The sequence below is a fragment of the Anas platyrhynchos genome, chromosome 13 (genome assembly GCF_047663525.1).
Source record: "Anas platyrhynchos isolate ZD024472 breed Pekin duck chromosome 13, IASCAAS_PekinDuck_T2T, whole genome shotgun sequence".
Classification (NCBI taxonomy): domain Eukaryota; kingdom Metazoa; phylum Chordata; class Aves; order Anseriformes; family Anatidae; genus Anas; species Anas platyrhynchos.
This window is the reverse complement of record NC_092599.1, coordinates 12,434,526-12,674,295: the sequence shown is the minus strand read 5'-3', so window position 1 is coordinate 12,674,295 and position 239,770 is coordinate 12,434,526. Positions and strand designations below refer to the sequence as shown.

General features: G+C 42.6%; 4 protein-coding genes and 2 long non-coding RNA genes across 45 annotated transcripts; 4 read left to right on the top strand and 2 right to left on the bottom strand.

The window, feature by feature from the left end:
• Nucleotides 1-702: 702 nt before the first annotated feature.
• On the bottom strand, nt 703-34,119 carry DENND6A (DENN domain containing 6A). Of its 3 annotated transcripts, none has more exons than XM_027467413.3 (22): nt 31,742-34,119; nt 29,653-29,704; nt 27,189-27,325; nt 23,477-23,515; nt 23,341-23,383; nt 19,675-19,787; nt 18,633-18,713; nt 18,163-18,268; nt 17,033-17,112; nt 15,528-15,590; nt 14,803-14,858; nt 14,351-14,473; nt 14,080-14,175; nt 11,004-11,098; nt 9,100-9,165; nt 8,933-8,997; nt 8,308-8,397; nt 5,432-5,485; nt 5,230-5,339; nt 4,640-4,742; nt 3,095-3,169; nt 703-2,569 (listed from the first exon to the last, which is right to left on the bottom strand). In XM_027467413.3, exons 3-22 carry the CDS (start codon nt 27,228-27,230, stop codon nt 2,438-2,440), a joined length of 1,632 nt encoding a protein of 543 aa, XP_027323214.1. In that variant the 5' UTR covers nt 27,231-27,325; nt 29,653-29,704; nt 31,742-34,119; the 3' UTR covers nt 703-2,437. The 3 variants fall into 3 exon arrangements, with proteins under 3 accessions (XP_027323214.1, XP_071900725.1, XP_027323213.1); XM_072044624.1 differs by having other exon boundaries at nt 33,259-34,119; XM_027467412.3 differs by lacking the exons at nt 27,189-27,325; nt 29,653-29,704; nt 31,742-34,119 and adding an exon at nt 26,770-26,982.
• A 298-nt stretch (nt 34,120-34,417) lies between these two features.
• On the top strand, nt 34,418-135,496 carry SLMAP (sarcolemma associated protein). 32 transcript variants are annotated; one of them, XM_038186174.2, is made up of 25 exons: nt 34,418-34,566; nt 34,766-36,111; nt 69,328-69,475; nt 74,906-74,978; nt 76,283-76,319; nt 77,270-77,332; nt 78,698-78,793; nt 79,125-79,196; nt 80,042-80,182; nt 81,204-81,341; nt 82,599-82,767; nt 82,852-82,902; nt 83,495-83,545; nt 87,797-87,859; nt 93,818-93,874; nt 97,214-97,294; nt 97,559-97,618; nt 102,358-102,480; nt 103,215-103,289; nt 108,002-108,322; nt 109,647-109,764; nt 110,432-110,603; nt 112,883-113,017; nt 116,300-116,389; nt 117,411-119,344. In XM_038186174.2, the coding sequence occupies exons 2-24, from the start codon at nt 35,914-35,916 to the stop codon at nt 116,381-116,383; spliced, it is 2,526 nt and encodes an 841-aa protein (XP_038042102.1). In that variant the 5' UTR covers nt 34,418-34,566; nt 34,766-35,913; the 3' UTR covers nt 116,384-116,389; nt 117,411-119,344. The 32 variants fall into 32 exon arrangements, with proteins under 32 accessions (XP_038042102.1, XP_038042103.1, XP_038042107.1 ...); XM_038186175.2 differs by lacking the exons at nt 116,300-116,389; nt 117,411-119,344 and adding an exon at nt 129,303-135,496; XM_038186179.2 differs by lacking the exon at nt 82,852-82,902.
• Nucleotides 135,497-141,317: 5,821 nt separating this feature from the next.
• On the top strand, nt 141,318-226,284 carry FLNB (filamin B). 7 transcript variants are annotated; one of them, XM_027467361.3, is made up of 50 exons: nt 141,318-141,417; nt 143,966-144,022; nt 155,224-155,321; nt 156,972-157,363; nt 178,279-178,527; nt 179,458-179,555; nt 180,414-180,561; nt 183,073-183,191; nt 183,901-183,978; nt 184,630-184,792; nt 186,032-186,229; nt 187,965-188,102; nt 189,212-189,338; nt 189,950-190,086; nt 190,491-190,684; nt 191,042-191,155; nt 191,686-191,829; nt 192,176-192,299; nt 192,563-192,723; nt 193,305-193,395; nt 193,650-193,819; nt 196,127-196,244; nt 196,986-197,248; nt 197,845-198,442; nt 198,676-198,849; nt 199,230-199,392; nt 199,643-199,803; nt 201,077-201,244; nt 201,972-202,058; nt 202,891-203,014; nt 203,654-203,810; nt 205,432-205,621; nt 207,551-207,798; nt 208,470-208,544; nt 209,276-209,378; nt 210,232-210,372; nt 211,928-212,056; nt 212,578-212,751; nt 212,905-213,063; nt 213,432-213,635; nt 214,262-214,414; nt 214,739-214,861; nt 215,430-215,696; nt 216,153-216,290; nt 216,376-216,491; nt 218,364-218,496; nt 219,580-219,756; nt 222,235-222,453; nt 223,421-223,624; nt 224,455-226,284. In XM_027467361.3, the coding sequence occupies exons 4-50, from the start codon at nt 157,015-157,017 to the stop codon at nt 224,640-224,642; spliced, it is 7,956 nt and encodes a 2,651-aa protein (XP_027323162.1). In that variant the 5' UTR covers nt 141,318-141,417; nt 143,966-144,022; nt 155,224-155,321; nt 156,972-157,014; the 3' UTR covers nt 224,643-226,284. The 7 variants fall into 7 exon arrangements, with proteins under 7 accessions (XP_027323162.1, XP_027323163.1, XP_027323166.1 ...); XM_027467362.3 differs by lacking the exon at nt 208,470-208,544; XM_027467365.3 differs by lacking the exon at nt 222,235-222,453.
• Nucleotides 158,072-166,198, top strand: LOC140003642 (uncharacterized). Its single transcript, XR_011812627.1, has 2 exons — nt 158,072-163,344; nt 163,601-166,198. It is a non-coding gene; the product is annotated as an uncharacterized lncRNA (long non-coding RNA).
• Nucleotides 226,285-227,287: 1,003 nt separating the features above from the next.
• On the top strand, nt 227,288-231,660 carry LOC140003641 (uncharacterized). Its single transcript, XR_011812626.1, has 3 exons — nt 227,288-227,650; nt 228,960-229,188; nt 230,322-231,660. It is a non-coding gene; the product is annotated as an uncharacterized lncRNA (long non-coding RNA).
• A 539-nt stretch (nt 231,661-232,199) lies between these two features.
• On the bottom strand, nt 232,200-236,844 carry DNASE1L3 (deoxyribonuclease 1L3). Its single transcript, XM_027467384.3, has 8 exons — nt 236,607-236,844; nt 235,446-235,534; nt 235,004-235,096; nt 234,772-234,884; nt 234,299-234,411; nt 233,585-233,742; nt 232,774-232,870; nt 232,200-232,529 (listed from the first exon to the last, which is right to left on the bottom strand). Exons 1-8 carry the CDS (start codon nt 236,736-236,738, stop codon nt 232,401-232,403), a joined length of 924 nt encoding a protein of 307 aa, XP_027323185.1. The 5' UTR covers nt 236,739-236,844; the 3' UTR covers nt 232,200-232,400.
• Between the last annotated feature and the right edge of the window lie 2,926 nt (nt 236,845-239,770).

The following is a 239,770-nucleotide window of genomic DNA, read 5'->3' as shown; positions in this document are numbered from 1 at the left end:
TATGACGTGAGAAGGAAAATCTCTGATCCCCACACACAGCTTTCTTTAGTCTGTATAGAACTGTGATTATTTCCAAGCCTGGCTCTGGGTTCTGAGCCCTTCCCATGAAAGGGGCAGGTGGAAGGGCAGGGGGCAACCAAAAACCTGCAGGGAGCAGGACAGGGCTGCTCCACCCTCCTGCCCACCTCTGGCCAAGGCTTGCAGCTCTAGCTTAAGGCACTTCTGAACCACTATTACAAGAAGCATTACAGAGCAAATAACCCTGTGCAACTTTCCTTTTTGCCTTTCTTTTGAGAAAGGTTCAAATAATTCTGTTTAAACATCCAGTTCAGGGATTGAAGCTAACGTCACCTCCATTAAAGAAACGTGAATTGAACTTTGCTTGCAGCCTGCTTCCCACTGTCATGTTTCTCCAGGGCCTGTCAGCTGTGTACAGGAAATAGTTTGAAGAGTGGATAAATTTTGCTTGGAAGTCAGTCTCTGCTATTTGGATTCTTAGAGTTGCAGGATCCATATCACACAATAACCATGATGCATGATCAAACTACAACACTCCATTGCATCATGTATTTCTGGTCACTTACATGATACAGATTCACAAAGTCTGACTAAGCAGAGGTCTCTCTCTAAGAGATGCTGAGCAGCTTTGCTTACCCAAGAGAAAAAAATAAAAAGTCATACCCTGCATCTAAGACTCATAAGTCCAAAAAAACAAACCCATTTATTTTCTTTTACAAAAATACATATTTGCAGTCATGTAATAATATTTATCAGTTGTTACCAGCTTATAGGGGTCCAAGAAGCTACACAGTGCTCCAAGTTAAATTTAGTATAAGAATGGCCACTTATTAATTTCTAGATTAGAAATCATATTCATCATGGTGCGCAAAAGAAATTCCAAGTTAGAAAGTAATGCTAAAGTGAAGTAGTTTAAGTAACATAATAGATACATTAAACTTTTGGTCATGAGTAATTGTATACAAACCATAACAGTATTAAAATACACATCTTCATAAAAATACAATTGTGACACTATCTAAATAAGACATTTTTAGAAAGATGGTATGAAATATTTATCATACAAAAGCATTTTCTTATAGCAGGATTACAATGTCATGTTTTTAAAAGTTCTATCCAAGCACTTAAAAGCAGATTTTTTTGATAACCGTGATCCACTTGTTATACAAAAGTTTATGCTGTGCGTACACTATAGCATTAAGTTTATTCTACTTGAAATTGGTCAAAGTACAACACTGCATGTGGAGCAGCTGAGTTTTAATTACCACAGAACCTTGTTCAAGAAAAACATCATGTTCTTGTTGCTTAGTATGCAAGAGGAAATTATTCTTTATGCTCATCTGCTATATGCATATACCAAGAACAATTTCCTACTACAATCTTTTCTTGCCACAGTTTGACCTCTCCATAGGCTTTTGTCAGCTGAACCCAACATCATCTCCTCCCACCCTGTTAGCTCCTCAAAGACCCTACTGGTGTAAGTAAAAACAAAAATAATTAAAAAAATATATTTATAAAAATTTCAAACAGAAGCTATGATCTCCAACCGAAACAGATTGCGTATCAGCTAACTCTACTGAAGTCATTGATTTTAAATTCTGTTTTAGAACACTACTGCTTACTTCCTGTGATGAATACTGTTACTGTGATGAATACATTTACACTGGTGATCCACTTTAAATCCTGAATGTCAGCAGTTTAAAGCCACAAATTAGTATATATTTATTTAAGGCATGTGAATAAGAGCACCCTAATTAACTGACATTGAATAGAAAAGGCTTCTCTTCAGGAAGTTTCTGTCAGCTGCCTTCTGTTCTCTAATGATTCTCTAAATCAATATGGTCTTTGGAAAGAGTTAAGAAGGTGAATGGAAGAAAGTTAAGAACCAGTCTGATGATTTCAGCTGTCCCTGAAACAGTTTTGTAAACTGTTGATGGTTTACCAGTAAAATACCTCAAATATGATGCATACTGACCAAGTCACATATTATCCAATTTAAAAAAAAAAAAAAAAAGGCAGATACTACATCAACAGGACAGTACAGGATCAATATTGCTTACCCCTGAGTTAACAGGATTGGGTATAGCAGCACCAATTAGAAAATGTTCTGCAATGCCAGCACTGCACTGTGGTCCTATACTGTGGTATAATTTCAGATGCCCACAGATTTTTCTTTAAGAGCACTTATTTGAAACGTTATTAGACACAGGAATTCATTTAATTGCATTGGTACTTAAGTGGGGAAAAAACGGTGAAAATATTACAGTGGACTATACTACTAGTGTAGTCCGTTTGTAGTGTTAACATACTATTTAGATATGTGTCCTGAACTTTGTAAGCCACTGTCTTCCACAACACTACATTCACCTTCCATTTTCTGCACACATACAAACACACACACACAAAAGGCCAGTAGAAATCACGTTGTGCCAGTTTTGAGCAAGATATCCTGCAAGTCATCTGGAAGTGCTAGTATAATATCATGGATGTGTGCCTGCAGCTTTTTCAGTGTGTCAGTTTTCACGGGAAGATGTTCTCTGTCAGCCTGCAACTGCAAAATGTACAATAAGAAATTACTTCTACCAAAAATGCCAGTTTACCTCAAGAGACACCAAAATAACATATTAGCAAATCTGGAAGATTAATTCCTCATTTGTCAACCGAATAGGGATTTGGACCTGCTGTTCTGGTTAGAAACCTGCCACAACAGGTTTCCTCAACATGCATACACCAGCATGAGCTAACACTGATCTGGACTTCCAGAAACGACAAGAAAGTTTGGTTTTCTGCTCAGAAGCAGAAATCAGATAAGGATTCAGCCTTGCTCCCAATCAGTTCCAAGTGTTTTCAACTAGATCTCTCTGCAATGCTTCTAACATAGCTGGCTAATGTTGGGAAGCTGGCTCGCTTTCAGTCATGGCTGAACTGTTTGTTTATAGTAACTGGAATGACTGATTCCTTTAGCCACCTAGATTTTAAAGAGTATTCTTGCTGAAGTACTTGTGAACACAACTATATAATGCTTCTACCTGGTTTATCAAGACAAATTACAGCCATGTTTAATTCACATACTTACCAGTTTGTTCTTTAACTTTAAGACAAGATCCACCGCTTCTACTTCAGTATGCTTCTGACTCCAGAAAACCAAATTCTAACAGAATAAAAATTAAACATTGAAGTATTTATGGCAACATATATAATTTTCAAAAGTGGAATTAATTTATGCCTACTGTTCATAGTGGATCTTCTCCTTTTCCTTATTTTTATGCTATTCACCTAACTTGTTTTACTCACATACTGTCTCTGAACTGCAAAATCTGCTTTATTTGCAGGTTCGCTCAGGACTTAACGTAAAAGGAGACAAAGGCACAACCACAATATGAACAAATATAGGAAAAAAATCATGCCAAACAGGCTTAGTTTCAAAAATAGCATCTACAATGCAAAATGGCAGTGAGTATTTTCCAAGCAAGATTGGTCAGCATGATTATAGATTAAAATAGTGCCAAGCTGCACTTCTTATTTCTAGGGCATTAAAGGAAATCTATCACATAGCTGATAACCAGCAAAATGTAGTTAAGTGAATTTCCTTATGCCAATTCTGTTCTCTTCTTCCTTTACTATTCACCTATTAAATACATTTTCTCATGTACAGAAAGATTTTAACTATTAGATCAAAAGCAAAAGCTAACAAGGAGCAGAAATTGTAATGAATTTGTGACATAAATCCCTCTCTTTGTAATAAATTATTATGAAATATACTTGGATATATTCTAGGTGAGCTAACTGGCCTAGCTATTGCCCTGCAAACTATTAGGTTGCTCTACTTGAACAATCGGTTTGGATTCCTATAAAGTACTGTTTAGAAATTGACAAATCCAGGGATAAAAATCAATAGCTTATTTTAAATTAACTAGTGGATCTATCTATATCTATTTAATTTTAAAGCTGTGATGTACTTTTTGCTTTTCCTGTTCCCCATTTAGCTGTACAATCTCTTCTCTTTTTGTGATGCCTTTATTTCAGCATAATTTGTGTCAGAACAACTGGCTGATAGCTATCTCACCTGCTTATGTAAAGAATGGATCTTACAACATATGATTGTTACATACCAATAACAGATTTCACATCTCAGTTTCTAATTATTATTGATTAGTTGTAGGCTTATTTCCCATCAGTAAATAATCAGTTGTCAACTTTCTATGGTATTCACTTAGTTTATACCTTCAAAGTTAAATAGTAGCTCAAAGTGTGTTATGTCAAATGAAACAGAGGGAAAAGAAGCTGAATGAAATAACATTGCCAAGTAAGAGGAAAAAAAACACATTTTTGAGGAAAAATGTGAAATTCAAAATATATAAAAAGAAGAAAAAGATTAAAGATTTGTTTTATAAATGATGACAGTCATTTAAAAAAAGGAAGCTGCCTATCATACTGTTTTCTTTTGTTATGTTAGTTCTAGCCTGTACTTGGTTAACAAATTCATGTTTTGTTACATGTACTTGACAAAGTTATCAACTTTATGTTCAACCAATGCAAACAGCAAAAGTAAAACTGACTTGAGATATTTTTTTATTATTACAAGTTGATAAATACAATCATGAGAACTCATTTTTCTAACCTCATTACAGAGTGCTTCTAAATGAAGGGCCTCCAACTTCTGTGTCATTTCTTTCTGCCGGCTCCTAAACCAGCCATCAAAGTTCGGTGATTTCAAAAAATGCCTGTTAAAACACAGAAACAAAATAAAATTTGTATTTTAATTACAATCCTGATAACAGTTTTCTATGTCATCAACTGTAAAGTAGTTATGTTTGATGTTGAATAAGGATCAGGGCCCTTTCTCTGTTTAATTTCACAAAAACGTGGTGTAACAGTAGCTTCAATTAATCCAAAAAAATATTGAGAAATCAACATAAATAAAAGGTGTCAGAGACAATAAACGTTAGACAAAAAAAAAAGCAAGGCTGAATTTTAAATATCCTTATTTTTATTTTTGTGTTTGATTGGAATTAGGTATGAAGTTCGGGGAAAAGTCCAGTTCTAACCTCCCAACAGATAATACTTGTTTACAGGGACAATTTCTATTAAAGTATATTTTCCAAAAGTCAGATTTATAAAGTCTTCCTCAAACCAATACTGACAATAAGCATGCTCAGGAAAACAAAACAAAACAACTTTTTTTTGTTTAATGTTGATGAAAGAAATGACCTGTAAAGTCCTATCCAATCTCCTTTTAAACCCGAAGTGAGCTGTGGTCCTGCTTTTTCTAGCGTCTTCATGAATTCATCTTGGCTAAAATGCCTCAGTTGCGGTGGACTCTACAGAAAGACAAAAAAAAAAAATCATTAGAATACTGTAACTGTCTTCTCCAATCACCCACCTCCAGCTCATGTCGATGGTATTTCCTTACCTTCCATGGTGATATACATTTTTGCAAAGGCATTAGACTTGCCACATAACGTTCCTATGGAAAGGGAAAAAAAAGGTTGCTTGCATAACCAGTATTTAAGATACACAGTCCACGTGTATATTTACTTATCACTTGTGACCACAGAGCGTTCTCTTCTAAGTAATGGTACAGGGTGGGGTCATACATATTTACCACATGAGAATATGAGAAGGAGCTTATCTAATCCCATTTTCATTTCTCAGCTACAGAACCTGACATCAGCAAGGTTCTAGAAGGCCGGAAGAAAAGGGAAAGCAGGACAGCAAGCAAATAAATATGTGAAATATATATACCCTGAACTCCAGCCACTAGTTAATAGTTTCTCATCCTATTTTGGTAGCTCACAGGTGCCTTCGTATCCTGGGTGAATGCCAAACACTAATCCCGTGTTGTATCAAGTATTTGGAAGGGTTTTTTTTTTAACAGTCTCTTACACAAAGAAATACAGAACTACCCTACCAAATGCTGTATCAGCTGTGGGCCTCTCTGCAGTAGCAATGCATGGCAAAGGCACTGGCAGCACTTCAGCTGGTTATCTCAAACATCAGCGGTAGAGACATTTCTTAGGAATGCCAATCCAAAGCTTAAGCTCTGACTACAGGGGGCAGCTCCACCTTGCCAGCCCACACAAGCACATCAATACAAACTGTTGCACATGGCCATACTTTTTTGATCTATAAACACAATCAGCTTTGATAACATTATGAAAACAGAAATTGGATGCCAGTCATGGCATGCTCTAAAACGATGAAAAGTTCAGCTCATTCACTGAGTGTTTAGGGAGCTCAGAAAGGGATCATCAGTACGTACAATCCAATGCCTTAGGTACCACTTTCCTGTTTTTAAACACTTGCCCAGAGAAATGACTCAACCTCACACAGAACTGTCTGTGAACGTCCTAACTCCAACTGCTAGGTAAGAGCACATTAGAACACATTTACATCATCCCAATGACTAGTGCAAATCTCAGTTTCAGTGCTAGTCAAAGTCTCCAAGCTGTCAGCCTGCATGGATTCAGCAACTTAACCTTAATATTCATCTGTTAGCATAAAGGTTTGTCACTAGTCTGCAACCACTAGAACTGGATTTCAATTTACAGGGCAGGTTAAGTTTTTACTATTAGAGTAGATAAATTTTCCTACTTTTAAGTTTCTTTCAGCCAATTCTCATCTTAGTCAGGAATTAAAATCAATCTGGTGAACATTTAGCACTCCAAGAAACCCTGCTTACTGGCTAGAGATCGGGCAAAATTTGCCCCCTCAGCTTACTCTTAGAGATTTCAACAGGTGAAGTAACACGTTTAGAGAGTTTATCAGCAGGCATCTGCCACTTGCTGAAGAGTGGGATACTGTAAAATAAATTATTCTGATTCACTGAAAAAAGTAATTTGTATGACACCCTATTAGATGAAAAGTAGGCCTATTTTAACCTTCAATGTAAGTCAGTCTCTGTTTTGTAAAATTTTAACAGCATCTTGTAGATTCACTTGAACATGCAGAGTTTGCTAGGAATTGGTTTTATTGCACCCAAAACCAGAAAAAATAGAACTTGATAAAGCAAAGTCTTGTGAGAATCATTCCTTTACAGGTTGAGCTGGCTGATCTGTCATGCATTAGTAGAGAGATTACCCCTCAGCTATCATAACAAATTACTACAAGAATCAACAATTTTAGAGCTCTTCTCATCACCAAGTACTTTCCAACTCTACTTTTTCAGAACTGCCGTTTCTCAAGTTCAGGAGAAACACCCCTATATTTAAATGCACACACACACAAAAATAAAAACCTCCAACAAAAAAAAGTTCAAACAGAAAAGGGGTGGGGGTGTCAATTACAAGTGTCGAGGAAGGATTAAACAAACTTCCTTCTTAACCCATGTTAAAATATATGCAGTTATACTTAGCATTTTCACATGCTTGCTTGTGATGTACTGTGTATTGTTTATGCAATCAATTACACAATGAAGCATTCATTTTTTGAAATCTGAACCTGCTGTCTAGGAATATAAACATTTCCTTCTCTGACATTAAGCTCCCGCATCGTTTTTATGCTAATTACCACATTAATAAATGTAACACTACCATATTTCAGAAAAGTCAAGACATAGCCTAATGTTAAATTTCTGCAGCTCAAATATTATTCATAGAATCACAGAATGGTTGAGTCTTCACTTCCCTATGCTACTATGCTAAACAGCCCCAACTGTCTTAGCCTTTCCTGGTGTGCCCCAGTTCCTCAGTCAATCACCTTGCTGGCCCTTTGCTGGACTCTCTCCAGAAGTTCCACAGGACTCTTGTATTGAGGAGCCCAGATACGATACTGTAGGTGTGGCTCCACCAGTGCTGACTAAAAGGGAAGGTTCACCCCCTTGGATCTGCTGAGAACAGCCCTCCTCTTGCAGCCCAGGATACCACTGTTTCTCTTTGCTACAAGGGCACACTGCTGACTTAGGGTTCACCCCGTGTTCACCAGCACCCCCTTAACCTTTTCTGTAGATCTGCCTCCCAGCTGGCCAGGCCCCATAGGGAATGCTGCATAGGGTTATTCCTCTCCAGGTACAGGACTTTGCATTTGTCTTTGCTGAACTGCATGAGGTTCCTGTCAGCTCATTTCTCCATCCTGCTGAGGACCCTGAGTGGCAGTACGTCCCTCCAGAGTATCAGCCACTCTTCCCAGAGTTGTGTTACCTGCAAACTTGCTGAGGGTAAAAGCTGCCCCATCATCTAAGTCATTAATGAAGATATTGAACAGTACTGGACCCAGTATTCACCCCTGGGGTACACTGTCACCAAAAAAACCTTCCTTGTTAGACTTTTTTGTATATGCAATACAACTTACTAGTGGAATAATGAAACTTTCTGTCAATTCCAGAAAGTACCTCCGAAGAATCACACTCTGTGCTTCTGTAGGACGTTTCTGTTGCACACCCTTAAAAAAAGAAATCAGAGTAATTCTGATATGTAAGTAGGGCTTACAGAGTATTTGTTCTACTATTGCTGTACTCATTTGCCATAAGCTTACACATTGCACCCCCTTCTCCTGAGCCATGAAAGGAAAGCAACAGGATCGAGTTCTTTCTGCACATTCAAGCCTTCAATAGCTAATTTTTTAGTTAGTAAGCTCTGATTCTTGAACATGTCATGGATGAAATTTCTAGACTAAAGAGACACCAGGAGGATGGCAGAAGTTGGAAAAAACAAAATAGATAAACTGAGCGCTCATGTCAATTATCTAAAACATTAAGCTAGCTTTGTGAATTTTACCATTCATGTTGTTATAGAAACATATATAAGAAGGCCTTTCTTCTACAGTGAGAATTTCAAAGTATCTATTCACTTATGAATCAGGGCAAAGGAATCAGAATGCTGTTTCATTTTAGCTATGTAGACAGAGCTCAACCCTAAATGAGAACGTTGTAAGACAGCATACAATAGTGTTTCCATGAAGAGACTTACAGTATTACCTTTTGTAACTGTTTAACAATTTCTTCATCTTTGTTCAAGTATGGCTTATAAGAGGTATAAACACCTAAAGAAAAAAAGCAGTAGCATATAGCCAAAGGAAAAATGGTTTGTTTGTTTGTTTTAAACTAAAAATACTGGTAATTTAACTCTGAAGCAACTTGATTACCGGGTTTGGAGTCCAAAGTTTTTAGGTTCTTCAGTTTTTTCACTTTCACCTGCTTTGGAACATCACCTGCCAAAACATTCAAAGCCACCTTACTAGAAATCTCCATTCCTGTTGCTAGGTATTAGTATGCTATATGTTGCAACGATTTTTTGAAAATTTATAATATTTATAATAATATAATAATTTACAATGATGTTATAAAATTTTAATAAATTATCAAGTATTTGTAATATTTACAATATTATCTAAGATGTTACCTATTCTAAGAGGTATCAGAAACATTAACAAGCATCCAAGTAAATATACAGAAACATCTAGTAAGAACATTAACACCATCACACAGGCTTTTAATTTATATAAAGGTTCTCTGTTGAAATAAAAACTAAAAAATTAAAAAAACACAAACAATGACAACCTTCTGAACCAAAGTAGCCAAAGAAAATATTGACTGTTGAGCAATGAATGTTTATTTCATTCACTTCAAACTTTATTCCATCTTCCTTCTTAGGGTAAACACTTTCAGGAACAAATCATTACTACCTTAGCCAAAATCAAAGTCATTAGATATATATGAAACTAAATAGTAGTCACAGACTATGTGTTATAACAAAATCCATTTAAGTCACTGTTTCAAAGTAAATGTTTTTTCTTTGTTTGTTTTGTTTTGCTTCTAGTCAAATATATTCTTGTCCAGCCCTAAGACCCTAAATCCTGTTAACAATCTTGCAGCCTTGGTAGAATTTTCCTCTTATATCTCGTTGTATAATAGTATAAATTATTACTGAAACTGCAGAGTGGGGAGAAAAGGAAAAAATAAAAATAAATCACAAGCCCTCTCTTTGTACGAAAATAAATGAAGTTCAAAATTCTAACGGCAGGTCAGACAAATACATCTCCAGAACTTCCCAACTAAGCATTTTACACAGTTCCTCTGGAACTTTAAAACTTCACACTTGAAATTGTATATCCAATTTGAAAGCAACCTAGTACATGGCCTTTCAGATCGATAGTCTAAGGAAGAATCTATTTTTCAGATCTTAGCTACACAGTTCCATCCTCCTCCTTACGAAACAAGTATTCTGAAGCACGGACGGGGTAGTATTTTGAAGCAAAGCAAAAACTTCCATGACTATAAAAAATTATAAAATCTGATTATAAAAAAATCTTCCATGATTACATTGAACACAGTAATCTTTAATTACTTTGGTACATGCAGAAATGCAAGGTAACTTGTTTTTACAAATGTTATGGTATATTACCCTAATTGGATATTTACACAGTCCTACTTTCAGAACAGAGAACCTGTCACAGCAAACAACTACAATCAGGAATTTCCTATCATAAATGCAGCACTGCAGGATTTTATTACAGACCAGCCATACATATGTTATCAAATATTACATTAAAATTAAGGAAGTTGTCCACCTTGAACAAATAACAATTACTGAAATGCTAGAAGATTAGAATTACGTTATTAACTTAGCTTTTTTAAAGGATCTTACTTTCCATGCACTTGCTGTAACTGATCTATTATATTCTGCTAATCCTAAAATTAGTATCAGTATCGATGTTTCTCCATTAATACCTTTTTGGTAGAATACAGAACCAGGATTGTGTGAAAGTTTAGAGAAAACATTATTACTGACGAATATTGCCACCTTTTGCATTAAATATACTAGATTGGGCAATACAAGACATACAGCACTGGAGAGCCTAATTTCACTTGACAGATTTTTATTTTTTGACAGGTATTTGGTTAGTTGGTGGTTTGTTTGTTTTTTTGACAGGTATTTGGTTAGTAGTAAACTAAATTAATTAAACTAAACTAAATTACATGTTTGTTTATAAATAAGTACACAGTTAGATCTTGTCACACAGGATTGTAGAGGATGTTTATACTTTACCTGGAAGTTTAATATCTCCAATCCGAATAATGTGGGGCCAGTGCTGGAGTGTTTTAGCAAAAAAAGGATTCGTCACCCCTAGAATGACAGATGGTCTAGAAAAACAATGGCAATGTTTAAAATATGACAGCAAGAGCACATGTCTTAATCAATACAAGAGGTCAACTATAATTCTTAACTTGAAATTATTCTGGTTTTGTATTTAAGAGTTAAATTTTAAGCTGCAGGTAAGACAACATGTTTAAAGATTCTAAGTTTCAGAAAACAGCTGGACAGATGTCTCAAAGTCTGAACAGCAGCAGAGAATAAAAGTGCCATACCTTCCACTTGACGCTCTTAGCTATTTCCTGCCCACTTACAATGATGAGAACAGGATTATCTAACATTATTGCAGGCTTTGTTTGCTTTAAATGAGCAGAAATTTAACCCTATATTTGAAAAGCTAATTGCTATGTTTCAAAGTTTCATTATGACAGACTCTCAGTACTTGAACATTGATGTCCAATGCAACTGCTGTTTGTTCAAAACTTCTCAGCTGAGCTACCGCTCAGAGGACAAGATTAAAGAAAAAGACACTTGCTGTTCTACTTCCTTTCCAATGCTTCAGAGTCCTTTGTTAAAAAGCAATTATTAGGTTATTACGTACATGAACGTTGTAAACTTGGGTACAAAACTGTTAAACCGCCAGATTTTCCTTTCTACTCTGTGTATAGAAACTGGCTTTGAGGATGCATACAAGCAGAAGAAGAGGCAGTAAGTGCAGGGCTGCAGAATTTGAGACTTATATCATGATTACATCATGTTAGTCCTATATTTTTCTATATAGTGGCTGCCATCTGTTTTATAGCCAAACGTTAGCTAAGGACAGAGTACAACTGCAAACCTCACTGGAACTGCTATACTAAAAATAGCTTATCATTACTTCTTCAGATTGGTTTCAAGAATCTCATGTTTTTAACATGATGACAAGTGGGTATAAATTTTTATGCTAATCTACAACTATTTTTGACTTACATTCCTGCCTCCACTTACTAATTATAACAATATATATTTTTTTAAACTCAGGCATGAAGAGAGGACAAAAATCTGAACACAGCTTTGTAGCTTGGTATAATGCCTAAGCTATGGAAATAACAACTTTTATCTCCCAGCCTCATTACACCATAGAATGAGCAGTGCGTAATCACATCAGTATCTCTGAAGTCTTTGCTTGCTTTTCAATGACTCAAGTTTCACCAGTAAATCACTTCTTCCCAGTCCTACTGCTCTTCAAGCATGTTCACCTGGAAACATTTCATTTACATACTGATTACATATTTACACACACTCTTGTGAATTCAGTTTCGTTATTTTTGGTGTTTCTATAATCCTGATAAAGTCATGTTTGTCGTTGATTTAAATTCAGTGGGATTTGCAGATATTGCTCATGATTTTTCCCTGTTATCATAGATTTACATTTTCTCTTCCAAAACAATATAAAGTGTCCATAAAAATGTTTCAACACATTCTTCCATTGCACTCTAAAAAAGATCAATTTGCAATGACTTATATCTTATTCTTATCATCATGAGAAAATCAACATAAACAGTAAATAGTCTCAAACGATCACAACCCTAGGGATGGGTAAGTCTAGCCTAGCCTAACTTAACATAACAATTATTTCATGCCTGTTGTGTGGGAACTAAAAAGCAGCTTTCACACATAGTTGATTTGGACCAATGTACACAAACTGACATTCTTTTACTAGCTGGAGGAAAACAGCAAGGTTTAAAGTAAGGCTTTCCTTCACACAGAGAAGTTTCTCTGGGTTAAGGTAAATTGGTAGAAAATCATGAGGAATGTTGTTTTATTGCTACGTGTAACACAATAGCAAGATTTTGTGGTAAGCTACTTGGTCTCTTTTAGAAGCATACTTAATAGAACCAATTCTGATTTTGTATCACTAAAGTAACATTTGAAAAAGCATAAGTCAAAACAAAGAGGAAAAAAAACACTCCTTGCTCCCCTCTCCCTAAAGAGAATAAAAATACACAGAATCTGCATCATCTGCATTCTTCCCCTTCTTAGAGCCACTGCTTTAAACACCTATTTCTAGCCTTGCCATTTTTCTGTAAGAAAGCCAGAGAAATTCTAAGGTACTGAACAACCTTTATATTTTGCTACAGATGAGTAAAACGTGGGTGACTAAAGTTTAGTTAAATTCTTCTTGAAATTATTTTTAGAAATTAAATTACATACTGTATAACCACGCCCCTGGAATACAACTGGAAGCACAATGCCTATGTTTAGATGTTTTTCCACTGGCAATACTTTTTTGAGAGGAAAAACACAGTAAAAAACAAACAAATTAAAAACCCAACACAACTGCCACTGCCTGTTGAGGAACTAGAAAAAATTGTTTAGAAAATGTAAGTGAATCTAACACACATACTCCATTTACCAAATCAAGCTGCATTTAAATAGCATAAGAAATACCGTAGGTGTATGCTCTTAAAATAAAAGCAGAATATATTAATCTTTTTTTAAAAAGAAGCAGACGTCCCTAGAGCAGTTTTAAAAAACTGTTTTGTACAGGATTTGAGACTCATGCTCTTAGAAAAGGATCTTAACTTCTGAAGTATTTGCAATGTTTTTCTAGCAAATTTAGTGAAGAGATGCTTTTGAAAGGACAGTCTCACCTAGGACACCAAATGAATTAACTTTGCAAAACAGACGTACAGATGTTGAATTCTAGATGTGTGTTCAATTATTGCTTAAAATTAGTATAAAACAATTTCCAAAGGAGCTATTCCAGAGCTGATATTGCATAGGCAAAGTGTTACTGAAAAGCCGAACTTAATCTTGCTTTCAGACTTCCACTTCTATTTAAGCTGTGCAAAAGAGTCCTATGAAACTCAAATTATGGCATTGTTGAGTAACTTCTTTATCCTAACTGCAGTGACAATTTAAGATGTCTCATTATTGTATTCCATAAGATAAATCTTAAAATCAGAATAGTTGAGTAGTATCTTAACACAGGTTTATGGTTACAAGTGACTTTAAGCAACACCTTCACAACAAAGTTTGGTTTACTTACGGGGCTTGTGTGCGAGTTGTATATTCTTTGAATTCACTGTCATGTATGGTAAAGTACGGCCTGAAATCACTGCAGTACTTTAATGGTGAAATACAACTGCAAGGTAGAAAGAGTAGAAGTTTGTTGTATGTATACAATACAAAATTTAATGAAAGAAAAAGCTAATCTAAAATTTGTAAGGCTTTGTTATATTCAGATAACTCCAATTGCAATCAGCTGCAAGCAACAATGGCCCACTTATTCATCAGTTTGGCAGCTCCATTGCATTTACCTCACAAGTGCCAACACGGTTTCTGAAGATTCTGATGGTGATGGTGCCATCACTACAAGTGGTTCTCCTAGCAGTACTAGTTCCCAAAGCATCTGGATGTGAAAGAATACTGGACAGAAACACCTAAAAACAGATTGAGAGATTTTAATACATTTAACATAACCAGAAGGAATGCGTATCTGGTTATTAACTGTATAAAAAGGTTTCTAGGAGAATTTGAGTCATTTGAAAAATATAAAATATTATTGTAAAAGGGAAAATTTAATGAACTTGCTTATTTATTGCAATTTCATGTTGTCTGAATTCTTTTTTAGACAGTTTTATGGAAAAAGAGTATTAAAAATAATACTGGTAAACAATAGCTTGTGACCTGTTAACTACGTGTTATGGAACCCTCAAACTTCGACTTGTGGGAAATTCACAGTTAGGAACAAATCAGTCCAAATTCCTACCTGAAAAGGTCTACTTCATGAACAGTGGGTAAGGCCATAGAGATCTGAGCATTTGCCTAAAAGACATCACAATACTAGCTTTTTAGTCATCACAGGTATTAAAACACTTTGCCTTAAGGGTTTATATATAGTAGATGCTATATACCTTATGTACCGCTACTGTACTACTGAGGTTGTAGTGCATTGTCTCCCCAAGTAACTTTTTTTTTTTTTTATGATAAAAGCAAGATTTTCCTAGCATACACACACTCAACCACCCACCCCCTTATGCGACTGTCAGACTGAAAATTATAAAAAACGCTAAAGCTGTTTCAAACAAGAGCTGTGCTGCATATGAAGGCAAGGACAGATTTATTTTATAACCAGCTTCTATGGGACAAGATTTTTGATGTGATTTTTGTCCTCCAAAGAATAGTTTTGTATAGTTTCACTCTTTAAAAGGATGCTTAAGTTAAGTAACTTTGTTAGCCAACCGTCCTTTTCCAGCAGCAGGACAACTCATGTCATCTCCTGACGTGCCCAGGGTAACAGGATTAAAATACTTTTATATGAAGAATCCAACACTAGACTCTTTTATTCAAAATTTCAAAGACTGGATTTCATTATTATCAAAATATGTAAGGATTTGCTATCACTCTTTTATGAACAAGTTTAAAGAGAAAGAATGAAGGCAACTATTTAGCTTTGTCTTATGGTCATACACAACAGCTGTATCTAATCTCTACCTGGTGCATGTTCTGTACTATTTGGGTTGTTCCAGGCTTGTCACGATATGTTGGAATCCGCAGCTAAGAAAGAAAGACAAATAATTTCTCCTTGAATCAAATCTGGCATTGACCTAAAATAATCACTTACAGATAAATTGCAACGTTTAAAGAGAACGTAATACAGTACTGTGCTTAACTTACTCTCCAGAATATTCACATAACAATGAATACGTAGCTTAAGACTACAGACAATTATTACAGGAATTTCAATCAATTACAGGAATTGATACGCAATGCTATGTAGCACTATATTACAATTTGAATATTAGAATATGAAAATTATACTTACAATAAATTCTTACAATAAATTCAAACCAACCAGAAGCATTCAAATGCTCAAGAGAACAATCTAAAACAAGGTTATGGGGTTTTAAGGTGATACAGATTACTGCTAGAAGGGGGGGGGGGAAAACACAAACTGCCAAAACATCAGACTTCTTTGTGGGTATAGCACAAAACCCAAATACAGTGAATAATAAGTATCATTTTCTGTCCTCGCAGTCCACATCTGTCAGTCTGGTAGTATTACAAATTCAATCAATACTGAAAGCTGGTGTGCACAAATACATGTAATTTATACACAACTATTAAGCTCACTGCCCTAGCAGTGTAAAAAACAAACAAACCACAATATGGGGACAATACCCAATATGCAAACAAGACATGCATATGTGACATTCCATTATCATGCAGTCCAGAAGACTTCAATATTAGATTTGTGCCTACAAAATAGCTTCAGAAACTTCTTTCTCTCCCAGGTAAGGCAAATGTGTCTGGCCATAAGCTTGAAACTATCAGCTAAGAATGTACTTCTGCCTGTAACCTCTGGATCCATCAACTCCATTTAATTGCATTTCAGATAAAGATACTGTGGCTCCCAGAGGCACAATTCTTGGCCACCTACAGTTCTACAGTTCTCCATGCACTAGATCCAACTTCTTTAATAGATTTATTCAGACATATTTCAGTTTCATTGAGAATTATCAACAGGCCAAGAAATTAATTTCTGGTGCATGGGCCAAAACAGATTTTTGTTTGTAAAACTTCAATAACAAGAATGTTTTCCATCAATACATTTAATTTGGTTGACTGGAATTTAATTACCAGTATTTTCAAGTGTTACTTAATATTTGACAAATATAATTAGCATTAAAGCCTCCTGCGTATTCCAGAAGGTTAATATAGAGACTGCAATTAATAGTTGTCTTGAAATATCTCTTTTTAATATCCACAAAAAGCAAATGTTAACCTACGCACCAGAAAAAATAAAAAATGACCCCCTCAATCAAGGAACCTAATGAAGACCTCCCCAGCTTTTACTCAGAGTGAAATATAAGTCTATTCTTGTTCTGGATGAAGTATGAAAGTATGAGACACTGAAAATAAGGCAGAATACAGTGAGTACATGCTCAGCAAATGGAGAGGAAAACACCCTCAGAGAAAAGAGGTGCTGGAATATTTACCTTCATTATAATGCCCATGATAGGCAAATGTAGTATCTCCCCTGGAATTGGTGGTGGCCAGCGATCAACATCACTACAGACTTAAAGAAAAAAAAAAAGTATAAAGCATAACACATACACATACAGCTAGTATGGATATGCATTAACTCACGGTATTGTAGTCACCTTTGTGCACACTGAATTTTTAAGTTAGTGCTAATACCCCACAGTATTATCTTTTCTTCACTCCATACTCTAAGGTAAAGTTTTACAGCACTGTTGACTTTCTTAATATACTATTCCATTAGAACTACAAAGTTTTTCATTTCAAGAAAATAGTATTATCTTGTCTTCCATTTTTATAACAAATTTGTAATTCATTGAAGAAATATTATGAGAAAGCATGAAAGTACATTATTAAAAAACTGAACATTACATAAACATTTAAGCAAATCAGCTACTGTAGAACAGAGACACAAGTAATTAAGGGGAAAAAAAGTCCTAAGAGATATTAAGTTTGCCTACAAAGTTTTCCAGCATTTTGTTGTAAACAATTGCAAGTATCATTACTAATTCTAGTAGTAATTTTGTTTTAGAACTTATTTTGTTCATAATACAACCTGTCAAAAGTCTGCTTATATACAAGTAATTCTTTTAGCAAGAACAGTTTCTATAAATTACTGCTCAGTGCAAGTACACAGACTCAGATTTTGTATGGGACAGGTTGATGCACCTGTTATCAGTGCTGCCTTGGTGCTTCTTGTATTTTGTTAAAACAGCCCCCTCTGCCAATGCAAGATGACATTTGTACAGTTGCTTAACAAAAGTTGTCAGAATGCCTGAAAGGACTCGATTTGTCAAGAGGACACATTAAAGGTTGCCATCGGCTGCTTGTACTGAACAGCTAGTTCTGAAATTTATGACAAAATCTTAAATATTTTTCAGTGGGGATCAACTCTCCCACAAAGGATCCCAAACCAGATTAGTTCTGTTCAATGATCTACACAGAAATCAAGCCAGTTTGCTGAAGTTTTAGCCCTCTACCCTGCAAAAACACAAATGCACAAACTCAACTGTGACAGTTTATTTTTTCCAAAACAGGTATGTGATATTATAGGAGTGCTTCCAGAACTACATAATAGTAGCACTACCTGCTTCCAGGAAAGCTTCACTTTTTTCAAAATATTCTGGTGCTATTTGCTTAAGCACAGTGCGAAAGAGATGGACATATGGCAGCTTGCTGATGAGGACCAGCGACTGGAATAAAGAGTTACAAAACAAAAATACAACTTCAAGTTAATCACTTGTATTGCAGTTCTACTGATTATCCTCAGAGAATACCAAGTGTGACTTTTCCCACACACACAAGCTAACCACACATTTTACCACAGGCCATTGAGAAAGAACTCCCCAAATTTCCCAACTTTTTGTTTTAACATAAAATAGTTTTCTTCCAAACAGTGCTGCTGGAACATAACAAAGCTGACGTAAAATTAAATCAGTTTACTACAAATCACCAAAGAATTTAGTTAAGAGAGCAAGATATTCTTCCTGCTTCTCTAAGGTCACTGAAAAATAATTAACTTTGACATTTGTATTTTCCTAGGATAATTGAAATTACCTTCTGGAAATAGCCTCTTTTTAATGATTTGTCTCGAACTTGTCTGAAATATACATAGCCATAGTAATATGCTGGATCTTTCTGCAAAAGAACCAAAATAATTAAATATATCAACCTGATAATGTCTGGTCTGTCTTTTGGAAGGATTCTATATGTATTTTAGAAGTTTATTTACCTACAAGCTCCTAAGTTGATTAGATACAAGAAGAGTACTCTGCATTAAAATATTTTCAATTATTTAAAAGAGAAAGCACCAGTGTGTGGAAATGGAGTTGTGCTTTCTGGCTTCACTATTTTCATATCTACATTCTCTTGAATACCACGAAAGCAAAAACAGAATTAATTCCCTAAGGAATCAACACTCAAATTTCACAAAGATGCACTAAAAAGAATTTAGCAGTTAAAAAAATTGAAGAAATCCCAACTTGAGAAGATAAATACTTGTCTTTTAACATATAAGTGTTATAAAATATGCTTGGAATATTAAGGAAGCATGCTCTCACATTTCAACAGTAAAACATCAGCTTCATACATGCAGGAATTCAACTATTTGCCGCATAAACAGATTCAATTTGAATCTGAGAGTCAAACTCCCACTAGCATAGTTAAAATACCAAGAATGACTGTTTGGTCACTACCTCTTTTAGATAACTCCTCCATCTTCAAGAACATGAAGGGGGGAAATAGAGAGAGACCTCTCAACTTTGTGGGGTTTTGCTTGTTTGTTTTTGTCTTGTTTGTTAACATTATAAAGTACTTCAGATTCCCTATAAGGTAAGGGTTCCTGCAATCTGATATCTACGTTTCCAGTCAGTAACAAAATAGCTCTGGTCATCAGTTTGACTTTTTGCAGTCCAAAATCCATTATTATTATTATTATTATGATAATGACATACTAAAAAAAAAAACATCTGCTCAGCTTTATCTTTCAGGACATCTAGTTCAGTTTTTGTTTTTCAAGCATTAATCTAAGTGTTAAAACCTATTAATTAACATTATCCAGAAGAAATTAACATTATTACTATTATTTTTAATTTCCAACCTTTAAGTAAACTGGTAGATCTCTATCCAATTGGTCCAGAAAACAACACAATGAAACTTTCCTTCCAGGAGACCGTCGAAATCTAAAACAAAACTGCGTGTCCCCAAGACAACCTACATAGGGGGAAGAAATAAACAACAAATGACAGTATTTTGAATTTGCTTAAATATTAGGACTTGTCCACAGAAAGAGGTAAAATAGTTCTGGTTCAATTATTTTGTACTGCTAATATGCCCATTTACATGTATTTATAAATATATAAATTTGGGGTGAATGTTTTGGCACCTGTGGCAGCAATAAATAGCTTTTCTTCAACAAGAGAAAGTAAAGTCATTCTACCTTACAGTGTGTTTATTAGCTGTAAAGACTTAAGACCGTAATGTCCCTGAAGAGCTCCACTAACAGCTGTCCTCCTACTGTTATTACCTATTTTATTGGTCTGGCTGTACACTTCTTATCTTGACCAAATTTCTTTTCTCTGTTCAATGACAGTATTTAGCCTTTTTTTGATACCAAGCTGGGCCAAGTTAATAGAGTTGCACTGTAAGAGCAAGCCCAGGACTCCTATTAATAACTTTGAGGGTTGCAAAATGAACTGAACAAAACTGAATGAAATTCAGATATATTTATGTTTTGACAGTGTGTTCAGAATAATACATATATTTAAACACAAATATTTGCTACTAACACAAAGTCACATCAGAATTCCAGGAAAGGACAAAAACAGACTGTCCCATAATAACCCAAAAAGAGTAAAGTTTCCCTTTATTTCTATTGAAATAAATTTCTGAAAGGAAAATCTAATTAAGTATGTTGACTATTTGCAGTCTGAAAATAAATTTTGGCCAACTTCGTACCAGACATCAAAGAAAGACATCTCCAGGTGGAACGTAAGAACTATAGTATCAGAACTTGTAGCACTGATGCCCTCGTGACTATGTTCTTGCCATTAAAAACGTTGTTTGCTGTTGAAACAGAGGACACTCCAAAAAAAATACCTGATGTTCAAGTAGAAGCTAGATAAGCTGAGCAGACTGCTGTTTGGCTAGAATCTTAAGAACACGCAAGCACATTGCGCATTGCGGCAAACCTGTTAGAAAAATTGCCCCTTTGGAATGCAGTGTTATTAACATGAAAACAATAAATTGAAAAACAACCTCTCAAGCATTGCCAAGCCGTGGTAAGCAGACTATTTTTACTCTAACAACGGAAACCTTCATGTAAGTGACTATAAAAAAGATCTATTGCTGAACCTATAGCTATTGTTATTGCAGTACGTTTCCAGATGGTAAAGGACATTCAGCACGGGGAAGCAAGTGTAACTTCTTCATTAGAGTTTTGCTCTTACAGCTGTTAGACAACATTTGTCAAGCTCTACAGGAAAAGAAAAATCAGGAAGTGACCACTGATAATCTGGATTCTTAACTGCTGTCCTTATACTAACCAGTGCTAACTGACTGAACAGTGCGGCAAAGCTCCACGCTCCAGCTAACTCTTCTTCAGACTAACAAGCTCAATTTCATTTTTATTATTTTTTTTTTTTATTTCTCCATCAGCCACATGCTTACTGCTACAGCAACCACAGGTAGCCCAAATCCTCAGCCAAATTCATGTGCTTGTGCAACTGGCAGCATGGATTAATAATGGCACGGTCAGAGCATCCAGGCTTGAGGCTCAGAATCCCTTGAAGCTGCAGAGGGAAACCACAATGCACCAAGACAAAGCCAAAAACACCACAACACTGTACTCCAGATGCCAGCCAATTCAAACAGGTAGCTGAAACAAGTGCTTAAAACATGGACCTAATCATCACAATAAAAATACTGTATATGCCAATAACAAAGCACTACGAAGTTACTCCATGTTTTCAGTTAGTTCCCTTCATTATGAGCAAAACCAGCTATTATAAAAAAACTACCACAGAGGACATAAAAGTAAATTACCCTTTATCATTAACATCCTGGAGAATTCATCATATTGTGAATGATATTTAAGAAGTTCTTTATGTACATAGAATTCAAAAAGAATGGTAAATGACTGTTCTTTTCTTTACTACCCATGCAGAAGAATCAAATATACTGTTTTAAAAATAACAGAATCACATAACAACACAAGTGTTATGACCTAGCACCTGATTAAATCTTTTTTTTTTTTTTCCTAAATTCATGGTCACTAAGAGTCTTAGGATGACTTCTATTCATAGATACAAAAGCAAAAAGATGAAGTGATCTGTCAAGTTCTCCACACAAATAAATGCCCAAACCAAACAACCCCTCCCAGGCCCTTTATGCCATTTTAAGCCATGAAAACCTAGGAAAGACTGACCTCAAATTTACCTACAAGCTAGTAACTTCCTCTACTGCTGTATTACACAAAGCTAATTATGTTACATCCTACAATCAAAAATAAATCAGAAAGGATAGCACATACTTCCAGCTAATTTTTAAACGCAGGTTTTATGCAGGTAACCCCTCTATACCGTTTGAAACTTCAGCCTACCAAAAATCCAGAACAATCAAGAACCTGCAGATAGTCACATCATAAAGAGAAGAAAGGTGTTTTTTTTTTTTCCTGCTGAAAGGAAACCCTCTTTACATACACCTATTCTGCCTAACATAATTTCGCTAGCACTTACTTGGAAAAAAAAAATCAGCCTTTGTTCCTAATGCATTATTTTGTACCTTTAACACCTTTCAAAGGTTGGACAAATTTATAACCATTAACAATGAGAGTAAGAAGACAATTAACTCATTTTCTCTTTCAATAATAGAAAGACACTTTTCCTCTATTTATACATAGGATATCAAGAACAGTGAAAATATCTTAAGTTTAATGACATTAAGACAGAGGAAAAATAGCTAAGACTTTTTTTTTTTTTAAAATGATGTACGCCAAAGCTCTCTCATATGTATTAAAAGCATAGATCTGCATCACTTGATATCAGAGTTATGCTGCAGAACAACCAGAGAGTAAGAACAGTATCGGGACAAATCTGCTACTACAAGCTTTGATTTTTGTAAAGAAAAGAATGTGAAAAGAAGCGTCTGTACTTTTGCCATCTCTTTCTGCAGGTGGTCTAAGTCATCAGCCACATGCCTCTAATTCCTCTTTGGCAGCAGAACAGGAAAAGTTTAGATGAATGAAGAATTCAGCAAGCAGGACCACACAGCAACAAAAGCAAAGAACAGAGAAGAAAATTTAAGATAACGCAAGTTTTTCCTTCAGGACTGTTCTCTCTCTTGAATTTAAAAGTCCATTTCACTGTTAAGAATTTAGAAAACATACATTTACTCCTTTATGAGAAGAGGGTCCCAAATCCCTTCCGTGAGTTTCTGAACTCTGTGCCTACACTATTCTCTTCAACAACAGAATTTTTACTTTGTTTAAAGGAGATATTAAATATTCATTCTTTACTGGCAAAGAACTTTAAAACCTCTGCATACATGTCACCTGGAAGCTGTTAACATGCTCACATTCCCAGTATTTCACTTACACTAAATAAAGAGTTCTCAGACCTTACTGCAATACAGACAGTTATATCACGTTGTATTAGACTGTGATGTTAAGATTTGCACATGAAGAATTTAATCTAAAACCACAGATATTTACTGTTAAATTCTTTTTTAATGTAGCAACAGATGAATACAGAGTAAGAGAAGCACTTACCTGAGTTGGAATCTGGAAAAGACAAATAGCAAATACTGGTTTTCTAAGGAGTAAGAAAAAGGAAGAGAGCAGTTATATTTCCTGAAATTACTAAACTAAAAACAGATGATATACTTACACAGCAACCAAGACTTACCTCTTTATCTGTGAGTTTTGAATGTGGAGGATATATTACCTACAGAAAAAAAAAAAAAAAAGAGTAATTTTATTTGAAAATAAACTGGATATAAGCAAGAAGTTTCCCAAATATTTTTACAATACAACCCTAAAATACTTGCAAGCTTTGGCTATTTTCAGTGTTAAGTTAGTAACACTATGTGTCTGTTCTTATTTCTCAAATGCTTTTAGGCTAATGATCTTGGAGAGTACAGATAAACATCTTTACATGGTGTTCTGGGTGACAGTTGGAGACCATATGGGTACACTCAAAAATTCATAGTACTTGACGTTTTGACACAACTGGTCTTAAGGAAGAGCTAGCCTTGATATTTAACTTGTACCTAGAAGAGGCAGCAAATTATTCCAAAGAAAGTCAGTAACATTTTGTTGTCTAAAACCTGTTGCACTAGGGTTAGTTAGGTAGGAATAATCAAAATTCAATTGCAGGATCAATATAGATTAATACTAACTGGTGAAGGATGAACACTGGTGCCCTAATGAGAGCTGACAACTGCGAAAGCTCAATTAATAAACTCAAAAAATCACTTGAACTAACAGAACGAAAAATATATACATTTTGTATTGTTTACAATGAATTAATCAAAAACAGTGCAAAACAATGTAAGACATGGAAATGTCATTTACAAAAAAAAGGAACTGGATGTACAAAATTCATGATTATGCAAGTAAGTAAGAGCAGAACATAAAGGAAAAAAATAATGAGATGCTTGAACTTCAACTAAAAGGTACTGAAAAAACAAAAACTACTAAAATGGGTGGCTAGCCTGTAAGCAAAACAAAATCCAACATAAATTCAAAAATAATGTTTCATGGCTTCTACAGATGAGAACCTCTGTAAGAACAGAGGTTCAATGCAAGAACAGTAACACAGTGTAGAGTCCTTTCATACTACTACACCATTAACACAAGATGACCATATTCAGTTATCTCATTTCATCTTGTTTTCTACAAAATGTTAAGTAAATGTATCTGCTGATAATATGTCATCTTACTCTATAGAAAGCAACAGATACATCCATTGGCAGGTCTCCATATAAGCAGACTTGCCATTAAATCCCCACTTCATTTATTTTTTCCTCAGTCTCCTATCCAGTGACTTCCAGACATACAACACATTATAACTAAAAGCTACATGTAGCTTTTAGTATACACGTAGCTTGTTCCACCTATGTTTCACATAGGTGGAACACCGCATACAGCATGTACTAAATTGCACTTCCTATCTTCGTGTTTCTTAACCTCTTTACATTCTTTTGTACTAAGGTGATGATGTAAGGAACTTAGCAGAAGTAGTACACTTGATCAGAACTCAGCAACTGAACAATGCTGAAGTGATCTGCATCTAGTCAGGTAACTAGGACTACACACCTGACTTGAATTCATATTCCTTTTGCTCACTAACCACTGTCTTCCCAGAAGTTATGAAATGTTGAAGTGAAATTAATGAAATGAATGAAATATTAAAAACAGTTGCAACTTTGACCTCCATTCTGTCACATCTCCTCAGCCTTTCTGACCTGCACGGCCACATCAGAATGATGCTGTGATAATGAATGCAAGCACAGCACAGGTGAAGTTTTAAAACTTTTCCCAATATTTTGAATGACCTTACTAAAGAAGTCCAAATAGAAAAGAACATGAACACCATTCATGTGAGCTACTGCTATGCGAGAAGGTGTTGAAGCTTCCTATCAAAAGAACACATGCAGTGACAGAAAGAGAGCGCAAAGTGGACACAAAGAAGCAGAATTATGGGAGACCAGCCATCCCTTGCTTCCAAACATTTCCCTTTATAATCTACGTGTCCTTTACACACATTTTTCTTTCCTGCCTGAATTAATAAATTAACTTGCTGGGCAAGAAAGAAAATAATAAGACTAAAAGACTCATTTTCTGAAAAATGGATTCCAGTGTTACAGCAGACGCAGCATCACAAACTCCAACTGTATTATATTTTTAAGTGCATGTTCTTATAAGTGAAACTTAAAAAGTTCCTTCAAAAAAAGTAACTTGCAAAGCGTGATAATTGGAGGAAATGTAATATTACACCTACTTAGAAATCACTTTCCTCCTACTCCCCCCAAGCACAGTCATCAGAATTTTCTCCTAGAATTGCAGATTTAGGCACGGAACTGCTTCTGTCTAGGGAGTTTCCAAAAAAGAAATAACACATCTTGTGGGTTTGAAACAATGCAAGTGTTTACACTGCATTTCCACATCTTAATTGTCTGCAGTGTTAAGTAACCTAATTGTTAAGGATTACAATGGAAACTAACCTAATTATTTGTCCTGCAGCAATACAACTGAAACAGCTCAGGTCTTATTCCTGTATACATTTTGAGTTTCATTTTGTGTGTGCTTTCAACTAAAATTAATGGGACTGGTAACAGTTTTGAGTTGTTTGCTGACATGACAAGAGATACTCTGCTTCCCTCATCCACCACAAACATTATCTGCTTAAGTCACAGGTTATAAAGAAATACCTGTCTTGGTTGTTAGCAGCACTCTATAATGTTAGATGAAAATAACTCAGACAATAACACCAGTGTGCCTGTTTATTATTTGTATTTCTCTTGCAGCCAACAATGCACATCAATTACATATTTTAAATGTTGTAATAGCTACCTTTGTTGAACTTTAAGCCAGTCTGCCGTAAGCTTATACTAACAGCACTTTAACAACAACCCAAAGAACTAGAGAAAGGACACTCTTCCTTCCACACCAACCGTTTGCTGCACAATCATATGATGAACACGGTGGAACAGGATGTGAAACTGATCCAAATGAAAGTACTCTTTTAGCTTGTTTTCCATCCCAGTCATATTACCATTAAGGTTGGAAAAAGCAAGGGAAAAGCTCATCTGTCCCAATGCAGTTAAATATGCTGCTCCAGAGATGTCTGTGCAAGGCGGCAACGGGCAGCGGGAAGCTAAAAGCTGCAGTGTGGGGCAGCATCAGTAGCTCACAGCTCGATGTTCATTTAATAGTGCAAGGAACGTACTTCAAACGGTTATTTTGGGCTCCCCCAGGGCACCCTCGGGGCTCGCTGTGCCATGTTGCCCACCCCGCTTCCCTCACACCCCCCGCCGCGTAACGCCGGCCCCTGAGGAAGCTCCCGGTGCCCCCAGAGGACTTCCCGATGCCTGCGGGGCGCAGGGAGAGCCCTGCCCAGAGCGGGGCAGCCCGGAGAGGGGGAAACGGGGCCGCGCTGCCCACACCTAACGGTGCCCACACCGCCGCCTCACCCACCTCCACCGCCTGGCCCAGCTCCAGGTCGAAGCCCACGACGCACACGCAGTGCAGCCAGGCCGAGAAGCGGTCCCAGGGCAGCAGCGCCAGGCACGGCTCCGCGTCCCGCCCGCCCTCGGCACCGGCCCCGCCGCCCCCATCCCGGGCGCCGCCGCTGCCCGGGCCCGGCTCCCGCAGCGCCATGGCGCCGCCGCGCGTCACGTGACAGGGCCGGCGGCACCACCCCTGCCGGCTTCCCCCCCCCCCCCGCGCCGTGAGTGGGAGAGGCCGCGCGGGGGCCGCGGGGGAGGGGGCGGGCGGCGCCGCCGGGCACAACCATCGTGACCGCGGGGGGGGAGCCGTAGGTTCTTCTGCACCCTCCGGGAGCTGGGCTGCAGGGGAAATTGGGCTGAGAGGTGGAGAAACAAAGCTCTTAAAACCTGTGTCGGTGTCTTAGCCAGACGCCAAGGGTTGCTCCTCATTTAACGCTTCCGAAATATTCTCCCAAGTGTTCCTATAGCACAGTCCGTGTCCCACGGAGTTCGTGGCATTCAAGGTAAAGCGCTGCACAGCTGCTCTGAGAAATAAATAAATAAAAATCACACCTCTCCCTCTAGAGGGGAAAAAAAAGGCTTTCCTAAACCATCACGCTTTTTATTTGGTTACTCACACTAGGCTTTTGCTTGACTGCTACCAGAAAGTGTCACCTGTAGTAAATGCAGCCAGGCTGGTTGCCTGAATTACCTGACACTTCTTCCAATTCGGACTTGCAAATATCAAAATCAAGATACCACACCTGTGCATACTTAACAGAAAATTCAGGACTATTTGGACGCACTGTTTCCTTAACTCATTAACAACATTTGTTTATCTATCAAAACCAAACTGGCAGAAATTAATGCACGCTTTGATCATTAGAGTAATTTCCTAGACAAAGGAGGAATAAATATATAACTCAGGCAAATAAAATCATAATACACAAAATTATAATTGTAATAATTTAAGATAGAGCAGCCCTCTGTTACCATAAACCACTAGTGGCAAAGTGAATTTTAGATATAAACTAAGATATGAAAGGAGTTATGTAGCGTGCAATGGGAGCGGCTGTAAAGGAAGGCTCGCGCTGTCTCCCGTTGCTTCAGGTATTTTACCATGATGCCATTTCACACTCATGAACTTTTCCAGTAGCTAATTCCCAGACTCCGTAAAAGATTGCCATCCAAAATATGATGTGACTAAGGCTTAGCTTAATCAGGTTAAAGTCACAGCAGTGGTATTTAATTTGCTGCTTCCATTTAGGAGCTGAAACAAGGCCTGGCCAAAAGCTTTTATTGCTTGGTTTAAGAAAAAATGACATGTCGTGGCTTCTTACAGACCTTCCTCTTATGCATTCCTTTCTAGTTTTCATTGGCCTCTATTTTTAAGTCTTTATGAAAACAAAAAGTATACTCCTAAATATTTCTCTATATATTTGTACACAAGTAAACTACAGAGAATAAAGTCCTTCAGTAAGACTGATATTCTCTACTTGTTTTGTTAAACATAGGCAATAACCAGTACATTAATTCCACCTGATGCTTAACAGAAATAAACCTTTGGCAGGAGAAAGTTTAGAGAACAGAGATATGATCATTGAGAAAGAAAGATTCTCACTTACTGGAGATTTTCCTAACTACTAGGGAAATAATCAGTTCAGGAAAATTTTTACCTAGACATTTCAAATGCATTTCAGTTTTCATAAAGCGTGATGATCTTTCTTGGTTGAGAATGGATGTCAGTTGTTTAAGAAAAAGAATTAAAATGTTCCTGCATGTATTTTAGGTATTGTAATAACAACTGAGGCTGACTGCTTTCTTCTTCAAGAAGCTTATGCTGGGTCAAATCTGCGCAGGACTAAGTACAAGCTTCAAACTTGGGAACCTGTCAACTCAGGATGCATTGCTACAAGTTGCACATGAAATTGTAGGGCTCTGCATATGGAGTTTGCCCTTAACAAATCTCTTTGAACTCTGCCTTGTTTTGCAGAAAGACAGCAATCTGTTCATATAAATATTCTACAGGGTTTGGACATGAGTATCTTCTGAAAAAAATTATCCTCTGTAATGACAGCTGATGAGTACAGGCCTATGCAGGACAGGTGGATTCATAAAGTCCAAAGCTGTTCAGCATTTGAAGCTATCTTACTTTCTTCCACCCTCTTTCAACCACAACAACTCTGCTGTTTTGTCCTGCCTCTCAGCAGGAAGCTTTCTACCACGTAGCAGCCAATGTAGTGGTGGCTGCTGGCTGGCCAATTTCCATCAGCTTCAGTAGGAAGTGACGGTGTGGAACGCACATATCTACTGCGTAACACCAAAGGGTTGGATAAACATCTTCTGCTCGTCTCCCCTTGCCTCCCACCCTTGAAATTTTAATTGAAAGCAATACTTAATTTGTATCAGAAAAATTGGTGTAACAAACATTCATAAAGAAAGGTACTTAACACTTTGTTTTCTTACTCTACAAACCAGAGAAAATTTCAAACATCTCAAAAATGTCAACCTCATATTAAGAGAAGAGCCACTAGGAGCTAATCACATGATGACTGTGTTCTACGAAAATGATAAAGCAGGGAAGAGGCCAGGAAGACCAATTTAGAGAATTTCATTAGAAATAAAGAAACATTCTATGTAAAATTATATATTAGCATTAATATAAACTGAATAACTATTAACAGTATGTTACGTTATATTTGCTATATACATTGTATTAATATTATCAACATACAACATAATGTATGTAATAGAGATTATATAGAGAATACATTTTACATGTAACATTTACTTTACATAGTATATAAAACTTACTATGCATATTACATTGTTATAACTGCATACAGTGAAACAAGATAAATGGAGAGTCTACCTGACAAGAGAGGATCAAACCAGCTGAGTTGCTTTGTCCTTCAAAATTAAGGCTGAAAGATAATGCAATGGTTCTTTAGTCAGACAGGTGAAAGAACAGAACATAATTTTGAAACTAAAGAAAAACGGTAGCACTGCAGGTATAACCACCCTTGAATAAATTCTGGCTGATAATTAGAACAAATTTTCTAATCATTGGAGAAGCAAGGTTTTGAAGAAAATGTTCCAACAAAAGTAGTGAGGACTAGAGCCCTAAGTTTTTAGGAAGAGCTTGGTGAGCTTGTAGAAAGTTTATGGGACCACTGCCACTGGAAGCTAAGGGACTCAGGAGCCAGATCCTTTTCACTCACATACCAATGTTTATGGAATCATTGTACAGAATCTTTTCCAAAAGTCGTTTACACGCAGTGCTTCAAACGCTGCAATGCAAGGTTTGTAATTAAATATAAGGTATAACGCAGCTCTGATACATATTACGGGCTTTTTTTTTTTCCTATGATCTTTAGTTACTAGGATAATTGGACTCTTTTTAAACATGATAATGAAACTAGCAAATAACATTAGCAAATGCCTGTTATTCTTTTCCACTAATGATCATTATTCTGAGGAAATGATCTTGCTCCATTTATTTCTCATTATATATCAGCAAGGACAGAAATATACCGCTAGAGAAAACATCTGTAGAAAGTATATGTATTCAGCAGCTCCTGAAAACAACATGTATCTGAAAATTCAAATCGGATTGTTGTTGTATTGATATGCACTGCAACCACACCATTTAGTCTTGCTAACGTCCAGAGATATGCTATCATGCATGCACAGAATATTGTGAATTTTATCAAGAACTGCAAGCAGTATATTTCAACAAACTGTAGAATCACCGGTGTCACAAGAATCTTGCCATTCCTTGTTTACCTTATTTTGTGAGACCACTTTTCCTGCCTGAGAAAAAAGTTACTATATATTCAGTCACTGGATCTGAAAAGCAACTGTAGATCAGCAAACATTTGTCTGAGCTAGCTAGTCTGAGATGACATGCAGTTGGTCCTCCCCCTGGCCCTCTAGCGGACAAGTGATTGCTATGAACCAAAATATTATTGTCTGTTCTCATCTGAACTGACACATTTATAGCTGCAGGAAAACCAACCTACTGCTCTGAAACAATTTTTAACTTTTTGATGCTTCAGCTTCATTCTGTATGTCTCTACAGCTACTTGTGAGGCAAGCTTGTTTTGCAAGGGATATAACATCAGGACACAGCTGTTCAAACTCTGCTGTATGTTTCCACATTACGTAACTGTAAATCCCTTTATATAGTGTTATATTTTAAAATTTGGTATGGCTTCATGTGGGGCAATTATGCATATTATTTGTCATATTTCTGGTAATCATGAGAAAAATTGATTTAGTTAGCTGCTGCTGAATGAGTCTCAGGGGTGAGAACACAGCAGAAAATTGTGCAACTCCAACTTTCTCCTTATCTATTTATTCTGTTTTCAACTTACATCATAATTTTTATATTGAAAATTGAACTTTTCTACACAGCACGCCTCATTCATTCCATATCTAACAATCTCTCTTTACACAGGATCTCCCACTAAGCAATCAGTTCACAACACCTTCTCAGTGACAACCTTAATCCAACACACAACATTTTGGTAGCCTTCTAGATCATCATTGCACATCATTCAGAAATTTATCGCTGAATTGGCTATAATGATGCTGTTTTCCTTCTTGGCAGTTGGAGATAATTTAGAATTCACAGCAGGCTGTCTTCAGCAGAGGATCCTATTTTTCAGCAAATCCTTCGAACTAAAGGGTCTTTCCTGCACTTTGGCACACTCAAACCAAAATCCAGATATTTAGCAGGTACATACATAAACCGTAACCCCGCCACATTTTATCATTCTGAAACGGACACCAGTTCTTTGGGGGACAAATGCAACAGACACCTTCCTTCCATTTCCCTTATCCAAGATGGCAATAGAGCATGCTGTATCTGCCCTCAGTTATGATGGCTATCATTAAATTTTATGGACTTCCCGCCCAGAAAAAGGATGGCCACCGAAGTGGCATCTTGCTGCCCTTACCTAACATGGCTGTGAAAGCTCACTGCCTCTTTTGGTTGTGTGACCAACAGTGGTTTGCAGAAAAGACGCATGTGCTTACACACCCTCTGTACTCTGCTGAGCAGAGTATAGTGGTTGATTACTCCATCCTGAACTCTCTCCATCCTCCTGTTGCTTTCCACTGTTTAAATAAAGATGGACACTTTCTGATAAGTATCAAATACCTCTTAAAATACTCATATTATAGTTTGTTTCCCCAATTCAGAATGCAACCACTTCCTGTATTTTTAATTTAAGTCTACAACTCAGCCTCTAATAACTTTTGAACTCAGTAGCCAATTTGAAATAGGATTAAAAAAAGTCTGAGAGAACTAAGTCCATCCAACTTCTCCGAAAGCTGGCACTCGCACAGAAGAGGAGGGCTCGAGTTAGGTCCCTTGATGAAAGCAGGCAGAACTCTGTTTGCTGAGCCACTTGGCAGCACCCAGAAATACTGGGCAGCTGGCACATGCCACTGCTTGCCCCTTGGGATTGTCGTAATGGGATTTCTCCAGGGGATAGAAGGAGAAAGGTTCAGGATACTATGATATGGATAGCACAGGCTTAAAAGACGCTTAAACGTGGGGTATTAGTTTGTTCTACTGGTCACATAAAACCTTGAGAAAGATATTGTACAGACAATACAGTATGAAATATGTTTAAATCGCATTAATATCTGAAAAAACAGTACTTACAGAGAACATCAGTAACTAATATCCCTCTTAGTTCTCTTGATCCTCTTACTCCCTATAAATGCTAATGCTGCTTCTTCATCTTGGATTTGACTTTCAAACTCCTTTCTCAATTAAACATGCATACACAAATACGAGAAATGCTCTCATAAACATTCTTTTCATTCCAACACCTGTTAGTAGCATTTGTTCCCGCTACTTCTTACTCCTCTCCAATTCCAAAATGTTCTCAATTATTTCTACTTTTGCAGCCCTTTCCCTCAAATTTAACTCCTGATAGACTTTTATTTATCCATTTCCCCATCCTCTTGTTACGTTCCTTTCCTCTTTTTGATTCATTACGGCATCCTGTATGCTATAAACAACAGACATATCAAATTTCCATTTACATAAAAGAGTAAATTAGAAATATAGTTGTCACAATAGCAAAGTCTTACAAACAAGCTGATGGAAGCTATGAGGTGGTGCATCATATACATACACCATCTGTAGAATTAAAAACTACCAATATACAACCCTAAAGCTTCCATATATAGTATATTTTCGTCTTCAAAAATCAGATGTGTCTCATTTTGGATTTAATCTCCTTGCTTCAAACACAGATACACAAACATGTTTTTGCTGTTGTTTTTTTCTTGGGATCATCAGAAGAAAAATAGAAAACTAGGCTGCAATGAATCCAACCCTCCCCCCTCAATAATGAGTCAAAAAAAAAAAAAAGGTTAAAAAAAATGACCCTGAGATTTTACTGTGCTATAACTAATAACACAGTAATCATTCTTTCTCTTAGGCACTTCACTGCCTTACCTCAACTGCTATGTATTTCTCTCCTATATTGCTGGCTAAACTGCCTGGCACGGCTCCACTTCTTTCCTCCACGGCCTTCCTGGCATCACAAAACCCTCCCATCTCCCTAATCCCAACACCTTGTCACAGGGTAATTATAGTGCTGGCACAACCCCAGCATCTATCCTATATCAAACAATCTCTGCTTGTTTGCTTTATAGGGACTGACTGACTTAAAAATGAATTCGGACTGGAGGGACCTGTTCTGCGCTAGCCTAGTGTATGACCTTGAAAAAGTAACACCCTTTCCTCGATCTCTATAAAATGGGGATAACTAGGGCTTTGTGCTATAGTTATCAGGCCTCCATGAACAGCTGAAGGAGAACATTGGGCCAGTGAACCCCATCTCTGTCCTCCACTGAACTTTTTGTTACTCTGCCTTGGGCCTGCGACAACTGCTTCAAGGGGTCCCCCCCACTCCCAGACAGTTACCAGAGCCAGCAAAACCCAGCCGGCCTCTCCGCCATGCAACATTCCCAAATTTCACACCTAGGATCACAAAATGGCATGAAAAACACATGGCAAGAAGGTGGGGAGGTGTTGGGGAGCACCCTGAACAAACCAGATATTGGAGGCAGTGCAGAAACCCTGCTCTGCCTTGGGGTGCCCTCACCTTAGGGAGGGCAACCTCCTCACCTCAGGGCAGTGGGGGACCCCCACTTCAGGGTGGGTGAGTGAGCCCCCACCTCAGGGTGAGCCCCTCACCTTAGAGCAGGGGAACCCCCACCTCAGGGTGAGCCCCCTCGCTCCTTTCCACACAGGGGGGGACGCACCCACCCTGGGGGTTCATTCACCTCAGCGACCCTCCCCCGCTCACCACCTCATAACCGTGCCCTATCCGCGCAGCCCCATTCCCCCTTCACAGCCCCTGAGCCCCTCACGGGGCTGCCCCCGAGCCCCTCACAGCCCTGCGCGGACCCCCTCACAGGGCGACCCCCTCACAGGGCGACCCCCTCACAGTGCTGCCCCCCCCTCGCAGGGGCTCCTCCCGCGCCCTGCAGAGGGCAGCAGCGACCCCAGAGGGGGGAACAGCGGCGGCTTCACGGAGCCCCAAGGCGGCTGCGCGGCTCCCCCTCCACCCCCAGCGCCTGCGCGGAGCCCGGGGGCGGCCTCTCCGCCTCGCCTCGCCTCCGGTCAGGCCCCGCCGAGGCCGGCTCCTCCCTCCGCCTGCCCTCCCCCCCCCTCCCTCCCTCTCTCCCCGACCCCCGCCCCTCCCCGGCTGCCGCACCGGGTAGGTTTCCAGTCACTATGGCGGCCGCTGCGCTGAAGGTAAGGGAGGGAGACCCAGCCTCTTCCCCCCCCCCCATCTCCTCCTCCTCCACCCCCGGGCCGCCCCGAGCCTCCCTCGGGGCCGGGCACCGCTAGGCCGGGGGGACGGGAGGGAACGGGGGGGTGAGGAGGAGGAGAAGAAGGAAGGGGGGCGCCGGGCGAGGGCCGCGTCTGACCCGGTTTGTTTTCGCCTCCGCAGGTCGGAGGAAAGTTTTCGCGGCCGGCGGTCGCCTGAGGAGAGGCAAGAGCTACCGAGCGGGAGGCGCCCGGGCCCGGCCGCCAGGCCTCTCCCGCCGCCGCCGGGTGGAGAAGCGTGAGGGGCTGAGGGGCGGCCCCCCCCCGATGCGCAGCCACCTGCGGAGGGGCTGAGAGGAGCGGAGCTGCGGCCGCCTCTTCCTCTTCATCCTCCTCCTCGGCGTCCTCCTCCTCCTCCTCCTTCTCTCCCCGAGCAGGGGGCTCCTGGCTGGGACCCCCCCCGGGGGCAGGAGGGAGCCTGCCCCACGCCTGGCCCCGCTGGCAGCAACCTGTCAGCCCGCTCCTAGGCCGGCCCCGGAGGAGTCTCCCCTCGCCTCGGCTTGTCCCCGGGAGAAGCAGCTTGCAGCCCTCTCCATGCCTTATCAAGTTCCTTATCTGAGTGGCGGCGAGGAACTGTAGAGCAGCTCGGCTTTATCAGGGGTAGGGGAGGAAAAGAGCGTAGCGCCTAAATCCAGGACCATCGGTTCGGCTTTGTTTTAATATGCGAAGATGATGAAATGCGGCTTGCCCTGTGAGACGGCTAGATCCCTGTTGCGGAGCGAGGGCTTCGTGGTCACCTTCCAGCTCCTCACCTGTGTGCTTTGAGAGAGGACGTTGATCCTTTTCCCCCTTCCCTAAACCTTTCTTTGCTTCCATGTTACGTGGGTCAGAATTTTGGTCAGTGTTGTTTACGGAAGGGGGAAAAAAAAGAAGGCAGTTGAGGTCCCAAACAAAAGTATTTGTATGACTCATCTACTTGGATTTGAGACATTCTATCCTTCTTTCAAGGAGCCTTTGCTTCTCTTTGAAGGAATCAGATGCTTGTTCCTATTCTTCCAGAGGAGGATGGATTGAAAGTTGTGCGTTTTAGACTTTTTCTGGGCCACTGCCGATGTTGTTAAAAGACATAATGGGGCTTTTTCACTGGATTATTGCCAGAATTAGTTTACACACTGAAACAATGAGTTGTTAGGCCTCTCATACGTGATAATGTTTGTCGTGCTTTAATGTAAAGTTGCTGTGGAGGTTCGGCTTAAAAATCGTGGAGGACAGTCTGCATCGGAAGAGGTTCTCTTCATCTCTGGTTGGTGTGGCAACCCCAATCTGTCCTCGATGCCTTCAGCCTTGGCCATCTTCACTTGCCGCCCGAACTCTCATCCGTTTCAGGAGCGTCATGTCTACCTGGACGAGCCTGTCAAGATTGGCCGCTCAGTGGCTCGCTGCCGGCCAGCTCAGAATAATGCAACTTTTGACTGCAAGGTGCTGTCCAGGAACCATGCTCTTGTCTGGTTTGATCACAAGACAGGCAAGGTAAGGCGTTTTGCTTTCTTTATTTAAAAATAGTGACTTTCGCACTTACTTTAACAAGACCCTGTGCGTTGCGGGTCACTTTAGTTTCACTGTAATAAATACAGTTACATGTGGAAGGAGTAAGATCTGTGTTAAAGTGATTAATTCTCAGGTAAGTTGATAATTTCTTACTGTGTGCAAACTTTACCTATTGTTAAAAGTACATAAAGCAAGCAGTTGAAGATAAGTGATGAAGAATTTGCATGCATATTGTTCATTACTGGGAATAAGTGATTTTGAGGTGAGTAATAATTAGAAATCTGAAAGCAAAGGATTGTATGAAGGAAGTGGTGTAACAGTATTTTTTTTCAAATGCTGAGAAATTATTCACTGGCTGTGTAAATAAATCTCATCATAAGGAGCCATCAAAAAACTGGCTTTAAAGAATGTTGGATTTGCGTGCCACTCTTCCTACTTGTCATTTTGAAATTGTGTATAGAGTGTTTTGTTTGGGTCTGATAGAAGGCTTGTTATGACAGCAGGAATGTAGCAAATGGCATACAAGTTATTTTCTCATTGATAGTGCAAATGATATTAAAATATGCTTGTGTTTTATTAACCCATCGCTGTTTGTCTCAAAAAGACAGTGGATATCTTGTTAAGTGCAATTTAGGGGCTCTGCAGTGCATGTTTTGTCCACTAGGGATTGAACTGGGACAAGGAAAGCCATTTTACTTAATGACTGTCAAGTTAATTTTAAATTTCCAACAAGAAATGAACAAAGTGCAGATTTCAGTTGCTCAGTACAGTATTTTTTAAAATGTATTGATATTCCACCCTAGAACTTCATCTGCTATAAATTAGCTTTTTTTTTTTATTTATTTTTTACGTTCCCTGGACGCCCTTCTGTGAAATATGGTCAGTGTAGCTCTCGATTTTGAGAATAATATGATCTGTAATTAATGCAGTATTTCTTAGTAGTATGACACAGCATGAAGAATAGTAGAATGCAGTCAAAGTTCTTAAGCCTTCCATTGTTAACTATCCCATGTTATGCAATACTTGGGCATGATGGGACAAGACAAGCATTTAATTTCTTAAGGCTGGGTTATGGCTTGGCTTTCAAGTTACCTGCGTGTAATTGTGCGAACTGCTATCTGTGCGTTTCATTAAAAATGTTGTTTTGGCTCTCTAGTGTGTATAATGTGCATTCTTGGACACTTCAGAAGACTTACATGCAGGAAATAATGCTATTTTTAGTTTAAGCTTAGTTTTTAACCTTTGACTCAATAAAGTGTTCTGGTTTATTGTACTGTTTTTAAACTCAAAAGCATTGTATGTACAGCTTTTTATTAATATTTCTCATGATTCTTAAACATTTTAAGACTCTCATATACCCTGTGATAGCTATAAATTATTTAGCCATATTAAAGAAGGTTTAATTTGATAAAGCACTGGGTGGTGAGCAAGTCTGCTAAAAGAGGAGTTTAAAAGAGTCAGCTGGTTTTTAGTTCTCTTTTTAAATGTTTACGTAGCTTGGCTTTACTAATACATGTCAAACAATATTATATATCATTGTTCCTTTTATCTAGCTGATCTAAAGTAGCAACTTAGTAGTATTAAATAAGTAGTAAATAAGATGGTAACATGTGATACCTCTTGAAATACTGTCGTGTGATGAGCTGATGGGGGTCCTGATGGAAATTGCCCGTGTGAGTATCTTGATCAGTAGCCATAATGATCTACTAAATAGAGTGGGTTTCAGGTGATGCGTAGGAATACATTACTATAAATTTTATACGTGGTACTGTAAAAAGTGTAAAGTGAGATGTAAAATTTTGGTTTCTGCGTTGGTTTCATTATCAGTGTCATCTGATTTTTGGATCTGTCTGAGCATTTGAATGGTAAATTTTGGGAAGATTAATAGTTGAAGGAGAGGAGAAAATGCATCCTAAGAGATATAAGCTGTTGGGAAAAGGCAGGTAGATGAGCTGTTGGTAAATAGTCTTAATCTTGTATCACAAAAGTGATTTAAAAAAAACTGTGGTGTTTCAAAAGAATAAACAAAACCCTAAAATTATGCCAGAATATTTGCATGTGAGAATGTTTATTATAATTGCTTACAGAACTTCAAATAAGTATGTCTCATCTAGGAATATGTCATTATCCTATCAATGATGTATATTTAAACCTACAGAAATTATTTTTGCCAGTATTTGTAAACATTTCTTAGGAGCTTATGTATAGGACTTTTACCAGTTCTGTTTTTTTTTTGTTGTTGTTGTTTTTTTTAAATGGAAGATAAAGGACCTTGAAATGTTAACTTAGTAACAAAGAGAAATCTTTGAATAATTCAAAATAGTTCATGAATCATCTGGGGCTATACTTTGAAAAGCTGTGTACTTCAATGGCAGTACGAGTTCCCTGTATTCCCAGTCCATCCTCTTCGCTGCCTCTTGAGCTGTCTTTCAGTTGTACTCTAATATGTTTTTTTTTCTTGAGGGTTTGAAGTTTTGTTTGTTTTTATTTTAGTGAATCATGTGAGTGATCCTGTTTGCTACGTAGCCTGTAAACAACAGTATCAGCATAATTGGGAGGGAAGGATGGAAAGTAGGGAGAGGGAGCATCAGTAAATATCGGTGAGGGAACTATTAAACAATTTATTTTTTTTTTTGAGGCAGGGATATGCTTAAGCTGAAGTGAATCACATAAATACACCAAGTTGAAGATGAAATGTTATTCTGGGTTGAGACAGGTGAATATTTACCTTGTACAAAGACACTCTAACTATGCATGGGAAAAGCTGCCTGCTCAAAGGAGATAATGTCCACGTAACGCTGGCATTATTAATGATAAAAGCGGGGTGAGTCTTCAAGATCACACGTAAATAGCAATTAAAAGCAGATGTTTAAAGTTACATTTCTTTTTAAAAATGTTTTTGAACACATACAAACCTTTTGAGCATGTAAACCTGAAAAAGTAATGGTGGAGGCAGTGGGGGGGGGGAAACTTGTACTCGTTTTTTTCTGTGCTTAATAGAATATTTATAGAAAAATAGCGCAATGTCTCCATTTGCTTGTGTTTATAGAAACAGTGCAATGTCTCCTTTTGCTTTTTGTGGATTTTTTCATATATCAGTAACATGAGAAGCTTAAGCTTAGAATTGATTTTGATATTTTTTTTAAGGGGGGGTGAGTAATTACATTTGGATCCTTTTAAGAGAGGCCTGTAGGAATGAGTCACTAGATACGTAGGAAGTGGATGTTGTGCTGAGCAAGGAGTGTTCCAAAAAGTGTGAATCAAAGCAAACGAGTGTGCTATGCTTCAGAAAATCTAAATGTGTTAGTTCAGCTTCTATTACTGCAAATGGACAGAAACAATGTAAAAGCTGTTTAATTGGAATAGTATTAAACCTGAGGGGTGTTTGTTTGTTTGTTTTGTTTTGTTTTTTAAAAAAAGCAAAGTAAAAAGCCGTGATAATTTATGTGTGACTTCTCGCAGGCTGAAATGCTTCTGGCAGATGGGAAAGAAGCTTTTGGTACAAACCTGAAGTTTCCAGCAGATATAACAGAGAATTCAACTGTGTGAGAAGTAAAGTATTGTCTTAGACCAAACAGACTACAATTTACTGGTCATTTTTAACAACTGAAAAAATCTGTAGGCACAAGCTTCCATGTTAGGGTGGCAGTTAATACTACTGTTTTCATTTAAGTCAGCGTGGGTATGAATTGAGTTGAACAGGCTCATGTTATCTTGGTTACAGAAATGCTAATTAGTAGATTAAAAGCCAAATAGTCAACATGATAGCAGATGAAGTTTATTAAGGCTGTACTTCATGGCTTCTAGCCTTAAATTATGTGGGATAAAAGAATGTTAAAGAATGTTCCCTGCAGGGAGCACCCTCTTCAAACAAAACAACAAAAAACCAACCCCAGAGATACAGCCAGGGAACTACAGGGTGGACAGATTTGTGTTGGTCCCAGGGAAAGTCTTGGAACAAGTTTTGGAACACATTTTTGGCCACGTGAAAGAGGTGATTTGGTAAAAGTCAGCACAGATTCAGCAGGGACAAATCATCTCTAGTGAGTGTGGTTGCCTTTTATGAATAATTCACTACATTTGTGTGCAGGGGAAGGCAGCGCACACTATTTATGTTGTCAAAAGCCCTGCTGAAGACAGCGTTTTCCATGGAAGTCTTCTGTCCCAGGTAGGGCATTGTGGTCTGGACAGCTAAACAAGTAGATGATTTAAAAAAAAAACACAACTGGTTGGAGGATGAAGCTTGGGGAGTAGTGGCTAATAGGTGGCAATCCACCTGAATGTTGGTAATGAGCAGAATGCTACAGGAGCCTGTACTGTGACCTCTTGTATTTAACATCTTTATCAGTGACCTGAGGGAGGTACTGGAGTGCACTCTCCAAGGCAGGGTCATGAAGTTGATGCGCTTGAGGACAGGGCTGCCATCCAGAGGGACGCTGCCTTGTGGAAGGAAACCTCAGGAGCCCAAACAGGGACAAATGTGAAGTCCTGCGCCTGGGAAGGAGGAACCCTGTACAGCTCTGCTGGCTAGGGACCAACTGCCTGGGGAGCAGCTCTGCTAGAAAGGACTTGGATAAGTTCTTGTGGGCACAGCAGGCTGAACAGGATCCAGTAGTGTGCCTAAGTAGCAAAGAAGGCTGAGAACGTGTTAGGCTGTAATAAGAGGAGCACAGCCAGTGATTATCCCCCTCAACATTTTGTTATGTCATGTCTAGGGTACTACATCCAATTTGGACCAACAATTTAAGAAACACATTGGTAAATGGGACTCAGAAGATTAGTTGCTCTTTTTTCTTGCTGTATTATACAAGGGATAAATATATTTTGACTGTGGAAGAAAAAAAAAATAGAAAGGAATTATGCTGTTCAAATAACATTACATATTATGTTGTGTGGAGATCAAGACTTCAGGAAGACTCAAAGTATAGGACACCTGCCTAGGACATGGTGTATGTTCAAAAGTGATTGAATAAATCTGTTTCACAGAACTTAGTGGGATATGAAAAATGGTATTTGGGGCTGCAGGATTTTCATGAGAGGTTATTTCTGCTGCCACCTATAGAGATACCTGTATGATACTCTGGGCTGCGTGGTGGTGGTCTATGTATCAAATGTTTAACTTGTCATGTATGGATAGCATTTCTTAGGTAGGTGACATGTCTGATGTTTATTTTTCCTGTAATACCTCTTTTCAGCATTGTTACAATTGTCTTTGAGAGCCGAATAGTGCTATCAGTGTTTTCAGTGTTGCTCTGTGCTTGCAGTCTGCAGTGTCTGCTGAAGAGATACTCTATCTTCCAGACATTGATTGTTTATTCCAAGCGGCCTGGGAGACTGACCTGGGATCTTCCCTAATGCTCCGAGGTGAAATTTCAGTGCTTAGATGCTTTTAGTGAGAGGGTGAGATCAGCCAGCCCGTACAGATACTTGTTAATATTTTTATGTAAGTGCTCCTCACCCTGAATGAACTATCTAATTTTATGCTGGTATAATCGTAAGTAGGATAGAGTAGGGTGTTAACAGTTTCGGCAAACTTCACCAAAATGTTTCCGTTAGAAGCCATGTAGAAGGTCGGCTAGCCATTTATAGCAGAGGTGAGCTGCTGCCGATAAGGATTTCCCTGCAGCGATACCATCTAGAGCCACTGCTGCAGAGCTAATACTGTAATTCTTGGAGCTGATCCACTGCAGTCATGATGCATCTGTACTGAGCCAGGAACGCCAACACATTGATTAGGTTTTAAAAACAAACAAAAATCCCTTTTGTATTTGAAATGAATTTTTACAAACCTCAAATGAATTATGTTACTTAGCAGTAATGAAGGCCAGTAAATGTGTTTTCCTTAGGCCTCTGATGCCATGGTTTGCATTTGCTCCTGGTTCTGTGCTTATAAATGTAAAACTTTGCTCCCTAACACACCTCTGTTATTCAAAATCGTGTAAACTTTTTATTTGAAAAACTTCCATGTGTTATTTGCAGTAATCCATTGCTCTTTGGCAGGCAGATTTACATTATACTGGAGAAATACTTTTCATTTGTTTTGCTCTCTCATTTTTCTTAGCGAGTTTGAACAGTTTTGGTTGCTTCATTATCTAGCAAAAGTAGTTGAATTTGTGTCCTTTAAGGAGCCGTGTGGGTTAGTAGTGTTTATCTGTGTCAGTGCACTGCTTTGAGTTGATTTCAATCTGATCTGGCTGAAACTTTGCAAAATGTGTAGACAAATTCATCAGCTGATTTATTGCGTTCTGTTTTTTTCATTTCTTTTAATAGATAATGTAAAATGAAAGTGGTGTGAACTTCATTGTTTACAGACCAACCTGGCAAGTGACAGGGAAGGAAGAATGCTGTCTCCGTCCCTAAAGCTAGCAATTTTACAGGCTATTGCTACTAAATTATATGATTGTTTGTTGTCTCTGGATTATTTTTATTTTTTTTGAGTCATCAATAATTGCTTCCTGTTGATGTTACTAACTTGCTGAGTTTGGATCATCGAAGAACTCCAAGTTAAGTCTTGCTGTGGCAATGCATTGGTGTTCCCAACTTGTCTGAATTTCTAGGAGTATTTCTTCATGTTTCTTCTGCCCTGTTCAGAATTGAGGGCAGAAGGCTTGAAGCACTGTCAGGTTTTTGTCCAGTAGAGCCGCACCTTTTTTTCAGTCTGGTTTAGGAGTGAGAACCTCTGGCAGAAAAGGGAGTGGGCTGCACCATCTTAAGCCCCCACAAGATGTGTGCCAGAGACTCTGAGCAGTTTCCTTTTTGAAAAGAAAAATAATTGTGCTGGAGCCAGATGATCAATCAGATACAATTTTGGCGTTACCTTGCACCAGACACACAGGTATGTGATTGAGCGATGTCTTAGAGTTCATTTCAATCTCAAAAATAATGATGAACTTCCAGCAGGCTTATGACAGAAAGTCTCAAATCCTGAATTAACGCTGTAGTTGAGTGGAAAAGCACAATAAGCCCTAGCAGTAAACTTGCAAACATAAAAAGTAAATATTAAAAGTACTGGGATTAGTCAAGGATAGTTAAGGGCTTGAGGAATGTATAATATTTTTGCCAAAGTAAGTTATACACTAGTTAATGGTTCAGTTCTGTATATTCTCAGCTGTAATATGTCTTCCATAAAAATAAAATTAATGCAAGAGCTTAAGGTAAAAAAAAGTTGTGGATGTTTGTGTATAGACTAGAAACCTTTTTAAAGGAAGGAGTCGAAATGCTTATGTTTCAAATCAAAGAAGAAAAACTTTGGTATGGGCCAAATAGACATTTGTACAGCACGTTCTTTTGAGGACATTTGGTACTGGCTGCTGCTATTTGCATATGCCATCGGTCTTGCCTGATACAGCATTTTATATTCTTAACTGGCACTTTGTCAGAGTTGTGCCTTTTCTGGATGTTGAGCAAGATTACGTTTACACATAGATTTTCTAAAACTTTGGTATCTTTTCGATGATGCAATATTAATGCTCTGTAAAAGGTTTTTGTTTGTTTAACACTTTACTCCCTTCTCCAAAATGAAACAAAAACAGATTTTGATGACTTTGTCTTGTTTTCTGTTACTAAATTTCTTTTCCTGAAGTGTGATACTTAACCGTATGGGGTAGAAGCCAGATCTCCTGGTTTTGCAGAGCTGGGCTTTTAGCCCGTCTGCTTGTTTGCCTTTTAAATTTCTGGTGACCTTTCCAGTGATTTCTGGCACAATTAATTGGCCACTCTCTCTTCGTCTGGTTGTTGGCTATGATAGTTGAATGAACTGACAGGCAGTGGCATTGCAAATCAACGTTGATGGCATTATTACTTGCAATTTTATTCTAGCATTGCTGTTTTCTGTACTTAGATTTACCATTTCCAGGTGCTTGAAGACTCTGAAAGCTTTCAGGAGACATAATGAATTATTTGAAATTCTTAACATTTTCAATTTTGTTTGTGGGGAGGAACAGAACCAAACCAAACCAATTGTTTATATTTGGATGTGAAATAATCCACTCTGCAGACAAAATGTTCTTCTAATCTTTGCTCTAGATAGGTAATCTCAACCCCTTGTTATTTTCTTGCTGTCGTTAAAGGGATTCCTTTTGCTGAATGTCAGAGGATTTTTAAGGCTATGTGGAGTCAATATTATATTATTAAGGAACAAACTATAAGTTTAAATATCTTTTGTTTCTGTAGGTTGCAGAGCTGTAAGTCATTAATATAGCTAGAGTGGTATCTACTTGGAAGAAAGTTAGAATGATATGAACAAGGGCTGCCAAATTGCATGGTATGGACGGGTTGTCACAGAATAAGTTAGGTTGGTAGGTGCCTCTGGAAGTCATCTAGCTTCTCAGCAGGACTAATAAGGTTGCTTGTGATCTTGGGATAGAATTTTGGGTACAGAATTAATCCTTAACAGCAACAACAAAATAAGTTTGTAAGGATGGGGTCAGGCATATCTGCTAGGTAGGCTGTCTGATACTGCTATTGTCTTAAGCTGTATTTGTGCTGAGGATCTAGAACTTTCAGTATGTGTGTATGTATATATACATATATATAAATTATATATATAAATCTAGTATTATGAAATACCTGGAGTACTAATTTTATGGTGTAACTTAAAATTCCCACCAAAATATGTCAGCTAGAAATTTTCTTAGAATGTACTTGACAAAAAGAAGTACTAGATGAAAGACATAATCATGTTCCTAATTCTCTCCTAGTTCCATAGGGGTGGAAATAATTCAACACTTTCACTTACAGCTCTCAACCACCACTTCCTTTGAGTTTTTAAAAAGGGGAAACTGGTTTTTTAAATCTTCGTCTTCGAGAACTTTTCCTGGACTGCATATTCCAGAGTCTGTAGGAGAAAGACGAGAATACAAATCATCATAGAAAAGGCATATCTGTTTTTGAAATCTATGTGGCTAGCTGACACTAGATAAAGCTACAATTGTGCTGTTTAGGCGGGGATTTCAGTGGGTATATAAATATTGTTTGTGACTATAAGCCGGAGATTTGGTCTGTGGACAGAGACCTTCCTAAAGAGTTAAAGGAGGAACTGATGGACTACTTTTATGGTAATACAGAAATGCAGTTATTTTTAGTCACTTTGAATGCTCTTTACCATAGCTTCATCCTGATTTTTGGTTAAATTAATGAATCTGACTGTTAATTAGAAAATTAAAACACTGTTTGTTTTGGGTGGTTTTTAACTATCACATAAACAGAAGGGAAAATGTTTGGTGGTTTTTGTACGTGAACAAATGTGTTGACGTACACTGACAACTTTCAAAACTTGTTTTCTGTGTTGGAATCTGTATACAATCGCTCTGCCACCTACTCAGTCAGCGCAGGTTATACATGCATCCCATCACAGGCTGTTGCCTTCAGAGAGTTTTAATAAAGATCTATCTACCTTTTAGCTTCAGGTTGAGATAATCTGACCCCACATTCCAGAAATGGGTTTGAGAGGTGTTAATTTGGTAAAAACACTGCACTAACACAGCTGCCCAGACTTCTTTGAGCTACTCTGGGAGATCCAGATTGCATTCCTGGGGGCTCTTTCAGTTATCCTTGTTCTGGGATTTTCCCTGCTTCATAGCATGGTGTAAATGTGCCTGAAATTGAATGATCTTCTATGCAGACATAAGGACAGGTGGGGTTATTTGGTCTCCGCTGGATGATCAAATCAAAGTGCATTCAATTTTCTTCTTCCCTTTCCCACAAAGCTTTATTTCGAGTCTTCCCCGGGGTAGATGGTACTGGATGAGTTTGAGATGATGATGTAAGTTTTATGATCTAATATTAAAGAATGATGATGACTAGTCTTTCTTGTGAGATCTGTAACTTGTGCTCTTTGATGTATTTTATAGTTTAAACTTGCTGTGCACATCTTCCTTTATAGTTGCAGTTTTGTTTCCAAAAGATTTACAAAAATAATTGCTTTTTAGTATCCTTTAAAAACCTTTAATGAGGATGTAGTTTTGAGTAATGTTAGGGGAGCTGTAATCTTGTTACATTATGTCAGTGACTGGATCTGTCTGCTGGTGTCATGCCTCAACCTAAATTAAGTCTAAAAAGTACGTTACATAATGATGCTTTAAATGCTGCTTTAGACAGTTTTTTACATAGGTGAGCAAAGCTGAACCAAAGCTCTGCATTGTCTCCTATCCAGTGCAAACACTGCAGTTAATAGAAAGATGTAAGAAATAGTAAGTGCTTGCTAATACTTGTGGGCATTTGGAAAAAGTAATGCTTTTATTCCACTGTTGTACTCGTGCTGAGGTTTCCTAAGTATTCCTTCTTAATTCTACTTAATTGCTGACGGTGCTTAGAATTGGTAATTTGTATATTTTAGTGTTCTGAAATTGAGGTCCATTATCTGCATCCGAAAGGAGGCTTTTGCCTGGTGGTGTTTAATGAGGTCTTTGGTGTTAGCACTGAGGAAAACTTTTCTGGTACCATCAGGTTGAAGCTGTTTTTCCAAGACACTCTTGATTTCCTCTTTAGTACTAAAATTACAAATTACTTGGCAATTAAAGAGTAAAGATCCGGTGAACCTCTCATTCTGTTTTGCTTTTTTTAAGCTGTAATAAAACATGAGAAATTGCTTGATGCTGTGTTAAAAAATAAGAGAAAAAGGAAATGCAACAACCGACCTTCCAGATTTGAGGGGTTTACTTCAGATTTCTTTTTTTGACCAACCAAAACAAGCAAACAAAAAAACCTCTTAGATTTTTTTTTATTTTATTTGAAATTTCTAGTCCTTGACTGTGCAGGAGCTAAGTATTCTTGCCACTGATAAAAGTTTGGTGGCTTAACAAGTGTCTGTTCAAGAGTGGCTGCCTTTGTGTGAATGGTCATGTCTATGACAAATATGAGGTACTTTCGTTTAGTCCGTACCTGGAAGCTAAGAGTATGTGTGGGCAGCTGCTGGGCTTCTGAGTCCTAAGCTATTGTGGGCCAGGCTGTTAGCATTTACTAACACAACAGTAAATGCTGATATATTGGGAAATTGCATTTCGGTAGGGAGCTTTTATGGCAGGGTCACTTTTAGAATGGGAATCAGTGATTATATATGGTCAGAAAACATTTTTTTAACTCAGAACTGAATTACTGCATTACACAGCCAACTTGCATTTTTATTTTAGAACTGATTGCGTTTAGTGGATGAGAGAGCGGGAGTATAAGCAAGCAGCAAACAACAAAGGGCAGAAATGCTTTCTAGGAATAGTCCCTTCAATCTGAAGAGAAGTTGCAGCTTATGGGAAGTTCTGGTTGTAGTTTAAAATAACAAATAACGTGGGGAGAACACATAAGCAAAACATATTTCACACCAAAGCAAGCGGGCAGCTTTCTGCAGTTTTAGTATTACTAGTGGCTGTGTAATTGCTAGGATGTTAAAAAGGGTTTTAGGGAGTATACTGAGTCAAATATGAAAAATGGGCCAATTCAGCCTTTGCTTTTATGGTTTTTGCTTATAGTTCACGCTCTGGGGTTTATATTCCATAAAGCTAGAGAAGCTACAGTGGGTGGAGGGGATGCCCTGCTACTGATCTTCCAGTTTGTTTGTTTTTTTTCCCTGTTGTTGTTCCTTTTGTGGTATTTTATTACCTCATTGTGCTCACGGAAATACTAAAATAGAATTTGAATTGCTTACATTTCAGGTTGCAGTAGAATTTCTCATTGTTTGTGCTTTTTATAATTCTTGATGAAATGTCCCATTTCAGTGGAAGAACATCAGTAATAAATCAGAAAAAGGAAAAAAAAGGTATTAGATGCACTTCATTCACTCATACCGCTGGCCAGGAGGGCAATTTTCTTTAACCGTGTCAATATGCAGGTCTTCAGGGCTTTTTGCAAGTTTTTTTCTTTTGCTTTAAGCATGAGCTATGTTGACTCTCTTCTGGTTGGGATGAGCTCCTTATTTTCCTGATGGACTGTATTTATGACCAACTGAAATAGTGTTAGATATATGAGAATTTACTTTTTTAATGCGGCCTTTGAAGTATGAGCTTCGGTTGTTGGCATCTTAGAGGAGGGAGGAGAAAGTTTATCTGCTTCGGAAAACAAGCTTTTAGAAGGAGCTTTGTGACCTTGCTTGAAGAACGGCGATGGGAGGAATGTCCTGAATATTTATTTGATACAGACAGAAGTGGTGAAGTCAGTTACAGTGCAGCTCAGTTAAAGTGCAAAGCACTTAGACACCTGCCTACACTTGAGATATAGTAAGGACATTAGCATTTAAATGCCTGAATTATAATAATTAATATATTTGCTTAACATATTAATAGTGTATTAAACCAAACTTTAGAGTTTTGGAAATATTTAAATACTTTCAAGTTTTTCTTGAGTGTTATGACTTCAACATCTGGAAAATAGGCATGAATGATTGCTCTTCACAAAGTAAAGCATTAAATTTTTTTCGGTTATGCTGGTACAATGTTTGGGTAAAACTTAAGTGTCCTGCAGCAGGAAGTGTGTATGTCTTGCATCTTTCCACAGTGCTAATGAGAAATTGGACTATGAAAACTGGTAGAAGATGGAGTCTTCGTTACTTTCTGCAAGACTTTCTGCAAGACTCAGTGCTGCAGTTCAGAGAGTGATCGTGCTCTTTAGTTTCCAGTTCTCCTGTCTTAAAGGATTTCAGTCCACCTCAAAAAGTACTTGTTTCAATATGTACTTTCTAGCTCCCTTCACAAAACAGCTAAATCAAATAGCATGAAGCAAAACCTTGTCAATGTGATCTGTATTTTGTCCAGTGAAAATATCTTTTTTAGAAAGTCCAACATCACTGAACCTACGTATTTCTGAGCATGTGGTTGACAATTGTCATTGAGAACAAGATGCTCTTGCCAGTAAGCTAACAGAGAGTGAAATGGAGTAGGCAACAAAGGCACCATTGAGCTACAGCATCAGACTGAAGTGATCCTTGTTTTGTATTTCTAGCTCACTTGAGACCTAGTGCATATGTTGCTGTGAGTGCTTTAGTTTTTGTTGTGGGTGTTCTGGCTGTTTTCTTGGTAATTTTCCCAAAGTAGTTCTTGGAAGTCAGATGAGCCCTTCTCCATGACTGGTGCCCCATCCGTCCTGCCATCCACACACCTACCCTTAACTCAGGCTGCTCGGACAACAGCTTGGCCGTAGACATCGGCTCCCCTGTCTGTGCTTTAGGCTGTGTGCTCCTCTATTCCGCCCATTCACGAGGAAGAAAAAAAACTCCAGCCTTTCATAAGGAGCTGCCCTGTCTACTTGCTGTCTGTTTTCAAGCACCCCTTTCTCACCGGGTACTACATAGTCTATACGTGTCTTCCCGAAAGTCACTGTGATCCTGCCTGCCACCTTCCCCTTCCTGCCGTCCCTCTCTGCAGCACAGGAAGGCAGGATTCCCAGGGGCTGTGGCAGTGTCCTGTCTCAGCTGCAGCTTTGGTTCCTCGCAGTTTTGTCCAGGTTTTTGTAGCAGCACTCGTGCACAGATGACTTTTCAGTGTTAGGGGTAAACGAGTCAAATGAGACAAGCACCACGGCAGTGAGGATACACCACGGAGTTTGATGCTGTTGAAGATTTAGTGAAGATGGGAGAGAGACCAGGTGATTGATGTTGCAAGTGGGTGGAGTGATGCAAAAGGGAATATTGAAACTTTACAACAATTGAAGTTAGATTACACACTTCAGATTGCAAGTTGCTCTTAAAAAAAAAAAAAAAAAAAGAAAAAAAACCTCACATAACAGGAAACATGTATTACCACTTCTCCTTTTTAAATTTACTTCTACCATTAAGTGTAGTACTTGACGAGAAGACTTCTATGCTGGTGAAAAAAATCATCGTAAAGGTTAGTTATCATTTAAGGTAACAAAGCTTTTCCTTGAAAAATTTCTGTTAAGTTTACTGCTTGCATATTTCATTTTTAAGAATGCGTATTTCTCTCAGCTGAATTTCTTCAGTTCTATGGAAATACTCTTAACATGATAAGTGGAGCCATCTTTGTGAGCAATGCAGGAATAGCATTTATCATTAGCTTCTTGTGCAGCAAGATAAATGTTTCTTGATCAGAGTTTTCATTGCAAATGTAAGGTAGGTCGTCTTCTATTAAAGATGTTAGGGAGAGTAGTTCCATATGTCCACGTAAGGCTGGTCCTGAGCACAGTGAGAAATATGCAGTCTCTGTGCCATAACTGTTTGTTCTATGGAGACTTCTTGTTTACCACTTCACCTGTTTTTAAATGGGTTTAAAATAGATTTTTTGAAGGTTTTTGTGACTCTCTAATGGAAAGCATTGGATTTGAGGGTTTGCTTTAGTGGTTTTGCTTTGTATTTTAATTAGCAGCATAGAGCTGCTGATGTGTATTTACTTTGTTGTCACAGCTCAAAGAGTTTATAGTTGGTGTAGTTTTGAATATGTTATTTCATAAAATTCAGTTTACACTGTAGTTGATACTACGTAGAGATAAATGTTTGTGTCCTCAAAATGACACGAGGGATTACTTTTCATATCTGCAGAATGTAAAAGTTCTAATAGTTGTCTTCAGAAATCCAAGGCATTTATTTTTTTCTGAGACTCTCTGTGACTGCAAATAGCGATTTTGATCTGCTAAGTTTGAACATCCATGTAAAACAGTATCGGAAATGAATGGAAAACAAAAATTCAGGTAAAATGTGGGAAGTAAAAATACAGTTGCTCAAATTAAATCTTTATTTGCTCTTAGTTACGTATTTGCAGAGTGACTCTTAATGTAAGATAAGGAGGATTAAGTACTGCTTTATAATGATTTCTGTGCTCCAAAATGAGGAGAGTATTTTATTATTTGGCTGAATTAAGGCTTTTCTTTTTTAAATCTTATTTCTGTTTTATTCTTGAAATGGTTTAGGGACTGAGTTCTTCTGGTACATACTGAATTTTCAGTTAAAATGATGGCTACACATAAATCTGAGAGCAGTTAAGCAGTAATCTTTGTAGTTAAGTGTTGTGGAGGTTCCAGCTGTTGACTCACCATGGGCACACCTCTCCTGCTCCTGGAGTTTGTAGAGCAAGATGCCTGTAAATATGCATTTGTAATGCAAGCGTAAACGTTTAGAAAGAGGGGAGTGGAAGAGTGAAAGGTGATGGTTCTTCCTGAATAAAGTTTTCTAATAATTCTCATCTTACTGAGAAAGAAATGTGGCGTTCTGGCCCACTGCAATGATACTTTACTGCAACTTACAGGATTTTACTGTTGAGTGAATCGCTTTGCTTAATGCCTATAATGTTCTCTTAAAGTTAAGGGAAAAAAATGCCAGTTAGACACTGAATACATGAATGATTAAATACAGAGAGATTTTCTAAAATTGTTTAGTATATTTGTAAATTATTTTAAACACAATAGTTTAGACATTGGTAGAATAGTTAGAAATAAAGTATTGAGTTCAGTGAATTTGAAATGCCTGCTGGTTTTCATCAGATTAATATCTGTGTGAGTTGGCCTGGGATTTTTCTTTTTCATGTTGTTACTCTGAACTGTCGCTGTGGCTTAACACTCTTGTTTACTGTTTCTTTTATTTAAATGTTCAAGCTAAACCTTTCAAAAGGAAGTGAGGAAAACGTCACCACTCCTGATGCGCTTATTAAGAAACACTGAGGTTATAAAACTGTTGAGAAACTCAGAGAAGGTAAACGCTGCTGGCTGGTGGTGGACGATAACGAGTGAGATGCTTTGAGCTGGTTCTGGTTACCTGTGCTCGAGTGACTGGTGTTGGGAGTCTGGAGACAGTGAGCTGCTGAGCCTGGAAGCTGGCATGCTGTCCCATGTGTGCAGCCTGTAGGTAGATAGGCTGTTCAAGCTGTCCAGCTTTGAATTTGGTGTGAAAAGTGCAATTTAACAGTGTAAAGGGGGGGGGACATTGGTTAAGTGCTTATTTGGTCTTGTACCTAACTTTAAGAAAGAGATGAGAAAAGCAAGCCATGGAATAAACAAACACCAGGGGAAAAAACAAAAGCAGTTTATTCGTCCCATGAGAGCTTGTAAAGAATTTCCTAAAGTATTTGTCTGCAAGTGCAGCACTCCCTGGTTTTTAAGATACCTTCTACTGAAGGTTGAACCTATAGTGCAGGATGTTCAGTGGTGTGTTTTGGTCACTTACATGCTTTGGACACATCTCAGTTCTGTGGTGGGAGGGGACCCGGCTGTGCTTGGTTCCTCCACATGCCCAGTTTTTCTTCCAAAAGAAACCAGAGCAAGTAAACGGGGAGGAAGCTGGGGACGCGGCGTGGAGCAGCTCTGAAAGCAGATGGCTGGGAGAAGAGAGAGGCTGCACGCTGCCCAGCTCGCCTTCCCTGCAGTTGGGTGCCCTGCGAAACGTTACTGCTGCATGGCATAGACCTGGTGAGAAAGAGGGAACTTGTCAGGATGCAAGATGTTGAAATACACAAAGAAAGCAGAGAACTGACTCCTGACACTTCCCTGAAAACTTAGCTGGGGGATACTGAGTGCTGTCAAGGAATGTGCTGTCCAGTAAAGCCAGGAGATGTGTACAGGCTGAGCTTGTGTGCACGTTTCTTTCCAGGAACTGCCATTGAATCTCTTATTTAAGAGTATCTAAAATTAAGGTGGTTCTTCAAACTCCTGCTGTCAGATGGCAACAGAGGAAGGAGGTAGTTTTAAGATCCCGCAGGAAAAGGACTTGCTTCCTCCTTTTGAAGCCCGCAATAGGCAGGCTAATTACTGCCTACTAAGGGAAGCAGCATGGAAAGGTACTTTGATGTAAGAGAATCTTACCCTTCATTTATTGCCTTTATCTTCCAGGTTATGTAGCTTCAGTGAATATTCACATGGATCTGTATACAAGCAAGAAGGAGAGCTGTTACTGATCTCTATATAAAATGATCATTCATATTATAGTAATAGCATCTTGTTTTAAGACTGGGCAGGCAGCCTTTAATCTGAAGCGTTTTACGTGTTTTCGACAGGTAAACACTTTGTAAAAATCCATCTAGTAAATTGTTCTAGCAAAAGAGTCAATTTTTTATTTATTTTTATAAATGATGGTGTTGAAATAATGCAAAGCTACAATAATCCAACAAAACGTTCTGGCTGGCTGCATCATCTACAGGTTTTGATATGCCTGGTATTTGCATAGGACCTCAGTACACTGCCAGGCTGCAGGAGAAAACTATGATTCAGAGGAGTACAGAAGAAACAATGAGGGAACATTTCTCTTGAATTTGTGTGTAGTCATGTTGCCCTTAATGCTGCCAATTCGCAGAAACCCAAGTTATTTTCCTTTGAAGCAAACTATGGATAACATCTAATCCTAATTCAAGGTTATTAAAACTTCATACTAATACTAGACTATGCTACCTAATTATAGGTAGCGTAAAAGACTTGCTGATTTTTCTTTAATCAAAGTATAAATAGTCTTGTCTACAGCCATATTAAATTTAAGTTGGGATGACAAGCCTCCTGGTATGTGAAAGCTTGCTACTTAAGAGCAAGCTTGTTTTTTTGTGGCAAGGCTGTGTTTACACTGGGGGTGCAGCCGGAGTTTCATGTGAACTGAATTTGAGGGTTCATCTGGTTTTTGTTTTCCTTCAGATGGGACTGATCTGATGCGTGCCTGAATGCATCGAACATTTATTCAGTGTCATTATCATTCTTAATGACTGCAGAAACCAAGCTTGCTGAGTTTCCTTCCGCGTCCTAATGGAACTGTAGATCTTGAAACAATTCTTTAAATGTTATTGCTTAGGGTTACCAACGCATGTTCTTCTCCCAGTCAGCTTAATGCTCGTTCTTTTAGTAAATGACTCAATCTGCTGATTTGCTTTAGTTTCTGGACTTTCTCTTTTGTTCTTCCGAGAGTCTGGATAACGAATGGTAGCAAAACTTAATATATTAAATGCCAATAACACATTTCAGGAAAACCCTTTGTGAAGAAAAAGCCTCCCTGTTCTCAGAACAGCAATATTTTTGAACTGCTGATTAGACGTGGAAAAAATCTGCATGGTGATTCCAGTTCTTTTGGAGCATATGGCCAACTTCTAGCTCGGTATTTTTTTTTACCACTGAATAGGAAGTTCACTTCCTATGTTTAATCTGAAAAGGCTTTGACAACATTATGATTTTTACACATGCTTACTCTGGATAGAATTTCAGTAATTTACGTAATTTCGGTAGCAGGAACACTGAAGGTGAGAAACCTGATTTTCAAATCTGAGAAGCAGAAGAATTGTTAATGTGAATGTTGTAGTTTAAACATTGCTTCTGTATGAAGACTTTAGACTGTAAAGATGGAATTCACAGTTTAGACAACGATATATATACTACAGTTAATGACTCAGTATGAAAAATGCTTAAATAAAATAAACAGACCTGATTTATTTTGTGATAGGTGCTTTTTTTTTTTTTCCATTGAATTTGTTCACTTTACCAAATTTGGATGTGTGTGTGTAATTGTTGCCCTCTAGTGGTTGCAACTCAGGTTTAAATAGTTGAAAAAAGACATTTTCAAACTGTCTTTTTTTTTCGTTGTTGGTCTGTGGGACTGCATGCTGTTTCCTTGTCAAATGAGTAACACCAAGATTTTACAAAGAAAAAACATAATATTGATGTTATGTAAATTGATAGGGGATACTGGCCATAATTACTGTGGTGTACTTAAAAAAAAAAAAGTATTTCATGTATAATTTAATTATTTCCTAATCTTAAGAAAATATTATTTGGGCCTCTTTGGTATGTTAGTTAAACCTTTTGGGACATGCCCTTGGCAACCACATGGGAAGAGTTACGTGATGTTGCTAACCTTTTGGCGAGGCTGCTAATCTTTTGGTAAGGTTCACCTTTTAGTTGATTGGATTTTATTTAATTATTATTATTTTAAAGCATATTCAAGTCATTTAGGCCTACACTAATTTCACTTTTAGTTATTCTGTTCTGTTCAGTAGCTTTTCTTGGTAGGCAGGATAGTTTTGCTTTATATGTTCTCTACAGCTGGCCTTTATATATTTATTTTTGCCTACTTTAAAGTATCATGACTGAATTAATGAGAAAAATCACTTAATGGCCCTTCATTCATGGATGAATAATGTACAAGGCCACTACGCTAAGCAGGACAAGGTCCCTTAGTGGGTAGCTGCATGGAAAAGCACATTAGCCAGAGACCAGGCATCTTTCTATAGTCTTGCATGTACTTTTCAGGTGGAAACTGTCTATACCTCCCACCCTCTTTTCTTTTAATCAGTCTGGATCAAAAAATAATGCTTATTCAAACTCTTTTTTTTTTTTTTTTTTCCCCCCCCCAAAGGCTCAAGGTGACAGGGGAAGAAGGTGAAATTAGTATTTATTTTTTTTTCTGATGATGATACCTAAGTGCAAAGAATGACCTGAGAAAATACACTTACATGGAATCAGCCGCTTAATATTGGTGGTCTTAGGGTCTGAACTGTGGAAAGAATCCACTGCATGTTTCTAGCAATTACAAATGCCTATCCTGTCGGTAAGAATGCTGTTATATTGTGTTTTGACCTTTGGATAATATGACCTGAGATCCGCCTGTAGATGCCTCTGGTTTTCATACGCTGAAGGATCTGCCATTTGAAAAATTGCCTGATGGCTGATTAAGGAATTAAAGCATCTACTTCTTAATCCCATATGAGATTTATCATGGGGGGTATTTCTTGGGTGACAATCTAGAGCCACTGGTGCTAGAGGGAGGTTCTTTTTGTACTTGTACTTTTCTTTAGAAGGAAATAAGGCACGTTGATTGATAATGTATTTCTGATAGGTGTGGGCTCCTTCCCTCTCTGCTGTGCAGCTGCAAGGCTGAGGTTGCCAGCAGAGCTTTGCAGCTCCCTTCCCTGTGCTCCTGGTGCCCCCTGGCAGGTTGGTCATGTGCATTTGCACGTGTTCTGAGTGCTTTTTTTATTGACAAAGAGATTTGAAAAGGCATTCAGATTTCTTTACCTTGTCCGAAGAACAAAAGTCGTGGGCATGGTGTTATCAGTGTGAAGTCCCTGGTGACTTTGTGGAAGTGATGGAAAATAACTAGAAAAAAAGACACTGAAAGACTTTTGCATGGGAAGCTGTGCTGCAATAATTAGCTTGGGAAGTTTTGCCATGTTAGCAAAGCTTTTAATCTGTAAACCCAAGATGCCATGGATGTGATTTTTGCCCTTCGCTAAGACCAGTATAAATCGTGAGTCACTGTGCTTGAAACAGCAATTACCCTGCTCCTCAACATCCTACCTGTGCTCTGCCGGGGCTGGGCTGGCTTTCCGGCCCCAGGAGGCTGCACAGATGGCTCACGAACACCCTCCAAGATCACCCATCAGAAGCAGCTTGCACCATCTATCGCGTCACTGGCAGACTCGTCTCAGTACGTGGATGCGTGCTCTAGGTATTTCCTTCCTTAAGCTAGAAAAACGGTGAACGTTTTTTTCATGTCTAATCATTGATCTCAAAAGGACACCGGAATAATCAGCCTGTTGTTTGCAAACGTTTCAATTGCTGCTTGCTTTGGAAGTCTTGACCTGAGAGTGAGTTGCAAATAAATCCAGCCTCCTCCCAGACTATTTTCACTCTCACTTTGTTGGAGGTATGACTTGGCAGTGCCTTGAGTACAAATAAACTCCCAATTGTCAAATTTCTCCTCCGTTCTGGAAAATGAATTTTCCGTCTTTGGACGGAGCCGCACCCTTCTCTGACAGTGTTTTGTTTCCAGTTAATTACATTTGCTCTCTGTACGGAATGGTCAAGTTCAAAACACAGAATGGAAATAAATTTAATTTAGTCCTTATAAAGAATAAAAATGTTTTGGTCTTTACGTGACCCAGAGAAGTTTTCAGAAACAGATGGAGGAGCAAAGTGCCCTGGTGACCCCCTGCTTTCAGTGTGGAGATGTGTGCAGCGAACTCACGGTGCTCTGTTAAGGAAATATTTGTGTTTTGGACCTGTTACAGAAATATCTGGTTTGACACGATTCAAATTAGTGCAGAGTCACTTGTGCTTAGGCAGTTGTTTTGAGTTAGAAAATGTGCTTCTGCCTCTTTATTGGCTGCATTGAGTTTATAGCATAAAACGTATCCCAGTACAGTCATTTTAACTGCAGTTTAGAAATGTGCTGAACGTTTTGAAAACTATTGTGCTAATAAATAGTTTGGGAGCAGATGGTGTCAGAAAGCAAGACGTCTTTGCTTTGTGTAAAGGAGAGGTGAGTTACCCAGCTCTGCTCAGATGTGAGCACCAAGCACTGCAGTCACATCCCAAGTCTTTGCAGGTGGCACCTGACCCTTGCTAAAAGGAAGGAACCCCTCATTAGTTCTTCGGGATTTTAAAAAGTTTTCATACAGTTTTATTGTGAAAATTGCTTCCCAGACCATGTTTTAAGTTGGGTACGTTTGTGAAATCCAACGTGTGTTTTTTCTGTATCTGGCTGTGTGATCACCAGGAATTTTCTCTGCCATAAACCAGCCGTAGTGCGGCGTTAATGACCGTAGGCAAACACAGCAGGGCCTTATGCGGAAGGAGTGGAAACGAGGAAAGGTTAAACCAGCAGCAAATTCTTCCTGTATTCTCTATACAGTTAAAAGTGAACACGTGAGGGGAGATTTTTTTCCTTCGCAAGGAGTAGAGGAGCTTTGATGTAATGATTAACCAAAGGGAGAAACTTAGCAGTGTGGCAAGATAGCTAGCAGCCTTTGCTGTGCTGCACCGACCTCCGAATGCCTGGGGTTGCGGATGAGAGTTGGAGTTTCCCGATACACCAACTAGCCTCGTGCTTTCTGCTGCCGTAAAGCAGATTTTCTCTTCTGGCTCTTCATCTGGCAAAGTATCGGGTAATCTTGTTGGCTTCTGCTTTTGTTTTCCACTTTCTTGCAAATGAAAAATATTGTTTGGTGATTTAATTAAATTTCTAAAGGAAAATTTCAATTTCAGTTAATTTTTTGTGTATGAGTTATCTAGTTACTTCAGGATTTTTGAGGAAGCAGAAACAACAGATAATGTTAGTGTTGAATTTATTTTTCTAATTTTTTGCTGTGCCAGCTCCTGGTAGTGTTTCAGGATTCCATTTTTTAAGCATTTTCTTAATCTATCTTCTGCTTTTTTCTGTCAATTCTGCCTGTCCTCCAGCGTCTTCCCACTGAAACAGTTCAGCATTTCTTTTAGTAGGTGTTATGGATCTTTGGGTTTCATTTTTATTTGTGCTAAATTTTAGTAATGTCAGCCTCTTAAAAATGTAAGGAGTAGAAGAGATTTACGCCTTACTTCTGGTCTTAAATTAGAGCAAAGTTATGCTTACACATGACAAACCTGCCTTTTTGTCACACTTTTCATCACTATAGTCAGCGACAAGACCATGTTTTCTGTTTTTTGCCTTTTTTTTTTTTTTTTTTATCCTGTACTCAAGCATTCCTTTAAAGTTGGTCAGGGAAAGTAACTGTCACATGTAATCACTTCTCTTGATAGTGAATTTAAGAATAAATAATTCAGTTCTCTGAATAGTTTTAACATTCTTCCCTGGTGAAGAAATTTAGTACAGGTGCTTTTCGCGCAGAAAGGTGAGAAACTGCAGTGATAAATTGCAGACTTCTAGGAACACACATTTGAAAAGAAATTAGTTATGCGGGAACCTGTTCTTTGTAGAGCTAATAATTCTTTGCTTATTTTACCTGGATATCTGTTTCCAACAAATACAGTCTTCAGGACTGCACGCTTCAGGATAATGTTTACTTTCGTTATTGCAAAGTTCAAATATTTCATGTTGCCAAAGTCCCATAAAAGTATTACAGCAAACAGGAGTACTGAGCAGTGAGCTGAGTTTTGGAGGAAAGTACTCATGCAAGGGCATCAGGACTGATGAATATTTCTGCAGTTTTTTTACACCTAGAGGTTCTTGTGCTATCTGAAGTGGTTATCCTGAAGAAGTTTGGATTTCTGGGTAATCACCTAGTCAGTCTTTTTGTTTCTTTTTTATTTTAGAGCTGTATTGAGTTGCAGTGTATTTCCATAATTGATTGTTATGGAGAGCACAGTAACATAGAGAGGAATGTCAGAAAGTCACCTTGTCCATTTGTTTGCCCCAGGTTAAGTCTGGAATAGTGATAGAAGTTGATGTAAATTACACAAAGTAATCACTGGTATCACTGTGATAAATGATAAGTAGCCATATTAAATGTAATAATAGTAATAATTTTTGTATAATAAGAAAACTAGCTTTCTTAAGTAGAGCAGAACAACTGCTTACTCAGCAACAAGTACAACATCCTTCTAGAAAACCTGTTTTTTATCCTTTACTGTTCGTATGAATCCATAACACTAGCCAGGTTTTTAATATGAAGCTACAAAAATATTTTTTTTCAAAGTATCTGTATGTTGTAAAAGATACCGTTGTCTGTGACAGCAGTCATGCAAAGTAAGTCTCTTCATTAGATTGCTTTTGTAGTCTGATGAATCAGTCTGGGCATCTCAGGACCATGTGAATAACCATTCTCAGGATTGCACTTTATTGTTCGTTTCCTTTAGCTTAGCACTTGCAGCAGCAATATACCTTCAAATACCTTCAGGCTGAAAATTCGCATTTTTTTTTCCCCTCTCAAGACAATTGTGTGAAATCTGTAGCGAGTTGGGAAATTGGTCCTGCTTCTGTTTTCAGAATGGAGTCGCTGCTGCTTTTCCAATGCTGTTAATGCCCGTAGCTATTTTGTGAGTTACTTCCAAAGAGGGGTTTTAAAACAGGCCGTATGTGAAGTGACCGACGTTAAGATTCAGCCCTGAAGAAAATTGAAATCTTTTCTGCTTGTCGTGAAGTCATCCAGCATTTGTAGCAAAAGGGTGATTTGGGGAAATTCTTACGAACTGTGAGGACAAAACTTAAGTAAAAGAGGTATTTTAAAGAGTAGTAATTAGTAACTATGGTGACAGATGTCTTACAGTAGCAAGTCAGTCAGCTATATATAAACCAAATTACTTGTAAATCAGATCTCTTCCTCTAGATCTCATCTTTTTAAAAATAGTCTTTTGCATCAAAACTAGTGACATTGATGTAGAGAGAGATCTATTTTTGCATACTGTTCTCATATTTTTTGGTTTAAAAAAAAAAAAATCAAGGTTTTTCTCGAGTATCTTGTCATCTTGCTTCTCCTGACTGTGCCTGCGTTTCTGGATTATTTGCATAATCTACGGACAGAACAGTGTTCGTGGGTAACTTTTACCATTTCAAACCAGCTTATTCCACATCTTCTGTTCACCACAGAAAACTTTATTCAGTAAGCAGAATGATTATTGTGCATTGTGCCTAGGATTGCTGCAGGTCACATCCTTCAATGTCATTCTACGTGGATGTTGATTATAGAAGTTTGAGTAATGAAGTGTTCCTGTGCAGTAGGGGATGTTCAGGACTCATCCTTCTATGATGGGGTGTTTTATGGCATTTTTCAGTTACAGAATGATTTGGGGGGGCTATTAAATTCACAGCTGTCAAACTAGGTTATAAATAGTTTCTAAGAAGAGTTTGTGAGGTTAAAAGTGCAGTCAGTTATGCCAGAGGAGTATGAGGTCAGGTAGGTTAGCAAGGGTAATAGCCTTTCTGATGATGCTTCTATTCTTCTTGGTTGTTTCCAGTTTAAAAAATAAAAAATAAAATTTGAGAGAGAGAGAGATGGAAGCATCTTTTGTGCAAAGTTTTGGATGAGTGCACAAGCATGGAGTAAAAGCACTGCTCTCAGTGTAAAATATCATTTTAACATTGATGTCTTACCTGTGTCTCATATAGAAGAATATTTTAAGTATAAACTTCCCATCACACTTCTTTTTGCCAGAGGCTATGTTTTTCTAGGTGTTGACAGTTCCTTATAGAGCTAAAGTAAATAAAAGAAACCTGGAAGTGGGTTAGTGCCAGCCATACAGTTCTGTACTGACTGGTGGGGTGTTCCAGGCACTCTAAGACAATTTCTTCACTTATATTTTATGAAAACAAATCTGATGTTGTTTTTCCTTGTTTTCTGAGTTTATCTCCCGTTTCAGATAGCTGTCTTTGTAATACAGACAGCTCTGATTCTGGTTGCAATATGTACTTTGCAGTCTTAAGAAGCTGACACGTAGAGAAACCAGGCAGTTGGCATTGTACGTGCAGGCTGCCCTCTGCCATGCTCTTCTCAAATGCTGCTGCTGCAGTGGGTGGTACAAGTACGTGGCTTAGGAACCAGCCCTAAACTATGCATTTTTTTAGCCCAGGTCTTTGTCAGCCAAATTAACAAAAAATTAACAAAAAAATGATAGCAATTCTGAAACTGCTCTGAGTTGTTCAGCTGTACCTGCCATCAAGCCAATTTATCTGCTTCCCCATCGTGGAAATTTATCCTTCCCCATCATAGAAAGCAGCAAAGGGCGGTGGGTTCAGCTGCCCCAGTTCTTCCATCCATTGCCACGTGCGAGTTGAAGACCTCGACTGTGAATGGTACAGTGGGTGTGAAAGGTGCGTAGGACTGGTTTGGACCTGTAAGCAGCAATCCATAATTACAGAATACTTTGGGAGATAAATACTAGAGATATTATTTCTCGGTCCTTTATTTATATCCACAAGCTTTAAATTGTGACCATGAATTTTTATTTATTAAACTGGAGGGCTTGGATTGTCATTTAGTTGGAGGTCCTGAAGTTATACTTTTAGCCATCTTCTGCCAACCTGTTCTATGTAATTACTCTGAACAATACAACAATATAACTTGAGGATTTTATTTGATAATAAATAGCCCAAACTGTTTACATAAAACTCCTTTATGCTCCAAGTAGGTCATTCTAAAGCTGAATAATTAAACATTTTTAATTTTTTAATGGTGCTTCAATTAATTTATATTAGGAAATGGTTGTTGTTAAAAAAATCTCGTAAAGTAAATGTTTGGCATCCTGTTTGTGAATTTTCCTGATCTAAAGATTACGCGTTGAAGAATAGCATAGTGTTGTTGACCATAGGTAACCTTGAGTCCTGAACTTTTCATCTCCAAACAAGTAAGTTACAACTACTAGCAAACACGGGGTTTTAGTGCTGGCTTAGAAAGTAACTTCTTCTGCCTGATTGGCCTGACAGGTAGGAGGTGCTATTAACTCTGCAAACATGCTTTCACATGGTTTTTGGTGGGTTTGGTGTTTTTTTGTGAGTGCTTTCAGAATACCATTATTTAGAGTTGTGCTAAGTGCACACTCGCCAGCTAAAGTAAGAATTGGGACAAGAGGTCAAAAGAACGAACTGCACTGAATCATTTGCAGGTACAACGCATCTGGAAATGTTTGCTTGGTTTTATTGAGAAAGGTGACCTTTTGATACGAAGGCAAACACTGGAGTAACTTGAGGCTGGACGTAGACATACGTTCAGGCTGCAGGTTGAGCTGTTAGTGTCTGGCAGCTCTGCATTTCCCCTTTGCCTGAGGTGGTTCCTCCTCCCCTGCCTCTTGGCTTCCTTGCCGTGTCGCAGACCCTGTGCCCATTTCAGGCAAAGGCGGCTGAGTTAGCTCAAACAAAGCTCCGCTGAATGACAGGGCCCGTAGTGAATTTGAAAGCACTCAAACTATCAGGGCATGGCAAGCAGCAGAGGGATTAATACTTCGGAGCACTTCAGCCACATCCAGAAAAGGTTGTCTGTTTATACCCCGACTGAGTTATGCAGGCACAAAGCTGCTCTTACTGCTGCAGTTTATTTTGCTTGACAACAGATAGGAGCAAGCAGCAGGGTTGTCCTGGCAGTACAATCAACAAACCTTCAAGGTGTAAACAGACACGAGCCACTTGGGCAGCAGATGAGCGGTTCCCTGCTGTCCTCTCCCTCCTGCCCCTTGGGCCTGCTGGCAGCTTTGGAAGTATGGCGCTGAATTCCTGGGGATACCTGAGGACTTCAGCCTTTTTCATCAGAGTTGGTAGATTTAGGTTAGGCTTACATCCTAGCTGAAAGCTTAGGGTGAATATTTTTGCCCAGTCTTGTATCAAAGAGATGTGTGGTGTGTGTCTTTTTTTTTTTTTTTTTATTCTTAATGCATGGAAAGAATGGTTAAATTTATTTTCCAAACAAGCTACTAAAAAAAAAAATAATCAACTTTTGCTTCTCTCTGCACACCTTCAATAATTATGGTCTCTGAATAACCTGCTGCTTCTCCTTCAGTCCAAACAATCTGCGTGGCAAATCCTTCTCTTTTTGTCACTTGTAGTTTCACAGCGTGTGGATGCCTCAGGTAGCTGGTAGAATCCCTTTAACAAGAGATTTGCTGAGAACTCAGAAGTTAATGCCCTAGTTTTGTGTCCACATTGTTTAAGGAGCTGGAGTTCAGTGAGCAATGAGCTATTAGGTCCATGTGTTTAGCAAATATAAAACTAAATAGAAAAGCAGTTTTGCTTGATGTACCCCGCCCTGTGAATTATGCTTGCTTATGGAGAAAAATACTTCTACTTCCTTGATAGGTGGGTGGAGTTAGCCAAGTGAGAGGAAAGGAATTTAGGATGTGTCTAAGCAGACCAGAATGAGGAACTCAATCAATTGAATCTGGAGATAATTTAGCATTTGAACTTCTCATCTATCTTACAGCCAAAGGAGCAACCTGGAATTCATTGTGGTTTGTACAGTGTACTCTGTCAGCTGGAGTGCTGTTCCCAACTCCAGAAAATACTCGGTGTTAATACTTTATGGAATATAAAGTGATCTGCTAATTGTATGGGAGAAGAAAACTTTGGCTGCGGTGTGATAAATATTGGCCATATTGGTTTGACCCCATCATGTATTGTTTTAAGATCCTTGTGCACAATTCAGGGTGTGCACAAGCAATATACTGCACCTCACAGTAGAATACTCAATGTGATGCAAAACCACAGTTGTGTTATTTAGATCAATTTAGCACTGAAGTATTAATAAAAGGTGAGAATTCCAATTTTTACAGCCTCATTTATTTGCTGCATTTGTTTATTGGCTTTAGTCCTCAGGGGCTGTATTTTTAATACCAGCATTAATCATTCCATAAGTGGTCTTCTAGTTTGTAGCACGGTAAGGGGGAAGAACCTCCCATCTTCAGCTGCAGCATTTTCTGGCTTTACTGCTCTAGCTGACAGCCGTGCTGCACCTCTGTGGTAGTAAATACAGCAAAAAGGAATTCGTCATCTCCTTTGCATCGGAATTTGACATTTAAATCTTTCTGGACTAAATTGATGCCTTCAAGTCTGTGAAACAGGGCTCTCAAGTGTGTGGGAGTTCTGCATGCTTCTTTCACACAGGAAATAAAGATGAGGAGAAGGGTAACCGAGGAAGCCCTGAAATGGGGAGGTTCTTTCCATGTCATTTGTCTAGGCATGTAACACATTGAATGAATAAGGTATAGCAATGGTTGATTTTCTGTAAAAGAGACGATGGCGTACATTTTGGTGATTATTATTTGCTTAATAATTTAGTGATGGAATGAGGATGATGTGCAAGTGTTTGCTGTGGTCTGTGTCTGCGTTTTTAGAGAGTTGGCTCTTCTTCCAGGAGTGAATCTTAGATCTGCAGAGACAAATTGTCCCAGTTCTTCAGTAATTCTTCTCTCTGTAATTGTCAGTGTAATTGCCCTGAACAGAAGTTTGAGGTTGATGGAACAGCAGTAGTGTACTCTTAAAATGGAGAAGGATGCCTTTATGTAGTGATTGCAAGTGTTCTGCAAGTCTGTCTTGGTCACCGTGCTTCATTTACTGCCTTACTGCATTACTGGTGTGTTTCCATTCGGGAGGCTTGAGGTTTCTTTTTCATTGTATTGTACTTGTGGTAGTTACATCATAAGAGTTTTTGGAAAAAAACATTTGAATGATCAATAACTCATCAGTAGAGTACTTACTCTTTAAACATACTGGTTTCTTCTTGTCTTGTATCTGAAGCCCTCATTCTCCATCTCTACCTTTGCTTTGTAACGAGAAGCCATGCAATAGACAGATCTCTTATCTTTGGCTTCTGCATGTGTGTGATTGATTATTATACACTGCAGGGTTTTGAGATCTTAATCTTGTTCTGAGAAAGCTAAAATGTTAAACTAGCAAGTGAACTGATGATTTATTTGCCTACACTTTAGGCTAATTCTAGAACTTCATGTTAAATTTCTAGGGTGATCCTTAGGGAAATACTGCAGTGTACTGAGAGAAATGCTGTCCGTAGTCAAAATGAAGATGCAAGAAGGGAGCGCTAAAAGCAAGTCTTGTAGAAGAGACCAAAACAGAAGCGCATTGGTTGTTTGTTTTACCCTGGTCTTGTACTGTAATTAAATTGAGGTAATTAAATCACTGGAAAAGCGTGCTTCTCTCTTTCAAGATTTTCAGTGCATCTCTGACCTGGTCCTTTGTCTTTTCTGAGATCCTTCAGGAGTGTCTCATCCTATACCGGAATTCCATATGGCTTGGAAACACACACACACACGCTAAGGAATTACCTTCAGCCTATCTGCTGGAAATAGTGTGTTAGCATAATACGTGTTTATCAGAGTGATTTTTTTTTTCCTTTGGTTTTATTTCATTGAAGAAGAGTCTCCTACGTTTCATGGTAAAGCTCATATGTAAATCTGGCCTTCTGGAGCATTGCAATTCTGTAACTTCCTAATATCAGCTAGAATTCATATGCTGTGCATAAATTTCATGTATTGTCATAGTCCTGAGCTGTCTCAGGAAGATTTGTTCTCTTTCAGTACTTAGAAAATACTAGGACTTTTTCTTTTTTTTTTTACAGGGGGAAAATGCATAGTGCTATCTGCATGAAAGTAAAATGTGTTCTGTGATTTAGCAAGCTGCTGGTACTCTTTTGAGTCATTGACCTAGAAAGCAATGGAATTTAAATGGAGTCAGATTTTTTTTTATCCAACACAGGTCAAAGCAGAGGAGGTACTTTTTTCGCTTTGCAGAACTGAACAGTAACTTGAAATATGAGCAATGCTACATAATTCCTTGTAAAGTGTTGTGGAAACAAAAATCTAACTTTTTGGAACTTAATGCCATTTCTGAATAATATGGGCTGTCCTGGAGAAGTTTGAGTGTACAGATGAACTGCAAATTTTACTTTAAAATAGTTCTCCTTAAATGTGGATGCAGTGTGGTAGGATGTCCACAGTTTATTAAAGAGGTATAAATGGGAGAGGATGTAAATGAGCATAAACCCATAAATGACTAAGGAAGAAATGTGGGCTGGAATTTTTTTCTGTCTGAGGAGGTGTTAGGATACTGGAGAGTGAGTTTTTTAAATAACAGCATGTTGACTGGTCGTACCCTACATGAAATTGTCTGCACCAAGGATGCAGTAATTCTTTAACAGGCCTCCAAAGCTGAGGTGCTTGGAGTCCCCATGATCTGCCCTCTAAAGTGCAGTAATTGTTAAGATAAGGCATGGAAGGGCTGAGCCTTTAGCTTGATCTGAAGAGAGGTGGGGATTGCAAAAGCGGGTGTAATTAGGTCAGTATGTGCTGCCCTTTTTTCTGGTACTACCAGCTTAAGCACCTCCTCGTGCAACTGGTGTCAGCTCTCAGAGCTGGTTTGCTGGGGCTAAATAAAGGCTCGAGCCAGAACAGCTGAGGAGGTGGTGGTGAAACTCAGTGATGAGCAATGGGAAAGTGAAATGTTGGGTTAGTCTTTAAGCTGGTTGCTGCTGAAGTTTGTCAGTTTGCACTGAAAATTGGAAGAACAGATGCTGCTGCTTTCAGAGAAGGCACTGTATTACCTACCTGAGGTGTTAAAGGCATCTGGGGAATTGTACATGAACACTGAACCTAGTACATGGCACCTTTCATACTGTGTTAGATACCAATATGCTGCTATTAATACCACTTAATGGATACAAGTGTCTGTTTCAGGGCTTGTGCTTGTTTTTGGTTCAGGAGGATAACTTCTAACAACCTTACAAAAGTGGTGGAGAAATTAACCTTTGAGAAAGACCATGTCAACTGATGAAAACTAGTAGGGAAATAACATTTGGACGTGGTACAAGAAAAGGACCATTGCTGGGCTTGCTGGCCGGTTGCTGCACTAAAGACAAGACAGCATTTAGGAAGAAGGTTTCAGTTGAAGTCCGTGCACTTCTACCCAGACAACAGCTGATTATTAACATATTGCTGGTATTACTGATTTCTTCACTAGCTGCAAGAAGCAGAGTAGTTCAGTCCTGTTTATAAAGACTTCAAGACGTTTAAAGAGCATCACTTTTCTAAAATTTACATAATGAAATTCAGTAACGTGCATGTAAATGGACATCGATTTGATAGTATTAAATCTAATGTGTATTTCTTAGTCATTTATTTACTTTTTTTCCCCACTTTGAATTTTGTGACTCCATTGGTACTTTCTAAGTTTGGTGTTGCTGATGCTTTGTTGTACTCCCTTTCCTGCGGTAACTCTCTTGTATTTCTCTGTGCTATATTGTCTATTGGTTCTGCAGAAATCTGTTTACAAGGGGCAGTGATGAATAAAAAATTTCGAAGAGTAAGAGGCAGGTATTATGTATAGGAAAGAAAAGGGTGGGGAAAAGCAAATAACATGTTTGTTTCTCCTTGCCTGTGACTCACTTTTTCATAACAGAAGGATTTTCAAGTGGAGCAGAGCACTAATTGAAAACAAACAGGATGTAAAAATAATTACCTCTGCATGGAACCATGAGAGGGTTGAATACTTTCAGATTAGTAAATTAATGAGATAATTAATTTGATTGACTTTAAACTGTTATAAAAGCTATATGACTTATGTTTATATTAATATTTAATAATATATACAGACTACTATTTAAAGTGGGTGGGTCTGATTGTTAATACAATGAATGCAGGTGTTATTTCTTGATCTGTCCATAATTCATGTTTACCTTCACCTTTATAAGCATATGACTAATTGATTTTTCTTCTTTAAGACCAAAGGCGTATCTCTTAGAAAAAAGTCTTTCATGTATTGCTTTTCATGTTGCCATCTAGCTGAGCTTTCCAGTTTTGGCATTTGCCTTACCTGCTGTATTGAGTCCCAGCTTCTGGACGCGATGGCATTTAAGCTCTCAGGTTAGGGACGCTACTTTATGCCACTCAGGACAAGCATGTGTGTCATGTGCTTGCTGTTATTTGCAAGATGAGATTTGAAGAGTACCAGAGCTAGTCTGTCCATTTCAAGACCACATTTTCCTTCAATATTTTTGGGGTGCTATATTTATTACTCTTTTTTGTTTGTTTTGAGGAATATGATAATAGAGACAAATAAAAGCATGTTTGTTTTTTTTCCTCACAGAGTTCTAAAAATATATATATATAATAATAATAAAACAATGGGAATATCCTCATTTCTGAAGGCAACACTTGTCCCCCAACCTTATACTTGTTTTGGGACATGATGAGATTCCTTACAAGTGCAGGCAGTCAGGGACTTCTAGCATCCCATAAGGATCCTTTAACAACTGGCGTTGTCTTGAACTCCTGAATATGGCTCACGTAGCAGAGCTCCACCTGGCTGCTTAATAACATTCCAGTCCCCTCTTTCATGCTGTCTGCTGAACAGGTCTTAGCCAGTGGCACCAGTCCTCTGCCAGGTGACTCACCTGCTCGGTAACCTCTCCTCAGATGCAGCAGTTCCTCTGACTAGAAGTCTTGTGTCATAAGCCATTTCAGATTCAGTAAGTGGCTATTAAAATTGAATTAATTCTACAAATGGATATTTGCAAAGGTACTTGATGATGCAGCAATCTTAAGATTAACATAATAGTGTGAACTAGTTTCCCTGAGAAGTGAAGGCATCCTCATTTTGTTTTCCTTAGTTTCACTGAAGTGTTATTACAGTTCCTGAATCCTGTCGTCTTCCAAATCTTTTCTTTTCACCCTCAATGCTAGTCTTCCCTCCAGCACTTTTGTGTCATGGAATGTTGCCATCATAAACTGTATGCAGTTAGAATTGTTGTGAGCTAACATAAATTCTTACATAAAAAGTGTTGCTAACAACATCTGATTCTTTCCATGCAGGCAGTAGGTTAAGTGTAGTTCATAGCAATTATTTGCATAATGTATGTGCTGGAATTCAACTGTATGTTAAACTAATAAAAATCAAATAAAAATATTTGTTGATAATGTAAAAGTGTTACCTCCTGAGGAGAACATCTTGATTTTAATCCATTAGTACTCTTCTACATTGGGTATCAAGCTATATTTTAAAGCAAATAAAATTTTACTGGAGCTCCAATTTCATCATACTTGTTTTGTTTTTTCTGTATAACTTACTACTCTTTTTGTTTCTTTTTACAGTTCTATCTTCAAGACACTAAAAGTAGTAATGGTACCTTTATTAATAGTCAGAGACTGAGTAGAGGATCTGAGGAGAGCCCACCATGTGAGATTATGTCAGGTGACATCATCCAGTTTGGTGTAGATGTGACAGAGAACACGCGGAAAGGTAAGGGTATGGATCTTTTTTTTTTTTTCCCCAACTATATTTATTGGAATATCTTGCTGCGGTGTAAACCTGGAGAGTAAATGGTATTCCTGTTGTAAGAAAGGAAACAGTTGTTTGTTTGTTTGTTTTGTTTTTTTTTTGGTTCCATTCCCTCTTTTGTGCTGGCAGTGAGTCTTGTGGCTGCAGGGTAAACTAGATCAAGAAACTGATTTGCTGAAAAAAACTGGCTCTGTCCCCCTCCTCCACCCTGACAACTAGATTTTCAACTGACTTGCTTCCCTAAACCACATGCTTGGGTGGCTGTATGAGTGCTGGTGTGTTTTTGAATGGGTAATGCAGATCCAGAAAAGGAGGATAGGTCACTAGGACCGTGCTTGCCTGTTGTCTCACTTCAATTGACTTAGAGCAATTTTAAAACTTCAGTGTGAGCATGTGTGCATGGGGCTGTATGCGTAGTTCTTTTGGGTTTGGTTTTGTCGCTACCTTTCTTTCAAGCATATGAACCCTAAAGTTCAGCTGATAATGCGGCGGAAGTATGAAGCTGAGTTTATTGATAAAGTGCTAAACAGGTACTAAACACAGTAATTTTATTCTTGTCGAGGTATCTAGGTACTTTTTTTCTATGACTGGTACTACTTCTGGTTCCTGCAGTTACTTAAAAATGAGGATAGAAAAAAATTGCTAGCTGAAAAATGAAGTGATGGGGTTTTGTTTGGTTTGGTTTTGTTCCTGTTCCCCTCCCAGTATTCACATTCAGGAGATCTCATATTATGACAAAAGCTACATGTCTTTGTAAATCAATTAAAAATGCAGCCTCAGTCTCTATTCTTCTGCATTCATGTACCGTGTCTCAGGAGCCATTTCTGTTTTTAAAGGCTGGTCTGTGTTTGAATTATTAGATAGTAATCAATAGATGGTAATAAATATCATCAAGACTTTTAAGATACATAATGGGTCTGCTACTTTCATGGGCATCAGTATTCTGGCCGTGTGTGGAAGGATCCTAATCCAGTAACTGATTTATCAATAAAACAGCAGAACTGTCATCGCTGCATTTCTACTTCACTACTTTATTGAACAAGACCTCCATAGGTGTTATCCATGCTTATCCTTAAAGGAAAGTATATTAAGAAAGGATGAACTGAAAGAATAATGTTAGATATTTTTTTTGCTGATGGTAAAATTTTTATTTAAAGCACACAGAAACACACACACAACAACAAAAAACATTGTACAGCAGCAGATTTTTTGAAGAGCATGAAGTGAACAAAGCAACTATTAAAGTTGTAAGTAAAGGTCATTAAAATGTTTGTTTACTCACAAATTATGTTATTGAAAATTTAACTCCTGGGTGTTTAGTTGGTATAATCTAGGAGTTACTTAAAATGCTACTTCATGTGACACAACTGCAAATATTTACAAACGCTAGTAGTAATCAGTGTATCAGTAGGTCAAAGGAATACTTTGCATCTCCAATGAACCTGGGACTGTCTATTTGATATGGTACTGTCCCCACTAAAAGGAATCAAATTTGTACATGTCTATTCAGACCTAAATCAATATTTATTTTATTTTAAGATTTAATTGGAAAAAAAAAATAGTTCCTTTTTTTTTTTTATCAGCAATTATTTGCAATTCATTTACGTGAAAGTTTGTGGAAGTTTCACTGTAAGCAGTCACCTGAATGACAGCAGTAGTTCTTCCCAATGGCTTTGTGTTAGCTTTACAGGACACGATCCCTGTGACCAAGCTTCTGTGTCATGAGCGATCTGGTTTTGCTGCCTTCCCTTTGCTTTGAACATAGGAACTATACTCCAGAACTGCTAATGAATGTGCTGAGCTGGCTAATGAGGAAGGTGTACAAGTTTGCTGTCTTGCTCTCCCTGCCTCCTCAAGCAATGAATGAAAATTGTATCATGCAGGGGCATGAAACAGCTGCATCACAGCTAAAGTGGTTACACATGAATGCAATTGGAATGCATATAAAAGCTTTTTTTTCCACCAATTCATTGCAGTAATCTCAGATGTTACTGTTAACCTAACCTAGTAACAAAACACAGACATGAAAGGAGTTTTTAAATTAGTGGTTCCCTTTAAAACCATTTTGCATTCTGATATAACACTTTACTTGCATAAAGCATCACAGCATTTTGCTGTATGCAATTACAAGGTTATGACTGGATAGGCAGAGTGTATTTGGCTAGGTAAATTTTGAATTGCGTAAATATTGCTGGAATATATTTATTTTTATTTTATTGTTCAGGCTGTGTTTTAGTAAGTCATTTCCTTGCAAATATGACCTTGGTTTGGATCGTTAAAATAGTGGCACGTTCCGTAAGTGACTTTTTTTCGGGCTGTCTTATGTAAGCACCGGTTCTTCCAAGTTCTGCTGCCGAGCTGAAGTCATTAACAGGCCTGAGAGAAATGTTTCCAGCCCTCCTGCTTCCTTATTCGTCCGCTCGTTGTTATTACGAGCGAGCACCCAGGCCTGCTCATTTCCCTATCCTTATTGCCATGTTTATCTATTAATCACCCTACTGTGCGTTTTTCCCTGTGTTGGTGTGCTTTGCTTTATTTTCTTTTAGCAGTTCCTAAATGTCCTGCTCCTTACCAGGACTCTCTAAGAGTTAACAGTACCCGCTTGGAAGGGAGCGAGGCTTTCCAGCGCCATCAGTAAGAACCTGAGGAGTCAGTTCAAATACAGTTTGTGCACTTTTTTTCTGGTCAGGTTTGGACCTTTCATCCCTCTTTTCCTTGGCATGGAGTTCGTAAAAGCCTGTGCAGGTGGGGCACCCGCTGCGTGCAGTGTCCCAGCTGCATGGAACTGGCCAGGTGAAGTACCAGAGGCAGCCTCTTAACACTTCTGGGGTCGCTGCCCTGACTGCTCTTTTCCCAGTAACACGTGAAAAACAAGAAAAGAGCATCATTTCCCAGTAGTCTGTCTATCCATGAAGCAAAAGTTTTGAGACAAAACAAAACTTAAGATAAGAACCCCTTTTGATGCCGCTTTGCAGTCGGCCCCGTCAGGTTTCCTGCAGGCAGCGAGTTTTCCCTTCTTTGCCCTTGGTCTCGCCGGCGCTCCCAGGCCCCGCTTCCCCCGGGGCCGTCAGCGCCGAGCCGCGGGCGGGCATCGCCCTCTGCTGCCTCCTCGCAGCCGCCGCGCCTCCGCGGCCGGGCCGGGTCCTGTCAGCGGGAACCGAGCTGGAAACCGAGCCGGGAACCGAGCCCGGAACCGAGCCGAGCCAGGCCGAGAACCGGGCCTGGCCGCAGGCCCCGCCGAGACCTCTTCACAACGCGTCCCTCAGCCCGGGAGGTGAGTACAGGTTAGCGGGCAGCCATAAGGGGCTGAGGGACCTGCTGTGGCTGGAGGGGCATTTCCCTGTCCTTTGGGCAACCACAGGTCTCTTTTTTAATTTATTATTGTTTATTCTGAAGGAAATAATAGATATTCTGAAGGAAATAATAGAGACAGGAGGGAAAGCAATTCCTACTAGCCTCTCCAGCTGCCACTATAACACTTAATATGTTGCTTTGCCTTTCCCTTAGGCTGTCTGATTTTTCTTCTGTTTACCCTTTAGCTGTCGGTTCATTATAGAGTAAGATTTTATTTTATTTCTTGTTTTATAAACCAAACAAAATGCTCCGTGCCTTTTCACTGTCACTATTTCAGTCACTATTAAGTCCCATATTTATTTATTTAACACCACAAAAGCTTTAGATTTTAGTATGTTTTTTTCAGTGTGAGCATTCAGGAAAAAACTTGAGAATTACATAATCTCACAGTGTGCTTATCTGTGCTTATCTGATACACGGTGCAGCGGTAAGGCTGTCTGTTACCTTTGATTTCACATACCCTCGTATTTTCTTACTGAAATCAGTAGTTTCCTTATGGTGCCTTAAAGGAAAGGAGCCTTCCATGTGAAAGCAGTGTGAGTACAACAAGCTACAGCTAATACAGCTAATATTCCTAATGTACCTTTATTTATTCTTATACCGTCTTCTCAAGAACAGATTTGTAAATTCTGTAGAAAAAAGGCCCCCAAACCCATGGATTAATCTGTTCCAAGAAAAAGGTCCTGTCCTTTGCTGGCATGTAAATTTAATGTTTCAACTTAAAGGCAAAGCAACTGAAGGTGCTGTAGCCAAAAGGATAAGTATTTAGCTTTTAGTACTGAATGCAGGTTAAGGAAGAACTCTTTAGGTGGATTGTCTCCTGTATTTTTAGATTCTATTCAGGTAGCTTCCTCAAAGACCTGTCTCTTTTCCCTGGAGTACTTCCGTTGTCCTAAAACACCCATTGTCCTTTTTTTTTCAAAGCCCGTTTAACTGTTTTGCTGATATTAATAACTACGAAAGTAGAGCAGCTGTGTCTTATATGTTGGTGGGATCTTTAGGTGTAGTGATAGAAGACCATATAGTTACTTGGATCCAGCTTGCTGGGGTGTTTAGCAAGTAGCTTCTATCCTCCTTTCTGTGAGATTGAGAAGATTTACTTCCCAAATCATAGAACTACACAAGGAAAAAAAAAAAAGCTGTGATTTAATTGTTTGCATTCTTATCGAAAATGATATCAGTATAATTTTTGGGAAATGAGGAGAGAGATTGATCCTGATGTTTGAAGAATATTTGAAGAATCTTGAGTATCCTGAATATTTGGAGAGTCAAATACTCTATTTCCTTCTCTTATTCTTCAGGATCTTTCGTCAGTTCAAAAGATCCTGAATTCAGTCCTGGAGAAGCAAACTTTCTGAATCTTTCTGAAATGAAAGGTCTCTTGACTAGGGCTGTGTATTTCAGATACATACTACAAGCATACAACAGTAGATACATATTGTCCTGAATGCTGCTGGTGCTCATAGTGCCCAAGAGGATGTTCCTGTACTCTCTGTTGTGCTCCCTTTTTGATCTCTGTGTTTTTAAATAGCGATTACTTGGCAAGTTCCAAATGCCAAATGAGTGTCAGGTGACATAAATTGTTCATGTTACCTCTGAAGTCTCTAGATACAGGAATTGTGTCAAAAAGCTATCTCATTATTATGTTTATACTTCTATATTCCTGTTAACTAACACAGGTAAGATGCATTCTTTTTTACCCTTGTTTTATGAACCAAATATAATGTTTTAACTCACTGCAGTGAAGAAATCTTGCAGGCATTGCTCATTTGGAATAATTGGAATTGGACCTGCTTCATAGGCCAGGACCAAGTACACAGCCTAAACTGGAATTTCTAATGGTAAAGTTTTCTGTCAACAGAGAAGGTCTGAGAAAGCAGAGCAAAGCACTGATGCTTGAAGGCATTTATGCCTTTTCTTGTTCACCTGCCTTGGAGTTTCTTAAGACAGTTCACTTCGTTCTACTATATCATTAAGCATTGAACTTATAATTAAATAGTAATGGATCATGATGATGTACTATTTGTTTCTTTTCAGTTACCCATGGATGTATAGTCTCCACAATCAAACTTTTTCTTCCAGATGGAATGGAAGCTCGATTGCGATCAGAGTAAGTATAACTATCTGTGTATGGCAAAAAATAAATTTCTGTATTTTGAAGATTTGATGGGTATTATATTTAAAATCAACATATGAACATTTTTGTGTGTTCAAGCAAAGAAAGTAACTGAGAACATGGTTCTTCTGCAGGCATTGTGAAAAAATAAATCTTAATTTGATTGTCAGTTGTAAAAATCAATGCAACTATGAAAGAATAACTAAGTTCTTACCAAGTTTGACTTCTCTGTTTGGATGTGATTCTTAGTATACTGAAATGGTATTAAAAACAGAATAACACAAGAAAAGAGAAAGCAAATGAAGCATACCCCTGTTTTACAATTTGAGAATGTGCATTTATATTAACAAAAATAACAAAGTCTACCAAAGTGAAGCAAGTATCATCTCTGTCTGTACATGTGTACACATAACACTGTTTATATTCTTCAGATAAGTAATAGAATAATGTTTCCTCATGGTGTAGTTACTCAGTGTTACAATGAAGGAAAATTTTGTCTGAGTTGGAGGGGAAGGAATTATAAAATATATTGGATGAAAGAGTATTCGCAAACTAAGATGAATACCAAGAGGCTTTTCTGTGAATATGTGCATATATTGGAGAAAACTTCAAAGAGCGGTAGAAACAACAATAACAAAAAAGTAAACATTTGCAGTAACTGAGTGACAATTACAAATGACGTAATTTTAATCAGCTTTCATCCTCAGCAACTGTATGCCTTTGATTATTTAAATATTCCTACATCATTAGGATTCAGAGATATTTAGGGTATTTGTTTCTTGGAAGGCTAAAGTTATTGTTAAAGTTATTATTATGGAAAATTTTCAGTGTAATTGCATGTGCTAAGAAATAACTAGAAATGTGTAGTATTACATTTTTTTCTAATGAAAACGTGCAAGTGAAAGTGTACAGAATTATGTAAATCATTTAATATACTCTGAATTTGTGATCAAGAGTACGATATTGTCTCTCTTTCCATAAGCGTTGTTCTGTGCATGCAAATTGTTTAAAGCCTTAGTAAGTTGGTTTTAGAAACATCAAATATGTAACTACTGGATAAGAAGTCGGTAGAGTGTTTTTAGAACATACTTCAGATTTATAATTTGAAAATAGTTCTGTAAATTCAAAAATGTCACTTAGTGTAGTACCGTTTTTTCATTATTGTTATAAACTCTTCATTTTTACCCCCAAGAAAAAGCTTTAGTACAAAGTACCGTGATTAAATGCACAGTAATAGTGATCTCATGGATTTTGAACTACTGTCCTGTACTTTGCATTTACTTTTTTTTCTTTTACAGTGTTATCCATGCTCCATTACCAAGTCCTGTTGACAAGGTAATTCATTAACTTGCTGTCGAAAAGCTATTAATAGGTATAACTTGCCTGGGACAAGTGATTGTCAGTCTAGCCTATAAAAAATTGGATTACCTTAAGCAGGTTCAAATCAAAGTTTTTAACATGCAGAACAAAATTTTGAGAAACTAAGGAAACTTAATTGTGAAGTCAGCAGCCTGAAGAGTTCATAGACTTTGCATTTAAGGTGAATCTGGGGTGGGAGGGCAGAAATTCTGAAGAGGGGACTGTAGGTATAACCGTGTGGAAAAACAGTTTCAGAATGATGTCAGTGTAGAGAGCCTGCAAGTAAAGCAACAGCAACAATGCACCACATCACCTCCTTAGCCCTAAATCCAGAATAGTTTCTGGGGCTGGAGAAAGTATGGAGTTAAAGTAAGACTTGACAAAAAGCAGGCTTCTAAAGCCTTGCTGAGGTGGTGGCACTGAACAGTGAAACTTTATTTAATTGGATCAAGTAAGGTTATGGTGCTAATATGCAGCACGGATGATTATGCTAAAGATAATATAGGTATTCACCAAATCTGAAACACATACTTCTATGGTGAATGATGAAGATGATAAAGTTAGGTCAACTAAAAATGTATGATGAAGTCTGAATGGAGAGGATGAGATGCATTGAATTTGAACATGAAACTAGTTTCTCATTTCTGGAACGCCCCTGATTTGTATTTAGAGATTAAGCTCTTTGGGGCTTTGGTGATCGAAAAACTTGTAAAGGTGTTAGCATAGTGGGGTCTCAGTCCAGAGTTGTGAAGTTCCATGTTAAAGCAAAGAAAAATAGTAGTAGAACAATAAATAAATGAAAACACTATTAGTTATATAGTCTGAAGTTTATCTTCACGACTAGATTTAAATTACGAACTTTGCATTATTTGTGTCTGGTGAAAAATCCAAAAACATTTTGATTCATAAATTCTCTTATTCCTCAGGTTGCTGCTAACACTCCCAGTATGTATTCTCAGGAATTGTTTCAGCTTTCACAGTATCTACAGGTAATGTTTTTCATCACAGTATTACTTTGGCTAAATATTTAATCTCTCTTCAAAAAAAGAGAGATTATGGTCCATATATCTTTGTTTGGCTTGCAGTTTGTAAACAGGAACATGATAAGCATTTAACTACCTTTTTCTATAGTGAAAAAGTGTAAAAATTGTTGTAATTTAACATAGTATAGTTCTATGTAAACTTCTGGAATTATTCATGAGCAGTATGAACTATGACTTTTCCTGGCATTTCTCCTCTCCTCCCTATCTGCCCCCAATATTCTTTTGCACCTGGCATTTTTAGCATCATGTATTGCTGCAGATGTACTGTGTAATACAAAAGAATGGCAAAACAAGGTGTCACTTGGCTTATCAAGGTCTAGTTTCTGTGAATATAACTTCTTAGTGTGACTATCTCTGTCTCTGAATTAATTGGAAATAACTAAGGAGGGGACAGTGCCAGCAGTTCTTTTTCCTTATTCACACCACCAACCTTTCTGTGTTTGTCCCTGTGTCAGTTTTTATGGGTGTGTTTTTTCCCAAAGGTATCATATCACAAAAGTGTTAGATTGCAAAATGGCAACACTGAAAGTGTGTGTTAACATATGTAGATAAACGCTTCAGAAATTATAGTAAGATTAGCTTTCTGGAAAATAAATTAAATGTTCTTACGGGTAAATTCTACGTAGCTTTGTGTGTTATCCTACTGATTTATTTTTATCTGTATTTTGTTTGCTAATGGCAATTACTCAAAACAATGATGAGGTTTTTGAGACAGGTATTAACTTTATATGTATTTGTTAACACAGCAGGAAGCAGCTCAGGCATATGCTCTTTCTTGAGAGGGCAAATACAGATTTGCTCACCAGTCTGTTCACTCTTGTATCCTGGAATTGTTAACAAAGATGCTTTTTTTTTTCTCACGTTTTCAAAACAAATACAAACAAAAATCACTTCTTGCTTGGCGTTTATCTTTTGTGACCTGACTTAAGGACTAACAGCTAATTGCATGGGAGCTACCAAAACTGTCTTTAGGTCATTACACCAATTCTGTTGCTTAAATTACTGCCAAAAGTCCAAGTGGGTATACGGTTTCAAGTCTTGGAATGAATAACTTGTTACTATGTGTACTTGGCATGTGCAACATGTACATGAAAATTTAAGCTTTTTAGGAACCTGAGATTATAGGATAACGTTTTCTAATTGAAATATCCAAATAAAAATGTGGATGGATAAAATAGGATGTGACAGTGTTTGCTGCTCACATTTCCTTTTTTCTTTCAGTCTAACAGTATTAGGTATTTCTTCTGTTCCTTCTGTTTTTCTGAGTTGTTCTAACTGAACTGACCAGTTGGCGCTCTGCTCTCATCATAGGAAGCCTTACATCGGGAACAAATGTTGGAACAGAAGCTGGCAACCCTTCAGCGACTACTTGCTGTCACGCAAGAGGCTTCAGATACTAGTTGGCAGGTACTGGCAGCCATCCTTTCCCTACTTAGACTGAAAAAATAGTGATATATAAATTGTATCTATTATTTTACAAATGGGGGGGGGTGGGGGGGGAGGACACAACTAAGAATAAAAAGCATGCAGTGGTTCTCTTAAACTGTGAAAAAGACAATTTTTACTAAGTCTAACAATTACGTACAGGTTTGAAATAACTGTTAATGGTAAATAGTCCAATAAAACGAAAATAAAGCAGTTGTGTACTGGAACTACTTGGAGCACAATATTCTATTGAAATGGTTTATTTGTTTTTCCACATCTAATATTAATGCAAAGAATGAAACGTCTCTTCTAGGCTTTAATAGATGAAGACAGGCTGCTATCAAGATTAGAGGTTATGGGAAATCAGCTACAAGCATGTTCAAAAGTAAGTAATTAATTTAGTAGAGCTCTATGCTAGGAATACTGAAATATTGCTCTTCTGAAGTATTTTGAAATGAGACACTTAGGAAAGCAGTTGGATTGTGAACTTTCTGAGATGAGGCTACGCAGTTTTGATAATCTGAATATCATGAAAATTATAGGTTCGTTCTGTATTTCGTGGAATCATTTTAAATTAAATAAATGGCTATCACTCAGCATCTTTTTAGCACAAACTGATTTCTTTTTTTTTTTGTATATGCATATAAACGTGTATAGTGAAATGCAGAAAAGGAATTTGTCATAAGTGAGAAGCAACCATTCTGTCAGCCCTGTTTACTGTGGATATTTCTTTTCAAGTAGGAATTTCGAAAAAGGCATTAGAGGTGTGCTGTTTCATATTCAGAGACAAAGTAACAAGTATGCCATGCCTTGCATATAACATGCAAGGCCACTATTATGCCTAAATTATTTGTTTTTTTCTTATTCGCATCTACCTAGGTTATAATAACTTTTTTTGCAGGTCCTGTTTGAGGTCTTTCAAATTGGGACCTCAGATGGTTCTGGCTTATCATACCGTAGGTCTCCTAGGTTTGACATTGATTATAGGAAAACTATACCTTTTTTGAACACAAGACAAAGCTCATTATAGAATGTGTACCATCATCATACATACAGGTGGTTTACGCACAGTTATGTCAAGAATCCTTGATCACTGATCTGCCTGTAACATTTTTCTCATTTGCCAGCAATTGCTAAATATTCTGGAATAGAACAGGTCTTATCACAATCTAATGTATTCCACAAAATATTAATTTATATTTTACCTTTGTATTTGATTTGTACATACAGAATCAAACAGAAGACAGTATACGAAAAGAGCTTATAGCATTACAAGAAGACAAACACAACTATGAGACAACAGCCAAAGAGTCCCTGAGGCGGGTCCTACAGGAGAAAATTGAAGTAGTCAGAAAACTGTCTGAAGTGGAGGTATTCTAGTTTCATAACCAGTCTTCTGGAAATACTGAAATACTTGTAACAGCTGCTGCTTAAATCCATGTTTGTTGCCTGTAGCAGGCCACTATCTGTTGTATTGTAGCATGTGCAGTATATTAAATATCATTGTTTATTATATGCTAATCTAGTACTTACGTTGTTAAAGAAATTGAGAAATTAGCCTTGAAACTCTTTGCTCACAATTTAGAATGGATAAAGTAGTCTTATAGAAGTTAGTATGACTGGGAAAGAAGCACAGCTTAAAATGACACGTGCTTTAGAAAAACTGCTGTTAGACATTGTTTAAACCCTAAAATTTAGGGAAATATAAGCTGAACTGCTCATACAAATTACACTTAAGAATGAGCTGTTAAGATGATGATGTGTTAGACACTTTGTTTAAGGTTCTGCGCCTATTATATCTCTCACTATTGCCTTCCCCAACTCTCTTTCCGTTATCCTTATTTGCTATGATCCGTTAGGTTATGAAATATCCTAGACATGCTTATTATATTCATGAAGTGTGCATCCATTTCATACTTTTTAGGGAATACAACAGATTTAGTGCTGTAATAAATAATCTTAAGAGACTTCAGTTAAATACACCTTTGTATATTTTAATAGTTCTTGACAGGTTTGTTAATGGTCAGAGTTTCATGTTTACTTCTAGCTTTCTCCTACTTTCCAATCATGTATTTCAGCTCTTTATTCTTATCAGTCACAATTAAATTTATAGCCTTTTTTTTTTTTTTTTTTTTTCACGTGCATGAAGCTAATATCTTTTAACTTAATCTACTGGTAATATTCTATAACAGAACAGAATATTACCAAGGTTTATACAGGTGGCATTTTTGGTGGACTTGATTTGTTGTGTTTAGCCTTAATAATTAGGAACAAAACAGTTTGAAAGCAAGCATGACTTGTTGCATATATTGTTCCTGGAAAAAAATAATAATGGAATGTTTTGTATTTTATTAGTAACAAATTTTGTATTTATTGTAATTCTATCTTACAGCGGAGTTTAAGTAATACAGAAGATGAATGTACTCATCTTAAAGAAATGAATGAGCGGACTCAGGAAGAATTAAGAGAATTAGCTAATAAGTACAATGGAGCTGTAAATGAAATTAAAGATCTTTCTGACAAGCTAAAGGTAATGACAACCTTATCTGACTTACAGTGGAACTGTAATGCATGAAAGAAATTTTAATTCCTAATGCAGCAATCAAGCAAAGATTAAGAAACTATTAAAATGATAAGTAAATGAAAGAAAGATGCACATTAATGTTTACATATTCTTTTGGTTTACATTTAATGTGCCTGAAAGTGTCATCGGTTAAATTACTGTAAAGGTTCCCTTTCCATTCACTTTAAAAGTTAACATATTTTTGAAGCTGTAGTATGTTTTTAATATAAAACTACGTAATAATGAAATTTCATATTCAGTTGTTTTATATACAACTTTCAACCTTAAAAAAAAAACTCAACTTAGTTAATGGGAATGAAAGCTATATCTAGAAATAAATTTGAATTTCGCATTGCCTTATTGTGCAGTTTCAAGCACAGATGGCCCACGACAGTAAAATTATGTCTCAGCTTCTAGGTGGAAAGGAGCACAATGTCATGTTTATTCAACTAAACTCCGAAGTGTATTAATATTTAAAGGTCCTTTATGCTGGAGAAAAAACTAACGACAGTGTGATAAAGCCTGTACCCAAAGAGACTCCTGTCTAGATTGACAGGATTGAGGAAGGTAGCGTTCTTTTTTTTAGCCCTGAGACAGTTGTAGTTGTCCTGGATAAATACCGGAATTTTAACTTAAGTTCTTTGAGTCTCAGCTTAGCATTTCAGATGGAAATTTCTTCTTTCCAAATTAAAATATTAAGTTGTTGGTCTTAAGGCCCATGGTTTCTCAATTTTGAATTAATCATTGATGATGATGAGTGTACACAAAAGGATCAAAACCAAAACTTATTACTTAGCTTCGCAGGGAGGGAAATCTATGAAACTTACAATGAGGTCCAGCAAGTGAGAAGCTGTGGCTTTCAATCAACTTGATCTGTGCAATGTATGTTCAATTCAGAAGGCCCTCTGGGTTTTGACTGGTAATTTGAGATGGGAGACTTCAGGTATTTCTTCGTTCTTGGGCCCTGGTTCTGTTCTGCAGAACTCAGGTGGTTCAGACAAAAATTTAGTTGAAATGGTTTGAGATTTGTTCTCTCTGTTATTGTGCCTAAATTGAAGCATATAGAAAAATAAGAGTAGAAAAAATTTGTGTTTTTCATGTTTTCTTCATCTGACTACCAAAGAAAGTTACTTTAGCGCATTTAGTCATAAAAACATCAAGGAAATCTACTCCTTTAGATGTTAATTCTAATTTCTTTGGGGATTTTTCTTTTCTTTTGAGCAGGTAGCAGAAGGAAAACAAGAAGAAATCCAACAGAAAGGATTGGCTGAGAAAAAAGAACTGCAGCATAAAATAGATGAAATGGAAGAGAGAGAGCAAGAGCTTCAAGCAAAAATAGAGGCTTTGCAGGCCGATAATGACTTCACCAATGAGCGGCTAACTGCTTTACAAGGTTAGTCACTAGTGGGGAAAATTATTTTTTTTTGTTTTTTCTTTTAATCTGTGAAATATCTTTTTCTTGGAATTCTGTTTACAGTACGGTTAGAACACCTTCAAGAGAAAACTCTTAAAGAACACAACAGCTTAGGTAGGTGTGATCAGTTTCTTGTTTAAAGCTGGTTTCCAGACTATATCTGTTCAATTCCTTTTATTGTAATAATCACGTTGTCTCGGTTTCTGGCAATAGAGTAATGTATTTACAAGTTTGTCAGTATTGGATTCTTCTCTGCACAGATTAATATCGAAATATATGTGACCACAACAGAGTGCCAGCAGAGGGCACTGCTGTTGTGAGTGTTCAGACCTAGGGTTCGTTGCTCAATCAGAGAGCTTTTTGCCTCCCTGTCTCTTAATCCCCCCAAATATTTTGTTGTTGTTGTTTTTGTTTTATTTTGCTTAAATTGTTTATATATATATATATATATATATATATATAATATACACATATATGTAATGGACAGTAATTCTTTGGATGATAGCAACATCTTACACGTTTGAACAATTGGAAGCATGATCCGTACTGCTGGAAAATGCGTTACCTTTTATCTGTTTTGTTTGATTAGATTAGATAATTGGAAGAAATAACGTGAAAAGCCATTTGCATTTCACAGTGCTGTATTTATAAACAAAACCAAAACATTTTGCTTGGTTCTAGAAATAATACCCTTTCTTAATCCTAGGCATACAAGTCGATGACTTCATACCTAAAATTAATGGGAGCACAGAAAAAGGTAGTGTATCTCAAGGCTACCTTTTGTCTTATGGTTGATGTTTGAACAAATTCTTTTTGTTCTGTGAAGTCTTACTTTTGAATAATATTCTCTTTAAAAAATGAAACAGCAGTTGACCACTCTTCTGACCAGCAGTTTTTTTGCTTAGGCTCTCAGTCCAGGGAGGTTGTTTTGTTTTAGCAAATTCTGTAAATTCAAAGGAGCCAAATGTGGAAGTTGTCTTTTTTTTTTTTTTTTTTTTTTTTTTTTTTTCTGTTGGAGTCTCACTGGAATCAATGGGAATCCAGTGAAGTGTTGTCAGACCTGTGACACAAAGTGGAAAACCTTCATTAAACGTTTTCCCCTTTGTTTTCCCTTGCAATACAGACACAAACAATTTTTCTATTAAATTGGGTATGGTAAGTAAAGTCAGCAAATTATTTTTTTTGCTGTCTATAATGTATGAAAAATGCAAGCATATGACACACCAATAGCAGAAGCTATCTTTAAAACTTGAGTATCTATTTACAAAACAGGAGTTAATGTAGATTAACTATTTTTTAAGACAAAATTAGTCTATGCTAGGTTTTTTAACCAATACATCTTAACAGACATTTGAGAGACAAGACACTTGAGGATTTTAGAATAAAATGGTCTGACTAAATGTTTGCCTGATTTCATATATAAAAAGATTATTCCAGTTGTGATTCTAAATTCGCTAAATTGTTCCATTAACTAAGATAAACTTGTTGTCATGTGTTCATTTAAAATTATCCCTTGATACTGCTTTCTTGATCATTTGCTGCGTTTTCCTGGATAGTGAAAGCTCTGAGGAAGCCTGGTGGCAATAGTTGGATGAGAACTTGTGGTTCCAGCTAATATTTATGCTGTTTAAGTGTTTGGAAACAAAATTTAAAAGCTGTCTATGCTCTAATTTTTAGCTTTTTATCTAATTTCTTTGTACTATAAATGAAGAGCTTCTTAATTAGGGAGAATAATAGCAAAATAAAAGCAGTTAATAATGGCATAACTTCATGTCTTTTACTTATTTGGAGCAGGAGGAGAGAAACATTACACACTGACAGGAACTGTGTAAAAAAACTCCTTTATCTAAGTGCTAGTTATCCCTTTGCCTTAGCTTCAATCCATCTTTTCTACGAGTTTCCATAAGTTTCAATTGGTAATCCTCCTCATGCTTGATGGGTAGAATGGTTAAGAAATAAACTTGCCTTTATTTTTATTTTTAAAATTTTCCACCCTAGAAAATAGTTAACTTCTCTACAGTGCAAAACTGAAATACTGTATAAAAATCACCATTCTTTACTCTAAACATAGAAACTGTAAGACTTCAGTAAGTTAGGTTGTTGGAGGTTTTTAGAAAATTGTATAAAACAGTGAAAAAAAATTGCCTAGTACTGAATTAAAACATATACTAAAAGCTTTCAAGCTATGAGCTCAAATATATTTTGTTTTACAGGGAAATAACTTGCAACATCATAGTAAATGTAGAATAAATGCCTGTTTTTTTTTGACGAACACTTGCTTTACATTTGTGCACAGGAATACCACATCTTCTTAAATACTGACACCTCTTTATTCGTCAAAATTGATAAGTTGTCTGAAATATGATGTCAAAAACAAATTCATTATTATGCAATTATAGCAATTAAATACCAATGTTCCTTTGCTATTCACTCACTTTTTTTCTCAAAGTTTAAGAAGCAATCCCCCTTTTGATTTATTTTGGATCACGTAACAGTCAAAATGTCACGTGGGTGAATGCACAGAAATACATATTCCTTCTTCCCATGTGTAACAATAGGACAGGCACTTATGCTTAAACCTGGGAGTTTTAGAAAACTGTCTGCCAGGTTTTTTATTTTCATTTTTTGACTATAGACACTGTAGAACTTCCCATTCAAGTTGTCTTTGTACATGTTTACGAAATCAGTTGCCTTTTTCTCTCATGCGTCTAACGTTATTTTATTCTGTTTTCGCTTAGCTTTCCATATTTTCTGTTGTACCACATTCTTCTGCACATTTCGGCTATACCAAGTCCATTGACATTTCTCTGACTCTTTAGAGCTTGATGTCTTGTGTTCTCTTTGTGACAGACTGTGCCTTTCTCTGTTCTCCTGTCCTTTATCCAGCTCTCATATAATGACAGATGGGCAGTAATTTTTTTTTTCTGCCAGATTTTGGATTTTGCCCTCTTGAAATCAGCAGGGAACAGTTACTGTGTTTTGCTGAGTAGGCTCGCATTATTTTAGAAGAACTGAGAATTCAAGGGTTGTAATGTAGATTCAACTGTTCCTGCAGTGAAAGAGGTTGTGGATATTTTGCATAAAAGACGCATAGATAAAGGTAGAAATTAGAAATTCTAGAACTGGATTTGTACTACATAGTATAGCCTGTAAGAGAGAAAAAAGTTTCCCTCCATCTGTTTATCATTACAGTATTACACTCTTCCATCGTTAAATATTCTACACAACTAAAACTCTGAGACAAGATTTTTCTCTTAAATATTTTTTGATGTGCTGCATATGACCCCTCCCCCCAATTTATTTATTTATTTAAAGAGGAAAAAGGAAAATTCTACAAACTTCGTATGTTTTTTCATGTTCCTTTTGTCTCTTTGTCTCTCAAAACTTCAGGTCAAGTCCTTAAGGTATATTCCTAGACATAATACTTAAACTGTTGCAAGAACAAGGATTTTACATGACTTTTTAATGTTATGGACAGCCACAGAAGTAGAGGAACAAAGAGCTCTTCTAATAGTGTCTCTAGAGTCATTTTATAGCTAAGTGTTTTAAAGTGCTGATGGTTAGGCATTCATTTTCTCTCAATGCACATATGGAAATTCTGGTGCAAAAGGGAGTAACTTATATCGAGCCACTGACAAACGTGTAGAACTGAGTTATTTCAGTAACTTGTATTTTTCTCAGTGGCTTTCAGATTTAAGTTTTTTTGAGCCATTGATTATATAAAGAAAAGATACTAAAGACTTGTGTACAGTCATTTAAAAGAGGATCATGTACAAAAGCTTAAAAAAAAAAAAAGGGAAAACAGATGTTATAGCCATGGTGGCCGTGGTGCTGTCTTTTAAAACCCTTGTCCTTGTGGGTTAGAAAAGTAAAACTACTATATTTGAAAGTAACTTTAAAAAGTAAAAGGTGCATATTATGTCCTTCCTCATAACAGCTAGACTGCTGATATCAGAAGCTAATGATGGAGCAAATTTGTTGAAATATAACCAATTTTGCTGGTTTGTGTACAAAAAAGCAGCCTTTTCTGTTGAGATTGTTAGACTCTTGAGGTCAAAGGATTTTAAGGTTCTTCAGAATGCAAATGCTAACACTGTTTTAAGAGATGAAAGGTTCTGATGGAACTGGGAGCTGAACAAGGTCTCATAAAAGACTTAGATAAACCTGGGAGTTGAGCCCAGTTTTTAGATCTTTACTGCAGAATGTCCTCCTTTCAAAAATCAACTGTTTCAGTGCAGTGAACCTTTTTTAAAAAGAGTAAAGGAAGATATTTACACTTGTAAAATAAATATTGTTGCATTTCAAGAGGGTATGCCATATGAAGAATAAACATGAAGATGAAAAAAAAAATAATTAAATACCCTTTTAAAACTAAGAACAAAATGCTGAAGACTGTAGGTTAAATACACGCTCCCTATTTCTTCAGCAATTGGGTTTGGTATTTGCCGATATTCATGTCTCATTCTGAATTAACAAATAGAAATTGATGACAGCACTATGGAGTTGCGTGTTTCAATAACGTATCATCTTATGTATTCTAAATTTATTGTCATTAGAATATCACTTGTGTGTTGATCTTTTTGCCAGAGGTCTGAAGTTTTAAATGGGAATTCAGTGGAATTCATTTGTCACCACCTAACCTGAAAATGTAATACTGAAAATGCCAAATGCAGACTGTTTGGAATTTTCTAACTTGTTCCTACTAAATTTGGTAAATAAAGTGTGTTTTTTTAAATAGCTTCTACTGAGGTAAGGGACTTCTCATGCTTAAGAACTGCTCTTAGGCTTTAGGATTTGAAGGTACCCTTTTGAAGCTGATCAGACAGAGTAATCTCTTTCTAGTATCACCCAATCAGACGTTATTTCAAATACGTATTGTCTACTTGCATCTAACCCAGACCTCAAAAGTTCACAATGACAAATATTGTTAATATACCTTTCAAATTTTTGTTGCATCAACCTGAAAATGGTAAGAAGATGTAAACTTCAGTGTTTCTTTCTTTACTAGAGCACTTTCTTTCAAAGAGTGGAGGGGACTGCACTTTTATTCATCAATTCATAGAATGTCAGAGTGAGTACAAGAGTGTTCGTCACATTTGCTTTAAAAACAACACAAAACTCAGAAAAGGTGGATAAAACCCAGAATTTGTCACTTCTGTTCATTATTTTGGTAGTAGCAGAAACTTGTTAAGCATAGAACTGTGGCATTGTGGTATTAAACAGATGCCTGTAGTAGGAAGAGGATATCGTTGCTCTTGGAAAGTAATGATCGAATTGTCTTTTCTTAGCAGTTAATCCATTATTTTCCTCTGACCAGTAAAAGGGTGGTAGTGTTGCCACTTGACACTTAAAAGTGAGTGTAATTTTTCATCTGTGTTACAAATTAAGAAGTTGAAAGCCTACAAATGTCAGTTTAAGCAAACATGACAGGCTGCTGTGGGACAGAGATGAGGTAATGATGCCTTTTCTCCATTTCACTTCTTTTTTACATATTTTTATTTTTTTATTTTACGTATTTTTCTAATTATCTGTTACAAAGAACAAAAAGGGAAACAAGGTTTAAATTTCTATGTGGAAATATAAGAGATTCTTTTAATAAAAATAGCATAAATACGCAATACCAATCTTTGGAAAGATGTAATATTCTGGAATGAGCAACTTGTTTTTCAAAGCAAATGGGTTTTGAAATTGAGTGATGAAGCAGCAGAATCTGCATATGTGTAATTAACGAAAAGGGTGTATTAACACTTAAGGTGTTAATACTTGTTGTCCAATTAGGAAAAAGAGAAGAGTGCTATTAAACTTCAAAGAAAGGTCCTTGGTAGCATAAGGAATTATTTTTCCCCTAATACATAATTTCTGTTAACTCTTTAAGGTAAACAGAAATAAGATGGTCTTTTTTTGACATTTATACCTGTTAGGCTCCCTCCCCTTTGTATTTTAGTAGGGAAACATAACAGACTTGTTTGACTTTACTGCTTGTGATACCGATTGCAGTGCTATAAACTGAATGACAGGTTACTACTAGTTTATCAAAGAAAACTTAAATTGTATTAAATTGAAAAATCCTTATTTTTAAAAGTGTATGAGTGGTAGCTGTCTCCTGGAGAGTTGATGTTTAAAATAATTTTAAATTTCACAAAGAATCCAGTTCATTTATTACATAATCTGAAGTTGATTTTTTTTTTTTTTTTGGTCTGGATTGAAAAAACGGGCATGCTGAGTCATGTTCAAATAAAACTTGGTTGACTGTTTTCATTGTTTGGGCATTAGCTTAACCTACTTTAGCAAAACTTAAATTAGTACCAAGTCTGCAAAGGAAATGTGGCCAGTCTTGTCACTATTGAGAAGCAGAAGCAACCATCAGGATCTAATGAAAGATTTTAACATGCAATTTAAAGTAGTAACAATAAAATAAAGGTCGATTTATATATGTCTCCCCTTTCTTAAGGGGTTTGAAAGCTAGAGTAGAGAAACTGTAAGGCTTTGGTGGACTCAGCAGAATGGATATGAGCTTCAAGGGTTCAATGTTCTGCATTTTTCGTTAGTGTGTTTTTACTATCAACTAAGAAAAGATTCCAAGTCTGTTTAATTCTGTATGTAAAAGCTGTTCTTTTAGTCCTGCTCCTGTGTTTTACTCTCTGCAGCAGTGAAGGTTGGGAGGTAGTGGGGGTCACCAGGAACGAGGCTTTAAGACGTTCAGCAAATACTGAAGTTTAGAACGATATGACAAAGACTGGCAGGATTGAGAAAGGGCAGCCTGTCATACTATACTACGCTTCTCCTCCCTCCCCCCCCGGTTTTCTTTGGGAAAGGAGCAGGTGTATTATAAAAATAAAATGAAATCCTGGAAATGCATGTCACATCTTTAAGTAGTCTTTGTAGGGTTTGCTGTTGCATAATAGAAGCAGATGCATTAAAACTATAATCTGCAAGAAATCTAAAAAGAAAGGAGAAGCAAAACAGCTGTGATACAGTTTGAGAAGAGAAGGTTTTGACTTCTGCTGGTAGGAAGAGGAAAGTGTGCATATTGCTAGTTCTGGGGAAGAAGCAGGGAAGAAATCAGGAAAGCTTCAGCAGGGAAGTGAAGAAAAATGCAAGAAGAAAGAGTCAAGGAAATGTGTGTAAAGTAGCATGAGAAAGAGAATTTGATGATTAAGTTGTTTAATATTCTGTATAAACAGTTGCAATGAGGTTAAAGGCAATTAAAAGTACTTATACGTTAACATCAATCCAGACTCCTCAAGATAGATTTTTTTAATATTTTTTTTTTGTAGGGATGAAACAATAGGACTCTTAAAATCTCAATTGCAATACAGCATGGATGCTTAACATATGTAGCATTGTTTGTAAAACCTGACTTTAGTGTTTTGGTTTTGTTTTGTTTTTCCAAACAGTAGGGCTCACAACATCATCCAGTAACTCTTGATCTACAGCAGCTATAAAATGTTATGAAATCTTGCTCTGAATGATCTGAGAAGTATGCCGTTTTCTGATCATTACATCCAGTTCACCTAATGCTCATTTCATAACTTTTTTTTCGGTTACTACTGGTGAAATCCAGTACAATCGATAGCAAAAAAACACGTTCTTCTTCCTCTTAATTAGTACTGGGTATGAGTTATTGCCAAATGTGATGATTAATAGACAAAAGAGATGTTTAGTGCCCTGTCAGCTTCCTATCTTTTGTTCCAATTTAGCTGTTCCTTATGACCTAGTTTTTTCCTCATTTTATGATTTTGCATTTATGATTTTAAATGCAAGTCAGTGTTTGCCTTTTTACTATTCCTTTGCGCTTCTATTTCAATAATTTATTTATCTAAATAGAGTAGGTTTTGAATGGATTGAATGGCTGTTTTCAACTTTTAAAAATATATTTATGACCTGTGGGTGACAAATGAAGTTAAAACTGGTTAGTATAACTTTTTTCCGGATGTTTTGAAACTTCTGTAGAGGGCCAGGTTTCCTTTCATTGGTCCTCAAAACTGGCTTCCTTGAGAGATTAATTTGGTACAAAAAACGAAATGTATTGAGAGGGGACACTTGCTTAAGCAATCATTGTAATGCTAAGATATCCTATCGGATTGCACATAGTAATAGGCAACCTACTTCTAAAGGGGAATTCTTAAATTTATATGACAGGAATTGACTTAAATATGATCTGCAAATCTTAACTTCAAAGCATGGTATTTCAGTAGAAAATATTATATATATGTATATATCAACAGCTCTTTAATTTTTGATAAGTAATTACTGGATAACATGAAATATTAAAACTATTTCTGCCAGAGGTTAAATCTAGGATCCTCTTTTTTCTTTTCCTTTGTGTGTGTCCAAAAACGAACATCCTGATTCAGGACAAATGGAGATTTTGTTTTTAATTACATATTTTTTAAATTTAAGTGATGGAGTTTATGAAGATTTTTTTATTTTTTATTTTTAAATAGTAACATGTAAAGTTGCAGAGATCTGAAACAGGGAAGTTTTAAAGATACAGGTATATCTACTTCAACTTTCTCTTAAGTTCTGATTGTCATCTGGATTCTGCTGTCGTTAGTGACTAGGGAGGTAAGAGTACAGAACAGAAGTATGAATGCTATTTAATTTCATGTCTACATCCAAGTTTCTGTTTATTATCTAAGTATACACAGGCAAGCTGAAATAAGCTATTTCTGGTTGGCTTTCAACTATCCTAACGCTTTATTTTTAAAACACAGAGTATTTAATCTTTTTGGAAGTTATGAGAGATGCCAGCCACCAAGTAAAAAATATTTGCTGTACCAGCTTCGGGTCACACTGAGCAAGGGGACTTGAGTGTTATTGCTGAAATAGTGTCAAGAAAGCAACTTAGCTACAAATGTTGAAACTAAAATTGCCATAATGAGCATTAGAAAACAGTAAACCTCTATGGGAAAAGCAAAAATTTTTTAAATCTGCACATAACTTTTAGTCATGGGAACTTGGGATTCTCAAAAATGTGAAGAGCTGCTGCCAATGTTCAGAGAGTTTGTGAGAATGACTGGGCCAAGAAGACTAATTTTCTTTTGTGTTATAATTATTCTGTTTTTTCAATGTCAAGACTTCAAGATCCATCAGTTCATAACATAAAATTTTCTTCTGTAAGCTGATCACAGAAGTGTATTTTAGGCTAACCATCCAGCATATAGAAGATCAGCCCTTCAGATCAGGCATTTGATAGCTATTCTGAGTGCAAAGTTTTTACTTTCAGCTCATTTTTTTGGAAATAAGGGCAGAATTCCTCAGTTCCTCTCTTGCTGCCTTCCTACCCGCACACTCTTCCAGCCTAAACTGAGTCCTGGAAAAATCATGTTTGAAGGCTTTTGTTTAGATTTGATTTATTTATTTTTAAGCAGAATAGTGTTCGTAATATCATCGAGTCACTCTTTGCTTGCGGCTGTAGAAGCTCGATGCCCACTGTTGTCCTTCCGCAGTCTAGGCACAGTAACTGTTCTGAACTGGATGACAAGTGACTTCCTGAACCCAATCCCAAAAATCCAGAGAGAATTTCAGTGCTTTACTGAAACAGTATTTGTGAAAGCTTCTGAAAATGCAGGACAATATTGGTAGATATGAATAGATGGGGGATGTATCTCTTACAGAGTCGTTTGTCTGGCTGGGGTACAGGAATGGGATGGGACAAGCTTTTGGTCATACAAACACATTTTCAGACTTCAGGTTTTCATGTCTAAAAGCTTGTCCGTTTCCATCTGTGATTGAAAAAGGTATCTCCATTCAACTCTTGTCCTGCATCTGTCCTTAGATTGTCATATTGACAGCAACATGCCATCAGAGGAATATAGAGACTTCTTAATCTCCAGACCGACATGAAGCCAGAAACCATGACTAAACTCACTATTTTTTGCTAAGAAATTGAGAATGGTTTCCTGTCAGCCAGCTTGCTTAATCTGAACTCTTGTACGCACTGTATGTCCTGTCTTCTCTCCATCTCAATTACCTGTTAAGCACATGGCTGAACCAGCAAACTGTGCTCTGCCAGATTGTCAGCGATCCAGCAGGGACAGCGCCGAGTGGGGACGAGAGGCAGCTACAGCCTGGTGTTTCATTGGGTGTTAACAGCCCCCTAGGAATGCTTTCAACACTGTCTAAAGTGCAAGATTTACTGCATAGAAATTGATTATTTGATCTGTAAGATACTTGACCCTCAGTAACTTTGTATGTTGGCATTGCCTAACCTCTTGCTAAGCAATTTGAAATAATGAAATCCTGTAACAAGAAATGAATTGCTGCTTTAGTAGTTCTCTTGGTATCATTGATGAATCCAGACTTATTTCCCTGAGTCTTAGTGTTTGTGTTTGTGTCCTCCCGGAATAGGCTACTTACTTAGAAGTTAGCAATCTAGTCTCAGATTCAATTTTTAGGTGTTTATGCACCTGACATACATGGGTAGACTGCCCTGTCTGTGCTATGTAAACTCAGTTTTGTGAACCTGAATGTGATGTATGCACAGCCTTCTGGAAAGCAGCGTTCTGAAAGTTTTAAGCTAGTAAAGTCTATTTCTGTATACTTTTCATGGGCACTGATAAAGCAGTTGTGATGTGGAGGTGGCTTCTCAACTGCTATTTTACCATGGTGTATTTCTAGATGTGCACTCTATTTGGTGGGTGTTCATTTCAAGCACCTAGCTCTTAGAATTCCCTTTTTTTTTTTTTTTTTGCTAGTTATAACTTGAGAATTTATTAATTATTTTTTGCACCTACTTAGATTAAAAAGTTCATTTTAAAAAATCATAACTTTTCATTAGTGAGCCAAAGCATTAATAATGTAAGTTTAATAAATTGCAAATGAAATAATTATGCACTTTATCACCAAGTTCCACAAGGTTCGTGTGCTGTTTCATTATGCCATGCCAGAATAAAGTTTTTGTTCAAGCCTGAGTTGTAATATTATCAGCTTTTAATTTGGTCATGGAATGTAGTCTACGTAGATGTGTGCAGGGAAAAGCTTGCTTAATTTGAGCTTGGAAAGTAACACTTATTTTGTTTGGCAGACAAGATCATAGATGAAGGACATCTAACCAAAGTGGAAGAAACAAAGCTTTTGAAAGGTTAGACTTATGGATTTATTTAATTGTTTTTGAAGCATGGTTTTTATGTCACTTCAATGTCTGTTCTGTCTTTAACTAGCAGTTTGAGTGTTGTTGAATATTCATTTAAGAAAAATAAATAACCAATGAAGGGGAGCTATATTGTGTACTGAACTCTGCTCCAAATACTATTGTGGGGTAAAAATGTTTAGGGGAAACTAATTTCTGAAGATTGAGTGCATGAAATTGTAGTCTTCACTGACTTTTTAACCTTAATCTACGTTTTCTAAAAAATAGAAAGTATTTTTTGCAAACTGATTTAAATCTCTCATGCCTGCATAAATTTCAATCATGATTTCATTTTTATTACAGGACATAGAAATAATGTTTAGGCTCACTCAAGTTGTGATAAAGAGTTTTTTAACTTGACTTGTATCTACTTTACACCTTCATAATTGTTTTAAAATAACTATTAACCTTCTAAACTTGCCTTTTCCAAATAAAATATAAATGTGCATCTCTAACTTCTTTCGCTCTTCAGTGTAAAACAAGTGAAACACAAAGATCTAATTAGAAAAGATTTACCTTTTTAAAGACAAATGATCCTTATCTCGCAGTGTCAAAACCAGGAATGTTTCAAAGTGCATAGATCAATATTTCTTGTATGTCTAATAATGTATAATCATTTGGACTTTTAGGCTGATTCCACTTTCATAGCTTTTTATTCATGTCTAGACATATTAACTCACTTCTTTGTCCTCTGTCCTTCTACAAAGAGTTACTATATTGAATAAATATTAACTTGTTTAAAGTTCTGGTATTTTAGAAACTTTTCACCTTATGTCTGAAATTGCACCTTTAATCTGTTGCTGTATGTGAGTAAGTTACAGACAGTGTGCCATATTTGGCAGAAGAATGCATACAATAACTGTAACTTAACGCTTGCATGCCACTTAACTTGCAAAATGACAAGCTATTTTTAGTGCTTGTTAATATACTCAAACTCATCAAGTAAGTATGATGTCAACACATTTTAATATACTTTATCATTTTGGCTATATTTATTCAGCTCCGTTTTATTACGGGAAACAGGAATGAGTGCTGTGAAATAATGTAGTACAAAAATCAGTTTTGTCCTTAAGACTGTGGCTGCAGAATAGTAAGCAGGTTTCTAAACCATTTCTCTTTTTTACTTCTGCTGTTTTGGATGGAGATAGTTGCTATATATATTTATATCTTATATATCTTATATCTTTCCTCTAGTGCCTGATCTTGGTCCCTGTTTCTGGAGGAGGAGGATGGGGGGAGGAGGAATTTGTGTACCTGAGGATGTGTGGGAGGGGAGTATAGGAGGAGGTGGGGAGAGAGAGAACTAATTCAGGGTTTGGAACTTGCACTGCTCCACTTCTCACAGAACAAGGAAGCTGTGTCCGTGTATGCCCAGATATGGTAAAGTTAGCTGGATACAAATACTGCTCAGCTTAGCACTTCTGGATTGACATGGGTGAGGTTTTTAGGATATACTTTTCTTAATACCTAAGCTTTACAAAGAATGTATTACTTGTTTTGATAATTATTAGTTTTCGTGACAGTCTTGTGGGCTTGTTTCTATTTGATATCTGTAAAATGCTTTGTATTGTAACATCTTCAGATGTTATTTTTAAGGAGTATTGTTTTTAAACTAGGGAAGTGCTGCTTTCATTTTAGCATAGAGGAACTCCCAAACATCAAGTTCTTTGCTCCAGTCCATATGAGCTTTGAGGTCAGCTGTGAAGTCATATGACTTCTATTTGGAATAGCTGCCAGGTCTGAACCCCTAACGTGCTTTAAGTGTACAGGTGCTTTCCCCTTCTCTCTCCAGTGATTTCAGTTATGTTAAGGTAGGAAGTCTGGCTGTTGATCAGCTTCTTTGTTTGTACTTGCCTTCTTCTGTTTCATTTAAAAGTAGATGTTCTGGCACAAAGAAATAGAAAACTTTTCACGTTAAATGAAGAAAATGGTTTCTTTCTATTAGCCTGTTGTGTTTGTCATCTTGCTAATTTCCCAGTGTAAGTGCGTATCTCTTCATTTTTCCACGTCTCATTTTGGGGGCATTCAGTTCCATTTGTTCTCTTGTTATTTGAAAAAAACAATTTCCCCAAACTTTCTCGTGACTCCTTTGCTTTTTTTTTTTTAAAAACATTTTCATATACTAACCCTGTTGGTATAACACACTTGATTTGTTTACTACTTGACGCTTTTTAATATACAATATCTCTATATGTGAAGAAATTATTTATGTTCACCATGCATTTCTGTATCTATGGTAGAAGAGAAGTCTGTATAATGGGAATGTTGCAATGATGCCTTTGTACATATGTTTGTATCTCTCTCTACCTGGAACTTGATACTCAGAAGAAACATCTGTTAATCTGTGGTAGGCAGCAATGCTGTCAAACCAAGGCTGGGCATAGTTGGCCAAGGAAGACTTCCTTATGTTTAACCTCACGTGCATGTTGGTGTCAAGGTTCAGATGTGCCAAACTTTCTGGGTTTTGGTCGAGATGCTGTGCCTTTGTGTAATGGTTCCATCATAGCTAAATTGAAATAGTTATTAAAAAAGAAAAAAAGGTTCACAAAGTCTTTAGACTAGGAGTCAGGGCTACTGCTGTGTCCCCTCATCTTTTGAAAATGTCTGCTTCCCATTAAAAATTTAGAACTGGTGAAAAAAACGCGTGAGGCTTCATTAAATTGCATGCAATAATGTGGTGCAGTTATTTCATGAAGGGTTTTTTTCATGGAAAAGAGACAGCGACTGCCTTGTAGTAATACAATCTGAACTGAAAATTCTTTCTAGAAACTAGTTAGTGTATTAATTTATATTACTAGGATTCTTGATTGGTTAACACTACGCTTTTTTTTTTTTTTACAGTACAGTATATACAAGACTTGCTGATATTTTTTTGTCCAAAATGCTGAAGCACAGTTTTATTCTTAATAGCAGATTCATTCTGACTTGTAACAATATCTGCATTGTTCTACTTTTCTTCTCTTATTTGTTCCCTGATTGAATAAAACAATCAGCTGTTGCACAGAGTTCCAACTGGCAAGAATACAGCTTTAAACAAAAGTTCAAGCTGTGCATGAGGCTCTTACATCCCCTATCAGATGCTAGGCTAGATAATGACTTCAGTAATACTGAATCTATTTGAGCCCAAATTTATGAAGAAATAAGCAAACACCAGGTTTTTAAGTGTTTTCAGCTCTTTTTTTCTCGTCACATTTACCAGTCATTAGATATATATGTGTATAGAAAAAAATATTATTAAGAAACTGAACAAAGTATTTACTTACTGTAGCTGATTCTCCTTGTCTCTTACAGAGAATCAGGCAAGAGTGAAAGAATCTGATTTGTCAGACACTCTCAGTCCAAGCAAGGAAAAAAGCAGCGACGACACTACAGGTAAAGATTTAACTGAAGTTTCTGTAAGATCTAATTAGTTTGAATTAAATCACTTAATCATGAGAATTTTCTAAAAGGGCAGAGAATACTTGTGTGTTATGTATTATAGGTTGGTTATAAGTTTAAGCAGTACTGTTTACTTTGCAACTTCATAAATAACTGTTGTAATGTGGGAAGAGCATAAAAGGTTCTTTGCTTAAAGAATGCACATATGAAAACTGTCTGTGGTCTACCTGTTCTCTGAAAGTGTTTTTTTTCTTCCAGATGCCCAAATGGATGACCAAGATCTAAATGAACCTATTGCTAAAGTAGCTCTTCTGAAAGGTAAACAGAAATTTATTTTTGTAATTTTAGACTCGTAATCTGTATTTATAAGTTAGTCTACCAGCTTTCTTTTGTTGATTTTTAATGAAATGTGTATTTGTACAAAAATTCAAGAAATGTTTAAATCATGGTAGTATGGAAGAATTGCACTTAATGATGTTTCCTTTTGGTGATACTAAAGCATGCTGCTGAGTGTTAATATACAAGTGATTTGTGCTTCAAGCCAGTTAGCTGCACTCACCAACACTGTTCTATGAACTTGTAACTTCAAGTACTGTTGAAAAATAGTTTCAACATTTACTCAGTTTAGGGCTAATAACCAAGGAGAAAAGGGATTCCTCCACCACTGACAAATACTTTAAGCATTGTGACATTTTACCTGTGTAGCTCGCATCACTGCCAGAAATGTTTCTGTTGATTTGCATCGGTGGCTTAAACAGAAAAGTCTAAAGTCTTTTTTTATTGTTAACATAGTGAAGATTTGAATTCCTTGCTTTATCAATATTTGGAATGATTGTTGAACCTTAGCTATGATCTTTATAGTTACAAAATCATACTTTTTACTGCTCTGAAGGCATGTACTTTTAGACTTGATTAGCAAGCTATTTACATATTTACATGATCTGAAAAGTGTTGTGGGGTACTGTTACATTTATCATACTGAAAGTTAACTTTTTTGGCCTTATGTGCTGCCACATATTTGCGAATATCTATGAAATGATGTTTACATTGGCATCACAAGTAAAGAAGAATGTGAGAGCTTTTCATGGTTCAGAAAGACAGGAAACCACAATGAAATTTAGGAAATCCGTAAGAGAGCTTTTTTTCTGTAATTGTTTACACTTCTCTGATTTTCTGATAGAAAGAACTTTAAAATATATAGTATATATATTTCCAAACAAGAAACCTAAAACTGAGTATGAGATTTTTCTAGTGATTTTTAGTTCAACAAAACTATTTAAAAAGGAGTGTTCATAACACTGGGCATGTTTCATTTACATTTTGCTCTGCAATGAACAGCAAAAAATAGTAAAGCATATAACCTTACTCATACACTATATTTATAATTCAAAAGCAGTTAGCTAAATGTTTTAAGCAAATACACACTTGGTGGAAAACCAAAGAAAAAATCTGTAGTGGTAGGTCCACTGATAAGTGATTTTTCTACCCTTCTGGATTCTCAAAAAAAAAAAAAAAGTGTATGTATATATATTTTTTAAGTCAGTGGAAGTGAATGTTCTCACATAGCCAACTGAAGAGTACTCATAATTGGCTGGATTTCTTAGTTAGCCTCTGCAAGCACATGAAAAGTAGTCCATGCACCCTGAGATTGAAAATCACTGGTGACTGAACTCTCCTTAAATGCAGACAAAGCCTTCCTAGGCTCTGTCAGAAAGGTTGCCTTTTATAGCCCAAGAACGAGATAAGCCTTCTGTGAGCATGCTGTTTCCTGGGTTAGAATGGGCTCGTGTTCTGTCAAGGGTCGGGTGTACTTACACATTTTCTGTCCAGGATGTATTAAAGTGACAGGGACGGGTAACTGAACTCTTAAAAATCTAAAATCAAATTTTTGGTAGTAACATCAAAACAGTCTTGTATTCATGTGGATAATTGTCATTGTTTTATCTGTCTTTACCCAGTTAGAATTAAACCATAACCATCACTGAACTTCAAAGAAGTAGAAAAATACTTATTTGCATAGACAGTTTTGCAATCAAAATGCGTATTATAATTAACAAAAGGAATTAGAAAAGCTTCTTCTCTTTAAGCTATTTATGGGCATATTCCTCTTTTGTTCTCCTGAAACCATTTTAAAATATCTGTACAATGAATCATTTGCCTTTGTAATTTTTATGAAGAGTCTGTAAGCTCACAGTTTTGTTTGCAATTATGTCGGAGAGCCATTGCATACTCTTGACTTTGCCCTTAAAAGGATCTTATTTGCCACAGAAAGACTTTCAGTTGGGTTTGTTATGCGTTCATGTAATTAAGGAAGAGTGAGAACATTTCTGATCTGGCAGCTGCTGGAATGCGGAAATGGCTGTTGGAAAAGGCACTGCTCCTTTTTGTTTAACTGTCGGAACTTAGAAAACAAATGTACGGAACAAGAAAATGATGAGATGTTAAATTGTTGTAGTTTCCTCCAAGTGTATTTTCCATCAATAACTTCTGAGAGCATTCAGGGATCTGCTTCAGCTTTCTGCAAGTCAGAATCTGGCAAAGATGGGGAAGGGGAAGACCTTGCACAGATTAGTAGAGCTAAACATCTTTATTAGCCATTTATAAGAATTCCTTAGATGTTACTATGTAAGTGGCTTCTCTAACAAAGAAAAATTGCAAAGTGAAAAACAGGTACAGGTTAAACAGATGGAAAGTAATAAATGCCGTCAGAAGTTCAGTGATCTTGTTCTTGTCAACTTCCTCACATTTTTTTTTGTAACTCCGGGACTGATCTGTGGAATCGAAGTAAAAAGTGTGTTTGGTTGAGGGTTTGCTGAATAGTGTTAGTTTAGATAATAAATATCAAGAATCAGTAGTGGTCTCGTTCAGGAAGTTTGGGAACCATTTTTTTAACGTTGCAATAGCCAAATACTTATTTTATGTGCATTATAAGGTTTCTGTGAATCTTATAAAGCTGAAGAAAACTCAGATTTATAATCATCTGTCTGACTTCACTGAATACTCTGAAAAGTACTCATCTGAACAAGCTCAGAAATCCTGCAAAATTCTGAAAGGGAGCTTCTGTGAGACTTGGAGAAATAGCAGCCTACTAAGGTAGTTGCTTCCACAGACCAGACATACAGATAAGGGATGAATTAAGACAGCAGCCTACGTATCCTTCTATCATCTCTGTTATCAGAACAAAAATATAAAGGCAAACATGTAAGCAAAGCTCTGCTAATGTCCTCAAGCTGATTTAATCATGTTGATTAAATCTCAACTTTGTCTTTTTTATTAAAGCTTTACAGATCCTGAAATTGCAAAATCCAAGTTTATGGATGGAAAATACTCCTTCACACACTATAATATTTTTTAATGAATTGGAAAAGTTAAATTTTCCTTAGAACTGACCCATGAGTTAGACTTCTTTTCTAGAGCCAGATTGAAGGAGAAGCAGATTTCATGTGCATTGGAAATGATTTGTTATGTATCACACTGTCTTGTTTTATTGTTAATGACTTCAAATCTACCAGTAGAGTGAAAAACAAAAGAAATGTTAAAGGAAATCTTATTGTGTTGGGGTGTGGGGCAGAAAGTGGAGTTTATTAAGAATCTTTTATAACACAGCAAACAATCTGATCACAGATGAAAACTTCCCATGAACTAGAATAAATGGATGAAAGTTTTCAAACAGTTGTATTTTGACTTATTTTTTTTTGTACCTCATAATTAATTATAAAACTCTTTAGACTTCTGAGGACAGTTAGTCCAATGTTAAATACTTCTGGAAATTGCTCAGATACTTGTTTAATTGCAGCTTTTTTGCATTGGTTCTCTAACCAGTTTTCATGACATCAATTTGCTTCTAGAAAGAATTATTTCAGAGCCCAGTAATAGTTTTTACTAGTTTCAAATAGAGCAATGCTACTACAGAATTTGTTTCACATCTTAGAGTTATCACAAACATGTTTGTCAGTTTGTAGAAGACCAAAAACCTGTTAGGTTTTTCATAGGCATACTTGTGTTTCTTGGCTTTTGATTTAAAAGCATATCACGTGTATGGAAATTTCCCTTCTGCATTTGAGTAGAAAAGAGTTTTTACCTTGACACACATTGCGTTTCTGCAAAATTGATTATGCTGTCCTCTAACTTAAGTTTCTTGTCTCCCTTGAAGCAGTGTTATCTTTCATGATGTATGCTTTCATTGATTCGAAAATGCTGCCCACCAGAAAGTTCATTTAGGGTGTCTATTGTTTGATTTGGGACACTGCTTCTTTATCGAGAACATAATTTGCCAACTTCCTCATCCGTTTCTGCTGAACTGTCTCATTAAGGAGGACTGAAAGTCTAATTGCTCCAAATCTTCATCCATGAGAAGCTAAGAACAAAACATCTCCAGTAAAGAGCAACTAGGATTTGGAACTCTTAATAAATTTATAAAAGAGTATTTGGATGAAATATTTAGTCCTCTTTGTTCTTTCTGCTCTCATAATTTTGTTCTGAGAAGGTCTAAAAGCACATGTGCACCCATATCTCTATTCTGTGATCACACCAATTCATTACTGTGAGAATAGGAAAGACACAGCCTCTGTGTGTCGGTATGCTGCTGGACTGGGCTGGGATGTGCTTGGAGGAGCAGGAGTGTGGGAGGGTGGGCTCGGGCGATAGGGGATGCAGGATCATTACTGCTAAGTCTGTGCTGGGAAAGAAGGTTACAGTAGCTTCCTTTTAACAATAGAACAGTTGTAAATGCAGTCAAGGATTGTCTTATGCTTATCATTTCTTCATTTATGTCAATATAGAAATTCGTGCCAATCTATACAGTATTTTTAAAAATTATTGAATTTGTATATGTTTTTTTTACTGCGTGTTACGTAGAATGAATGTTTTAAACTATGCATATGTTTACCTCCTTTTAAAAGTGTATTAATATTTTTGCTAATATTTACCTAATCCAATTTTGTGTTTACTTTAACTAACTCTGGATGATGTGAATAAAAAGGTACTTGACATCACATGACAGTGCAAATTAAGCTGTTGTACAAATTTATGCTTTAAAGAAAATGTTCTTTTATCAGATGAATTGCAGGGTGCACAATCAGAGACTGAGGCTAAGCAAGAAATTCAGCAACTACACAAGGAGCTGATTGAAGCCCAAGAGCTAGCTAGAACAAGTAAACAAAAATGCTTTGAACTTCAAGGTGAGACTCAGATCAACTTGATTGTGTAGGGTATCCATTAAAATCGTATTTAATAGGTAACCTTAAAAGGGGTCCAGCTTTGTTGACTGTTGGATAGATTTGTTTCCTAGCATCTCCTGCACAGAATGTCAGAAACCTTTTTTCTAAATATGCATAGGCAGTCAGATTGAGCCCCTGACTTTTTTGGTTCAAGATTGACCATTTTTTCATAGCATTGAATACATACGTGAACTCTATATATTTCATTCATAGAAGATATATTTATATAGACATATTGGTTCATCCTTATTTCAGTCAGATAAGGCACATATTTTAATGCATTCAGTGGTAGCTCTTCAGATTGTCCTTCCAAACTTGGAGCTGTATCAATGCCATCAGCAAGACCATGGGTTGTTTTTTGCAGGAAATAACATAGTCCAGTTTAACTGACATTGTTCAGTGGTCATGCTGAAGCTTTTTCTTCCCACCCCTACACTAGTTTGCATTTAGCACACATGGAGTTTTTGGATCAGGCAACTGATTGCATTAATTTCAAATTAATTGCAATACTACCACAATAATATTTACTATTAACTTTTTATTAAACTACTTACAGTTACTAGCTTTGATAACTTACTGGAATAATCTGATTGTTTTAATCTTTAATTAAGGGGAAGTCATGACTAAAACTAATTACAAAACTGAAATACTTCTTACTAACAAACATTTGGGCACATTTTCGCTTTCATTTGTAGCACTTTTGGAAGAAGAGAGAAGAGCATATCGAGTGCAAGTTGAAGAATCTAACAAGCAAATAAATGTTCTGCAAGGTATGAAATATTTTTTTCACCTCAGTCTCCTAGGGGAAATATATAGCTTTAGCTGTTTCCATGGCATCATAAGGACTTATGAAGGAAAATGTTAAGTGAGTGTATGTTTTAAATATGATTTGTTTCACAGTATCTCTGAATTCTGTTGTTAAATGTTTCCTATTCTATGCTTTAATCATAACTTCAAAAAATGCAAGTAATCTGTAACATGTTCCTCTTCTCCTTTCTCTTCCTTCAGTCTTTCTTAGCTTTGAATGATCCAGAGATTCTTACTGTGGCTGTTTTACCTTTTACTTAAACACTGAGGTTTATTTTTTGTACTTCTCAGTCTCTACACTTTAGTAGTAAAATCCTCTTAAATAATTTTTAATCGCTCTAGATCTGCACTCAAGTTGGATGCATTAAAATGTCTTCAACAGAGGCACAGTCTGTGCTTTATGAAAAATGTAATGACCGCGCTCATGCTCCTTTCAGCCCAAAATGATTATAGAAGAATAGAGTCCCATGATTTGTATAACTCTTACTTGTGACACAGAAGCTACTGTTTTCAAGTTAGTGAAGTTCTTATTGACTAAAAGCAGAAAGGTTTTGGAAGAGCAGTGTAACTAGCCAAGTTTGGTTTTCTACGGGTTTGTTGAATACCTCAGCCCCTCCAACATCTTTCTGTTGCCTTGGTGTTATAAGAGATCTGTGCTTGCTCAAGCTTTGACAAGAGTCGCTCGTCCAGTATGTTGGGCTAGTGGTAGCATGTCACATAAGCATTTTCGGCATTACACGCCTGCTTGTCAGCCTGTACGTGCGAGTGAGTTCCGTGGTTGAGAGGCTATCTTGCCTTAGAATTGATAAGGGTTATTTTAGGACTCCTCCTTAAAATAAATGTTGGTATGAACACCATCATTATGAACTCAGCCATTGAGAAGGAATGTGTAGGAACTTCATACCTTGAGATTGTTGTCAGTATATTGCTGGGTTTGGACATGAAATGGTTAGAAAACATGAACAGACAGGTAAATGGACTGACAACACAAGTCTTATTGTCTTAGGAAATTAAATTAGCTTTAGAAAATTATTTTTTATGGGTAGTAGTTTGTTGTAGAATGTGATACTTTTCATATACCAGTTACACTTACTGAGAAGCTTATGACTGCACCGTTTTATAGGAATGTCAGCAAAGCGTATTTAGGTCTTCTGCTGTTATTCCTCTAAGAAAGAGGAGCCTTCTTCAGAATAAGAGCAATTAAATTTTAACTTCTGTCCTGCTAATAATGAAAATTCTCTAAGAAAAAATGCTGTAGAAAAAGTTAGAAATTAGGGTTTGATAGCCATTTCTGTGCAGGAGGAAGAAATTTCACATCTTTTCTCAAAAAAAAAAAAAAAAAAAAGTAGAAGCTTGACAGAGCCATGCTTAATTGCAAGGTGGTTCTTTGTGTCTTGATCACTTCCCAAGTGAGTTCTTGCTAATGATTCTTGCTCCTATCACTCCATTGTGGTTTAAAACATTCTGATATTAGTTGTCTACTTGCTGCTTTCCAAACTTTTAGGGTGTGACATATCTCACAACTTGGGAAAAGTTGTCATGATGTCACTGTTCTATCTTGGCAGCCTCTGTGAACTGTAGCGGAGAAAAAAAACAAAAAACTGACAATTTCATAGAGTAACATTTGTTCAAATATTTTAATGGAATCAGTGTTTTAGGCCAGCCCGTGCTACATGGCTCATGTGTTTGACATAGAAAGGGTGCTGTAGAAACAACTGAAATCCTGTCTGTATGTGTGAAGTTCTTTACATGCACAAATAGGTAAAACAAGGAAATTCTTGTATCTCAAGTAACTAGTCATTGCCCATTTAAAAAAAAAAAAAGGCAAAACATTCAGTTTGAGTGAGGTAATGGCTTACATAAATAAGAGTTGTAATGGAAGCTTTTTTTCTAATTGCCATTTCAAATTATATCCCGTGCCTCAGAAAACATTTCAGTATTCTTTGTAGTAAATCCTCTGTGTAAGTTATTTCTACAACTCCACCAAATTTTAGAAACACCTGTATATTTGGGATTTTCATTCATACCATGCTTGTTTTCATGCCCAAGTATTTAAAGGGAGAGCTGCTCATAAATAATGCAGACAAAAAAAAAAAAAAAATTCTTGGAAAAGCTGCCTGAAAAGCAGCAATTTAGTTGGAATTTATTAAAAAAAATATATATTGAAAAATCACTGCTTTGCTCACTAGATGTTAACAAGTCTTAATTCTTGGTGTTTTAGAAACATGTACTTTTAGTGTAAGGGTTTGGTAGGTTCAAAGCTTCAAACACAACAATACACAGGTGATTGTTAATGTTCTGTTGTCTTACTCTGTTAGATTGTTCTCATCTACTAGTTTTATTAGTATTCTGTTAGTATAATCCTGTGGAAATTGTTTCCAAATGAATGAGATGGAAGCCTTTTGTTGCTTGCATATTCAAAAATCCATCATGCTACAGATGTTTTTGTTATGGAACAGGTATTCTGCTTCATCTTACACAGGATTGCTGTGAAACCTCATTTAGTATAGTCTATAATAGCTATTACATATTATAACACGTAGGAGCTATCATGGTCTTTACCATGCTATATTTTCCTTCCAAAGTGCAGAACTGGGTTGTTCATAGATTCCTTAGCTCATCTAATGAGCTAAATGTCTTGTTGGAGCCTGTTTAGAAGAGAAAACAAAAATACGTTTCTTCTTTACTGTTATAAGTTGCCCCCTTAATTAATTTTCAGAGAGCATTGCATTAATAATAGAAAGGAATTTATTGAGTAAGCAACAGCAAGCAAAACAGCGCTGGGTGGCCGGGGAGTCTCGGCTCCGCCAACGGCGCGCACCTCACCCCCCCCAGGGTCCCTTTTTATATCTTGGTGATTTCAGGATTACGCAGCACATCTTGGTGTACTCTGCGACTGCGCGCACTGTTGCTAGGGGGTCGTCTCTGTCCCTCTGGTGGTCGTGAAGATGAAGGCCGTAGTCTTCCTCGGCGTTGTGGTTCAACTTCTTTCTTTATTTGGTCATGTTGGCCCAGCGTGAGACAGGGAGGTAGGGTGTTGATACACTAGTTTAACAACTTATCAGGAGATGGTTACATGAACTTTGCAGCTGTGTTTTTTGAACAAAAGAGGCTACTGAGATACAGAAGGAGAGAAGGGGAGAGGGTTCTCTTTTTTGTTACATTAAGCAAAGGAATTTTCATAGTGTCTAGCCAAGTATTATACAGCTCCTTACTTCAGCAGGGAGTTTTCACAACTCCCGTTCCTCAAACAGAACTCCTTGTTTTTACAAAAGACAATGAACAAACATTTATTGTGTATTACATTTACTGTATGTCAACTAGCAGCAAAGTTTCTAGATTGTAGCTGCGTATGAATTGTGCCTATATCTCTGTATATGAAAGGTCTGAAAGACATCAAGCATCATGGATAGTTGTCATGAAAGCCCCTCCTGAGCAGTTTTTATGCTGTATCAGGTTACAGCATGACTCGCTCACATTCTCGGTGTCATCTTCTGTAATGGATTGAGAGAACAAAAATAAATACAAGAAACCTATGAAGGTTACTTAGCCTCAGTTATCTTCCCCGTGCTTTCCACTGTCCTTGCTTGCCCTTTGCTTCAGAAAAAGTAACATACTACTGTAAGTGCGTAATTCTAAACCTCTACAGTATTTGCTACTAGGGTTTCGAGTGATCTAAAGAACTTTGTTCTTTTCTCAGAGCATTTCTTCATTAATTAGGTAATCGCTTTTTCTCTTCGAAAATCAGTGAAATACGTATGAGCTTTGATTTGTTTACTTTAAAAGGCAAAACAAAAACACTGGGCAAATTATACATTTTGCTTCTATCAGCCAGGGTTTTAACTATGATTTTGTTCTTCTTCCTTTCATACTTTCCTTTCCTCTGTACTGTATTTTTTGTAAGTATTTGCACAGGATTCTATTTGCACGCATATTTATGAAAAATAATTGTGCTCAGAGAAGGGAAGTTAAGTAATGAAACAGTTTTGAATAGGAATAATTTATAAGGTTTGCTTCATGCAGTTGTGTAATTCTGAATAACCCAGCACTTATGTGACTGCTGCACATTTGCAGTTTGCAGCCACTCATGAGCACTAAAGGTCTTCTTACAGTTCAGTATGTTAGGTGCAGCTATTGCTTTTGATCTAAAATTCGTCTTGAGCCTTGCAAAACACTTTTTGCAAAGAAGTAATTTTTAATTTACAAGTTGAGAGAATGGAGTAGAAATTAGACTCTGTGCCTCAAGTATTTATAGACATCACAGGTTAACTTTAGCTGTTGAACAGGCAAACACTTACAGTGTAGTATTGCGAATCTGTTTGGCTTGTCACAGAAGCTTTTTTGCTTTCCCTCTTGTGTACTCCTTCTGTAATACTTGTTTTGTTTACAATAAATTTGGATCTAAATCTTGATTTCACTTTTCAGGAGAGTTCCTTTAATGTCCCCCACATAACAACCCCATCTAAGAAAGCTTTGTCAAACCCGTTTTCTTGTTTCTTATCTCTCTGTAATACACAACCCTTCATATGTGCATTTGTTAAGATTAATATGTTGTAAATTGCATTAGTTTTCTTTAGTTCTATTAAACATCAGCAGGTCAAGAACAGGAGGGTTTTGTTTAGATTTTCTGTAAATGAAGTTTATAAAAATTGTAAAAATAATGTATGTTTTCCAGCTCAATTGCGGAGGTTACAAGAAGATATTGAGAATCTTCGTGAGGAAAAGGAGAGTGAAGTTTCAAGCACTCGAAATGAGCTAGTCAGTGCTCAGAATGAAATTCTGTCGCTTCAACAAGTAGCCAAAAAGGCAGCATCAGAACGAGATACTGATATTTCTACTCTTCAAGAAGAGCTGCAAACTGTGCGAGCAGAACTTGAGCGGTGGCGGAAAGATGCCTCAGATTATGAAAAAGAAATTGTCAATCTACAAGCCAGTTTTCAGCTCAGGTGTCAGCAGTGTGAGGAGCAGCACAAGGAAGAGGCTACTCGTTTGAAAGGTACTTCTTTAATACAATGTCACGGACCACCACAAACAGCATCCTTCTCAGTCTGACGAATGTCAATAATTCAAATTTTCCTCCCTTCCTCTATTCCTCCTTCCCATCGTGCATGCACACACATGCACTTAATATATTTTTATTTATAGAAGTGTATCAAGGCTTATAGTGTTATAAAACCCTTTCATGTATTTCATTAAATAGTAACTTCCAATTATGCTTAAATTAGCTTAGGTACCCTTTTGATACCAAAAGTAGGCTAAATGCAATGCCGTTTGGAAAACCTGTGTTGTTAGAGGGATTGATACTGCTACAGGTTTTCAAAAGGACTTGCATAAAATCTGTATAGTTAAATCTGTATAACTAAAGCCTGTAAAGGGGTAGCTTCTGAACTTTTAATTTTTAGAGCAAAGGTTCACTTGAGAAACCTGCATTTACTATGGGTTAATAAAACAGATGATATTGTGTTCATTTATGTTAAAATACATTGTTTTATTAAATGTAGTTTTATTTTGGAAGCATGATGTGCAGAGATACACAAATACTTGGTGCTGAGCCAGATCTGCTAGGCTCATTCATTTGCTCTTCACTTTAGCTGCAATACATGCAGGTAAATACACCGGAGCCACTGCTCCAGTTCTATAGCTTCAGGTCTTGGAGAATCTGCTAACAGAGGTTAAAAGCTCATGCTAAAATATTGTACATGCCACAGCGAAGCTGGCATCTGTAAAATATGCTTTGAATTCTGAATTAGTTAATCCTAGAAGTCATCAGAAAAGCCTTTTTCCAGCTGAGGCTCCAGTCTCCATCATTATATTATGAAGACAAGTAATATTTGATAAAAACCAATTTTACCATAGACTGATTTATTTCAAAGGTCTCACTTAAACCATTTAGTTATTTCTTTAAACACTGTTAGTTTTAGCAGAGGCACGGTTATCTAGTGATTTTAGTTGTTTGTTACTTTCAATTTGTTTCTGATTTTCTGCCAAGAAGTGAAATCAAACATGATTCAAATATGCATTTTTGTCACTGTTTTTAAAATACTCAAGTAGACATATAAGCAAGACAATTTACTACTACTTTGTGCCTTAAAGAAGCTCACATTAAGAAAGAACACTAGCTTGTGTACGGCTCACAAGCTCTTCCTAACAGTAAAGATACTGTGACATGTTTTATAAATGACTGCAATAGAAATCATCTAACATGATTATAATAATTTAAGCTTTACAGCTAACACCAGCTTTTCCACCATTTATTAGCTGGTGCTGCTTGAAGCATTCCTGAAATTATTGTACTCAAAATTTAATTTTATTAATTGCAGGTGAACTTGAAAAGTTGAAGGCAGAATGGAATGCTCTGGAAGCTGAATGCGTTACACTAAGAAAGGAAAATACTTCGCTTACATCTGAACTTCAGCGACAAGAGAAGGAGCTTTCTAGGTAAGGGCACGGTGGATTTGTCTGGGAAGATATTAAAGAAACTTTAGAGGTTGATTATTCTTATTTCTTCCCTAAACTGGTACTAAATGTCTGATAGTGTTTGTGATTAAATGAACTGAAATTTTGTTTGTATCTTAGTTTTTGGCAGAACACAATTTTGCCATTTATTTCTCCTCAAACGCTTCTGTATTACTTCTCAGATATGTTACATGGTATCCTGATATATTTTGCTATTAGCTTATACCACTGGAGTAAGCAAAAGAAACATGTACAAATAAATGAAAAACTACTAAAAACCTTGGACAGACTTCTTCAAATTACAAGTTTGTTTCACAATGCTTTCATGTATATAATATATAATTAGTGACCAATAAAAAAAAGTAAAATAAGAAACTAAAAAAAAAAAAGATAATCTGAGTTATAGTATAGATTATAATTACATTAAACACGATAATGTGTGCACATGCATTTAAAAGCAAGTCTGTGGGCAATCTTATATCAGTACTTTGCATTAGGGAGTCAAAGTTGATCTGCACTTCTATGATCATCTCTAGCTGATTTTTCTGTATTAAATAGAGATGTGAAGCTTTTGAAAGTGAAAACTGCTTTAAAAATCTTTTGTTTAAATTTAAAATATGTAAAGAAACAATTGGATTTTATTTTTCAGCTCTCAGAAGCAGAGTTTAGCGCTAACCAGCAATATAAGTGTTCTTGAAATGTCTCGAAAGGAACTTGAAAATCAGATGGGATCTTTGAGAGAAAAACATCAACAGGATGCAGCTAGTCTAAAAAGCCAACTCAGTGAAGCTGAGAGTCAAGCAAAGGATGTTCAGAAAGAGGTAACATGAAACACTTTCTGTTTCGAAGGAATACAATGCCCAGTGACTTTCCTTTTATTTCATTATAAAAGCTTAAATGTCAAAAATTCAAAATTTTTAGTAGCAGAACTTTTATTTCAAGTACGTTTATGTTAGGTAACAATATATACATCAGTGGTTAAATCTCAAAGGGAAGATTTCAAATAACATGACTTACGTGTGTTTTGGGAACTTCCTGAAATTTGCTTCCATTCATTACCTTAGTAAGAGTGTTAGCTTACTTATAAGCTGTTAAAGACAGGTGACCCTTTTTCAGAAATGTTCCTGATCATCATGGTGTAGGGTCTGGTTAGCCATTATGAGTCAAAATATATTCTTCTTACTCAGTATGATTTAAGCTTTATTTGAGAGCAGGACTACACATTCTTTAGAGATGGTTTCCTTTCATCATAATGGATCACTAGGCTTCTAAAGATGATTAGCAAGTGCGTAAGGAAAAGCTAGCATTTTGAGCCTAGCTACTAATGATCATGTCTGGAAGAAGGCCATAGTCTCCATTAGTTACTTGCTTTTTTCAGTAAAGGAATTTTGAGAGAAGTTTTCCCCTGTCACTGCTATTAGTTTGTGTACTGCAGTGTTTTTCTTTGCTTTGTCATTAGGTCATCCGTGTCACATTCCTTACTGTTTTTCTAATTTGAACAGTCTTGCTAATCTGCTTGCAGTCAGATATGTTTGTAAAGTTGCTTACTCTTTTAAGTTTGTGGTAAATGCCACGGACAAATTGTGGCACAAACAAATTGAAGGTCATTGATTCTGTCCTCACTAACCACTGTTGTGACAACTGCTGGAAAACTTGTCATCTGTAGAGAAAATTGAATGCAAGCTTGAAAAAGGAGAAACTGTCCATATGGTAGAAAGATGAGATGCACTGTCCCAGTATTTATACTTAATCCACAGTAAGAATTGTGGCATGTTATTTTTTTTAAATGCCTTTCCTTCTTTTACGATTGATTTTGATGCATGGGAAAAAGGTTTTATTTGCTTCATACAAAATGTTGATTTTTGCACCTATTTGACTGATCAGCATAGTTGTAAGACCACTATTTAAATGTAGAGGACTCCTTATTCCACTTTATTTTTTGTCTTTTTAGTTTTTACAGTTCTGTCCCATATGATAATGAGTAATTGTTTGATATGAGAGATGAGTTAACTTACTTCATATTTCCTTGCTTTGTAAATCATTGCAAGAGTTGATAAGCTGTGTGTTAGCCTTGTGTGCTGAGGTTAGCATGAAGATGTGTTAATTGTGAACCGTTCATATTAATTTCTTAATGCACTGTTGTACATGATTATTATTGATAGATGTCATGTTACTGTATTGTTACTGGCACAGCACATAAATTGATCACTCTGGGAAAGACTCAGCACAGTTGAGTATGAGCAAGCTTTCTGGAAAAGGACACAGTACTCAATGCACTGATTTTTTCAGAATATGTGTGACAGTCTACTAAAATGTAGTTTACTTCTAGAATGTCCCAGGTAAAAAGAAACACATTGTTTTCTATTCAGTGATTTGCTGTCTGTGAATATATTCCTGAGAAATTCCAGGTCAGGTAAAATTTGTCTGCAAAAGAATACTCTAAAGTAATATAAAAATGTTACTGATTACTTAATGAGAGATAATGGTGAGCTCATTCTGAACTACTGCACTTGTATGTTCTTAATGGCATACTGCATGGGCAGGTGCTACATTTGTCTGAAGTGGAAAATTTCTGAAGCTCTGGACATTTAAAATGTTTGAAACCTAATATAGAAATGTAGCTAGTTAATCTGTGTTTCTAGACTTAATTTGTTTGTAGAATTCTATCTACTTGTGATTTTTTGTTAGTAATGCAACCTCTAATAATCTTTCTGATTCTGAAGCAAGTAGTGATGTCGTTGCTGCCTGTTTAGTCATTAGGTGAGTTGTGTTTTCTCCTCCAGTAGTAGGGGAGATCATTACATATCTAACATGAAATTTATTATACTTCTTTGTATCATTCTAGACACAATCACAGAATTTATGCTTAATTATCCTGAAAAAGCATGCAAGGAATCCTAGTTTTTCAAAGTCAGAAACAAAATCTTCATTTAACAAAAAGAAAATCTAAACCAATATTTTTGTCTTGCTTTTATTAAGAGAGAATGTTCTGATCCATGGCAAGTTATGCTGGGCAGAAAAGAAAGCTGGGTGCTAAGCAATTGTAAGCAAGCTTTGGGCGGCCAAAAATCTGCAGCCTTTTCTTTCTTTTTGCATTTAGTATGAAAGAACACAGGCAGCGCTCTCAGAACTGAAGGCGAAGTATGAGATGGCTGAGCAAGAAAAACAGTCAATCACAGAAGAGCTTAAACAGTGTAAAGAAAACCTGAAGCTGCTACAAGAAAAAGGAAACAACGTAAGTCTGTCCAAAATATTTGGGGAAGTCTGGTTATGACACCAATGACAATTTTGTTGATTGCGAGAACACCCAAGTGCTGAATAGAAAAAGCTGGCCTTCACAAAAGGTCCATGTACCATATCATATGCAAAATTCCATTCTGGTACTACCTGTGCAAATTTGCAGGTCATTTGCAGGTCAACTGGTACAATTTGCATGCAAGTTAAATTTACAGCTCCATGCCAGTTTTAAGTATGGCCTTAGATATCTGCTGTATTGAAATAATCCATCTTAACTAATCGCAAATGAGAACTAGGCAAAACTTTCTAATTTCAGAGACTGATACATAAGCTCAGAAACCTGGGTCCAAAAGAGTTAAGCAACCTTCTTCAAGATGCTTTTATTGTATTTATTAGTGAATATTACAACATATGTTCCCTCCTCACTCTTGCTTATGCTTCTTAACAGTGGTTATCCCTGGTCAGCTCATGCTTTATACATGTAATTGAACCATCCTTTCTATTCACTAATGGGAATCTTTTCTGCTACAATTAATTTGAGAGGTTCTATCAGCAGAGTAAGTTTACAGCTAGGGACATCTTTTTCTTATACTGAGGCTCCTGAGATCCTCCAAATGTTAACTGTGGTAGATGTGTTAGAGGGTAGTTATAGCCTTTTTAGATACCTTACTGCTCTGAGATGACCAGTTTGTCTTCCTGTACTGCTGCCACGATCTGTGGTGGGTCAACAACTCCTGTAGTGGTCAGTACAAAATAAAAAGTTTACAGGTATTACCCCCTAAAATCAGCTGTGTGCTACATGCCCAGTTGATAATGAATACTCTTACTGTAGCCCACTTACTGAAAGTAAACCTCTGCCATAGTTAAACAAAGATGTAAAGAACTCAAAGCTGTTCTCACGTTATCATGACTATGATGCTCATATCCTCTTGGAACCTGCTTCCTTTTTAGAATTCTTCTGCAATGCCAAAACAATGTTGAGTTACTGAAATAGACAGATGTGCAGAAATAAACAAACCAAAACTTTCTAATAGAAGAGACCATAACAAAATAATTGTGAATGTGAGACTTCCTGTTCTGTTAAAACACTAATCTCAGCCCTAAGGTGATTAGTGAAAAAGAGGGGTAGTTGAAGGACGAAAAATACTGTGAGGGCAATTGGAGTACCAGATGAAAGCTTGTGAGGTAAGGGATTTTTTTTTTTAGGAAGAATTTGAGGTGGGTGTTTAAATGAAATGGGAACCAGACCAGTTGCCAAAATCTGTTTCCAGAGGAGCTACAAGAGTTGAAGCCCAGAGGTCAGGGTATGAAGAGCATCCAACCATATAAGGACTTGCAGGACAAGCTTGCTTATCCAAGTGAGCATTACTCACAATCAGCAATGTAAAATATGTCTATCTTGTGGATTATTTGAAGCATCATGGATACTGGGCTGAGCTCCAAACTCTAATTTTTCAAGTACTCTTGTCCCCTTTTTGCTGGAAACATTATCCATTACTTCATCCTTCAGGGCAGTGTCCCGCAGAAAGTGACTTCCCGGTGTGGGATTTGTTCCTTTTTGCAGCCCATCTATATCTGAGTTTTTGTATATTCTAATAGAGGATGCATGTTGTTGATGAAGCACCTAGTTAAGTGCTCTTCAGCAATAAGGAGAATTTTTAAGGTATTTCGTTAAGTTCAGGAGGGGGAAAATTTAATCATTTGGAGGCATCCTCATTTAATGTGGTGGATATTTATCATCTGTTTCTCTGGTCAGGATGCCCCAGACTTAAATGTGTGTAGCTTATAAATAAGCAAATCTATAAGATTGTCTGGTGAACTAATAAATGTTAGAAAAGAGAAGGCTTCTCTATTCCATTTAGAATATCATTTAAATACTAAGCTTTTATCCTTTCCCTTTAGGAAGGACAAAGGTTTTTTTACTAAAAAAAAAAAAAAAAAAAAAAAAAAAAAAACTTTGTGTTCTGAACCGCTTAGCAGTGTGGTGTACTACTTGTGCTTGCATGTTTGTAGTCACTGATTAAGTCACTGATTATTTCCTGATGCGCTTCATACGATGGATTTATTTATGTGAATGGTTTGAGAACATTAGCTGCTCTGGTTGACTTAAACTTTTGGCGCTTTTTTGAACACTGCTGTGATTATTTCTACCAATGTGCTTTCTGTGGGAAGATGGCACTGTGATTTGTGGCACCAATGACCAAAAAAAAAATAATAATACTGCATGGAAATTACTTTAAGAGTTGCACATGATTTGTGAGATTCTATTCTTCAATCACAATGTTTTAGAAGACTTCAAACCTGAATTGATCATGTATTTATTTGGCTGAACAAAATCAGGGTGGCTTCAGCACAAAAAAGTTAAGAAAATACAAAGCATGGTTTGAACTTAACCTCTGTGTGTCTGTGTGTGTGCACAAATATATAGGCTAAGATGCAGAGAAAGCAGATGTCTTCCAAGGACAGCTGAAAAAGAAATTAGGTTCATTTTTGCTTCTAGTTTATCATTTTAAGAATAGAGGCTGTATATCCAACATGTGAAGTAGTTTACAGTTAACTGAAAATAATTGAGAAAATATGCAGAATCTAATAAAACCATCAGCTAAACGAACCCTGAAGTCTTGCTAGCTGGTAGTTTGGCCCAGCTGCATCATTGGTCAATTTTTAGAATTGCATTTGCTCACAAGGCTGATGCCCTGCCAGAGATGCTGATCTTTGTGGTGTCTCTAACAGAAATATACTTCCCTGGTTCATAGTACCTTGGTGCTGAATGTTATAACCTTACAGAAATGTCTGAACTACTGGGTTTGCCTGTGGACATAGTTGTAACTAATTCATTAATAAAGGAAAAAGATTGTTTTTCCTGGAGGCTGGTGATGGAAAATGAGAAAGGTGGAATGAAGAAGCAGCTGAAAAATTTAATATCTGGTATGAGTCTTTCTCCCTTAAGAAATCCGGTTTGGATTTCCTAGCACACAGAAAAGAAAAACAAAAAACAAAACAAAAAACAGAATTAAGATACAGGCAAATTCCAAGTTGAGATGAAGTTTCTTAGAACATTTTCTGCCTCCTTCCCTTTATTTTTAAACATTCCCATTCATTTGAGTAGAATGGTGTACTAACTTTGTATACCAGATTAGATAATGCTGTATTGTGTTAGATGTCTTTAATACATTTCATTTAAAACAAAGCTCACTGACTTATTTTCCCCTCTCTAAATCATCTTTACCTGATTGATTTATAGCACAAAGTGATTTTTAATATCCCTTCCCTTCTTTAGCCTTCCATATTACAACCCGTCCCAGCCGTATTCATCGGCCTAATCCTGGCTTTCCTGTATTGGTGTTACGGCCCATTGTGGTAGCGAAAGGTACAAGCACTACTGTTCAGTCGATGTATGTTTGTCCCTCTCACCTGTATGTGCCATTTCTGTATAAAATAGTGCATGGTGAAATGCTCACAGGTATGCCTTTACCTGAAGCAAACCCTTCATTTAATATTGCCATTCTGTCGATACTGATGAGCTGAGCGATCAACTAATCACTTAACATCTGTCTGATTTCTTTAATTCTAACAATGACTTCCATTCTAACTGGTTCTGAATGTGCCTCTTCTAACTTGGTCTCAGTTTGTCTTTAGCAAATGGGCTACCTTTTGCACAATGCTGTGATGCTAGGGCCTGGAAGAAAGCTTAATTGCTTAATTAACTATGAAAAAATGAAGAGTTTGCCTCTAAATAATAATAAAAATCAACAAGCTTCAGTTCTTATTTACGGACTAAGAAATTCCTCTCTGGCTGTAAACCCTTATTTTTCTCACTATGGCTGTGAAGAAGATGGGATAAAACCAAGATGCGAAATAGGTGGTTGGTTTGTATTCTGACCTCTCAGCTTGCATTTCCTCTAACGTCTCCCATTGTGTCCTTCTCTTATTGTCGTCATAAAATGTCGTGACAGTCCGTTGGAAATGATTTTGGTAGGATCTGTTATGAACTAACTTCAGAGATCCAGGTTTGAACCTTCAAAAGCCAAGTTAAAGATGTCAGTACTACATACACCTGGCTAGCGATTGCTTCGCACAAGTGATGTTTTAAACATCGTAAGCCCTCACTTGTTTAATAGCAGATTTCTTTGAGGTGTGTACGGAAGCTGAAAATACAGAACTGGTTCTCCTGGCGACCTTCAGTCATGAAGAGCTGTGGAACTCCCTTGGCCAGAGCAACGTGGGTCACTGTGCCCCTCCAAGTCAGGACTAGCCTGCAGTAGGGCTCGTGGGTAACATTTTAGTGATGCCTATCAACAGGTACTCAGGACTTTCAGGAACCATGGGGTAAACTGATTAGTGTGAATTAGAACAAATATGATATTGATTTTTTTTTTCTTTCCACACAGAGACAATGGCCTTGGATGCCTGTGATGGCAGCTTTGGTTGCTGTAACAGCCGTGGTGCTGTACCCAGGCCTAACCAGAGCTTCTCCATGAGAACTGTTGTTGAATCCATACACCGTCCTCCCTTTAGAAGCTGGCAACATTCATATACTGAGGGAAAACAGATTAATTCTCTTCCTTTTTACCTCTTAATACAGCACAGCTCCGCGTGAGAACAGCAGTAGGGTCATTTGCTTTAAACTGTATAAAATGTATCTGTCTATAAAGAGGGAATAAAATTGTGATTCATCATACTGTGAGCAATATTTTTGCTTACAATTTCATGCAAGTTTTAAATTAGTATGTTGGGATTCTGAATACTATAATGGTGGCCTAAAGTAGGCTTCTTGGTACCAAATTATTTATAATAGCTAGGTTTGCAGACACGTGCTTTAGAATCTGATTGCCAGATTTAAAAGGAAAACAACATTTCTGATTTGGACACCCAAGCCAAGTAACCTTGCAGATACTTGGAAAACGGATGCAGTGTGCTCAGTGCCTTTCAGTATGATTTTTTTTTTTTTAAACTAGTATATCATTTTACTTGCTGTTAGTCACTGAGCTGTTGGGAACAAGACTTAAGAAAACTTCTCTTATCATGCCTTTTGAAGGAAACATATTTTTCTTTGATAAGGATTGCTTTATTAATGACTTTTGGGGAATAAACACAATTCATGTCCAGCCTTAAAGAGATAGAAATACTGATGGTGGAGACCAGCCTAGAGTATTTAGTGTGCGCGTGTGCGAGTATAAGCATGTGTGTGTTCTTGAGTGAGCTAAGGTATTTCTGGGAGCAAACACTTGGTCATTTGATGGACATAGTGCAGTGGTTCAACTCACGTTAACTTTAGTTTGAATGTAATTTATTAAATTTCATATATTTAAAGAGGTGCGTTCTTTAAAAGTATGAATACTTTCTCACATATCACATTGTATCGATTTATTTTTTCAGTCATTTGATACTTTCTGACGAGCTGGATAAACTCTTTAATTAAGCTTTTATTGACATAACTTCATTAAGAGAACTGCAACAGTGTGATTAGCTGAAAAAAATCTAAGATACATAAAATACTACAAAATTGGAATCATATTCCTGGTAATGTATTGTCAGGTGAATATGATTTTAATTTGGTAGTAGAATTTTGTGCATCCTCATCCCATGGCTGTAAGTACGATGCAGTGGTCCCCATTACAAAGTTTATTTTCCTTATCCAAGTACTATGCCTATTGCTTTTTGCTGACTTTTGGTGGGAATCACTGTAGTTAGTGCTGAATTAAATGTAGACTCTAGTTGTCTTGTTCAGCTCAACAGTTCTGTCAAAAAAGTTTATTAAAGACTTAAATAATATGCTAAAGAATGGTAAAGTAAAATGGCTCTGCTAAAGAAAGCTTCAACATAGGGAGATAATCTCAACATTTGAATTGGCTTTAAACAATTCTATGGCAATCAACAGGTAGTTTAAATATTTAAATAGAAATTTAGTATATAATTTACCTTGTAAAGTTTTGAGGGTCATTGTCCTTTAATCAAAGGGTCTATCTTAAGTTACATGGGATTTGCTCTTGGGAGGATTATTAGTTATGGAAATAAGTCCACAAGTGACTTGTAGAAAATATTGTCATTTAGTTCATTCATTTCATCATTTTCAGTTGCAGGAGGCCACCCAACCACAGAACACTCGTATGCCAGTGGTACTCAGTACCTCTTGTATATAGGTTATTGCAAATATTGTTCTGAAATGCTTAACTTCAGAATTACATTTTTTAAAGTAAATAATTGTTTTAAATCTATTTTGTAAAGATATAAAAATACAATAGAATTTCTGGAGTACAGATTAAACTATTTGCACTAACACACGTGATGTGCATGATTTAATAAAATAACTTTACTCTCCCTATGCATGTTTGAGTTGAATCTCATTTGAAAACAATACTCATGCTAAGTTTCTTTTGTGCTAGATGTTGCCACAATTACTAGGCACAATGTCTGCAGCATGTTCAGTAATATCAAAAGACTTTTTTTTTACGTTGTATTTCACATTTGCACTGGTTTAAGTTTTTGTCTAGCTGATCTCTCTCCTGTCTGTGGCTTTCAGAAAGAAAGGGGGGAGGAGAGGGCCATGAAGAACTTGGGAGCATTCTTGCCGGGGAGAAAATAATAAAGTTTTTACAGCTGAAAGCTGGATTGCGCCTGTGGCAGAGGTCATGAGATCGCAGGAGCAGTGGCTGTGGATATGGAAAGCCCTTCTGGGGGAAGGGAGCCTGATGCTGCCTCTGTTCCTTAGCATCCTGCGCTCCCCGGTTGTCCCTTTCAGCCACTTTTCCAACTGATCCTCTTCCCTCCTCCCTGCGGGTAGCATGTAGACATGGTGTGAGGAGGTGGAGCAGAGGCCAGGAGCAGGGGTCCTTCGTGGCTCGCAGCGGGGAAGGGGCTGAGTTTCTTTGGACCCACATTGGTTGGGGGCCCCCACTGCCAACGGGTGCCCCATACTGAGCAGTGCTGCCTGTGACGTAGGCCTGGTTTTGTATTAAAGACAAATGTTGTGTTTTCAGAAATCCTTAGTGCATCAGAGAGCTGAAATTTGAGACCCAACATGGCTGTATTAAAGGAGAAAGATTAATTACGTGCATGTGTGCATATTTACATTGCATACACAGATGCATAGTACACATTGCATGGGTGCTCATGCTTACAATTATACCTGTGTTTCCCTAATACCAGGCCTTTCCCAGGAGTTCTTGACATTTGCATGTTCAAAATGATCAGGAATCAGCACAGTTCACTCCCTGAGAATCCCTGGAGAAGGGCTGGGGAATGGGAAGTTACTGTTCTCCAGCGCGTTGACACTAAAGCAGCAAGTGAAATTTTGTAAGCAGCCTGTCCACAAACCTCTCTTTTCAGCTGGTTTTCATTGTGTTTGTTTATGGTAAATATCTGTGCTCTTTTACATTCAGATTTTTTTTTCTTTTTAGTTTTGAGGCTTGATTAGCTAAGCCTTGGAATTCCTGCAACAAGAGCAGCTTTTCACAAGCATTTAAGATGCTCTGAGTCTACTTGTAAAATGAGTGCTCTGAGCTTGAACCAAACTCTGAGGTTTTAAAAAGGTTTCTCATACTAGGAAAATACATCTGAGAGTTATTTTATTGGTTACTAGTTCAATTTGGAAAATTTATCATAATAAAATGTCCAAATACTTCTTCAGTTTTTCTTTGGTGTCTTGATGAGGCACTTCTTTTTTATTATTATTATTATTTTTAAGTTCTAATAGCAATTCTGCTTTCCTGGGGACTACTACAGCAACAAGCCTTTGATGTACAACATAAAAAATATACTGTAACTTTGCTGTTCCTTACAGCTGAACTAAAGGTGTTCTTCCAGAGTCTTCCTGACCCTTCTTCCAGACTCTCTGGATGTTTTGGTGCTAAATAGAGAGTTGTGAGCCTGCACAATATATTGCAGTTTTCTCATAAAACAGTCTTAGGGAGATTTAGTGTCAAATGACTGATAGCTGAGGCAAAGGTGTATTTTGAGGGTATATTCTTAAATTTTTTTAATTAAGTCTTCTGAAATATATCATCTGTTCAAATTTTCAGTGTGCTTTACATTTTGAATGTCTCCTGCCTTAATCTGTGTGGCTCTGTCGTTTGCAAGAGTCATTTCTTCAGCTCCATTCTTCTCTTTGGTAAATGCCCCGCCGATTCATTCCACCAGCAGCACCCGAGTGCTTTAAAACACCGGGTCACCCCAGCCCCAGGGGCTTTCGGGACGCTGCTGTAGCTCACACTAGCTCTGAAACAAGTTGGCTGGTTCCCCCCTGGGGCCTTTTATCCAGTCTGGTTTCTCATCTGCCCTTAGCAACTTGTCTCAAGAGTTTTCTTTAAAATATCAGGAGGTCATAGGAAAGAATTAGAAGCCATATTTCCTCTCCCCTTCTGTCTTCCAAGCACATACCTCTGAATCTGTTCTAAGGGTGATTTGTTTCTAGCAAACAACTGCTCTGAATTCCTCAGATCCAGGTGCCTTGATGTTCCTAGTCCCTCTGTGCGCTTCTGGACGCACAATTCCTTCCTTCCTTTCTTCTGTCCCTCTGTCCATCTTCCTCTGGCAGGAATCAGGCTGCAGTATGTGTCTCCCAGTCCTTCCTGCTTCCTTGGGTTTTTATTTTGTCCCAGCTAGTTCAAATTAGTAAGCAAAGGTTTGCCCATAGAGCCAAGTTCTTCTGCTTGGAGAGGATTTGCACCCATTACTGCTTTAAGAACTGCTACCATATTATCAGATTTGGCTTGGCAAATTAGAAGTAGAAGGCAAATTAGCAGTTGAAACAAAAGTTTCAGTGGTAATGGCCGTCAGAGACTCAAATTTCCGTTCATTCAAAGGTGGAGGGAATTCACATCTGATTACTGCTCTGGGTATCGCAGTCACAAAACTTCACTGATTTTAATGTCAGAAACATAATGTCAAGTTAAATTACAGCGCATATTTTAGAAAGAAATACTGATTTAAGAACTTCAGGGACAGAGTTGGTCACTTCTCTAGGTAAGTTACTTGAGCAATTACTGTACTCTTGTTATTTAAAAAAAAAAAAAAAGATACGCTTGAATTCATCTGGTTTGGGCTCCCAGCTGTTAATTTCAGTGCATCTCTTTTAGAGGATGTTCTGCTACTGCGAGTGTTGTCCTGATCCAGACATTTGACACACCATGATCAAAATTCTATTTAAATAAATACCTAGTTTTCTAAAATACCTTCTAATATTTTTTTATGTGAATGGATTGAGTTTCTTAATTTTTTTCTTCATTCCTCTAATTTTTGTTGTCAGCTTCTAAAATTATTTCTAATTGTGTGAGCGTTATTTTTTTGGAGGGGATGCCAGAACAGAACATGCTCTTACAGTGACAACCTTACTAACACGGGATAAATAATACGTTTTGTATCCCACTCTGATAATCCTGTTTGGCTGCCTACCAGATCCCTAGGACCTTTCTGGTATTCACTGGCTTCTCTAACATTTGGATTTTAATCTTGCGAATCAAATCCGTGCATTCCTCACATCGCTCCAGCCGCGTGGTATCTGACTGCAGGATTGTTCAGCAGTAACTGCTGTAAGTGGGCAGCGCAAGACAGAAAGCTGTTCCCATTACTGTTCACCATCGTCAGTGTTCTTTTGTTTTTGCTATTTTTTGTTTGGTTTGTCTTTTTTTTTTTTTTTTCTTTCAGGTTTTAACAGCAATGACTGTTAGAGCTTTTCTACATTATTGATCAAAAAATGTTGAATGGTAGTGAGCCAAATCCCAGATCTCTGCAGGACAGTAGAGAAAACACACAATGATTACTTCACTTTGTTTTTGCAATGTCAGCTGTTTCTTAATCTGGATTATTAGTAGCAGTGCTAGTAGTGTAGCAATCATTTATATTGGGCTGTCAAATGACTTACAGAATTCTTGGTATAGTAACGCCAATAAATTCAGTTTAAGAAAAAAAAAAAAGAATTTTATTTAAAAAAAAAAAAAAGCTTTGATAGTTATAAATTATTCTGTGTTCTGGCATTCTGTACTGATTGCTTCCCATAGATTACTAGGTGATTTGATTAGAGCTGAAGCAGAACCAGTTTTCCCAAGACCATACATCTTTTCCTTTTCTCCTAGCTATATTGCTGCCTCTTACTGCCACTTGCCTCTCAAAGGCATTTCTAATTCCAACTTATTCATGTGACTGTCTAAATTTTTCAACCTACAGAGACTGTCTGAGTATTATTTCCAATGCTGGCAATGTAACACTTCTAATGCACCAAGGATATGTGTGCATGTGTATAACTGCTCTTTGAGATTGCGCTTGCGTGTGGGAAAATAGATCACAATTGCTTGCGTTTAGCAACCATGCAAAGGAAGGTTAGTATGGAGATGTAATTATTTCATTATATGTAATTATTTCATTATGTCAGGAGATATATTGAAAATGCAGGTGTGCCTCTAAGCGTGTTCTCTCTTTACCATATCTGATAAAGGTAAACCAAAGCTTACGTAATTTTCTCAGACCTGATGAGTAACAAGAGAAAAGTGATTGTTCTGTTCCATTGGAATAAAGTTCATCCAAAATCTAGCTTGTATTTGTTTCAGTACCCTCTGATAGAAATTCCTTAGAATCACCACGCACACACACTACGAGTGTTCATGTAAGGGCTTCAGTATGGAATGGAGTTATTTTAATCTTTTCATGCCAAACCATTATGTCAATATTATATTTATATTTCTTGTTAGGAGTTCTTACTCTGGAAAATACTTTATTGGACGTGTCATCAGTTTGATGCAGCAACAATACTTGTCTTGAAGAATATAGTAACTCGTATTTAAAATGTTCCGAATATACAATGTGTCTTTTGGGATGAATAAACAGTAAAATTTACAAGAATAAATCTACAACACAACGGAAAGTTGATTTGTATTGTACATGGTCTTTCATTCAGCCTAACTCCAAATTTCAGCACTCTACATTTTCCCAGTAACATGCAACACTGCTTTATTGCAACAGATGACAACTCATTAATGAAACCAGTTAAAACGTACTTTTAAAATAAATTTGGATTTATTTAACTGTTTGTTTGATACAACTGGGGTTCACAGACGCACAATGTTTCTTCCCCTGCTTCAAGGTAAAGCAGGGCTCCAAGCAGCTCTTGTTTTTGTACACAAACCCGGGGTGAGATGGGCTGGCAGTACTTGGTGCACGGTGCGAGTGTGGCCCTGGTTTGTTCAGTACCATCTTTCACAGATTTGGGGACGTCGTTCGCGGATCATCCTATAAGAAAACTGAAAAGCCTACAGCTGCTAACCTGTGCTGTAAATCCCGTGTACTTGCGGAGCTCTGATCAGTGCTGGTTTGGCAGAAGGGCAGTCACCGAGGGCAGGCAGGTGGCTCTCAGCAAGCTGTGGCCGTGCGAGGGGGAAAGTTTCCTCTGTGTTTGCCGTGTGCTTTGGATCCAGCCCAGGCTGGGGTTTGAGTTAGCATGGTTGCACACCAGGCCCTGACAAGTCCTGGTGTAAAAGCCTAGCTGGCTTCTCTCTATTCTGTTTCGCTTTCTAAAAAGTTAAACTTTGAGTTAACATTAAAAACATTCTACCATGTGCATTAGATGTTGGCTTTTAAAGAAAAAAAGCCTATAGTGTTAAACATATCTAACTGCTTTTTGTGGATGTTGTTGGTACCAGATATTACTGCCAGTAACTTTGTCTTGGGTGCATGTCTCCCATATGCCAGTGCAAAGTACTCATCCTTAGACCAAGGTGACAAACGCTGAATTAGTGTTTGTTTTTTTTTCTGAGTAATTCTATGGGTGGAAAATGGTGATAAGTTTTTTTTTTGTTCCTGAGAATTCAGTACCAGTATTACAGGCTGCTTAGGTTTGATATAAAAGTGGTGCTTTTCAGTTGTATGTATCAGTCAAGCTCATTGACAGTTTCTGTGTAGCAGAATGTAACTGTGATCTGACTGTGGCTGGGCATTGTAATAGAAATGTATTGCTCAGGGTTTTTTTTTCCCCATTTCATACTTATTGCAATGGCACATAAGTGAATGCGTAGCCTGCAGCATCTTCATGGTCATTTTCATTACACTTGCTGATATTGGTTGGCCAGGTGTCAGCATCTCTGCTGTCCTGGCCCTACGTGTTGCAACAGTAGTACATCCGTACGTCCTTCCTCTGAAATTTCTCTGAGTTATTAGTCCTCCTTAGTTTCCAAAACGTTCAGATGTAAAGGGCTCTCATCAGTCTGTTTAAACAGCAAATTTCATGTTGCTGCCATCACGCACCTGCTGCATAGTATCATGTTTATGTTCTCAATTATGTCCTAGCCAATAACAGCTGATTAACAATCTCCATTATTATTACTTTACACTGTGTATGCAGTGAGTGAGGGTGTTCCCAAGTACATCCATGCCTCTGTTCAGGAGAATATTTTTAATAGCAAAGCAACAAAAATCTTGACTTAAATGGTGCTTCTCATTTCAAAACTAGAGAGTGGTAAAAATATATATCTATATTTGTCCCAAGCTGATGCTTTCCCGAGTAATTAAGAAACAAATACTGGAATAATTGCATCAGAAGGAGTGCTTTGGGGATGTTTCTTTGGTGGAACTGAATTGCTTTATCAGATGTATTGGATCCGGCATCTGCTCAGGAAGTGGGTCTGGGTCTGCTGGGAGTCTTTGCTACTGAACACCCCTAGGTGGGCAAGGAAATTCATCGATGAAGCATTAATGAAACGTGTATCAGGATGGAAGATGCAGCTGTTGAACTGGCAGAGGTCTTTTTCAAAAGCATCTCAAATCTACTCAGATGCACACAGACTCATACAACAGTGGTGTTAACTTGGTTCATTTAATGTAAATGTTTTCCAGTTCCCATGAAAACCATTTCACTGAAGAATATTAAAGCATGGTAAGTTTTAAAACCTAAAAAATAAAAATAAATAATTGGGTATTTAGTTATATTCTGCAATTATACAGGTCAACTTTTTTTATTTCACGTACTATAAGTGGGATTCAGGTTTAGCTAGATCCTGATGGCTTGGACGTTTCATTGGGAAGCTGCTGTGCTATTTTTTTTAGATTTTGAGCACGTATTGGAGGTCTTCAGTCCTTTTTGGTGTGAATATACTGTGAAAATACCAAGTTATAACTGTTTAAGGGGAAGGTTGCTACCTGTGAGACAAGCATGCAAAGATGTTTGTCTTGATGAGGATTACCGTAGGTAATAGTAATACATGTGCAAGCAGCCGTCTCCAATTGAGGATGAAGAGGCTGATGAGTCATGGTGGAGTCACATCCTGTTAACGCTGGTTACGGACACCACTGCTTCACCCTTCCATGTTCTGACTAATCAAGCTGAGAAAAAAAAAAAAAAAAAAGTGAAAAGAGACCTCTTGGAACATGAAAAATGGAAAGATAATCCTTCTGAGGTCTGTTGCTATCCAAATCTTGTATGCAGGTAGCTCACCTGTTCCAAAGTAGCTCAAGCCAAGCGCAGCATTTAGAGAGGCCTTGGCATCCAGTCCACCACGCTTCCTTGGTGGTGGTTGTTTCTGCCCCTGCTTTGTATCGTGGTTGTCTACAGACACAGGCAGGTATAACGGCCTTGCTTGCATCTGGCTGTTCCGTCTGTGCCTTTCTGTGCAGTCATGCAGGTTAAGATGATTCAATGTGCAAATGTGGGTTCTGCTGGGTTTGGAGAAGTGGGATCTAAGGGTGATTCAGTAAATGTGATTACATCTGTGCCAGCATGTCCAAGTGCCCAGAGTGGGAGAACTGGACCTAAGCAGTGCCTGTGTGATTGCGCTCTGAACATTTACACTCTGGTGGAAAGCACAGTCTTTTGTATCTCAATATCCTGTAGTCTGCCTTCTGGCTCCCAGCTGGAGTCCAAGTTGTGTGTTAAGTGTACATTATGCAACTTTGATTTTACAACTACACACTCTAGCAGCCATCCAAGCTGTGTGTTTACCTGTATTTTTGAATCAAGTGAACAGTAGAGCAGAAACAGCTTGGTGTAGCAGGGCACTGTACAAAACTCACCTGTGCAGTCTGTCTTAGCAGAATGAAGCCTTGTGCTTCTCAGTTCTGTTTTAATGGGATGGATTCAGGCAAAACCAAAAGCATTTCAGGCTTTTAAAATCCACTGTGTTGAAAGGGTGCAGTTGGAGTCGATATTAATGGTAATTGCTGTGTCTGCAGATCTCTGCTGAGGCACCTCTTTGTTTGCAATGGGCAGTGTAAAAAGCATCCCCAAATATATTGGCTGCCTCTCAATAACTCTTACACTGGCATTGAAACTGGAGAGGAATTTTCTTTCGGTGCTGCGCTGCTTATTGCATGCAGAACTGCCTCTCTTCAACAAGGAGCTTCCCGTAACAGCTTGAGATGTCAAAACAGAAATTTCGAATGCATTTTATCCCACATTTCATGATGGAAAACGCTTCCCCTACAGCTTTCTTTAGAGAGTCCTTGCCAGTAGTTCCTGCTTCTGTTTTTCCTCGAGGATGTCAGGCTATTTGTGCTGAAATAAGCTACCTGTCATCTTCAGCATGTAAAAGCCCTCACATCTTTAGCCGTGCTGTCTCTGAGTTCACCGCCCCAGCAGCCCCGTGCTGTTGGTGTGGCTGTTCCCAGGTCACAGCCAGCCGGGGGCCTGGGAAGTGAGGCTTGGCTGGTGTCACTGCACCGGGGCATCAGGGTTTGCTGCAGGAGGAAGCTCCAGGTGTCTTGAGAGGAAGGAAATGGGGGAGAAACTGTGTGTTTGGGGAAAGTTCTCACAGCACGCAGCGGAGAGGCACGGGGGGCATCAGGAAGGGAAGGGTGAGGCGAGCAGGCCTGGGAAGGAGAGGGGTGTTCCTGGGTTTTGCCTCAGAGGAGGGAAGCCCTCTCACGGCCTTGGAGGAGCACCCCCGTGTCCTCGGTCCCTGCCTGCTGTCCTACTGCCTCCCGTGCTGGGTTGCTGCTGCCTGGTGGATGTCCTGCAGCCACCAGTGGCCTGCATGGCGGGGAGCTGGCCTGCCTCGCGCGGGAGGCACGGCTTCGGAGGCAGCAAGGCGATGGTGCTGCTTAGAGCACTGCCTGAGAGAGGGGCCCTGGAGACAGCGTCTGCCTTCCTGCTCCGTGCCTGAACCTTTTGGGAAGCCTGCTCCATTCTTGTCCCCTTCCTGGCATTCAGCTGGGGCCCGGGTTTCCTACTGCCCTTGCGAGGTCACCACCACTCAGCGCCGCCTGAGCGGCCGAGGCTGGGCCCTCATGCAGGCTCCTTCTGCTTTACATGGAGCTTTGCTCACAGCATCCAGCAGGTGAACAACAAAGAAGGTAGCGATCCCTTCCAGGGTGTTTAGTTAGAGAATTGCCTTCTAGTCACTGTGGTCTCCAGGGAGCAAAGGCTTTTGCCTCGGCCATCGCTGCTGCAGGAAGCGTAGGGTGAGGCGTAGCGGCGGTCACCTCACACAGTGCATGTGCCCTGTGCCCCTGGTATGGGGCCGCCATGGGGACAGGCGTAGCCAGGCTTTGTTGTGGGGCACAATGAAGGGTGACTGCGTCAGGAGAAGGTAAGACCTGTCGACCTCTTCTGCTGTAGGAAATAGGATGTTGGTGTCAGCACGTCCTCTGCGAGGTCTGGGTATTGTGTTGGCTAAATCCTGTGCTCTGAGTGAGACGCGCTCGATGCATCTGTTGCTTCATCCGTTGCTTCATCCGTGGAGCTTTGCTTTGGCCATCCCTATGGTTACGGCAAAGATTCTTTGGAAACTTCAAAGAATCTTTGTTCTAATTTTGTTTTGTCTTGTTCTCTCTTGTATATAATAAGGTACAGAATATATATGGAAAAAATTATCTTCACTTAAATGTTTTCTTCTCTATACACATGCAAATGGAAAATGCCTTATAGAGACTTCCTACAGTCCCACAGATTCAGACAATGCAGTTTACAGTACTGTTTTAATGTAAATTTGATGTTAAGTAAAATGAGATGGTTTGTTATTTTTACCAGAATCAGATGTCAAATATAACAGTCTTAAAGCAAAACAAATCCAACAAACAAACCACTCCAAACCAGAAGAATTTTGGACAGCCCTCAGTGTGTGGCCTGAACACAGCAGTGTTATCGACCACGCAGCCCCCAGCTGTGCTGCTAATTGGGCCCCACTCTTCACCCTTGTTAGCCTTTAGGGCTGGGTACACTACCTGTGAGAAACCCCCCCTGTTACGTGGCACTATAACACTTAGCTGTTAGATGCATCCCTGTGGGAAGACATATTCAATTCACACCCTCTTAGTCCAAACGATAAGGTAAAAATAATCCCTTTTTATTCTCTCCTAAACAGAACTGCTCCTGGAAAGCAGAAACAAACCCTAGTAATTGCTCTATGTCCCTGGAGTCCTTAACAGAGCATCTGCAGACATGACAGGACCAAGACCTGCTTCGGGATCACTGCAGTGTTCAGCAATGGCAGAGATCAGTTCATGCATTACTCTTTAAGTGCTGTGTGTATGCTCAGTGCGGTGGCATTGCAAAGAAGATGACTTTATTTTCCTGCTGCAAGGAGGTTGAAATCTTAACATCCTGACCGTGTGGAAGGAGAGTTTTCTCTGACTGTTCAAACTCTCGTAAAATGTAAGCTGGGGGGAGAGGGGAGGCCACATGCATGCTCGGTATTAGAGAAAAAGCTATTTGTGCTTAGAATAATGGCAATACTTTTCAGTTACAGCTCTCCTGTGTGGAAGTTTAATCTCCCTAACATGGACAGAGGGGGAGCAATGAGAACTGTATCACTTTTGACTTAGCCAGTTTTCTAGGAACAAAAGAAGTACGTGTCAAGTATGTGTTTTTGGTTACTTTTGCACATTTTTCTCTTTATCTATGTTTCTATTTATACCATGGCCAGTTTTTACACTCTCCTACCTGATAAGAAAGTTAACGTGGTTTCTAAACTCTTAGAGCAAAGAGACTGGTTTCCTAGGTTTGGTCTGAGCACCATTACATTTATTAAGAATGACATCATCTTTTATTATAGAACAGGAACCTTAAATAGTTCTGGAAGAGCAAATGTTAAGAATGATGTTCTTATGAGCTACATCTGATTCATCTTCACGTTGCATGTTGAAGAGATGCCGTGTCCTGAGCCAGATCAGCTTTGTGAATCAAACTGTAATTTATTAGCAAAAAACTATTTTTTTTTTAAACCATGTGAAAATTAGTGCTTGCAGCCTGCTGGGAAATGCTAGGCAAACACAGGCAGCTCTTTTGTCCTCTTCAGGCTTCCTCCAGAAATCTGTTTTTGTACTCCTCCAGAGGCCTTTTGTAAATGATGCCTGAACCATAAAGTAACGGGAACCGCTGCCTTGCTGCTGTGATTCAGTGTGTTAGTCATTCGGAGAGGTGCTGGTGCTCAGGGCACCGATGAACTGTCGGGGAAGCGCTTGGTTTCCTATCAGAGAAAAATTTGCTGGTGAAGTTTGCTGGTGTCTGTCAGAAAATATCACCACGTTCAGGTTCAGCCTCCTTCATATAACACAGCCTGTAGGAAACGCGCATCCTTTCTGGCCGTGGCTTAAAAAGCAAGATGATGCACCACGGCACGGCTGTAGTTGCTGCCAGGGGTGAACATCTGCTCTACAGCTTGTCATTCAGCTTTTGAAGTTGTCCTGTCAGCAGCCAAGAGCGCTGTCCGGGCTGGGTTCACGCGTCGGTTTTATGCCTGAGTGGGAGAAAATTTGCTCTGGTGGGGAGAGCCACAGCCTGGTGGGCTCCACCTCGGTGCAGGCTGGCCCTTGGCTGCAGTCCACTGATACCTCTGCTTGCTGGAAAGAGAAAGCCCCGCTTTCTCCTCATCTCGATTTTCTATGCCATGTTTACCAAAAAGAACAGAATTCTGTTGAATTGTCATGAGAAAAGCAGGTTCACTCTGCCTGTTTGCTAGCACTCTGTGTGTGGACATGGGCTCATGTGCCAGCAAGCAACTTCACGGGTACTGTTCGTGGAAGGACACAAGACTCTGATGACTATTGCCACTTCTCTCTGGCCTTAAGCCAGGTCTGTCTTATGAGCTTTTGGGTCAGATTCCTGATTTCTCTCATCTGGTTGTTGCCTTTTTTCCTTGTTGCTGCTTGCAGCGCTGCCAAGCTGTCAGCCAGAGCGGGGGAAATGCTTACAGACCGACCCATCAGCCCAGCACCTGGCCCTGCAAAGGGCTCCAGTGCTGCTGAGATGGTTTGGAAGGGGCCACGCACTTGCTTTTTATGCTACCTGCTGTGTTTTGCTTACTCTAATACCCAAGCTCAGGCTAAAATCTGAGGGAAACTATATGTTAGAAGATTTTGACCGCGTTTTGAGAGCCTGCCCTCATTTGGATATTTTGGATGCCACCTTCACGTGAAGGTTCTCAGGAATACCTTGAGATACTATTTACCCAGAAGATTTGCTGTGCCTGGTGACTTTAGGGACACGTGCCTCTTCTCTGGTCTTCCTAAGATCCTGGTTAGCCATCTGGAAATCTCATCCTGTGATTCCTCCAGAATCTGGAAGACCTTTTGTAACTACTAATCCCAGAAACAGATTTTCCCTTCATCCTGTCTGTCAACACAGCCTTTAACTTATTTTTATGGGCTTCAGCACATGTTTGATGCATCACTGCCTTAGGATATGGTCTATGTTTTCCGGATTCTTTCAGTGGTCATTATATCTACATATAGCACTTTCTAGAGAAGGGCTAACTTAGTGGGTATTTAATAGCATCTTCTCTGCATCCTTTAAAATTCAGCACATCTTTTTGCACATCTGGAACAGGAATTAGTGTAATTTAGAGTATCATGTGTGAAATCCTAGGAAATTACACTTTACACCGCGGTTCATTATGCTTCAACAGAATTGAGTAATCTTTTAAGATGATGCGATGAAGATCGCATTAAAAAGTACTGATCCTATTGAAGCAAGGAGGGTGAAGCAAAAAGGATATTCTCAGCTAACTGGTGCCATACTAGACTCAATATTTTGCCTTTTTTTTTTTCTCTTAGCCATAAATTGTTGTTTACACGTCAAAATAACATCATTGTGAACTTTGTTTGCATGTCTTAATGTCTTTGTAGAGGCAGATAGGATACGGCGGATAGGGATTGACCCTGTGTGCAGTGAAAGCTGTCTGACAGTGCCACCCACACTGGGGGAGGCCAGCGGGGTCTCTGCTGCAGTCTTGCCTTCAGCTGTGGCCCCGTGCTCCTGCAAGAACCTGAGGCCCAGCAGAGGTTCAGAAGAAGTCACCAGACGAGGTCTGCAGGACATCTTCCCTGTGGCTGCAGCAGGCCTGTGTGGTAGACAAGGCAGCAAGATGTCTTTGCATGTGCACAGGACACAGAGATGGGCTCACCTGAAGTTCACAGCCTTTCTGGGCTTGTTTCCTTACGCCTCTGCGCAGGAGCAGACCTTGGACTACAAGATCCTTCAGCCCATCCTTGTGTATCTGCAGAGCATCGTGTAAAGGCACTTTGCTGGCCAGGACCAAAACAGGGAGAGCTGCTGCTTCCTTTTCTCTGTTCTTAAGGAAAAATTCAGATGTAGAAATGTTTCTTGAAAGCAGTAAAAAAAACTTGACCTAATCACTGCTCTATATATATGCTTATGGCCCCTGAAAGGCCCAGCAGGATACAAAGCCACCAGTTCCAGTTCTCATTTTTGCCAGAACTTCAAAGCGTTTCCTTTCATGCAGTAATCTTAAAACTAGTCCAAGAAAACACTCGTATGATTACTTAGATATTCCAGTTATGCCACCAATATGGAAACTTGAATGATGATATTTTCCACAGGCAAAGCTTCCCTCGTTAGTTTAATGCAACAGTCTTCCGCCTGCTTGTAGGGAAGGTGCAACCTCCTTTCCATGGTCTGAGAAATGGTTTCTGCTGGTAAGGTGGCGAGCCAGGAGTAATAACTGTGATGCACTGACAAACGGGGCCAAGACACAGTCACTGAAGTCCTATTCTATTTAGGATTTGAATGTTGTTTGTTTTTTTTTAATTGTAGTCATAACCTTCTCTGGAAGAGAAGCTTCATAATGACTACCCAATATTTATTTAATAAACACTTTGCTCTTTTAATATTTGAGACTGTGGTTATCAGTTTTCAGCTATCCAAACTTTAAATAAAGGTAAAAGCTCACGTAACTATTGATTAAAAGCAAAATGAGTCTGGGTGGGACCCATTTCTATCCCTGAGTCTTAATCTGTTCTTGAAAACGTTGGAAGCTGCCGTTCACCCGGCTCCACCTGTGTGGCCAGATGTCATCCGGCAGTGCACTTATTTTGTTTGCGAGGCCATTGCACGGGCTTATTTTGTGCTTACTCGCCGGGCCGTGGCTGCTCTGCTCCAGGGATTATACCTATATTATGATATAAATGCATTATAAAATGAAAGAGACGTGTTATTAGATTTTTTAAAAAATTATTTTAATTTTTGGTGAGTGCAGCTGTGCAGGCAGGGTCTGAGATCTTTTTTCTGCTGGAATGACCTCACGGTAGCGCTTCACCTGGCAGCCAAGCTGAGGTGGGTTTGTCCCAGGGCTGCTGGGCCCAGGAGATGCTGCAGCAGATGCTCCGGGTCCTGGTCGGGAGGAATTCCTGGAACGCTGAACGGCAGCCGCAAGGGTCAGCAGAGACCCATCATACTTGAAGTGGTTTCAAGGACTACAGGAAGTGTGGTCAGAAATGAAGAGATCATTCAAGGATCGTTTAGATGTAGAGAATTCCTCCTGGTTAAGCAAATATCATGCTGAGTTTCTCCTGGAAAGGAATTCCATGTGCGAGTTTGTATCTTTTCCAGATTATTTGGGTTGGGATAGAAGAGAAACTTCTATTCCTACCAATTTAGACTGTGTCGGGGCCTAAAACTCCTTTCCCAGTTGGAAAGCTTGCAGTTAAGAAAATAAAATAGATTTTTATGAGCAATATTTAGTTCAAGCTTTTTATGAGCAATATTTAGTTCAAGCATTTAACTAATTCTCCTGCTGCACGATTTGAGGTCAAAGTTTGATTCATTGACGTGTGGCAGCTTGAGAACTGGAATGGGAGGGATTAGGAGAGGAAGCAGAGTTTAGGAAACATCTATATTTTCTTGTCCACTAACCCTTTTTTCCTACCCATCAAATGTATGTTTGACCTACGTTTCTAAATTAAGCGACACAGCGAAACATTCCTACATGCTTTCCTGTACTCTTTTTTTTTGCACATTGTCATCAGTTCTGCCGTGGGTGTGTTCAGCTTTGCTCTTTCAGGAAGGGAACCTGATCTTTCCAATTCTGGAGAAATGCTCTGGACGTGACATTGTTGTACAGATGCTGTGAACTTATACGTATATTCCATTAGGTTAGAGAATGGAAAATGGGTGTTTTATTATTCTTATTACTCATTAGAAATAATTTTTAAAATAGCGCCCCATTCACCATGGGATGTTCTGCAGTGACGCAGGCGTCGCGGGAAGCCATAGCCCAGTACCTGCCTTCTGTGGCTACGTGTTCGTGTGTCTGCGTAGGTGTGCGTTTCGTTCGGGATTCCTACAGAGGTCAGTCTGGGGATCTGTCTGTAATCTTTTCTCCTACCAGCAAGGCCAGTCTCCCTCTGTCTCTCCTTGCTGTCTCCCTTTTTTTTGCATTCCCTCCCCCCAGCAGCTTCTGCTGCCCACCACCTCCAAAAAAGCCATCCCCTTCCCCCTTGTCAGTACTTTTATTTCTAGAGATGTAGCCGTCATCAATCCAAAATCACTTACATTACCCCCGTAATATCTTGAGTGATGGTTCTGAATGCTTTTCCTAGCTGTGTTCATAAAGCAGCTGCAAAAAGGAAAAAAAAAAAAAAAAAAAAAAGCTGTCAGAGGAGACAGGTCCACGTCCTGCCCTGGCTTTGTTACTGTGGAGCTGCAATTGATTTACTGCTTCCATAAATGCAGCGAGCAGCATTGCCAAACCCAGAGATTTATCTGGGGCCACCCATGTGTTATGGGAAAAAAAAAAATAAAAAAAAAAATAGCTCATCCTTCCTTGGAGAAAAGAATGAGTTGTACCATTTTTTTTTCCTCTTTCCTTGAGTTTGCAGTAATTACCTTGGGAATAACTGTGATGCTCGGAAGACAGCTGCTTTTTATGGGTTGTGAGACACGGAGATGGGAGCAGTGGGAGGCTCGGTGCAGGGAGCAGCAGCCCCAGCCCTGCCCTCCCACTGGGGACAGGGATGGTCCTGTGGTGACAGCCAGGGTCACCTTGTGGCAGGACCTAGTCAGGTAGGAGTAGATTGAGGGTGTCCACGGAGTAGTCACTGAGTAGGGAGAAAAATATTTTCCACAGGGAAATCAGTGGGCTTGGCAGTGCAGAGGACCCCATTGTTTTTCTCCCAGTTCTTACCATGTAATTCATGCTTTGCTCTGTAAAGCACTGTGATATAGTTTGTATACATTCTGTAAAATAAGTTGTATTCTATTATATTGAAGAAATATGGATATAAAATAAAGTCAAAGGATGGAGTAAAGTAGCTGTGTGGTAACTGGACCCCAGATCCTGGCTGCATTGGTCGTCCCGTTCCCCAGGTCCATCCCCAGTGTGACTGAGGAGTTCTCCACATGAAGGTACCGTGTTAGGTACGGTCTGTCCTGGGTAAGAAGGGATGGAGACACCAACTTCTGCTCCATGTAGCTCCTTTCTGGAGCCTGTCTCCCCAGCATCCTGGGTCCTCCTGCTGCTTGTGGCCCTGGGCAGTTCTTGCGCCCTAAGGCATTAGCAGATGGTGTGTAACCATGCTTCAGGGTTTTTGAGGCTGGCGAAGTCCGGTTATTGCTCAGCATGAAGGTAAGTGAGCCTTTGGGGGCAGCACGCTGGTGCTGGGCCAGCACAATTTGTAATCTAGGGAAAGCAAACACCCAAATCTCCATGGTTTTTATAGAGGGCAGGGCTGAGGGGAGGCGGGAGGTCGCCTGTGAGCACTGCAGCTGGGCAGCTTGCTCTTGCAGAAGCTGGAATCTGCCTAAAAGCACCGAGGTGGATCTTTCACGGCAGCAAAGATGTCATCGTGAGCTGCCTGATGCTGTGGCCAGCCCCTGCTCCGGCCACGAGGCAGAGCCGTGAATCCCCGCGGCCCTGCAGCGTGTCAGTGCGGGGGGCTGCGGCCCGGACCCTTCTGCTCCGTGGGAAATTCCCCCGCCAGCAGCTGCCGTGCTTTTTAACCGGAAGATTAATGGAGCAAGGCCGTGGAAAGGGCCAGAGTGCTGAGTACGGGTTCATCGGTCTCGGAGCAAGCACGCACTCGGTGAGTCACCGGCACCGCTTCCCGCGGGCTGACGTCGAGCCTGGAGCTCTCCCAGCGCAGGCGCCCGGCCCAGCCCCGCGCCTGGGAGCTCACAGGGCCAGATCACCACATGCTGAGCCTGCGGGCTGCTCGTGCTGTAAAATAAAAACTAATCTCGATTAATTACGCCGCACGTGGTGTTCATCTGTAATCCTGCTGCGCGGCCTCTTTCCTCCCCAGCGCAGCTCCCCGCTGGTTCCTGTTCCCTTCCTGAGGTGCCTTCGACTGCCTTTGGGCTTCTCCGGTTTGTCCGAGGAGCAGGAGGAAGGTGCCTTCACCCCCAGGTTGAGCCTGTCAGCAGCCACTGATCCATGCTCGGACACAGCTTTGTGTTAAATCGATCATTTTCCTCTCACACAGCCAGTGGTGCTGGGTGCAGGCACGTGTGGTCACAGCGGTGGGTGAGCGTCGTCACCTCCCGCGGGGAGCTGCTGCCGGCCACCCCTCCTGCTCTGCTCCTCGTGGCGGCCCTCAGCTGCACCACGTGTGGTGGTGCTGTAAGCGCTACGAAGTTAAAAGGTGTCAGCTCCACAGATGAGCACGTAGGGTAAGGTCTGGTTCCCGTCTGGAGCCCGTGGCCACGTTCCTCATGATTCGAGGGGGAGAAGCATCGAGACCCTGACCTCGCGAGCTGACAGAGAGCCAAGACTTGCTAAATCTGGACAAAATAAGCCGTGCTTCTGTTTAGCTGCAAGTTGTTTCAAGCAAGAACACATTTTGAAAGGATCTTTGTACCACACACAGAATCGTTGCACTTTCATGTGATGCCAGCAGCATCAGCGGCTGCTCCTGTGGGGTCCTGGGGTGATGCACCCAGAGGCCCCCAGCCCCCTCGGGAGCAGCGGTGGGGTATGGGCATCATCCGTTTATTTCCCAAAACATTTTCTGTCGTGGCTGCCTCCAGCAGGTGATTTTAAATGTGGCAACCATTCATTTCTAGTCCAGCTGTTGCTTTTCTCTTTTCCTCATCAGTTTGAACGTTGCTGCCACAGAGGAGCGGACCAGAAGGGCCGGACTGCTGGAGCGGAGGTGTTGTTTCTTTTAAACAGCTGAATTTTTAAATGACGTGTTTATAAGTACGGACCTTATTTTCAAAACAAAGCACATGGCTAACTTTGTGAACAGATGTTAAGAATGAGGGCCCAGAGGGGAGACATTTAACATTTATAACTCTAGATGTGTCCCTGCAGGAGCCACCATTGGTGCAGGGGACTTGTTCTTGGGGTAGGTGACAGGAGTGGCTCCTGACCACTGTGGGGCTGCGTGTGGCTGGGTTTGGAACCATTAGTTTGAGCCTCGTGACCCCAAGCAACCTGCTCCCTTCCTCGAGCAAAGCCACTTGACTCGAAATGGCTGAAGACCTTGAGCCCAGTGCTGGGGTCAGTCGGGGTGGACACACAACGCTGGGTGGCTGCAGAGGAGTCCCTGCTCCTGGTCCCAGTGTTGGGGCAAGCTACGTTTAAATGGGCTCAGAGATGAGGCCGAAGAAACAAGGCTTAAAACTGAAAATGGTCCATCCTGCCCTGGCGTGGCACAACTCTCCCTATGACCCACTGGCCCAACTCCTGGGAGAGATGCTGTAAGAGCTCATCATGGGGGCAGTTTGATGATACACATGGGAAGGGGGAGAAAATAGCATTTAATTGAAGCACACTGCACATGTATGCATGTTTTTAGTTTAAACAAAACAGATTGGGCAAATATTTATTTCTGCCCCTACTGCTGCAAAGCAAACTTTCCCACAGCTTTTGACGGAGATAATCTGTTTTTTAGCCACAATGGTGAATTTGTAATGCCAACTTTTCATTTTTAATGTTTTAGAATTTCCTGATGGGTTCTCATGCAATTATTTTGATTAACAAAGAGGTTTTCAGACTGACTTGAAAGGGTCTCAGAGGCTTAGGAAGGACCTGGCTCTGTGTTACTGCTCTCTCACTGGGCTTGTTTTTCACAGCTTTCTAGCTCTTGAATCAAATTCTTTGGAAATCAAAGAAAACTGCATCTTAGAAATATTTCATATCTCCACCCCTTCTGTGAAAAGTTTCTCTGCGGTGCTGGTTGAAATTTGGAAGAATGCTTATTCCCAGATCAAAAAAAAACACTTAAGGTTGTTATAAGAGAGAAAAAAGCGGCACTTCTTTAAAAGAATAAAAATAATAATAATGATAAAGTGTATTGTTAACAAAAAGACGAATGCTTTCAGTCATTTCTGTGAAACGCCAACCACTGAAAACAAAGACGGAGAAGTAGTCGGGGCATTTCTGACTAACAAGGAAATGAGATCTCCAAGTAGGAAAGTTTCGGATGTTTCTATTTCATTAAAAATGTAGGAGGTGGCTTAAGAAATTAGGAAAAAATCCATTAGCAGTGTTTACTTGGATTTCATCATTCTCTTCTCATTGTTCATACTTTTTACTCATTATTTTAGACATTGTGGAAATTTCAGGCTGGCTTCACAGCATGAGTGCCAGCAGATCCCTGCCACAGCACCCATTTCTGTGCTCCAGATGGGATCATCTCCAGGACTGTGGGGCTGGTCCTTCTCCAGAGCTCCTGCTCCCCTAGAAAATGCCATCAAGGGCAGGTAACTATAAGTAAAAGCGATATATTATGTGCTTGCACATGGTATGTCCTGGGCCATGCAGGGTCCAAACGAGCTGCGATTGCTCCTCCACGGCCTCCTCCTCTTGGGGAGGTGAAGATGAGGAGACCTGCTCACATGAGATGCACTTGGAGGTCACCTAATTTGCTTTCAGCTGAGAAATCACCAGTGTTTAATGAAACATCAGCAAGGGCCAGCTGCTGAGGTGGCTGTGTTGCCTCTCTGGTGCCTGGCTGCAGGGGAAGGTGAGCTGCTGATGTCTGCCTGGTGAGTGGAAACCTCACAGCATAGCACTGTGAGGCGGCTGCCAGGACAGAGCATCCTGCAGATGCTTTATTTCCTGGTTTCATTTGTCATCTTCTAATAATTTAAATAAAACAGCTCCTTTAAGCATCATGGCAGCAGAGCCCACTGATGACTGAGGAGAAGGGCAGTTGAGGTACGAGCTGAAAAGCCTGTATTTGTTAATGAAACCCCCAATTTTAATGAAGCTTTCCAAATTCCAACAATCACACTGTTATAAGTTGCCCCCTTAATTAATTTTCAGAGAGCATTGCATTAATAATAGAAAGGAATTTATTGAGTAAGCAACAGCAAGCAAAACAGCGCTGGGCGGCCGGGGAGTCTCGGCTCCGCCAACGGCGCGCACCTTACCCCCCCCCAGGGTCCCTTTTTATATCTTGGTGATTTCAGGATTACGCGGCACGTCCGGGTACGTTCTGCGACTGCGCGCACTGTTGCTAGGGGGCCGTCTCTGTCCCTCTGGTGGTCGTGAAGATGAAGGCCGTAGTCTTCCTCGGCGTTGTGGTTCAACTTCTTTCTTTATTTGGTCATGTTGGCCCAGCGTGAGACAGGAAGGCAGGGTGTTGATACACTAGGTTAGCAACTTATCAGGAGATGGTTACATGAACTTTGCATCAGTGTTTTTTGAACGAAAGAGGCTACTGAGATGCAGAAGGAGAGAAGGGGAGAGGGTTCTCTTTTTTGTTACATTAAGCAAAGGAATTTTCATAGTGTCTAGCCAAGTATTATACAGCTCCTTACTTCAGCAGGGAGTTTTCACAACTCCCGTTCCTCAAACAGAACTCCTTGTTTTTACAAAAGACAATGAACAAACATTTATTGTGTATTACACACACAACTGAACTATCTCAGTTTAGCAAGCTAGCAGAGGATTTTCTTTCACGTTGCAGAACCTGGGAACATGAACCACGCGCCTGATGCGATCTCCATACAGACGGGCTTGAAATGCTGGCTCTGTCCCTAAACATCATTACTTTTACAGTGGACTTTTTAAAAGCATATTATTGCTGCTAATGCGATGTATATGTATTTTAGAAGTAATTTCCCCGGACTCCAATGAAACGTTCTAACAGGGTTTTGTTCTCTAAACAATTTGAACCCGCTTCTTGCCCCGGGAGGAGGACGTTCGCCCCCCAGGCAGCACCACAGCATTGCTGGCTCAGTAACCCCAGCTGCGGCAGGGGCTGCTGCCCAGTGAGATGACCCAAACCCAAATCTGGTCCCCAAGGAGAGCAGAACCCCTCTTGTACTCCAGGACCTGGGGACCAGCCGTGACACACACAGGGGTGAAATTCAGCTTTGAGATGAAGCTGAGGTAGGTGGCTGGGCCAGGGGGTGGGTGAGCTGTGGCAGCAGGGTTTTACGTGGGGGCAGAATTTCGTGAGGAACAAGGGGTTTTTGAGGAAGCCTCGAAGAAGGCTGGGTTTAGCTCAGTTTCTTAGGGGGCCTGGAGCCCAAAGGTTCCCATTTATGGCCTCAAAACAATATGTAGGGGTGTGTGCAATGGGTCGAGGTGAGAGCTGGCATGAGGGCACGGCCTAGCAGAAAGCTGTGCCCCGAAATGCTTGCACCCGAAATGCAGCGGCTTTGTGGCAGCACGGAGCAGGAGGAACATGGAGGTCAGGACTTGTCATGTAGCGGTTTTACACATCTTGCTGGAAGTAAGAGGAAGTTGAGTTCCCGGGGGCCAGCCCTACTCTCTCCACGTACACACAGGTTTGGGGAACACTGAGTGAGAGCAGGGCCGGACGCTCCCCTCACAGGCACAAACGCCCTCTCAGCTCAGGCCCGGCTCAGCCCTGTCCCCAGGACACCCACTGGGATTTGGGTGCACGAGTAGGGCCCAGCGGGCTCTGACCATTGCTGGGACACCCCAAGACTCCCTTACAGAGCTGGGCTTCTCCCCCAAAAACCATTCCCAGCCCTGAAGCTCTTGGCAAAGAAGCATTTTAGGGAAGAAGCGCTGCCAGTGGCACTCCCCAAACCTCCCCAGGCGTAACCCCCGGGGTCTGAGGAGGGGACACCCGGCACCCACACCCCCCCAGCCGTGGGGGTAAGGGGCTGGCTGCCCCCCACCAGCCCCGAGGTGCAGCCCAGGAGGGGCCGAGCCCGCCCTGCCCGCGCCCCTCCCTCAGCCCGCCCGCCGCCTCAGGGAGCTCGGCCGCGGGCCGGCAGCGGAGCGGAGCCCGGAGCCCTCCCGCAGCGGGCAGCCCCCGGTAGGTACCGGGGGACGGGGCCTCGGTCCTGGGAAGGAGCAGAGAGGCTCCGGGGGGCTGGGGGTGGTGGCGGGGGGAGCTCCCTGCATGCTGCGGGCGTGGGAGGGAGAAGCGCTGGGTGGGGGTTTTCGACTCCTGACGGGAGTTTGCTCACAGCTTCTGAGTGATGAAGGGTCTCGGCGTGAACGGAGAGGGGCTTCGGGGGCTGGAAATGTCAGGGTCTGGTCCTAATGACAGCGGGTGTAGCTGCAGGGAGAGGGCTGGGTTGTGTCCCCAGCCCTTCGGTTTGCTGGAGGCAGGCAGTACCTGGCGGGTGACAGGCACTGTGCCATCATTGGGCTGCTCCTTATTCTGCCGGGATAAAGCAGCGGAGTCTTACCTAAGGTTTTTGCATAAGCATTCACTGTATCGTTTACATTGTAAAACGCTGGGATTAGAGCAGTGATTCCTCTTGCTCAGAAATCAAGGCTGGATCAAAAGTGATTACTTCAGCTGCAGAAGCCTTATGCTTGGTTCAAAGGAAAACGAGCAGCGCCCCATCCCTATAAACCTAAACCTAAAACAGCAAATTGTTCCCCTCAGCCCAAAGAATACCCTCCAACCTTACAGCGTTATATATTTTTCCTTAGAAAGAAACCAGAAAAAGTATTTCCCTAAAATCTGAGACCCACTTTTTTTTTTCTTTTCTTTATTATAACACTCTTGGCTCGGTGTCTCGCGGAGGCTGCCAGACGGATGGCTGTTAAGTGGTAGTTTCTGAGCAGGGTGAATGGGATTGCAATCACCGTGTTTCGGAGTCGGAACAGCTCGGGTTGCTCTTTACAGGCCCCTGAGTCGCCAGAATCGGATTCCCACGAGGTGCTTTCTGGCCAGAGATGCGGCTCTTGGTTACAGAAACGCAGCTCTCCTGGCCACCGCCTTTGATTTATTCTTCCGTATCACCGAGAACAAGTCAGCGTTATTCTCTGGAATGATGAGCTCCTCCAAAAGCCAGTGTGTTGGGAGAAAGAAAGCGGGATTTTTTATCGTCTCGCTAATAGCAGCCTGCAGGAACGCGCTCGCAGCGAGCCCTCCTGCCTGGGTTCTGGCACCTATCCTGGAGGCTGCTGGCACAGCCCGGGACTGCTCGTGGTCCTTCTAGAAGCAGGCAGGGGAAGCAGTGCACGTGGGATCCTGCTCCCAAGGGCACCCCAGAGATGTTGCGTTTGAGGTGAAGCCTCCAGGGGGCTGGAGATGTCCTTTGGGGCTGGCATTGCCCAACTTGGGCAGCATCAGCTGGGTCCCGTGTGCTCAGCCTCGTAGGCCACCCAAGCAGGGACATGGGATGAGACCACTGGGTGCCTTGGCTATTGCCATGCAGCCCTTGGCTCGATGCCTTCCCACAACAGTGGGGTTTGCCCCATGGACATCCCCATCCATAGTCTGTAAGCAGGGTTGCAGGGAAAGACGTCTGCTTTATAGGCAGCCTGTGCTTTGTCCAAAGGGAGCAGAACCTGCCCAGGCTGGTGGGGTTTATTCAGCAGGGACCTCATGTCACTCCCATTCAGGAGGGTAATAAAACTCCCATTGATGCTTTTCATTTCCATATGACTTTCTATGGACTCCTGATGAACACAGCAACATGCCCTGAGTGTGGAGGGCGCGGGGGCTGCGGGTGACTGCCGAGCAGAGGAGTCTGCTGCATCCTGTTTTTGTAGAGGGCTTTTCCTCTTAGCAGTTGTAGTGAAAACAAACATGTGGGAGAACAATGGTGGTTTTTTTTTTTTCTCTTTTCCTCTACATTTTAAATGCAAAAAAAAAAAAAAGCCTATTAAAACTAAGTAAAGTTGTCTTAACGACAACAACAAAAAGCAATACCTATTATGTTAATTAGGAAAGTAAGCGTAACCCAACGCGGAATCCCAAGCACAAAGGTCACCTGCCTTCTGGATCTCAGTGTGCATTTTTGCCATTGAAAGCCTGTTTCGGATGGGGCACTGGCAGCAGAACAATGCTGGTGCCATGCAGGCGTTATCTGTGATAAAGGAGGGCCAGCTTCACACCCCAGAGGAACACCCCTGTGTGCTGCCGAGGGACTTCGCAGCCTTGTGAGTCATCCTCTCAGCGGGGAGCAAATGGGATTCCACAGAAAGTATTTCCTTTCTCCAGGTCAACTTTCTGGTATTTCATTTGTTGGGTCTAAAATGCTTTACCATAAGCAAACAAGAGTAATTCTGTAGAAATGGAAGTAAGATATTTAGTTCTTTCTAGGAGTAAGACTCGGAGATGCTGTTTGTAGGAGAACTCACCCCCTGGGGAAGAGGGGCTGCAAAGCTAGCGATGAGGTACAGCGTAGCGGGGGGACAGCCAGCTCCAATAGTTCCAACTTAAGCTAGCTTTAGAGAAACATCTGATGCTGTTTTTTCAACATACAGAGGTGGAAGATCCTTTGTAATAAGTGAGTAGGGGCGTGGGTTGGTTGGTCACCAGGTTGCCCCTGTTGGGGATGTTTGCGCAGCTGCAGCTGCCTTGGGGGGAGCCCCCACCTGAACCCTCTCATCCCATGCAGGTGCTTCAGTGACCGAGGCTCGTCCCAAATCAAGCTCCTGAGGCTCTTCGCTACGAGGTGGGTCCCGTGCTTTAGCCATCCTTCTCCCCCTCCCCATTTTTTGTTTTTTCCTGAGCAGTGGATGTCACACCTGGACACACATGTCCAGCACCGGCGCGTGGTTATATGGGGCGATGCTGTTCGTGCCACCAGCAGCGTGCAATTCCCTGCTGGTAGAGGAACTTGGTCCCATCACAGCCCCTTCCTTTTCTGTTACCATCAAAGCGCTTCGTGGAAAATAGAGGAATTAGAACAGAATTTTCTTTTAAGGGAACGGGAGAAAGAAATAAGCTACAATAATGTCAAAATATTGCACGCAACATTATTCGGAGTGTAATGCTGATTTGAAGCAGCGTATCCTTTCAAGAGCTGTTTTGGTTTTGTTATGTCGAACACAACACAGAGCTGAACGGGGCGGTCTGGAAGTGCCTGAAGCTGAGGGGAGCAGCTTTTACGATCCTTCTCCTGAGAGCTTCACGCACTGGGGTTCTGGCTCCGATTCACAGCGATGCTAAATTTAAAAATCCTTTCAAAACAGGACCCAACCTTTTCACTGTTCTCTTCGTAAAATGCTGAGCATTGAAGTGATAATGTTCAGAACAAAGAAGGTTTAGTATAAACATTTAGTTTGTACTAAATAAATTACACTCAGCCTTGCAATCACGTTACTGGTGACAGCTTATACAGCCTGCACTCTTCCCTTGTAACGCACCAGAACAAATCAAATATACATTGTTGGGAAAAAAATGCTTGTCTTTTGTCAAAAAGCCCAACTGCTGTCAGCAAACATATTGTGGGAATATGGATCTGGAAACAAACAGATCATTAGAGGGTGAGTTAAGGTTTTCTGATTTAATTCTAAACATGTTGAGTGAGGGAACCAGAGATATGTAATTCCAGGAAAACCGTGCACCACAAGGCTTTTTTTTCCCCTCTAATGAAAGCTGGTATTTATATTGAACACAAAGTGCTTTGGGTGACAAGGATGGTTACATATGGAAAATATGAAGTTCCATTTGTTCTGGAGGGCTGTGAAGATCGCTTGATTAGAGGTAATATTGCACTGATGCAAGTTTTGGATTCTTTCTGAAAATTGCTCGTCAACTGGCGGCTCTATTAACAAGGTACACTAATTTTGTAATGTTAAGAGGTGCGTGCACACAGACGACCCCTGCTTGCAGGGAAAGCAGAGGTGGGGGCTTGTTCAGTCGTGCCCCCAGTTGGGTTATGCCTGTGCTTTGCCCTGTCCCAGCTGTAGCAGGGCTGGGAAAACAAAACGTGCTTCCCACCGAGGGTGTGCTAGGAGGGCAGAGCCGGCAGCGGGGCCACGGGCATGAGAAGCTGCATCCCGTGCCCTGCAGCGAGGCTGCTGTGGCCAGGTTTGTGCCTCTTTGGGGTTTTCATTGGGGTTACAGACATCACTGCAGAGAGGAGAGGATATCCTGAGTTGCCCCGGCCCCTGCTCTGCAGGGACAGTTGCAAGGCAGCCTGTGTCCCTGTGTATCTTGGCACGTACTAGAGCTTTGCTCTCAGGGAAAGGCTGTTCTGGTCTCTCTCCCCTTCCTATAGTCAAGCAGCTACTGTCTTGGCCCCACCACTGTGCTCATGGCAGCCTGAGCTGCTCGGCTGCGCTGAAGAGGCGAGGGGTCGGGCAGGGAACAGCAGGACACCTCCCTTTTGGAGCGCCCCGCCGAGCCCACGAGGACCTGGGAGGCTTCAAAGGCTGCATCTGGAAAAACAGAAATCCCCCAAGGGGTGCTGGAGGTGGGGGCACGAGGCCAGGAGGGTGCTGAGCAGAGCGGGCACCGGGCACATCACCTGCTGCTTCCCCTCCTGTCCTGCCTGGATGTCCTAGCAGGGGCACAGGGCTGCAGCTGTGGTGTCGGCTGTGATAATGCCTCGTGTGCTGCGAGCAGCCATCCGCAGCCACCTCGGAGGTTGGGGCAGGGATCAGCCTTCCTGCTACGAGCATGAAAACCCCAGTTGGAGCTTCGGCCCCGGACTGAGTCTCCCCAGCCAGACGGTGATGGTATCACATTCGCTTTTCATTTCTGCGTGGGCACCGTGCCCGTGCAGTTATAGCACAGCTGACTCTGATTTTCATATAGTTCATTGTTTACTTATGACTTACTATAAAGTTGAGCTTGTCTTATTTATGAGCAGCCATGAAGATATGAGATTTCATCCGCTGGGTGATGACTCATTCATTGGGTTGGACTCCTGAGCTCCTAATACATGACATATTTTGGACTATTGGATGAGCAGCGTTTCTCTGTGAGCCCAAATTAAATGAGGTGAATGGAAATAATTAGTAATTTGTTTTGAAAAATCCTGTTTGTAGCCGGGTTTGTGCTGGATTAGCTCCCTGCTCATTTCACCCCTGTGCACATGGGCAGAAGGAGCGGCCGTGTGCTTACCGGGAGGTAACGAGCGGCACTCCGGGGTCAGGCACTTGAGCACGCCAGGGCTGCCTTTGCTTCGTTCCTGCTGCACGAGGAAGGCCTTTTGCAGCGCAAGAACATTTGATACTTTCTATGAACTTTAATGACCGCAACGCTTCTCGTGCTGCTGCAAACAATTTGAGAAACTAATTTGTAAAATCACTCATAAAAATCTCATGTTCTTCCCGTAATAATAAAGCTTCTCCGCTGGACAAAGAGCTACAAATCTTCAGGAACAGCAGGCTCAGCAGGAGGGGGCTTCAGCAGCTCTCGTCTCGGGCATGCTTCACCCTCCCGTGGGTGCGTCATTGCCAGTGAATGCGGCAGGAAGGATTCCTGCGGAGGCAGAAGTATTGCCCCTGGTAACGCTCAACGGGAGGCTTGTTAAAAACCTTTCCTCCCCCTGCTCCTCTCGACCATGGCTCTCACAGACGGGCCAGGTACCAGCACCTTGGTCCTGGCCCTGGGAAGCATCGGTGTGACTTTGCTGAGGTCAGTGGCTGTTGGGGCTCACGGGTTTTCGCAGCCAGGAGCCGCACCGGCGGAAATTTACGCCTCGATTTCAGCCGTAACGATGCTTCCCTGAGGTTTCGGCGAGCCCCGCTGTGCTGGCGGATGGCTGCGAGGCAGTGGCAGGGCGTGTGGGGGACTCGCCATGACATAACCGCATTCCTACGGCATTAGGAGATATTCCCAGGCTGCGGCAGGGGCAGCACATCCCCTTCCCTGCCTCCCACCGAACCGCTGCCTTTCTCGAGGCGTGGGGAGAGCAGGAGAGCTGCCTCAGGTTTGAAGATTTCCCCGCTGCGGGGATTTTCGTCGAACCAAACCTCTGGCTAGCTGCTCTAGGGCTTGTGCCATGCTCAGAGCACCAGACCTGGCTGCCTGCAAGGAGCAGCATTAAGGAATAGTTCGGTGCAAACAAACCTTGCACGGGCACAGCGGTGCCCGCAGGGTGTCCCTGGCCCCGGGCACAGCCCGTGGGGCCGGCCGGGCTGGTGGCAGTAGATGGCAGCATTGTAAAATGTTTGCATTTGGGGTTTGTGCCTCTTGGGGCACGGGGCTGGCAATAGGGCTGCCCTCGCAGCTCACCCCTTTCATCCCAGTCCACAGCCCCACCACAAAACCACCGCGCTGGGGAGGCACCCAGGAGCTGGGCTGTATCCCTCCAGCCTCCTGGGCTGGCAGCTGAATGCATTTTTGCTGATTTGTGTCTCTGAGGGTTGCCAAAGGGGCTGGGATTTGCCCAGAAGGGAAAGTGCCCTGTGCCTGCAGCCTTCCAGCCTGGGGCAGCATCAGCAAGGCTGGGTTCCTGCTGCACATCACCAATTTGCAGTCATTTTGTTGTGCCCCCATCCTGCCTTCAGGAAGCTCGCTGCTGTTGAGGAGCCAGAGAGAGGATTTTGATTCGGAGAAGGACAACTCGCTGCTGCTGTGAGGACTGCAGGAGACGCAGCGGGCCAGTGCCGCCCTCGGTTTGTATGTGCCCGGGCACGCCATCGCCACGGCTGGCGGGGGAGCGGGAGGAAGGCACGGTTGTCTCGGGAGCTTGCCAGGCAGCAAAGGACCAAAAGGACTGAAGAAATGTTTTATGTGCAAAGTCCAGCAATAAGGAGGTGGATCCAGAAGACCATTTCTGCGCAGAATGAAGGAGGAGGGAGCTGCCTGTGGCTACGCTTTGTCCTGCTCGCGGCTGTTGCAAATGAGGGGTGCCAGTACCCAGAGCAGCCTCGAGCCTCAGGGAAGCCAAAAAACAACAGGGGCCATTCGGGGTGCCTGGTGGCCACCAGGCATTATCCCCGTGGCAGAAAGCTGAAGCCACTTACCTGAGGCTGCTGGCTCCACGTTTCACTCTGCCCTCTCCGCTCTCCAACAGCAAAGGGGCATCCAGCACCAGGGCGCGGGGACCACCCTCAAAAAAGGCTCTCGAGCAGTGTCCCAGCCCCATTGTATTTCATTTTTGCTCCCTCCAGATGAGCAGGACCGGTAGGGCTCCTTTCCCCCTGCTGTGTAGTGCCAGCTGCTCTGCTGGTGTTTTAGCAGCGCGTGTGATTTATGAAGGCAATGTTCCTAGCTGGGAGCGCTGTACCAGGTGTCTGCCGTGAAGGGCCGTGCCCATTACTCCAGCAAGGCTGAATTGCCCTTTGAAATACGCTGCTGTTTGATTGAAAGGGATCTATTTTTACTTTTCGGTCCTTTTCAATCCGACAGCATGTTACCGAGCTTATCCCTGATACCATCTCCTGTTTCAGCTCTGCCAGGCACACGCACAGTGAGAGGCACAGCTGCCTGGCTTCCCTGCTGGCTCCACCAGGAGCACCTTTCTGTGCCCTCTGCTCCCAGGGGCATGCCTTTTATCTCCTTGTTTTAAGCTGGTGCTCTTGGAGCTGCTTTGCAAAAGCCAGGAAGCACCATCACCCCCAATTTCTCATCAGGGCCACGGGAATTGCAGGTTTTGCCCTACAATTGGCCTCCTAGGAGGTATTTCACCTCCTGGCAGAGTATTGCAGGGCAGAGCTGAGCCACGGGACGTGGCTGTGCTGCAGGTGGTAGCACCAACTGCACGGAGGGGTGGTGGCTTGAGGCCAGCTGCCACACGGGGATCCCATTTAAAAGGTTTTGCTCCCGTTCGAGCAGAGAAATGCCCCCAGATATATGGCCTCACATGCATATACATCCCAGCATTTGTATAGGAAGTCAAATACTCTAATTGCTTGGCTGGATCGAGCCCAGGCTGCCAGCACCTAGTGGGCTGAGCGGCAGAACAATGCCCTGCCTTTGTGTCCCTGTGCTCCTGCCAAGGCTTATCGGCCCTTCTGGGGGCTCATAAAGCAGCTTTCCAAATCCACCAGTCAGCTTCTTGTGCAAGGTTTCAGTCCGGGAATATATTTTTGTGAGAAATGTTTGGTGACGTCAGCCTTTTGCAGAAAGAAAAACCATTTAAAGTAATTTTTTTTCGGTCGGTTATTTACCCTCGAGAGAGCAAGGCAGCGGAGGCGATGGATGTGAGCTCTGCGTCGTGCCTTTCCCCTGAGTTCACCAGGATGCGTGTGGCTCTGCTCACGCTCTGCACCACCGTTCGTCCTGGGGCGAGCGCCAGGATCGCCGAACGACCCCCCTCTGGCTGCAGAGAAGTCAACGGCTCTGTTTATGTCACACAGAAGGCCCTCGGTTTGTTTAAAAAAAATATACGCTGTTCCCTTGGAAAGCGTTCCTTCCTACGCTTCATCCAGCTGTCCCGAGGGGGAGCTTGGCCAAGTGCAGCTGTTCTGCTCCGTCCAGGTTAAAACAGCTCCTGGGGAGCACCTGGGAGTTTGTGCGGGCTGCAGGGGCTGGCGGAGGTGAGCAGCTTTATTCTGGTTTTACACCGTCACTCTTGAAAACCCTGACTCACGGAGCAAAAACACAGGAAAAGGAGCTCAAACTCGAAGAAAAAATGGGTGTACCGGCTCAGGGGGAGAGCCGCAGCCACTCCGAAGGCAAATACGAGCCCAAGGTAGAGGTGGAGGGAACCGCAAGAAGTGCCTAACGAGCACAGCGCCGGCAGCTATCTGATACGGGCAGGAAGCCGCGATTAGACGCACACTGGAGCATTGTGTTTCTGCCTCAGCATCTGACTTCTTAGGTCATGAAATCAGATCCTGAGCTATTTTAAAAATGAGTTGCTATTTCAAATCGTTTCTTTTGACTTAGCGTTCGCTCTGTCGAGTCACGTTGCTTTGGGAGAGCTGCGTTTCGCTGCGCGGTGGGGACGTCGGCGCTGCTGGGCGTCCTCCTCGGGCACCGCAGAACATTTAGGGAGATTCTGCAAGCAGAGAAGCCTATCTGCTGGCTCGGAGACATATCTGTGGCTCGGAGCATGTACTTCTCACTTAAAGCCATATGCAGGGGTTGGAAGTAAAATTAAACACCCTTCCCCAGATGCCAGTTCCCCTGCACGCCTTCCTCTGCTCTTAGGAGCCTCAATGATTTGATGAACTTTGCAGCATTGCCATAGGAACAGGCAGTGAGGGTGTTTCAGATGAAGAAGGGAGGTGAATTCCTGAATGAGACACACTCCTGGGGAATCCCCTGTCCTTTCTCTCCCAGCACGTACCCGATGGGTCCCAGTTTGGTCCTGTCCCTGATCTCAGCTGCCACGGGCTTGCAAAAGGCACAAGCAGGCTCGCTCTTGGGTCATTCACAGCCCGTGTCTCAAAAGCAGAGCTTTAAACCCCAGCTGTGAGCCTCCCCGGGATCCAACAGGCAGCAGCAGTGTAAGTTCTGGCAAGGCACCGTGTTTGCCAGATGGATGGCTGCTTTTGGCACCATTTCCAGCTTCTGGATACATACATAATGCAGTGAGACCTCCACGTACAGAAGAAAAATCATGTTCTTCCAGACACAGGGAGATGAAAAAAATGCCCCAGACGTAATTGCTACTGCAAGCAACTGTTGCCTAAGTAGACATTCAAATGATGAATTTCAATATAAATTCCAGGACTAAGTCTTATATTTTTCAGTGTATTTCTAGCGATCTCTCTGCCTAAAGACATCCCTCTGTCTGATTTGGATTGAACCGCTGCTGCGTGCTCTCACATTGCTGTCTTCACAATCCTGGATAACAAAGGGAGGAGGAAAAAGAAGCTGGAAAAAGTGAGAACAAGTTGTATCAGATGTCCTAGCTGATATTTGTATAATGCAGAACTTCTTTGCCTTCCATATAGCTGCTGAATAAGGAGAACACAGCCCATGATGCAATCCATTCAATTCATGCTTTGACTTGACCGACTTGTCTCGGTTTTGCTTCGCTTGGTAGAGATCAGGGTAGCGAAAGGAGAGGCTTAATGACTGCTTCATCAATAGAGAAGAAACACTTCTATTGTCTTTTAAAACTCAGCAAACAGTGTAAGGGGAGAAGAAAATATGTGGTGTGCTTGGGAAGCCTTGGTGCAAGGCTGGGACCTGGATGTGATGGCTGAGCTGGGGCGAGTGCTGCTGGCTGCGTGGTGATGCTCTGCTTGGTCACTTGGCCACGCTGGTGAGTGGCAGCTGCCACCGAAATCCCATGGGATTAAGGTGTTGAGGTGCCCTGAGCCTCAGCTTCGCTACCTCTGAAATCACTGGGTGAAGGCTGGGCTGGTGGAGGAGTCTCCCCGGGGCACTGCGAGGATTAACATCTGTGCAGTGTTTTGATCGTGTGGTCATTTATTTTACGGCATTTGTTGCACATGGCTTTTGTTGCAGTGCACAATGCTGTCCTGTGTTTGGGTAAGGCCATTACATGCCAAAAACTTATGAATATTTAAAATCTCCTGATAGATTTCTAAAGCTACCCGGCTGCTATAGCCCATGGCCCCGTTCTTTTTCCAAGCGGTTGCCTTGACAATTCCCAGACTTGGGCAGCCCTGGGGCACAAACCCTCACAGCACAGCGGCTTTGGCAGAAGCCTTTGGAAGGGATGGAGGCATCTTGCTGGCTTTTCCCAACACTTTTCTGCTGGGCTGCGATGCATCTTCAAAGCCATTTGTGTGGGGTTAGTTGCAGTGTGGGAAAAGTCAGCCCTCCTCATGTATTAACAGCATCACCCAGGTCTTTAAAAGATGCAGCCTCTACTTGCACAGGGGTTAACAGGAACATGATCTGAGTCTTTGCAAGTGGAGAAATCCCCTCCACTTGCAAAGACTCAGCCCTGAATGCTCAGCCCTGGCTGCTGCCCACTCTTACTGAGCTGTGTTGACCACTTGGGGTTAATTCTGATCCTCGCCCACTGTAATCAAAGCAAGCCATTGCTGAACATCGCGTAAAGCAGAGGACACTCACAGTGCCCCAAATGGGGGACCCCTGGTTCAGAGGAGTGCAGAACCTCATTGTCACGGGGCCGTGATGCTCTTGGCTCCTCTGGAGCAGACTCAGACCCTGTTAGTCACTTGTCAGGCGCTGCCTGGCCACGGACGTCAGTGCCAGCCGTGCCACTGCTCCCCACACCCTTCTGCTTTTGCAAGGGAGGTTCAGACAAACCTTTCCTGAACGTAACCGCCAGCAGCCAGGGCTGCTGTCCCTCCCCGTTGGGGTGCTCCAAAATCTAATGGCGAGTGTGCACCGTGGGGTCACACAGCACACATCCAGGGCCCTGATGTGTGGGATCAATAATCCATGCTGGGGTTTAATTTCCATTAAGGATTATCGCTGATTCCAGCAGGAGCAGCAGCAGCGGCCTTGTGAAGGCTGGCCAACTGTTATTTACCCCTCAAGTTTAACCTGTGCTCCTGATTTTTTCTATTCCTGCCCACAAAGCAATTCCTTGTGGGTTCCCACAGCCTGCTGCCATCTTCTCCTTTGGGACACAGTCGTCAATATCTTTTTGCAAAACGCAGAGGAACCAAATGCCATTACAAGTCATCCCATTTGTCAGTGCTGCATTTTGAAATGCAAACTATTCTGAGCAGTTCTGTGGTAAAGCAGTGAATGTGGGGCAGTGGAAGACCTCTGTTCCACAACAAACAGGGTCTTTCTAAGCCCATCCTTGCAAATTAACATAAAGAGGGAGGAAGAGTATTTTTAAAACACTGGAAAAAAAATCAGTGCTGCTTGTTTTTTGAAACCACTTAAAGAGAACTGAAAAAGCAATGACTCTGTTCTTCCTTCCGTATATCTGTGTCTGGCGAGCAAGGCTGGGCTGGAAAGTTCTTTGTCAAACTGGACAGATTAGAAGAAAAAAAAAGTATTTGCCACAGTGTGTAGTGTTGAAATCCCCTTCCCTCTCCCTGCATGTGTACGTATGTCCACACAAACATCCATCCCTATAAATATAAGGTATGGAAGGCATACATTAGTTCATCTATAATAAAGTACAGGAAACGTGTTCACTTGTTTTAAAATGTCTTCCAACTTCATTTCAAAGTCCAGCCAGTTTTTCAGGTCAGACGTGACCCCAAGAGCAGCCCGGCTGCGGTGCACACGGGGGATCTCTCGCACAAGCTGCAGAGGACCAGGTGTTGGTGCCGGAGGAGCTGCACCACAGCCGGGCAGCTCCCGGACACGGTGCCCCTCCTGCCCCACTCACAAACACCCATGCAGGTGAGGGGATGCACGTGTGGGCTGCCCCATCTGCCCAGCAGCCAGAAACCTCGCTCGGACCATGGCTCAGACACCATCTGTGACCGGGAAGGAAGGAAGGAAGGAAACAGGATCTGGTCCTCAGAGCAGAACTTATTTTGCTTTCTTTTCAATCTCTTCCCATAAAGCAGTCTTTGTTCCCAAAATCGTGAAAGCAATTGGGATGCAGAAGGCTGGATTCTGTTTAAAATCCCTGCGATGCACAGAGGAGAGGGGCTGGACCCAGAGCACCAGCACCCGCTGCCATCCCCAGCAGCAGCAGCCCCAACCACACCACTGCCTTCAGCAGGCACGGCCGGCTGCTGCGACTTGGTTCTGCTCCTTGTGGGTGCCGGGTGGCCGTGGGATGTACACCAGTGGAGGCCACTTCTCTGGGAGTTTTTCCCCCTCGGGCTGCTGTCCAACTGCTTTTATTTCTCTTCTGCTCATACAAAAGCCAGAGCACTGGAGCCGTTCGCACGCGAGCTGTAGGACGCAGCCTCTGCCCCGGGGGTCCTGGGGTCAGTGGCTGGGGGCAGCAGCACATTTGGTCCCAGCTGTGGGCTCTGCCCCTCCGCGAGGCCGGTGGGGTGAGCCCGGGGTTACAGCTTCACATCCGAGTGCATGCCTGGAAGCTGCTGGTGGGACGCGTGGATGGACGGAGCAGGGCGAAACCACTCAGAGAAACCGCTGTCCTTGTGTGTGCTGAGTGTGCCATTGCACAACAGTCTGTGGGATGAGAACTTTCTCCGGTGGCTCTGTGGAAAAGACGAGTTCTTTTAAAAACTTTACGCTTAAGTTAACAGTTAAGGTCCGGATACTGTTTCTACTTTTTTTCCTGTTTAATTTTTATTTGCTTCTTCTGTTACAGGAAAATAAAAAAAAGGCCGAAGCACCAAACTGCAGCGTGGCCTGGGCACAAAGTGTTGTTAAAGAGTGTGCATTACTAGGTGCGGGACTGGGAAGGAACTGAAATTAAAATGTTATAAGCAATCACTAATCCGGATGTGGCATGGTTGCTAAGTAGCCCCAACCCAGGCCAAAGTCAATAAGCAATTAGCATCTATTAAGAGATGAAGTATACATGTAGGGTGATGGGAGAGGAGCCCTTGGAAAAAGGCACAGCTCCTTGTTCCCAGCCAGCTTTCTCCTGGGCTGGACCAGCTCGTGCCCACGGCAGGGAGCTTCCAAGGTCTCCCCCAGGACCCGCTGCCGTTTCTGCTCTGTAAATAAAGTCCTTCAGTTGGAGCCTGACACTCCACAAGTGTTTTTTATTCAAATTCTTTGTTGCTCAGTCAATAATTTGAGGAAAGGGCAATGGCTGCTATGCCATGAGACACACCTCATCATTTCGGTACATTAAATCTGATCTCTGATTTCGGAGATAACTGTAAAACAGGAGGCGATGCTGCCTGCTGGCTGGGGAGGGACGGAAATTTGGGCACGGCTCCCACTTTACCTCACCTTCATCTTTGCTTCTTCCCTATTTTCCTGTGAACATGTTTATTAAATAAAACTTACGAGTCTGGAGGAAGGAGCAGGAGAGAAACTGCAGTGCCCCGGTTCAGTAAAGGCATTAGAATAAAACTGGGATAAAATCATCGGACATCGGTATTCTAATTTTAGTGGAGAGCGGCTGTGGTCATTTAATTAGATTAGACTTTATTGATTGTGTTTTAATGGATGTGCTTCCTCCGACAGACTCTCACATCTTTCGGCGTGACGGCCTGGATGTAAATAGAGACACGCGGACACTTGGAGTCAGTCGGGCAGCTCCAGGAGCAGAGCCAAGGCCGTAGGTAAGTGCGAGGGATGTGGCCCGCGGGTGGGCTCAGGCATCCCTCGGGGCAGGGATGGGCAAAGGCACCTCCCTGCGGCTTTTGTTGACCAGTTAAGTGTCATGAGACTCTCAGCAACCCCTACCCAGTCAGCATGTAGCAACTGCAGATGGGATAGTTCTGTTGACTTTTTGCTGTCATCAAATGAGTCAGCGGCAAGTCTCAGCCTTGTATGTCGGCAGGGAGTGGCTCACCAGGAAATCGGTCACAAAAGTGAAAAAAAAAAAAAAAAAGAAAAGAGAGAAACCCCCGAGAATTCAAGCCTTCCTTGCTCGCTTTTTGAAGTTTGTGTTTTGTTTAAGCGGTTGATAAGATAGCGTGTGTCAGCACGGCGGGTGCTATTCCCCAGCAGCGTGCTGCATCTTGTGCAAGCCCACAGCCTCCGCTGCTCCGCGCTGTACTTTGCACGGCGGCGCCCGGTGGCTGCAGGATTTTACAGACAAACCAACCCCTCCCTGCCCAAAGAGACCAGGCTCTGCCGGCCTCTGCCGCACAGCTCCGCGCCGGGCAGGCTCACCCACCCCTGGCTGCCTGTACCCCCATCTGGCTGTGCTATCTTTGGGGTGCCGTGCTGCTGCAGCTGTGCATATGGGGGCTGCACTGCTGGCCTCAGCTCTGTTTGTACCCGGGTGCCACGGGGGCTACGAACTGGGCGTGCAGCTGTGCCAGGGGGGATACACACACAGGTACGCACAGTAGTGCTATAGGGGCTGCACCCCCACATGTGTGTATTAGGGCTATAGGGGCTGTACCCCCAGGTATTAGTGCCATGGGGGCTGTACCCTGAAATATGTGCATTAATGCTATAGGGGCAGAACCTTCAGATATGGGTATTAGTGCTATAGGGGCTGCACCCCCAGAGATGTGTATTTGGGCAATAGGGGCAGCACCTCCAGATATGGGTATTAGGGCTATAGGAGCTGTACCCCCAGGTATGTATATTAGTGCCAGGGGGGCTGTGCCCTCAAATATGTGCAGTAGTACTACAGGGGCTGTACCCACAGATATGTGTATTAGTTATAGGGGTTGTACCCACAGATATCTTCACCAGTGCTATAGGGGCTGCACCCCCAGATATGTTCATTAGTGCTATAGGGGCTGCACCCCCGGATATGTGTACTACTGCCAGGGGGGCCGTATCCCCAGATAATTAGTGCCAGGAGGGCTGTCCTCCTGGATATATATATTCGTTACTGCCAGGGGGGCTGCACCCCAAATACGTATTATTAGTGCCAGGGGGGCCGCACCCTGAACACACAGCACTGCTGTAGGGGCCGCACCCCCGGCTCTGTGTCGGTGCCATGGGGGCAGCCCCCGGCCCACCCTTTAGCGATAGGGGGGCTGTAACCCCCGACCCCACAGCGCTGCCCCACACAGCCCCACACGGCCCCACACAGCCCGGGGGCCGGCCCGGCGGGGCGCGGGCGGCTGATGCGGCCGAGGGCGGGCCCGGCTGCCGCCGATAAAGGCCGGGCGGCGACGCGGGGGCCCGGGCAGAGCCGGGCTGAGGCGGCTGCAGGAGGAGCGGGACAACCGCGGGGCCGCGCTGCTTCTCTCCTTCCCTCCCTCCTCCTCCTCCTCCTCCTCCTCCTTCTTCTTCCCTCCCCTCAGGCGGGGCGCGGCCGGGCGGGGCGGAGGCGGAGCGGGGCCGGCCATGAGCACGCAGGCGCGGGGCCAGGGCGGGCGCAGAGCGGCCGAGGCTGAGGGCGAGATGCCGGCCACCGAGAAGGACCTGGCGGAGGACGCGCCCTGGAAGCGGATCCAGCAGAACACCTTCACCCGCTGGTGCAACGAGCACCTGCGCTGCGTCAACAAGCGCATCGGCAACCTGCAGCACGACCTGAGCGATGGGCTGCGCCTCATCGCCCTGCTGGAGGTGCTCAGCCAGAAGCGCATGTACCGCAAGTACCACCAGCGGCCCACCTTCCGCCAGATGCAGCTGGAGAACGTCTCCGTCGCCCTCGAGTTCCTGGAGCGGGAGAGCATCAAGCTGGTCTCCATCGGTGAGTGCCTCCCCGTTGCTTTCTTGCATCGTTTTTTATTTTTTTTTTTAAGGTTTAACGTGCGGGAGCTTTGCCCTGCTCCCCTGGGTGCCACCCCTGGGTGCTGCATGGCCGTGGGGTCCCCTTGTAGGGCAGAGCTGTGTCCCCCTGTCAGCACTCTGCTGTTATCCTCCCCTGTAGCATTAGCTGTGCTTCCAGGTAGTTGCCTTCCCGAGCAAAGCTGCAGCACGTTCTCTCTCTGTGCAGCATTTTCCCCAGATGTCCCCCATCAGCCCAGGCAGCAAATCCAGCCGGGATGCTGCTGGCCCCAGCCTGCACCCCCCCATAGGTGATAGAACAGCATAAGGGGACTCTTCTTACATGCTACAGCCCAGTAGATGATGCCAATGCTCAGGCTAGCGTGCATGCTTATGTGAGTGCAATTGCAGCTTACATCCTGCTTTTGAGCAGGGCTGCGCCTTCTCCTTAATCCTAGTGCTGCGGTAGCTCGCTGTAGAAAAAGCCCAGGGAGCTCTGCTAATGCCTGGAGATGGGTTTTGGAGCTGATGCTCGCCCTGGCCGGCGCTAGGCTTCGCTGTCCGTCCCGCAGCACAGGGTGCGACTGCCGGGTAGCTGGCAGCCCGCTCGGGAAGCTGCTGGTATGCAGGGCAAATCGCAGCTGAGCCCTCAGGAATGCCTGTGGTGACCGTTTTGGGGGGATCGCTCAGGTGTGGCCGCAGCACAGTCTGTAAAGCCATAATTTGAATGCCTGAGAGATCTCTGGGAAAGAATGTGAATGCCTCTTCTAGCTCTTTGCCAGATAACTCTAATTACTGTCTCCTGGTGACTCTGGCCTCAATGAATTACACAGCTGAATTTGGGTGAGTTCAGCTCTGCTCGGCTGTCTAAAACTCTCCGCCAAGGTGAAAGCTGTTTCCCTTCAGAGGCATTAGCTATAACAGCAATAAAATAAGAACTTTTCTGGTGTGGGAGAGACTCGGTAAGAGTCGCTGCAGAAGCCCTCCCTAGAAATGTACTCAGTGGAGTGGGTGGGTGCCCTGCGGTGCCTCACTACTAATGCAGACAAAAAGAGGACTCTTGGGTCCCAAATATCTGCCCTCCCCCCCTTGAAGGGGAGAACAGCTAATGTACTCGCAGCTGGGAGCAGAGCTGGTGCTAATTATTTACTTAGAGCTGCATTCCCTTCACACAGCAGGGTTTGACTCGCAGCTGCCTGGCTTCTCCGCTGAGCTTTCTCTTGCCAGCTCTTGACACTGCTGATGGTTGAACTCACCTTTCTGCTCAGCCATTGGAGTAGCTTGTTAACGGCCGGGCAAGCACTTCCCTCTTATTGTATTGTTTGACCTAGGAAAACTTAGCTGCTCCAGCTCCCTTCCTATTGTGCTGTGAGGCTTCCCGACGGATACGGGTTTGGGAGATCAAGGTTAGTCTGGTCAGGCCTGGCTTTGAGTGATTTCCTTTCTAGAAACACTGCTGCAGCAGCACAGCACTCTTAACAAGGTAAAATTTAGCTGCAGAGTGGCTGTAGCTACTGAAGACATGTTTAACTGCTCTGAAGATTACTTGTGTTGTATTGCCTCTTACAATAACAGCTTGTTGAAGTTCTGGAGAATGAGGTGACTGTGGCTGCTGGTGCCTCTGCATGGAGGGGTTTACAGCCCCGTTCGTGCTGTGCAGCTGGAGCTGAAGCCAAGCAGTAGCACAGGCGTCCTACTATACGTACAGCCCTGGATAAACTGAACCACTCCTGAAAAAACATCCTGAACTTGCCTTCCAAAAAAGACATTCAAAATAAACCTTGTGGCATTCTGCTCGGCAAAACGGGTCGAAGCCCACACTGCTCCTTCTGCAGGCACGGCCAAGGCTGTAAAACACTGCCTGCCCTTAGTGCTTTTCTCCCTTTGGCTTTAGGTTCTAGAGAATTTAGGACTTTGTCTCTTTTGTGCTGCTGAACAAACATGAGGTCATTTGGAGGCCTAGAGCTGTGTTCGAGTAAGGGCTCTTAGGTAGAGAACTACGAGGACTAGGCTGGCCTTTGGGACCTGGGGCCAGCTCTGAGCCAAATCGGTTGGGAAAACAGACAGCTGTGGCTGCTGGATTTCTAGCATTAATAATGCCATCAAACCTCTGCGAAATGGATGCAGTGCCTGTTCCAGTTATTATTTAACTTCCAGGAATGCTTTAGAAGCCATGCACTAAGGCTTAGCTACTGCTGCTGTCCCACAACCTATGCTTCTAAAAGCCTGGTACTGAAGGGTTTTGGCATTCAGATGTCCATTTAAAATAAAGGGGATTATTTTCAGGGAAATCAATTAAATCTGTTTGAACACAGCCTTTTTTTGTACCAGCAGGAGTTAGCCTCTCCTGTTATTGCCCCTTACCTAGCCATTGGTCTGAGTCCATGGGCAGTTCCAAGCTGCCTTTTCTTCAAGCCATGAGGTGCCTTCACTTCAATGTGAGTTTGTGACTGATCTACTGTAAGAGCAAATGGAAAGCATGTCCATACTGTGCCCCATACAACAAAGGTGGGGCTAAAAGCTCTGAAAATGCTGTTAGGGCAGGGGACTCGAGCAGGAAGGAGTCATCTGTTCAGTGCGAGGTGGCTGCTGTGCTACTGAAGTGTTAACAAGTGTTAAGTCTGGCTCTTTTTGCCTGCTAGACTGAGGATAATTGCGGATTCCTGGGTGCTGAGTGGCGTGCGGCGTGACAGGCAGAGTAGGACGCCAGGAATGCAGAGCACAAGGGCCTAAGGAGTTGATCGGCTCCAGAGATTACTTTGTATGGGAGCCACATTGTGCCTTGGTAAAAGCCACAGCAAAATCCCGGGAGGGGGTTGAGGTTATGTTTGGCACTGAGCTTGCCACCAGGAACCAGGTAGCAGGCAGCGAGTCCTCTGATTTAGCTTGGAATCAGGACTTCATGGTCTGAATGAAGCCTGGCAGGCAGTTTGTGGCCATCGATTGGAGCCTGTACCGCAGATTGCACCCGATGCTTGCCCTGCAGTGCTGTGTCACGGGCAGCAGTGAGATGGGTGCTGAGCAGCCAGCTTGTTTGTTTGGTGAAACGGTAATCTTAGAGTGCAGCACCCAGATTGATCAAACTGAAAACGTGTGGTTTAGCTTCGCTGGGTTGCACTTTCATCAGATAAGCGAGCTGAGCTGACTTGCCTCCCAGCTGCAGGATGCTGAGCAGTAACACGAGTAAAAAGGTGGGGAGTAACATGAGTAAAAAGGAGGCAAAGGACCCGTGGGTCCTTTGAGTACCCATTTGAAATGTCATTCTAGGAAACCGCTTGGGACACAGCTCTTCTATCTCTGGGCTGTTGATGCACTGTGGGGTGACAGAGTGAATCTTAGGTTTCTTAAACTAGGTAAATGTATTATCCTCTGATACCTAGAGCTAGGTGCTTGAAAACTGGAAAGAAAAAAAAAAGCAGATGTATTTTCAGCCTGTATACACTTAGGGTCTCTCTCTGTCTCACTCCAGGTGCTATTAACACATCATAAGGAGGTAGTCAAAACACACTTGCATTTTGTCTGCCGCTTACCTGTGACTGCCCTGGAGGCTGTTTTCTGGAAAATATCCAGTGTTTCTTGGAAGCAGCTTTCTGCTTCTTGGAAACATGACACTTAATCCTTCCCCTCTAAAATTATTTTTGATAGACTGACAATGGGCCTCCCTACTGGAGACTGGAGGTGCTTTGTGTTTTAAGGGGTGATTGGGTCTCCTCAGGACCTGGTGTTTTGGTAATTTGACTGCTGGACTAAAGAGTAAGTGGCCTTGCCAGAGCTATTTGCTCCAAGTTACAGTTTAAAGTAGCTTAGGTAGGCTGTTCTTGCATTCTTTTACATCTGAGAGGAAACTTGTAAAGTGATCAAATTCTTTCGTAAAATTACTTGGGACCGGTTAGACTGATGTGCTAAACAGCTTTTTTGTTTAAGGCACTGGAAAGTATACAAGCCATTCAAGGAGGACTGAAGTCTTGACTGTTCCATGTTGTAATGCTGTGTCCTGTTTGACTTACGTGGGGATGTTTAAACCTAAGTCAGGCAGGATAACTATTTTCCTAGCCTACAACTGTAATCTAAGAATGTGGTTAGCCTCGTGTGTGGCCGGGCTTTTGCATTCCCAGTATTGTTTGCTGTCTGCTGCGAGCAATGGGAAGTAAAACAATGATCTCTGGATCCCTCAAGCTTTAGAGGAATTCTGTTTTCTCGCTGCCCCTCAGGAAAAGGCTTTGTGCAGCCCGCGTGGGACCTGAACCAGGGCGTGCCAAGCTTAGACCAGTAATAGATGCTAAGCAAGAGCACCAGAGCAAAATGGTGGTTGCAGGTGTTGCAGGCTGGTGTGAACAGACTTGTGCTGTGCTGCAACGCTTGCCCAATTCTCTGCCACCAGCATCAGGTGTACCCGCGTGTGGATGTGTTGTCCTGAAGTGGTGCACAGCTCACAGGCAGGGCACTGTGACTGCTGCTGTAATGAAAGGAGGATTTAAAGCTCTAAAATGCAGGGTTTGGCTCTGTTAGATCTTGATACCAACATGCATGAAGAGCCTGTCCCAGCAGTTATCGTTTGCAAAGCATCACATCTGACTTGGGCTCTGGGTGAGGTAGCCAGGCTTTCTGTAGAGAAACCTTTAGGCTGCTGTGAGATTTTCTTCCTTTGTTTTGTGTGTGTGTGTGCACCCTGATAGCGCTGTGGTTCCTGTTCCAGAGCAGCTCCCCGCGAGGAGGGATTGTCACCTCTGGGCAAGGTGCACCAAGGTAGTGCTGTGGACGCCACACCTCAGGTAGAAGAAGGTGAGGATGTGTTGCTGCAATCTGCCTGGACTTGGCAACAAAACAGAAAAAGACGTTCCAGGCACGTCTGTGCTGGAGGAAGGAAATGCTGTGTAGCTGAGTGTTAACTGTCAGGGGAAGAATCTAAAACAAAACCGCTGTAAAAAAGGCTAAGGAAAGGCACTGCCCATCCCGAAAAGGAAATCTGAGAACTTTCCTACAGCTTTCACTGTGTGAGTGTGGCACTGCTCACAAGGCTTGGTCTGTTGCAGGCTGAACTGCGAACAGCAGGGAACAGATACATGCCCTTTTATATTATGTTTGGGGAAATGAGTAGCAGTTGCCATGAAAGTATTGAGGATGTGAAGCCTGCGTTAGCTGCTGTTAGATTTTTCTCGATTGCCAGTCAGTGCGGTAGCGGTGGGTGCTTCCCCGCCCTTCCTGTAACGGGTGTCTGGGTGGGGTGGGGTGGGGTGAGCTGCCCTGGTTCCTCAGAAGAACTTAATCTTGGGTTTGAGTTGAGTCAACTGGTGGCTGAGGTTATCTGCTGAATGGGCTGAGCAAGCTCTGCCTGCTGGTTTGGATTCATTTAGTGAAGTTTGAGAGAGTTTTTTTTTTTTTTCCCCTGAGCCTTGCTTTTGCTTGGTACAGATTTTTATCCCTCCACCAGGCAAAAACAAACAAAAAACAACTCTTAACCTTCTTCCTGAATAAAGACCAGTACTCTGTAATCTAATAGGAAGGACACTTTTTCTTCCATATCACAGGTCAGAGGTAAATCTAGGATCTTGTAGTTGAGAGCCTTGCAGTGAGTTTGTTGCACCATAACCAGGTGGTTCTCTGGGCTCTCACATTGTCTGTGTGAGCTTCCTTCAGCCCACTGTCCCCTTCTGCAGCTAACCTTGAGGTTCTGGAGGTGTTTACGTAGCATCTGGTGCATCACAGTAAGGAGTGGACCTGCTGCAGTGGGCTCAGTGGATTGCAAACTAGAGCAAACGCTGTCCTGTAAGCAGTTGGAAGGTTAACATCTGTAGTGAGATGTGTGCAACGCCTTCTACTTTGCTAGCATGTTCCGACTGTAATACTCAAGACCCTTGCAGGAATAGAATTGGAGGGTTTTTTGTTAGGGAAAAGAAGCTCGGCCACTTCAAACAGCCAGCTGCAGCCTTGCCCAAGCTCCCGGGAAGCGTGGGTTGCCTTGCGGTGAGTAAAGCAGACACTCTCCTGCCCTGGGGCTGCCCGCGGGTGGGCAGAGGCTGGAGCAGCACAATCTGGGCTCTGCTGCTGTGATGGATTGGGGTGGTTTGGGCCTCCTGCTGGTGCTGCCCTTGAACAAAGCAGCCACGGTTCTCTAACAAGCACTTTGAGGAGAGTGATCGCTCATAGCTGCGCAGCCACATCGTTAATGGGGTGTTTCCTCCCCGTCTGTTGGGTGATGGTCCTCTTCTGGTCCCTGCAGCTTACACAGGCAGACAGCTTGTCTAATGGAGAAGAACTAATCAGTGCTGAAGGCGAGCTCTAACTTAAAAGTGTAAATTCAGCTTATATTCCACTGACCTACAGAAAAGAGCTCTGAAATACAGCAAGCTGTGGTGACCAGCCCGTGGTTTGCCGGCGTAGCTTTGAACATCCAGGTGGGGACTGTTCCTGCGAAGGGCTGAGCTGTTCCTTCTGACAGCAGCAGGTTGCATGAGTTCCCCTGCCAGGGTTTACCCAGCAATAGCAGGAAAATGTCTGCAGGCTGTGCTGACATCATGGGCTGCCGCTCCTTGCTCCTTCTGCCGTGCTTTAGGGCACTCGGCAAAGCATGACGCGTTTCTTTGTCAGAGCACCAAATTACTCCAGCGTGAGCAGTGCTGGGCTCCGTGGCAGCAGCAGCACATCCACCCTCTGAGGGCAAGGTGGGCACAGATGGACGGACAGACAGACAGACCGGCTTCTGTGCTGGAACCCAGCCTGCCCGCTGTGAGGGGCCTCTGCTCGGCGGGGAGGAGGAGAGCAGCCCCAGAGCGACTGATGCTGGGTGGTGGGAGCCTTGGAGTGGCTGTGACACTTCATGCTGTTTTTACTGAGAGTTTCTGTAACCAGAACCCTTCCTGGGTGGTGCAGGTCGCTGGAGACGGTGGTTATGAGGGTGGAACAGCAGCCCCAGCCCTCAGCGCCCCTGAGGGTGAAGGAGGTGAGAAGGGCTGGTGGCCTGTCATCCTCACTGCCTCTTCTTGTGGCCCCTCGAGTGGAATCAACGCAGGAACACACTGAAAATGCCCTGCAGAATGTGTCCCTGTGGCCATCAGGGCCAAGCTGGGCGAGGGTTTCCCTCAGACCTAGTCCCAACACTGCTGAGGCGCACAGGAGCGGCTCCCCGCTCTGGCCGTGGGATCCGTGAGGCCGTCTTTTTTCAGCCTGGGTGTGGTGGCAGCACTTGTGCCGCTGCGGGGCAGTAACCAAAGCTGTGAGCCCACCCTTCCTGCTGCCTCCTGCCTGTGCCGTTCCCACCAGCCTTCTCTGCTGAGGTCTGGAGGGCAGCTGCTGAGGGCCTGTGCCCCCCGGGGGGCTGCGGCCTCGCCTGCGGCCGTGTCGGGCCAACCGGGCTGCTCGTGGCTGCCTGCTGGGCTTGATTAGTCTATGGCCACCCTTGCGAGGAGACAAAACCCATGTGTGTGCGTTTCTGAGGCGGTATTCAAGGGCACCGGCGTGGTTGGTGGGCTGAAATGAGCCGTAGGTGGCAGCTCGTGAACTCTGTCGTGTAAACAAGCTTTGAAATGTCTCCTCCTGGGCACAAGGCGCAGGGCTGGGGGAGCAGCCCTGTGCTCTGAGCAAACATCCACGATATGTGAATCTGAAGGTTATTCAAACACAGAAGAGGAAATAGTGCTCTCTTTGGCTAGATACTAACATGTGCTAGCTATCCTTCCTTTAATTGCTGTAATTAACTGTTTTACATGCCCTTTTCTCACAACAATCCTGCAGTGGTAAGTAGATGCAGCACGGTTTTGACAAACTTCCAACCACTGGCAAACCAGTTCTCGGAGCTGGTGTAGGTCTCAAGGCTAAAACCCTGCCATGCACGTCTTGGAGCGGACCTTCACCTCTGTGCAATCATCCTTTTATTGCAAGGCACGTGTGCTCGTTCCTGCTGCATGAAGGAGGTCCCTGGGCTCAGGCTGTGGGACAGAAGTGCCCGAGCTGGTGCTGCTGCCTTGGGCCTGCGTCTGGCTGAGGGCATCTCCCTGCCTGGGAAGGGCAGTGTGACAAACAAACCTTGTCTGCTGTGGTGCAGGACACAAAACTTGGGTTGATCTGGCTTCGGATCCCTGCTGTGGAATGGGGAACAGCCACTTACTAAACAATATTGGTGTCAAACTGTCATCTTGACTGTGCAAGGTACCAAGGGTTACCTCACTTGGATTGTGGATTTCTGCTGGGCTTCATTTGCAAGGCCCTGTAACTCTGCTCATTGCTCTCACAAATAATCTGTTGCCCTGGCATCCCCAAGCCTGCTCTAAAACACCAAACTGAGTGCTCTTTGCATCAATCTGACTTGTTCCACAAACACAGGAAAGCGAGCTTTGCATGGACTAGGAGCAGGAATGCTGTTGAATGCTAAAATTATTTGTGAGTGGACTTGGATGAGCCTGCTCCAACACCTGGCTGCTCTTGCAGAGCTGTTTGCTGCAGCAGCTATTAGTTGCAGTGGTTCTCTGGGAGTGGTTGTCACTCACACAGACATAGTTTGTTATCAAATTCCTCTGTGGGGGAAGTGTTGGTTTCTGAGCAGGCCCAACTCACTGACTGTGGGAAGGCTGGGATGCTAATCGCATTGTTTCAGCGCTCTTCTGGCTGTTGATTAACAGCGTGGCTGCATGCAAATGTCTGATAGCTTATGTAAGTGCTCGAACAAAATCAATGGTCTAATTAAAAGTCAAATGGAAACAGCTTTGGGTGTCTCTGAGGATTATTTCTTTCAGTCATTCTCTTATGCTTGGGGTAAAAATACAGCAATAAGGAAAAAACAAGCTGGTGACTGCTGGGAAAAAATGTAACTTCCATAGCCACAGCCTGACCTTGGGGGTGCTGGATGCTGCAGCTATTGGATGTGAGGACAAAGGCATGGAGGCTTTTAGACTGGCACTGTAGGATCTTCTCTAGCCATGAAATCCTGATGCTCCCAACCCATGAATGGTTCCCCTTTTCTGTGTGAATGGCCAAAACGGGTCATGGTGAATCTTCCTCAAATGCTCATAGCCTAGGTGGTGGGGAAGTGTCTTTCTGCTTCTTGGGGAACTCAGGCAAGGTGATGGAAATTGCCTGCGTTGCATCTTGCTGTCCACCAAAACTTTTATTAGGCCTAACAGGCTTCTTTGGCTGATCTGTGCTGCACTCGCATTGATGTGCTGCCCAAAAAAAACCCAAAATGCGTGCTCAGGAGTAACTGTACATCTGAGAGGCCATGCCTGTGACATCCAAAAGAGTGAAGTATCTTTTCTTTATAGGCTGAAAACAAAGCCTGTGTGTGAGAAGGAAGCGTACAGTGAGAGCTAGCGTGGTGCTGGGTGTGGGAACTCCCAGCAGTTAGTGTGAACGTGAGCTTTGTGGTAGCTGCGTAGCCCTGCGGTGTCGAGTCCTGTTTGAACTGAACTAGATCCTCTTAGCTGAGGATGCAGCATGCATGCTGGACAACTGAACGGCTGCAACAAATGTGAGTGGTCAAGGAGGTCCTACCACAGAAGATCCCAGCTGGCAGAGCGTGCTGGTAAAGCAACTTCTGTACTGACTGTATTTCCCTGACCTAGCCTAGGAGTGAGGAAGAGCAAGGATTGTCAGCTCAGCCCAGCTGCCTGAAGCAGAAGGAGATGTCTGCCTGAGGAACTACACCATCAGGTTATTGAGGTCATGTGCTGCCATGTGCCCTAGTGCTCCATGGAGCTGTACAGCTCTCAGCTAGCCAGATAAAGGTTTTTTTTGTCCACAAAAAGAAGTTGGAAAATTCTGCAATTGTCTTCTAGTGGTTCAGATTCTCCCCTTGTGCATAGGAGGTGAAAAAGCACCAATTTAAGCTTTTCATTCAGCACAGGGCCACTTTAAAGGCTGGACGGCACAGCCCTGACCTTGGTGCTGTCACAGCCGGATGATTAGTGGCTGCTCAGTGAGCATTAGTGAGCAAGCTAACAACTTGCAGACATCTGCAGTTATAGAGACAGGGGCATGTGGGACTCCTGAGCAAGGATATTGCAAAGACCTTGTCCCAAAGAATTAACCCTATTGCCACTGGCATCTTCATTTGCTGTGGACCACAGCACAGGAGGAGCATATCACAGAGGTTATTGGGCACATTCCTAGACTTTTCCTGATACGTGACATAAAGTATGGCACACTCCCAAAACGTCTGGCACTTTTACTTAATAAAATACTACTTCTCCCTCTGCTCCCACCCATATATGTGTGGTATCTGCAATGTCCCGAGGCAAGATGGTGGTGCTGCCCTACTCCATTGGGGTCACATTTGCCAGCCTGAGCATCCCCTGGGGACAGCTGGGGCATGGTGTGCCTTACTGTCAGCTGGGGGCTTCCAGATCTGTCATTACACTGTGGGAGTGAAAGGAGCTTAAAAATAATAGGCCTCCGAAAATCAGGATTTAGGTTTGGAGCTACCCTGTGAGGGTCCTGGGAGTGTCTTGCTCTGCCATGGACACAGGCTAAGCCTGCACACCAGAGCCCCAAAGTGGTCATCCCGAGGCTGTTTGCTTGTCCTGAAGGCAGAGCTGTGCCTGCTGCGTGGTGCCTCCGGGCTGCTCTTGAGCTCCTGGTTGCTGAGTTGGCAGAAGTGCCTGACCTGGTGAGCTCCTGCAGGACGGACCTTCTCTGCAATTCGCTCGCATAAAGCCATGGTTAGCAGCTGCAACAGGGCCTGCTGCATGCTTTGGTGCTGTCGAACAGGTAAAATGCCAATTTGGCAGATGATGTTGTAAAGCCAGGGGCAGCAGCTGTGAGTAAGATGCTGCCGGCTCGGTCCCTGGGAACAGCTGAGGTGTGTGGGGTTTCCTGAGTAGAGCTCTGCCTGGCACCCCTGACTCAGCCAGGGAATTTCCCTGGAGTCAGTGGCACAAAAACCTACTTCTGTAAATCAACTTCACGTTTTGCTGTGGTATTGCAGCGTAGCTGTGAGCTCAGTGCTTAAAACTAAAGAAATGCCTCTTCTGATAGCGATAAATAACTGAAGCTATGTACACCTAACAGATTTTTAATTGCAAGGAGAGAAAAAAACTGCCTACCACTAGCTGCTGCACCTACTGGTTGACAATACTGCCTAAGGCAGAGGAAACTTAAATATTTGAATTAACCAACTTTATTACTTAAACATAGGCTTTAACTAGCTGCAGAATATTTCATACCCTACCTGTGAGAAAAAGAGCTGAGGCTCCTGATGCAGAGCCTGGGCAGCGGATGGATTCAAGCCAAGCACTGAAACGAGGAGCAGCCCAGTCCCATATGGGAACGGGGCAAATACCCCTGGATGGGGATAGCAGCGTGGCATGCTACTAAACGCTTTTTATGGTGAAATGAGGAATTGGTAACAAACAAGATGTAAATACCTGGTAGTCTGCTGGGTAACTGTAAGGGCTGTGATCACAGGTGCCAACGTCTGAGTCCCAGAAGCAAAGGTTGGTCTTGTGCAGGCTAGAGTGGACTTGCCTGCCTGGATCTGTCTGCAGTTATCTGTTCTGGGATGGCATGGCTTAATCCCTGGGAACCGACTGCTGCTTAAAGGCCTACGGTGTGCAAATGCAGAAATGCTAATGATAGGTAAACTCTGAGGTGCTGCTCCTTGCTGTGGGACGTGAGTTTTGACTGTCTCGGGGCAGAAGTCTTACTGTAGTTAAGCTTGTCTTCAGTGCTACCGATGGGTGTGAAGTCAGGAGGTGGCACAGAGGGCAGCCAGGCAGAGCAGGTCTTAAATCCTGGCCATGCAGGGGTGAGCCTTGTGCCAAACCCAAACTTGGTGCTTTGTGGCACCGAGAGGCAGCGGGTGGTTGCTGAGCCTGACCCGTGGCTGAGATGGGGTGGCGAGATGTGTGCTGGTGGCAGCATGCAGCTGTAGGGCTGCTTTTGGTGCTGTGGGGTCATGCTGAGAGTGCCTACTCAATGCCAACAGGAGTTGTTAAAATGGCTCAGGTGTTGGAGAGAGGTTTTTGGAGTGACTGGTGCTCTCTGCGGTGAGGATGTGATTGCAGAGATCAGTTACCTTTCCTCCTGCTTCTTGGAGAAGTGGCAGGACAGGGAGCTGACCTGCTGGTAAGTTCTGGGGTAAGTTTATCACTAAGCTGCAGACAGCTACAGAGCATCTGTAACAGGGTTTCTGTGCTTAAATGCTTCCAGAAAAACCTGGAGCTGTGCTGTGAGGTGCTCAGCATCAGAACTGCAAGGCTTGGACAAGCCACAAATCCTTTCAGTAGCTGAAATACCTGGCAGGATATTTTTTTGACGTGTTACCATCCCCGGAGCACAAAGCGTGCTCTGATCTTGAGCTCCTTGGTGCTGCAGCACGGAGTGGGGCTTGGTGGAGCCACGCAGGGCCGCATGAATGGGAATTTCCTTCAGACGGTCCCGTGACAATACAATGATTCTGCTTTTCAGGTGGAAAAATTGAATCTCGGTCTATGTCGTGGCCAAGGATTTCCCCAAACAGCAATCACTTCTGATAATTTCCAACGTGTTGGTTTTGGCTTCAGCAACCCCATCCACTGCAGCCTCCGTGCCTGGCGTCTGCGGCCCAGAAGGCATGAGGCAGCCCTATCTGAATGGGCTCCTTTATCTCGGCGCAGCTCTCCCTGCTGCTCCTTACAGCTGTCCTGACCTACCCGCAGTGTGAGTAAACGCGCTCCTCAGGAGCACGGAGGTCACCCTGGCGTCTGGAAACCTCCGTGCTACTCGCTCCTGTTTGGCCTCGCCGCTCTCGGAGGGGGTGCCCACGCTGGGGACAGAGGCAGCGTACCCGAGGCCTTCAGGGCCATGAACTGGGACCAGTTCAGGTGTGGCTGGAGATGGAAGGAGTGGGAGAGCAGAGCCCTTCCCAAGCAGATGTGACCTGGGAGGTTTTTGCGAGAAAATCAGTCGGATTTTTAATTCTGATGCAACCTGAAGCGAACCAGGGAGGTGTAGGGCTACCTTAATCCTGCAGAGGTGGTTACAGGGCTCTCCTCCTTCAGAGAAAACACCGAGTTTTGTTGTTAAACACGCAGACCCCTGACTGCGTGGCTGTTTTTATCAGTTCAGCCTTGCTGATCAAGGCTGGGTTTTCTCGTCGTGTAAGCCCGTGGTGTGCTGTGAGAAGGCGTTTTTTGTTTGCGTGCATGCAGTAACGTCCTCCAGTTCATCAGACAAGCGTTTCTCATTAAGCTTACTCAAATGCAAAATTGTCTAAAATCTTCATGTCTCACTTAAAATGGAGCCTACTGCCCCTGCATCGGGTGGCAGTGTTGCTGACTTGGATGTGCTAGCTCACTGTGCCGTAGCAATGTGCTGACCCATGACCTGAAGTCGGGTTGTTCCCCTCACCCTGCCCCACGTCTGGAGTGGTTTGTACCACGGCACTTGGCTTCAGCAGCAGGGACGAGCATTTCTCCTGGCTAAATTCACAGGATACGGCGAGGGCAGGAAAGCACCTTCCTCCTTGCCCCATCTCCATCGCTCCGCAGCGATCCGCTTCCCAGCAGCTCACTCCCAAGCCACAGGGACTTTTCCTTCGCACGGATTCCTGGATGCTTAGTCACCGCTCGGATGCCTCGCACCGGCTGTCCTTCCAGCCTTTGGTGCCTCCCTCCCGGCCAGCGGGGACGTGCGGCGGTGTGGGCGCATTCCCACGCCTTCCATGGCCTTTCCCAGGCCACTCATCCCCCACGGGCTCGAGGGCTGCCTCCTGCACCCTTCCCCACGTGCCAGTGGGGAGCTGTGACACCCCCTGCACACCAAACCCTTGGTCTAGCATTGCGTGGGGTGGTTTGTAGGGGCTGCCAGCCTCCGCGGCCACCTTCCACCCCTTCCTCCACCCAACAGCAGGGCTCTGCAGCCGAGGGCGCCTGGACCAGCGGTGTGGGGGACACATCCCCAGCGGAGGCGAGCAGGAGCCGCGGTGGCCCAGCCGGCACCGGCGGAGCGTGGGGATGAGCTCAGCAGCGGGGAATGCGCTTTGTGCGGCACGTGGGGCCACGGCTGGGTGGTTTCGGGGGTGATGTCACGGCCCGCAGCGTGCCGCAGCAGGCCTGCTGCCCGTCACGATCCGCAGGGGGCTTGCAGGAGTGCTGGCGGCGTTGGGGTGCTGGTGGTGCCGTGCCAAGGCTCACTGGCTAAGCCAGGACCCGGGGTCACACTGAGGTGGTGGCATGGACTGGGGCTGGCAGGCTGCCCCACGGGGCTGGCTGGCAGTGAATAAGTTCAGACTGAATTTTTCTTTTTACCCCAAAAAGATTGTTAGTGTGGTGATCCCTGGTCCTCCTGCTGCAAATGAAAACCTCCTTGGCAGCGAGCAGCTGAGTCTTAAACTGCCAGCATGGATGGCGGCTCTTAGCCTTCTGCATTGCTTCCTTGCTCTCAGTCCATCCCAGCAGTGTGTAGGCCGTAGCAAGCCCTCCTGGCACCTCTGAAAGCACTTTTCCTGAGCAACCTGGCTGTGTGTCTCCATGCTTGGTGGTAGTGCCGCCAAGCCCAGGTGTTTTCCTTGCGTCCATAACTTGGTACGTGGCTCTGAAGGCAACCAAAGCCCTAGGTGTAGTGAGAGGATGAAGGAATTTGGTCATAAGCCACCTGTAGTCTTTTGTTTTTCCTCCAGTCCTACCCCAACCATTCCCAACTTTGAAATTTGTGACTTCTCCTCCCAACCCTGTTGTGTTTCCACTTGTTTTTGGAGAAACGGGGTTGGTGGCTGTAGGTACTACACTGCTGGCTTAGACTCGTCTCATGTTACACCCCACTTTTCTGGATGGGAGAAGTGAGTGGCCTCTAAGTGCCCACTAAGAAGTTGGGCAGAGCTGTTTTAATCTGTATTTCACTGTGAGCCCCGCTGGTTTGATTCTTTAGTCCTTTCTGTATTAAAGGCCTGTTTGATTCTTTTGTCAAGCCTACGCTGGGGAGTGGAATTTGACCTTCTTTTTCCTGTGCCACCTCCTGAGAGATCCTTCCTCAGGGCCCAGCGTGCATGGATGAGAAGTCCGGGACATGAATGTGCTAGCTGCCTGAAGTTAGCTTGCTGATCTGGAGGGTTCCAAATCCAGTTAAAGTAAAAAAAAAAATAAAAAAAAAATTAAAAAATAAAAAAAAATAAAAAATGGAACCCACCTGAATTGTATGGTTTAATCCCTTAAACACAAAGATGAACCTCTCGTAGAAGGTTCTTAATAATAGGATACCTTGGTAGGCACAGGGGAAGATCGTTTCCCTCCTCTTGAAAAACAAAACAAAAAAAATGCTTTTTCCATCCTCCTATGTCCAGATCAACACTTGGTGTTTTTGGTCCTCCAGCGTAAAGCCACCCCCCTCGGAAAACTCCCCTTGTGAAAAGCTTGGTGGGGCCGATGTGCTCCTGGTGTCACTGACACTTCCTGAAGGTGCGGACGGTGCCCTGAGGCAGGTTAGTAAAGCTGCTCTGTGCTGATTCCTGGCACGGTGCAAAGCCAGAGCTGGAGGCGAGGAGGTGACCACCCGCCGGCATTCAGGTGAGCTGGGTGCGGAGGAAGAGCTCTCCCACGGGTCACTGCACAAAGTGCAAACACGGCTGAGAAAGAAGCCCAGTGTGGTCAGGCTGGGGCGTGTTGCCGTAAGAGGCTACCAGGTCACAGCTGGGAAGCCAAAAAACTGGCCAGAATTCAGGGCTGTGGTGCCAGCTATGTGAGACCTGTGCTTCCCCTGGGTGAGCTGGGCATGCACGGCCGGGCGACAGCTCCACACCGAGCCCTGAGGAGCTGTGAGGTGCACCTAGGCTTAAGGGGTCATGGAAGGAAATGGTTGAGGCATGTTCTCCAAGCACAGAGAAACCGGTGTAATTGATTTAAAGACATATTATCCCTGCAGAGGATGTTGCTAATGTCTTTAGCAGGCACGGTAAGCCTGTGAACACATACTGTATGCTCCAGCGAGGAATTTCCTTAGCTTGCTCAGCTCCATCTCATCTGCATACTTCTGGTCGGCGTGCACAGCCTGGAGAAGGGCTTTGAAGCTCGGTTCTGTGCTCGGTTTTAACTGCTGCAGAACGTAAAGCCCTAATGAGTGCTTTTCTTTCGCTCTCCCCTCCCCAGTTGCTATAACTGTTCAATAATATTTAAGAGTAATTAGAGGTGGGAGAGCGCTCAGCAGCTGCAGGACAGCAGGATTTAAAGTTCCTAAGATGTGGGCATAAGTGATGATAAGTAACCGGGATGAACTTTGCACTATACAAAGTTCCTTCCGCGTCTGCAAATACGGAGAAAGTGCTGTCGTTGGAACCACGCCTTTGTCTTCTGTTAAGGGCCAGGCATTTGGGGTTTGTCTTCTTTCTTAAATTTAAATGTAGCTGACATCAAGGCAGGAGAAGGCGAGAGCTTCGTAGAGGACCTGCATGTGAAGCTTTATCCTGGTTGTGACAGAACTTCCAAGTGTGAAGACCAGCAGCAAAACTCAAGATGACTTTGCTGAGAATGATCTAGCGACTGCAGCTTAGCTCAGAAACTTTTCATTTCACTGCTCAGAGTTGGTTTTTCAGCCCTTCATTTGTTTCACAAGACTTATCATGGTCTGTGTTAGTTGCTTAGTTTGGTGAGGAAGCTGTCTGCTGCGGTAGCTTATCTTGCTTCCACTAATTGTCCAACAGAAAATGACTTGCAGTTCTGCTATAGGGCAGAGTTCAAGGAGCCTCGCCACAGCTGAGTGTAATATTTGTCCTTCATCTGAGTGTAAGACTTGCACATGAGCAAAAGACTCATTTGTAAGATAGGATTTTTCTGGAATTGTAGAACAACTTTATTTTGAAGAGACCACTGTAAGGATCGTGGACTTACATGACCTGTGGGTCCCTTCCAGCTTGGGATATTCTGTTTCTTTATAGTCCAAGCCACATCCTTGTAGGTTCGGCTCATTCAGGTTGCTCAAGGCTGCATCCACTGAATTTGAATATCTCAGAGGATGGAGACCTTATGGCCTGCCTGGGCTCCCGTTCCAGTACGCAGCAGCCCTGATGGAGAAGACTTTCCCCTTTTTCCCAGAAATCTGCTTGGAATTTTCCATGTTGCAACTTGGAAGCTCTTTAGCAGAGGAGTGAGGGGCCTCTAGCGCTGCACATGGGACAAGATCTTTTCATTTATTTTTTTAAACTCCAGAAACTATGCTGCTTCTAGTATAAAGCTGACTGAAACCAAGGACGTAGACTGGGCTGGGAAAAAGCCTGAACAGGATGAGTGAAGCTGTTCTGAAAGATGTATAAGAGCACAGGAATTTCACTTGAAGCACAAGTTCTTGAAATCAAGCAATGATTATAGTCTAATGTTCTTATAGCTCTGAAGAGGCTTCAAATAAAATTATAGTGTGTCCACGGGGCTTAGGTTAAAGGCAAAAGATGCAGAATTTACTTAGGGATATGGTGACTGAGACCCTAAGACAACTCTTCCTTTACCATCCTGCTTGCTGTGGCACAGAACTGGGTGGAATTTAGAGATCTCCACTAGAAAAAATTTTGCAAGCTTCAGATCAAGGCCAGCTTTCACTCTTGGCTCTTTCTCTTGGGGCAGCTGCAGGTCCGAGTGCAGAGCACCAAGTTCTGCAGCGCTGGCTCTTTTCCACGGGGTGCGTTGGGTGCTGGGGTCTCTTGTGGCCCAAGCTGTAAGAACAGCACTCGTTTGTTTTGGGATGGTCACATTTTGGGCTCCAACAAGTTACATTGCTGACTTGGAACGAGGCACTGTAATGTCTTTGTGCTGCAAAGACTGCAATGTTAGCAGTCCAAGCGTAACATATCATATTAATATTTAGTATAGAGCAACAATTATAAATCAGTTCGAGCAGTTAAAACTTGGTTCCTTTTCAAGGCTGGAATTGGTGGCGTGTACTGCAGGCCTATGGAATCTCCATAATCCATTTTTTGGGCTGCTTGCCACTTAGTTAATAGGATAATAAAAGGGTAAGAATTACAATCTAGACTCTGAGGTGTGATGGGGGAAGCAAACCAGCTCTGGTTTGGTCTGTTTTCCTCTTTACCCTACCGGCCAGCCACTTAAATCCTAATAGCTGACTAAGAAGCAGGATACTCCTACATAAAACTTAATGTAGCAGGCTATATATAGGCTTTTTTTTTTTTTCTTCTTTCTTTCTTAAAACAGAAGAGTGAGTGCTTGCTTGTTCAGCGCCTGTGTTGGTTCTGCAGAACAGCTTAAGGCCCGATTTACAGTTCTAGTGTAATCTGAGTTAAAATGTGTGTTGAACGGGGTAGGTAAAGGTTCCTGGTAAATGTGAACGTGGGGGTTTCTGCTTGCTCTGCTGCCTGCGGGTTGCAGACCAGGTCTTTCTCTGGCCGTGATGCTTGCAGGCACTCTGCAAGTGGTCGTGTAGCAGCATTCACAGCCTGCAACTCGGTGTCAGCGGTTCTTGCACGTACCAGGCCAAATATTTTGAATTCTAATGCAAAAAAAAAAAAAAAATCAAAAAAACCACCAACCCCCTCGGTTGCCTTAGGTGGCAGTAGTGAAGTTGGGTGTCTGTTCCCAGCTGGGCTCGAGTCCAAGGCAGGCAGCTCCCAGCGGCTCCACCGGTGTAAGCGTAAGTGGGTCCTGCAGACGTTCACTTAGGCGTCATGACATGAACAAAATAAATCATGCAGATCACGCTTTCACAAAAAAAAACTTACCTCCAACTGCCTGCAGTGGTCTCGGCGGGCGAGGTGTGAGGAGGGGCTGGGCGGCAGCGTTGTAATCCTGAGGCAGCGAGCGCCGTGGGTGGGTGTCCCTGCTGCAAATGTACCGTGAGCTCCAGGGGAGTCATTGAGGAAACGGAGTTTGAAAGGCCCCGTAAAGCTTCAGTGGAGATCGTGTGAGTAATGAGTACGTCTAAAAGTAGCGTTTGTGGTAGGAAAGCGGCGCTGCGAGATCTGCTTTTGTATCATCCATTTTCCAGTCTGGTACAGCCAGGAAAAGTGACTTGAAGCAAACCAGGGAATGGGGGAATTCCACTGGAAAACCGGCCGAGCTGGGGTATGCGGCAGTGCCTGGAGTCGTAATTGCTGGTGCTCAAGTGTCACTGGAAACATTTTTTGTTTCACCTCTCCAAACTTGTGGTTGTTTTACACTGGTGGCATGCGCATAGAGCTGGTGGGGACGGCTGCAGGCGTGGTGGCTCTGAAGTGGCCCTTCTGGAGACTGAGTGCTCCAGTGGGGCTGAGCGTCACGCCGCTGCTTTGGGCTCTGGTTTCTTCTTGAACCTCAGCGGGTCCTTTTGTGGTGTGATGGAGATGGTGGTGATGAGCTGTGGATGGGAAGCTGGGATGTATCCCCGCAGGCAAGGGCGCGTGGGTGCTCTGCGCGGCACCGCTAGGGTCTGGCCTGCCTTCTCCAGCTCTCCTCCCCACCCCAAATGGAAGCAGAGAAGTCCTCCTGCGAGCAGGCTTGGAAAAAATGACATCATGAGATCCTTATGCGCGTCAGGAAGTGCGGAGACTGAAAAAGCAAACCGACTTTGCTAACCAAGTACTGCTGCGGGAATGACACCGGCCCCGGGGAGGAAGAGCCGTCCCGCTCCTGCTGCGGCCTTTTCCTGCCCTCGGGCAGCCACCCGCCGAGCACGGTGAGACGAGACAGAGGTTCCTGTGCTGCAAAAGCCCTCGTGCACAGGCTCTTAACCCTGCTCGAGGACCTCTGCTGTGTCCTGCCCTCGGAGGTGGTGGTGGGGCTGGAGGAAGCCGCTCGGCTGCAGCAGTGACCGCGGCACGTCTGTGCGCAGACATATTTATGTGCCATGAACACGAGACTATCCTTTATCCCCAGTAACATGTCTGCTCGAGGTGGCTGTCCCGCTGGCTTCCATCCCTGGGAATGTGGCTGGCTTGCTGAGACGAGTTTACGTGTAATACACTAAATCATTGCTGCCTCCACTCTAGTAAAAATGCCGATGTCAGGATAAATCCCAAACTAAAGCTCGGAGACGTTTCTGGCGTGAGGATGCGATGGCCCGCCATGTGCTCAGTGCTGTGTTATGGGGGTTGGTCCTGCCGTGGGACAGAGATGCTCCAGCACTGCTGGTTGCATCTTGGCATGCTCCAGCCCGTGGTTCCATTTCGCAGAGCTCGGGCACTGTCTGAAGCCTGCCAGCAAGGTTTGGGGGTCACTGCCATGGAAAATATAGTTATGCCTTCAGCTCTGGTGCAGGAGATGTTCCCTTTGAACTGATTAGGGAACAATCTCCCTCTGCTGAACAGCTTGTCCTTCACACGGGAGGAGGCAGGCGGAGGGCCACGAGGCCAGCTGTGGGGCTGGTGCTGGGGATGGCACTGCTTGCGCAAGGCAGACTTTCACCTCAAGCCGGTAATTAAAATCCACCAGGGCTTAATCACTTCCTGGCTGTCTATCTTGTGTCTCAGAGTGAATGTGAAACCAGCTCGGAGCAGTTACATGCCAGACACTTATCATGTCCTGTAAGATTAGTCAAAACTGATATTTAAAAAAAAAAAAGCAAATAAAATCTGAGCAAAATGAGATGTTAGCTATCCACAAAGATAAAATGCCATTCAAGGTCTGGTGTTAGGGTACTATCTGCTCGGGACATACTGACCTATTGTGAAACACTCTGAGCATTAACAACTTCATCTGAGCATTGGGTTAAAGGGAATGTCCTGGTGCATACTGTTCTTGGTAGCTGTTCCTTATAATCACTTTATTTTGTTTATTTTGAAAGTCAAGACCTTTTTGTATTGATGGCATGTATTGATAACTTGCTGTGCATGAAAAGATCGCTTGGTCTGAGGCCATCTTGTAGCGTTGCAGCCCTCCTTCAGCTATCTTGGAAAAATTGAAGTTGTTGCCTGAGCAAATGCTTGTGGTGGCCTGGGGGATCCTCTCCTTGATTACACGAGTGCAGCACTTAAGAACGTACAGGGAAATAATGAGATGCATGTCTTTTGTCTTCCAGATAGTAAAGCCATAGTCGATGGAAACTTGAAGTTGATCCTTGGCCTAATATGGACCCTGATCCTCCACTACTCCATTTCCATGCCCGTGTGGGAGGATGAGGGTGATGACGATGCGAAGAAGCAGACCCCGAAGCAGAGGCTGCTGGGCTGGATTCAGAACAAAATTCCTTACTTGCCAATCACGAACTTCAACCAGAACTGGCAGGATGGCAAAGCGCTGGGGGCTCTGGTTGACAGCTGTGCTCCAGGTAAGTTTTGCTCTGATGGTCAGCGTTCTCTTGCTCTCTTTTCTTGTGCCTGATCTGCTGCTCATGAAGGAGGGGGATTTTCAGCGTGGTGCTGGAGGCTGTTGAGCAACAGCAAGGCTGTTGAGAAAACTCGAGTCTGAAGAGGCCAGCTGCTGGGCAGCACATTGTAGAAGACCTAGCCAAGAGAAATACTGGCCTCGAGCAGAGTGCACGACTGCTTTGTTGGAGGTGCCGCCTCTGGGTTTTGTACTGGGTGCACGGGACGAAGGCGCAAGTGCTGGCTCCCAAATGGCAGAAAGTTCCCACAGCAAGCGCCAGCAGCCTTTCAACTTCAGGGCTTGGTGTGTCCTCCTGAAATAAGACTGCACAGGGAGAGCAGGGCAGCCAGAAGCTGCATGCTACCTGCAGCTTCAGTGTTTAGCAAGTTACGGCTGCGCTGCTTAAGGCGAACAATGTGATGAAGTGTGAAAAAGGCAGTTTCCTCACTCTCGTAATACAACCTTGCTAATGCTATGGGGGGTTCTATGGCAGGCAGCTGAAATTTGCCACAGGAGAACCACCAGAGCATAAAGGATCCGTAGATATATTTGTGCTGAATTTAGAGCACTGTCTTCCACGATTTAAATCTAAAGCCGTGCATTGTGTCGCTGCCTGAAATGTTATACGTCTCTTCTGCTGGCAGGCAAGGTGGGAGGAAGGCTTTTTGAAATGGCTTTTTAATACTTTGCTGAAAGAGCCCCTGAAGATGGTGGTTGTTGTCCAAGAAGTGTTTCAGTGAACAGCTTTGCTCAGCCCATTTCGGTTACATTTATGAGGGTCCAAATGTCTTTATGGTAGCATAATACAAGTAGTTACAGAGGTTATACCTGGCTTCTTTAGCTAAGGAAGCCTCTCTGCAGATGACACCTAATGACTGAAATGTATTTGCAGGCCTGTGCCCTGACTGGGAGACTTGGGACCCGAGCAAGCCCGTTGACAACGCTCGCGAGGCCATGCAACAGGCGGATGACTGGCTGGGTGTGCCGCAGGTAAGGCACTGAGGGAGGCACAGCACTGAGCTTTGTACTTGCAGCTAGCTTGAATTGAGATTGGGGAAAACAGGTGAAAAAGTTACAGTTCATTTAAGCGAAAGTGCCCGAGAGAGGACAAATTTTAGTGAAAAACACTATTATATGTCAGTGCTCCAGCTGTGAGTTTTTATTTCTTTGTGTCTCTGCTGAAGGTAGCCAGTGGTGCAGCATGTAGGTGGAGTGGGGGAAAAGTGCACGTTTAGTGATGGCCTTGTTAGTCCATGGGGTGAGTTTGTTCTGCATTGAATTCTGTGGAAGAAAAACTCACTGGATTCTGAAATCATCTGCAAAGATGACTTCTAAACAGAGAAAAATGTATCTGCAGACCAGATTGTTTTCATGCTGATAAAGCTGGACAAAAGTACTGAAGTCTCTAGAGCTGTTGAAGCAGCTTGTATCTTGGGAGCTCGAAAAGAAACTGGTCACAAGTCTCACTTCAGGTCTGTTGCACGCAGGATTATAATTTCCTGATCCTCTCAGTTTCAGATATCCCCGTACTGCTTTTTGGGGTGAGCATGGCTGCAGCTGTCTTGGCTTGCTCCCATTCATTTTGTCCCAGTCTTCTGACAACCCCTAGATAATGAACGTGCAAAAACCCCCTGCCTCCCAAATCACGTTGGGACCATAATGAGCTTCTTGATTTTCTTGCCATGAGATAATAAATGAAGTAGTGTGTATTACAGGGAAATAAATGGAAGAAATCACATTAACGTGTGGGAGTTTTGAAATGCAAGAATTTGTGCCGTAGCTCTGTTTCTGTGTTGACATGCGGTATCCAAGCACTGATATCATATACTTAATTGCACTGTCTTTCAGGTTATTACTCCTGAGGAAATTATCCACCCTGATGTGGATGAGCACTCTGTAATGACTTACCTGTCACAATTCCCTAAAGCCAAGCTGAAACCAGGAGCTCCTTTAAAGCCCAAACTGAATCCAAAGAAAGCAAGAGCTTATGGCAGAGGTAAGGACTCAGTAAGCTTAAGCTGCGCGGAGTATTTAACTCTTCAGAAAGCTGGGTGGGGTTTTTTGCTTATGTTGAACTCCAGACCTACTGTAACAGACTTCAAAGTTTCACTTGTGTACTCTTGGTGTGGTGCCTAGTTTCAGAAATACGTGGATATAGTCCAAAAGACACTCCTAGTTCTAACATGTGAATTCCCCGAGCTCTCTGAACCTGTTTTGCAAGCTCTTGGTCTTGCAGTCCACAGATGGAAGAAGTAGCATGACATGGGGGCTAAAACAACCCTGGTAGGAAATTTAAGTGAGCTGTGTTGCTGCTGGTGGTCACTGGATGAGCAGTGAATGCTTCTGCTGGTAACACCACTCATTTCAAGAGAAAGACCTCTTTGCATCTGTGTGCAGAGAGTCCAGTTTTCCAGACAGGTGGCAGATACATATTAGGGTGTGCTAATTCTAAATGAGTTATTTGAATTGATTGATTGATTGAATACTTTGTTTGCACAGGCACACAGGTGGGTTGGTAACCCTTCAAATGCTAAATAGTGCTGAGCTTTTGTTGTAAAGATTGCATTTCCTAATTGGAATGACTTGTCCACGGTGTTTATGCAGATCTGCATAGGCATTCGTATTTTTAACTTAGGTTTTAAATAGAAAATTCCCATAACTTCTGATGTGGTTCTGCTCTAGGTTGGAATACAGTAGCAGCTAAATGAATAACAGACTTTTATGTTTAATGTGCTTGGTACGTAGCAAGACATCGTTTATGCAGCACAGTTTGTTCTCCCTTCTGTCTTATTTCAGACCTGCAGCCTGCTGCTGGTTCTTCAAGATTTTTAGAATTAGTGGATTTCAGAATTGGGTGTGTAAGAATGGAATGGAAAGAAAGGAGACTTTCCTTAGTTTTGTTTTGTTTTGTTTTTTCTCTTGGGTGTTTTTTCAACTTGATTTTCCATTGAAACTTAACTAGTTGAGTGGATGAGCATGCTACCTGTGCAGTGATAAGCAATTACTGTAGTCAGAAGTTCAGCAGTTTCCCTACTTTAGGTTTACATCCTTTGGTGGTGGCTTGCACAGCAAACCACAGCACATGGACACGTTTGTCAGACTGCGTAAATGACTGATCAACCTGCATCAGTTTGCTAGGTCTGGCTCTAGTCACATTCATATTCTTTCAAAAATTGAAATAATTTTGCTGTCAACTTTAGTGCATACTGTGCTCTGAAGCCATTGTAATGGAAAATACAATGGAAAAGCAGCTCTTCTTGAAAGACGGATGTTTTCCCATAATTAATCACCAAAATTGAGTCACTAACTATAAATGATAGTTCTGACTGGTAATGTGTGTCAGGACTGAAAGGTGACTCCAACAGCAAGGAACACTGCCAAACGGGGCAGGGTCTTTGGAACAAATAAATAGGTTCTTCATGCTTCCAGAAAAAGGTAATTGTCAAATGTGAAGTTGGTCATTCTTAATTGTTTATTATTGTTTTTTCATGTACTGAAGTAAGAACATCCTAACACGCATCTTAGGTGTAGTTCATCTTCCTGGATACTGCTGTGGTTTGTTCCTAGGGAGTCTGCTGCTGTCTGCAGGCTTGCTGTGAAGCGAGCCTGTGGAGGGACTGTGGTGCAGATCATGAGTGACGCATGATGAGTTCTCAGTTAACCAGCCAAAGCAGATCTCCGAGAAGAGGGAGAAATCTAGAAGATTAAACATAGGCTAAGCAAGTGCTATGACTAATGCTGTCCTGTCTGAAACCATCTTCCGAGGATAAGCTGTCCTTGTCTTTGTGCCTGCAGGAGGGATACTCAAATGCTGTATTGTAATGTCTGTGCAGAGGATTGAAGATATGCAGAGTGAATTTATAGCTGTTTAAACTAGATGATAATCTAGGGGTTAGTTTGAAAGAATGAATATGTCAATTGTTAACACCTTATCAGAATGCTCAGATTTCCTAGTAAAAACATGATCTTCCTTGCATTGCTCTCAAGTTATTGTTTTCCAAAGATAAACAAGTTCAGGAATTCTGTTGTTCACAACCACTTCCCTTACAATCTACCAGACATTGCACTTTCCACTAATTGTACGACGGAGAAGTAGTGCCCAGGGTTTTATGAATAAGCTGAGGAGTAATTCCCTTGGAAGGAAGATAAGTCTGGGCTAGTCTGGACCAGCAGCTTTGGGAAGTTCTTCCTCCCGCCCAGTCTGACACCACCATGACAGGTGTAATGACTTGGGGCTAAGTATAGAGAGATGACGAAACCCTGCTGGTAACTGCATGCTGTAGCAGGCCCTGTGCTAAGGAATAAGGAAACTCTGATTAAGTGAAATGGAAGTGGTACTGGATTGCAGGATTTTCATGGTTTGAAGAGGTTCTTGCATGCCATTTGTACAGAGCTTACTGGCAAAATACTTCGAGCAGCTTTTGAAGAATGGTAAATGTGAGCACTTCTGAGCACCTCTTGAGTTTTGTAGCAACAGCTAACGTGCCGCTCTGCATCTGCTTCGCAGGGATTGAGCCTCATGGGAACATGGTGAAGCAGCCTGCCATCTTCACAGTAGACACCATCAGTGCTGGGCAGGGAGACCTGATGGTCTTTGTAGAGGATCCAGAAGGAAACAGGGAAGAGGTGTGTATGCTAAATGTGTTGTTGGGAAAACATAAAGCTGGTCTGAACGCTGAAGTTTTTGCAGTAGCCTCCATCTTACACAAGATATGTAATCTAAAAAGAAGCTGCACGGTACCATCTATCAAAAATGTAAGCTTCGAGCTTTCCCTCATAATTGCTTTACTGGGTGAGCCTGAAAGTCTTCACTCCCTGCAAATAAGCACCACAAGTCAAACGTCCGGTAGTTGTAGTGCTTTAGCTTGAGTGGCCAAGTACATTCTGACGGGGGTTTAGATAACACACAGCACTAAATCACTGCCCTTACTCATTCTGCAAGAATGGCTAAAGCAGCTATTTAGAAGCCATGAATCATTCAGAGTTAAAATGCTGGTTTTAATGTTTATAGAAATTTCTCGTCCAAGTGCTCCACTTGATCATGTTACGACATTCCAGAAAAATACAGCTGTACGTTGGACTTAATGTCTCCTCAGTTTTGGCCTGCCTTAGTAGAGCAATTAACAGCGAGGGGGGGGGCTGGGGAAAAGGTAGCTTGGTTCTCATCTAAAGACAAATCATTTTTCCATATGGAATGGGGAGTTAGCAAGTATATACCTGCTTCCACAGAAACGTGGCTCTGACATTGCTGACTGCGGTATCAAGTGCCCCCCAGCAAAGTCTTAGGCTGGTGTGCATGGGCACAGCTCGAAGGCAGATGTGTTTTCTTTCCTAGGCAAAGATAACGCCATCCAGTGACAAAAACAAGACCTATTCGGTTCAGTATATGCCAAAGGTCACCGGACCTCACAAGGTAGGTGGTGTGTCAAATACCCAGGATTCTTTTGCTAAATGCAGAAAGCTGCTTTGCTGATTGTTAGTGTGAGCCCATGAGGGCTGCATGCTTACCTCTCTGGGCATCCTAAAGGAGCAGTAACCCGCTGTGGCCTTAATCCTTTGTCTGGGCTATTGGGCTGCCACCTTTTCAAGGGGGAGGGTGTGCATGTGTTGGGAGAACATGTGTGGGTGTTTGAGGGAATCAGGTTTGTAGGCAGTGCAACAGCTGGCTCTCCTCTCACCTGGGGCCACTTCTTGCAGCTCATGAAACCAGTTTTGTGGCTTGTCACAGAGGTACAGAGGAGAGTATCAGGTTGTTTCTGTAAGGTGTTTCTTTGCTGATAACACTGTCTGCTGTGGGGGTTTTACAGAGAAGGTTCTCCACCCAGCTCTGTTCCCAGGGGCCTGCAGAAGCAGGTTTTTGCTGAGTGATGCCATTGCTTGGCGCATCGATGTCTGGTCCCTACAGCCAGCCAGAAAAGATAGATACAACTATTTGGGTTGTCCACTGCATTGTCTCTCGTGCCTCTGAGCCATGCAGGCACTCAGCCTCATGCTTGGCTGTGTGGCAGTGGAGCTGAGCTCTACCCCTGCCCCGTGGGCCAGAGCTGACACTGTCTCTCTCCAGGTCTCGGTCCTGTTTGCCGGCCAGCACATCTCAAAGAGCCCCTTTGAAGTGAACGTTGACAAAGCCCAGGGAGATGCGAGCAAAGTGACAGCAAAGGGACCAGGACTGGAGGCCACAGGAAACATTGCCAACAAGTCTACCTACTTTGACCTCTACACTGCAGGTAAGCAGAACAAACGGGCTGAAATTCTGCAGCGTCCTCGGATGTGAAGAGAGCCTAAGTCTTGCAGGAACAAACAAGCTCTAACTGAAAAGTAGATGAGGATTTGCAGCCTGTTGAGTTCAGAGGTGAAATAGTAAGCTTCTTTGGATGCTTTCGCTGTGGGTGAAACATTTGAAGTGCTGAGCTGAGCTGGGGCAGGAAGATGCTAAGCATTACCCAGATTTTTGTCACAAACTTGCAGAATGGCAGCAGGCAAGTTCCTGGCTGGTTTCTTCCCACTACTCATTTTAAAGAGGGATGTGAAATACCCGCCTCTGAAGGATGAGCTGTAAATAAACTGTAAATGCTTAATGGGCTCTGTCTTTAGTGTTACCGAAAAAGAATCTGATCTAATGCTGCTCTGAGTTCACGCTTCATTGACAAACTGATTTCAAACTCTTCTATTTATTGGAGGACTACTGTCTTCATTAGAGCATCTCCATCACGTGGCTTGTTGCCTGCTATTAGGCCAATGCTGTAGCCTGGAGGAGTGAGTCAATAAGATGCTGCAGCTGTCAATTCAGTTTGAACAATGCCAAACTACTTCGGGTAGTTACTTGAAGTATTAAACACTGAAATGTGCTGAGTATCATATTTTAAATTGCCTTCTACCTGAGGGTGCTCAGAAATAAAATTAAATGTGGTTATGGTGAAGGGAAGTGTTATATTCAGTCTCTAATTGAGCGAGGGAGTGGTCTGAATCATGTAAAGACAGGTCTGGCCTCTGCAAGTGTCTGGAAAACCGTTTTTGTTGCGTGATGAGTTAAATGAAACCTGTACAGAGCAGGTGTCCGAGCAAAAGTGAGTATGTACAAAGAAGGATCCTTGCCCAGGCCAGGATGTCTGTTGTCTGAGCTCTTAATCTAAACTGCTCCAAAGCATGGAGCAATTGAATTTATGGTGAAGTTATTGCTAGTCTGTGATAGAGCAGTAACAGGCCACATGTGTATCCAGTAATGTAAGAAACCTTATGGAGAGGGCCACGTAACTGGTCCTGTCAGTTTGATGGCTTTGTGGAGATGCCACCATGCTGTCTTATCCCCACCCTGCTTCCACTGCTGGTTGCTGTCAGTAGAGGCTGAAAATTTAGGCAGTGCTCAGAGATGACAGCAGAGCTGAGCCCAGGTGCTGGCTCTGATCCTGACTGCAGCGCGCAGCCGTGGGGACGCCAAGGCTCAGCTCGGCTGATTTCCTTTGCAGGTGCTGGAGTGGGTGATGTGAACGTGGAAGTGGAGGATCCTCAGGGGAGAAGCCTTGCTGAAGTTACAGTAGAAGACAAAGGCAACCAAGTCTACCGCTGTGTCTACAAACCTGTTCAAGCCGGTCCTCACATTGTCAAAGTGACTTTTGCAGGGGAGGCAATTCCCAAAACTCCTTGCAATGTTCTCGTTGGAGAGGGTATGCTTTTTCAAAATGCACCTAAATGTAGATGGTCCCTTTTCACCTTGGGTATGATCACAGAATATGCTTGAATCTTGCCTCGGGCCTTTTCTTTACCTTTCAACATTGTAGACCTGATTCACTGGGTCACCTGGGTGTTCACCTGGTCAGAACAGTGCTCTCTAACAGTAGCTTTTGCTGTGAGAGGTTTCTTTCTGCCTAGATCTCCTAAAAATTAAGCTGCCCTTTGTATTTTGTTGAGATGTTTTATGCAGCTATGCCGTATCTTGCTATTTTCCACCTTTGTTCCTCAAATTACTATATTTACAGTTTTCCTTCCTAACTGACACCTAACTTGCTTTCTATTCCATCCTTACGTGCTCCTATGCTTTTAGATCTCTGCTCATCTCTCCTGAGCTACCCTCCATTTGTGGAATTTTGGACTTCACTGCTAATGGCTTCATAGTTGGTAAGAGGTGTGCAGGATGCTCCGTCATGTTTGCTTTTTCGTAAGCTTCTAGCCTGCAGCTTGTCCCAGCCAAGAGTGTTTTTCTTTCTGTTGGGGTTGGGGAAGAAAGTTGCAAGCAAACTGAAATGCTGTGTGACCCAGTCAGTGAAACTTGCTTAACCACAAACTGCCTGAGTCAGTTGTGTAAGGGCTCCACCAGCCTTTCCCACTCCGAGGTAGGCTTGCTCACATGTGCTCCCACCCCACCAGTTCTCAGAGCTAGCAGGTGGCATGCGATCTGTGCTTGTACCGTCCGGCACGGGACGTGTAGTGGTGTGGCTGCTGCCGGGGTGAGGGTAAAGGTTGTAAGCTACCGAAACATGTCAGAGCACAACGAGCAGCTTGGCAGATTGGTGCTCCTGCTGTAAGCACGGCATATTGTGGGGAAACGCATGTTGGGGTGAAGCTACCGGGAAGCTGTGATTTCTCAGTCTTTTCAAACCCTTTAGGTCTCTGGAGTCGAAGACCACCCAATAGTTGGATTATTTACCGACAGTCGTTCCTAAGTGTGCGTTAGTCTTTTTATGTAGCAGCTCTGCAAGCCTGGAGAAGCACTTGAGTAAAGGTGGCAAGCGTAAGGTTGAGCTCAGCCACATGTAGCCTTCTGCCCCGACCCATGACTGCTGTGGTCTGTGGGGTCTTCATGGCCCTACTTCTGTAGGTGTGAGCTGCCACAAGCAGGGCGTTGATGTGACAGCTCTTAAAGAAGCAAGTGCAGAACTTGGCTCCAGTAGTGGCAGCTGTTCCAGTCTGGTGCATCTGAAGGAATGGCACAATAACATTGTTCACTAGGGCTTACCTGCAAAGGAGAATTTCACCCCATACTGCAGCGTGCCTCTACATGTGGCACGGTCTAAAGAAGATTGTGCCTCGTACAGTGGGTATCTGAGGGCAATATCCATGCAAAACATTTGTTCTGGTAACTGGCATCAAAAAAAGAAAATTGTTAGAAAGTTGTTAGAAAGCAACGTGGCTTCAGAGTTGCTTTACTTCTTATATGGCTCTTGTAAGGGTCCAGTATCACCTGGCTGCGCTGAATGCAGCTGTCCAAAAGCTGGGGGACACAGACAATGGCAAGGCAGACTCTGTATGTGTTCTTCTTACTACCATAACATTAAGACTTGTGCTGCAAGCTCAGCTGTGGTTGCCCTGAGTCAACATTTAACTAAAGGTTGTTCCAAGCTGGCTAGGCTGCGTGTGTTTGGAGAATCAAAGGCTGCATTGATGTCTGAAATTCCCTTGCAGCCTGCAATCCGAATGCTTGTCGTGCCACCGGTAGAGGCCTGCAACCCAAGGGCGTCCGCATCAGGGAAACAGCTGACTTCAAGGTTGATACGAGAGCAGCGGGCAGCGGAGACCTTGGCGTGACTATAAAAGGACCAAGTAAGTGTGGTGGGATGAACTGGTGCTGTGGATGGGTTTTGGGGAAGGGAGCGAAGCAGAGATTGTGAGGAGGAGGAGCAGCGAGAAGATGGTGGCCTACTGGAACCGGTGGGGTTTGTATCACCACGTAACTGAGAAAATCCACACCACTGTCTGTCCTCCAAGCTTTATGGGCTCACATTGCATCTTTATCTGTCTGTAGGAGCAAGTCACACTCCAGGGTCTCTGGCAAGGTGGAAAAGCTGCCCTCGTAAAGCTAGGAATGCCTTGGAGCAGCATCCAGGCTGCACTGGGTGCTCAGCACTGCATGAGCAGGGAAGGAGAGGGTTGAGGGAACCTGCCAGCTGGCATGGAGATGTTCTGCCAGGATCTGGCCTCAGGTCCTTCACTTTGCCATGAGCTCAGCCCACAGCACAGCACTGCAATGGGTCCACTGGTGGCTGCTGCCTTGTGCTGGGAGGTCCTGGGGCTGCCCAGCAGTGGCGGCTGTGCTGCTGCTCCCCATTCCCTGTGCCTGGGCTCAGGGAATGGCTTTGTTTGTGTTGTACTTTGAGTCAGTCACCTCCCCCCAGGCTGGGGCTGTATTAAAAGGTGCATTGTATTGCCTTCACCTCCTCCACCCGCACAGCCTTCTGACTGTGTGGCTTCGTGCGGTTACGGGGGGGGGGGGGGAAGCAGCAGCCGTAGCGATGTAAATTTTAGTGTATTAGGCTTTTCTCCCCAGATTCTTCATCTTGAAGAAAATGAAAAGTAGGCATTCCCTGCATACTTGTGGTTGCAAAGTCTGACAAATGTTAAGCTTTTTTGTTTTAACATATGACATGCATCATACTGCAGACTAAGAAAATAAAACACAAGGGAACCTATTAAGTCTGGTAACTTAAAATACTTTCTGCTGTATTTCTTCTGGAAGTGTTTGCTGTCTTTGTCCTAGAGGGCAACCAGAACTAACTTCCTTTATAACCTGACCTTTTTTTTTTTTTTTTTCCTCTGGTGGGAGAAATTTATTCTTACAAGTTAAAATAAATACTAGAAAACATGAACTTGCCTGAGTAATTGACGGCAGGATGGAAGCTGTTAAGTTTAATGCTGAACTGATCTTTCAACAGAGGGCTTGGAGGAGCTTGTGAAACAAAAAGGCTTTATGGACGGTGTATATTCGTTTGAATATTATCCAGCTACCCCAGGGAAATACATTGTCACGATTACATGGGGTGGACACAACATCCCCAAAAGGTGAGTTACAAGTAGCATTGTTTGAGGTTTTTGTGTCATTCAGCAGGCTGTGTAGTTGGCAGGCTTCTAAAGCAAAGCTGAGTTTTGAAGAAGCTCTGGTGGGACGTTTACAGCCGGCAGTTGCTGTGACAGTTTTTCTGCAGCCAGTTTTAGGGCTGCAGAGGCTTTGGGGAAGCTTTGAAGGGTGATTTGCATGAGTCTTGATAATCCCAAAATGGTGAATGCAAACCAAACCAACAAAAAAATACACAAAACAAAAATGAACAAACAAACAAAACAAACAAACACACAACGTTGGTGGCTCAGGTAACTCCTGCAGGTTGAACTTCACTGTGAGTTTCTGAAGGGATCTGTTATTTTAGTGTCAGACTACAGCAAGCAGTGCAAACCAAGTACTTGACACTCAGGATCTGTGGCGCGAGGTGTAAGTGCTTGATACATTAGATGACCTCTCTGCTAGAAAGACTGTCTGCTGGGCGCTGTGCCATCACAAGATAGCATCTGTTAATTTGGGAAATCCAGTGTGAAGCCTCATTAAAATGCCTGGGGAAAAAACATGTATGCTGTATGTGTCCTTGTTTCTAATTATGTGCTTTTCTTTTCTCTTTTAGCCCCTTTGAGGTTCACATAGGTCATGAAGCAGGTCCTCAGAAAGTACGAGCCTGGGGGCCAGGACTGCATGAAGGGATTGTGGGCAAATCAGCTGACTTTGTGGTAGAGTCCATTGGCACAGAAGTTGGCTCTCTTGGTATGTTACTTTACTTAATTTGCCTGAAATACTTAAATATTGCAATGCCAGTAACAAACTAATGAGAAAACTGAGAAGGAGTAAAACAAACTAAAACAAACAAACAAACAAAAAAAACAACGAAAACACATCAGTAAGATGTTCTAGTCTAAACACAAATTTATATACTAGGGTGGAAGTCTGTACTGAAGGCAAGTCCTAGAGACAGGAGCATGCTTGTGACAGAGAATGTTTTCTGTGGTTTTGTGGGATGAGGTACAGAAGGAAATGATGTTGCTGAAGAAGGGAGATAGAGAGCATAAGGAATGGTTAAGGATAATAAAAAGCAGTTTGGGGAAACAGTGTTAGATTAGCAGCCACCACAAACCTGTTGTGCAGTTGATAAATAAGTGTTTCTTTTTCAGGCTTTGCAATAGAAGGTCCTTCTCAGGCTAAAATTGAATGTGATGACAAGAATGATGGTTCATGTGATGTAAGGTATTGGCCCAAAGAGCCTGGTGAATATGCTGTGCACATCATGTGCGATGATGAGGACATAAAAGACAGCCCTTACATGGCCTTCATCCGACCAGCTTCAGGAGACTTCAACCCAGATAAGGTGGTGTATAGAGCTCACTGTGGCATTTGAGTCCTTGATAAAACTATTAAAAAAAAAAACTATATGTTTCTAAAGGCTCCTGGTAACACACTAGACTCTTAAGCTGACTCTCCTTACAGTTCTGAATTTGCCATGCTCCAGCCAGATATTACTCAGCTTTTTCTAATAATACTGCTGTGGTTTCAATTAAATATAATGGAAACTTGCTGAATTAGTCTAAATTATCAGCTTTCAGACAAGCCTCTACTTGTATCCTGTGCTTCATGAATTTTGTGGGAAGGGAAGGTCTGTAGAAATAAATAGCTTAATTTTACTAATTTCTGGATTGCAGGCTAAGACTCTTGGTTTTGTTTTCAGGTGAAGGCTTACGGTCCAGGCTTGGAGAAAACTGGCTGTATAGTGAACAATCCTGCTGAGTTCACAGTTGAAACCAAGGATGCTGGAAAAGCGCCTCTGAAGATGTATGCGCAGGTAAAAAGCCAAAGGCAGAGATATGAAACTCCAGCAAAAGGGCTTTAATACCATTGCGAAAAATGCCTTAAGTATTCCTACTCAATTACACACCACTTAATTCTGAGCATGTAATTCTGTTGCAGCTCTGTGCTTTGATCTGTATAATGTAGACAGGCAGCAAATCTAACTCAAGACAAGGTGACTTCTCCCTTGAGTATGAAACACATGGCTTTACTCCTGCAGCTGGAGCCTCCTCAAAGAGGCAGGCTGTAATTTTCTGGAGTTGTCATTCAAAAGCACCTTGAGTGTCTTTGAGCCTGTGAATCTCAGGTGAACTTGTTGAAGTGTGTGTTAAGAGATAATGTTTGGAACGAGCAGTTTAGTTGAGGAAGACTTACAGGAGTGTAATCTGTATGTTTCTTCAGTGTTTATGAGCTGCAGTTCTGAGGAAAAAAACAAAAACATTTTGAAACATTCTTGGGATATTCAAATTATACAAAGGGTTTTTAAAGTACCTGACCCTTCTGCTTATATTCCCTGCTCTTTAGGATGGAGAAGGAAACCCTATTGATATCCAGATAAAGAGTAAACCTGATGGTGTGTTTGCCTGTTCCTATGTGCCAGTTAAGCCAATCAAACATACAATTTCTGTTGTCTGGGGAGGAGCCAACGTGCCCAATAGCCCATTTAGGGTAAGTACAGAGGGGGATATCACTACTTCCATCCAAGTAGGACACTGGTGCTAAAGACTGTGTGTCATTACATCTAGGATGATAAACCCCTTCTGTGATCCTGAAGAAAGTGTACTTGTCTGTTGTCTTTTGTGGGAATATTTCCACTTGAAAAGAACTTCCTGCTTTTACAAGCTTACATGTTGGAGGTCTCATATCAATCCAGACTCAGCCTGAGGGAGTTAGGGCAGTTTGTTCTTACCTTAGTACTGTTTTCATATAGCCTCTGCCCAAGTAATGCTCCAGCTTGACTCTGGTAACGAGCGTGATTCGGGTGTGTGATTCTGACCCTTGTCAATCCATACAGGTCCTGATAGGTCAGGGGAGTCATCCTCAGAAAGTGAAGGTGTTTGGACCTGGTGTGGAGAGAACTGGCCTGAAAGCAAGCGAGCCAACCCACTTCACTGTTGACTGCACTGATGCAGGAGAAGGTAAAGGCAAACTGGGTTTTGCTGTGGTATCAGAACTGCAGGTCATGCAGGGGCGGGAATTAAGTTTTGTTTCCTGCTGCTGGGTTTCCTTTTTTTTTAAATGGAAAAACCTTGGACAACAGAATGCTAAAATGAATTGTGATGTGATCCATTTCATCAGTTAACGTGGTGACTTGTGCAGCTGCTGGAAATCAGAATGTGCTGTCTGTTTGGCTAGTGATATCTGTACCATCTGGTGAAAAACTTCCATTTGCTTTTCCTAGGTGATGTCAGTGTCGGAATCAAGTGTGATGCTCGTGTGGTCAGCGATGAGGAAGAAGACATAGATTTTGACATTATCCACAATGCTAACGATACGTTCACAGTGAAGTATGCCCCACCTGCCGCTGGGCGCTACACTATTAAAGTGCTTTTTGCAGGAGAGGTTTGTAATCTTCGTTTTACAGCCTAATATTTCCAGGGTCTGTGTTCTCTGGCTGCATAGCACCTGGCACTCAACAGCTGACTGTGGCAATGTACAGATGGCTCTTTTCACTTCCGCTTACATGCACCTTGTCTAGTCAGTGTTTTAAGAACTCTTTTCTCATACTTGAAGGTACACAAATAAGGGGGAGTTGGCTGGAGACTATGAAGTTCAAGCAAGTAATATGTTGAACTGGCATAGTGAGTGTGGTGTGAGTCATGGCTTACCTCCTAGGTCTAGAGGCAAGGCAAAGCTACATGCTAAATGATAGAAAACCTATCTTACTCTCCAGGGAATTTGGGAATAAAAATAAGATCTTAAAGAAAAAAGTGGGAGAGGCCCCTGCAAGCAGTCCAGCTGTTAACTATGTCCTAGACTTTGAATGCTGCTGTTCAGTAAGGCAGAGCATTTAAATGAGGTGAAACTTCACTTAAGATGCTGCTGGAGATAACCATTTTAAGATGTTTCTGCTTTCATTTTATCTGTCTGGTTTGGGTAGTGAAGTGACATGCCTATGTTTAGAGCTGCATTTTCTATTGCAGGAAATTCCTGCCAGCCCTTTCAGAGTTAAAGTGGACCCTTCACATGATGCCAGCAAAGTGAAAGCTGAAGGACCCGGGCTGAGCAAAACTGGTGAGACCTAGGTTGAGATGGCATGGCTGGTGCTAGACCATGAGCAGCTGCTGCAGGGTAGCTGCTGCCTTGATGGATACTGCTGGGATTCAGCAATGCAGTGCTGGATACAGATGCTTGGGGTGGCAGACAATTTGAAATGGCTCTGCTCCCTTGGCTTTTTGCTTGAGCAGCATTTATAGGTACTGAATGCTTCTTGAGAAGAGTTTCTGCGTGCAAGCTCTGTGTAAATTAGAATTAACATTTTTCTTCAGGCGTGGAAAATGGCAAGCCAACACACTTCACCGTGTTCACCAAGGGAGCTGGAAAAGCGCCGCTGGATGTGCAGTTCAGCAGCCCTGTGCCAGGAGAGGCAGTGACAGATCTGGATATCATTGACAACTATGACTATTCCCACACCGTTCGGTACACTCCAATACAGCAGGTAGGTCTGACTCCTATAGGAATACAAAAGAGAATGTCTCATGTTGCTGTAATGCCATGACTGCCTTCCCTGGTGCCTGTACGCAGGGGAATTTGTGGTTAAAACCTGCTAGGATGTCCTGTTCCCTTAAGACAAAGCCTTCATGACACAGGGAATTAGAAGCCAGTGGTACAGATTTCTGGTTTAGTTATGGGTAGCTTTTCACTGTTTAATTTCCTGGGACCAAGTGAGTTATTGAAGCAGCAGCACAGAGCTCATGTTATCATTCCACACTGGTGATATCTACGTGCTGCCTTATCTGTTGAAAAGGAAAGGTGGCAATCCATCCCGGGGTCTGAAACGGAGCCAGCTGCTGCACAGCTGGCCTGGCTGCTGCCACCGTCTGTAGTGCTTTAATGCTGAGGCTGCAGTGTGCCGGCTTTCAGCGAGCCGCTGCTCTGCTGCAAACCAGAACAAGGTGAAAAAGCACAGCATTTGGGTGACAGTACTGCCCCTCACAAGTAGAAAAGTGAAGGAATTGGTGCTGAACAGGGAATCTGGACTGCAGATCAAACACGTCGAAGTATTTGCCTGCATTTGAGGTTTGTCCTTGGGTTGAAAATAACTTCAGTCTAACGTTTTGGTTCAGACAGATGCTTCCTAGCAACACCGTTAAAGAGCTGAAAGTGGAAGCTGCTAATAACTAGAAGTATTTTTGCTTATGCTGTGCTTGTGTGTTTGTAAAGTGGTGTTAAACTCCAGAATGCCTAACTCATGAAGACACAGGCTCTGTAGTGCTGAGATGAAAGTGTTTTGCTATCCTGAGTAAACAAGTGAGTTATTTAAGTCATCTGTAGTGACTTCCTTGAATGTAGCCGTATAAAAATGGGCTGATATGGGGGACTGCAGCATTATTTATCTGATAATACCGGATTAGCATTCTTGGGCTCATTGTAGAGCTAGCGTTTGTTTTTGGATAAAGTAGCTGCATGATCTCAGGATGTGGCTGGTGTGTCTATTTGGAGAAGCTTTTGCTTGTTCAGTCAGGGTTGGTATGCAGGAGGGAGCAAAGTAACCCGAACCCTGCGGGTGTGTATTGTGAGCAGTGACCATGCTTCATGCAAAGGGCAGAGGTGAGACAAGCCAGATACTGAAACCAGGTGTCCTCTGCGTAGGTTGTCCTCAGGGTTACTGCACCCTGGTGCCAGAATTAGAAACCCTCTGGCTTATTGCCTCTGCGTGAGGGATAGTTTCATTAGTGAATGAGTTTGGATTTTATTAAGCCATGGGCAGACCTGGTAGCCTTTCACATCTTTCCTTGGTGTGTAAGAGCAGAATTTCAACTGCTAGACCATGGCATTCAGATGCTGCAGGGGTAGATCTGCAGCACTCTGGGGAGCATCTCAGCTGGTGATGTTTCAACAGTGGTGCAGTACAAGTCCCCTGGCTGCAGAGCGTGTGTGTACGTGGCTGTGTGGTGGAAATCTGCATCTGAGGGAGCATGTTGGGTTGTGGAAAAGCTGTGGACTGACAGGTAGCAGTGGTAGGAAAACAGTGGTTGGAAAGAGGTGGAATTAGACTGTACGGTAATTAGTAGCCTTGCTTTTCCTCCAGCCTGTGAGTGCGTAGATCATTCCTGAACCCTGCCTTTTTAGGCCTCACCAGCAGAAGCTTACCTAAGAGCAGAGCGGTGAGACTCTGTACTCCTTAAAGAGCAGTGGGAGGACTGTCTAGGTAGTTAAATTCCTGAGGGACCACGTCAGCAGCAGAGGATCCTTGGTTTAATGCTGTTTACTCAGCCTTATCTCTCTCACTTGTGGTGTTGCTACAGCTACCCGTGAGTGTGTTTTCTAAAAACAACCAAGAATAATCATGGAAGCTATTCACTAGCTTGTGTGAAACATCCATGATTATTTCACTTGGGAGCTGAACCAGCCAAGAACGAAAAGTAAGCAAACAGTGAATATAGCTAAAATATGGACTGCAGTAGAAGAGAATAAAAGGAGCACACATCTTGGGCTGGAACTTGCCATGGCTGTGTGGTATTTCAGCCAAAATACACAAGAGCATTAATCTTTCTGACTTGTACAGCTTAAGGCCCTGGTATTTGAAATGCTGTAATAATATGGCCTCTTTGCAGGCTGGGCTCTGGCCTGGCCTCGGGGTGGGATACCTGGTCTTGAGGGCTGGGAGGGTGGGAGCCAGCCTGTGCTGCCTCCATGCCAGGAGAAAAAAAAAACAGATTAGGTGAAATGATTATGTACTGCTTGAATATTAGTGATCTGTATGAAGTGAGGCGTTAAGCTAACTCATAAATTCTCCAACTAGGGTCCAATGAAGGTCTTGGTAACTTACGGTGGTGATCCTATCCCTAAAAGCCCTTTCACTGTGGGAGTTGCTGCTCCGCTTGACCTAAACAAAATTAAAGTCAATGGACTCGAAAACAGTAAGTACGTGTGGGCTTGGAAGCCCCATAGCCTGCCTCTGAAGGGTCTTCTAGGGCTGTGCAACAGCCAACATGTTCTGCTAGAACATAAGTGGGCAAAACGAGCTTTTTTTTAACTTGCTGTAATCGAGGGATAAACCAGCTTCATGCAACTTCATAGCATTGCTGCGCTGGCTTAGCTGGTCCTTTAGAGGACTGAATTTCAATTCTCCTCTTTTTTTTTTTTCTTTTTTTTTTGTTTTGGGAAAAAAATATGTAGAAAAAATATGTAGAAAAAAATACGTAGTAAGGTGTGTGTTGGGATTTAGTCCTCCCTTGTGGCGAACAGGACTGGGCTGTTCACCAAACCAGGAACCTGCTGATGAAATTGGTTTTCCTGGGGCTAGATCATTGTTCAAATATATGTAACTGCTACAGTGTGGAGTTTGATTCATATGGTCTCATTTTCTGAAAGCAGAACTTAGGGCTGTGAAATGTCGTGTTCCTGAAATGAGCCTCTATTACACTGTTAGGCCATGTTTTACAGCCTTGTTTAACACTGTAGCTTTGTAACTTCCAATTAGCCAGGGCTCTTTGTTATTTTTTGTTTGATTTTTTTTTTTTTTTTAATGTAGAAGGGCGTAGGCTGAGTAAGGCTCTGCCAGTGCTTGCTCCCTCAATGATATGTGCATTAGGGATTTCTTGGAGTATTGTCAAACATTATGTACTCAATGTAGTAATGCAGATTTTGTCCTTTTTCAGGAGTGGAAGTAGGGAAGGATCAGGAATTTGTAATTGACACCAAAGGAGCTGGTGGACAAGGTAAACTGGATGTTAATATTGCCAGTCCTTCAAGGAAAGCTGTGCCATGTCTGGTGGAGGCAGTTCCGGGTAAGGAGTGCAGTACGGCGAAATACATCCCAAGAGAAGAAGGACTGTACATGGTTGATGTGAGTTATGATGGCAATCCGATCCCAGGGAGCCCCTTTACTGTGGAGGCCACTCTTCCTCCAGATCCCTCCAAGGTAAGGGAATGGTTAATGGCTGTAACAGCAGATAATAACTGAAAACTGAATTGTGTGCTATGGTACGAAACTTTTGGCTGAACTAGTCCCTGGAACATCCTTTCTCAGAGCGTTGTTTCGCTTGCAGACTCTGTGACTCATGGAAGTCATCCTTAAAACACTATTTGGAAACATTTTGAACTAATTAAGAATACCGCAGGCATCTTGCATAGTGTGGCACATGCAAGAATCACTCCTAATTTAATAGAAGTTGGCTTCATGACTGTATCAAATGTATTAATTGAGATGTTTCTTTCTAAGGAAATAAATTTCAAGGAAAACTTGTCTACAGCTATCCAGTGTTCAGCATGTCTTCCTCTTATATTCAGTGGCTGGACAAAAACAACTGTGGCAAGAGCATGGATATCCTTGTCTAGAAGCTTGTTTGGAGTAATGAGATACCAACTGTACAGTAAAGCTGGGAGGAGTGACAGAGACTTTGCTTTCTGTCTATTTTTAAGAGCTTGTTAGTCAAGTCTCACATAGAAACAACTGTCTAGGTGGTCTGTGCTGGCAATAGCATGTGAAGTTAAGCTCAACTGCATATTCTCTTTCAGGTAAAAGCTCATGGCCCTGGTCTTCGAGGAGGCCTTGTTGGAAAACCAGCCCAATTCACGATAGATACCAAAGGGGCAGGAACTGGCGGTTTGGGTTTGACGGTAGAAGGCCCATGTGAAGCTAAGATCGAATGCTCAGACAACGGTGATGGAACCTGCTCTGTCTCCTATCTGCCCACGAAACCTGGAGAGTATTTCGTAAACATCCTCTTCGAAGAGGTCCACATCCCTGGTTCACCATTTAAAGCAGACATAGAAATGCCATTTGATGTCTCTAAAGTTGTTGCCACAGGCCCAGGTCTCGAACGTGGCAAAGTAGGTGAGGCAGGGCTGCTGAATGTCGACTGTACGGAAGCGGGTCCTGGTGACCTGCGGGTGGACATGGTGTCGGATACTGGCTCGAAAGCTGAAGTCCAGATTGATGACAACAAAGACGGGACCTATGCCGTGACATACGTGCCACTTTCAGCTGGCATGTACACAATCAAGATGAAATACGGAGGAGAGCAAGTGCCTAAATTCCCTGCCAGGGTCAAAGTGGAGCCAGCAGTGGACACAAGCCGAGTGAAAGTGTTTGGGCCAGGAGTGGAAGGGAAAGGTGAGAATTACCCAGCTCTTGTCAGAGTTTGTAGGACTGAAGATCCTTTACCCTACACAGTCTGTTCCTAGCAATTCAAGTTGTAATGGCTTTGTGTGTTTCCATGGTGACTTTCAAAGGGGTTGTTTTGTTATGTTCCCAGATGAGTTGTTTATCATGCTGGTTCACAAAATGTTTCGTCGTCTCAAATGCATGTGGTTCTTGAAGTGACTCTTCAAAATGTTGTTCTGCAGATGTATTCCGGGAAGCTACAACTGAGTTCACTGTGGATGCTCGACCTCTAACAAAAGCTGGTGGTGACCACATCAGGACACAGATCACAAGCCCATCTGGCTCCCCCGCAGACTGTCAGATCCAAGACAATGCTGATGGAACTTATGCAGTAGAGTACACGCCGTTTGAAAAGGGTAAAGTCTGTTGTTTTGTTTTGTTGTTTTTTGTCATTTTTTTTCCTTTTGAGAGGGGAAAACCAACAGCAAGCATCTCTTCTAACACTTTCATTTGGCAAACTGTCGAGGTCTGCCAGTAACTTTGCATTCTGGCAGTTGTTTTTTTTTTGCCAGTAGAGAAGCTGATTCTACAGGAAGTATCTATTTTAACTTGAAAAGTGACTTACAGGAACTTAGCTTCAGAAGAACAGTGCATCTTGGTTACGAAATACTCGTGAAATTTTGTGAAATGCGGGAGGATGGTCTTACTCATCTGCTGACATCTTAAGTCCATAGAAGTAGAAGTGAAGTGATTAAAATATTTAGGGAATTTACTGTGTGTTTTCCTTCTCTTACAGGTCCCCACACAGTCAGCGTAACATACGACGGTGTGCCTGTGCCAAACAGTCCCTTCAGAGTGAATGTGACAGAGGGCTGCCACCCATCACGTGTAAAGGCACAAGGACCTGGACTCAAAGAAGCTTTCACAAATCAGCCAAATGCCTTTTCGGTTGTCACCAGGTACCTAAGCCTACTTGATCTTTCAAGAATATCTGAGAGAGAGAGGGAGGAGTGTAATGGGCTGTGCAATGCAAGATGCTAAATCCAGTACAAATATTTATAAAAGGGCCAAACTATGTACTCTTGATTAATGTGTATGCTATCTCATAGGTTACTGAGCACTTTGCTCTCCAGAGGTTATGAGCTGATAATGGTTGAGGAGTGCTCCTACAAATGGGCAATTCTAACAATCTGTATTTCTCTTTTGCAGAGGGGCAGGAATTGGTGGCCTAGGAATAACTGTTGAGGGACCTTCAGAATCTAAAATTAGCTGTAAAGATAACAAGGATGGGAGCTGCAGTGCTGAGTACGTTCCTTATGTTCCAGGAGACTACGATGTCAACATCACATATGGGGGAGAGCATATTCCTGGTAAGAGCTCTTGCTCAGTGGCTTTCTGAGGAAGGAAGGTGTTGAGCTAAAGACTTGATGCCTTCGCTGCATCTCCCTCTTGCAGGGGATGTTGAGGTGTTAATGTTCTGCTTTTCCTGGGAGTACAGGAAGAAATTGTAGCACCTGGCTGAGGGGAGCAAAAGAGCATGTCCAGATGGGTGGGATAAGGACAGGGATGCTAGCCTTGACAAACAGCACATACAGCCCATGCTGGTTCTGTTGTGTCAGGGAGGACATGATTTAAGTGCAACGTAACTTGTTAGGTTAAGGAAATAGAGCCCTTTGATTACTGCAGGCTGTTCTGCAGTAATATGGTCTAATGGGGGTTATATGAAGCCTGTATTGTCATGAGGATTGCTAATGTGATAAGTATATTGTCATGATGCTTGTATTAAATGTTCTAAGTTTTGGTCACTGCAGGGAAGAGAAGTGACCGTTTCTGAAAGCAAGCATTAATCTGTGTGTGTATTTGCACTGATATCAAGCTGAAGTGAAGTAGGTTTAAGCAATGTTCCAGATGCATCTGGAAGCCAGCAGTTTACAATTAAAAGGAGGATGTTTTGCTTGAAGCCAGTGATTAATGCTCCTAAACACCAGGCGCGTTTTGCTGCATTGTGTGCTTAGGGCTGTCATACAGCATATTTCTAATATTCTTTCCCAGGCATTCAGAGGGAGCTGTTTTTTTTCCTGTTGGCCCCATTCTATTTATCAACATCCTAAAACTGTTAAAAAATGAAAGAAACAAATGCCTGTGTGAAGCTTTGTTTGTGCTTCTGGTTGGTTTCACGCATTTCTTCTCAGGTGTTCAAAGCAGATAAATCACAACTGAATTGTTACACTGTGATCAGAGCAGAAGCAGATGGTCTGAGGACTGAAACTTGGGTTATAGCTGACAATTTGGGTTCAGTAGTCTGCAGTACTCAGCTTGGCTACTTCCAGGTGCAGTCTGCCAATCCTTCATGTACTCCCTTTAAAAAATGGTAATTCTACATTTAAAGCTATATGCTGCAACCTGCCATTTGATCGGTTGCCTGTGCCTTGCAACTTTTATTCTATATTGAATTAGTGCATAGCATAGGTTGAGCTGGTGCTGTCTTTGATAGTAACTTGTCTTGTTTGCGTAGCACAGAAGTGCCTGAAGTATTAAATGGTTCAGTCCACAAAGCCAGAGCCAGCCACTTGCAGGCGTTTGGGCATTTTACTGCAGCTGTTAAAGCTGTGTTGTATTAACACTATCCGTCTTAACTTCCAGGCAGTCCTTTCAAGGTTCCTGTGAAGGATGTTGTGGATCCCAGCAAGGTGAAGATTGCAGGGCCAGGTCTGGGAACAGCTGTTCGAGCCAAAATCCCACAGTCCTTTACTGTAGACACCAGCAAGGCAGGAGTAGCGCCCCTGGAGGTGGTGGTGGCAGGACCCAGAGGTAAGAAGCGAAGAACTCAACCTGGCTGTGCCCATCTCTGCACTTGGGTGGGTATCGTGCTCCTGGCCCTGCTTGCAAGAGTGGTGATGCCGCTTGTAGGAACATTTCCCTTGGTTCCCATTCCTCTGGTCCATGCATCTGGAGTGCTGACCCACGTGTACTGCTGTAAGAGGAGGAGAGCTGTGTGCTGTGCAGGGCTGCTTTGAGCAGTGTCTTTAAATCGCTTTATCCTAATCTTCACAGGTAACAGAAATGAGATGAGTAAGCATCATCGATGAACAAACACGGCTTAGGTTTAGGCATAAACAAGTAAATCCAATGTCTCACAGCAGCCTTGTATCTGAACCCGGGCTGGCTGGCATAGCACAGCATCTCGCCTAGAACAAGCAGCCCCTCAGTCAGGGCAGCTGCCGCTCGCTCAGTTAGCGAGGGCGCTGCTCAGACCAATGCAGGACCATTGCTACAGCCTTGCCCCTCTGTGGAGCAACATCACCAAAATGATCCCCAGAGCCCAGCAGTGAAATAACTGTCCATCCAGGAGGCACAGCTGAGGGGCAACTTTAAGCCCTACTAGAATAGTAGCAAGGGGTAGTGTACAGGTTGCCCCTATCAAACTCTTTAGATGCCTCCAAGTTGCGCCTTGCTAGGAGGTGAGAGCCGGTTCACCACTCGAGTATCGGGTTGTCCTGGTGCAAGTGACTTTCAGGTAACAGTTCTTTAATTTTAGCGGATGAGACGGATTCCCAGGGATCGAGCTCTCCTTTGAAAGTGATTTCGGATTTTAAAGGTGATCCAAAGGGTGACACTGCAACAGGTTTGAACTCTTACTAACTACTGGCAACTTGGGCTCTCAGAAATCCAACTGGCAACAGCAAGAATCATCTGGAGGAGGGAGTGGGAACAAACTGTGCTGCTTTTCAGGCTTTGCATGACAACTATACATTTCTTTTGCACTCACTATACTGCTAATCTTTCCTGTGTTTCAAGCCAAGTTGTAATTGTAGACTGCTTTGTGTGTTGATCTGGACTGATACGTCACATAATCTGCTGTAGGTTTAGCTTAATGCAAATTGAAATAATTGATCCTTCTTTCTTATGACTTTGGCAGCTTGCAGGATTCTCCTGTCTAGGCAGTGAGCCTGCCTTTCCTAATACTTGATTGTGAAAGACTCAAATTGGTGAATGCTATGCACTAACAGGCTTTAGGGCTCAACTCTGTGCAGTGAATCCCAGTGGCAGTATGTAATCTTGTAAATGGCAGTTCAGGCAATTATAACCATTACTCATTTTCTTCGTGGGAAGATCTTCAGAGTATTTTGAGAAATTGCTCTTGACCAGGACTGTACAAAAAGGCAGATTTTCCTCCAGTATTTTCATGCTAGCTTTTGTTTACAGTGAGAAGATGGGTACCCAGAGAGCAGTTGATGGCAAATCTGTCTTAAGTTAATGGCTCTTGAATACAAAATAAGGGAAACTGATCACTGATCCATGCCCATTACCTTCATTCAAAACAATAAATAAATAAATAAAGAATGAAATGTAGCTTCTTCCAAATTGTAAATCAGCAGAGCATTGTGTAACATCAAATGGCTGATAAGGAATTGAGTTTTAATATTGCAGCTGAGAATTGTCTGTTGCTTTTTTAGGAATTGTGGAGCCTGTTAATGTGGTAGACAATGGAGATGGCACCCACACAGTGGTGTACACCCCTACCCTGGAGGGACCGTATATGATCTCTGTCAAGTATGCTGATGAAGAGATTCCTCGCAGGTAAGGTGGTGAGGATAAACTTAGATAACCTGAAGAGTTCATGACCTGATTGTGCTCTCCCAGCACATGAATACTATTTAAGGACTAGCTGTGGTCCTTCCTACTAAGCCAGTACAGCTACATGTACGGCTTTTGGGTTTAGCAGTGATTTGAGACTGCTGCATCTACAGCAGGGATGCCAGAGGGGAGGTGTATCTGCACCTCAGCACCGGCTCCAGCTCAGCTCGTCTGCCTGTGGTCTTTCTGAAGACGTTCATCCCTGCGACAAAGCTCTGCTTTAAGCTTTCCTTTCTACTCCAGACAGTTACTGGGAGAGCTGTACCTACTCCTCAGGGCAGTAACCAGAACACCATTCCGTGGGTTCAGGCACTGCAGAGGCTCTGGGATGTGCATGTGTCCCAGTAGCTCAAATGCTCTGCAGCATGTCAGATCTCCTCTTGAGTTAGCAGTGTCCTGTATCACCCTTTGAGGGAAGGGAAAACTGTCCCAGTGATCAGCTGGGCATTGGCTAAAGGCTCAAATGAAGCTGGTAGTGTTGTCAAATGCCCCTTGTGCTGTCCACCTGTGTAGTGTGTTCTGCAACAATGATCAACCATGATTTAGGAGGAGGGGGTGATAATGTGTTTTTTTTTCTTAAAGTCCCTTCAAGGTGAAGGTGCTTCCTACGTATGATGCCAGCAAAGTGACAGCAAGTGGACCAGGTCTCAGTTCCTATGGCATACCAGCCAGCCTGCCTGTGGAGTTTGCCGTGGATGCTAAAGATGCCGGGCAGGGACTTCTCACTGTACAGATAACTGTGAGTAATTGCAAAACCATGGGGGGGTTGCAACAAATTGTTTCTAGGTGGGATTGAGTGGCTCCTGTATGAAGTGTGCACAGCCTTCGGTGTTCTGAAGACTGGACTGCTGGCTGGGCCTTAAGCTCTGTATTTGTGAAGCTCTTGAAATTGCTTCTCTGAGACTTCTGTCTTAGTCATCACCCATGCTATATTTGGCTCATAATTAACCTTACACTCTGCAAATGCCCCTCCAAAAGAGATAAATACAGGCTCTTTACAAGATTACAGAAATGATGGAATTTGAAATGGAGACAGCCTGCTATCAGTGTAGTTCAGCAAGGCCACAATGTAACATCCACACTGAGCATTATGTGATGATAACGAGTTTCCCTCAAGGTTGCTTGAAGTTGTAAGCCATTTAAAGAGATATTACAGGAATGTTTTTTGTTTGACTTGGTTATTGCATTCCCTGAAGTTTCAGATGCTTGGACTCCATGGCCTCAGCAAAAATGTCTGTGTTTAGTGGGCCATAAAGCACATTTCTCAGCCCTGGCATGCCTAGGTCATGGCATGGCCGGTTGTACTTGCCGTTCTGCATTCTTGCTCCCGTGCTGTCCCATCTGCTCAGGTGCTGCAAAACAATTGGCTTTATTCTGGAATGCAAGTGTGCCCTTAAAGGATCTGGGATATTTATCAGAGCTCCCAGCATGGCTATGGCTTTGAAGATTAAGTTCCACAAGCCCTGTGTGGTGGGAATGTGTTTTCTCTAGCTTCTGGTTCTCAGCTTGTGAATGCCAAATATTTCACAGGGATCTCTGAAAGGAGCAAGCTCTTTCACACTGTACCTGGAATCTCAAGTCCGTCACAGCTTCTACTGTAGTCCAGGCAGCTTAAGCCATAAATTATAAATGGCATCAACATGTAGATTTGTGTGTGAGCAGGCCTGGAGGACTTTCTAAAGTGCTTCACGCTTTGCAGCTGTTGGGTTGCACTGAAAGCTGGGACCGGCTCTGTCCGAATCATTTTACACAGTGCTGATCTTGGTTTTAGATAAGGAGGCTTGATGCTGAGGCTCAGGTCTGTATTGTTTATGCAGCTCTTTAATTCTTCTATTCAGTTTAGAAGTAGTGTTTGAAGGGACTGCACAGACCTGCTTTTAACTGTAGATCTTGCAGTATCTCAAGAGCTGGATGCCTCATACTGGAGTCTGTTGTCAGCCCTCCTCACTACTTCCTGACCTCAAACCTTTCAGGGAGCAGCTGGGCAAAGCAACCCGGTGCTTTATCCGGATAGAGATGCCTGCTCTGACTCCTGATCTGTGCCCTGGGGACCTGAGAGGTGTTCTTCATTTCCAGCAGCTATATGACAACAAAGCTTAAAACTTTGTACAGTTAATGCAAAGTTAATTAAAATGGCTTGCTACATCTTAAAGGTTTTGGTATCGAGCAAAGCCCAGCTGCTGATAGCACGGACTGTTTTACAGTGCTCATAATAATCTATTCCTTGTACTTTGATTCTGAGCTTCAGTTCTGAACCTCTTTGATACCATCTAAGTATGGCTGCGAAAGGTTTGCTATCCTGCTGGAGGAAATCATAACTAACTTCATGGCGCCTAAATCTTCTGCTTTGCTTTCCTCAGGACCAAGAGGGCAAGCCCAAGAGGGTGGACATTCATGACAACAAGGATGGCACTTACACTGTGACCTACGTCCCCGACAAAACGGGCCGCTATACAATCGGCGTGAAGTACGGTGGCGATGACATCCCGTCCTCTCCATACCGCATCCGGGCATCTCCAGCGGGGGATGCCAGCAAGTGTTTGGCCACAGGTGTGTGCTGGGTCCTGGCTATTGCAGTTGTTGTAACTGTTGGTGTAATAGTTGATGTAACAGGCTGCACGTGCTCCCTGTGCGCTGTCTAGTGAGTGTTAATTCTGAAAAAGTGCTAATTTGAGGAGGGAAAAGAGCATGAGAGATCTGACTTTGTAGAATACGCTGGAGATTTGTGTAATCTGGCTGCTCCTACAGGAGGGGTTTTCATAAAGGTAGAGAACCCTCTACCCCATGGAGTGAACAGGAATCTCTTGCAGTCCCTAGCAAAATCTTTTAAACCATCTAGGGTGTTGTTACAAACAGCTAGATGCAACTGAAGTTTGATGCTTATTTTGGCCTAGGTAAACCCTGTTGAGAATTGCAGTGAGGTTGATTTAAGAATAACACACCTGCACATGTTCACTGCATTCATGCTCTTTACACTAATAGAATTGCAAGAAGCTTTTCATTCTGAGCAAGAACAGAATCCGTGTTGTGGGTGAAAGTAGCTGGCTGTGTACTTTAAGGTTAGCAAATCCTGCTCAGGCTGGGTATTATTGGTAGTGTTTTCTGCTGCTTTTCTGTCCGGTTGAAGTTGGCCAGAGTGCGGACGGACTTTTGGAAGAGGGAATGGAAGGAGAAACCTTCAAGATAAAAAGTTACTACAACTCAAAAATCAGTACCTTGGTAGAGGGGAGGAATTCTAAATTTGTTACTGGTGGAGCACATTTATAGCTTCAGCCCTTGCCCATTCTCATACCGAGTGGTCATCATGCAGCTTTGGGCTGGCCACTGTGGCAAGCTGCCACCTCCCAGCCAGCAAGAGGCTGTGGGAAGGAGCAGAAGGGGTAGGAACTAGTTACAGCAACATCACTGAACGTTAAGTCCCGTGATTTATAAATAAATACATTGGGCAAGGCCAAACTGAGCAGGGAAACTTAATCTCTGCTTGTAGACCCGTGAGAGTTGTCTGGGCATTGTACCGACCTGAATTGTGCAGTGAGAGTGTACCCAGTGCCAGACCAGCAGCTGGCTGCTTTCAGGCCTGCTTAAACCAGAAATATGTTGCTGGCACAATGGAAAAAACAGAGCGGCAGGTATCCCCTTTGCTACAAAAATCGTCTAAAAGAGGCCCTAATGGCTGCTGAATCTGATACTGTTCCAAGTAACTCAAGTCGCTAACTATTCAAAATACCAGTAATGGCAATTCCTCGCAGATGCCAGGTTAAATTTCCCATTTCCAAGAAGTGGCTTTGATTCGCAGCTGCCAAGCTGAAATACAGGCGCTGTAGGAGTAGCTGCTGGAATACTGTTCAGGTACTAAAATGGCAGGTTTGTTGCCATTTGAAAACGAGCCATTTACCCAGTAACGAGCGGTGGTCGAAAAGCAGGGGTATCAAATACACACTGCAAACAAGAGTTAATAGTTCTCATTTAAACGCAGCGCTCTTTAGGCTGGATCTGCTGGATTTGGGCATTGTTTCATGATTTTTTTGGACGCGTGGCAAAGCAGTGGAAAATTGTTTGCTGTAAATGTAAGGGGAAGCATGGCCATGACTGCTACTGTGCCATTTTACAGGCTGTGGTGGCGCAGAGGCTTGCACGGGGAGGTTGTTGTTCAAGCAGGGAAATCTAAAGCTCAGCCACTGGCTAGGGTAGTAAAAGATAACGCCTGTGGCTCTGCATAAAGCAGTATGGTGATAAGGGCATGTGTAAGGCGCTGCTTCCTTCAGACTTCCCTCACCTCTGTTCTCATCCAGTCTCCCTGACTGCAGAGGAGGAGGAAGGTGGGTGGTGAGCTCTTGCACACTGCCAGCCTTTCCTGTGCTGGCCAGTGCCGTGAGTGTCCCTTGCTCTCTCAACAGCTTCTGTGGGGCCCTGGTGCCAGGCTGCCTGCCTGGGAAAGCTGTCCTCCGAATGGTTTCTGTAACAGAACTTGCCTTGTAGGTCCTGGGATCGCACCCACTGTGAAGACTGGCGAGGAGGTTGGTTTTGTGGTCGATGCCAAATCAGCAGGGAAGGGAAAAGTGACTTGCACCGTCCTGACGCCAGATGGGACAGAAGCTGAGGCAGATGTTGTTGAAAATGAGGATGGGACTTACGATATCTTCTACACTGCTGCCAAACCAGGAACCTACGTGATTTATGTCCGCTTTGGTGGGGTGGACATTCCCAACAGTCCTTTCACTGTTATGGTAAGCCAGCTCTGCTCCACAAGTACCTCCCGCTCAGATTCCTGCTTCCATGTTTTATTTAGTGATAGGTTAACCGCGTGTGTAATTTTTAAGGTATTTATTAGCCTAGCTAATGAGTCCTTGTTACTCGCAGAGCTTATTTTGAGTAGGCAATGTGGTTAGGTGAAAAGGGATAGAAACTATCAGAGGCTGAAGGCTTGGCTGCTCTGAACAAAATATTTCATTTCCTGACCACATAGTTCTCTTTCTAAATGATGTAAGAGTGGTTGTAATCAGCTTCTAAAACTAATTATTTCAGCTGTCATCAGGTACAGTGCTCTGACCTGTCCGTTTTTCACTCTGTAATGCTGACCCCAAACTAAGAAATGGTGTGCAACTCCATTTCACCCGTGTTCAGGCACTGCTTTCCAGCTTCCCTCCCAAACTCCCCCAAACTGCGTTGTCCCTTTGCTGTGCCACTGGAGACCTTCCCCCGTGCCTCTCCCCAGTGGGTACGGGTGGTTTAGCAGCCCCCTGGTTGGAGGTGGCTGTGGTTATGGGACCGCCGTGGTTGTGGGACCACCGGGAGGGGTGGTGGGGGGAGGAAGGTGTTCAGGTGCCGTGCCTTCTGTCATGAAATGTGGGAATAATGGCACTGGAATAACGCCTAACCTGCCTTTACCACCAACCAGGCTGTAGATGCAGATGCTGTTGCCGTGCAGTCGCAGGAGACAGTGGGTGCGCCCCCCGCTGGATTCCGCCCTTGGGTACACAATTTTTACATTTTTTGGTTGGTTTCCCCCATCTGTGTTCCATTTCAGATGACGGCCTGCTTCTTGGGACTGCTTGATTCTGTCTGGTCATTGTATTCATTCTTTCTGTTTGATCAATTGTTCTTGGGATCCAGACCTGCTTGTTCCATGTTGCTTGAAGGGAATCTCCAAGTAAACTCTCCATAACCTTAAACACGAAGAGGATCATTACGCCCACAGCTTCTACTTCTGCAATGTCTCCTGTTAGCAAAAGCAACCTGACTGCATTGCTGTGTTTTCCCAGTAAAATAGCACCGTGTCTTGAGTCCAGAGTCGCATTGTGAAACTAGTTTCTTTTGTCAATTTTGTGTTGCAATCACCCTGCCACATTCAAATCACTTTCTCTTCCAGGCCTTAGCAACTAAATCTTTTCAGATGGAGCCACTCTGGGTCTTGTGTGCACTACGTTGTCTCCCATGCTCTTGTGTTCCATTTTGACCTCACTTTTTTCCAGCATGCTTTCCATCCACCTGCACCATGTTTGATTTGCTCTGCTCTGCCATGTGGTGGTGTTGTGGAGGAAAGCTTGACTGGCCGCTGCTCTAGCTGGGCCCAGTCCAGGGGCTGCCTGACCACCATAATCACTGCGCCCTGTCCTGCTTCTGCTCATGGTGGAGCTGCTCAGAGCTCAGCTAGCTCGTGCCTACCTTCATCTGTGACGTGACCGACCCTTTTGCTTCCTGCAGGTGACAGAAGAAGCTTACGTACCGGTTGGAGACATGAACGGCATGGGATTCAGGCCCTTCGATATGGTTATCCCCTTTGCTGTAAGGAAAGGAGAAATAACAGGTACCCAAAGGACACAGAGTCTCTGGGGAGGTTTTGCTCTTTGTTAGCGTGTTTATCCGTTTGCAGCTAACAGCCTGTGTGGTCTAGGCTGTAGCATGTGGAGGGGAATTGTACTGTGCCAGTAACTTAGTTGCTTAATTTCACATCAAGTGGCACCCGCTGAGGGTTAAGTGGGATACACCCCTGTGATGGTTTGAGTTAAACGAGGGAGTTCTTGGTGCTGCCGTGGCCCTTGGCGCTAGGCTGTGAATTGCTATGCTGCAGGACCTGCTGCTGCTTTTTACCCTCTGGAGCAGCTATATATGTCCTTGGTTATCTTTGAATATATTTTGTGCAGATGCTGAAAAAAAAAATAGTAATCTAATCTTGCATCCCTGTCACTTCCCTTCTTCTGCATGAAGCATCATCTGGCAGCACCCCAGTCACACAAAGCCCCTGTGCGTGTGGGCTGGGGCGCCCTTGCTCTCTAGCTCAGCAGTCCCACCCCGAGCCCTGGTCTGTCCCTGCTGAAAGGATTCTTGATCTTAGAGAGGGGGTGCCTTGTGATGAAGTACATCAGTGCCTTTCCTGGGGCTTGCCATGGAAATTCTAGTGGCTGAAGCAAACAGCTCTGCCTGTGGAGTTTGTAAGGTCACAGGACTGTTTGCCAGATGTCTACCACTGTGTTGTATTCATGTAGCTTAAGCAGAAAACATGTCTGTTTAGTGTTCCCATTAGTCTCCTATTTGTGCCTGTGGGTAAAAAGTTTAACAATTTAGAATGCTTGTTTAAAAAGGCTAGACCATTCTTTGTGGGTGGGAGAGAGGAAACAGGCAGTTTCTCCTTTTGTAACTCACATGGTGGCTTTTTGTAGGTGAAGTACACATGCCCTCTGGAAAGACCGATACACCAGATATTGTGGATAACAAGGACGGCACGGTAACAGTGAGATATGCTCCTACTGAAGTTGGACTGCATGAAATGCACATTAAATATATGGGAAAGCACATCCCAGGTGAGTCTGATAACAGACACAGATCTGAGTCAAGCATCTTTTCCCTCTTAAGGTTTCTGTAGCTTAGTCGTATACACTGCAGTACGAGCTGCCTAGAACATCTTACTGTTCAGCAGCAGTTCATCTGCAGGCAGTCCAAAGAGAAACGAAAGCAAAGGAGTGAGTGCAGGCACATGCGAGCTTCCATTGTGGTTTAATAGTACCAGCCAGGCTTAAAATGGATTTTGGTTTTGGAAGCTAGCTTTTGTGGCATTTCGTTATGAAGAAGAAACATACAATTTTCTAACTACCATTTTTTTCAGGTTGAAATTTACTGCCTTGGTGCTCAGCAAAACCAATAGTTACAGTACATGTTTATCCTTAAAACTGCATTGGCATAAAAGCTATCATCTGTGGGGAAAACTAAGTGGTTAAAACACTATAGTTACTCTTTCCATCTCATTGCAATAAAATAAAACGCTCGTGCACACTGTGCTGTAATCTTTCTTTCTTCCTGGCTGCTTCTTAACAAAGAGAAACCACTGCCTTTCATTCCCTTTCTCTTCTCTTCTTTTGTCCTTAATTCACCAGCTCCACAACCAGCGCTCTGCCTCGCCTGGCAGCTCACGCTGCCCTGTAACCACAGGCATGTCAGCTGTGTGGGGGAAAAGGGGCAGCCCCATGGCAGTTTGTGCAGACATGGGACAAAATACCATCAGCAGCACTGCTGGTTCTGCTGGTACATGGAAACACAGGGTAACTTTGGCTGAAGCAGGGAGCTCAGATAATGTGATGCACAGTACTACTTCAGTATCTGCAGTAGTGCATGTGGATGTAGCACCTCAGTAAGTGCCAAACTGTCTGACGTATTGGCTCAGTGAGAGCACTGGCCTGTGCCTGGCCAGAGGGATGATATGCTGCAATGCTTCCTTCTAGTTGGTTATTATGAATTAAGTTTGCGTCTGTCTCAGCTGCAAAATTTAGTTTTGGACTTGAGAGCCATCTGTGCCTTTTTTCTTGAAACTATTATTGGCTGTTAGTGACTGTACTTTTTGTTCTTGTGCACCAGCTTTACTAATCTGAGGCTGGCAAATATGTTTCTGGATACCCTTCAAATTCGCTAGTTCACGTTCATTGAGTCAGGCAATGTGCTGTGCTCATTCCTAATTCTGAATTAACGAAATTCAGGATTTGTATCTGAACTGAAAGAGCACTTCTCTGAGTCATGTTCTGATGTAATGTGCTAAATATAAACTTGTGATGAGCAAGACCCTTTTACGACATCATTTAAGCTTATCTGTGGTGATTAGAGTAGCACTTTGTCATGACTAAATGTGAAACAAATTGTGGAGAGGTATCTTTTGAAGATGAAAGGGAGGGATTATTCATTTTAAAGTGCCCTAGAGTCATTTAAAGGTTCTTCAAATACCAAATGGTGAGAATGGCATTGAAAAATGTGGGTATATTCATAGCCTAAGATTCCATTGGGTCAGAGCAGCTTGATGCTTGTTTCAAACTTGTAGTCCAGGCCACTCATCCTTAAAAATGCTTCTTGCTTTTTTTTTTTTTCCTCCAGAGAGCCCACTGCAATTCTATGTGAATTATCCAAACAGCGGCAGTGTGTCTGCTTATGGGCCTGGCCTTATTTATGGGGTTGCCAATAAGCCAGCGACCTTTACCATTGTCACAGAAGATGCTGGAGAGGGTAAGTCTGTTCTTTAAACCCATCCTACTCTAAACTAGATACTTCTAAGAAGTGTAATGTGTGTTAGCCTTAATTTGAAGCATAATTTGCATTCATTTGTCCAAATAAGAATCTCTGGTATAATACAAATAATGGCTTATGCAAATATAATGCAAAATGGCTTTCATTAAACTGCATCTTCTGTGCAGTAAAAACTGAACTGTTTTGTTACTTTTTTCTGAGAGAAGTTGACTCGGATATGATACAGGATTCAAATAGTTCACTTGATAAAAATTAAGCTGAAGGCAGCCTAGATGTGGTGGATTATGATTAGTGCATGTAGAGTCACTATTAAGTAAGTCTAACAGATTGAGTGGTTTTGTGGCCTTGATGGATTGGCCTGAGCTCTTTTTGCTGCTATCCTCGGAAAAGGTAAGTCTGAGCTGCATTTCCAGTACCAAGTACTGGATCTTCCTCTTTAAAAGTCATTGATCTTGGTGTGCATGAAGATTTACAGCAGTGTTGTTTTTCTTATTTCCTAGGTGGACTGGACTTGGCTATTGAAGGACCTTCAAAAGCAGAAATCAGCTGCATTGATAACAAAGATGGGACGTGCACAGTCACATACCTGCCTACTCTACCTGGGAACTACAGCATACTGGTCAAGTACAATGACAAGCACATCCCAGGCAGCCCGTTCACAGCCAAGATTACAGGTATAAAGCTTAGACTTCTGGAAGCACTTCAGAGTGAAAGTTAACCTCTGATAGCACGGGGAGGGCTGGTTTGCAGCAGGAGTATGAAGTCCCCCGACTTGTTCTGCGTTTAACCACCTGATATTTTGCACTCATTTCTCCTTATTTCCACAGATGATAACAGAAGACGGTCCCAGGTTAAGCTTGGTTCTGCTGCTGACTTTTTATTGGACATCACTGAGACTGATCTCAGTCTCCTAACAGCCAGCATTAAAGCCCCATCAGGTCGTGATGAGCCTTGTCTTCTGAAGAGGCTGCCCAATAACCACATTGGTAAGTTCTGGTATTCTTCATCTGGGAACAGTGAGCAGCCTCTACTACAGTTTTCTATGCTATGTAAAATGACTTAATTCTTCTCTGCACCTTCCTGAAGGTATGTTGTCAAACCAAATGGTTGTCATTGTTTAGTACAGTTGGTGAAACACAGAAGGATCTAAATACTGACCTTTTCTGTTAGCATTCCAGGCTGTGCCTGAACTGCTGTTTGTCAGCATATGCGAATGGTTTTGTGGCCCATTTGAGAATAACACTTACACATGTGCAAAGAGTGTTCTTTCAGAATTTCATTGCTTGGTATGCTTAAGGCTTTTTAATTAAGTAAAACATGAATAAAAAGTAAGTCACATTTCTCTGCTTTGTAGGTATCTCATTCATTCCACGGGAAGTAGGAGAACATCTGGTTAGCATCAAGAAAAATGGGAGCCATGTACCAAACAGCCCTGTAACAATCATGGTGGTCCAGTCCGAGATAGGAGATGCCAGACGAGCAAGAGTTTTTGGACGTGGTTTGGTAGAAGGACGAACCTTTGAAATGTGTGACTTCATTGTAGACACAAGAGATGCGGGTTAGTTCCATTGCAAAGGACTGTGAGTTGCTGTGAGACACGCTCTCTGAAGGACAGCATTGTCTTCCTCAGCAGGGAATCACCAGGTCACAAGCTGCAAAGCAGCAGATCTGTTTGTAATGCAAAGAGCACGTTAAGCATGCACTGTTGTTCTCAGTTATTAACTTCAGGCAATGCTATGAACTTCTAAAATGCTTTGTATTTTGGCCAACATCTTTCTTTACAGACAACAAGGACTGTCACTGAGGCACTGACAAAGCTTTTCTTCCATTTGATGGTGCTGATTCTAGAATTGTAGTGTACAGCAAGAAGGACATGAGGAAGATATTTTCCTGTTGCTTTGACGTGGAGCCTTAGCTGCAGTCTTTGAAGCTAAAATTTCAATGTTAATGAAATAAAAGGGATATGGTCAGAGCATTTTAGGAGCTGAATGCTTTCTGTGCATTCATTAAATATGATCTGACCTATGAGCACTACCAAAGTACTATTAAGACATCATGCAGCTCCTGCGTTCCCATTCTGAAACAAGCTGGCTCATGACTAGCTACTGCTTTGGGTTTAGACTATATTATGTCAAATTTATAATACAACTGTGGAAATGTGATGTTAACTTAACTGTCTTGTAGGTTATGGTGGGATCTCACTGGCAGTTGAAGGACCCAGCAAGGTAGATATCCAAACTGAAGACCTTGAAGATGGAACTTGCAAAGTGTCCTATTTTCCAACTGTACCTGGCGTGTACATTGTGTCTACTAAATTTGCAGATGAGCATATTCCAGGTAAGCAGGAGTGTTTGGCACGTTTGTTTAGTGCAGCAAAGGTCTTACCTAGCTGGCCAGCACGCTGGAACTGTGGGTGGGCTGTGTGGTTTGGAGAATACCATAAGTCCTGAAGATTTGAGGAGGTTTTACCAGTACCCTTCAAGCAGGCATCCAAAACTGTTCTAGTTATATGGCTGTATTTCACTGGGCTGTATTACACTTGGCTGTAAACTGGCTGTAAAACTTCCACAGTGATACAGTGCAAATTAGAGGAAGCTCTCACTCCTCACTTTGATGCAGTGGGTACTTACAAAGAGGAATGATTTGCTGTCGTACTTACAGGAAGCCCATTTACTGTGAAGATAAGTGGTGAGGGAAGAGTTAAGGAGAGCATCACACGAACAAGACGGGCTCCATCTGTTGCAACAGTTGGAAGCATATGTGATCTGAACCTAAAAATTCCAGGTAAGTGACATTCTTTCCCCGTAACCATAAATTGCACTTGTATAGTGTAGGTGTTCCTGAAGCAATGGACATAGGAACTTCAGTGTTAAGTCATCCTCATGTTAAAGCAGCATAGGCAAGAAACACTGGCTGTGTGCTCTCTATGAACTGCTAAAAATATGCATAACCATGATCAGCAAATGGAGAAATAAATACCAGGGAGACCTTAATCTGTTCTGTGTAAAACAAGCTGGAGAATGGGCTGCACAGCTCAGCCTGTCTCCAGGGTTTTAAGATAATCTGTTAAGTGTTTGTACTGCTGCTTGGCAAATGTGAATCATAGACCAGTATTAGCTGGCTGTGCTTATCCAGCCTTTTCATCTGCCTTTGTAGCACCTGGTGAGCTGCAACTGGTCGGGCTTGCTGCTCAGCAGCATGCATCTAGCTGAGAGTACAACCTAGCACCTATGTACCTGTTCTGTCATCTGTGCTGTCATCATTATTATCTGAACTCAGTTTCTGCTTCAAAAAACAAAGTACCCAGCCCCTTTGTCACTCTCTTGTGCATTTTGTATTCTATTTTTGTCAGAAATTGACTGCGCGGACATGACAGCCCAGGTAACTAGTCCCTCTGGAAGAAACTTTGATGCAGAAATAGCAGAAGTTGACAAAAACACCTATTGCGTCCGCTTTGTACCGCAAGAAATGGGAGTTCACACTGTGGACGTCAAATACAGAGGGCGGCCTGTGCAGGGCAGCCCCTTCCAGTTCACTGTGGGGCCGCTTGGCGAGGGAGGAGCCCATAAAGTGAGAGCTGGAGGCCCGGGGCTGGAGCGTGGAGAGACAGGCATCCCAGGTGAGTCCTCTGCTCTTGGGCTCCAGTGCCTGGGTCTGCAGTGCAGTGCTTTGGTTTCTGTTGGCCCTGCTTCTGAGAGCCAGAGTGGAGCTCTGTGTAACACTGCAGGCTCGCCCCACGCCTGGGGGTGGTTGGTGGAGAAACCCGTGCAAAGAAATAAAGAAAAATACTGCTGCATCGTGTGGATGGAGAAGCCCACAGTATGGAGACCCATGTTTGGGAAACTGCTCTCTGAATGAGCCTCCCTGAATGAGCCTGAAGTTGTTAGTGTACTATTCAAAGCTAAGAGGCTAATTCAAGGCTCTTGGAAAAGCTGCCAAGTGTTATCACCCAGCATCATGGCACAATGTACCATTTTTTTTTATACATAATGATGGGATGCTGCACGGTCTGTTAGAAGCTGAAACCCAGCTGCAGTGAACTTACACTTGTGTATGCTCTTGTGTGCTTCAACAGCTGAGTTCAGCATATGGACACGGGAAGCTGGAGCTGGAGGACTGTCTATTGCTGTAGAAGGCCCAAGTAAAGCAGAAATTGCGTTTGAAGACCATAAAGACGGATCTTGTGGTGTATCATACATAGTTCAAGAGCCAGGTACACAGTACAAATGTACTGAAATAAAACTGAAAGCTATTTCCAAAGAAACTAAGGAAACTCACTGCATCTTTTCTTCCCCCAGGCAACTATGAGGTGTCCATAAAGTTCAATGACGAGCACATTCCGGAAAGCCCCTATCTGGTTCCAGTCATCGCCCCGTCTGATGATGCTCGCAGGCTCACTGTCACTAGCCTTCAGGTGAGACATAAGGAAACATCTCCACAACTTGCCACAGAGACTGATTTCGTCCTTGTTCTCTGAGACCAAAATGGTTTCTTCTTAGGGATTACCTTGTCTTGGTTGGTGCTTGTTTGCAAGTTCAGCTTGCAGATAGAGGAAGTTTTTTTTACAGCTAGCCTCTTGGTAACTTAGACCAGTAGATTTGGCCCAGCTCTAGCTAGCTAGGATTTGAAGGCAGAAGGCTAAAATAAGTCTATTACAGGTAGTAACATCTGAGCATTAAAAACAAAAGGTTCTAGAAGCAGCACTGGTAGAGCTAAAACTTATTTTTCCCCCACAGTTTAGCTAGGGGAGGCCCAGTCAGAACTGAAGCACGAAAATGAACAAGCAGTGATCGTGCTGATAACTAAGTTACTGTGTCAGCACATGGGCTGAAAAGTTGCGTTTCTGCAGGTGAGACAGTGTAGACCTGTTTGGTTAGGACATTACTGCAGCCTTGTCTGAGCACTGTGCATCTGCACAAGCAGATGGATGAGGCCCCACGATGAAGTCAGAGCATGAATTCGCTTTGGCTGACGTCACGAAACCACAGCCACAGCTCAGATAATTCATGAACGGCAGCAAATCTGTAGGAGAGAATTCCAGCTTTGTAGTTGGTCTGGGTTCATCTGTTAACCTTACCATTATTTTTGTGTGTGTGGTTACTTGCATTAAAGTACAAGTAACATTAAAGGTCTGTCTTAAACCTCCAAAGCCAGAAACTTGGAAAGGAGACTGAGAGTAGAGTGTGTGTCTAAATATACCGTACCTCAGTCCTCATTGAGTGGTGATGAGCAATTAGTACTGCAGTTGAGGCTATTTTTGATGTGCCTATACTGGACTTTGCCTGGGCTTCTCCACCTTCTCTGTGTAAACGAATGGTGACAGCCTGTTCCTGTAGCATCTCTTCTGCCAACGAGTTACAAGGGCGTTAATTAGTCACTGTGGTATTGATGTTTCTCTTGTGTTTCATTTAAAGACTCTTTGACAGGAATACTCACTTCAATTAAGTCCTGGAGAGGCAGATAAAGCTGAGTATTCTGTAAAGGAGCTCCGTGTGCAGCATCAGTCTGCTAAACCTGCATCAGGGATTTGCTTTGTATATTGTACCTCAGTTCTACTCAGTTGCATTTATTTACCTCTCCAAGATTTAGTTGAAAATGAAATCAGGTAACGTATGTTCGGCATAAAATATTACTTCTAATAGCTGCAAGAGCTTTGGTCTTGCTGTGACGAGCGGTGCAGCATGGGTGCTGAGCTGAGTCGCCTTCCAGCAAGCAACGCTGCGGAGCACCGATGGTCTGACAGCACAGCAACATCTGGTTTCGTGCTTTAAATTACTTTCTCATTTTAAGACATCTTGTGGTGGCGTTCTAAATGTAGCCTCTTGTGGCAAATATAAACATGCCTATTACTCTTTCAGACAACTGGATTATCAGAGGCTTTTCCCCTGAATGAATCTGGAATGAATGAAGGGGCTGAAAATGGAGCTATCACTTAAACATCCTTTAAATCAAGTGCCTGCATACAGGGGTCTGACCTCGCTGATAATGGGTGACTAGTCTTGTAAACCTGCCTTTGCCTGATTTGGCAGAGTGTCATCTGGCTTCCAAAAATGGTCTTTTACTATCAAAAAAAAAATCAACTGAGTGGATGTAGGTGACTTAAATCAGTCACTCCATAAGAGTTTAAAAAGAAAAGAAAAAAACAAACTTCTGATTTGAGAGTTACTGTTAAGTCATAATGTTGTCTTTTTGTTGAAATCTAAAAAAATGTGTTGAAATGGTTATTTCCCTGCCACTGATCTGAAACAGAAGTTTAAATTTGGTAATCTGACTGTTGCATTCTCAGGAGTCTGGATTAAAAGTTAATCAGCCAGCATCCTTTGCTATAAGGCTGAATGGGGCAAAGGGCAAGATTGATGCTAAAGTCCACAGCCCCTCCGGAGCTGTAGAAGAGTGCCATGTGTCTGAGCTGGAGCCAGGTGAGAACAGTTTTACGTTTATCAAAACACACGGGGTAACTTGCAAAAACACTCTCCCAGCCTCATAGTGTCTGGATTTAATCCCTTGGCTCGCTAATAGTGTACCCAAGGAGTGAGCAGCATGCTTGTAGAATGAATTCTCGTCAGCAGTTTCATTAAAAGCTATTCAATCAAGTTTACATTCATGCTCTTCCTAGATAACTAATGAAATTACCAAGTCCTAACTTGTGTAAGATGCTAATATTTAAGGGCAAACTCTTTTTTTTAGAGTTTTGCATGAAGTCTTGGGTTGCCAGTGAAGGCAAAGCTTTACTGTTTGTAAAGGAAGGGGGTGAAATATGATGTGGTTGTTGAATTTAGCCAGTGAAGAAGTTTATTTTTCAAAGCTATGCTTCCATCTTTGACAAATAGTTTATTTTTAACTTGCACTCACTCCTTCATGTGAAACATTAAGGAAACTGAATATAAGCAAATGCTACAGAAAGCTCAACACCTGTTTCAGCAATGAGGTTTTCTTTTTCAATTGAAGTTCGAATGAATTATGGTCTGTACTGTGCCAGTCTAGCTGTGGTCCAGCTGGGGAAGGTCAGTCACTCCTCTGGGTTAATCAAAAACATGAAATACCAGCAAATTGCTGAATAACTTAAAGGTGCCACGTCTGTGGTGTCAGAGCAGCACGCTCAGCCTGCTGGTACAACTTGACTTGCTTTTTACCAGCTGCTTTTTGTAAGGAAGCCCAGTGCGCTGCTCTGTCTGCCACTGACAGGTTGGGCTGTGATTCAGCTGTCACCTCTGGTTTCGCGGGTGAGGCACATAACCCTGAGACCCACGCTGCTGGCTGGATGACAGCTGAGATCAGTTCCTGGTAGACAAGGTGAAAATGCAATCCGTGACACCTCCTGTGATAAATACATCGTTTTTTTCTACTTAAATGGAAGCGTGGAAAGCCAAGTTTGCTTATGTTAGGACCAAAATATGTTGAAACATGAAAGCCTTGCTTGGGCTGCTAACCAGCTCGGTGTTAGGTTTAGTTGCTGCTCCTGTCATCTCCGAAATGTCAGAAAAGCCTCTTCTCTCCTGCAGACAAGTACGCCGTTCGGTTTATCCCCCATGAGAACGGAATCCACTCCATCGACGTGAAGTTCAACGGAAGCCACGTGGTGGGCAGCCCCTTCAAAGTGCGCGTTGGTGAGCCCGGGCAGGCGGGCAACCCTGCGCTCGTCACGGCATACGGACCGGGCCTGGAGAGCGGTACCACGGGTAACCCTTCTTTTAGAGCTCCCGTACAAACCTGTTGGCCTTCTGGCTTCCTTGAAGGAGCCAGAAGCTGTTTCTAGGTGTATTTTTACATGACTTGCTCTGCTGAGGCAGCTGAACTAACACATTCTCTGCTGACCTGTGTGCAGACTAATTTTGCTTTCTCGCATGCTCCTGAAGTCTCATAACATCACTAGCAGGTCTGCATGCTACACTGAGCCTTAACAAACTGAAAACCTTTGTAAAGCAGCAAGTGCAGCAAAAGTTCACTTGAGCTGGTTAGCCGAACTCTGCTTAGGTGGTCCCCCAGAGCTCTGGAGATGCTTTGGCCCTGTTCCACACATGAATCTGCAAGGGACAGAGGCTTTTGCAGAGTTACACAGCTGTCAGAAAGCAGTCGGTGACTGCCCTGCATGTATGCTCCAGAGTGGGTGAAATACCGAGGGGGGACAAATGTAGTCAATTAGTTTTTATTTTCCTTTGTCTTGAAACTTGGTAATGAGAAGAAACAGCAAAACAGGGGTTTTGGAAGCTTTTCCTGTAGTGAATGCAGTTGTTCAGCCGGCTGACTAGTTTAAGGAGTCTCATTTAACTTGCATACCCCTGTTAATCAACTGGGTGCGAGGGCGTACCCAGTTAGCTTTTCCTTAGTGCTTGCACTTCTAAGAAATGTCAAGTTAAATGTAACATGGCGTGTAAAACCCAGGGAATATGATGGATTGTGTTCTGTTTGTAGTATTTCATATATGCTTCAGATGCAGCATGAATACTGACACTACTTGGAAATCTGACACCTATTTATCTACTTTGGCTGCCCCATCTGACAGTTCTCAACTCAAGAATGTAGATTTTTATTTTTTTTTCATTTGTATGATTTTGGTCTTTGTAAGAAAATATGAAAGCATTCCAGAATGTGCGCTTTGATTTGTTTAATTGTGTGCTTTTGTGGGCCACACACACAGGTGAAGAGCAGAATAAAGCTGTTTTTTTTTTTCCCCTTTGATACACAAGGCAGCAGCTAGTTCCCCTTACGCTATCCACTGCTGTCTTTTGAGGATTTATACCTTTTTTTTTTTGTCCCTGGAAGAAATACTGTGTTTATTCAGCCAAAGCTTGTGCTGTTCTGGAGAAACCAAGCAGTTAGTTTTGGAAGCGTATGGATATACTGTGTAAAATAAAGATACTGCAGCCTGTGCTGCTTTAATAGGTGGAAACAAAAGCACTCGTTAATGCTAGCCACTGATGCATCAGGGACGGGGGAATTTTCCTCCCTCTATAAAGGTGCTTGGGGTTGTTTTTAATCTAAACACACTGTTCAACTTCAGCAAGGTTACTCTGTGCCCCCTTGTTGAATCCTGGCCACTGCTAAAGGCTCAGTGCCCTGGGAGCAGCGTTCTCGAACAATGGGCCAGTGTCAGACCCCGATAGCTGGGGGCTGAGCACCTGAAACGTGTCCCCCGGGAGCCTCCAACAAGGCAAGCCTTCAGCTGGGGCTGGGAAAAAGCCACGGCTCCCGAGCGAGGAGTCTGCGGGGAGAAGCTGTGAGGCTTGCTGCTTTGGGAAATTAATTTTCCTCCAGCTTCTGATGCATTAATTGGCAGAGCCTGTTTGCTGTTAGCAGCGTGTGGGAGGGGACGGGGCTGCACCAGGACCACTCTGTGGCTAAGCAGTGCGTGTTGCAAGCTGGCTGCCCGGCCTCCTTGGTAAGGCGTCCTGCTGCCGCGCTCGGGGACGGTGCCTCTGGGAGCTCTGGGCTCTTCCAGCATTGCAACACAGCTTGTGCAGAAAGGCTAGAAACTTCCCCGGGTTTGCCACCACACGTAGATGCTTCAGTCTCTCTGTAGTAAACTTTCCCATAGCTGTCTTGGTTCTGATGGCACTCGAGCCCTTTATTCCTTGTCAGCAGCGTCTGATGCAGCGACCAAAGGTCGTAAATATTTGAAGCCAGTTTGACAGTAAATTACTTGAGGACTGAAAAGCCTCACTTTTAAATTCTTCTCGTGCTGCTGGCATTGTGTCATTGGCTTAGTATTAAGAGCAGTAATTCAGCTCTGTTAGCCAGATGCTGTAATTAAACAAGCTTTTGTTTCCACAAACTGCTTGGAGTGTTGCTGCAGAGCAGTTCAAACACCCGGCTCCTCCAGGAGACCTCTCAGCCCTTGTCGTCTCTCAGGCTTTCTTGTGGGCCCTTCACCACTGATTTACGGCCCATGTGGTGGGACGGCTCTGAACTTCCCTGAGCTTAGACACGAAGGAACTCGCCTCAGTGCGGGCTCCAGCTCCCAGCAGAAAGGCCCTCGTTTAAAGAGCTGTGCCTTTCCTCGTTAAGTCGGCCTTTTGATGCCGAGACACTTCCCTTTCGGTCCTGAAGGGCTCTCTTGTCCATTACATCAAATCACCAGCTCCTATTTAATAACTGAGGCTGCTTTTGTAACAAAGGCTGTGAGGAAGAGTGTGTCTTACTGTGCTACGTCTTTCTAGGGTTGCAGTCGGAGTTTTTCATTAACACGACCAAGGCTGGTCCAGGTACCCTCTCTGTTACAATTGAAGGGCCATCAAAGGTGAAAATGGACTGCCAGGAAACTCCAGAAGGTTACAAAGTCATGTACACACCCATGGCTCCAGGAAACTATTTAATTGGAGTTAAATATGGTGGACCTAACCACATAGTGGGCAGCCCCTTCAAGGCAAAGGTTACAGGTAAAAAGCTAACCAGTATTTACTGCGTGCCTGAAGTAGTTTGTGTCACTCAGCAAGTATGTCCCTGTGAGATAGCGCAGCAGTCAGGGTTAGATGCCTGGTGCCCAAAAACACGAGAGGCAAAAAACTCTTTTCCTCATCACCTCCAAACTCTAGGTTAGGGATTTGGGGAGATGCTGAGAACCTCCTGCGGGCTGCAGAAGCATCAGTTATGGAGCTCACCAGCTCAGCTCTGTAAAACAGCTTCAGGGGAAGTGCTAGATCTTGACCTAGCTCCAAGGTGATGCATTGGCAGTGGGGAAATACAACTTGTTTACCCACTTTTCCTCCCCAGCCCCTGAAACCTGGAGACTTACAGCACAAATGATGCTCCTCTTGGTCTCATTTTGGTGCTGCCATGGTCTGACCAAGGGCCATAGTGTCAAGGGGCTTTCAGATGATGTGAGGAAAGCTGATTTTACATCTAGGAGCTCTTTCTCTTCAGTGCTGTGTTGAAGCATAGGCTAGAGTTCATCTCTACTGCTGCCCCAAGCTAGAGGAATCCTTCCTGGTGCCCAGGCGTGGTGGTGGTCTCGGGGGGCAGATGGTAGGGACTGCACTCCCCCGGGCTGGGACATGCTCTGCTTTCAAAATGGATTGTTGCAAAATTGCACCTGCTTTTCTGCCAACTCAAGCCATTTTTGGCATTTTGGTGATTGGAGCACAATTAACTCTTCTCCAGCGGCCAGCTTTGCTTAATGAATCCTGAAGTTCTTGTGGTCCTTTAACCACTTAAGGGCTCTGGGATGGGATTGTTGCCAGTGTTACTGGAAGATGTTGGTTTAAATACCGAAGAAGGAAATTGCTCCTCTGAAAATGCATTTTGGATGCAGAATGCATGCTAGTCACTAGGAGGATTTCAGAACCTCCTTCTAAATGCCTTTCAGATGGGGTGAATCTGAGTGTCAGAAGTCTTTTCTGTTTCCAGGACAGCGACTGGTCAGCCCAGGCAGTGCAAACGAAACGTCTTCCATCATGGTAGAGTCAGTGACCAGGTCATCAACTGAAACCTGTTATAGTGCCATTCCCAAATCCACCTCGGATGCCAGCAAAGTGGTTTCCCGGGGAGCAGGACTCTCAAAGGCTTTTGTGGGTCAGAAAAGCTCCTTTTCTGTGGACTGCAGCAAAGCAGGTAAGGGTATAGGAACCAGCTGTATGTTATGGTGTCTGAGCTGGGTGGTTTTTGCTTTAAAACATCATTCAGTTAATTGCAAACTCTGCATTAGGAAAGAGGAAGAGCATGACTTTGTGAGCTGGCAGCTACGAATTAATGAGAGCTCTTGGCAGCAATCTGAGACTTGACTTCAGCTTTAGCTGTAAATCAGCATTTTGTGAAGTTGAAATTCAGAGCTCGAGGTGCTGATCTGGCTGTAAAAAAAAAAACAAAAAAACACTCTAAGTGCTACGTGGTGCTCACCAAATCAATCTTAAGAGGTTATAAAGATTCAATGCCCTCTCCAAATGGCTTTTCTTAGCCAGGAGCACCTGAAAGAAAAATGGGGTTATGGCATGAGAAGTGGCAGGCTGCTAAGCTTAAGCATCCCTCTTGGTGCATCGCAGCCTGTAGTGCAAGGTGCTCCCATAAGCTGTGAGTGCTGATCACCACCTGCAGGCGTTGTGGTGGGCAGATGACAGGCTGCTGCTGACCTGTGAGCAAGTACCTGAGAGGCAGTGCCTGCTTGTTTCACAGTGTTAATCTCTCCTGTGCTGTAATTAGATAATGGTAGTGTGTCAGGTCCAGCAAAGTGCACAAATAAACTATTGCCTCTATGAGACTGAGGATTTTTAAATAAAATCCCCTCTTAAACCAAACTTATTTAGCCGTACCTCAGATTACTGCTCTGAATTGTGAATTAAAATAACAAAATCTGGTGGTAATATTATGGAACTAATGTTGTGGTACAGTCATCACGCTTGTTTGCTTAAGTTCATGAATGCTAACAGTCTGTTATTTTGCTTTAGGTTCAAATATGTTGTTAGTCGGCGTCCACGGGCCTACAATACCGTGTGAAGAAGTATCCATCAAGCATTTGGGCAGCCATCAGTACAATGTGACCTACGTCGTCAAGGAGAGGGGTGACTACGTCCTGGCGGTGAAGTGGGGCGACGAGCACATTCCTGGGAGTCCCTTCCATATCACTGTTCCTTAATCCCAACCCACATCCGAGTCAGTCTGTGTGTTTGCAATTCAGATGTAGAGTTATACTGGGTGCAGTCCTGTTGCAAAATGCAGTATCTAGATACACACGGCTCACATTTCAATACACTCAGAAGTAAATTCTGTAACTTTGTTTTTTACAAGCATTTCACTTCTCTTCTACTTATCAACATAATGTAAATCTATTTAATATCCTCCTCAAATTGTACCTTTGCAGTACTGTCCAGGTCACTGTCAAAGTTTGGAGAATCATGTGGATAACTAGACACTAATTTCCCTTGTGGATGTTAAAGACTTTAGATGTTAATTGAAAACTGGAATTTGTCTTTGTAATTGGGTATCTTAACTACTGATTTTATTTGACTGGAGACTTTACATTTTAGTTATGGAATATGACTTGGGCTGTCCCCAGTTCAAATTCTTTTCTGTAAAGAAATGAGATAAAACTGGTACTATAATAGGTGCCTTTGTATACTTGATCAATTTTAATGCTTAACATAATAAAAGGCTACTAAAAGTGGCTTTACCACTCAAATTTGAAATGTTTTTGAAAATGCATTGCTAATGGTTTACATTTAGGAAAAGTTTATCTTTTATAGCAGACCAAAAGCAGACTTAAAATTATTCCCTGAGAGCTTTCAGCCTTTATGTTAATGCTTTGTAAATCTATACAGGTAGCTTTTTGGCCGTGATGCTAGCAATGCGTTTTTTAATTAGCTCGGGATTCTGGTGAAATTTCTAAAACTTTGCTTTACAGGTAACTCCCAACACGCTTACTGATTTATTTTCCTTTTAAGAACAACTCCCAGATCGGCTGCATTAAATAAAGTCCCTTGCTTGCCAAGCCAGGCATAGCTCTCATCTGAGTGACCCAAAATCCACGCAGGTCAGAGCACAGCAGTATAATAGTGAAGGGAAACAGCAGTTTCCCTGGCTGCTGCTGGGCAGGCAATAAGTGAGATGGTGCAAACCCCTCCTGGGTATGGAGACCCACATCTGTACTTGGGTAGTAGGTGGGAGGGTGGGTGGGTGTGTAGATGTGCTGACACAATGGCAATAAGAACCAACAAACCCTTGGTTTTGGTGCAAACTGTTTTATTATATCTCAGTCCAAGGACGTGCCCGAAGCATGCTCATCTCTTCCAAAATTCCCTTCAGTGCTGTGAGGGGGATTCATGCTTAGGGTCAAGGAGTGAAAACTTCCATTGTAACTTATATATTTGTCCTGGATTACTTAATACTACTTTCCAAGTGTGTATCGGAATTGCTGTCAGCTGCTGGGGCTTTAGTAAAACTCTCCAAATGAGCTTTAACTCTGTGATTAGGAGAAGATAGGATTTGTTGAAAACCTGTTGAAATGTCACTGTCTGTCCCTATGGAGAAGTTCACGCTTACAGTTCTGTAGTTACTTGTGGATGCACTACCCTTGAGCACAGTTGATTTGGGAAATAAAGGACGGTTGTTTGTTTTTTTTTACTGTGCTTTTTTGTGCCTTAATGTGAAACGCTCACTACATTGTAAACTAGGAAGTGAAAACAAAATAAACTGGAATAAAATGCAGGATTGTAAAATTGTATCTTATAACTTATTAAATAGAAATGTTTGCTTCATTAAAATGTGCATGTTAAAAACAACACCGGGTTCTTTTCATATGTAGTCCATGAAGTCCAAACCAAACCTACAGTGTGTAGCAGCTCCAGACATACCGACTGACCTCTGGACCACGAGCCATGCAGGAGGCATCTAAAAACTTGGGCCTCACTTTGGTGCCATTCTGTGTTTTCCTGTAACCTCACTTTTTTTGTTGCTAAACCAAAACATATTGTGAAAGCTTGAGCCATGGCATCAGCATGGTAGGACATGGCTGTGTTATGCCAGGTCCTTCTGCACAGACTGCAGTGATGGGGGATCAGCGGAGCTGGAGAGCAGAGAAATTGGTGGAGCTGCTCCTGCAGTGGCATCCATGGGGCTCTCCAGCAGCACCACAGGGCTGTTTGCAGAAGGTGGCTCCTGGCATGGCACCTTGGGCCAGCCAGCTCCAGCACACGGCTATGGAAACCAGCAGATGTTTTCCCAAACACAGCTCCCACTGGAAGCACCGCTGAAACCTGAGAGGCAGCAGGCAGGTAGCTGCTGCCAAGGACTTTCCTGCCCCAGGTTTATCAGATTGTTTCCTTTTTGTAGTTAATTGCATTTCATTAGCTTTGTGCTGTGTCGGCTTGAACCTCCTATTTAAAATTTTAAAAGAAAAGAGAAAAAAAAAGGCCTGAATATAGCTGTCAGGTTGAGTAAACCTGAGAGGTTTGTGCCTGTGTAGCCAGTGTTACCCAACTGCCCTACTCTTGCCAGGCCTCCTCTTGCCTGTTACCACTTGGTCTAATCACGTTAGCTGGAATTAAGGCGAGTTGTCTGAAGTCGATGGGCTGGGATCATTAGCTTCTCTGAGGGGTTATTTCATGGCAGGCAGGCTGCTGTGGGGCTGGGATGTCACCTCTTGCCACGCTTCTTCCTGCCATGCCCTGGGGTCTCGCTTGGGAGGACTGGGGTGAGCTGGACAGGACACATCCTTTCTAAGCCCAGTGCCCTGTGGCACCCCGCTGATGTGGGCCCAAATTCATGCATCCTTTTGGGGAAAAACCCGAGGCTTGGCATGGCCCTGGCACAGGCCGGTCAGAGCGCAGGCTGTGGGGCTTGTGGGGGCTCTTCAGAGCTTGTCCGAGCAGGACTTGCATTGTTTCTCCTCAGGTACCAGGTGGCCCTAATTCTGTAGGCAGCCACACATGTGCTTAATTCCAGTTGTCTGAGTGGACTGGCTGGTTTTTAAGCACGTGTGTGTAGTGCCACAGCGTGGCTTCTCCACAGCCTCTGGCCTGGGGACATGTTTTCCTCAGTCACCTCAGGCTTCCTGTGGCAGCACCTCAAGGCCTGGCTCCCTGCTCCTGCTCCAGGCCACCAGCAGGACAGCCCTGTGGACCTTAAATATACATTTTGTTTTTAAAGGTAACCCACCTTATTTTTTATGGAGCTTGTGCTGGGTCTGGGACTGTGCAGGGTACCTCCTGTGTCCAGGATGGGTCTCCCTGCACCCCCCGAAAGGCATCGAGCTGTTGTGGGGTTCATGACGTGCGTCGGCAGTGCAGATCGCTGGGCTGTTGCTTAGCAGGACTGTTTTTATTCAGATTGTGCAAACCCTGCAATCATTTCCCCCTCTAATTGTCGTTCTGTGGAAAGCAAGATTGTGCAGTTTCCAGTTGTTTTATTCTGTGGGCAGCTTTATCTTCCAAATGTATTTAAAACTGAATCCATTTTATTTTTGCCATTTTGTTGTTGTTTTTACGCTGCATTTTAATGCACTTGTCTTGCTTAAAGGAAACAAACTATGTCCTAAGTGCATTTAAAAGACTGCCCAGAGAGATTACATACAAACAGGCATCAAGTTGGCAGCAGCTGGGATGCTGAAGTGAGACTGTTAACACAGGGCAGGGCACGGAGCTGGGCAGCAGGGCAGGCTGTGTTACCAACTGGCACGTCCCTCTCTCAGAAGGGCATCAAAACAGCCCCACTGCCAGACATCCCTCGTGTGTTATCCCGCTTCCATGGGGCTGCCTGGGAAAATGCTTTTCCGTTGCTTCCCTGCGTTTCCCAGGCTTGCAGGGTTCGTTTCCAGAGCTGTGAATTCGTATTGCATGCTCAGAAAAAAATACTGGCAATGTCACGAGATCGGGCTGGATTTATGGTTGTGTCGCTATTAATTTGACTGAATTTAAAGTGCATTCTTTATATAACACGAATGAAAGGCTAATATATGTGAGCTTTAAAAAAAATTGATAGGCCAAATATAATTTAGCAGGACCCAGAGGTATGTTTGACAGCTCCTTCCTATGATGAACGGCCTTTCTGCAGGACCTTGGTACTGCAAATATTTACATACACGCTGAGCTCGAAGCCTGTGAGTCCTCTGAGCCCTGTGGAGGAGCTGGCCCTGCTTTGAGGGGTTACGAGGATATTTCTTTCTGACAGCAACGTCCTGAGGATTTTGGGGGGAATTGGGGGATTTTTGCATCTGGCGTCACTGAAAATAGCTGGGGCCAAGCCCCCTCCTAGCTCGGAGGCACAGAAAGGAGGTCCCAGTCCAACTACCAGCATTTGCAGAGCATTTCACTGAAGGTTTCTGTCTCCTTTGCCAATATGTAAATTAACGCCTATAAATCTGCCTTCTGCCTAATAGCAAGTACCATGCAAACGCTGACAGCTGAGATGCTATATTTAACGTGACACCTGAAGCATTTAACCTTGTTTTTCCTTCCAGATAGACAACCAGAGTGCACAGAGAGGGCATTCATGCTTTTCTACCAGGTGAGGGATGGTGAAGAGGTGGCCTCGCGTCTCAGAAAGGCAGGGGGCTGAGCAGGAAGACCCCCCAAAATCCCAGTTTCCTGACGCTGTCTGCCTCAGCTGGGCAGGGCCAGCTCCTAATGGTCACCACAGCGCGTTTCCAACTGCGGCCTGGGTTTGTGACCAGCTCACTCACAGACACGGTGAGACCAGGGCCATTTTGGGGGCAACTCTGGAGGGTCATTGGGAAGGGGCTGCGTGAGGCGTGTTTGGGGGTACAGGTCCATGAGGTTCTGTGGCCAGAGCTGTGTCTCCTTCCCGTGCCGGGTTTGCAGGCAGTGCTGTGGTGCAGGTGTCCATATAGCACTGGGCCCACGCAGATACTGGGATTTGTAGCACCACAAGCACTGGGATTTATGTTGGTGCCACCAGGGGGGGCCATAATAATATTTATTGCACGCGTAGCTCCCCACGCGAGGGGTGGAGAGAGGCTTGCAGGAGGCAGGAACCGGTGTTATCCTGGGTGTGGGGCTTACAGAGGTCGTGGAAATACTTTTAATGACCAAGAAAGCAGGCTCCCTGATTTCTCTGCCTCTGATATTTCTGCTGCTGGTCTCCCTTGGGGCGACAGCACATCACAGCCTGCTTTGGGGCTGCAGCTCGGGGGCTTGCTGCACACCCCGTGTGCGGAGTGGCTTTGGTGGGTGACTGGTGCCGGCTGCTGGCCTCTCCTTGCCACAGGAGCAGGGAAGCAGCAGGAGCATTGGAAGCTGTGCAGGCTGGAGTTGCTTCTGTTTGTATTCATGCACAGTTAAACTTTTGGAAAAGCAAAACAAATACGGGTGTAATACAAAGAAGGGGCTGTGCTGCACATAGGTATTGCTGTGCTGGAGGAATTTGGAGCTGGGGACGCTTGTACTGCTGCAGAGAGGGGACAGTCCCCAGCCCTGCTGACCCCAGTTCGTTAAACAGCACGTGACAGCTTGTTTTTTCTGGTTGGTGATGATTCATTTATCATTTCTTAATGCTCCCCCAGCACTGCATTTTCTAACGCAGTGTGTTCTGCCCCAGTTTGCTCTGGGGGACATACAGAGCCCCGCAGTGACCAGGTAGGTCCCCCTGGTCCCCCTGTTCTCCCTGCCACCAGGACCCATTTCCCTGTTCTCCCAGCTGCCAGTACCCGAGGGGAGGCAGGCGATGCTCACCCAGGGCCAAAGGGCTCAGCACCTTTTGTTTAGTTGAACCCTCTCTGCTTTTTGTTTGTGCTTGGCCAAGGCCCTCATGGAGGAAGCGGAGAGCTTCCAGCCTCAGAACAGCCTCTTTGTTTCTCTCCCAGCCCTCAGCTGAGACCTGGCTCGCGCAAGACAAAGTCTCCCCAGGCCATTTCTGATTTCTAGCGTGAAACTCCTGTTTGGTCATAAATAAAGCTCCAGAAGCCTCCTTCATCTGAAGAGGGGCTTTGTTCTGGCTGCAGAGCATCCAGGATCCCAGAGGCTTGAACTATTTAAAAACCTCTCTGCAGCTGGGAAAACTGGGTAATGATCCCCTGGTGTGGAAAATTCAGAGAAGGCATAAACTGTTCAATGTTTATATATATATATATTTGCAGTATTGTCTGATGAATGTGTGGGATAAGCACAGGAATATATCTAGAGACCTACTGTGCTGACCATACAAGCTTTGGGCACCTCCCAGCCCCTCTGCAACGTTACGAAGCGATGCTGCCTGTCTGCTCTGAGTCCTCCAAAAGTGCAGAGGAGCAGCTCTTTGCAGAAGATGTCCCTCTGCAGTTCAAATTCTCCTCCCTCTGTGCCATCCACAGAGTGCCATCTGCTAACACCATGCCCCAGGCTGCAGCCACTGCAGCAATTAGTGTCTGAGCATGCCTCTCGTTCTCAAATGCTGGATGAAGCATAATGTTCGATGTCGCAAATAAGGATAAACTTTTTCCAGTAAAGCGTAGTCATATTTACATATTTTTCATGATTGAATATATCCATTATTGCTTTGCTGGAGTGAGCTTTGTTCCTTTGTGCATTGCCTCTTTCTGAAAGCCAGAAAGCATCTGTCATGTGGACAAAGATGCGAGGCCAGAGACTTAGATTGATTTCAACCTTCACATGAAACATCGCTGCTGTCAGCCAGACAGTGGCATTTCTATAAAAATCCCAATGTAAATATTTGTTCTAAATCAGGCTCTTTCTATCCTTTTGCCTTGGCTGGGACATTAATCAAGGGAGCTTATGAAATGCTGTATCACTTTCAGATTAATTGCTACTGAAAATTGGGACTGTTGCTGTCCCCCTTTTGGCATGATCTCCTCCAGATTTATTTTCTTTCTTCAAATCCTTTCTCCCCAGACAGGCCGTTTTCACAAAGGCCAAACTGTTTCCCTCCCCTACAAGAGTATCTTGTTTGCCAGCCCTCCCCTGGTCAGCAGACAAAATGAGGGGCGTGGATTAAGGAGTGTGAATATTTGCCTTCACAAACTGTTGGATTATTTGCACATTTCTGATGTCTTCTGCGCGACAGGGTTTGCACTAAATAGAGGCTGATCTGAGAAAGCAGATCACTGTGCCTTGAGGTTAAATAAGCAGTGTTAAAATCTGGTTTATTGGAGAATTTTTGGCTGCAATGACTTTTCTTTTTTTTTTTTTTTTTTTTGCGGGGGGGGAGGTGTGGGGGAGCAGCTCACTTCCATGTGAGGGTGCTGGAATCAGATTTTAATTGCAATTTTGATCCTGCTCTCCTTTCATCTGAGCTCTGCAAGACTTCTCACCTGAGGCTTGCGAGCCAGGAAGGGGGGGGCACCTGGCAGTGGGACGGGAGTGCGACCACCCGTGTGGTACTGCTGCTGCCCTGTGGCTGTGTCAGCGCCGGGAAGGGACTCGTGCTGTCCGCCCATCTGTCTTTTCCTTCTGTCTTTCCCCAAGCCCTTGACGCTGTGAGCAGACCGCATTCCGCAGACCAACCAAGCAGCCCGAGTTCAGTGATGTTTTGTACGTTGCACGGTGCCATGCACAGCCCTGCGTCCTGTCAGTGGCAGCCCTGAAGCACAACACGATGCAGAGAGATCCTCTCGAGCTTCTCTGCTGCTGACAGGGAGCAGAGGAGCCAACATGGGAGTCTCTGCCCCTCGGGTGTTACAAATAATGTGTGGGGAAGCATTTTGTGTTACCACTTTACGTGGGTGATTGGTACAGTAAGTCTAGCATGCTGCTTCTAGATGATTTATTTGTAACAATCAGAAAAATAACCTGAAGGTTTAATTCACCTTCACACTCTATTTTTGGTTTAACAAACTTCTTTTTTTCCTGCTAAATATTGCACTTGCTGTGAGTATAGCAATGCCGGTCTGCTGAAAGCCCCGGTGGCATCCTTGTATTGTCACTCCGTGTGAGCAGATCCAGCGTGCTCATGATTTTGCCTGGCGATTCTTTCTTCCTCTCCTCTTCTTTGAGAACTTGGATTTTAACCAGTCAAAGAAGCCGCCCTTCGCTTTCAACTCGAACTCCACCGGGAAGTGGTCGCTCACCCCCAGCGCCTACAAGAGACAGGTAGAGGGGTGCTGGGAGCAGCCACACGCCTTCCAAGCCCCATTCGGAGGGATCCTGGTGGCGCTGGGGAGGGGACACATGCACGCTGCATCACTTTTGGGTGGATGCATGGCCCAAGCTGTGCCTGTATCTGCACCTCCCTGCTGCAGCGAGATGGCTCTGTGCTGGCCAAGGTGGCATTGACCCTCTTGAGGGAACCCAGCGGTGCCACGTGGGCTGTGCTGTGCCTACCTGCTCCTCGGTCATCTGGAAAGCCGCCTGGAAATCAAAGATATTGACGGAGTGCGGCATGACGGCTTGGCTGAGCTGCTCCCCGCTGACCACGATCCTGCAAGGGGCACAGGAATGGGGCACTGGTTCCACAACCAGCGCCAGCCGTGCCGGTGGCCGGGGAGGTGGCCTCCACACAGGCACAACTACAAAAGGTTTGTCCCCACCCGGGGCTGGCTGCGGAGAGATGCCAGCAGCTGCTTTGTGCTGCAGCTGGCCGACTGCTTTCCTTGGCAGCGAGACACCCAAATACCTTGGCCGTGGATGCCAACGTGCAATGATTTGCATCGAAACCCGCCACAGAGCTCAGAGAAGGAGTCCGGACACAGAAGCCAGCGAGGACTGGAGTGTCCCAAAGCCAGGCTTTGATCCAGGAGCTCGTTAAAGGGGTTGAAGTCCTGGCTGCCCCTGTGCTCTAGCAAGCTGCTGCATGCCCTGTCCCTGCCGAGGGAGCTGCCTGCCCCAGCAGGACTTGCCGTGTGCCGGGGCAGGGCGAGGCATCGCACCAGCTGTGCAGAACAAGGCTTTGTGTTTGTCCCTTCAAATTATAACTGCAATAACAAGAACCTCAGCACAAAACCATGGCACAAAGCTGAGGCCCCTCTGCAGTGTGGCAGCTGCAACTCTCCCTGCTGGTGGGATGATTTCAGCTCCAGCCCCAAAGCAACGCAGGTTGCTTTGTCTGACAGTCAGTGACACCTTCCCATGACTTTTTTTTTTCTTTTCCTGTGAGTGTTTTGTGCAGGGACCGGCTGGGCTGTGAGCTGTTTACCTGTCATATGGGCAGCTTGTGCTGTTCTTCACCGTGGTGTCATTTTTGTCACCAATTAGCCAAGCAAACTCCGAGTAGGTCCTCAGCCGGATGTTCTTCCAGTGCTTCTTGGGAACGTAGCTGCACCCGGCGTTGAAGTCCCCCATGAAGACGAAGTTCTGGAAGGCAGGAGGGATTTCAAAGGCAGTCGATTTGGGGCTTGGCAGGGGCCATGCACCCAGCCTGCTGCTGCCTGTGCCGAGCTGGGGTGCACAGGGAGAGGCAGTGCTGGTGGCAGGGGAAGTTTCACTGATCTGGACCCCCATAAGAAGAAAAACCTAAATATTTCGCAATCCTAGGGAAACACACGCTAGGCCATTAATGGAAAAGCAGAAAAGAGTATGGAAAAAAAATGGTAGTGTTCCTGGAGGAGGTTCTGCACCTCTGCTATAGTGTAATTACCAAAGAGCTCCTGATTTTGATGGCTGTGCTGCTCAGGATGAGCCCTGCCATTCCCAGCTCCATCCCTGCCTGGCTGGGAGCCAAAGAAGGGGCAGGAATTTTACCAGGGATCACATTTACTGGTCAAAAGGTGGAGACCTCAATGAACGTATGTCAAAGAGATGCTCAAAATCTGGGGCTCGGTGTCAACAGTTGTCAGGTTATCAGGCTCTGAGTACTGTGCGGGGTGAATGAGTCCCAGAGCTGCTATAGTGACACGTATGTGGCACCAACCTTGGTGTCCCAGCGCTGTCTTACATCTAAATACACATCATAGAGCTCGTCGATCTCCCGTACTGCCATCTCTGGTGTGGTGTGCAGAGGGACTACAGCAAACTCTTTGACAGCTTAAAAACAAAGCGAAAGAAAAGGAAATAATACAATGGTTAAACACGCAATGAGTCACAAAGAGACTGGCTTGGAAGCCAGAAGATTTTTCTGAAAGAAGAAACAGCTTCTGCTTTGGCTGCACATCAGAGGGCGCTTGCTGGGTAATTGCAGCATCTGCAGCATGAGCACCGAGGCCGAGCTGGGGATGTGAGGACGTGCCATACTGCTGCAAACCTGCTCCAGACCCAAATGCCACCAGTGCCGGACAGAGCTGGGGCTGCCGAGGGGCAGGTGCTGCAGCAAGGGGCTTGGACACTGCCCCTTACCCACCCCAGCCCCGCCATCAGCAGAAGGACACATTTCTGAGAGCATCCCACCGGTTTTTGGCGACTGGAACCAGACGACGAAGGGCTCTCTGGAGAAGGCATCCTCATCCCCGGGCTGGGTGTCAGGGTACTGGTAGGTTTGTTTCACCGATACCAGATTTTGCCTGCAGTGGAATAGCAGAGCTGCTGGGGGTCCTCCTGACCCCGTCCCCATGCTGCAGGAGGGCAGGGCGACGTGCAGGGGGCTGGCCGTGGGTGTGCTGTCCCCGCCAAGCACACTTGCCTGTAGATGAAGGCGTACTGCTCCTTGTAGGTCTTCCTGCCCAGCCGCCCGCTGACCACGCAGCTGTATTGCTCCTTCTGCCCTTTCGTCTGGCTGGAAGGAGAGGGGCTGCCTTAGCTCACTGCCGTGCTGCCAAAGGCAGAGGAGCTGATGTCCCGTGGGTCTCACATCAGCACCTATGCCCCAGGTGAGAGACACCAGCTGCCTGGCTACGGAGACAGATTTGTCTTAAAGATGGGCACAGACCAAGCATCCTGCCCAATTCTCGCCTGCTGTGAGGTTTATTTATTTTTAAGCTTTCCTCAGAAACATCCAGCCCGGGCTGTGGTCGGGGCTGGTCTGTGCAGCACAGGGATGCCCGCCTGGCCACGCGGCCTCCTGCCCTCCCATGGTGCCTGTGCCTCGCCTGTGCCAGCCCTGGGGACACAACACATCACTTTACCCGGAGAGCTTCTCCACCAGCAGGGGACACGTCCTATTCTTGGCTTCCTTTATTTCCATCAGCAGCATGATGTCACAGCGAGCGATGATCTGCAACAGGAAAGAGCAGAAGCAAGCCTGGAGGGTTAGGAAGAGGCTAGAAAGAAGTGGTTACTGGTGCGAAGGAAATCTTTGTGGAAGGAGCACAGCCCACAGGGTCCTGGAGGCGGGCAGTGATTCAAGCCCTTCTCCTTTTGGTAATGCTGTCGGCCCACGCAGGAGCTGGGAGAGGGAACTTGGGAGCAGAGCACTTCTGGGGCTGCAGAGAAGGGTCAGGGTGAGCTGGTTTTGTTGTTCAACTTTTGCAGGTGGTATTTGTGTGAAAAAGTCCCTTTCATCCCCTAAAACTGTAGCAAATGCATATGCTGCCATCATTTACTTTATCTTGCACATAGCACTGGCTGGAGTAAAGACAGTCCCGAAGGGTAAATCTGATCTCTTTGCAGCAAACCCTCTTCTCCAGCTGTTCACAATGATGGGATTAAAGCACAGAGAGCAGCAGCCCCTCCTGCTGCAGCCTGGGGCACACGGGCACGCTACGAGCACCTGCACCACGTCCTCTGCCACCATGGTGTCACGGATGGTGCTTCCAGGCTGAAAGTCCCCAACCCTCCTTCCACTCAAAAGGAGAAGTTCTCTTCGGCTGCCACAGAGCTAGCAAGTTGGTGAGGTTTTGTTTAAACAAATTAGCACTCAGGTTTTTCAGTTTTGCACCACGCTCCAAGATGATACTCTGCTATCTTGAGAATACACTTAATTAGGCAAGGATATTTCAGAATAATTAGCACATGAGCAAGGTAAATAGAGTATTGCAAAACAAAGCTCTGTGGATTCAAAGCAAAAGCTATTTTTACTGTGCACAAAAAATTTCATCCTTTTCCTAACTCAGTTTCCAAAGGAAATAGCAAATGCTGTTTCTGTTAGACTCTCACGCAAGCTAAAATAACTGTGAATGCCCTGCTGAACTGCAGGCTTGATTTTCACTCTAACAGTATAAATGGTTTCAATTATTCACTCATTCTTTTACTTGAAATTCAAGTATGAATAAATGAAGTGTGAGATTAAGCGGATAAGAAGCCCCTGCAAAGCTCCACATCTGTATCCCCCAGGCAAATGAACGTACCTTTACCACGACATCCACGACTTCAGGTCTGGCTATTTTTGCTTCTCCGAAAGACCTCACATTGAAGGAGCAGATTTTTAGGCTCAGAGATGGGCTGAAATAGAAGAGCGAGAACAAGACAAAGAGCAACATCTTCAGGGCCTCGGACAAAATGAGCCGCTGGGAGCGTGCCTATAAATATATACACGTGTGTGTGCACGTGTGTGTGTGTTTGTGCATCCGTCCCCCTGCAGCCAGCTGAGAGGTCAAAACCCACGCTCAGCTTTGTCAATCCAAAACACGAACAGGAATCGCCATTTCCTCCTTTCCCTCACTTCCATCTCCCACGGCAGCGCTGAGACTTTGTACTTCTGCCCTTTGGGGACAACCGGCTGCTCTGAGCTGGCCTCTGCGTCCTAGAGAGACAACTGCTCTGCCGGCCCCCAGCACCTCTCCTGATGGGGAGGCACCCGCCGTGGGGTTCCCACCAGCCCTGGCCACCAGCTGGGGCCAGCCTGGGCCAGGACCAGGATCCCTGGGTGAGCCTGGAGCAGCAGGAGGTGGAGGGGTCTGGTGGTGAAGGGTTCTGGGAGGCAGCGGTGGGGAGATGGGGATTCCTAAAGGGTGCTAGTGGTGGGCACCAAAAGCTCCAGTGAGACACGATAGTGGGGGGATACCCTGATCGTGGAGGTTTTGACTGTGCCCATGTTTTGTTCTGCTTCTCTGGCCTGGTTTAGCTGCCCCAGCTCAGTAATGGGTAGGTACATGATGGCCCCAGCCCCAAAATCTCCCAGCCAAGTGTCCCCAGCAAACAGCAGTCCTGGGCTGCTGGCCCAAGGAGCTCCATGCTGCACAGTGGATGGGACAGGAGGTATAACAAGAAGTCAGGCGAGATGGTGTTATGTGTTCTGGAATTTTCTCTTGGTTGTTAGTGTGCTTTCACATCCTCTCTGCTTTTCCTGAGAAAGCCCCACAGCCCCAGTGCGCCCCTGCCCTGCCTGCACGGCCACGTGCTGGGGAAGGGCGGCCGGGCCCCTCTTAATGCCATATCCAGAAGCACTAGCTCTAATCACCATCTAATTAATTAAACAGGTTTGTGCTGTGGTCAGAAATAACAGGAACTGTCCTGGACACCAGGGGGACAGGAGCAAGCCTGTCCCAGCTCCTTTCTCTCCTTCAGGCCCTGCTTGGGCAGGACAGACTCCAGAGGAAAACAGTAAATTATAAAGCGATGTAAAGGGCCTCTCCACGCTCAGGAGTAGCCTTGTTTTAAAGGAGGTAAGTAGGAAGCTCGTAGGCTACAGATGGCTGTGTGCAATTTTTGGGAACGAAAGATTTGCTGTGTTCCCAGCTCTGGGCAGCGAGGAGGGAGAGCAGCAGCTCGGGGGGGTGAACCTGCCTCCCGCCTCATCCTGTGATGCTCATGGCACGGGCACAGCCTCGGTGTGTGTGTTCGAGACACCAAAACACCACGCCAGGCCTGCTTGTGCTACCCCAGCATCAAAAACATTGGCTGTGGTGCCTCTGAGGGTTTTAGCCCTGAACTGAGTGCCCTTCCTCCTGCAGCTGTGTTTGCCCAAGGGCGGCTGCTGTCAGAGCCTGACTCAGCTCCACTTTCCCCTCCAGGCTGCACCTGATAGAAGTACGGCCGGCGTCACCCTCTGCGGAGGTGACAGCAACACGACATTACTGGGCGGCTCTTGCTCCTTCCCACACTGCTTTATCTCTCCGTTTACTGCTCGGTCTTGTACTCTGCTCTGTATCAAGATGTAATCTGCAGCGTGAGCCTTTGATAGCTCCGGGCTGTCCCGGACTTGCACGAGAGCACCTCCTGCCACTCTGCGGGTGCCATACCTGTCCCTGCCGCCCACCACAAGGGTGACAAACACCCCTGATGCTGGCCATTGATATACACATCCTTTTTGCTTTGCTATGGGATGCTTTTCCTTTTCTATTTGCCCTGCCCTGAGGGATGCAGGCATGAAAATGCCACCTCCACCACAGCAGCAGCTGCAGGCCGTTCCCTAATCCACCCTCCCATAAAACCTCCCCCAGCTGGGGGCAGGAGGTCAGACTGGTGGGACCCTGCACCATGCAGGTGTTGGGGCTTTGCTATTTCTGGAGCAGCAATTCAGGTCTCTATCATCTTCCCTTCCCAGGAAGGTGCTGAGGGATGGGTGGGGTGGGATGTGTCCATTGTATGTCTCATTGGGGTCGACACGGGATGTCTGGAGCAGCCTCCTCACCCCTCAGGCGCAGACGTTTCCTTTCAGTCACGGCCCTGGCTGCCGTGTGGGGCACTCACAGCTTTGTTTTCCCTGCTGGAGAGCTGGGGCTGGCCACTCTGATGCTTCCTGAGCCCTACTGGAAGGGGCAACAGGGAGGAAGCTGCGGGCCAGGCCTCATCCCATTGTGTGCCGGCAGCAGGAGCCGGCCTGTGCTCACTGGTGGCACTGGGCGAGTGGGGCTGGTGAGGGCCTTTGGGTTTACCACAGCTGTCAGGCAGTGCTTTATCGTCACCCTGTGGAATTTCAAGTTAATCAGTAACAGCGCCGAGGCTGTTCTGTGTTGCTAAAGTTCACAACCAGGCTGCAGACCAAATATGGCCATTTGGGAAGGGATTTTAATGTTGTTGTAACACAAACGGTTGTCCTCACGTCACCCTGCAGGAATCTAGAGTTAGCTGGGGGTGAAAAGGAGCTGTGCAAGGTGTTTGTTTGGAGTCAGCAGGGGCTCCTTCCCTGCTCAGCCTGTTTGCAGGTCTGGAAGGTGCTGGAGCACAGCTCCTCGCTGTGCAGGGCTCTGACAGGGTTTTCCTTCAAACGTGACAGCTCGGTGTTGGTTGAGTAGTGATTTAAAGCAGGAAAGCCTGCCGGCGAAAGCAGTTGCAGGTAAAGTGCCTCGTCATGTTTTCAGCCTCTTGAGCAAGGCTGTGGAGCTGAGGCACAGAACTGGAGATGCTCTGAACTGAACCCCGGAGGAAGCCCTCGACACGTGGCAATTAGACAGGGCTTTGAAGTACGCAGACACAAAGGTGTTGCAGCCACCAAATAAGCAAGTTTTCCTTTGTGACAATTAGTACGCAGCAATCGTTAGCAGATAAACGTGCAATTAAAACTCGTGTAATGTGTGCAACGACTTTGAGTCAAAAATTATTCAAAGCTGCTAAAAGCCTTGCTTCATCG

Bases quoted from the DNA above. Each gene is read 5' to 3' on its own strand.
- DENND6A (XM_027467412.3), bottom strand. From the start codon at position 26,952: ATGGCGCTGCGGGAGCCGGGCCCGGGCAGCGGCGGCGCCCGGGATGGG. The intron at 23,384-23,476 runs GTAAGTCTTGGT...CTTACTCCTTAG, and splicing joins CAAAACTCACAGATAAAGAG to AAAACCAGTATTTGCTATTT. The intron at 8,398-8,932 runs GTAATACTGTAA...TCTTTTTTTAAG, and splicing joins TTGTTAAACAGTTACAAAAG to GGTGTGCAACAGAAACGTCC.
- SLMAP (XM_038186173.2), top strand. From the start codon at position 35,914: ATGCCTTCAGCCTTGGCCATCTTCACTTGCCGCCCGAACTCTCATCCG. The intron at 78,794-79,124 runs GTACTGGCAGCC...CGTCTCTTCTAG, and splicing joins CTTCAGATACTAGTTGGCAG to GCTTTAATAGATGAAGACAG. The intron at 97,295-97,558 runs GTAAAGATTTAA...TTTTTCTTCCAG, and splicing joins AAGCAGCGACGACACTACAG to ATGCCCAAATGGATGACCAA.
- FLNB (XM_027467361.3), top strand. From the start codon at position 157,015: ATGAGCACGCAGGCGCGGGGCCAGGGCGGGCGCAGAGCGGCCGAGGCT. The intron at 188,103-189,211 runs GTAAGTGTGGTG...ATCTTTCAACAG, and splicing joins CGTGACTATAAAAGGACCAA to AGGGCTTGGAGGAGCTTGTG. The intron at 212,057-212,577 runs GTAAGTCTGTTC...CTTATTTCCTAG, and splicing joins CACAGAAGATGCTGGAGAGG to GTGGACTGGACTTGGCTATT.
- DNASE1L3 (XM_027467384.3), bottom strand. From the start codon at position 236,738: ATGTTGCTCTTTGTCTTGTTCTCGCTCTTCTATTTCAGCCCATCTCTG. The intron at 233,743-234,298 runs GTTGGTGCCACA...CCTGCCTTCCAG, and splicing joins GACAGCGCTGGGACACCAAG to AACTTCGTCTTCATGGGGGA. The intron at 232,530-232,773 runs GTAGGCACAGCA...TGTCTCTTGTAG, and splicing joins TCCAGATGACCGAGGAGCAG to GCGCTGGGGGTGAGCGACCA.